General features: G+C 39.9%; 2 protein-coding genes across 2 annotated transcripts; one reads left to right on the top strand and one right to left on the bottom strand.

Annotated features, from left to right (window-relative positions):
* Positions 1–78,836: 78,836 nt before the first annotated feature.
* Positions 78,837–104,872, top strand: LHX8 (LIM homeobox 8). Its single transcript, XM_059689161.1, has 9 exons — positions 78,837–79,084; positions 80,961–81,047; positions 81,473–81,634; positions 85,319–85,440; positions 87,447–87,667; positions 88,179–88,282; positions 94,210–94,305; positions 100,172–100,355; positions 104,194–104,872. Exons 1-9 carry the CDS (start codon positions 79,004–79,006, stop codon positions 104,268–104,270), a joined length of 1,134 nt encoding a protein of 377 aa, XP_059545144.1. The 5' UTR covers positions 78,837–79,003; the 3' UTR covers positions 104,271–104,872.
* A 32,015-nt stretch (positions 104,873–136,887) lies between these two features.
* SLC44A5 (solute carrier family 44 member 5) lies at positions 136,888–261,313 on the bottom strand. The gene is made up of 22 exons (XM_059686222.1): positions 261,304–261,313; positions 260,920–260,968; positions 221,028–221,101; positions 207,526–207,610; positions 196,119–196,203; positions 190,444–190,572; positions 189,297–189,357; positions 182,199–182,322; positions 180,080–180,163; positions 176,952–177,064; positions 166,623–166,754; positions 162,416–162,515; positions 160,355–160,447; positions 159,819–159,906; positions 159,044–159,306; positions 158,176–158,270; positions 148,835–148,938; positions 147,156–147,229; positions 146,492–146,562; positions 146,298–146,386; positions 144,977–145,061; positions 136,888–138,499 (listed from the first exon to the last, which is right to left on the bottom strand). Exons 1-22 carry the CDS (start codon positions 261,311–261,313, stop codon positions 138,393–138,395), a joined length of 2,115 nt encoding a protein of 704 aa, XP_059542205.1. The 3' UTR covers positions 136,888–138,392.
* Between the last annotated feature and the right edge of the window lie 27,045 nt (positions 261,314–288,358).

Here is a 288,358-nt window from a genome sequence, read left to right as displayed (position 1 = left end):
TGTGTTCTAAGTTCCATGTTCTAAGTTCTGTGTTCTAAGTTCTGTGTCTCGCTTTCTTGTTACATCTGTATTTATACCAGTTGATTCAATCCTATCAATCTCTATTACAAAGGTTAGGGCGTTTCTTATCTCCATTCCAGGGAGTAAAGATTATGTAGCTTAAGCATGATTGTTCGTAGTTAAAGTGATTAATTACCCGCCTGGCACTTAGTTAAAGGGTTTTATTCCCTCCCTAACTTCAGGGGAAAATCCCTACCTGGGGAAACAACCTTTCTCGGAGAGGTGACCTTGGTTAAAACACAGCACCAAGAAGGTGAGCAAACATATTAAGAACAGTATGCCATATATGCCAGGTCCCTTGAAACAGCAAGCATGGACTGGCTCCCAGCATGAAGTGATATTTTTAAATGCAAAAATCAACAGGACTCAAAAGTTTTAAAAACTCAAAGACAGCATCCAAACCAATTTTGTTTCCCTAGGGAACACAAGTACATCAGCCATGCCAAAGGAAATAAAATATCTACCTTGTTCAACGATATTCGATTTAGCCAAACTTCCCCCGTGATTACTGAGCTATGAACCAAATTCTGACTTTATATAAATCTGACTGGCCTTTTGACTATTTTTTATGGAAGGCAACTTGATCAGATAGAAAGAAACCAAGTTTGGAATCAGAAAAATCCACAAGTAGAATATTTACTTTATCATTTATTAGCGGTGTGGCATGAGGAAGTTATGCTTCCACTCTGAGTTCATCTTCTTAGAGACATCATTATTGTGTGTTTTTTTCAGTGAGGTGGCATATGTAAACCAACAAATATTTATTCTAACAAATTTATTTATGTGCCTTTAATAAATAAGACACTAAAATACAGTTCATACAGTTCTAAACTTAAAGAACTAACAGTCTACTAGAGATAACAGGCATTTAAGGACATACATATAATTGTTATATAATAAATATAACAATAGAAATAAGCAGAAGATGCAGATGGAAAATAGAGATGGGAATGAATATCTATTTTTAAAGGTGTGCAGGAGGGTAGGGCTTTAGGGAAAACTTTCTGGAGAAAGAGACATCTCCCATTTCCAAATGCTCAATAGATGTTCCCACCTCCTTACATACACATTTGTAGATAAGACCCTGAAAACCTTAAGACTGCTACTTTCAAAAGATTATTTCAGGGGGGAAAAAAAGGAGTTGCATAAAACCATAATATCCATGTACTTTTCTCCTCTTTATTCTCTTCTAGAACCCTGGGATTTTAAAACTGGATAGGAACATAGAGATCCCAATCCAAATCCCTAATTTTACAGGCGAGAAAGTCAAAGCCCAGAAAGCCCAGAATGATAATTGTCCTTGGAGCAGTGATAGCGCTGCTCCTCACTCCTAAGGGTTAGCCAGGCCTTTCTTTCACTATAATCTTGCTAGCGTCTACATCTCATCTACTCCAAACACCTTCTTTCCTCTGTCACTTAACCTTCCATTTCCTGAGAAATTACATTAAATAATTCTGAGAGGAAATGATAAATTGTCTATCTTTGTTAATGCTGATGATAACCACTCTCTTCAGGTTACTTTCCACTTTTTTATAGATCCTCAACAGGTTCTAGGCAAATAGCACAAATAGTGCTTTGACCTGTAACCGATGTGACACAATGGGCAATGAAAGCATTTTCCATGCAATGTTCCTACATTTTTGAAGCCTGACACATGAGGAAAAGAGACTACTGTTTCTGTCAATGGTTTGGTCTCTGAGATACCCACCTCACTGAAATTCAGGCTTCGGTGATGCTCATCCTGACTGGTGAAAACATATCCATGACACTTTTGGAGAATTACAATGAGCCCGAAATGTTTTTTATTTTGTATTTAAACTTCCATTTCTCAACATGTAAAATACTTTTCTAAAAGTCTTGCATTTGTTATTTTCTTTAATGAAATGAAAATAGGAAAAGGCTTATTTGGATTCTGCAAAAAGGACTAAGAAAACAAGGTAAAATTCTATAATTTTAAGTTAGTTAAGGCTAAATCAAGTGTGTGCTCTTGGCTTATTTAAATGGCTGTTTTTGTTTTTTAACTTGGCCGACACTGACTTTGGGTGTCTGCAAAGCCCAAATTTGCTAGATATTTGTTAACTCTACCATTCACTCCATGTTATAAATATTTAGCTAAAAACATACACATAAGCCTTCTGAATTTGCATGATCCATTTATTTATAGACAGTGTAAATTCATGATTGAAAAAAAGAAGAAAACATGCTCTCAAATTGGTCAACAGCTCTCCTTCCAACTTTCTGTAAGAGAGGCCTGATAATTTAAACATCCACTCTTATCTCAAGAGTTATTTTACTATAACTATTTAAAATGGCTAAGTGCAAGAATATGCAAAGTCATATATTTCCGAAAGGGATGCAAAGGATGGGAAGATATTTTTGTTTTCCTCTTGCATGTTTGCAAATGTTCTTTCACAACTACATATGTCAAACAGTATTCAAGCATTATGATTAAGTGTTCCTTGTATATTTTATAGGAAATGATACTTTTTTACCATATCCCAATGGTCACTGAGCACCTACCAGTTTACCATGTAGCTATTCATAAAAAGGAATTGGGGGAGGGGGAATATCTGACATTAAAATACAAGCCACCTTATTAGGAATGATGAAAGATGACTTAGAGAAAGTAAGGAATGCAAAAACGTTCTCTATCAGTACAAAGAAAAAATAATGGGTATTTCCTCAAAACAAGGAGAATATCAGCTATACCCAGTACTTGTCTAATTCACAGCTGTCAGAACTTTTTGGTTCTTTTTTCTATTCCCATCCCACCTCTGGAAAATTATCTATTCATAGTGGAGGATAAAGGTTACTAAATAAGACTATTATAGAAAGTATACAATTTAGTCATTATGTCCTACATCTATATAATTTCTATAACTGTTTGATATAAATAATAGAAAACACTTCAGTATGTTGGCTCTGTGTGTTTCCCTATTATACCATTGTAAGTTACAATCATTCATTTCTAGCCTAAACTTGGTTTTTGTACATGGTATTAAAAGCTATAGTCAAGTTAGATCAAATTGGGTTATACTTTATGCAAGAGTCATCTAAAAGTTTAAATATACAACACAACCATCCCTCAGAAGCTAACTCATATAATTATACTTCTCTAACTTCCATAACTTGTTATTGGCATGCTATTTCTTATGTTAAAATTCTTGCTAAGCATCACTTATTTAGAGACAAGAAAATCTAACAGATGTTTTGTGTTTTGCCAGTGTACTGTTCAAATTCCTATTTCTCAAAGATCTATAGCCAAAGAAGTTCAAGTGAACTATAAAAAACCTAGCAATATGAAATGGGATTTGTCACCATTACATTCCACATGGCAGGCAAGCTGACTCCATTGTGAATTTTTTTTAAAAAAAAAAAAAATTGAACTACTTGAGAAATAGTTCAAGTTTGAAAAGTCTACTACAAATGCATGTGTTTATCAGTAATATTGTAAATGGAGTGTTACCCACAGAAAGTGACAAGGCAATTAGATTTTATTGGGCTGGGTTACATAATGAAAGGAGAGCTGAACCTGCAGCCAAAATAATTAAGTTTGAGTCTTCTATTGATGTGTTGTGTGACCTAACACAAGTCACTTAATTTCTCTGTATTTCAATTTCTCATCTGTGTTTTTTTTTCATTATCAAATGAATCTAATTTAAAAATAAGTAAGGTAGGTGGAGAATATTTGGAAACACCATATAAATACAGATAATTACTATTGTTATTTTCCAGGCATTTCAAGAAAAGGATTCTTGGCTTGTGTTGCAGATATTGCTGTGTGCATATTTACTAGTATAGACAATTCAATAATTTGTTCAACTTATAGTTTGAGTTTAGAATCATATGGAGAACTGTAGAGCTTGCCCCTTCCAACACAAATCTACGTAGCACAAAACATGGAGGAATACGTGGACATGGAAATCTCTACATGGCCAAACTCAAACCAGTTTAGGAAATCTCAGTGTTGATTAGCAAACTCTCTAAAAATCTGAAGTTTCTTTATTATTGCTTCAAATATCCCATTAGTTTAGAAAAGCTGGTCCATCATTGTTCTGGAAATCTCACCCCGATTCACTCACTACTGAAAACCTCGGCTATTTCTCAGTCTATTCGACCTGCTATAATAAAATACCACAGGCTGGCTGGCTTATAAACAACAGAAATTTATTTCTCAGTTCTGGAGGCTGGAAGTCCAAGATCAGAATGCCAGCATGGTCAAGTTCTGGTGAAAGCCTTCTCCCAGGTTGCAGACTTCTCTCTGTGTCCCCAAAGGGTGAATGGGCAAGGGGCTCTGTGGGATCTCTTTTATGAGAACACTATTCCAATTCATGAGGGCTTGACCCTCACAACCTACTAGTAATCACTCCCCCAGAGGCCCCATCCCCTAATGCCATCACAGTGCGCATTAGAATTTCAAAATATGAATGAGAGGCATCAACATTTAGACCATAGCACCTTCCAACTGTAGCCATAACAGAAAGAAAAAACGGAAAGTCAGAAATTGTAAAAATTTAGTAATTTCTCCAAACAAAAGACATATCTGAAGATATTGTCTGTTTCTAATATCAGGTGCTAGCCAATTTTTTAAGAAATTAGTGTCTGGTTATTTCATTATTCAACCTACCCAGCAAAGTAAACACTGCAGTGACTTTAGAAATACAATATGAAGGGAAATTAAGAAATTATAACTAGCCAGAATATCTTATTAGAAACAGAAAACATTTTGAATATCCCACAAGTAACTTTAGTGCTCTTCACTACAGAATAAGCCATAGTGATGGCCCATATTGTTAGGTATGTATGTAGGTAGGTAGGTATGTAACATTACTGGTAAACCTTCAGTGGAAGCTCTGTGCTATATGATTAAAACCCCCATGTAAAACAGGAAGCCCAGTGTAATGTCATAGTACTGTTATAATTCCAAGACAAAAAGAATGCTAGAGGTAAGCTAACTAGCTTTTATTGCAAAACTAAAATGAGATTATAATATCTTCTAGAATACCAACAGTCTTCTGCTTCTTTTGTATGTCTCCTAACACCTAATTGGAAATATATTACAAATGTACTAAATGGTTATTGCTATGATCTGAATGTTTGTGCCCTCACCAAATGCATATGTTGGAATCTTAATGCCCAATGTGATGGTGTTAAGAGATGGGGCCTTTGGGAGGTCATGTGGGTGGAACCCTCAAAAATGGCATTAGTGCTCTTATGAGAGACCTCACAGAACTCTCTAGCCCCTTCCACCAGGTGCTAATACAATGAGAAGTATGCAGCTCACAAGAGGGACCCTCATTCAACTAGGCTGTCACCCAGACATCAGACTTCCAGCCTCCAGAACAGTAAGAGATACATTTTTATTGTTCCTAAGCGCCTCAGTCTGTGATATTTGGTTATAGCAGCCCAAACAGACTAAGACAGTTCTTGATGAAATAAAGGCTATCATAAGCAAGATTTCAGGAACTTGGATTTACATATAATTAATGTAATCTGGGATGACATATTATAATTAATCAATGGTTTGAAATAAACAGTGATGTGTATCCCAAACAGTTAATGTCATTAGTTAAATCATTAGAACATACTAAAACTTTCCCAAATAAATTGGATTTTTATTTGCCAGACACTATTAAAACCTTTATATGTATTAACTAACTTAAACCTTTCACAACCTGTGAGGAAGCTAATATTACCCCCACTTTATAGATGAGAAAACTAGTCACAGGGCTTATAACTGTGGAAACCATGATTCAAATCCAGATTGGCCTAACTCCATACCTAATACTCCTAACTATTACACTATAACTTCCTCCCTTTATGGACTCATGTCTCTGAATACCAATTATTATGGCATGAAATGCATAGTAGAAAAACACCTGCAATTGACATAATGCTGAGGGAGTAAGCTTTATTGTTCCAAAATCCATGTCCCCAGGGTTCAAAGGCTGGTGGAACAACCAAGGGAAAAACCTCTGGCTAAATCTGGCTAAATGAGGCAAACCCTGAAGCACCTGGCAGGGGGGCAAGCCAGAAAACGTTGATCCAATAACCTGCCTGTCCATAGCAGCTAATCTTCCAGCAAGATGAGCTGACTGCAACTCTGATGGGAGGCAGCTGTGCAAGGTTGCTTCTGCGTAGCCAGATTTCTATTATTGTCCTTTTATGGTGGAACGTTGTAAACTCTCCTATGCTCTAAGGTCAACAGCAGTTTCCACAGGCCTTTCTAGTCACTGCCAGGCCAATTGACTGGGGACACATGGCTAAGAGAGCAAACTAAGCAACTTGAGCATAAGCTTAAGAGCTGGAGTGTGTTGCCTGCAAGAATGCACACCCACCAGACTTCCAAAACAGATGTGCTAGCACACAGCCAGACTACAAGGTTTGCTTTCCTCTGCTTCACATGTTGGCCAGGATGAAGAATATGGTTGCCAACAACAAACCAACCACCACAGCTGGAATGTCCAGCAACTTCAATCTGAAGAAATATTTCAGAACATTTCTTTCACTCCATGGTCCTTTTCCATTAGTTATTTAAGAGCTTTTTAAACTAAACCCCAATAAATTCCTTAAAGAATATTTTATTAATATCTTTCTCCATGGTAAACTGAAAGTGATCTTGAAATCCCTTTAAAATAAATGCTATTTTTTCATTCAAGTGAAAGGAAAAATAAGATAATTAATAGGAGAAAAAATCAATTTGGAATGCCACTCTTTAAAATATTAAATGCTACATGACATCAATGCACTCACTAATGAAGAAAATATGTTTGTTTGTATGTTTAAATAATAGCAATGAATGTATATTATATAATCAGAAATGCAATTTGCATAGGTATTTTTTTTTTACTCTCTTGAGCTTGGTAAATAGGTTTCAATTTATGGCTTTTCCAAGCTATATAAATTAACTTTATTTCATTTAAGTGGGTAAAAAGATATCACATGTACATGAATATTTTTATACAACTCATAGAGTGAAAAGTACCTTTTAATAACCATTACATCAGAAAATCAAGTAAAAATATACTTACCTTAATTTTTAAGCAATATTTTAAAATATTCCCTTTAAATTCCCAGAAAACATTTCTCATTCATTCATTTAGCATATCATCTATTATGTAAAAAGTATATACTGGCATTTTAATTCTCTTCATCTAAAGATCATTATAATTTTCTACCCAACAGAAATACTCTAAGACTACAAAACCTTCTTACTTCTATCTTTACATGTAAATCTCAAAAATAATTTAATTACATTAAATTGATTATATTAAAATAATTATTACATTTGAGGCTATGATTTCCCTCTGTGATAGTCAGATTAATTAACAAAGCAGCTCCAAAGATTTCTCATAGCAATACTAAAGGGAAGATCTGCAAAGGTGAAGAAGATACTTGTACATGCCAAACCATATCTTCACCAGGAGAGTCCTTTGAGAGTAAGTGAGTCTGCTTCCACATTCCAGACTTTCTTATCTCCTCATATCTCTGTGAGGTAGAGATGAGCAGAATGCAGTCACCGCACACATTTCTGCACTGACACTTCTTGGGTTTGAATACCAGCTTTGCTACTTACTGGCTGGGCGACCTTGGCCATGTTGCTTGACCTTTCCAACTTGAGTTTCCTCTTCTGTAAAATGGAGCTAAAAAAGTACCAACCACATAAAGTTATTGTGAACATCAAATGAGATGATGAAAGTAAAGTACTTAATAAAATTACTGAGAAGTAGTAAATAGTCGTTGCATTTACATTTTATTATGATCTCTATAAGATGACCCCAGAGAGTTGAGGAAGGCATGTTTACATTAGTGAGTAGAACAGATGGTAGGAATAGCATTTAGGTTTAATGTTGTTTCTAATGATATACAAAAGTTGCACTTGAATAATGTCATTCAAAAATGAATTAAAAATAAAATTGTCCTTTCATAAGAAGGCAATCATTAAAGACTCTAACAACATTGCTGAAAAAATGTATGTGAGGCAGGTAGGGCTAGGCATTCTCAGGAGAGTACATTTTTCCATTAGCTTTGTAAAAGGTGAATAGGGAATGATGCAAAAGAAAGCATTTCTGAAATGGTGAAGTAAAACTCAGAAAATCCACTCCTTTATAAAAGCAATGCAAACATTAGAAATACTTGCCAAAACCAACATTGCCAGAACTCAAAATTAACTAAAGGTTTGCAAAAATCCAAGGAGAGTTTATTTAAAAAACAATAACAATGATAAAAGACAATTTAACTAACCACTAAGCCAAATGAACAGAGATTTGCTTGAGTGGCCACATACAATAAATACAGATTTTACAGAATTAATCCCAGAAAGTCACAACAAACAAACAGAAACAACAATCAATAGCGACAACCCTTCTGGAGAAAGGAGGGTCTGACTTCAAAAGTTCATATAATATTTTAAATTCCGTGTTTTGTTTGGTAGTTACAAAATAGTCATGGAGATGTAAAGTACAGCATAGGGAATATAGTCAATAATATTGTAATAACTATGTATGGCACCAGGTGCGTACTAAAAATATTAGGGGAGACACTTTGTAAAAATATATGAGTATCTGACCCAGTGGTTCTCAACCTTCCTAATGCCGTGACCCTTTAATACAGTTCCTCATGTTGTGGTGGCCCCCAATTCCATTGTTACAAATTGAACATAATTAATGCATAGTGATTAATCACAAAAACAATATGTAATTATATATGTGTTTTCCGATGGTCTTAGGTGACCCCTATGAAAGGGTCGTTCGACCCCCAAAGGTTGAGAACCACTGATCTAACCACTATATATCTATAAGTAATCTATATACAGTGGGGCCTTGACCTACGAGTGTCCCGACTAACGAGTTTTTCGAGATATGAGCCATCTCTCGGCCAAATTTTTGCTTTGAGTTGCAAGCTAAAATTCGGGTTATGAGCCAGCTTCAGATACCCCACCACTAGTTGGTGCAGCGAACATCAGAGTGAATGCCACAGTGAATGCCACAACATCAGCCCAGCATCACGTGTCTCACTCGTTCACTTTTTGATTTGACATATGAGTAATTTGAGTTACGAGCTCCGTCACAGAACAAAGTAAACTCATAAGTCAAGGCCCCACTGTATATAAAAGGCTAATATGCAAAGTGTCCCCTTGGGAGTTCAACCAGGAGACCAGGCATTCGCTCACTCGCTATGACATGCACTGACCACGAGGGGGCAGCACAGAACATAGTGGGCAACCAGCGGCGGCAGTGGGGTGCTGAGGGAGCGAGGGAAGGAGGAGGCAGGGAGGCAGGGAGGCAGGGGGAACTGCGCAGTGGCTGTGCACAGTTGGCAAGGGAAGGAGGAGGAGGAGAACCTGATTGGCCCTGATTGCTAGCCAGGCCTAGGGGCCCTACCTGTGCACAAATTTCATGCACCGGGCCTCTAGTATACAATAATATTGAATATAAATTGTAATTGAAAAACAAAATTTTATAAATAATAAATAAATGTTTTTAAACAAAAAACTATGTATGAGACATGCAAAGAATAGGAAAGCATGAACCATGGCAAGTAGAGCCAACAATATAAATTATGTCTGAGGAAGTCCAGATAAAATGAGAATGGTAATCCTCAAGCCAACAACTAAGAAGCTCAATGAACTTGAATTATATAACTCAAAGAGATCCACACTTAACTAGCTCATAGTCAAAATACTGAATACCAAAGACAAAGACTATTCAAGTAGCAAGAGAAAAGCAACTCATGACATTCAAGGGATCTTCACTAAAATGAACAGCTGACTTCTCAACAGTAACCATGGAACTCAATACATAGTAAGAGGACATATTAAAAGTGTTAAAAGAGAAGAAATGCCAACCCCAAATTCTATAAATACCAAACTTATCATTCAAAGATGAAGAAGAAATTAAGACACTTCAGGTTTTAAAAAACAACAGATATTTTGTCATTAGCCATACAAGAACTAGTAAAGGAAGCCCTTTGGTCCAAAATAAATGGGTACCAGACAGTAACTCAGATCCACACAGAGAAATAAAGAGCACCAGTAAAGTTAAGTACATAGGTAAATAAAAAGACTATAAATAGGCATTTTTGTTTGTAATGCTTTTACTCTCTTATTTAAAAGACAACAGCATAAAGCAATATATATGTGCTGATATGTGTATGTATAAAGATATAATTTGTATGACAATAGCGCAGATGAGAAGGAAATATAGCATTATTACAGCAAAGTTTTATATATCTATAATAATAGAATTATTATTAGCATAATATACTAATTAGACTGGATGTCTTTCCTGACAACCTTCCAGACAAAGCCAGGGCTGTGAGGGAAGTCCAGGTCCCTGGTGCCAGAGGGAAGCCGGTGGCAGTAGCCAGGTAAAGGAAGGTCTACTCTTGCATGAATTTCGTGCATTGGGCCTCTAATTATTAAAATAAGTTGATATTAATTTGAACTAGTTTATTTCAAGATAAAATGAGAATTGTAATCCCCAAGGAAGCAATAAGAAAATTACTCAATATATATATATATATATATATATATATATATATATATATATGTATATATATATATATATATATATATAATAAAAGAAACAAGTAAATTAAATTGGCATGCTAAAAAATATCTATTTAACACAAAAAGGTTGAACAAATAGAAAAAAGAAGAGGAATAAAGAAGACAAGATATATAGAATACAAACAGAAAAATGTTAGGCATTTTTCTTTCCTACCTTATCATAAACTTACATTAAATATAATTGAATTAAATGTTCTAATCAAAAGGCAAAAGTTGGCATAATTGTTTTTAGAAAATGATGCCAATATATGCTGTTTAGAAGAGATATTCTTCAAATTCATAGACACAAGTTATATGTAAAAGAAATGAAAATTATTACCATGCAAATAGTAACCAAAAGAGGATTCAAGTGACTAAACTAACATCAGACAAAATATACTTTAAGATAGAAATGATTGATAGATGCAAAGAAGGACATTTGATAATAATAAAAGGACCAATCAACCAAGACAAAAATAATTATAAACTCATATATTCTTAACAACAAAACCTCAAAATACATGAAGCAAAACTCACAAACTGAAGAGAGAAATAGACACATCAACAATAATAGTTTAGGGACTTCAGTATCTCACTGTCAATAATGAAAGAATTAGAAGAATAGCAAAAAAGTAGAGACTTGCACAATACTATAAAACAACTAGACCTAATAGATATCTATAGAACATGCTACTCCTCTTTAAGTAATTAGAAAAAGAAGAGCAAATTGCACTCAAAACAGAAAGGAAGAAATAATAAAGATTAGAGCAAACAAATCAATATAGAGAATAGAAAAGTAATTTTTAAAATCAATAAAAACAAAAATTAGTTCTTTAAAAGGTCAATAAAATTGACAACTTTTAGTAGTCTAACCAAGAAAAAAAAGACTCAAATTACAGAAATAAAGAATGAAAAGGGGGAAGAACCAACCTAAAATAAAAAATGATTAAAAGGGAATACCAAGAAAAACTGTATACCAAAAAATTAGGTGACCTAGATAAAATGAAAAATTTCCTAGAAAAACACAAATTGCTGAAACTAAGTCAAGAATAAATAGAAAATCTGAGTAAACCTGTAGCAAGAGACTGAATTCATAACTTAAATATTTTTCCACAAAATAAATTCCAGGCCAGATGACTTTACTGGTAAATTCTACTAAACATTTTCAGAAAAAATAATATTAATCATTCAAAAAAATTTTCATAAAAAATAAAACCAGAGGGAACACTTTCCAAGTCATTTTATGAAGTCAATATTACTATGATATGAACACCAGAAAAAAGACATCACACACACAGAAAAAACTATAGGCCAATATCCTTCATGAATAAAGAGGTAAAACTCCTCAACAAAACACTAACAAACCAATTCTAGCCACATATGAGAGGATTATACACCAAGTGAGATTTATTATAGAAATGCATGTTCATTTAACACCTGAAAATCAATGAAGGTAATGTGCCATCCTATATAATAAAGAGGTAATATGCAAATTAACCCTCACACCATCACAAGATGGCTGCCTATGACCAGGCCTACACGGGGGTTAGTAAGGGACAACCAAACAACTGAACAAGCAGGCTGCATGGGGCAACCAGGCTGGCAGGGGGGCTGTGAGGGGTGACTAGGCTGGGGGGGAGAGTTGGGGGCAATTAGGCTGGCAAGGGGGGCTGTGAGGGGTGACTAGGCTGGCAGGGGGGAGCAGTTGGTGGCAACCAGGCCAGCAGAGGGGGCAGGCAGTTAGGGGCGACCAGGCTGGCAGCAGGGGGCAGTCAGGGGAGACCAGGCCAGCAGGGTGGCGGGGGGGCAGTTAGAGGTGATCAGGCTGGCACGCAGAGGCAGTAAGGGGTGATCAGGCTGGCAGGGGTGGGCAGTTAGGGGCGACCAGGCAGGCAGGCAGTTGAACAATTAGGAGCCAGCAGTCTAAGATTGTGAGAGGGATGTCCCAGATTGGAGAGGGTGCAGGCTGGGCTGAGGGTACCCTTGGCCCTAACCCCCATGCATGATTTTTGTGCACCAGGCCTCTAGTATTAATAGAATAAAGGACAAAATTTTCATGATCATCTCAATATATATGCAGGAAAAAATTTAACAAAATCCAATCCTTTTCAATGTAAAAATATTCAACAGACTAGGAATAGATGAAAACTTCCTCAATGTGATAAAGGGCATCCATGAAAAACTCACAGCTAACATCATACTTAATGGTGAAAAACAAAATACTTTTCATATAAGATCAGGAACAAAACAAGACTGTCTATTGTTGCCACCTCTATTTAACATTATGGTGAATGTTCTAGGCAGATCAATTAGGAAGAAAATAAAAGGCATGCATATTGAAAAGGAAGAATTTAAAGTATCTTTGTTTACAGATTTTTAATATAGAAAATCTCCATGAATGCACTAAAAAATAAACTATTTGATCTAATAAAATATGTCACTAAGGTACTAGATATAAGATCAATATATAAAAATCAATTGTATTTTAAGTAGTAGCAATGAAGACTCCAAGAATAAAATTAAGATAACAATTGTTTACAATAGCATCAAAAAGAATTAATATTTAAAAATAGATTTAACAACAACAAAAATGCAAGACATATTTTGATAACTATAGATCATTGTGTTTTTTGTGTTTTTTTATATATATACTAGAGGCCTAGTGCACAAAAATTTGTGCACTCGAGGGGGTCCCTCAGCCCGGCCTGTGTCCTCTCGCAGTCTGGGACCCCTCGGGGGATGACCACCTGCTGGCTTAGGCCCTCTCCCCAGGGGATTGGGCCTAAGCTGGCAGTCAGACATCCCTCTGGCAGCCCGAGAGCCCTAGGGAGATGTCCACTTGCCAGCAGGGAGCAGGCCTAAGCTGCAGTCAGATATCCTTAGCACTGCTGAGGAGGCGGGAGAGGCTCCCACCAACACCGCTGTACTGGCAGCTGGCAGCCTGGCTTGTGGCTGAGCAAAGTTCCCCCTGTGGGAGTGCACTGACCACCAGTGGGCAGCTCCTGCATTGAGTGTCTGTCCCCTGGTGGTCAGTGTGTGTCATAGTGACCAGTCATTCCCAGTCTTACTGCTGTTAGGGTCAATTTGCATATTATGCTTTTATTATATAGGATTTTTATTGATTTCAGAGAGGAAGGGAAAGGGAGAGAGATATAGAAATATCAATGATGACAGAGAATCATTGATTGGCTCTCCTGCACGCCCTACACTGGGGATTGAGCCCGCAACCTGGGCATGTGCCCTTGACTGGAATCGAACCTTCAGTCCACAGGCTGACACTCTCTCTACTAAGCCAAACCAGCTAGGGCTATAAATCATTGTTAAAATAAATTTTAAAATCTAAATAAATGTAAAGTCATCCATCTTCATGGATTTGATGGTATAATTTTGTTATAATGGCAATACTCACTAAATATATCTACTAATTCAGAGCAATTCCTATTGAAATTCCAGCGTCTTTTTGAAGAAATGGACAAACTGATTCTAAAATTCATAAGGAAATGTAAGGAATCCAAAATAACCAAAACTATATATATATATATAAAAGCCTAATATGCAAAGTGTTGCCTTGGGAGTTTGACCGACCAGGAGTTCAATCACTCGCTATGACATGCGCTGACCACCAGGGGGCAGCACGGAATAAAGGAAGGCCCCGGCCAGCAGCCGGTAGCTGCTAGGGACCCTACCCGTGCACAAATTTCATGCACTGGGCCTCTAGTCTTGAATAAGAATCAAGTTGAAGAATTTATAGTTCTTAATTTTAAAACTTACAGAAATCAAGACAGTGTGGTGGTACTGGCAAAAGACTAGCCAATAGATCAGTGGAATAGAATTTAGAATTCAGAAATAAACCCAAACTTTATGATCAATTGATTTTTGACAGGAGTGCCAAGACTACGCAATGGGGAAAGAATAATCTTTTCAACAGATAGTGCTGGAGAAATTGGTTATTCACATACAAAAGAATGAAGCTGAACCCCTACAACATACCATATATATAACTTAACTCAAGATGGATCATGGACCTAAATGTAAAAGCTAAAACTCTTAAAGGAAAATATAGAAGTATTTCCTCATGACTTTGAGTTAGGCAATGGCTTCTTAAAAGAACAAAAAAAAAATAGATAAGTTTGATTAATTAATTATCAAACACTTTTCTTCAAAGAAAACAACCACCCATGGGCTAAGAGGAAATATTTGCAAATCTATTGTATGAAGAATATGTAAAGAAACATCATAAATTAATAATATAAAAATAAACAACCCAAATGAAAAATGGACAAAGAATTTCAATAGATATTTCTCTAAAGAAGACATGCAAATGGCCAAAAGCACATGACAGGATGCTCAATATCATTAGTCATGAGGGAAATAAAAGTCAAAACCACAATGAGAAGGCACTGCACATCAACCAGGATAGCTACAATAAATAATTTAAAAGAGAAAAAAACAAATGCTAAAAATTACGTTCAAGAAATCGAAACCCTTGTCCATTGCTAGTGGAATTATAAAATGGTCCAGCCTCTTTGGAAAACAAAGAGTTTTCCTCAAAACTCTCTGTTAAACACAGAGTTACTGTGAGACCCAAGAGAAATAAAAGCCTATGTCTATACAAAAACTTGTATGTAAATGTTCATAGTAACAATACAGGGTGGGTAAAAGTAGGTTTATAGTTGTCCGAATGGAAAGTAATATAATAAGTAATAGACAATAATACAAGAAAAAATGCTGTTTCACATATGCACAACCGTAAACTCACTTTTGCTGCACCCTGTTTTCATAATAAACAAAAACAAAAACAGCCCAAATGGCCATCAACTGATAAACAAATAGACAACATTTGGTATATCAATACAATGGAATAAAAACAAATGAGTATGTGTTACAATACATGCTACAATATACATGTAACAACATGAAACGTCCATGCTACAACATGGATAAATTTTGAAAACATTATGCCAAGTGAAAGAAACCAGTCACCAGACTGCATATTGTATAATCAATTTATATGAAATGGTAAATCTATAAAAACAGAAGTAGATTATTGGTTGTCAGGGGCTGGAGGAGGGATATAAGAAGTGACTGCTACTGGATTTTTGGACTGATGAAAATATTTTAAAGTTAGATGGTGATAATAGTTACACAACTCTGTGAATATACTAAAAACCACTCAATTGTACACATTATGAGGGTGAATTTTATACTATGTGAATTATATCTTAATAAAACTATCCTATATAATAAAAGCCTATGCTAATTGTCTGGTTGTCCAGTCATCCGTTCAACTAATCAAAGCATAATATGCTAATGATATACTAAGTCCACTCAACCGCTCACTATGACATGCACTGACCACAAGGGGGCAGATAGTCAACCAGTCAACCAGTCACTATGATGTGCACTAACCACCAGGGCGCAGATGCTCTAACTGGTAGGTTAATTTCCTGCTGTGGTCCAGCCAATCAGAACTGAGCGAGATAGGCCAGACATGCCCTGGAACCCTCCCGCGGTCCCTCCCTGACTGGCCAACCTCCAGCATCCCTCCCTGGCCCTGATTGTGCACCAGTGGGGTCCCTCAGCCTGGCCTGCACCCTCTCACAATCCAGGACCCCTCGGGGGATGTTGGAGAGCCGGTTTCAGCCCGATCCTGCAGGCCAGGCCAAGGGACCCCACTGGTGCACGAATTAGTGCACCAAGCCTCTAGTCAATCCTATCTAATAAAAGAGAAACATGGTAATTAGTGTACGACCGCTACCCTTCCCATTGGCTAATCAGGGGTGATATGCAAATTAACTGCCAGCCAAGATGGCGGCCGGCAGCCAGGCAGCTTAAAGTGAACATGAGGCTTGCTTGCTTCAGTGATGGAGGACTCCAACGTTCCCCGCCTGCCACTGCAGGCCTCTGAGCTGCAATTCTAAGCAACTATGTTACAAATATAGAAGCTAAACAAAACCGCAGAAACCTGCTTTAGTCGTCGGGCTTCAGCCAGCAGGATCGCAACATTGTTTCAAATACAGAAGGTAAACAAAGGCCAGAAACCTGCTTTCAGCAGCTGAGGCCTAAGAGCTGGAGCCAGAGCTAAAGCTGGCCCAGAATAAAAAGAAAAAGAAAAAAAGGAGCGGTTGGGAGCTTCAGTCACCCACCAGCCTGAAAACAGCCCTCAGCCCCTCACCCAGACTGGCCAGGCACCCCAGTGGGGACCCCCACCCTGAAGGGTGTGTGACCAGCTGCAAACAGCCATCAGCCCCTCACCCAGGCTGGCCAGGCACCTCAGTGGGGACCCCCACCCTGATCCGGACACCCTTCAGGGCAAACCAGCCAGCCCCCACCCGTGCACCAGGCCTCTATCCTATATAGTAAAAGGGTAATATGCCTCCCAGCACCGGGATCAGCGGAGCCGAGAGGCCTCCCGGCACCAGGATCAGTGTGACAGGGGGCAGTGCCCAAACCCCCTGATCGCCCTGCGGCTCTGTGTGTGACAAGGGGTGGGGTCACAACCTCCCTATCCACCCTGCTCTGTTCGTGACATGGGAAGGAGCCCCAACCCCCTGATCAGCCCTGCTCTGTGCCTGATGGGGTGAGCTCCCCAACCCCCTGATCGCCCTGCAGCTCTGTGTGTGACAGGGTGCAGTGCCCCAAACCCCTGATCAGCCCTGCCCTGAGTGTGACAGGGTGCGGCGCCCCAACCCCCTGATCCGCCCTGCTCTGTGTGTGACAGGGGGCGGTGCCCCAACTCCCCTATTGGCTCTACTCTGTGAGTGAAAGGGCAGAGCTCCTCAACACCCTGATGGGCCCTGCTCTGTGCGTGACAGCGGGGAGCTCCCCAACCCCCTGATCGACCCTGCTCTGTGCGTGACAGGGGGGAGCTCCCCAACCCCCTGATAGGCCCTGCTCTGTGAGTGATGGGGGGAGCTCCCCAACCCCTTGATTGTCCCTGCTCTGTGCGTGACAGGGGGTGGCGCCGCAACCTGCCCATCGACCCTGTCTTGTGTGTGACAGGGGGCGGTGCCCCAACCCCCCAATCAGCCCTACCCTGAGCATGACTGAGGGTGGCATCGCAACCTCCCAATCCGCCCTGCTCTGTGCATGACAGGGGCAGTGCCCCAACTCCCCAATCGGCCCTGCTCTGAGCCCGACCAGGGGCTGCACCTAGGTATTGGGCCTGCCCTGTGCCACCCGGGAGCAGGCCTAAGCCAGCAGGTCATTATCTCCCAAGGGGTCTCAGACTGCGAGAGGGCACAGGCCGGGCTGAGGAACCCCCCCTTCCCCCCGAGTGCACAAATTTTTGTGCACCGGGCCTCTAGTATATAAATAAAAGGCTAAGCAACCATTCAACCATTTCAACTGGTAGCTAAGACATGCACTGACCACCAGGGGGCAGACGCTCAACGCACATAGAAACATGTGCATGGAAACATAGAACAGACTGATGAATCTCAGAGGGAAAGAGGGGAGGGAGGAGGGCGAGAAGAGATTAACCAAAAATTTTATATGCATACTAGAGGCCCTGTGTATGGATTCATGCACCGGTGGGGTCCCTTGGCCTGGCCTGCGGGGACTGGGCCGAAACTGGCAGTCCGACGTCCTCCGAGGGGTCCTAGATTGCTAGAGGGTGCAGGCCGGGCTGAGGGAACCCCCTCGTCGCCCCCCCCCACTCGGCCCCCCCTGTGCACAAATGTCATGCATCGAGCCTCAGTACCTTAATAAAACTATTATAAAAATAATACAACAAATAAATGCAACTGTCATAATGATTTCTTTAAAAAGTGAATAGGGTGTGGCTCCCCTCTGAAAGTGTGAATAGATGCCACTCTTTGTTTTCATTCTTGGCCCTCTTTAACAAATAGTCAGACCTATGTAAGTTAGGCCCTCTCTTGACAAAAACAAGCAGACAGAGGAAAAGTAAGAGAGTTGAAACTGAGTGACCTGCCAAAAGCATTTCCAGCCAAAATCTCAATCACTGAGAGCATTTGACAGATTCAGAAAACAACTTCTGGATCCATCCAAAAACCTGGAACTGTCATGTGAACAATTTACCCGCTTTACCTTTCCTAAGAGAAGTTCTGAACACAAGAATACCAGATTGCTCCATACCAGACGAGGTAAACAGACTGTCCTAGAAAACGTGATTTGAAAGTAGCTCTGAAAACAGATCCATGTTTTCCTGAAAGGTTTCAGTGCTGCTGTTAACTACAAAAATCACCTCAGCATCTATTTTCCAATTTGTAGGTATTGGACTCTTTTGTCTCAGTTTTGTTAGTGGAAAGGGACAGAAAAACTGATAGGCTTAGACCCTGAAACTGCCATGTACAGCCGTGTACCTATGAAAATTCTTTCAATCTCTCTGGACCTCAATTTCTTCATTCCTGAAATAAGGATAAACAAGATCTGGTCTACTTACCAAACAGGGTGGTTTGAAAATCAGAAGACATAATGTATGTGAAAGAACTCTGTAAATTTTATAATTCCACAAAAAAACAGAGTAATTAATATAAGCACTGCAATTAGGAGGAGGTTAAGGTATCCTGTGAACCCCTGCACTTTGCTTTAGTAAGTAAAGGGAAGAAAAGGAAGGGGTTTTTGCTAATCCTGGAAGGAACTGTCATAGAGGGGAGAGAAAAGGGCAGCAGGGATGCTTCTGTGGATTCTTTGTTACCACTGAGCGCTGGTGTGAAAAATTTCCCCCCAAAGATTCGAGTCGCGTTCTTCAGTTCAAAGAACCAGAATGTTTAGTTACTCATCTCTGAACTCCTTTACATTAGTATGGAGACTATAAATTCAAATTATTAGTAACTAGAGGCTCAGTGCACGAAATTCGTGCACATTTAAAAGGGAATTAATTAGATGAAATATTTTAATATTACTATTTGCCCTTTCTCTATAATAGATGTGTCAGAGATGAAAGAAAATTAGTAAAATGTATATTAAAATCTCCCTCCTGTCAGAGTCTAGGGCGTGCTGTGGGATCCAGAGTCAAGTCCCTGCCCAACCTCGCACGCCTCGAAATTACGCGAGACCCAGACCTGGCCAGCCCCATCCCGTCAAGTGCCACAGTGCAGGGGGCGTAGCCTCAGGTCCCCCGTCAAGCCCCATCAGGTGGCGGGGGGTGCTCAGCCTCAGGTTGCCTGGCCTGGTGCCAGGCAGGGGGTGAGGCCTCAGGTCCCCCAGCCCAGCACTGGGGAAGGGGGCATGGCCCCAGGTCCCCTGGCCCCAGCGCCAGGATGGGGGACATGGCCTCAGTTCCCCTGGCCCAGGTGCTGGGGCAGGGGGTGCGGCCTCAGGTCCCCCAGCCCCAGCACCGGGGGGGTGGGGGATGCGGCCTCAGGCTCCCCAGCCCCAGCACCAGGGGGTGGGGGGTGCGGCCTCAGGTTCCCCAGCCCCAGCACCGGGGGGGCAGGGGGTGTGGCCTCAGGTCCCCCTGCCCCTGTGCAGGGGTGCAAGGGCGTGATTGCGTGATGGCCATTTGCATATTAGCTCTTTGTTATATAGGATTGTTTCATTTAGAGTGTCTAAATATATGCTTTCATTTATCTGGCCAGCCAAAGTGGCCTGTAAATTCTAAGAAGCAGAATACTATGGTTGAAGGAGTTCGGTTGGACTAGACGACTAGAGGAGACCTGGAGCTCTGTGCACAATCTGCTGTCTAATCATGGGCAAATCACTTAATCCTTTGATTGAGTATCTCTTTCTATAAAAGAGTAGTAATTACTAGTATATTGCCTTATCTGCCACATAGAGTAAGACTGATACCCATGTTTCTAATTTGGACTAGTGAGTGATGATATGGACTGAGATGGAAAATATGAAAAGAGAAATAGGTGGAAGTTGAGGCAGAAGGGGAGTTGAGTTTTAATATGTTGATTTGAAGTATATTTAGGGCTTCTGAATGGAAACAGTTAGTGGATATTTATATGTATCTAAAATGCAGGAGAGAAATCTTATCTGGAGATACCAACTTAGCAATTATCAAAACATATGTTATATTTGAGCTATGAATGAAACAGATGGATAACACGGAACTCCACGAACACCAACATTTAAAAGATGTTTGTAGGTTTCATTCTTTTGCATGTGGCCTTCCAATTTTCCCAACACCATTTATTTTAGAGGCTTTCTTTCTACATTGTATGTTTTTGGCTTCTTTGTCAAAAATTATTTGCCAATATACATGTCTGTTTATTTCTGGTCTCTCAATTTTGTTCCATTGGCCTGTGTGTCTTTCTGTCAATACCATGCTGTTTTGATTATTGCCACTTTGAAGTGTAGTTTGAACTCAGAAAGTATGATACCTCCAGTTTCATTCTTTTTTTCTCTCTCAGAATTTCTTTGGTTATTCAGGGCCCTTTGTGATTCCATACAAATCTGATGATTGTTTTTTATCCTATTTCTTTTAAAATTGCCATTGGTATTGTGATGGGGATTACACTGGTTCTGTATATTGTTTTGGGTAAGATGAAAAGTTTAACTATATTCTTCCAATCCATGAACATGGAATATCTTTCCATTTTTTGTGTGTGTCTTTTTCAATCTCTTTTAATAATGCTTTGAAGTTTTCAGTGTATGGGTCCTTCATATCCTTTGTTAAGTTTATTCCTAGGTATTCTATTCTTTTTGTTGCAATTGCAAAAGGAATTGTTCTTTTCATATTTTTTTTCTGATATTTCATTGTTAGTATATAGCAATGCAATGGATTTTTGCCCATTGGTTTCGTATCCTGCAACTTTACTGTATTTGTTTATTGTTTCTAACAGCTTTTTGGTAGGGTCTTTGGGGTTTCCTATATAAAAGATCATGTCATCTGAAAAAAAAAATGTCATGCCATATAGACCCACCACACTCCTCCTCCACTAATTTTTGAACACATTAAAATATCAGTAGTTGCCTTGAGTCTTTGAAATCTTGTTAAATGACTGTACAGTTACCCATTCACTTAACCATTCATCCAACAAGAATTTTTTTGGAATACCAAGTGTGTGCCATTACCCCATTGACTGTTAGCCAGCTCTTCCAGATTTGAGTCATACATAAATTTAATTTATGTACCTGTGTGTCATTCCCAAAAATGATATGAAAATATTTACTGTAATCAGTATGAAGATGTAAAACAAGATACCCACGAAATTTCCTATTTAGGTTGCTTCCTTGATAAAGAATTAATAGAAATAGATATTAATGCTCGGTGTTCCAGTTAGCAATTGATTGCCTCTCAGCTCCAAATTCACACATCACTGACTCTGCTGCAGCCTGTAAATATTTCTCCTTTGCCAGCTGGCACAGTGTTAAGCGTTGCCAGCAGAGCACACTAGAGGAGGAAGGGGTTTCTATACCTGGTTCCAGTGTGTGCTCCTCCTAGGAGGCTCCTGCAGTGTGAACAGCTACTATAGTACCCAGAGGACAGTGAAGTGGCACAGCCCTGTGAATGACCTCCCTCAGCGCCCTGTAAGGCGACTTCTGCAGCGCTCAGCTCCTGACGGTCATGAAGCGCAGCAGCACCTGGAGCCAACAGCATCTGGCACCGTCTGTGGATGGCTACCCCCAGGCACCTCCTCAGAGGACTTGGCACTAATTTCTGAAGTACAGCACCTCCCTTTGGAAGCCTTCCTGTGACGGCCCTTCGGAAGCTTTAAAGTCAGTTCTGAGGTGGGCCACCTTCCCATGGACGCCTTTCTCCATACCCAGAAGAGCACCTCACCCTTCCACTGTTCAGTGAACTGCACACCCTCCAACAAAATCTGAATCTCAGCCCAGAGTGGGAGAGGCTCTCTTGCTTGGATGCTCTATCTCAGATCAAGGGATAGTAACTGCTTCCTATGCCTATTCCAGGATTCTTTTGAATTCTCTTAACCCACTTGCAATCATTACGCCAATTGCCTTGTAGAGTTAAAAATTCCTTATATTAAACTTCTCCAATTCAAATTACCATGTGGTTTTGGTCTCCTGATTGGACACTGCCTGATATGGAGCCAAAATAACAATTGGTCCAGGAGATAAGCCCACAAGGATGGGACAATTGTTTTAAGCTTATCCTGTTCACAGTGAAGAAGAGCCACAACGTTTGGTGGGTGTCCTTGGGCTTTGGAGATAGTATTGCCACATGTGGTTGTGATTTTCTAACCCAGCCACCAAATAATCTATACGGTTGTCAGTTTTGAGTTTGATTTCTTAACAAATCCAAGGTTGGTGCAAGCTTCCCTGTCCCTTGGACTTTGTAACTCAGCAGATCTATTGGTGTTCCAAGTATCAGTGGAAGATAGGTATACATTTACTTTACTATTCCTCAAGAATCTGAGTCAGGAATTTGAATAGGGCAAAACTGGAATGGCTCCTTTCTGCTCTACTTTAAGCCTGCTGGGGTTGGCATATCCAATATTGCTTCTTCATTCATATAACGGGTGCCTCTGCTAGATTGGTTCAAACAGCTGGGGAGTAGGTAGAATGGCTCAAGTGACCTCATTAGTCTGGGGCCATGTTCTCACAATCATCTAAGTTCCTCAGTTTTTCTCCATATAGATTCAGGGCCTCTTCCTCTCCATGTGACCTCTCCAGCGGGGTAGCTGGTGTTCTTATGTAGCAGCCCAGGGTTCCCAAAAGGTAAAAAATGGGAGTTACCAAATCTTTTTATTGCCTGACCTCATACAATGGAATACTATTGTTAAGTTAATTAAGCAAGGAGGCCATCAGACTGACATGGCTTTAATACCTTACCATCAGAAGCAGTCCAAAATCGAAGCCTGAAAAGCCTCAAGATTAAGAAATAAAAATCTAAAAACAATCACAAACAACCAAGTAGGCTTTCCCAAATATGGCAACCACTTAAGCTGTAACCAATCAAATTATTTCCTTGCTTTGATTCTGTCTGTTCTCTATAAAAGTCTGGCCCCTAGCTACTGCTGTTGGATTGCTCCTAAACCACTCTGGTTTACCACTGATGGATTCAAATCAGTTTTGGCTCAAATAAACTCTTAAAATTTTTAATAGTCATCAAGTTAAATTTTCACACTATATAGCAATTAAAATAAATTTAGTGTTTCTAGTGTACCACTATGGATAAGTTTCAAAAATTAATATTAATAAAGTTTCAAAAGGATACATAGAGCAGGATAATGTAAAATACTGAACACATATCAATATTCTGGAAATGTACACATGTAACAAAAAATACACAAAGAGATGAATCCCAATCTCAGAACACTAATGTAAATTTCATTGATGCAAGAGAGAAAAGAAAGTGCTAGGAGAGTGGAACTTCAAGTATTTCAATTATATTTAGTTATTGTTAAGTGGGATCTGCTAAAATTTCTCAATCTATAATCTGTGGGGGTACATGGATGTCTATTGTGTTATTTTCCTGGACCTCTATATGCTTACAATATTTTATAATTCAAATCAATACATTTAAAAAAAATAAAAGCACACAAGAAATATCTCTTTCACGGTCTCATACATAAGGACTCCACTGAATAGTTGAAGACTTTAAAAACAGTGATGGGATCATTTTTATTACTTACAGTTAAATCAGCATGGAAACATTAGTTAAGCAAACATAGAGAAAAATTAAAATTTATACCAAGACTGGAAATAATAAAGCAAATAATTTCTACTAACACACAATGGGCTTTGTGTTCAAGCTTTATATGTAATATCTATTAAAGGATACACCAAAAAGTGCTCACTAGCAGTTGCTTTTTTAAAAATATATTTTATTGATTTTTTACAGAAAGGAAGGGAGATAGAGAGTTAGAAACATCAATCAGCTGCCTCCTGAACACCCCCTACTGGGGATGCACCCACAACCAAGATACATGCCCTTGACCGGAATCGAACTCAGGACTCTTGAGTCCGCAGGCCGATGCTCTATCCACTGAGCCAAACCAGCCAGGGCAGCAGTTGCTTTTTTAAGAGAAACAGAGGCACCAGTAAGTAGGAGTGGGATACTTAACTTTTACTGTTAATTGTGTAATGCTTGAATCTTTTACCACTTGAACCTTTCCAAAGTATGCAATTTCATATATGTAAAGGAAAAGGGGGAATTAAATATTTTCTTCCATAGTGTCTTGCTTCCTTTTAAATGTAAATGCTCTGGGAGAAGTAACACAATGAGTGTATAATATTCTGGGGTAAATTAGTTTACAGATGACATTCTTCAATCACAGAGTGGCAAATACATGCCACAGGTGCCACTCCATTGCCCCTGGCAGACATTGCTCATCTATGGGGCACTCTTTCCCATTGAACCTAAAAACTCAACAGAATGCTCCAGGCAGCCATCGTCAATGGATCAAAGATAGCACTCAAGATGATACTTGGATACCTACTTGATACTTACTCTGCTCTATACTATTTAAAAAGTTGTAGCCCTGGCCCCTGGCTCAGTGGTTAGAGCATTGACCAGCACACTGAAGGGTCAATGGTTCTATTTCCGGTCAAGGGAACGTACCTGGGTTGCAGGTTTGATCCCTTGATCTCTCTCTCTCTCTCTCTCTCTCTCTCTCTCTCTCTCTCTCTCTCTCCCCTTTCCTCCCTCCCTTCCACTCTCTCTAAAACTCAATAGAAAAAATACCTTCTGGTGAGGATTAACAACAACAACAAATATTTGTAGACAAAAATGAAAAAAAAATGTAAAAGAAATTTTGATCTTCAACAGAAAACTATGCAAAGCATCACTTTGGGTTATCTAATTTTAGTCTTTCATTGTCTTTGAGCTATTTATTACTCTATAAAATGTAAGTAATTAATAAAGGTGCAAAATACGACTTGTAAGATAGAGATTTAATAGACTTTTCTCTTCAACTCTGGAAAAATCAGTTTGGCCTTCATTTTCATGTTTGTTTCAATACTCCTGATCTATAAATCCAGCTGTTTTACAGATTCTCTTTTCTACCAGTTATAACATGTGCCTGGTTGCCTCACTGAATGACTTAAATAAAATCTTTACCACATGTTCATTTTTATATCTGAATAAGAGTCATAAATTTACTTTTTTAAAGTGCTTTTAAAATATGTTTTATTTTATTTTATTTTGAGAGAGAGGAAGGGAGAGGGATAGATAGAAGCATTGATGAGAGAAACATCAATTGGCTGCCTCCTTCATGCCCTCCACTGGGTCCAAACCCATAACCCGGGCATGTGCCCCAACGAGGAATGAAACCAGCAACCTCTTGGTTCCTGGGTCAGCACTCATCCACTGAGCCACACTGGCCGCACATAATTTTACTTTTTTTATGTTATCTTTTATCACACTATGGGGTAAAAGAATGAAAGGGGATGTGTAAAAAGAGCAGGAAAGACCTCTCCTTTAGGACAAACTTCATTTACTGCAATATTTTCCTTTACACAAAGATTTCCTACACTACTATTCAAAGAAATATTCCAGCAGTGCAGAAAGTTCAGGTATCTTTAAAATATAGATAGATAGATAGATAGATAGATAGATAGATAGATAGATAGATATAGAGATATAGATAGATAGATAGATAGATAGATAGATAGATAGATAGATAGATAGATACACACACACATGGATGAAGGAGAGATATTTGAGCATCAGTCTGGAGAATAATCAAAATTCAAATGCAAAGTACTTTATCCACAGGGGCACTGCCCAGTTAATCCAAATACCAGTTATATAATATTCACAGGCACAACCTAAAAGCATTTGTTTTCTTTTAAGATTTTTGAAATGTTGGCTTATTTCTAGCAGGTTCCTTCCATATCAGCTTTGGCCATATAGCTTTAAGACCATTCACAGGATTCTGGGGTCAGGCTGAGCACACCAGACTCTCCAAGTGGGAAAGTGAATGTATGCCAACAAGGGCCTTCTCCCCACACGACCCACTCAAGCCACCCCCCACCCAATTCAAAAGCCGTGTTTCTATACCAAGGGAATAGCAAAGCCATGTGGTGTTTCTTTGGTTTTATATCGGTATGGCATAGGACAAAGAACCCCCATTTCCATAAATGACATGAACTAAGCCATGACTTTACTTAATACTTAACTATTTGAGCTAAAGTTACTCCAAATAATGTTTTCAGGAAATACATACACAGTGCTAGTCCTTAGTTTTCACAAAGTAGGTCTCTCATTAAAGCTTTTTGAAACTGTTCTACACTTCCACCCCGAGCCTGCTCCCTAGAATTCCTTTTAACTGCAGAGCTTCCACTGCAAATGGAAAAGAGAGAGAAAAAAAAGAGAGGATTTGTAAATACAGAACTACAATGTCTGTGCTCATCCTCCAGGACTCCTGGGCACACTCTTGGAGAGGGGCTGGGCCAATTAAGGTGACTGAAGAGGTCAAAATCAACATGAGCTTGCTAGGACGTTCATGGAAACATTTGAATATCAATGCATGTAATATATGCAGAATGAATTTTCAAAAGCCAGACTACATTGTTTCCATAGCATTGGAAATCTCCTCACCACCCAGCTTGCCTGTGTGCAGTTTTGTATCCAGAAACAAAAGGAACAGTTAAAACCCTGCTTAATGGCGGTCCTAAAAGCAAAATTTTCAAGATGGAGCAGCCATGATATGAAAGTAGCAGCTTAGCTTTTGGTAAAAATATTTTTCCTCTAGATTCTCTTATTTTCCCACTCAACTACCTATTCTCAAAAATCATTCGGTTATTGCTGACATTAATCATTGTTCTTTTTTAAAGTGAACAAATTTACTTGGTACCAGGAGTGCTGGGAGCTTTCACATTTCATTAATTTCATGTTTTAGATAGGAAAACTCACCCAGAGAAGGGCAAATGCGGGTTGGCCCAACGTCACAAAGCACAGGGTAAGCATATCCTGACTTGGTTTTGCGTGTCAGACAGATTCCTAAATACATTTTCTTACTTCAATATCTTTAATGTTTTCCCTTTAGCGGTATTTGTATTTAGGGAATCTTATCCAGAGCAGTTAGCACTTTTCCATGCCTACCACATAGGCAGTTGAGTATTACCCCAATATACATCACAAATTTATATACTAATCTCCATTTCCATGGTTATCACTCCAGTTCAAGACAAAATCGTCTCTTACCTAAACTACTATAACAGATTTCTAACCAGTCTCCCAATTTTTAATCTTCCCTTCCCTGCCATATATTTTTCTTAACATAAATCCGATCATGTAATGCTGCTGCTAAATTCTTTCAATGATTTCCCGTGGCACTGAGAATAAAACTCAGATTCCCGACCATGACCTACATGACCCGGTTCCTGGCCCAGTCCTCCACTGTCACATCCTACTTTGTATGATTCTCCCACCAACTACATATACTGCAGCCTCACTGGCCTTCTTTCTAGCCAGCAGCATCAAATCAATTCCGGCTCAGGGCCGTAGCACTAGCTGCTTCCGTTTCTTGCCAACTTAAATTTTAGCTCGTGTCACCTTCTCAGCAGACCTTCCTCTCTAACAGAGTCCTTTATTTTGGTTTCTTTATAGTGCTGTTTATTATGAATCTCATTTATATATGTTTTGCTCATTTATTTTCTGTTCTTCCCCTTTAGAAGTCTGTCTTCTCTTATTCACCACTGTACCTCTGAGTTATTAAAAAAAAAGTTTGAGTTAATATTTGCTGAGTGTATGAATGGGTGAATGAATGAATAAAGTTTCCAAGGCTTAATTGGTAACATTTCGCAAATAGTTATTGTATGTTGTGGGGAGATAGACATCAAGAAAGAGATTTGTTCTTCAAAGGGAGAATGGCTTGCTGGAACCCTTTGAGAATCTGGTCATGCACAAATTTTCACAAGCCCCAGCAGCTCATCTAGGATGCCCTACAAGGCATGAAACCAAAGTTTAGAGCCCCTGTTTTAGCACACGGTCCCAATATGTTATCTGGGCTTACATGATGTTGAATAATTTGGCTATTGTTTAGTTCTCCCTCACCCTCATCCATATCTTTGCAATCTAAATTCAAGCCACTCTAGGTTACCTACCAGGATTTCACATGTCTCTAAAAGTTTCTCTTCCCTGTACCTGGAATCCTCTCCAAACTCCCAACTCTCCCTTTTATCTAACTCCCACTCATTTTTTTAGATCACATCATTTCCTCTGGGAAGTCCATCCTGATCGTTAAGTATGAGTTCAGAACCTTAAAATAACTTTCATGGTTTATTCTGTATTTCTATCAAAACACTTCTATAAATTATTATGATTGTCAGTTCATATTATGCACACCCATCGGTTTAGGGAATATATATGTTTTATTCGTCATGCTATCAATAGCGCCTAGTATAATGCCTCACAATTAAGGGTCCAATTAATATTAAGGGAATTAAAATAAACTCCTTTTCTGAGTTTCATATTTCATCTCAGAAAATAGATATGATTATTGATGGTATTTTGCAGGACCTTCAAATTAGAGGTTCTAATTTTGGTCACACATTTTGTTCCTGACTTTAAGAAAAAGCTTTTCAGAGACTAATGCAGGTTGTGTCAAAGTCTAAACTGTGTCTTCCAAATGCTTTGAAATAATAAAATAAAAGATAGTGAAACAATATGTGTAGTTGTAATAAAAACAGAAGTTTCTGTTCTACCAGATTAATGTTGAATTTGCCAGTCTGTGGGATGTTTTTGCTATTTCACAAAAACCTGTGAGGCTATATAAGTCAATCAGTCTGCTTCTAAACTAAGCCAGCTTAAAATTTTTTGTGGGCAAGGTGAAATGCAGCAGAATATAGCATGAATGCATACTGGTGGAGACCGTTGAACCTGCTGAACTCACAATACGATCAGGAGGCAGAACTTGGAAGGAATTTAGGGTAGTAATAAATGTTGCTATGAATCTTCTCTATATGGCTTCCTCTGTTCTTAGCAGCAAAAACACTTTTAGAGACAATCTTTTTTCAGTTTATTTTTATGGTTGAGAGTATTACAAATGTCCCCACCCACCGACTCCTGCTTGTCCCAGGCCTTCACCGTATTAGTGTCTGTGTCCATGGGCTATGCATATATGCATATAAGTCCTTTGGTTCACTAGAGGCAAAGAAGTTTAATATTCTACTAAGAAAAGCTCCTAATAATACTATACTCTTCTAGCCCCATTCATCTCCAGAGGGCCTTAAATATACATACTCCCTTTTTCTCATTTCACATACACATGAGGACCCCAACCAGGGAGTGGCTCTGAACTCAGAATTCCCATTGTGACGATTCTGGTATTATGGAGGAGAACTGTTATTTTGAAATAACATGTGCTATTCCTAAAACAACTCATTTTTTGTAGTTTATACGAAAACCAGAGATGAAATATGACTATGAGCAAAATAAGCAGAATCACAATTCAGAGATATGGCTTAGAAAAACAAAATAAAAGAGTGTGTTTACATAAATTATAAGCACTCCAGGGCTGGGATATTATTCTCTCGCCAACACTGTCAACCATTTATATAACATTGTGTACACTTGCAGCAATATAAGATGAATAATAATTAATACAGTATGATTGTTCTGAATTCCACAGACTTCTCCTTACCGGATTCCTGCAGCCTCGTTTTTTGAAAGGTAGAATCCTAACGGACCATATGTATTTCCCAACCTTTGCTTGTTAGGCTTCTTTGTGTCTTATAAACCCACTAGTGATTATTTTGAACAAATTTCCGCTATATCACTACTAACAAGCCATGGACTTCAAAAAGTGAACTTGGATAGCATTGAAATCATTGGAATGTTGGCCAAGAGCTTTAACCTCAAAGGAGTGTGTGATTTCAGCGACTTCTGGTGTCAGATGGCTCAGAAATGGAGAAAAGAGAATGGGGTAGAGGAGTAGAAGAGGGGATAAAGAAATTAACCCTGAAGCCATCCCAGTATCATTTAAAATACCAAGACATCAAATTCAAAGGTATCTTTTTTTACCTTTTTAGGCATTTATTTGTTGAAGAAATCAACAAATGAACATGGGGAATCCCTACTGAAACAACTTTCTCACTGGCTTCCTGCCTCAAATCTTTTCTTCCTCTCCAAACTATCCCACATGCTTCTCACAGCACAATCTTCCAAAAGTATCATTCCAGCAATGATTTTCCATTAACTTTCCAAGAGAATCAAGCTAATCACTGCCTGTACAGTAATTCCTTAGCATGGCCCCCAAAATCCAGGGACTACATTTCTAGTCCCATCTCCTTCCACTCCCTTCCACACAGCCGATGAGCCCACAGTAGTAATCCTCCCTGCGCTCCCTCAAACATCCCTGGCGCTTCAATATCTCAGTGCCTTTATTCTTTTACTCTAACACACTCTTCACTTTGTGAACCTGAAAAACCTACTCAGCACTCAGGATGCTATCATGCCTGACTCTCCTCTTAGGTTAGTTGCTTCCTCCTTATCAATTCTTAGTCCGTTTATAAGACACCACAATTGCATGTTATTTACTTCAAGTGGTCGTCTTCTTCAAGAGACCAAGTTCATGGGCAGAGATGGTCTTCTTCAGTCCTGAGTACAGATGACCGTATTCAGCCCTGGGTCAAGCACAGTGTCTAACACATAGTAAGTACTCGGTTAGTATTGTTTAAGAAAAACACTAAAATTAAATACAAAAATTGTATATTCTTATCAGAAAACACAGTGACATTCCTGACAATGCAAATCTCCCACTGCCCTTAGCATTTGCCTCCGAGCAGAATAATAAGCAATAAATGCCCGGTACAAACAATTAGCCGATCAAGCAGGTGCTGGCTGGATCCCTGAACACGTTCTGTAGTTCCATGCTAGACCTCATTTACTTTGTGGAGCCCAGATACGGACTCCCACCCCCACTCCAGCAGTAAGCATAAACAATACCAAGAGCTAAATCCAGCAGCCTCTAAGTGCACTTAAGTCCCATTCAAAGTCAAGGGAAATTATGCATGCATGAGAAGTAGAAAGGGAGGGGAGATAAGAAAGACGGCTTGCTGCTTCTTGGAAAACAGGAAAAAAGACCGCAAAGGTTCAATTCCTCAGAAAATTGTCACCTATTTGCTGTCTCGTTTTTATCATTTTAGGAATTTATTGGATTAGGAAAGACCTTTGCTACCTGACTGTATCCTAAACTCCAGTTGCCTTTGCATTAGTTAATGTCTGAGCTTCCTGGTTAATTGTGGCGGGTGAGCAGTGGGCTGCACAGATGTCAGATGTCCTACTCTATCAGATGAAGAGGTTCCTGCCTCAGGCTGTTTATATATGACCTACCAGGATTTCCTGCTGCATGATGAAATAATTAGGGGGCCCTCCGTGAGTAGAATAATGTTGCAAGTAAGTTGTAGCAGCATTACATTAAATAACAAAAACGAAACATTTGGCCTTATCTGCATCAGAATCTTTAAATAACAAAAATGAAACATTTGGCCTTATCTGCATCAGAATCTTCCTAAGATTTACTGTGAACATTCTGTTCCTCATTTTTATAATAGTCACATGGGTGCTAGAGAACACAATAAGTTTAGCCAGGCTTTCTTTAATGCGTGTGCTACAATTTGAGTCAAGAGTAAACAGGGTGGGGAGATATCTTTTTTGTGTGTTTAATTTTCTAAATAAAGTTTGTCTTTTGCCTCTTATAACAAAGCAATTCTATAGACTCAACAAAACCTGATGGTCTTTTAAAAGAATTAGTAATATTTTCTAAATTGATAGAGTCTTAAGTCTTACTGAATTCTAACATCTGACTTTGACCCAGAACATAAGTATACATCCTCTTTATAATATTTTTTTTAATTTAGTCCATAACGGGTATTACCCACATACAATTTCCATGATTTAAGGGCATTGTCCCATATACAAACACGAATCAAGATTAAGAACAAAAATTCTAAGCAACTTTGATCATTAAAATGAAATGTCATGAATTCTAGAAACACATCTGGGCATATGGGGCAAATCAGACCAAGTAATATTAGCTTGTTTTCCACTATCATCCTGTGCATCCCTCTGTGTTAGTGCTTAACACCTTCCCTGATAAGACCGCAAGCTCCTTGAGGGCTGTTTGTCTCGTGCGTTTTTTGTATCTCCTGCTCCTAGTGCAGTAAGTCCTTGGCACAAGTAAGTACTCAATACATTTTCATTAAACTGAATTATAAGTGTGGAGTGAGGAATGGAGAACAAGAGATCAAGAAAAAGGTAATGGTCATTAATGAATTCCTCACTCCTTTACATTTTTTCCAATGTAAGTACAATGTAATCTTTCTATGGAGGTACAATATCACCTTCATCCCCTTTAACATCTCCCCTGCTATAATTGTTCTAAAAAGGGTAAGGATTCCCAGCCCTATCCTCTGAATAGTGGGCCTAATACTATCCCTTTATATATAAGGAGTAAAAGAATTATACTAAATTACTAAATAAATAGAATCATAAATTGCTAAATAAAATGAAAATCCATCTGAGTTTCATTGCTTGAAGATCATACACCCATGAAGATGGCCAGGTGAATTCCTAAAAAACCCAGAGAACACAGTTTTAGAGAAGAAGGGAGGTTTCCTGTTGCATCTAGGAAAGATTTAAGAAAAATAAGACCCTGTGAGAAGTAAAAGAAGAGCAAGTAGCTTTTGTCACAAGTGCCATTCTGATCCGTTAATAGCAGCTACAAGGTAGAGGTAGTGTCCAGGTTGTGTGACAAAGCGCAGCAATTAATTGATGGTGCCTGCCTTAGCCTTAGAACAAGTGGCAATATGAGTACTCACTCTCTGTACCCCAGCAACTCTACCCAATAACCAAGAAGGCTGCAGTTATTTTAGGGGAAAACTGGAGAACAAAGAGATGTTCAAACAACAGCCTTGAAAGGAAAGCAAAAGTTCATTTAAGTACAATTATATCCAGGTGTGGCACTCTTTGCCTTGTTTCATAAACACTTAATGAGCACTTACCTATCAGATAATACTCACTGGCCTCAAGGAATTAATGGCCACCTGTAGGGGGAAAGACAAATAAATAGGAAATTTTAATATAAGGTGATTAATAATATAAAAGTCTACAAATAATGTTAAAGGAGTTCAAGTTGAAGTGACTAATTTCGGCTAAGGCGAGGGATGTCAGAAAATATTTCTGAGAGAAAGAGATCATCCAAACAAGGCTTTCAGGATGAGTTAAACGTGGCCTTGCAAAAAAAAAAAAGGACGAAAGAAAGAAGAAAGAAGACAAGAGGAGAATGGGGAGAAGGAAGAGGAGGAGGAGGAAATGCATTTGGGCAGTATATACAATGATGCTCAAGGAAATGTCCTTAGTTCAGTTGCACTGCTGAGTTCAAGTGATGCAGAGGATGATTAAAGATAAGGCTAGAGAGGTGAAGAACAGTCAGAACTCAAAGGACTTTGTCAGTCCCAAGAGACTGGAGAACTGTAAGTAGGACAGTAACTTGCATCTCTTCCTTGACCTGCATCTCCTATCCCTTCTCTACTGTCTCTGTTCCCTCACTATATAAGCGTATTAATGTCTCCCCTCCTTGAAAAAGAAAATATATTTTGATCCTTCATTCCTGCACCTTTTCCAGTTTCTTTCCTGCTCTTCCCAACCAAGCAGACAAGCTGAAAACATCTATACTCTCAGTCTCCACAGTTCTTAATTTATGAATAACCGCATCTAAGAGGAAATAAAAACAATGACTTTGTGCAAATGCAGGTGCCTTATGTTTCTCAGGAGTGTGAATGCTGAGCAACACCCTACCCTGCTAAAGATGAGGCAAATGTCTAGAAAGAACAGTCCCCCTGAGCTGCAGAAGTGGAGGCGAAATGTGTTCAATCCAGTCAGGAGCTCCTCAGAAATGCAAATTGCCCACTTGAAATAAGAAGGCACCTATTGTTCAGCCTTGATTGCCTCTGCGGGCCGACAGGGAAGGGGGGGAAACCCTTGAAGGAGAAGGGAGTCTAAGTAAACTGCACACGTAGAGGAACAAATAAAAATGAAGCCAAACTCCAACAGGGCTTCCATTTTTCATCTGCGAAGCGAGCAGGGATTATAGAGTAAAAACCATTTATGATTCTGCATTCTTTATAACGTAATTCTCCGTGCTCCTTTTTGTTGTCCCTATTATCTCATAGATGTTGATAAAGCTGAAAATTTTAATGTGTCCTGTGCAGCCTGACATCACCATCAATAAATGCACAGGGTGATTACAATTAAATGTGTCTCTAGTCATATAAATACTTTATGCCAGGAGCATATATTTACAATAGGAAAAATAATAGCTTTCACTTTCCCCCATCATTTAGACATATCCTGCATATAGATGTTTTGTTCCTATCTTGCTTCTGCAAGTTCTGTTCTTTGGCCCTGGAGGAAAATATGGTGATTTTTTTTAATTTATTTCTAACTCAGTTTTATTCCGAACTCAATTTCTTTTCTCAAGAAAAAGAGTTAGTTACAAACAAGTATTAAAACTCTCAAAGTCTGAATTTAGAACAGAATGAATCCTTCACGAGAAAATAAACAAGGTGCCGCTTTTTCTAAAATAATTCTCATCTAACCTGTTTACCAGCTGAGAAATAAAAGATCTTGGTATTTAAACTTGAAACTCTTTTTCATTTCTTTATCCCCATCTCTTTTTCATCTTTATAAACAGAAGTCTATAATTACTATACTAACAAAGAATACAGCTGAACTATACACAGGTTAAACCATTCTAAATAAAGTACAGAATAATAAATAATAGAATAGTCAAAGGAGCTAGCATAATAAACACATGAAGAGCTACACCACATCCTACAATGTAAGATGTCTCCCATTTCTAAGTCTTTTCAACTTCCTGAGTGAAAGAGACCATAAGCTAACAATCATAGAAACTGGAGAGATCACACATTCCAGCCTCTTAACTACATTTAAAGCCCCCATTAATCATAATAACAATAGCAACAATAGCGGTGGAGACAGTAGTGGTTGTAGTGGTATCAACAGTTACCACTCCTCGAATATTTACAATGTGCCAGGCACTATGCTAACTGCCACAAGCACACTATCTCATTTAATTCACATAACAATATGGTTGGATGATTATTATTCCCACTACAATGAACGTACAGGTACAGTTCTGATTGGTGAAGGGCTAGCTTCTGCCCTGACCATTTTTCATATGGGAACCTGATAGGACAGCCCTGTCTATTTGAAAACAGTTGTGATTGAGAACGTTTTCCTCATAGGGAGCCCAAACTGGTTTCATGAAACTTCCAGTCATTCATCTTGGCACTTTCTTACAAAAGTAAACAAAGTCCAATCTTTCTTCCAAGCAACAGCTGTTTAATACTGCCACCACGATGTCACTTGGGCTACCTGATCTGGTTTGGTGTCCCTGCAGCCAGATCTAGCACCACAGGTAGGCTAACCCATTGAGTCTGCTCCTGAAAACTCAGTTTTGAGCCAAATTCTGAGACAAAACTAGCTCCTAACCAGGAGAACCATAGAGAATGTCGCAGCCTTTACCCTTTATTACAGCCAATCATCTCTAACAGGGGCCTTTCTCCGGTTCATGGTTCTGGTCCCTATGACAAAACCTGTCGTAATTTTATTTCACTCTGAATTCTTGAATGATCTCTAATAAGAAATGTAAGGCATTAGCGAACTCTCCAGAGCAAATAATTCCAGGTGTAACTCTTGTACCCTTTAAATAGTATCTTGCTGGCAATACTCCCGGTATTTTAAAAGAATTAGAACTGAAGTTACAAATAACTAACATTTATTAGTGACTACTGTAAGCCAGGCACTATTCTAAGTACTTTACTTATATTAACTCACTTAATCCTGGCAACCATCCTATGATATGGGTATGGTTATTATCACCATTTTAATAATGAGAAAACTGAGGCACAGAAGGAAGTTGGCTAACTTACCCCAAATCCTATGTAGTTCTGTAGGAGCTGGAAAACAAATCCTGGACATATGACTGTAGGACTTTTAATCACTACAGTATTCTGCCTCTCAGTAGTTGCTACCCTCTTCCCAGGCTAGGGTCTAGGCACTGTTTCTTATAGTTTGGCATGTTTCAGCAATTTGCCACAGAAAAGAGCTATCTGGTGCAGCATACCACTTCCTTTTTTGTAAATTACCACATCTTTCTACTTATATGGGTGGCCCTGAGTGGAGCTGAGAGCAAGGAGGCTTTGACTCAGCATTCAGAAATCAGGAATGCTGGCTGACCAACAAAAACTCAGTGTGAACCAGGCCTTCATGAAAAGTGAACAAAGAGACAGGCCACTGCTTCTAGTGGTATTGACCGTACAGTTCATCAGATATGCTGCTGTGACCACCACTGCCCCATGCAGCGACGCTCTGCAATGAAGACCCATTGGTCAACTACATGCGCCTTTGGTTCCATCTGTATCTTTTCAGATCTATTTGCTGTCCGTCACAGTCAGGAGATTGGGTCTGCTTTGCAAACTCATTGTCCTGGATCTGGAAATACAAAAAGCCAGTTTTGCTTGGAGTGGAGCCCACTCGAGTTTCTGCAGCCAAGTTCCAAGCCCACAACTGGAGCTAGTATAGTTGTATAAACTAGAGACATTTAACCTTGTGGCCTTTCTTATCTAAACTGTGAGGACAGAATATAAGAAGATAAACTCTGCCTTTCATATTCAGCACAGCTATGGAACTTGAAAAGAAAAATGACTCTTTGTGGAGATTTTTCTATTCACCATAGACTTTTTTTGAAAGTGAAAAATAAGGCTACTTTTAAGATATCTCACCTTCTGTTCAAGTGCAATTTTATATCTTAGTCATTTCTCACAAATTGTAATAACAATCTATCTGAATAGTCATAACTCAAAGAGAGAACTGTGTCTATTTTGACCAATATGATTATAACTGAATGAGTTGGTCAGTCATCTCAACAGAAAGTTTATAGTGAGCTATCCCACATACAGGCGATTTTAACATAAACCATTTTCTCAGCTTAACTAAGCAGTGGAGATCCTTATTTTAGAACGGAATAAATCTTCCCGAACTTGGCTCTGCCTCTCATTTTTGGCTCCCTCATAACTATTTGCAGCTTTTCCTTGGTTGCTTTTTCCCCCTTCACATCCTTTCCTCCACTCCCACTCAACCCCAATCCCGAAAATACAAATCTTTCTTATACATCAGAATCCACTTGGCAAGCTAGACTACTGATTCAGGCTTCTTTTCCTGACTTAAAAAAAATAAATAAATAAATAAAAATAACCCTTATCAGTTTTTCGGTCCCTAAATCCCTATGCTGCGATAGGGAAAAATGAGAAAACTTGATTCTCCCATTATCTTTTTTAAAGCAAAACATAACTAATCATCACACACACCCTAAATCCCACAATCTTTTCCAGTTTCCAACAGAATAATTTCTTTTTTGAAACAATACAAATATACCTTTACTTTGAAAAGAGATAGGAACAATTTATCCATATGTATCTTTGCTGCTGGTGAAAAGAAGCTAAAATATACTGAGAATTCACCGACATTCTCCATCTTTGTCATGTGGTAATTCGGAGTAGTCCGCAAAGAGAGGCATTTTCTCCACACACGTCTATGTTGTAGTTCTGGCTGCATGTGTTCTTGTAATGTTTTTTTTTTTCATTCAATATATTATCCTTCCAAATAGTTTCTTAGAGCCTATTAGCACCTCTCCACAAATTTTAGCAGCTTAGAGCCCATAAACTCCTCTTAGGCATCTCAGTAGTTGGTTTCTTACCCAGTATATAGAGGGCTGCTTTGTTAGCATTTCACTATCTGGAAAAAAACAAAACAAAACAAAACAGAATAGAACAAATTCTCTGACCTGTGGGACAGAATTAGGTGCATGAAAACCTGTTGAGAGAAATGCATAAGCTTCTATGGGAGAAGGCATGCAGTTGTGGAAAGTATCAATATTCACCTTCTTACTTCACCCTTCTCTGGTGAATGCAACGTTATTTGGGATTGGAGCCTGCTCTCTTCAGAAATCCAGAAACTCTTGGGTTTGTGTGTGTGTGTGTGTTGGGCGGGGGTGGGGGGGGTCCCTTTTTCACAGTAGAGAGAGTGCTGGAGGTACTAACCAGGAAGACATCTGCCCTGGCTACATAATAATCTTCTTGAGACAAAGCAGGTTTTCTGGCTGTAGCTGTGCAGATTGTGCATAAAATTAGCCAACCAAGGGATCAAGTGGGGCTAAAATCTACCTTGATTCAGCTGGACAAACCCTGTACAATCAGGCTGTGACTGCTGAAAGGAGGCGCCTTTTCCTGATTTGTGCAAAGGCACCAATGGGCTAGTGCTTATTCCAGAGAGGACCATCTCTGCCTCTTCGACTGCCACATCTTTGGCATTTTGAATACATGACAGCAACTTGATACTTATTTGGGGAATGAAGGGAGAGGAAGGAAAGAAAGAATTCTCTATGTAAAGTAGCAATAAGTGCAAAACTCAAGCAGAGATCTGAGATAAGGACGCCTTTGTTTGTTTTTACAATGTGCACTGTTGGATCTGGAAAGTCCAAGCGAAAGAAAAATGAGAACCCTATGTTGTCTTTGTGTTTTCATTCCTATATCCAAAAATAGTCATGACAAACACAAATTGTATTGAGGTAAATTCATCTAAAACCTAATTTTTATCATCATGACACTTACCAGTTAGCCAAATGTTTTTAACTCCAAAAGTATATAAGATTCTTTTTAAAAATTTATTTATTGATTAAGTTATTACATATGTGTCCTTATCCCCACATTACCCCCCCACCCCCCCTCTCATGCCCTCTCCCCCCTGTTGTCTGTGTCCATTGGTTAGGCCTATATGCTTGCATATAAGTCCTTTGGTTGATCTCTCTCCCTTACCCCCACCCTCCCTTACCTTCCCTCTGAAGTTTGATGGTAAAATTCTTAATAATTAAAAAAAAAGAACATTTCAGATAACCTTATGAGATAATACATCTCATCAAAGGTACAACTGTATAAGTTCTACCTGTAATCCAATACAGAAAGTAGTGTGATTTTTAAGTTGGGGAGCAAAACAAAACTTCTGTAAACCTTTACTGATTGTATTAGTTTCCTATGGCCGCTGTAACAAATTACCACAAACTTGGTAGCTTAAAATAACAGACATTTATTCTCTCAGAGATCCAGAGGCCAGAAGTCCAAAATTAAGGTGTCAGAGTGCCACACTGTCATTGGAGGCTCTGGGAAGAATCCATTTTTTACCTCTTTCAGCTTCAGCGGTGGTTGGCATTTTGGCTATGGCTACACATCTTCCTGGTCTGCCTTCATAAAGCCTTGTCTTCAGTATGTGTATCTTCTCTCCCGCCTGTTTATAATCTCCCTCTGCCTCTCTCTTTTGAGAGTATGTGATTGCATTTAGGCTCACTGGCTAATTCAAGATAAGCTCTTCCTCTCAATATCCTTAACTTAATCGTATATTTTTTCCATATAAAGTAATATTTTAGGATTTGAGGATTATGAAGTAAATCGATGTTTGGAGGTACCATTTTTCTGCCTACTATATTATCTAAATAAATACTTATATTCTTAGTTTTCATGGTTATATAGATTACTAGAGACCCAGTCCACGTGATTCATGTACTGGTAGGGGGCATGGCCTGCGGGGATTGGCCTGCTATGGAAGCGCTGCTCATCCCGGTCAGCCGAGCGGTGCTCCCACTGTGTTAGTGCACTGACTATCAGGGACAGCTCCTGCGTTGAGCATCTGCCCCCTGGTAGTCAGTGCGTGTCATAGTAACTGGTCAACCAGTCGTTCTGCTGTTCAGTCGCTGGGCTTTTATTATATAGGATAGTCATTTTAGGAACGCTCTTGAATCAGCAAAAATTCCTTATGTTAAGGAGATTTTCATTCAAAATCTGAATCCTAATTCAATTACAATGCTTAAAGAACATGTTTCACTTATGGATAGTTTGGTGAACCTCCTATACAAATTATGAACAAGATAAATTTTTACAATAGTGAGATATTTTCTTTATAGATATTATGCTAAACTTCTGTATCATAGTTATTTCTGAGCTGATGATGCCAAAATACTAGGCAAATACACATCTGACAAGCCACCCCTGTTGGCTGTCAAGTTCAGCTCACATCTCCGAAAACTTTAATGAGCTGAACCAATTGGTACTTTGCTACTGCCAAAATGGTGTGTTCAATTACAATTTTATCAGATAATGGTGGTGGTAAAATCTACTCATTGTATTGACAACTACAGTGGAATGCTTAAAAGGTCTAGAATAAAGTTAAGCAAGAGATTAGGGATAAAAGGAGAGATGTTAGCTGTCCACACCGATTTAAAAGGAGCTAATAATATAATATCTATATCTTTACACCCTGAGAGGTCATTGTTTGTTATTCTCAGTGCACACAGAGTAGAACAGGGTCCTGAATACTGACCTAGGCTAGCTAAACTCCTAGGGACTGACTCATGAATGGAGCATTACACTCATTAACAATGTGGAGTGTGTTTTCCAGTGACCATGGACATAGGTCTGTCTATTCTTCAGGGAAATAGATCTTCCAAATAAAAATATTTGGCAGATTGACTTATAAAGTAGTTTTGTAAAAAAGGAATCTGAGCAAATTATGTTTGGAATGTTATTTCATCTAAACCATGGACAACCTCAGGCACACATTAACAGTTTCTACAGATGGTTAATCTCATGTAAAACTTTATGAGTCTTACTTGCCTTACATCTACAAAGTGGTCTTATTTCCAAGTTTTAGGGGCTCCTCACTTTGCTCTAATGTACTGACTGTGCCTTGATTAGTTGGGTTGCAACTGAATAACTGAGTTGGGGTTCTCTAATGCAAGTGTTTTGGCTGCTTTAACAGTAATTTGAACAACATGAGCAAATAAGTAGATTCTATGTAAGGTTGATATTAAAGCTAAAATCAACCCAGTTAATCCCAATAAGTAGCTTTGTTGTAAAGTAAACCTATTATCTTGACATTGATACTGTCAGTTACTACAAGCTTAATAAAATGAGGCAAAATCTATACTTACAACAAACATCTTCATTAAATTGCAGAAAATGAATAGACAATGCAATAAGGAGTCCTCACTCTGAACCAGACCTAAATCTAATGACTCCCAAATGGAAGAAGTGTGTGTGTGTGTGTGTGTGTGTGTGTGTGTGTGTGTGTGTGTGTTTAAAAGGAATTATAAAATCCTATTGTTGACTTTTATAAGAATAAGAATAAAAAGGTTATTGTTGTCGTGTGGTCTTAATTCAGTTTACAGAACTGTTCTTGTTCTACTTTTCTTTCCCACTGGAAGTAATATAATTTTTCTTTTTATGGTTTTAGAAATGCCTTTAGGACATTAGACCAGCGCTAGTCCAGTAAAAGACAGAACTTATCCAACGGCATAGGGATGGTTCACTAATTTGTTCACAAAATATTTTGAAATGGGATAAACTTTAAAAAATACAAAATATTATTTTTCACTGGTACTGTAATCTTGAAATTTTAAGAAAAACAATTTCAGGTTCTAGCAAAAAGACATACACTGACTTGAACCATATTCATTTATTCATTTACTAGAGGCCCGGTGCATGAATTCATGCACAGGTGGGGTCCCTCAGGGTGGCCTGTGGGGATCGGGCCCCAGCTCACGCCCCTACCCTCACAGCCCCACAGCCCCATCTAGCACCCTGCCGTGGCTTGGTGCTGCCCCCTCACCTGCTCCACCATCCTGCTGCAGTCCTGCTCTTGTTGGGGCCCATCAGGGCTGGCAGCACCTTCACTACTGACCGCTGCCAGGCTGCATCGCTGACACCCACCAAGTTATGCACCCTGGTGGTCAGCGCACATCATAGCGACTCCCAGTCAAACTCCAGGTCGAACTACCACCTGAGGGAACAATTTGCATATTAGGCTTTATTATATAGGATTAAACAAATATTGTGTGCTAGGCAATTTTCTAGGTGATTAAAAATATATAGCCCCTGCCTTCATAGAGTTTATACTGTAGTAAAGTATTAAACTCAAATTCTAGCATATCAAAATATATCTATATTTCCTAGTAATATTTTGATGTTTTTTACAATAGCACAGTGTCAATGAACATTATCTGTGAAAAGCCTGGATCTTGGTATATACATACAGAAAGCAAGATGAAGGTAGATATTTGAGGACTGTCATGTAGAAGCAGAAGTGGATTATTTGCTACTCTAAAGGCAGAAATAGATGGATCACAATATGTTACATTTTGACTCAACCTAAAAGAAAATTTTAATTAGAATTGCCCAACAATGGAGATATCCAAGTAAAAATTTGACCATCTATATAAAAACTGCAGAAAGAATTATTATATTTGATGGAAGACTATCTCATTGATCACCATAGTATCTTCCAGTTTTAATATACTAGGATTGGTATATTTTAATATCCTAGGATTGGCCGAAACCGGTTTGGCTCAGTGGATGGGGCGTCGGCCTGCAGACTGAAAGGTCCCAGGTTCGATTCCGGTCAAGGGCATGTGCCTGGGTTGCGGGCACATCCCCAGTAGGAGATGTGCAGGAGGCAGCTGATCGATGTTTCTCTCTCATCAATGTTTCTGACTCTCTATCTCTCTCCCTTCCTCTCTGTAAAAAATCAATAAAAAAAAATATATTAATATCCTAGGATTGGTTTTGTGAATAAATCAACAAGAGAAAAATTACTTAAAAATACTTGTAATTTTTAGATTGACTATATTAAAAACCTATGTCATCTTATCAGAAAGTATCTTAACTCTACTTTAAAAAAATTAATTCTATGTGTGCTAATTCCATGTTAAAGTTTTTAAAAAATTGTTTCAATTTGTATTATGGCTTAGTTTCTACATGAATTAATCTTCAACAAGATTTTTTAAAACTCAAACATGAAGAATTTTTCTTTCTTTTTTTTTATTATTATTAGTTAAGGTATTACAAATGTGTCCTCATCCCTCCCATTAACCCCCAACCTCCCCCTCCTCCCCCCCTGCCCTGCACACTCATGCTCCCATCCCCCTGTTGTACGTGTCCATTGGTTTGGCTTATATACATGTATACAAGTCCTTCGGTTGATCTTGAAGAATTTTTCTTATCATTTTAGTAAAATATTGAAATCCAACTTAATTGGATCCCTTCATTTATCACCAACCTATTCTTCACCATTTATAATTTTTAGTAAAGCACTGAAACATTTCTTCCAAAAAGAACATATAAACCTTGTTTTCCATAGCCACACAACCCTTATGTCTCAAGTCCTAAGATTATATTTCAATAAAACTATTTTCACTCTATGGCCATTTGGGTTCAATATTCTGTCAGATTTCATAATTTCATAATAGGTCATTCCTATTGTTCTATATTTCAGCAAAGGTGATTTATATCACTGAATAGGGTTAACATGGGTAACTGATGTGATATTGTAGAAGTAATAGCATGGGACTTCTGAGGTTAGGTCATGGTAGGTATTGCAGCATCCACCTTAGGTTCTTGAATCATTCATGGGGGAAGCCAGCCACCATGTCCTCAGAACACTCAACAGAACACAGAACCTGTGGAGATGTTCAAGTGGGAAAGAACTGAGACCTCCTACTGACAACTAGAACTCTTGAGTAAGTCACCTGGGAAGTAAACAAAAGCTTCAAATGAACTGCAGGCTAGCTGACATATTGATCACAACCTCATGACAGAGCCAGAGCCAGAACCCTCAAGCTAGGCTACTATTGAATTCTGGTCTGGGAAAATGTTTGAGAGATAAATAAATGTTTGTTGTTATTTTAAGCCACAAAGTTTTGGGGAAGGATTGTCTTATAGCAATATTTAACTAATACACAGCATAGCCCATATCTCACATATATTCATGCTATCATTAATACAGAGAACATATATTGCTCACTTTTAAAAGTCTAGTTTATGGTAGTTTTGTTTTGGTTGTTTTTCTTTTACTTTTTTTCCTTACAAAATCTAAATATTTTGAAGCTTAATTGCATGAGAAAATGTTCATGATACAATGAACAAACTCTCCACACGATATGAATGACTCTGAAATGTTCGTTTATGTCAAAGTGGTGAAATAATACATAATTTCCTTATATACAACAGTAAACTACTGCTGCATAACAAACCACCCCCAAGTTTAGTGCTTAAAACAACACAACCATTTATTTGCTAACAATTCTGCAATATGGACTGGTACAGTTGGGATGCTAATATCTGCTCCGTATGGTATTAACTGGGCTCACACATCTGCAGCCAGCTTGCAGCTTGACAGGAGCTGAAGGATCCAAGATGATTGATCCAAAAGTCAAGGGCCTAGGCTGGTACAACTACAATGGCTGGGGTCTGGCTGAATCTCTCTTGGTTGTCTTTCTGCAGCAGGGCCTCTCTTTTCCTAAGACTTCTCATTCTCAAATAAACTAATTCAGGCTTCTTTACATGATGTCTCAGAGCTGCAAGAAAATGTTTCAACCCAAAACTTACACAACCCCAGTTTCATCACATTCTATTAGACCAAATGAATCATAAGGCCAGGCCAGGTTCAATGAGAGAAAACTACACAGGACTTTGAATTCATGTAGGCACAGTTCACTGGTGACATTTTTAATAAATTAACACACAGAATTCCCTTATTCTCCAATATTCTGAAATAAAAATACATTGTTTTTATTTTAATAAAACAATAATTTTAAAAATTAATAACTGTTTCTAAATTAATAAATAACATAAAATTACTATCTTGGAAGAGAGTCACTGCAAAACCTGGTTTCAAGGAGAATAAATCTAATCTCAACTACCTCATCTAAGAACATAGAGTTATTTTGGTTGGTGAACACATTGGGTTAATGGAAACATATTTAATTATTTTTCTTACAACAATTTCATGTTTAATAGATATATGTGATGCCTAATTTAAGAAGTTCTAGGAATAGAAGCCTTCAATTCAATCACTATTTTACATGCTTCATTTTGTCTGCAATATTTTTGATGGTTACAAGCATAGTGGTTAGGGGATGAATCCTAACTTTGAAGTAATACATATTGTTATATTACTCCAAAAGAAAAAAAATAGAAACCTCATGAAAAGGACAAGTCTTCAGAGGAAATAGGGATTTTTTAATCAATTAACCTTTACTTAAAAACTTATAATACAAGAACCTAATTAAGGCACCATGGGGAATGCAAAGCAATAAAAAGACAAATCTTTACTTTAATGAACATTAAAAACACAATAACCAGAGGGATCCGATGAGTCTTAAAAGATTGCCACATAATAGCTTTGTAAAACATTTTGTTGATATAAAGATTACAAATATAACAATCAAATTTAGCAAATTATTTTTTTCTTAAATAATAGGACTAATGAATCTATGAAGATGGCTTTAGAAACCAAAAATATGCTGGCCACACAGATAGTAGTGGATATAATAATAGTACCAAATCTTGGAATCGCAAAGGGGTTTGTGATCTGCCATGTTCTCTGTTCTTTCCTAGCAGTGGGCCATTAACACTTTTGCCTTTTCTGTGGCCCAGAAGCAGCAATCCTGAGTTATTAATTTGGTTTCAGTAGGATAAGTGTCTCAGAAAGCCTGCATGGTAAACTTGAGCTCAACAACCTCCAGCTTTAAGTCTCTACACTTACCCCAAACCATGTACCAACCCTTGTCAAGATCACTGAAGTCAACATAATATGATCAAGAAACAATCCTAGAAGAACTTTACATCAGAAATGAAGCATAAGGAGTTTATGCAATTTTTATTATGAAACGTTAGGAGTTAAAATGCTTAGGATAGAGTAATCATTAGAAATATTGTAACAATGGTTGTCACCATTTATGGAAGTTCTATATGTATTATTTATCATTATAACTATATTACCAGCAAGAATTCTATGAGAAACATATTATTATTATAACTCCTGCCACCTAATATGTGAGGCAACTGTTTAAATGACTTGCCCAAGGTCATCTAAGTTGTAAGTGGTAGAGTTGGGATTCCAGCCCAGGTCTGCCTGATGCCAAATCTCTTTCCACTTATGCTAAGAAATGCTTTCTTAATTTAAATAAACAAATAACTTTTTTAGTTTTAATTTTTAACTACAGTTTACATTCAATATTATTTTGTATTAATTTCAGGTGTATAGCATAGCGGCTAGACAATCATATACTTTACAAAGTGTTCCCCCCAATATTTCTAGTACCCACTTGGCAACACATAGTTATTAAAGTGTTATTGACTGTATTCCCTATGCTAGTAATGGCGAACCTTTTGAGCTAGGTGTGCCAGCATTTTGAAAAACCCTAACTTAACTCTGGTGCCGTGTCACATATAGAAATTTTTTGATCTTTGCAACCATAGTAAAACAAAGATTTATATTTTTGATATTTATTTTACATATTTAAATGTCATTTAACAAAGAAAAATCCACCAAAAAAATGAGTTCGCCTGTCACCTCTGACACACGTGTCATAGGTTCGCCATCCCTGCATGCTGTACTTTACATTCCATGACTGTTCTATAACTGTCTATTTGTACTTCTTAATCCCTTCACCTTTTTCACCCAGTCCCCCAAGCCCCGCCCCTCTGGCAACCATCAGTCTGTTCTCTGTATCTATGATTCTGTTTCAGTTTTGTTTGTTCGTTTATATTTTCTTTAGATTCCACATATAAGTGAAATCATATGGTATTCTCTCAAAAAGTAACCTATTTGATACAAATGACTATTTTAAACATATGGATCAATCTGACATTCTAAATTATTTTACTGGTTTCTGGGGCATATATAAATTATCTTTGTCACCTTGAAAGTTCTCTACATTTCAGATAGATTACAAAAAAACAAAACAAGTTATCTCAATGTTTTCTATCTATTTCTTGATCATCATCAGTATTGTCTGCTTTATAATAACTCCTATAAGATAAAAAGGTTCAATTAAAATTTATTGATTGAATTTATAAATTCTATCTTCAGATTTTTAGTAAAAAGTATCACCTTAAAGTATCCAGTGATTCTTACAATTACTTCAGTTAAAAAACACCAAAAGAACTAATGAGGTTTGGTGAGGTCCAAAAGATTTTTTTTTTCAAGTTTAAAGATTTTTAACTTTAATTTCAAGCCTGTTACAAATATTTTTCAGTTATTTATTCCAGGAATTTATCTATACATTATCCCTCTATCTTTATTTATCTCTTTACTAAAATTATAGGACTCATATATATTCTACCCCCAAGTACACTTGTAATCCTCAGTTCAGAATGTTTTATTAGATTTATAGCTTTTTCTTAAACTTCTTTACATTATAGATTTACATTATTTTAATGACTGAGTCAGAGGAAATAATGAGTTCAAGAGATAATAAATCTACTAGAAATTACATTTAAAACTCCTAAAACTTGGTGAAGGAGTAACTGCAAGGGCAAATTTCCAGGTCATAGAATCAATTTGACTAAAAATGTTAAAGGAAATCCACTCCTAGTTGTCCAATTAATTAAATAAATAAATGTAAAGACTAGTATTTGATATGTACTAGGGCACGGGTGGGGGTAAGGTGAGAAAACTAGCCTAGAGGGACTGAGTCCTCTTGCTTTTCTAGCTCCCTTTATTTCTGGGAGTCCGTTACATCTTAGATTTTGTTTGAGTTTGTCTCAGTTTGCTTCATTCAGTATATTTCCAAGACTTTTCTTGATAATAGTTCTACTTCCCTGTCTGCCTGCTCTTGGCAACAGCTGACCTGGCTGCAAGCCCAAAACATGGTAAGTGACAAATCACTACCAGATGAGTCTGCAGGTCTTACATAGAGTGTTTCCTCCAGGCTCAGAACACTTTGAGGGCCAATAAAATTACTGGAATGATTCAGAATCACAGTGAGATCCTTATTTTCGCGGAAATCCTCTGGTTCTCCTAGATGGTGAAGTCTAATGAAGAGTCCCATTAATTTTCAAAATAGGAAAATAGAAAATAAGTTGTGACAGGCCATTAAAATTATGTTAGCGACTAGAAAAAGTTATTAAACAAATTATAGCATGATAAATTTGTAGCTTTCAAATTATTTTCCTCGCAGTTTGTCTTTAATAAAAAATTATTTTAAAAATATTATTCATAATAATTTTTATTAAATCATTAGAAACTAAATTCCTCAAAGGAAAAAAATTACACAATCTCACCATTAAAATGTTTGACTATATCCTTTTAAAAATTTTTTTTAAATTTTAATATTTCTAACCATACAGTATTGGTATATGATATTCTAATCAACAAATAATAAAGTTTTACTTATTAAAACTTTATTATTGGGTTTATGGATAGGTTTTTGAGAATATTTGTACAATAATTTTTCTAGGATCTAATGAATTGAAATATAAACAAAAATTTAGCCTACAACTGAATTCATAATAAAAACAAATCTACCCATTTGAATCACAGAGAAAATAATCTCAATAATTCTCCTGGATATTTATAATGTGTAATTTTTCATCTCTTAGGAGACTTAAGAATCTACCTTTCTCAGTCCCCAACAATAATTATAATATTTAAAATCTTACTTTATCTCACATGCTACATAACTTGTTCTGCAAAGCTGTAGGAAAACCACTTCCTCATTATATGTGGTATGATTTGGGGGGAATGCTTATGGTATATTCAATGGTTATGTATATAAGGAAAAATGTACAAAACTGAAGATTGGTAAAATGATTCATAAAAGAATCTTTAAAAAGTTATAAATTAATTTGTGGATGTTTAAAACAATGCATACTTTGCCCTCCACTTTGCAGACCTGATTTATTCTGGGGCTTAATGATGCTTATACAGGTTCAGCCCTGGGCAAATCTCAAGAATCCAAGTCCTATATAATAAAAGGCTAATATGAAAATTGTCTGAACAGTAAAACAACCACTCACTATGGTGCACACTGACCACCAGGGGGCAGACACTCAATATAGGAGCTTCCCCCTGCTGGTTAGTGCCCCAGAAGCCAGGCTCATGGCTGGTGAGCACAGCGGCAGTGACAGGAGCCTCTCCCACTTCTGCAGCAACACTAAGGATGTCCGCTGATGGCTTAAACCTGCTCCCCATGGCAATCGGACATCCCCCGAGGTCTCCTGGACTGAGAGAGGGCACAGGCCCGGCTGAGGAACCCCCCCACTCCCAAGTGCAGGAATTTCATGCACCAGGCCTCTAGTTTCTCTATAATTCTCTTCCCGCCTAATCATCCACATTAAATTTTGGTGTAGTGAGTTCTTGCAATCAGAAGACATAGGCTTTAAATTCTTTGCCCTTTACTAACTAGGCAAATTTAAGAATGTCACTAAGCAGGAGCCTTAGTTTCCATACCTTGAAAAATGGAAATTTGGTAATGGCTATTTGATGATGGCCTATGTAAGAAGAATTATTTGGGGGATCAAATCAACTTGAGATTATACACAGGTAAAAACCACAGAGCACTCCATGAGATAAGTGTTGCTTCTAGACTGCTCTCTCTGGCCTGGCAATGCTGATGCTGCATCCTCTCTTCCAATTCTCTTCCCTTTGTTAGGAATCAGTCCAAAATATCATCCTCCTAAATCTTAGGATTCATTCAGTTATGTGATAAGAGACCTAGAGCACTACTTGAGAAGTGTATGTGCATTTCTTGGGGCTTTCTAAGAGCCCTGTTTGCCACTGTGTTGTCTAACTTGTTAGTAAGTTTCCCCATTGTAATTGAGGCTTTGGAAGAGAAACTATAAAGCCTTACTTATAAAAGGTTTTGGCAAACTGACCACTTCCACACTTCCCTTGAAACTGCAACCCAGACAAGGTAGATGTGATTTGGAGGTGAATATACCTATTTCCTACAGCAGGAATGCATGCAGGGGAATTACTGACATTGAAACAAACCAAAAAAGAAGGGGGTGTATAAAATGAAACTGTAAAGTTTATCCTTTTTATCAGTGAAAGAAAAAATATATAAATTATTATGCAATATTCACTCTAATCTCATTTCCCTCTTCTCTCCCCCAAAGTCCTGTTTGGCTGTGAGACTGACTTCTGGAAGTTATTTTTCTCTAGGAAAACGTCTAAAGGAGTTTCGGGGCTTATTAAGGTTACTATTTCCTTAATGCTGTACTCACGGTGAACAAGTTACAGACTATGTTAAAGACAGAAGTATTAATCCCTTACCCGCAATCTTCTGTATCCATCGGAAGGAGTGGGGTACATGGTGGGGGATGAGCATTTTTCCTGAAGTGGCAAACTATCACTCTTTTAAAACTTTGCCCAATGTACTAGTATCAAGAGAATTTAACTATCTTGTTTTAGGGGGGTAATATAAAAAAAGAACAAAAGCAAAACAATGCAAACTTTTTAAATTCATTAAGAAACTGGCTAGAACACCATTTTTTTTGTCATTATTTATTACAACATGTTTTAAACTATGCATTTGCAATGAATGCTCTGTTCCTCATAAAAACAAAACAAAACAAAAAAATTACAATTGCATGACTGAGATAAACTCCCTTGGACCTTTCCAATTTGCAGTTTTCTTCCCAGCTTCTTCCTGTCTTCCTCCCTGGCCCGAAGCCACTGCTTGGGTAAAGGCCACCCAAAGCTCACACTGAATGAATTCCAGGCAAAATTCTATAGCCAGCCTGACTTTTCCTCTAGTACAGAGTACTACAGTAAAGGGTTATAATAACTGAAGCAGCGTTGTCCACAGGCACTGAGAGTTTGAGGTTGATGGCCCTACGAAATAAAATTTCAGTGAGCTGGATATGGAAGTAAAAGTAACTTCAAAGGGTCACGTCTAAACGACACCTTCCTGTCCCAGGGAATTGCTTGATGCAGATGAGAGAGAAGGAAAGCCTGTCAAACCTCATTGACTATAGGGAATGGTACAGGGTAATTTCTTCTGATAATGTCACCCAAAAAGGAAATCCTACAGACTAAACCGATTAAGACCTCAAGGGAAAGAGCATATGAACAAAGTGGATTTTTGTTTTGTTTTGTTTTATGCTTTTGGAGGTCATGGGGAGGAGAAAGGGGTTGTGGATGGGATTTTTAAAATTGATTCAGGATATTTTTCTTTTTGTAGAAAAAAATGTAACTAAATTTTAGGGGGAAAATCGTGATACGTAACAACAGATGCCTTCTACATGATCCCCTATTAGATATTTATGAATTCTTAAGTACTTGGCTCCCCACAATCAGAAATCAAGTGCCTTTGCAAAAAAAAAAAAAATGGCTATTTCTTTAAAAAGAAATAAAGTTGATTTGGTAAGTTTGGTCTAGTTCAAATCTTATTGTGTGGTTCTGAGATGAGATAGGAAAACTCGTATATGGCTTGTGATTAGCTGAAATAATTTTATGTGAATACACCTTTATTATGAACACATGTTATAGCATTCATTTACTTATCTATAAACTAGAGGCCCAGTGCACGAAATTCATGCATGGGTAGGGTCCCTAGAAGCTGCTGGCTGTTGGATGGGGCCTCCCTTTGTTCCATACCACACCCTGGTGGTCAGCACATGTCATAGCGAGCAATCAAACTCCCATCGGTTGAACTCCCAAGGGGGACACTTTGCATATTAGGCTTTTATATATAGATAGATAGTGACTCAAAAGATAAGTAGGAACATTTAATTCTAGTACTTTCAAATTAAGTTGTCATTTGTGAGTAGGTGTCTTATGCTTTTCATGGTATATATTTTTGGTACTATATATTTTTATTTGAAATTGATTTTTTTAATGTTTTAAATTATTTCATTTTCTTCTTTTGTTCAATTTTCCCTTTTAAATTACCTGTTTTAAAAAGCATGAGTGCTTTAGCTCTAATGGAATGTGCTTTAAATTCCAAGATTATACTTTTGATGATTCTAGCCACAGGTAGGTGAACAGGCTGTGAAAGGTTGATCTTGCCAGCCATCCCCAGCATGTTATATGGGTGCTCTTTGTTTAAGAACAACTAAATTTTTCAGACACTGTAGCTAGTTACAACCCATAGGTAGCTAGTCATATGTGTCTTTCTTTCTATTTACTACACTAGCCTGCATTATTTAAAAATAAGCTTTGCTATACCTTTTTTCTCATTTTGACACTAGTAAGTACCAGCGTTACTATCTCCATGTGTTTTCCTAGCACAGTGAGACAGTCACCATCTACACAGTCCACCGTGAGGCTGCACTTTTCTGCAAAATCAGGTTCATATATGATAGCATGACTATTTTAAACGTTATCCATGATACTCTAAAACTTCGCTTTATTGAGAAGCCTGAAACCATACTGTCAAGAACATTTGCTAGCCTTCTTTATTTGGTTTTCTGCTTTTCTTTGAATATAATTTTGAACAGATTGACTCAGGTATCAACATTCTAATAAACCACCAGTGATTATTTGTTACTAAAGAAATTACATGCTTCTGTAAGAAAACCTCCCTAATTTAGGTTAAGAGAAAATAGTTCTCCCCACTGGCAAAAGGCTGATTTGAAATGTAAAAGCTGTTATTACTTTTAAATTATTACTTAAGTTATAAGTAATATATGTTATTATTTAAGTAATTATTTTAAGGCTAACAAATTTCACACAGGAGATACCTTTTCTTTTTTAATTTCAGAGAGTGGGAGGGAGAGAGAGAGAGAGAAACAGGGATGAGAGAAAAACATCAAGTAGCTGCCTTTTGCACTCCCCCTACTGGAGGTCAAGCCCAAAACCCAAACATGTGCTCTGACCTGGAATCCAACTGGTGACCTCCTGGTACATAGGACTATGCTATACCAACTGAGCCACACTGGTAGGGCAGAGATGTTTTTTTTTAAAATTTTCTTATTACAAATTCAACTGCTGTTTGTTTGCCTGGTTGTAAAAGTAATTGGGATACATGTTGAAAAATTTTGAAAAATGCAAAATTATTTAAAGAAGAAAAAAATAAACCACCATTTGACACATTTCATTTATTGTTTTCTCTCCATATATTATTTTGCATATAGTTGAGATCATACTTTTTTTACTTATGATATATCATAACTTTTTTTTCACTTGAATATCTCTTCTGGAAAATAACTATAAAATATTCAATTTTATAAATATACTTAATAATTTGCCTATTTGGGGTATCTCGCTTCAAATAGCTTGCTATTAAAAGCAACAAAAAAGGGCCTAGCAGGTGTGGCTAAGTGATTGAGCATTGACCTCTGAATCAGAAGCGCAGGGTTTGATTCCTGGTCAGGCCACATGCCTGGGTTATGCAGGCTTGATTCCCAGTGTGAAGTGTGCAGGAGGCAGCCAATCAATGATTCTCTCTCATCAATGATGTTTCTTTCTCTTCCTCTCTGAAATCAATAAAAATATATTTTTTTTAAAAAAACAACAAAAGAGGTTGTAGTCCTTTTTGCACAAAATTGAGGGAACATTGAGGATTATTTCCTCAAGATAGATTTCTAGACATAAGATAGCTGAGGCAAAGGGTATGGGCATTTTTTAAGGTCTCTTCTCTTTAATTTAAAAATAAGATAATGCTCTTTGGTTAGTAGAGGTAAATTAAAAAGCAATAGGAAGAAATGCCCATAACTTTCTTCCTTGTGCAACCACATTCTATCACACTTCCTTCCTGTCTTTTCCTTTCATTTTAACATATTTGAAGTTATTTTGTATATATCTTTTTAAAAAATATATTTTATTGATTTTTTACAGAGAGGAAGGAAGAGAGATAGAGAGTTAGAAACATCGATGAGAGAGAAACATCAATCAGCTGCCTCCTGCACACCCCCCACTGGGGATGTGCCCGCAACCAAGGTACATGCCCTTGATCGGAATCGAACCTGGGACTTTTCAGTCTGCAGGCTGACGCTCTATCCACTGAGCCAAACCAGCTAAGGCTGTATATATCTTTTGTATCCAGTTTTTTCTCATCTAACCTATCAGAAGCATTTTCAATTATACTTATTCATGACTCCATTAAGTTCCATCATTTGAGTGAAGCATAATTTACCTAACTATATTCCTAAGAATTTAAATTATTTTACAATTTTTCTTGGTTTACAAAAGGCTGTGCTAAACATTTCTGATTAAAAATCTTAGTGAGAATTTTATATTATTTCCTTTGCACGGATTGCAAAAATGGGAAATGCTGGATTATAAACATTTTATAAAGCTCTCTTGCTACATATTGGTAAAAGCTGAATAGATGAACTTTGCCCTCACAGCATTACATATCTTTTAGGGTTTGCTAACCTGATTTGAGTGTGTGTAATCTCATTAGCCTTTTATTTGTATTTTTTCAGATATTACTGAGGTTGAAATTTTTTTCATGTATCTTAACCTTTTGTAGTTCCTTTTTTTATACAATAGTCATGCTTTTTGCCCATTTACTTGTGGGATTTTGTATTTTCCTCATTGAGTAATATGACTCTTTATAGAAAAGCTTGTCATTTCCTTATCACATTACTGCAAATGCACTTCATTCTATTAGAAAACTTACTGTTTCAATAGTACAGAAGACATTTTATTTAACATACAGTTTACATATAAATGGTACATCAAAAAGTTCCTGAAATATTTAAATATTACTAAGATAGTATTGTGTAAATGATTCATGAGTACTCTCACTTAAGGAAGGCTAAGTTCCACTTACATGAACATCAACTCTAAATTAGCAGAGTTTAAATTCATAAGGCTTTTCTGAAAGTAGATGTAGTGTACTACCTATCTTATGTTGCTCTAAAGACTAGGAGTAGTTATAAAATGATAATAGTAATTTATATGTTTTTTTCCACATAGGAAAGCTTGTGAGTGTACAAAGATACTACCAGACCCAGAAACTCCTATTGGGGTTTCTTTTGAGCATAAAGTATTTCCAGAACACAAGAAACAATGTATAACATCTATGGCGTTCTTAACTATGCAAGAGTAAAATAAGCAAACAAGTGTCATATAATGGTTTTTCTAAAGTGGAGAGAAAACAAAACAAATTTTGCAAAATCCTTCCATTTATTACATTAGTGGTATGGAATAAATTTCACAAAAATATTCAATTCACTCAAGATTATAAAAGAGAGTTATTATTTTAATCATAAATATGGATATTAGACCAAGATAGGCACTTATCATAATTAAACAAATTCTCAATGGCAATTTGTCTTTCTAGTTTCATAGTCTTTTTAAATATTTTTACTTAATTATATCATATATATTTTGAAAATCATAAAAAGCTAATTAAATTAAATTATTATTCATGCTCTCTTATTCTTTTGCTTTTGGGATATAGCAAATTTTGAGTGAAAAAATACATTTAAAAATATACTTGGGAAAGGACTTTGAATCACTCATTTTAGAAGCCAATGAATATTAAGAATTTCTTTATAAGCAGCACCACTACCCACAAATGTTTTACTCTTGAAGTTTAACCAAGCATACACATCAGAATGCATTAGATAAAACTTTGCCAAAATAATCCAAATTATTTAAAAAACAAAAAAAAAGGAATTCAAAATAATTGAGATCTTTTTTCTGGTTGAAAAAAATATGATGCAAATTAAAGCTAATTCAATATTCTCTATCAGTAATAAATTGAGGTAAGGGTATGGTAAAAGGTCAGCACCCATAATCTAGTTCAAGATATGGCTCTTTCTAATTTCTTCATAGAAGGCTGATAAATTTCCATGTTGTTCTCTCACTAATGTGCTCATATACTAACATTCTACTGGCTAAAAGCAGAGCAATTTCTTCTCATTAACAATGATATCAACAATATGCATTTTAGGAACCTACACTTTTGCCATGGAATCTAATGAAGTGTAGAAACAGTCTTTGATCATTTAAAATGTAACCCAGTCCGCCACATTTATAGATATAAAAAAATAGAATAAATTGTAATTAGCTCCAAAACATTTTTCTGATTTACCCTCATGGGGGGAGGGGGTATTTGCTTAACACAGCACTACATATTTATATTTATTAGAAGGAAAAATGTTAGTAGTCCTAAAAATGAAGCCATGAGGTCATCGTATCTACTATTACAGTTAATCAAATAAAATAGTTCACAAATAATCAATATTCTGGATCAAAATTATACTTAAAAAACACACACAATTATTTCCAGCAGAGATCATGCACAGCTTTCTCTTCAAGCATTTCTACATCATCTAAGTACCTCACAATTATTCCTGTTCTTTTGTTCTTTCAGTCAAATTTTTAAAAATCTACTTCTATTCACATACATACAAGAGCTTTCTGTCTAATGATTTGGACATCATGAAACTGCTGGAACCATGCCTTTGACTAAACAGATGGAATGCAGCTAAGAAAATAAAAAGTAAAGTTTCCAACTCTGAATGCACTGTTACTTTGTCTAAATATACCTCATTATCTCAAATTATAAAATATAAAAATATATCTATTTCTGGCATACCTTATGAAATGCAAAAGAAAACAAAATAAGCTAAGCTCTTCATTGTAATGTCTTTGTAGTTTGAACACATCAATTATTTCAAAATGCCTTTGTCAAGTTTTTGGTAGGGTATTTTTTTTCTTGGTAGGGTTTTTTTTGCCTTGACATTGGCTTTGAACATTTTGGAGCAGATTCATTTCTTATTTGTGGTCACACAAAGGAATTCATATAAAATTAATGCCTAAATTGTAACCCTAAATTTTAATGCCAAGATATTTATAATAACCTATAATTATATTTAATGAATATGTATTATAATATTGTTAACCAGACACAAATATAAGTAAAAAAGGATCAATAATGTGAACTGTATTTATAATCCTCCCATATTTAAAACATCAGAATCAACTTAATTATAATTATTTAAGTATATTGGTTATGAGGAATAAAACTGCATATTCTAATAGTGTTTAAAATATAAACTAGTACTATTTTGATTTTGATTTTTACTTTAAGAAAAGCTTAAATTTAAGAGCACTATTTCCTTAAAACAAAAGCTTAACATGTAGTTTATCAGGAGGAAAATAACTCATAATTTCTACAAAATCTTCGTGGTTTTTAAAATTTCATTTTAATAATAATTTCAAGTCTATACAGAAAATACCCAAAAAAATATATCACAATTTTTAAAGTGGTTGTTTTAATATTATTTTTCCCAGAAGATGTTTTACTTTGCTAACTCATTAACAGAAGTTAATTTTTGCTGCCCTAATATTGTTTTTCCCTGAACAATATTAGCAGCTTAACACGGAGAATCAATATGTTAGCAAAAATATGTATATATATACTGAAACCCCTTGCTATTTTATCTTGAAAAAAGGTTTACTTTCCAAATTCTTTATCAAAAATACAGAATAAAATTGTACTTAGAACTAAGATTATATTAAAATCCTCCTTGTTTACATTCTAATTCTGATTACTTTTATACAATCATGGATAATAAATTCAAGATATTACTGACCAATCTTCTAAAACATATTTTCCACAATGAAGTTGTTTTTGAAACTTTTTTCCGAATGGAATAAATATCAACTCAATTTGTGTAATTTAAATGAAATTTTGGTTATTCTCACTATCAGTTTAGCCATTCATAAATCTCTACTTAGCATTTCTCTTTGATAATTGAAGACAATATGTTTCAGCAACAGTATTATTTTAAACATTTTCTTGTTTTCCAAGGAGAAGAGCAAGAAAGAAATGCTCTAAAATTAGAAATATTTTACTAGCAATTTAAATCTTGCTGAGACTTTTGGTTTAGTGTTCTCTTAAAACAAAAAATAAGCCACATCTAGCAATAGATACAATAAATAGTAAATAGCTAAAAATAAGTTATACTTGAATATTAAGCATATATTTATGTTATTTTCCCTTTCCCCGAGATGCCTACAAAGCCATTCCAATGACAAAATGCTAATTAAACTATAATATCCTGGATAGCTCTAACAGTAGCATTGGCTGAAAGACAAATGATGGCACTTTACCCATTGCGTTTTCATTGAACCTAAAAGATATGAACTAATTAGTTAATTGTGGACATTTTAAATGTGTCAAATATAGTATTTACTTGTAATTAGCTAGATTTGTAATGAAGCCTTTCCCTATACTTAAAGTTTTGCTAGAAGAAAAAAGATACTAGAGATCTAACCTAAAAGGATCAGCAATGAACATGTTTAAAATTGCATGTACTATATAACAACTTTCTTTAAAAACCACCAATATTCTGGGAAGTCTCTAGAATTACTAATACATATGCCTTTGGTCAGTTACCGATTGCCAAAGGTAACTGTTGACCATCAAAGAGCCTAAGAGGTTACCAATTGGTAAGTCTTATGGGAACAAGTTGTGAAAAGAAACTGAGTCACAAAGAAAAAGTGTCATCTAAGTCCAGGAAAGTTCCCCCACTCTAATTTGTGTGCTCCGGAACCCAGTCCCCATGCCAGAGGGCTACAGACTGTCGCACTTAACCTCACCGTTAAAAGCTTACTTCTAATTGAATTTATTGGGGGTGATATTGGTTAATAAATTTATATGGGTTTCAGGTTCATAATTCTATAATACATTCTCTGTACATTGTATTGTGTGTTTACCATCCCAGGCCAAGTCTCCTTTTCTCCCTACCCCCTTTTCCCTTTGGTCATCACCATACTGTCATCTGTCTGAGGTTAGAAATCTTTTAAAACCAGAGTCTAAGCCAAGAGAGGCAAACACCTGAAGACATTTATTGTAAAGTTTTAAAAAATGCACCCTCCCACAATTACCAAAATAGTGAGAAAGGTCTAAATAAGTGGAATATAAAATAGAAAGTTTCAACTAGCAGAGATCAAGCATGACTTATTCTAAATGCCTGGCTGACAGGATTCAGCAATATACACTTATTCCCTGGATTTCATCATTTACAAAAGCTCTCAAGTTGAAGTTTTTAATTTCCTCTTGATTCTAGTTAAGGCAGATGTACATTTCTAGGGACATTAACAAAAACGAGATTACTATGCTTTAAAATACAAATTTCTGTAACTTTTTTTCTTTACATCAAAATTTATTAACACATCAAAATTCATTTTAGCCAAAACCGGTTTGGCTCAGTGGATAGAGCGTCAGCCTGCGGACTGAAAGGTCCCAGGTTCGATTCCGGTCAAGGGCATGTACCTGGGTTGCGGGCATATCCCCAGTAGGAGATGTGCAGGAAGCAGCTGATCGATGTTTCTAACTCTCTATCTCTCTCCCTTCCTCTCTGTAAAAAATCAATAAAATATATTTTAAAAAAAACTCATTTTAATTTATTCTGTATTTCTCAAGAATCACGAAAAAAAGCAATCTATGAGGAGTATTTGCCCCATGTAAATCCACAAATTGGGAAATATAAGCAAAGCAAGTGAACAATAACTCAATAGAGAGAGAAAAGGCAATATCCCAAAGCAAATTCTCAAGAGCACTTAGGACACTGCATAAGGTTTAGCAAAAAAGAAAGTCTAAATCCTTTATCAGACTCTGAATTAATGACTGAGTTGCATACCCAACAGCTTAAAAATATTTTGTAAAGTGAAAAATGGTAACCTGACAATTTGATTGATTGTTACTTTAGAAGTACAAAATACTTTCTCCAATAAAGATGGAAACTTCAGGTGCATCATGATAAGCAAGCCAGTTTATTCTTTTTTTTCTCTGATCTAAACTACCAGATTAGCTGGTAACTAGAAATTATTGACAGATTATTTGGAAAACCTCTTTGCAAAACGTTTTTGTAAACAGCATGTTTGTGCTGAAAGTTAAATAGGTAGTAAATACTTAAGGTTAAGCATTCTGAGATTTACAAGTGTTTAAGTTCTTCCTGCCCTATGGACTATCAGGTTTTTAATATTGTTGTTTCTTAAATTGAAACTACAACCATCAGCTCAATTCGGTATATGTTGTAGGAGGGAAGTAAAAATCTCATTTTCCTCCAATTATTTCCACATCCTTTAGAATCTGACCATGAATTTATTCATTTGTGCAACAAATATTTATTGAACACTTCCTATGAATGAGATAAATAAGAATAAGAAATAAGAAAAAGTATGTGTTAATGGACTTCTTTCCTTTAAAAACTCACTGAGATTTATTTCAATTAAATAGTTCGCTAGAATGTTTATAGTTAAACTATCACTAACTTCGTTTTTTTCATAATTCATGTGCTTTTAATAATCTGCTTTATTTACTTTGAGATTTTTGGAGAATTCACTATGCCTGCTTTCAGCGTTGAATTAAATTTGATATCCCTAAACAATCAGGCTTAGTAATCTTGAAGAAAAAAAACAATGAAGTATTTTAAAATTTATTTTGAAGGATGTAAGAAAATTAGTTTGTAGAGAAAGGTGAAAGTTATATTATTCTATATTAACTAGTTCATAAATGTTTAATACTAATATCTATTCCCATTTATGGGAAAATTACATTTGTAGAGTAAGTTATTTAATGTCTATGTCAGCTGCCTGCCTGGAAGAATCAAGGAATCAGGAAGGGCTGTGTCCCCACAGCCTGTCACAGCTCTTGGCACATAGCAGGTGCTCAATAAATACCTATTAGTGACTATCCACAGGCCATCCTTTCCATTCTCTTGCTGTCAGAAGAAAGGGTCCACTGTGGCTCCGCTCATCGCTTAGGGTATCTATCTGCTACATGTTTTTAAAAACCAGTTCTAGCTAATGACTCTTCCTCTTGGGGGAAGAAGAGTCTTCGTGCCACAGCTTTTTCCCTCCGGAAGGCCTGGCTGCCAAGGGAAGACCAACAATCAGGACAATTAACGGGGAGAAATGTAATTAGCATCTGTGGGTATGTAACCTCGTTCAAGCACCATCTGTCCCATTTGCCATCCCAACGAGACTTCCCAATGTGTTTTCTCTTAGGGAGTCTTTTTAGGTCTCATATTATATGCTCTTTAGAAAGTCCCAAGCAGTTCTGAGTCCCTACGTTGCGCACTATGTACCAAAGTCAAGTCACTTGAATTAAGACATGAATTACGACAGAACCCACTATGAGACTTCCTCATTATGGTCCCTAAGTGCTAATAAGCCCTTATCACTGTGGCTGTTCGTTTGTTTTTATATTTGTTTGTTTAAATTTTTTGTTTATTTGCATTTAGAATGTTTCCTACACTTTATGCTTTAGAAATTCATCAGGTTACCTAAGATTTGTTTATTGCTTTATGTTTTAAAAACATCTCTGATACATTATCTCATTTGATCATCACAATGACACTCTGAATCAATCAGAGAAGGTATTATCTTTGTTTTCTGTATTTAAAAAAACACTGGCAAAGAACGGTCAGTAAGTAGCAGAGCTGAGTCTTTTAAGTTTAAGTTCAGAGTCTTTGTTTAAATATATTTTTAATGATTTCAGAGAGGAAGGGAGAGGGAGAGAGATAGAAACATCAATGAGAGAGAATTATAGATCAGGTGCCTCCTGCATGGCCCCTACTGGGGATCAAGCCCACAACCCAGGCATGTGCCCTAACCAAGAATCGAACTGTGACCTCCTGGTTCATAGGTCAATGCTCAATCACTGAGTTACACCATTCAGGCCAAGCTCAGATTTAAAGAGAGAGAGAGAGAGAGAGAGAGAGAGAGAGAGAGAGAGAGAGAGAGAGAATATGCAGGGATCTCAAGCTAACATTCTTCATAAGTGTCTTAACACTCAATTTTTAAAACCAAATTAATTTGAATGTGCATAACTAAGGTATGTCACAGGCTTACCACTCTCTATTATATTTTATTGTGCCACTTCCCACATTTATATTACCACCTGGAAAGTTATTTTCATTGAGATCCCATCAAAAAGAACAGCAATTTATTTCTTCATTATTCCATTCATTTGTTCATTAAACACAATACACCCATTATTTGAGGCACTGGGAAGCTCAAGCTCCATAAGGTTGGTCACTGCCCTCAGAGCATTTTGGAGCTAGTGAGGAAGTCAGATAAGCCTATCTGGACAACAGGGTAGCAGAGAGAAGAATGTACAAGTGTCAGCCAAATACTAAGGTCACGTATTTAAATCAGAATGAGGGATCAAATCCTGGAGGTATTTATTGTATGGCTATTATGTCTCCATTACCTTTCTCACTTTGGTTTTCAAATGACACCCCAGAGTGCAGCTTTCAAAGTTTACATTCTGACTTATTGACATTCTGTAATATGGAATAACAACTATAGACTTAGCTTCAGGTCAACTTCAAATCATTACAAATTTGTGTTTAAAAAAATTGGTAACTATGTTTTATAGAAGAGCCTAAGGCCACAATTCAACCATAGATTAAAAATATTTTCAAATAGATCTTCAATGCATAATGAAAAGATAGGTAAGAGAGATACCTTATTTCTGATCAATAAAGATAATTATATCCTATATTATAACTATATTAAAGCCACTTCAAACATTTTATTTAACACTATGTATACCATGAGTTATAAATAAACATGTTGTTTTTATATCAAATTCAAGAAAGGTCAAAAGCTACATAACCAAAATTTACCTAAAAGGAACATATCCAGTTTTCTATGTATTAACTAATACTCACTAAGCCTCTGGATCTAGAAAAATGGAATTATATATACATGTATTTTAATATTTTTTATTGATTTCTGAGAGGAAGGGAGAGGGAAAAGGTAGAAACATCAATGAGAAAGAATCATTAATCTGCTGCTTCCTGCACACCCCCCACTGGGGATTAAGCCTGCAACCCAACGCTCAACCCCTGAGCCACGCAGGCCGGGTGGAATCATATTTTTTTTTTTTTTTTTACTATTTGTTGATTTGTTAAAAGGGTTCTTGCTCAACCACAACATGAAAACTGTTTGAGTTTCACAAGTCTTGGAGTTTTTACCAAAAACCCGAATTCAGTCAAAGATTGTCATGTGGCATTTTTATATTCAAGTCTTTAAACTCTTACCTTCAATAATCAGTACGTATGGGGGGAAAGCTAATAAATGTGCTAATTGCTCCTTGTTATACACCTTGACCCATTCTCAGTACATCATTTAGGATGCTCTTGGTTGAACTGAAAAATCTACTTCAAGATAGTTAAGCCATTGAGGTAATGTAGAGCAACAGGTTAACACAGAGGCTGTTTCTCCCTCATTTTCTCAGCTTTGCTCTCCTCACTGCTCCATGTTCTGGGGTCTTCCTTGGGCATTTCCTTCATGGCCACAAGCTGGATACATTTGCTACATGCTTCCTAGGTTATAACTAGAGAAAATAGGGACTCTCCAACATTCTGAGAATAAATAATTTTTAAAAAAAAACCTCTCAGGAATCATTTTGATCAGACAATCTTGCCTCATTCATTCTTTCAGTTAATATTTATTGGTCACCTACATCAGATACTATTCTTGGTTCTGGAAACACAGCCATGAACAAAACAGATTCCCTATCTTCATGGAGCTTAAGGACCTGTCATCATCCCTTAATCAATCAGCGTGAGGGTGGATTTACCTCCTTTAGTTTGCCACTCCTGGAGTGACGGTTAGGATCAATCCTAATCAAAGCATATTGTAAGGAATAGAATAGATATTGACAAGTGCAATATTTATCACTCTTGCCTATTAAAATTTTGGCAATGGACATTGATAATCAATTAGATGAATTCATACATGATTCTATATGAGTTGAAATATATATATATATATATATATATATATATATATATATATATATATATATATAAATTATATGAAAATAATCTATACCTTGCAGAGAATGAAAGTAATTCCTTGCCATTGTCAAATGGGTTTCAGATCCCAGTTGTACATGATGACAAAATTTCTGTTCTGCCCAGCTGCTATTGAGATGTCAACCACCTTAAAAAAACATGCCATGCCAATGTTTTTACCACCATAATTAATATTAGAAAATATATTGGATAATTTTTTTAAAAGACATCTTTTGGGAAAGTAAAATATTATCACACTCCAGATGAAGCCTACAGTGTCCTTTCACCTCTTCCATGCCCACAGTCTTCATCCTTGACTTTAGTTCACTGCTCTGCAAATACCTAATAAGGAGAACTGAATAGAGAGAACGACCATTCCAGCCCAAATTCCTTATGATTACCAGGAGGAAAAAAAAGTCATACTCATGATGGTGATAAGTCTTCTTGTAATAAAGTAGAATGTGTTGAGCTTATTAACAAATGACCTACTAGATCATGTTACCAGTTTCTAGCACTGCCTCATCTGCATCATTAGTGTGGTTTATTTAACACCAAACTCTAAGACTGAATTACTAAAAATAAGATGCCAGAGCTATAGCATTAGGAGAATCACATTCAGCTGTGCCTATGATATGACCTAACCTCCAGCTTGAATGAAAATGCTCAAGGCCAAGGCAGCATTTGAGCTTGGCTTTGAAGGTTGAAGTGGAAGAATCAGGAAGCCTATTTGGGAATTTCTCATTCTGTAAGACTTGGATTCATACCGTGGGCTGGAGTCAGAGTTAACTTCTCTTAAGATAATTTTGTCTAGCTTTGGAGAAGGAACTGCTCTGCTGGATAGAAACCAGAGTTAAGCCTCAACTTGATTTCAGCCAATGAACTATGACATGGAGTTACTTTTAAACAGGGATACAACCTGAAGAATAATTTCCTTCTGAAGGACTGTCATAACTAAGATTTCAAAGCTGGTTTGAGAAAAACTCTTGGAACCCTGTAAACAGCGATTTACCATTAAAAGCTAGAAAGATTTATTTTATTTATTTTATTTTTAAAAATATACTTTTATTGATTTCAGAAAGGAAGGGAGAGATAGAAACATCAATGATGAGAGAGAGTCATTGATCAGCTGCCTCCTGCGCGCTCCTGACTGGGGATCGAGCCCGTAACCTGGGCATATGCCCTTGACTGGAATCAAACCTGGGATCCTTCAGTCCCCAGGCCAGTGCCCTAGCCACTGAGCCAAACCAGCTAGGCCGTAGCTGCTAGGGCATATCTTTTTTTAAATTATAACTTACTCTGAAGATTCTTATCTGCCCCTCCCCTGCAAAAAAATGGAGAAACTGGAGGCTCAGAAATGTATGTGATTTCCCCAAGATCATCACACAAGTGAAAATCAAAGGGGCTGAAACGGAAATGTAGGTCAGCAGGCTCTAACTGTAAGAGCTCTCACTTCAACATTCTGCCTTGCTACAAAGCAAGAGGTTAAGGAACAGGGGGAGTATCAAAAATGAAATGTGTGACAACAGCCAGTAGGAATCAATTGCATATAAACTGATCTGTGATTATGGTGAGGCAAAACGAGATGCAATATCCTCTAAAGGAACAAATAATACAGACTTACTCCCAAAACCATGATTAAACGAAGAAATTAAAATGCAATGTTTCCTCCAGGGTAAAAGGTATTCAATTAATCCAATCAAATGATTGCTCCTTTCTCTCCTGATAATTTTCATCAATGTATATAAAAGAAGAAAAGTATACTTTAACCTCTAAAAGTATTAGAAATAGTAATTAAATTTAACTTGGTTGTAATTCTGCATAGTGCTAAAGACATTGTACATCTACATTTTTTTCAACTCTAAATTCCCAACAAAACTTTCCATAAACAAAAACATTCAACTTTTTAAAAAGAGTCTGCTAAACAATCCTCAATTTGTTTGTATGAAAAATAAACTCAGCTGTGTCGTTTGGGGATGATTAATTCCCAAAGCTAGCAAATATATGTTGGGAAATAGCAGATACTGACTTCAGTCATCCATTGTCTTAAATGATAGCCTTTGTAGATCCTCCTCTCTTCCAATCACCTATAAAAGTTTTCAGTCATAAAAGTACTAGTATAAAATTAGGAGAGAGGCCAAAAGCCAGAGGAAAACATTAGTTTCAGATTTTAGAATTAAACAAACCTAAAAAAAATTTCCAGCTCTATTATAGTACCTCACCACTACTCTTTCAACAGATTCTACAACAGATCAAGGGAGTAATTCTGATTCAAGACTCAACATCATTGAGGAGATATTTCAAAAACAGCATATTAATGCTGTCCCCTTCCCACTACTGAAAAAGCACAGAAAGTGTAGGTTGTCTCAGAAGCCATATAGCCTTCTTGGGTAGTTCACTTTTGTTCCATACAAATGACAGCTTTTGACATTTTAAAAACATATAGAAAGTATTGTGGTGAATTCATCTGGTAGTTTATCAATTCAAAGCCGAAGGAGTAGAACAGAATCATTATAGAATTGCAGGGATGAGCTCCTTGTATTTTTGCCAGGAATTGGGAATTTTCTGAGAGCAAGGACCACCCATGTCTTTTTCTTTTTTGTATCCTCAGCACCTGGAACATTGTAGGTGCTTGATGAATTGAACTCACGACGATGCACATAGTCTTCTTTCAGTAATTATTGACACTCATGTTGAGACATTCTCCCTTTTTGACTGACATAACTGCAAAATGTTTTTTAAGAAAATGCATCTAGTTAAGTATTCTTCTAATCCCAGATTTTACATGAGTTTAACTAAGAACTAGACATGTGTAGGAAAAGGCATTAGACCTTAAAGAAGCACGTAGAAAATTGGTGCAGAACTCCAGATTGACTAAATCAGGTTTGTTATTTTATCCACCAAATAGTCTAAGCAGATTAATTGGAACCAGACCTGTGAAGATTCATCAAGTTTGGTTTCTTATAACATCAGTTATTAAAAGAGAAATTTATAGGTTACATTTCAGCACATCTAAGTTAACAGTGCGAGGAAAATGTAAATCTTGATAAATAACATTTTAGAGGTATATGTAGGCAGAAATGTTATGAGACTGGCTCCCTTTCTATAACCAGATTTATCTCACAGTAACAAGGTTCTGAATTCCAACTGTCTTGAATAAATAATCAGTTACCCACATTACCATGGGTATGTTTTATTTAGAAATTAACACCAAAACAAAGATTTGTTTTCCCAAAGAGAAAGAGACTATACACCCCTAAGTAGTTATCTAATGGGAAGCACAGCTTTCGTCACAGCATCTGCAATAAAAGCAGTCTGCCTGTCCATGGAACAACTGAATTAATGTGACAACCTGCTTTTGGCAGAACTCATTCAAAGGAAACTTCTTTGTCAATTGAAGAATATGATATCCAGGAATGAATGTCAGAAGGTTATTAACCCAAGTGTCAAGGTTTATATTTCTGGACTTATAACTAAAATATTATGCAAAATTATTATTTGAAGGCTTTACACTAGGGCACACACATTGGATATAAACAAAATAGCTCAATAAATCAACAGGAGTGCTGTGTTTTAGAAAAGATATTTGAAAACATAGAGCCAGTACTCACTTTTCAAACCAATTCCAATCTGTAGTCATGATATATATATGCTTAGACATCAAATATAGATACTTGAATTTTTTTTGAATTGTCATAAACAGCTCAATTTCTAAAGAACTCAGAAGTAGGAAACATTGCCTGTTAGCTTTTGATAATATAGTGGAAAACCTTTATGAATGGCCAAAAGATTAAAAAAAAAAACAAAAAAAACTTCAGTTAGGCTCAATGATTAAGTTCATCTGTATGTGTTACATTAAAAATATATTTGCTACAGTCACATTACAATGTTATTCTACTTTATTATTTTTATAACCAGTTTTTACACCCTTGGGAATAATGTCAAAAATATAAATTTCTAAATTTAATATATATAATGAAGAAATACATAAATCATCAGAACTATACATTAGCTCCCAATAGCCACATCCAACTTCTTGTGCTTGTGTGTGTATCTGGGGGGGTGGGGGCGGGGAAGGTCTGTTTGTAACAGTTGTTTATTTGAGTAGTTATTTGATTTTAATTTAATTGTTTTGTTTCCAAATATTTTTCTTTTTTAAACGTATTTACTATTTTAATAATGTCCCTTCTATCCAACATTTAGCTAATCTGCTTGACCTGGGCAAATGTGTTTCTGATGTCTGTCAGCAACTATAAAAGTGTAATTTCATTAAAGTATATTCTATATGCTCAGTACTGAGAGAACATTATAAAATGAAAAAGTTTGGCTAAAGTTCAACTGGGCATCAAATAGCACTGGTAAGGATGTTCTTAAACAGATGGTGTAAAATCTTGCTAACACAATAGTGTGTGCTTAACACGGGAACAATATCAGAAGCATATGTGCTGCAAATGACCGAAGTACCAAACAGAAACAATAAATTTGGGATATACATTAAAAATGATGCCCTTACCAATTGAAGCAAAGAAAAAAAAAGAAAAAAAATAAACAAATGCACTTCCTTGTCAAATAAGAAATGCCACTGATATTTTTCCAGATCAAGGTTGGCATCCAAATATTTTCCTTTTGGCTTTCTCGTACACATTGGTCTTAAAACTTTATAAGGCCAGAATTAAGAACATAATGTTATGCACATTAAAAAGAACTAATCATATAAAAGGAAAATAAGTCTTCGATTCAGACATCATTTGAAACTGAAAATATTCTCATTCAACAGCCCAGAAAAAATCTCTCTCTCTCTCTCTCTCTCTCTCTCTCTCTCTCTCTCTCACACACACACACACACACACACACACACACACACACACACACACACACACTTTTAGAAGAGCTTTTAGAAGAGCTGTATACAAGTACCTGGCCGGTTACAGGGATTTGCCCAAGCATTGCACAACAGTGTTCCAAGTACCGAGGCCCAAGGACTATGATTGGCACAGAAACGAAGGCCAAGCCAAGAAACAGGGGCTCCTGGGGTGGCCCTGGCCGAGACTGTAACCCAGCCTCCGATGGCGGTGGGGCCGGGTGCCCCCAGCTCCCAGCTCTGCAGGGCTGGCCTGCTGTGCGGACCCTGCGCCCAGGAAGGTGCCCTGGTCTGCAGTCTCCCGCGCCCGCAGCCTTCACCCCCTGCCCTGGCACCCCAGCCCGTCCACCCCACTAACAGCCCAGCCCGGCCAGGCCTTGCCCGTGGCCTGGTCTGTGGTCGCCCTGGGTGTGTGGGGGTGCGCGCTGGGACTTAGGAGAAGTTGAGCAAGAATCACCTACCTACAGCTGAGGGGGAGAAGGGCTGGGCCTTGGGTCTCCTTCGGGCGCGCACTTTCCCAGGACAGTAACATTTTAAACTAGGCTCTGGACGTAGATCTGATTCAAGAAGCCGAATATTTCGAATTTGAAACCCTAGCCTCCTCCCTCGCATCGCCCACGGAACAGGGCGGTGGTCAAACCCACCTGGGCCACAGCCTGACTCAGAGCCTGGCTGGGGGGCCGAGGGGTGGTGGGTATTGGGGCGCTGGGAGCGCCGGCCACCCTCCTCCCGCCTTCTCCAGAGTTTGGGTCAGGGATGTGGGGGTTCACACAGGGTCTCCCGCCTGTTTTGGGGCCACAGCACGTTTCCGGGGCGTTCGCCCTCGTCTCCCACTTGGTGCCCACACGTGGGCGCCTCCCACGAGCGCACTTCCGGGGCTGCCGCGGGCGGGACCTACACCCACGGGGCTGAGAACGGCCTGGAAGCCGCCTGGACCTCCGGGGGCCGGCGCCCTCCGAGCCCGCCCAGGCCGCCCAGCGGGAAGGGTCTCAGCCCCCACCTCCCGCCTCCGCCCAGGGTCTGGGGTTACCAAGGAAATGCAACAATATTTACAACCAGCGGGAGATGAGAAAGTGTTCCCCAGCACGCGATCTACCTCCCTCCCCAGGCAGCTTCCCATCCCTCCAGCCCAGCCTCCCCACGGCTCCGGGAGTGGGGCTGACCCCTCCTTAACCGACAGCGCGGGCAGGTCCCTCAAGTCTTCCCTCGCCTCCCCCCGCCCCCCCCCCCACCCCACTCCCACCCCGCCTCCTCCCTGAGCTCCAGAGAGTATTCTCACTTCTGGGACTTTGAGCGGGGAAGAGGAGGGCAGGGAGGAACATAGCCTGCAGCAGGGCTTACAAAATATCCTTTATATATAGCACAATCGCTAAGATCTTGGAATGGGTTTGCCTGCAGACTCAGTCGCTACTAGGATGTGAGAACCTGGGTCTTGCCTGTGAGCTTTATGTTGCCCATCTGTGAATTGGATAGAGTATTTAGCTCATAGGTGATTGTGAGGAATATCGGTGACAACACTGAAATCTGGGCGATGCCAAACAATAAATGGCATTTCTTATTAAAAGGTAGCTACATATATGTACACATTCTTTTGGCGGAATGGCAATGTAAAGAGTCAGGAATTATGACACCGTTTACCAACTTTTTTTCCCCCACACACCTACCTTTAAAAGACAACTTTACAGCCCAACTGGTGTGGCTCAGCTGGTTGAGTGTGGTTCCACGCATCAGGAGGTCTAGGATTGGATTCCTGGTCAGGGCAAATCCCTGGTCAGGGCAAGTGCCCAGGTTGTGGTTGCATGCTGGACCCCTACTGTGAGAGGCAGCCAATGGATGTTTCTCTCTCACTGATGTTTCTCCCCCTGCCTCTCTCTCTCACTCTAAAAGCAATAAAAACATATTTAAAAAAAGAAAGAAAAAGAAAACTTCACATGGACCGATTCAAATAGTTTTTAATGTGAGAGGTTTCCCCCACAATATCACTAAAATTAATGATTGAAGCAGGGTAGAAGTATTCTGAAAGGAGAGGGAGGAAGCCACCTTGAAAAGACACTGTATGTACTAAAAGCTTCACAAGAAACTGGTGTCTATGGTACCTGGTGACTTTGAAACTAAAAACAATAATAAATGCAAACTATAAAACGCTGAGCCCAGTCAAGGGGTTATTCCTGAAAGATGATGCAATACGAAGGCACATTTTTAAAAAACCTTGAGTCACTCCAGAGGAAAGAGTGGCTATTAAAAGGAAATGGGTGGTATTAAACACCTTTAAAACTATTTTGCCACCTTTGCATGCCTGCAGCAGCTGTGGCTGAGTTTGCAACCCTTCCCAGTGCATCTGCCAAGAGACCCAAGTCTTCAAGATAAAGCCTAGCACTTTCCACTTTGGTGTCATAGTAAATTCTACACCACAGGTGTGGTACAGCTATCCCAGGTTGGGAGGCCTCTTCCAGCCCCTTTCTTGGACCCTCGTCACAGTCACAGTCCCACCTCTACTGTTCTGGATTGAGATCTGTTTCTGCTTGGGATGGAATGGGTCTGGGTAGAGACTGGGTGGATCCACCTGGGCACCTAGGACACAAGATTATGACCTGGTAAAAAGTGAGGATCTGTCAGGCTCCAGACTTGATCTAACACCTGTGAGTCTCCTCCCTGTTCTTCTGCCCTTTTACAGACTAAACAGTCATGAAATCCCTTTTCAGGCCAGCGAGGCCTGAAAACAGCAACATGTAGCTCCCTGTGGCCTCGGCTCCCATCCTGACTGTCCCCCCTTCTTGCTCTGGGGCAGGCCAAAACTTGTCAACTTATGTCTAGACAATAAACAGTATTTCCACGTGTGTAGTCAGAGGGTTACCCAGACTACTGGGGTCCAACACCTCCCTACTACAATTCCCGAAAGCCTCCCCCTTTATAACTGAGATCTCTTGGACACCCAGAGTGGCTTTCCAATTTCACTGCAAACACTGAGGCTTGAAGACTCCTCCAGAGGGGAGTGAACCATTGCACCTGAGGATCCACTGGAGGTTACAAGTCCCTTGCCCTAGATGAAAAGTGGAGCCCGGGGGATTTCCACAATTTAACTTGTCACGATCTCTGTGCCCTTCCTTGGCATGCTCTTCTAGGGATTAAAAGATTGGGTTCCTGGCAAGAAGGTGCCAATGTAAAAAAGTAGGAGCTAGAACAAACACAGAAAGGCACAAAACTCTCTGTGTCCCCGGAAGCACATCCTTCCATGCACAAAGCTATCCTCTATTGCTGGATGCCAGGCACTGAACTGGGTTCCAGGGAGTCAGAACAGCAGGGTGTTCATAGGCTGCAGCTGCGGGAAGATCTGTTGGGGCTGACTTTATTCACTTGATTGTGTCGAATAAACTATTCTAAAGATTTTCTGTGGTATTAATAGAGCGGGCAGGGAGATAACCTGTGCACAACTCCAGCCGGGCACCATGGCTTCTTGGGACTCCAGGCAGTGACCCAAACTCAGTCGAAGCCAAAAGGGAAGCTCCAGGAATGAGTGCAGACCTTTGCACCCAAAGAGGTACGGAGAGCAGTGCTCACTTGTTCAATCCAGGCTTTGATTCGCTCACTGATGATTGGTCAATGGACTCTGTAATTTGCAAAGAAAAGGAGAGAGATTTTATCCCTGGTTTAAAGGCTTGCCTTCTTTTCCTTCTCCGTGGCTGCTTTATTTGACACGCCAAACCGTTCTACATGCTTTGAACTCCGAATAAAGAGGAAGCTCTTTCCCTCAGGATAGCAGATGCCAGCAGCTGGGACTGAAGCCGGTGCGGGCAAGAGGCTGGCAGCTGGACCACCTGCGCCTGACTGGAAACCCAGGCCAAAGGGGCTATGCAAAGAACCATCTTGAGTTGAGGTAAAGGAATCTATTCATCGAAAGTGTCCGTTTGTTTCTGAACTCACTGCGTGGTTAAAGGGCGGACCTTTAAAATAAAGAGTCATATTCTGACCCAGCCTGGTCACATGGCCTTAGGGAAGTTACTGAAGCAGGGTTATGCACGTCAGCGCCAGTAGGATGTTTGACAAGTAATAAGCAAACAGCTATGGTAACTGCCACTTTCACAATATTCAGATGCACAAACTGACAGAAGTCAGGGTACCAAACATTAAAATGTGCCAGATTTACTCCCAAATACACCGGTGATGAAAGGGGAGAGACAGTTGCTCATCCTGGGTGCTTGCGCCCAGATGCCAGGGTAGAGGTGGCTCCCCCCTCCACCCCCACCAGCCACAGCCCTGAGAGCCCAGTGTGCGTTAGAAACGGGCCAACTGGAACCTCCAGGGCAGTGCTGGGGAGCACCAGCCTGTCCTCTTCGGGGATCCTGACCTCTCTAGGGCAACAGTGGAGGCACAGGAGGAGCTGAAGGAGATGGCATTCATGGAGACCTACTGTATGGATGCATGTGAGTAGCTCCATTTTACGGAGGAGATCTGAGTGTTAAGTTGTTAACTAAGTTCCTTGAAAATCCACTACTGGTTTGACTAACTTCAAATCCTGTCCTCTTACTGTAATACCACCTTTGACCTTGAGCTCCCCTGAAGGAAAGAAGGCAAGCAGGGAAGGGGCGGGGCGGGGCAGCAGAGAGGGAGAGGAAAGGAAAGGAAATGTTGCCACCATGACCAGAACTGGGCTCCTGTAGCACGAATCCGCATAAGGAGTTATGTAACTGTTTCTGTTGATTGATTTTAGAGAGAGAGAGAGAGGAAGGCAGAGAGATGGAAAGAGAGAAACATGGGTGTGTTGTCCCATTTACTTATGCATTCGTTGGTGGATTCTTCTTGTATGTGTGTGCCCTGACCTGAGATCCAACCGCAATCTTGGCCTATCCGGACCAGCGCTCAGAGCCAAAGTTATTTAACTTTTACAAAGTTATGTCTCAAGATGATTCCGCAGACAAAAAGCATCATTTTACGAGATACATCAGATAATCAACAGTTGGACTTGGTTCTACTCCAGGGAAGGAACGTGGACCCTGAGGTTATGGGCGGGACAACTTGGGCTTCTGTGGGCGCACTCACACTGGCTGCCAACCTGAGCTGGCTGTTCCCTTCCCCAAACCTGGGTGAAGCCTGCAGACAGGAGGCCCACACAGCTAGCTCCGTGCCACACCACCCTCACCACTCCACCCGCGGAACATGGTCTGGCGCCCGTGTCTTTGCGCTCAGATCAACTTTGGCTTTCTTGCCTCCATGGCTGGGTTTTAGTGGACTCTTAGGGATCCCTGTGGAATACGGGGTTGAAGGAGGGGGAGCCTGCGGGGTTTGGGCTAACGCGCTCTTTCTAGATTAGTGAGCTCCAGGCGAAACCCACCCCTAACGCCTCGGACGCATAAGAAAACTCCCGGGCAGGGGAGAAGGAGGTGAAAGAGCTGTTGGGGTTTTGTTTTCAGCTTTTCGGGTGTGTTCCCCCTCTCCCCCCTCCACCTAGTAGTTTGGTTTTTACAGAGTTGTGTGGGTAGAGATCTGTAGGAAAAGGTTCCAATCAGGTCTCCCCTGGTGCCATCGTGTGCTCACTCTGAAAGATAAAATGCCTATAAAATCAGCAGCTTCAAACCGCACGCGTGCTTAAGGCGAGATTGTCCGCTTGGAAATGTCGCAACGAGTAAAGGGCGCAATGGACTCCCGCGCTTCGCTTCGCGCAGTAGCATTTAGCCCAAGAGCGTCCCCGACTGCCCCAGCCTAATTTCTGGCTGAGGAGCCCCCACAGGACTCCTAATTCTCTCCCATCACCCGTCCTGTCCTCGAGAAACCCTTTGCTCTCTCCTTCCTCAAAGGGCCAGCGACTTTACTGCGTCTCTGGGGCGGAAAGGGGCGGAGGAGGGAAGGACCGGCTGAAAAGAAACGAGGAGTCCGCTTGTACGCCTCCTCCAGTGCAGAACTGGGCTTTCGGTTGTTGGGTCCCTGGAACCGCTGGGGACCATTGGCCCCAGTGGCGCGTCTCACTGCAGTTACCAAAACAAACGTCCGAAGGGCCAGGTCGGAGCAGATATCCAAGTCCAGGTCTGCGGGTCTGCGAGCCAGTGCGCCCCAGCTGTCCCCGCCCCGCACGCTGGCCTCTGGCTGGCCGGGAAGCCCTTCCAGCCCAGGCCTCGGTGCGCAGTGGGGGCGAGACAGTGGGTCCCAGACGGAAGCCCTCGCCACCTGTGTCTGGGCAACCTCCCCTGGCGCTTCCCCTTCCCTGGAAACTGGCGGACTCGGGCTGAGAAAGAGCCTGGGACCGGTGAACCCCAAGGTGAGCGAGTGTCCGGCTCCTGGACCACCGAGGGGTGATGCGGCTGCTGAGCAGCGCAAGTTTGTGCAAAAAAACTTTGGAAGTTATCTCCTTCAGTCACTTCCCCGTCTGTTAATAATGTTAGACGGGGTGGGCGAAGATCCAAGAATACCCTTTCCCAACTCTGAAGCAAGTGTGACCACGGCAGTTTCAGAGCGGGTTTTGTTGTTTTTTTTTTACTTACATGGGTAATGAAGGCACCCCAAGAATCAGCCAGAAGCTGCGCCTTCTTACCGGCGCAGAGGTCTCCCCAGCTCCACCCGCCCGCAGTCCTCTGCCTGGCCCCTGGCTCATCCTGGGGCCGGGGAAGGGGGCGTTAGTGAGGGCGGACCACCCGGGAAAGCGAAGGACCCCAAAGGCTGGCGCTGGCCCTTCGCCTGCTGGCCAGGGGACCCTGGACACGTCTCTCCCGTGACCACGTTGGCGTACAGGCCCAGGTCTGCACACGGCCGGTCTCCAGGCGCGTCCTCCGATGCTGCTGGGAGGACTGGGAGCGGGTCAGGAAGGAAATTCCGGAGGCCGCTGGAGTACTTTGGAAACTCCAGGTTTAGTTCCCTCAAACCTGTGGTTACTCGCCGCAAGGAGCTCGGAGGCAAGGGGTTCAAGAGTCAAGTTGGTGGGGACTTTCCCTAGGTAAAGTAATAATTTGCTAATTCGGATCTATTGCTTTTAAATGTCGAGTTGCGGAGATCTCTGTCAATGCAGGCTTAATTTCATCCCACTGATGAAAGGTGTTTATAAACGGCTCCTGTGGTGCCAGCCGAGTGTGAAAACATCAGTTTTATGCCTTTTGATAAGAATTACCGAGGTGGAAGGCTTAGGAGGCGCTTACAAATTTCGCAGCTGCTCGCAGCCCAATTAGGTGGCTCTCGGAGGTGAGTGGAAGCTGTGGGGGTCAGGGCGGGGTTCCTGCTCTCCAGCCCCGACCTCCAATCAAGGCCTGGGATCTACGCAACTTAGACCCCTTTCCGACCCCCTCGGGCTTTCGGGAGACACACCCAGTGCCTCCCATCTGGCCTTGGAGCCTCGCAGTCCGGGACAGGAGGCACTCCCAATCCTCTCTGGCTTTCTTTGCAAAGAGCCCTGCCTTTCAAAGGTGAGGGTAGTCCCGCCGGGTGTGACTGGCGATTTCCGATTTTCACTTAAGGGAGAGGTGGACATCTAGAAATGTCCAGTTAGTATGTAAAAGTCGCCACAAAGAGGCAGATTCCTCTCACCCCTTTAGACGCTTAAGATGATGTTTTTTGGCCTGTCCTCGTTCGACCAACATTGTTCTCAGTTGGAGTTTGGGATGAAAACCCTCACTGCGAAGACAAAAAGAGTCCTGACTTTTAGCACAAGTACCCGACGTGGGAAGAGAGACTCTGCAAAGCAGCAGTGGAACCTTTCCTTGGTCCCAGCCAGGGGAGGAGGAGCCTGGGTAAGGGTAAGGACACTGGCTCCGAGAACCCGGCCACGGAGCAGGAGAAACCCCCGCTCTGTGCTTGCCCCTGGCAAGTGGCCTGGAGGTCGCTGGGCCCAGAACCCGCGCGGGACGCTCAGCCTTGACATTCAAAGCAAATACCTGCACACCCCTCCTCCCTGACTCCTCACCAGACCCCCACTAAAGGCTGACACAGCGCCTGGGAAGCATAAATAGACTCACCGGCCAGAGGCCTGCTGCATGGCAGGGCTGGATGCACGCAGTTACCCGGCGGAGAGGCCCGCGTCCCGCCCAGCGCCGGGAGTGAGACGGCCGCCAGACCAGGTCTTAGGTCTTCGGTCTATGTCTGACGACCCTTCTTCTTCCCCAAGCCCAGAGCCTCTAAAAAATGAATCATTTCCTCCACTTATGCACTGATAGGAGCTCTTGGATCAAGATTAGTATTTTGAAAACCTGATTGAGAGCCGCCTGATTAGGCGAGGGTGGGTGGAAAGACCGCATACACGCCCGCGCCCCCGCCCCACTTCCCAAAACAGCTCCCGCGCTCTCCGCATCTCCAACAGACCGCGATTCATTCTCCCCGAAAGTAGCCACACAGCACCCCAGATTCATGTGGCAGACCCCAACCAATAAAAAACGGCAACCAAGTCTCCTCCGAGCTGGGTCTTTATTTTTCATTCCACTTTCCATCCTGCTCCACTCGCGGCCCAACAAAGCCGACGTTCTGCACACCCTCCATTCCGAAGAGTCATCTCGTAGCCAATGCTATTTTATGGCAATGGCATGCATTATGTGGATTTTTTTCAAAAAATATTGAGTTTTGCACTTCATGAAAAACACAAGTCTGTTCTCCACGTGCAGGCTAGCTTTTTGAGAAGTCGGTCCACCTCAAGCTTTCAATTCTGTTAGAGGGCACAGATTAAGCATAGCGTCCTCCTCCTCCTCCTCCCCGGTAAATTTAAGCAAGATTTTCCAGAGAGGACCCGCGGTGGTGGGGGGGGGGGGGGAGCGCTAATATTAACGCGGGAGAGCTGAGCGAAAAAGAAAACAATAGTGATGGGAAAATGCTCTAGGGATCCTCGTTTTTATGGGAGAAAAATGTAATTGAGGACAAAGTAGATTTGCTGTCTTTGCTCGGTCCCAGACTGTTAGACCGGGAAAGGAGATAAGAATATATATATATATCGTCTAATTGAAGCGACATCACATACTTTTGTTAAAGGCCTTTAGAAAGCAGACTCCAAGTATTCTATTACTTATGGTTCAGAAGTTTGTTTTGTTTCTTAAAAAGGGGGGAAATGGGAATAAAAATTATTGTTTTAAAAGTTTCTTACCAAATTCCCCTTCATCCACGAAGTAACAAAGTAAAAATTTACACTCGAAAGAAGCTATTTAAACAGACACACCCGCCAATCCTCATCAAAATTAAGGTCTTCTGAAGACCATTCCCTCTCTCCCCAAACCCGCAGCCAAACATTGAGGCTGAATCTGGCCGCTTTGCGGGCTTCGATGTTGTCTAGGGCGAGATGAAAGCGCAAGACTATGAGCAACATAATTTGCCTTTCTCATCGCCTCGATTTCAAATCTAGCTGCAACTCGTAAGCTGTTGTGCTGCTCAACGGTTCCTTCTTTATCTCAACGAGAAAACTTTTCGCAAAGGGAGCGCCTCCCGCTAGAGCCGCCAGCCCCAGGCTGCGAGGGGGGCGGCTGCGGCCCTGGGCTGGCCCGGGAGGTGCGCATTTCAGGAGAATGATTAACCCGCCCCGTCTCCCAGACCCGCTTCCCCTTCGGCGCGCGGCGGCAAGAGATGTAACCTGAATCTTTGTTTAGGCTTTTGGTTGGGAAGCGAGAATTAAAAAGCCACGGCAAAAGCGAAGAGCAGTTTTTTTTTTGTTTTTTTTAAGTCAAAAGTTAACAGGGCCATTCCCAATGACTTTTTTTTTTCCTTTAGTGCTAACTCTGGACTAAGTTGGCTTGTCCTGATAAAGATCTTAACATTGAGAGAAGGCGGGTTTTCCTGCAGGAGGTGAGGCTCTTCCTCCAGGAAAAGACTTTCCCCCACACACACCCCCTTCCCTCCCTTTATGTAAGGTTCCACCCTCTGCAAAACAAACTTTCCCCCCCTTTTCTTTTCCTGGAGGGACAGACCTCAGCGAAGTTGGGGGGCGGGGGGAAATCTTAGGAGTCTGTCTACCCGAGCACGGGTAGGGCCAGGGCGGCCTCTGCGGCGGAAGACTGGCTGGTAGCTTCTCCCTCTTCGGGGTGTCAGCTTTTATTGGCGCCCGGGGGCGGGGGAGGGGGGATCGGCGGACGCGGACAGCCTCTGACCCTCGGAGCTGGTATGAGATAAGCAGCCCTGGCGGTGCCATGTACTGGAAAAGCGATCAGAGGTTTGTGTGTAAACTAGAAGAAAAGGACGTGCCGGAGCTGGCAGCTCCCCCCGAGAAGGTGAGCGAGGCGACGCTGGGCCCGACCCGCGGGATCGCCGTTTCCTTGAAACGCGAGCTGTTGGGGCTTCTAGACGAGGTTCAGAAATTACCTGTGACGGCCTCATCTTCAGACCTGACAATTTTTTTTTTTTTTTTGGTTACGTAGTAGCGTTAGTCAGTAATCATTGCCTCCCCTCCCCGCAAGCTCACTTAACCTGAAGCATGGACTTGGAGACTGTAATTTGGGAGAGGAAGCCTCGAGACTAGGGCGCTCTCGGGTACAGATGTGAGTCGTGTTTTTGTTCTGTTTGCCGAGGTGATCGTGGCGGTCGGGGAGAGAGAATCGGGGGGTCCGGAAGGCTATCGGGGGTGGGGGGATCCAACAACGGCGGACGCTCGCGGGCCCATCCGCGCTGGCGGGCCCACCGCGAAAACAGACAGAGACGCGGCTCCCGGAAGGCCTCCGGGGCCCCAGGGCGCCGGGAGTGCTGTTTTGCTTAAAATTCCTAAAGAAGCAAACCCCAGAGTACGCGAGTCGGTGGCACCGTTGGTCTAGGAAATGCGGGGAACCGACAAGCTCTCACCTCGCCCTGGAGGCGGGACCCATGGGTGTCTCCCACTTCAAATTTGAAAATCAACTGGAGCCGGTTGGAGCGCCGACTCCTCTTTGCTGCGCGACACGGGCGGGAACACCGGCGGGGGACCCCGGCGAACACAGGGCTTTTCGGCTTCAGCTCCCTTTGTGTCTGCGAGGACGCGGCCGCGGGTGGGCGCAGGGCCGGGGTGCCCAGGGCGGCAGCACCCCGCCGGGTGCAGGCAGAGGGAGGGCGGCCGGGAGGCGAAGAGTCCGACATGCGGAGCTGCGGGCCGCTGGACCTCGCACTCCACTGCGCCACCCCACCCGGCAGCACGCTCGAGTTTTCGCAAAAGCAGGCAGAAAACGCCCCTTAAGGCTGCGTTTTCGTTGAAGAACAAAACTCTAGCAAACGCTCGGAAACATTTGCGTCATGAGCGTTGTTACTTTAAAACGTGTTGACCGAGGTTGGGTGAGGTTTTTTTTTTTTTTAATGGCACAAATTAAATTCAGCTGGATATTTTCCATTATTCGATACGCTTTCTGCGCTGGTTAAAAATAATCCTTTAGTGGCTCAAATGTTGACTTACTGAGTAATAAGTGGCAATTTACACCTGAAAGAAACGAGTGTAAATCACTCGCAGCTCTAATTGCTGCAAGTTTACCAAAGGGCTGCTGGCTCGGTCGAATCTGAAGCATTTTCATTCAAATTGTCATCGGAACAAGCACCAGGCTTCTTAAATCCCGCTGTAATTAGCCTTCAAGTGTCCTATTAAACCTCTTCACCTTTCGGGCTATCCAATTCAAAAAGCCCCCTTAAAAAAAAACATGTCTTGCTCTTTTAATTGAGGTTATTAAAGAAATCAAGTTTCTTCCCCCATCCCCTCCCCAATCCCCCTTTCTTCTCTCCCACCCTGCCTCTCCCCTCCGTGCACCCCATTTAGCCCGGGGAGCCCAGCCCCGCCGTGATTGACGTCTGGAGAGAACGTGCTTTGTGCGGGGATGATGGTTATTAACTTGTTACCCCCGGCAGGGGGGCGGGGAGCCGGCGCGCCCCGGTGAGAGCTGGGGAGCCTGCGCCCCAAGAGCTCCGCCGCGCGCCCGGCGAGCCCTCGGCGCTCGGGTGGCCGCCTCGCCTCGCCACGCGCCGGGGCTGCGCCGCCGCGGTCCGCGGAGCCGGCCCGGGAGCCCTGACGGCTGCACGCACGGCCGGCGCGCGGCGCCTTCATTAGCCCGCCCGGGGCGCGAGGCAGCGGAGGCTCGGCGCCGGGCGTGCGGGCTCTGAACTTCTCCTCTGTTTCTCCCCACTCCCGCCCCGCAGCGCCGGGGGCTCATGTCGGAAGAGTGCGGGCGGACTGCAGCCCTGGCGGCCGGGAGGACTCGCAAAAGCGCCGGGGAAGAGGGCCTGGTGAGTGGGGAGGGAGGGGCGCAGGTGCTGGCAGACCTGGCCGAGGCGGGGAGGCGGCCCGGGGGAGAAGGGCCGCTGTCCCGCGCTCCTGCCCGGGCCCCACTGGCCCGCGGGGAGCGGGTGGAGGGAGGGTCCGGGGCGGGGCGGGGAGGAAAGCTGAGCCGGCGTGGCGAGCTGGGCAGGGTTGTGGGGCGCTCTGGGTCCTGGAGGTCAGGGGTCGCAACCCCCGTGGGTGGTGGCTGGGGCTTGGACTCTGGACGGGGGGTGAGGGCAGAGAAGTGAGACCTCACGAACTGGGCAGAAAGTGGGGGTGGGGGTTGCTGGAGAAAGGGGGAGGCGGTGGGGGAGCCCCAGGGATCCGTGGGATAAGGAGGGGGAGGAGGGGTCTAGAACCGCTTGCGACCGCGCCTCGCGGCTTCCTGCAGGTGAGCCCCGAGGGAGCGGGGGACGAGGACTCGTGCTCCTCCTCGGCCCCGCTGTCCCCGTCGTCCTCGCCCCGGTCCATGGCCTCGGGCTCCGTCTGTCCCCCTGGCAAGTGTGTGTGCAACAGCTGCGGCCTGGAGATCGTGGACAAGTACCTTCTCAAGGTAGGGCGGAGCCGCCAGGCCCCGGAGCGGGTACCTGGGAACCCTGGGAAAAGGGAGACGTTTATTTGTTCCCTCTGTTCCATTCGCATTCTCCCCTGAGGTTGTAGGCTTTCAAAGCAAAACAGACCAGTCCAGGGCAACTCCCGCGGTGGGAAAGAGTTGGGGAAGAAGTCTTAGAATCTCCCAAGTTGTAGCAAATGAGCTCCCGTGTGACCGTCTGCGTCTAGAAGTGCAGACACCTCGATACCTCCGGTGTGTGTACCGGAGTCAGCCGCCAACCTGGTGGAGGAACAGAAATGGAGAAACCCTTCTACCCTTTCTGAAACGGGGTCTGCCTGGCTGTGTATCATGAGCCCCGGGTTCCCTAGGTCCCTCGCCCGGGTAACATCCCCACACCGGCCTGCTTCTGAGAGTTCTAGGTCGGAACATGTCGGCTGATTCCACTTTGCAGTGTCTACTTTGGTGAGAACCATTGTAAATTGCCCTAAAAGGCTCTTTTCTGGACAGGTTTTTTTTTAATGTTTTTAACATATAGTCTTCTGTTTGTTTACTGTTACCTGAAACCATTTCAGTACCTCACTCCTGTCATTAAGATTTAATACTTAAAGGCCACCCAATGCTTTAAAAAAATGTTATCTCCAGTGTGTAGGGGAGGAAATGGAAATTGATGCCAAGTTAGGAAGAAAAAGAGAGAAGCCTGGGATGAAGTGCTTCAAACGGTTTGAGAGTAGACTGTCTGTCTGAATTTGTTTTACTTCTCTGAAAATACGGTGGGGGAGTTTTGGAGTATAGATTCTGGCAGGCACGGTTACTCATGGCATTGCCTGCGGGATCATGGTCCCACGTGTCCTAATCTTCATGCCATGGGTTTTCAACTTCAATCGCTCTTTAAAACCACTGTTTAAACTAATGGTCTCTCCTACACTGAATTAGTAGCAAACCAGTTCACTTTCTATTCTGTCTCCACCAAACCCGCACCCCCAGCTTTTCAAAAAAAATAATATTAATTACGAAGAGTCTGAGTTCAAAAAGCAAGTTAGTGGGGTTCTTTAAATTTCTACCTCAATCAGAACTGCTTCATCTGTAAAGTGGAAATGATACCCTATAGATACAACCCGCATCAAGCACCGAAAGAAGTTTTGTGCTTCTTTGAAAAGTGACTTGAGTTTGTTTTTATCAGTGGTTAATTCTTAAAGCTGAAAAATTAACATGGCTTTCTCTTTAAATCTGCATTCTTAAGATCCCCCTTTCAATGTTTCTAGACATGGAGCCTTTTTGGATATTTAAAAAGCATCTTTTGGATCAAAAAGGAGCTTATTTTCAATGAGCCCTCTCAATAATTAGTATAATATTTAAGAATGTTTCTAAAGGGATCTATAAAGGCTTTAACACTTCATAGTAGAGAGGATCAAGAAAAACCTATTACAAAGTGACTCTTAACACACCCTCTGAAATAGTTTCTAGTGTTCATCTTATATACGTTAAAATATGTGTCTATATTATTATATATTTGCATTACATGAAATATCTAAGTTACCTAAGCTTTCCTTTGTAATAGGACTGGAGTCCTCCCAATGAAGTCTTACATGTACAGTCTTATTCTACCTTCTTGTACATATTAGTATATTAGCTCTAACAAAAGTTTAATACTTTATGATTATATAAAAACCCTGAATTCTTTTTTCCCCCATTTTGAGTCCTTATCCAGACATATTTGAATTAAAATCACTGGTTAAAAAATAATTATTGTTGAATGTAGTAGAGTATTTGAGGATGTAAATTGTTTAATATAGAAAAACACTATATCATGAGGCAAATAAAATGGAGTTAGCACAAAAAAGTACAAGAGGAAGTAGATACATCTATTGCCCCATCGCATACTTCAGTGCCCTGTTGTTTGGGTGAGTTTCTGGCTTGGTCTTACATTCATATACTAGTACATGTACAGATTGGATCAATACCAGCCTTCAGGGAAGGCTCTCTTCTTACTTTCCTCTGGAGGTGGGGAAAGGGAAGATGAAAGAGGTTGTTTTTGTTGTTGTTTTTTAAAGTAAACTTTGAGGAAAGTGGAAAATCAGGCACTGGGTCTAGCTTTAGGGAATTGGAGGGTTGTCATAACTCTGCCCTAAAGCCTGAATCTACCTTTGTTTTCGTTTGTTTGTTTTTAAAGGTTGGATAAGATAAAAATGCAGAAGAAGGCCCTAAACAGTGGAATATGAAAGGAAGTCCATACTTCTAATCTTTAATTGGGCCCCTTTTAGGAAAAAAATAGAATGGAAATATATATTTATTTCCAGGGCAGTATTCACCATTGTTAATATTTTTTATTGCTTCTTTGCTGTTTTCCAGTATAGTGACTATATACATCTTTTATAACAAAACTTAAGACTTTAAAAATTTTACCCAAATGATACTCTCACTAATGCTTTGGAAAGAGACACATAACTAATTAAAAGCCAGTGAAACTTTTCTTTTTCAGCTTCAAAGTACCTTTTATATTTCATGAATAGTAGTGCTAATCTGATAGAATTTGGACAGATCATCTTTATTATGAAATAGTGTAGCAAAAGGTATTTCATATTTTTCCAAATTACCTAATTCCTATTTTAAGCATCAGATCCATTTGTAGAGTGTAACTTTTGTTTTTGCATCACTGCTGTTCTTTTACATTAAACTTAATTAAGCATAAACCTAGTCATTGTGTCCATTTCACAAGAGCAAACTTTAGGAGACTGCATTAAGGCAAGTTCAATCCAATGCTCATGTTTATTCTCCAAGGTTAAAGTTGTGCTTATAGAGTGATGGCAACAGTTTATGGTGAGGGGTAATTACGATTTGTTCCCTGAACTGGTAATATTCACCTTCTTACTTAGAAAATATAAAGGGCTGTGATTTATTAAGTCACCATTTTATGCCTCATTTCTGGAAGTATAAATGGCAAACAATGCTTGGGTGCCTTTCTAAAACCACTTATAATTAGCTTTATTTTTTTCTCCAGTAGTCAAATCATTAAGTAGGGTTTGCAATACTTTACTCCTTGACTCTCTTATTTAATGTTAAACGGGAGCCAGAGCTTCTGCCATATCAACATTTACATCTACCTTAGCATTTCTGTTTTGTAAGCAAAATGGATTCCCTGACTTCTTTTTAAGGGTAAGTATTTATCTTAAGAAAACTTCTTTATCACTGTCTTCCTCTCTCATTTTAACCAGTGTACACTGTATAATAATTTGGCCAAAAAAGTAGATTGAGAAGTTATGTGGTTTGGTTTCTTTGGCTAACAAGTTTCATGGTGGGAAGAATTTGGTAAAAGAAAAAATAAACCAGTATGTAGGACTTTAAAGTGTTCAGGAATTTTCCCTGTGTTCATAGAAGTTCCATTTAAAAAAAAACACAACAAAAACAAAAACCAAAAAACACATGAAATCTTTAAAGGAATTAAAAAAAAAAAGACACCTTTTTAACACAAAATGTAGAATATGTTACTGTGATTTTCTGGTTGGGTCTAAGGAGATATATCTACACACATATTTGTGTAAATCACACCTTTTCAATGGAAACATTCAGAGTGTGCATTAAAACATGAAGGGGCCAGCTTTTTAAATTTTGCCTAATACACAAAGCCAATGACTATCCTCTTAAATATTAGAGTGAGTTCTCATCCTGCCCCTTTTTCCTTCACAGGTGAATGACTTGTGCTGGCATGTTCGGTGTCTCTCCTGCAGTGTCTGCAGAACCTCCTTAGGAAGGCATACCAGTTGTTATATTAAAGACAAGGACATTTTCTGCAAACTTGATTATTTCAGGTACACTGTGATTTTTTTTTTTTAGTAAGTAAATATTCTAAAAAATTATTATGCAAAGAGAATTTTGTAAATAGACTTTCTTGTCCAGTGTTATTTATTGAAGCCCAGTTTTTCTTATGTAATAGATTTCAAAATGAGAATGCTTTATATCTTTGAGGTATCATTTGTATTACAACAAATAAATAAGCATGTTTAGATGTTTTAGGACTTCAGTATACAAAAATGATTTTTAGATAGTTATTCCCACTTTGGCAAATGAAATGTTTAGGTATTAAGAACTTCTTTGCTGTGCGTAGATACAAAATATGAAATATAAGATGACTTATCATGAGAAAGCCCCTGGTTTGGGAGAGTGGTAAGATGAAATAATTATGGGGGGCAAATCCAGGTTTTGTTTAAGCTTTTACCTGTTTACTGTAGGATGACCCCTCGTTATACACCTATAAAATGCCAGCAGTTTTGAGACTGTGATAAACCAAATTAATCAGAATTGACTGTTCCAGTATCAGAAATGTACCAAATCTAAATATTCCACCTAAAAATCCTGTTTCTTTTGTCTGTTCTTCGACCTTTATTTTGTGAGATTATATTTGCCTGAGTTATTAAATGTAACATTTTCTCTGTGTCATTTCTTTGTAATTATTTAAATAGACAGTTTCTTCCAGGATATAACTCAATTCTTAACCCATTTTTAAAGCATGACTTTAAAAAATTACCATATTTTTAAATTTGCATTTCCAAATGAAGAAGAATGTTCATTGTGAAATTGGGAAGTTAATACTATATAATAAAGTTTGTAATACAAATTATGTTGTTTATTCCCAATTTCAAAAACTGATTTCAGAGAGTTTAGTAATTGATTTGAATAAATTGGTAGGTAATTGAAAGCACTTCATAAAATCCAGAGTCCTTTATTTTATAAAGGCACAGAATTTTATAATTACCAAAAATTTATTTTTCTCATCAGGTATGCTTTCCATTTCCTCAAAAAAATAGTAGCAATTTGCCTGGTCTTTCATTTAGGATATGCTAATCTTAATGTTTTATGGTAATCTAAAGTCTTTTGAAAGATTTGGTTTCAGAGGCTTACTGAAGGTCTAGTTCCTTGGGATGTTTTTATGCTTCATATTTTATGTTCTGAAATATGTTTTTAGGATTCAGTTTTTCAGGTTAATTTTTTAAAAATGGCAATACCTCTAAAGATACATTAATGAATAGACAACAGACATATATACTTATCTCGGACATGGATATGCCAAGCCATGACTACGATTGTGAAAGGAGATGTGGCAAAGAGTCACTTGGACTAAGAGAAAAAAGAAATATTTACATCTGGCATTTTGTTAAGATTAATCTGCATTTAATGTTCAGATGTGTCTCTGGAAGTTTTAGGTTATATTTCCCATCTTCCTGTGATTAGCAATGCAATAGTTTATTCACCAAAGGAAATATTTTCTGAGTTTTCCTTCCTTTCATTCTTTCCAGGGTGAACGATTTCTGTTTTCCTCATTCTTTTATAATATCAATTTCAAATATTACAATGTTTTAACTTAAAAATGGTATTTAAAGTATTTTCTAATGATCTCAACTTGGTTTTAAGAGATCAATATTTATATCTTCAGTGGTGTGCTTTTGTATTTTTCGGTTTCAATCTGGAGTGTGTGTGTGTGTGTGTGGTATCTTGGGTCTCTTAAAATGCACTGATATTTGTTACAAGAGAGATATTGAAACATATATTTCATTTATATTAAAAGAAAAAAATCCAATCTTCCTTTAAGGTAATAATGAGAAGTTTTTGTTTTACATATAGGTTTGAATTATGACCATATTGCATCCTGATTGCTTACCATACTGACTTAGAAAAATAATCGAGTCCTGTTTTATTTTGAAAAGATTTAAATACTTAGCTTAATCCAATGAGTAATGTAACACACTGGTTTAATCTCAAACTGATGAATATGTCACCGAGCATTAAATCTTCACCTCCCGCCCTTCTGTTTATGTAGAAGGTATGGAACTCGCTGCTCTCGCTGTGGGAGGCACATCCATTCTACTGACTGGGTCCGGAGGGCCAAGGGCAATGTCTATCACTTGGCGTGCTTTGCCTGCTTTTCTTGCAAAAGGCAACTTTCCACGGGAGAGGAGTTTGCTTTGGTGGAAGAGAAAGTCCTGTGCAGAGTGCATTATGACTGCATGCTGGATAATTTAAAAAGAGAAGTGGAAAATGGTAAATATATACTTAAAATACTTTTGAGTCTTTTGGAACAGTGAATACAGGAATAAAAACAGTTTTTCCTCCAGATCCCTTAAATGCATTATTTTGTGCAGTGTAATTGTGGTAAAACTCATTAAGCACTTTACTGTTAGTGGCGGTCTCCATCTGTTTATTTACCGGGAAAGCCATGCCATGTGTATTAGCATTGTGCAGTATTCTCAGTCTAAGGACTTGAGTTTAGATTCTGATTTGCTTTTTGTAACTGGTCGTTTCCCTATCTTTGCCTTCCTAAGGATGAGCTTTAGATGGGTACCTCTAACGTTTTGCCCTTGTGACTAAGTGTTCAAGCCTACCTATGGATTACTGTTTTAACAGTCTATTTCTAGTGTGTTTAAAAACTTAAGGGGTTTGGCAATCTAGATGTTTAGTTTTACTCCAAGCCAATAGACGTAAGAAACCTCTGGTTGCATGACTGCTGAACCCACCTGAGTCTCCAACATGTGCGGTGTGTTTTTAAATGTAGGCAACGGGATTAGTGTGGAAGGTGCCCTCCTCACAGAGCAAGATGTTAATCATCCAAAACCAGCAAAAAGGGCTCGGACCAGCTTTACGGCAGATCAGCTCCAGGTAGACGTGACAATGAATTTATGATTTTTGAAGCCCCTCCCTACCCTCCAAAAAACAACTTTATGCTGTCTAAAATCATGTTTATGTTTTCAAAAAGGTTAGCTTATGCTTTGTGTGGGAAAAACTTGGTGAATGCATGAAATACACATTTGGCCCTAAAGTATTTATCAATGTTCATTCAAGCTTTGTTTTTCTGGGATCTGTTGGCATTGACATCAAAGTGGAAGCAAAATGTTAGTCTGTCCTGACTTCCTGATAAAATCAGTCTAACCCAGGCATTTACATCACTACATATAATTGCAATAGCAAACAAAATGTTTGGGGATTCAACAGAAAGAGTCATACAATATGTGTGTGAGTCTATGGGACACTGACGTGTTCATCTTTTTAACAAACCGCAATGAGTCTTTTAATGGACAAGATTATACATTTTCTGAGTAGGTTGATTATGTCCCCTGAAAAGGGAGGGATTATTTTCAGCTTAGTTGCCCTAAGTGTAATCGTCATAGATTTGGTTTATGAAAATTATCAAGAAAACTATTAAATAATTACTGCTTACTTTATATTTAAGTCTACACATGTAATGACTCTTTCTGGCATTTTTTAAGATAAAAAATTATGTTTTCTAAAAGATTAATGTGGCTGAGGTATTTCATGTTACAGTAAAGTAGCATTTATTGAGCACCTCCTATGTATTGCTTGATGTTTTATACATTGTATCCATCTTAGCTCAAACTTTAAAGGGTATTTATATAATGTTAACAAATAAGTGAAGGTAATTTTTGAAAAGTCACATATAATATTTTAAGACTTTCCAGTATTTAAGATGAATACAAGTGTCTCAAGAAGATAATTTTTATTTTGAGAATGATTAACAAAGAAGCCAGCCTTGCTGTGGCACAGATATTCCAAGGCAGCTTAATGATATTGGAAAGCAATCTGGCATTAAAATCTAAAGCCATTCTGAAAAACTTTCAGATTGTTTTGGACTTCTTAACTTAGGCATAGAATACATGGTCAATAAGTAATAAATGGAAGATAAAACAAATGAAAGATATATCTCTGCTTGAACCTTGCTTTACTGGACACCTCATTGGATTGCAATGTAGATCACAAAAAGCCCTAACTTAGGAGACATGAGTACCTGTGGGTGATATTTCCTGGCAGCAGAATACCCAGTAGCTAAAAGGTGTGTGAGAAAATGGGATCTCTAGTAAAAATATATTCTGTTTTTAAAGTCAGCCATTCCCATAAGGGCTGGCTATCGTTTTAATTATAAAACTGATAACTCTAATATCATATACAATTTATTATTAACGTTACAATTGTGAAAATTTGAAACCACTTTAGGTAATCTCATATAGGAAGATAAATACTGATTAAATAAAAAGGGAATGATATTTGTGGAGAACCTTGTGCTCCCAGTCCTATGACAGGCATTTCTCTGCATTTTCTCCCTTAATTCTTTTAAGTCCTTGATGTAGGTAGCCTCATCCAAGAGGTGCAGGAACTTTCCTCAGGGCAGATTGCCAAGGGAATGGCAGAGAAGAGATTTGGACCCTGCTCCCCAAACCTCTGGTCTTTTCATTTTGCTGGGCCTCCGAGGAGACTATGAATCTGTGCCTAACAAAACTTGATGTAATGGCAGCAGCAGCTAGATAGAACAGAAGAGTGTGATTCCAAATCTTGTAGATGGCCTTATGGTTTTAATTGCAAATGTACACAAACTATTTAATCAAGCATTATTATATGAAAATGTGTGGTGGCCCTGGTCAGGTGGCTCGGTTGGTTGGAGCGGCATCCCGTACACCAAAAAGTTTACAGGTTCGATTCCCGGTCAGGGCACATCAAAAAACAAACAATCAATGTTTCTCTCTCACATCAATGTTTTTCTCTCTCTCCTCCCACCCCACTTCTCTCCATATAAAAATCCATAAACGTCCTCAGGTGAAGATATTTTTAAAAATGTACTGTGAACCATGTTTTTAAAAATCTGTATCAGAATCATCAGTTTTGAAAAATGAAAGCAGAAATGATATGCTTTCAAAGCATGCTCTCATTTATTCAATCTCTACTGGTATTCACCTATTCCAGGAATGACTGAAAAAAATGAGGCTCCATCCTGTCCTCAAGTGGTTCTTTATAATTTAGGAATCTGGAATAGCTATAGATTTTTTTAAAAAAACTTAAATTATTATATTTTGTCTGAACCTCTAATAAATCAGGTGATGTAACCTCATTATCAAGTTGTCCTACCTTTCAGTAAAATAACAAAGCATGATCGGTAATCCGTAGGTCAAGATAATACATGAAGTAGTAGAGTTAAACAGGAGAATTAAAATGGGAGGAATAAACAAGAAAAATTTCCAAAATTCTTTAGAAACTTATGGGAAGAAAAAGTCATTTCACACTTACAAAATAAAATAAAAAATATTTCAAATATTGTTTTATTTGTAGGAATGATATTTAAGACGTTTCAGCCACTATTATGGTTTGCCTGTAGTAGTTAGATGCACTTGCTCAATGATCGTTAATGCTAAACGTGCCAAGGTCAGCACCTACTTTAATCTACTTTCAGATCCAGTTGGTCTGCTGCTACTTTGCAGAATCCTGACATTTTTGGTAGAATTTCTGGCCTTAAAACGATGTGTGTCTCTACAGGCTTATTCCTTGACCATGTTAAAAGTAGGGTGGGTTTGGGCATCATTAGTGACTGGAGAATAATAAAACTAATTCAAATTCAAAGGGTTGTGTGTGTTTTTTTCTGAGGCTAAACACTGATAAGTACATCTTACTTTTCCTTTAGCATAATCCAATCCTAAACCATCAGTGTTGATTTAAGTTTTGCTTTATTCCTTGATGAGAAATTGCTTTATTTAATGTAATTTGGTTCTATGATTAAACTTGTGAATTTGAAATGCATTTGTGAAAAGCATGCTGTTTTTGTTCTATCAATTATCAATAGTGGCTTTGAAAGCAAATGCTTTTCTCCTTCAAAATTAAAAAAAACAAAAATCACAAAGATAATTTGCTCATTTTTTTTCTCTTTGAAATTTACACACTCAGCCTCCTATAAACACCACTGTATTTGCATATGAAATAACACATTTGTGCCGAAACCGGTTTGGCTCAGTGGATGGAGCGTAGGCCTGCGGACTGAGGGGTCCCAGGTTCGATTCCGGTCAGGGGCATGTACCTGGGTTGCGGGCACATCCCCAGTGGGAGATGTGCAGGAGGCAGCTGATCGATGTTTCTCTCATCATCGATGTTTCTAACTCTCTCTCTCTCTCTCTCTCTTCCTCTCTGTAAAAAATCAATAAAATATATTTAAAAAAAATTAAAAAAAAAAGAAATAACACATTTGAAGTAGAAAAGGAAGAATGAAGTGAACTGAGTGAAATTATGAACTTTTAGTCTGATTCCACCCATTTTTAAACCAAAAACATAGGTACTGTTTATAGTGAATATGTGGACAAAGTTGGACGGGAAGCCAGGAATATCTTTTTCTGGAAGAGTCACTAATCAGAGAGAAATTAACTGAAAAAAAATTACATAATTTGTAAACCTCTTAAGATTTCCGAGAACATTGGTGAACCACACTATCTTCAGATTTTCCTCCCACAATCAAGGTTCATTCTATCACAAAAATAAGCACAAACATATTGACAGGAAGGGGAATTTGAATAATAAGACATTCCCTTTGCCCTCAGAAAACTCACTTTCAGCTAGGGAAAACTAAATTTGCCAATGACTTATTTAGCTATCCTTTGAGATGGGCACTGGCAAAAGATAATAAATATGAAATGAGGGTGATAGTGGAGAATGTAATTCATATGGCCTGCTGCAGTGGTGTCCAGGCCAGCAGAGCTTAACGTCTTTAGTTAGGTTGGTCACCCACCCTCATCCCATGCCCATGGACATGCACTATCATGTTGCATGCCAGACTCCCTCTCTTCTTTCTAATATAACATCAATGTTGAGAGAGAATCATTGATTGGCTGCCTCCTGCGCACCCCCTACTAGGGATCAAGCCCACCACCCAGGCATGCACCCTTACCAGGAATCCAACCATGACCTCCTGATTCGTAGGTTGACATTCAACCACTGAGCCACACCGGCCAGGTTATACTTCTATATATTTTACTAAAGGCCTGGTGCATGAAATTCACGCACTCGGCGGGGGGTGAGGGGTGTCCCCTCAGCCCGGCCTGTGCCCTCTTGCAGTCCGGGAGCCCTCAGAAGATGTCCAACTGCTGCAGAGGTAGGAGAGGCTCCCAACACCACAGCTGTGCTCGCCAGCCATGAACCAGGCTTCTGGCTGAGAGGCACTCCCCCTGTGGGAGTGCACTAACCACCAGGGGGCAGTTTCTGCCTTGAGCGACTGACCGCTGGTGGTCAGTACGCATCATAGCGACCAGTCATTCCACCGTTCGGTTCATTTGCATATAAGCCTTTTATTATATAGGATAATACTTCCCTGGATTGATTGACTTTTAACTAATAAAATAAAAATGTCCCATTTGATTCCCATGGTTAAACTTTTCTGAAAAAAAATCTGAAAGCTCTTAATTTATGCATTTATTCTGGTGCTTCCCCCCTCCACAAGCACTCTCTCTATATCTCTTTCTCTCTCTCTTAACTTTTTAAAAAATATATATTTTATTGATTTTTTTTTTACTGAGAGGAAGGGAGAGGGACAGAGAGTTAGAAACATCGATGAGAGAGATACATCGATCAGCTGCCTCCTGCACACCCCCCACTGGGTATGTGCCCTCAACCAAGGTACATGCCCTTGACTGGAATTGAACCTTGGACCCTTGAGTCCGCAGGCCAATGCTCTATCCACCGAGCCAAACTGGTTAGGGCTCTCTCTCTTAACTTTTATAAGATTTTATTTGAGTCAAACTGTGATAACATATGCCAGGAAGCAAGATTTCAAATGCTTTCCACACCTCTCTCAACCTTATGTTGTTGGTAGTTATGGGCATGTCTGAATCTCTGCCCTGGAAAGTTGAGATCAGGAGCAGTTTTTTCATGTACTGCTATCTCACAGCACTTAGCACAGTGGTTCCAAGCCAAAGATTTACATCAGAATCACCTGGGGACTCTTTCAATGTATAGATGTTTAGATCCTGAAGAATTCTTATTCAGTGCTGACGGGTGTCTCTTTTTAAGATTCCAGATACTTCTTTGCTTAGAGCAAGTGCTTAAGACAACGATGAAATGGTTGCAATTAAGTGGAATACATTTGTTGTGCTGTGTACTATTTTCAGACTAACAAAAATGGTAGTAGGGGCCTTGAACCTATTTAGCTCAGTAGAGGTTGGAGATAATTGTATATGATTTTTGTATTTTTAAAAGTTTTATAATGCTAACACTTTTTTAAAATCCTCACCTGAAGATATGTTTATTGATTGATTGAGAGAGAGAGAGAGAGAAACAACATTTGGTTACCTCCTGTACACACCCCAGCCAGGGATTGAACCCACGACCCAGCCATGTGCCCTGACAAAGAACCGAGCCTGCAACCTTTTTGGTGTATGGGAGGATGCTCCAACCAACTAAGCCATCTGGCCAGGGCTCTAGTGCTAACACTTTTTAACAGAACAGAAAAAAGGTAAATAGACTTAACACTGCTTATGCTTGTGGGTTAAAGTATGGAAAGAAAGAAAAGGTGAGCTTATTTTTAAAGCATAGTTGAGAAACAAGTTTTCATGTTGAAATTGATTATTTTTTAAAGATCTTAACATAGCAACTTATGTGTAAATTTACAAAATGTGCACTGTTCTCATTTATACATACATCCCCATATTGACTTTCAAGTAATAAAATATAAGTACCCCATTTTCTTGTGCATGTCTTCTCTCCTATCATCAAAATGCAGAAGATTGGTTCTTTTTAGCTACTTATGACTTATATATTTTTAGGTGATGCAGGCACAGTTTGCTCAGGACAACAACCCAGATGCCCAGACCCTCCAGAAACTGGCAGAAAGGACAGGCTTAAGCAGACGGGTGATACAGGTGATTGTTTTAAACATTAATCAAGAGATACTGAAATTTCTATTCTAGGTCTTTATGAGTGTGCATTGCTTTGTGAAGACTTGCCAAAGCATTAGTTTCTCATTTCAGGTCACTTCACACTCTAAATAATTTTTTTTTTAACTTGATAATTAGCCTGCTTGGGCTAGGCTGTCATTTGTTAAGTGACTCCTTGTACAAGTTGCTTCATTCATTGCTCACAGCAACCCTATGGTCCTCAGGCTAAAAAAGACAACCGAGGTTCCAAGCTAGATCTGGTTCTAAGGTCAGTGTTTTTTCTACTTTTCTAAGACTGTGTATGTGAGTGAGTGTGCATGTGTGTAGAGGGTGTTGATGGCCTCTGTTAAAGATCCAGGTAGAGGGAGTGATGTGAACAAAGTTAGGGAAGGATGAGCTAGACCAAATTTGTCAGAATGTAAGATTTACGTTTGCAAATTGTGGGAGAAGAAATTGGTGGAGCCGATCTTGGAGAGGTATGTAAATACAGAGTTCTTTTCTTCTCAGGAGAAAGCCATGATACGTGATTTTAGGAAGAAAAGGTTGTTGACAGCACGTGGGATGAATTAGGGTTGGGAGAGGCTAGATAGAAATAAGCAGATTAATTGGGATGTCCAGGAAAGGAGTAATTTTTTAAAAAAGAAGGTTAATGGGTGAGGTGGCCTAGAATTCATCAAGAAACGTTTTATAGACTGTCCACTGATGGCAAGTGCTGGATGCTGCAGACACAAGAAAAGGACCAGACACTGTAATGGGGAAGCAGAAGTCAAAGGTGACTCTTAGATTTGAAGTCAAAATATTCATGGGAATGGAGCTATTAACAGGAATATTCAGGTTAAAAGAAAGCTAGTTTGGTAATATGGAGGGAGATGAATTCCCTCTTCCCTCTGCTAATTCTGCAATGATGGTGCCATTGGGCATGTAAACAGGTATTTTTTGAGGATGAACAGAACTCAAGCAAAAAGATCTAATGCTCTGAGATTGGATGAAGACCTTTTAGAAAGAATTATAGCCAGTAAAAAGTGAAGAATGGATTTTAGGGAGAGAGCAGGACAAGAGGTGCTGTTTGAGTGGAACATCGTAACAGCCAGAATAAATGAGTAGAAACATTATGGAGGCCAAAGGAGTGAGGTGGGTTCAAGATGGAGGTGGTCAACCTTGCCAAGTTCTTAAAGAGAGATCAGGGAAATGGAAAATAATTTTAAATAACATTCAAAGTTCAAAATGTTGAGAAATTAATGCAAGCAGAAGCAGGTCTCTGCAAGGGAATGCAGGAAAAGTTAGATTTCACTCATGATGTAGAGCTTTCTCAGTAGGAGAGTCTAGCCAAATGGCATGGACTACCATTGGAGGAAGTGATTTCCTGTGGCTGGAAGGGAAGCTTCCTTCATCGAGGTCCTTCAGACACAATTGGCTGGGGCTTCTGTCTATTACAAGGCTATATATTCTGCAGCAGCTGCCAGATTCATGACTACTATGTATTTTATTATTTTGAAGTTGAAAGCAAAGTAAAATGGAGGGTTTTATGAGTCCTTTTTCTAATTATTTGAAGAAGTAAAGACCTCAGACAGATATCTCTCATATAATTTTTAGGTATTTCAGTCACCGGTAGTATGAGCAAGTATATATTGTTGGATAGTGGCGTTTAATATGTGAGGATTAGGATGAGAGTGGGGTGTAGGGAAGGGTATGAGGGGGAAAATGGTGATGGAACCATTTTTGACAGGATGGTGAACACACAATACAGTGTATAGATGATATGTTGGAGAACTAGTGTCACCCAATAAATTCAATAAAAAGGAAAAAGATATGTGAGGATTGAATTTAAATATTTTTGACAAGATAGCAAAGGAAGGTGTACTAGCATACAAATATATGCATATGGAGTCTACAAAAGTAAGTTAACAATTGTTCTTATGGAAACAATGCAATAATGAATAAGTAATAATACAAGAATAAACCGTTTACTATATTCGCAACTGTAAACCTACTTTTGCCCCACACTATAATATTTGTATACTAGAGGCCCAGTGCACAAAATTTGTGCACTGGTAGGGTCCCTAGCAGCTGGCAGCGGCTGGCTGGGTACTCCCTCCCTCCCCCTTGCCAGCCCCACCCCCTAGTTGAACTCCCAGTTGAGGGGACAATTTGCATACTACACTTTTATTATATAGGATATACCTGTGTGTGTATAATTTAAATATATAGTCCTTCACAGTATTTTTGAAAAGTTAATTACTGTGATCTTGAGTAGTAATCATGATCTGTTTGCCCAGCCTACTTCCTAGCACTGGACACACTTTAGAAAAGTTAATGAAAAGAGTTTTAATGACTAGGCCTTGATTCTAATATGCAGATTAGGTTGTATGCAAAGATTAGATAGAAACAGTGGTCTGATACATAGAGACAGTCTCACCTTCACTAGCTAAAGTCTACTTAGAGGGAAATTAGTAACAGACCAGATTGTCATTGTACTAAGATCATAGAATAAAGATGGATAATTTTATTTTGAACTCTGTATCTAAGGATAATCACTGTTGACATACCCTTTCAGATAGGTGAATTATGAGTTGTGTACCTTTAGAAAAATAATAAAACTGTTCTATTTCTTTCAGTATGTTTACTGGGAATATCTTTTCATACTAAGAGCTACATAAGTTTTATTGCTGCACATATTTTATTGCTGAGCATAGAATAATTTAGTTTACTTCCAATTTTTTATTATCATTTGAATGCTTCAATGAACAATATTGTATACATACTTTGCACACTTGTTCAATAGTTTTGATAGGATACATTTATAGAAGTGGAATTATTGAGTCAAAAGATAAAACATTTTTAGGGCCTTTAACTGATAGCACAAAAATCAATTCCACAAAATCCATACCAATTTATTCTGTCAGTAGTTACTTATGAAAGTTGCTCTTCCCCGACTATTTGAATCCTTATTGCTATCCTTCTTTAATGTCCTTTCCAATTTGATAGTCAGAAAATCTCATGTCTTTATTTGAGTTATTTTAGCCAACTTTTCTACTGGATTGTTTCCTTTCTCCCCATCTTATTTTTATTGATTTCTATTTATCATGTTAAACTTTCATAGTTCAATTTTCCTTATTTATTGGTTAATAAAATTATGTAGATTTCAGGTATACAATTCTACACTATATCATCTATGTATTGTATTATGTGCTTACCACCTAATCATCAATTTTCTTTTCATTTTTCCACCACATAGAATTTTTTATATTTTTATGTATTCAAACCTCTCAATATTTATTTTCTTATAGCTTTGGCCATTTTTATGTTTCTCTACTGAGAGAGATATCAATATTGGCTTTTTGTTTCCTTAAGCATTATGGTTTAAGGTATTCACACCTATACTTTAATTTATCTGGAATTGATTTGGTTACATGTGAGGAAGGGATTTTTCTATTTTTTTCTCCTAAATGATTACTCAGCTTTCTTAAATCAGTATCATGCCATGCTTTCAAATAATTTAAAATCCATATTTTTTATACATTATTTTTATATTTGACTCTTAGAGCTTCCAAAGAGATTAATTTTATGCATGTCTTCTGGGTGCATGTCTTTTCTTTTGCAGAGTGTCTACATGACCTACTTCTAGATTATGTGGTTTACAATGTAGAATTCAAAAACTATTGAAGCAATAGCTCAGAAGAAAATGTAACTCTTGTTAGAGGTTTTCAAAGCAGAAGGAATAACTTTTAAGTCAGTGAGGAGTGTCAGAAGGACTTGTATTTGAAATCCGAAGCTGGTAGCCCTCACATCAGAAGTTATTTTCTGAAGTCTGGTATCATCAGCTATATTTTGCTGTGCAAATTACATGACACTTCGTGTTTACAAATCTCTCTCTGCTGACTACCTGTTGATGATCTTTCTAAGGAGCTATTTGATTCAGCATTAAGGTAGCTATTTTGTTCTTTATGTCATGCCTTCTTTGTATCTATTTCCAAAGTCTTGTATTTTTTTTAAACAGTTGAGTAGGTTCCATCCAATATTTAATTTTTTGGAGATGTAAGATACTCTGAAGATACTCAGGGAACCACAGTGCCATGTATATTAGGTTAGATGTGCCCTCTGGGTGCATGTCTTCTGGGTGCTGTCCTGGAAAAGGCAGGTGGCAGCAGTTCCTGTTTACACGTTGGAGAATGTGTGAGTGTATTTTCATGGCTGGGTGATGACGGCAGTGGCACCCATTGTTCCAGAGCCTGTGGAGAGAACTGTGAGTGGAGACTTTGGATGTGGTCTCTGCATAGGTACCTAAGGGTCTAACACTCCAGAAGATGGGGGAGAAGGCTGTGACTTCCCACTCCTTTTCTTCGACACATGTCCAAGTCTCGCTCCTGAAACATTCCTCGGGCACTTCTTTCAGCCACCTGCTCAGGGCTGCACAACCCATTATGTCATTCATTTTTATTTCTTTAGCATTAAACCTTTGAGTTTATACTTTACCAGCCCTCTATTTTGAGTCCCAAGGGCAGGGTGTGACTTAGAAATAGCCAACTTCTTCTTTTTTTTAATAGACACTATTCTTTTTTAAAAAAATATTTTTATTTCAGAGAGGAAGGGACAGGGAGAGAGAGATAGAAACATCAGTGATGAGAAAGAATCATTGATCAGCTGCCTCCTGCATGTCCCCCATTGGGGATTGAGCCCACAACCTGGGCATATGCCCTGACCGGGAATCAAACCATGACCTCCTGGTTCATAGGTCAATGCTTAACCACTGAGCCACAGCAGCTGGGCAAGCCAACTTTTTCAGATAAATCTTTTCCCAGCTTCCTTCTTTTCCATGTTACTTAGCTCCGATTCCCTTTTGCCAGCCCTGAGCAAAGATGTATGTCCCTGACCTTTCCCCAGCCTTTGTCCCAAACCCTAAATTTTTTTCTTAGTTTCCTTAATTTTTTTCCCCTTACACTTTCTTTCTCCTCATTACAGAATCTTTGGTGTGATGGTACATAAATACTATGATATTTTAATAAAGTAACATTCTATAGTCCAAGTTTTATCTAATGGCAGGGAGTTCAGTCATAGGCAGTTTATTGCTGGAAGCATTCGGGGCAATCTAATCTTACTTACCTGACCTGCTTGCCCTGAATTTGCTTTCTTTATTTCTGGGAAAGAGTGACAAAAGGATGGTTAGCTCTTTACATTTTGTGAACTGTTTCTCCAGTGGATTTGTTTGTATTTTATTCTACTTAAGTATTACTAGTTTTTTGCTTATTGTAAGCCTGACCTTAACATGCTTCTTAGGGGATAGCCTATGTATTCAGTAGGAGAAATTGAAGCCAGCAGGTTAAAATGTGCCTAGAATCACTGAATCAAGGGGTTTGTAGAAAGCTTTAAGTTCTCAGTAGGGATTTTAGGCATTTGAAAAAAGATTTGAAATAAGTCCAGCAGGTGCCTAAGAATACATTTAGTAGTGTTGTTGGATTTTGTGTGGTGGGTTTTTTGTTTTGTTTCGTTTTTGTTTTGAAGTTCTATTTGAAAGGCTTTTTCTGTTTTCCTTTTTGTCCCAAATGCCAGGAGTAAAACCCAGGGAACTTCGTCTGGAATTCTTTGATCCCATGCCTCTTTTTATTTTGGAAAGCACCTAGTTTAGTATAGAATTGGCTTTTAAGTACATCTTCAAATAGTTATTGAGTAAAGAAAATGACCATTGATATTTGCACAAAAGGTGTTTCTCTTCTGTCTACAGAACTCTCTAAAACTTACTGAGATTTATGTTGTGCTTGTATGGGAGAGCCACTGAGATGTCATCCCTTTCTAAATGGAGTTGTGATGTTCTCAGAAGCTGATGTGACAGAGCTACATTGCTTTTCTCCCTCAGGTGTGGTTTCAGAATTGTAGAGCACGCCACAAGAAACATGTCAGTCCCAACCACTCCTCCTCTGCCCCAGTCACATCTGTCCCACCCTCCAGGCTGTCTCCGCCCATGTTAGAAGAAATGGCGTATTCTGCCTACGTGCCCCAAGATGGGACGATGTTAACTGCGCTGCATAGTTATATGGATGGTAGGTATCCAAACATTTAACAGCTGTCTCCCAAGGAGTCGATATCTGACAACTTCAAATATTAGATTATTGATGAGAGTCACAGTTTGAAATATTACCTCAATAATAGCTAAAAAATATTGTGTGTGTGTTGGTGGGGGGAGGGGCGTGTAGTAGAGAGCAAAACTACCCAAACATTCTTATTTCTGTGACTATATTTTAAGGGACAAATTTAACACTCACTTTTCAGCTAAAATACAAATATTGATAATGACTCTTAGTGCTTGATTTCTATTTAGGAAACATTTTTGTTTGGTTTTTCGCCTGACAAATATTTAAATAATTTATTTTCATATGGTCAGAGAAAGTATTCACAGTCAGAATTTTAGATTGGAGTTTACTTAGTTTATTAAAGAAACTTTTTTATTGTAATAAAACATACATAAGAAAAGTGCACACACAGTAAGTATAAAACTTGATAAATTAGTAAAATGAGCATATCCGTGTAAATACTACCCAGATGTGGTAGTGCACGATTAACACTCCGAAATCCTCTCTTATGTACCCTCCTGAAGTCACATTACCTTGACTTCTAAACTCATGTTTTAGTTTTGCCTCTTTGTGAGCTTTATATAAATTGAACCGCGCAGAATGTATTCTTGTGTGTCGTCCTTCTTTCAATTGCATTGGTTATGAGTCTCATCTGTATTGTTGCCAGAACCAGTGATTTGTTTGTTTTCATTGTTATATAGAATTCTACTGTAGGACTATATGACAGTTTATCCACTCTATGGCTGATAGACATTTGTGCTGTTTCCAATTTGGGCTTTTATAAATGTGCTGCTATGGACTTCATTATACATGCCTTTTGGTACATGTTAATTCACACTTCTGTTTGGTATGTACCTGGGAATGGAACATAGGGTCATAAGCTATACATATATTCAAATTTAGTTAATTCTGCCTAACAGTTCCCGTAGTGGTTGGAGCAGTTTACACTTGGGCCAGCAGCATATGAGAGTTCAAGGTACTCCATATCCTCACTAACACTTCATATGGTGTGACTTCTTAATCTTAGTCTATTTGGTGGTTGTGTAGTGCTATCTCATTATTTTAATTTGCTCTTCCTTAGTGACTGATGAGATTGAACATTTTTTTCCATTGAGCATCTATATATATTTTCCTGTGAAGAACCTATTTATATCATTTGCCTATTGATCTATTAGCTTGTCTTTTTACCTTGATTTGTTTTTATTCTTGCTATATTCTGCATACAAAGTTTTTTTTTAATGATTATATGTGTTGCAAATACCTCCTCCTGTTCAGTGGCTTGCCTTTTTCTACTCTATTGAGGTATGTTCGGTTGAGCACAGTTCCTAATATTAATGTAGTTCATTTCATCAGTTTTTTCCTCCATGGGCCGTGCTTTTTTTGGTGACTTATTCAAGAACTTGTGCTTACTCAAAGATAATGATGATATTCCACCAGCATTGTCTTCTAGAAACTTTATTTTATTTTGACATTTAGATTCTCAGTCCATCTGGAATTGAATTTTGTATGTGGTGTGAGATTGAGAGCAAAGCTTATTGTTATATTGATGAAAAATACTAATTTCCCAGCTGCTTTGTAGCAGCACATTTGATATAAATTAAGTGTCCAAATAATGTGTCAGTTTTATTGGTGTGCTTACTTTTATATTAGTACCTAATTGTTTCACTTATGCTAGGCTTATCATTCATGATATGCAATTGAACAAGTCTTCCTATTTCATTGTTATTCAAGTTTGTGTTGCATATTCTTGACCCTTTGCATTTCCATAAGTTTTTCCAGCTTATCAATTTCTACCTGCCCCCCCCCAAAAAAAAGGGAAAGAAGTTCATATTTTGAAACAATCCATCATAGGAAACTACCACCTTGGTAATATTGTCTTTCATATCATGAACTTAGTTTGTCAATTTATTTAGGTCATCTTCAAATGCTCTCTTATATTCTAGACTTTACTCTTTAGTAATCTTATACATCTTTTGTTAGGTTTATTCCTAAGTATTTGTTTTGATGCAGTTATAACGGGTATTTCCTCTGTATGTAGAAATCTAGGTTGGCAGATATCTTTTTTTCAGCACGATGATGATATGATAACATTGTTTTCTGGCTTCCATTGTCTCTCTTGTGTAGAATATGGATGGTTAATTAACTTGATACTGTTGAAGTCAACTGTTCGTCTTATTAATGTTCCTTTGAAAGTAAATGTCTTTTTTCTCATAATTTTTCTCTCTGGTTTTCACTTTTATTAATATGTGCCTAGATGTGCTACTTGTATATGTCATTCAAGTATTTCATTATGAAAAAGTCTCAGCTTTTGTCTCTTCAAATATTGTTTCAGCCCTTATGAAAAAAATTTATATTTTCCAGCCTTTTGATCTTCCATGCTTCAATCTGGTTATTTCCTTCTATTTTCCAGTTCACTAATTCACACTCTATCTAATATATAAAACTCATCCATTGAGTTCTTAATTTTAGTTATTGTAACTTCAGTTTTAAAGAATTTCCGTTTCATTGTTTTATACAGTTCCAACTTCTATGCTGAAATAATCTATTTTGTCATTTTGTTCCATAATAAACTTATTGTTATACTAACATTAGTTATATTAACGTCCATGTCTGATAACTCCAATATCAGGATTTTTGTGGGTCTGGTCGATTATTGTTTTTTTCTCTTTGTTTTCAGCCAAGCCATGTCTTCTTCTTTTTTTTTTTTTGTAAGCCGAAGTCATGTCCTCTTATTTGTCTTGTTATTTTGTTTTATTGCACTTCAGATGTTGGGTATGAAAAACTAGAAATAATTTGAAGCTCTGGGTAATATCTTCCACCAGAGAGTATTTAGTTTCGCCTTTGGCAGGGAGGTAGGCTAGGGGAAAAGCAACTTAATCCAATCAGGCATCAGTCCTCAGAAGGGATGGTGTGTTTCTGGGTTGCTACAAGTTGGATTTAGCTTGTTTTGTTTTATTTTGTTTCTGCTGTTTTTAACTAGGGCTTCTCTTCAGTGGACCCTGATCTTTCATATTTGTTTTCCACTATCCAGCTTGTCTAACTCCTGAATACTCTGCTAAACTTCTCAGACACGTATTTTCAAATTGTCACTAACTTGGGGGAAAATAGTCTCATTTTATTTCTCTCCTCCTCTGGGAGTTGACTGCCTTGGTCTCTTTAATACGCCTTAAGACACATTTTAAAGAATGTTGTCTAGCTTCCTAGCTGCTCTCAGAGGGAGGTTGTGTTTGAAGCAATGCAGCCATTGCTGAGAGTGGAATCTTCATTTTAAGTTTCAGTTAAATAAAAAATCAGAGCCTATATCATTGTAATCATTTACTTACACTAGCATTAAAATTGGGTGTGTTGACTTGTGTTGACTGAGTCAAATGTAGTTTGATGTATGTTTAGGGAAGAGGCAGTTAGACATTCATAAATGAGAATTTGGTTGGGGGTTGGGGGGAGTCATCCTATAAACACACTTTCAATATGACATCTGACAACATCTCTGCCGACAAAGCTCATGAGTCTTTCTAGCTGAAGGGTAAAGTGCAGTGAATGGGGTATGGATGGAGGACAGTAAAGTGGCAAAATCTTGTTGCCCAAAATAAAGATTTGGGGGTAAACCCATCCTAGATTCTCATTTAATAATATACTCATGATGCTGAATAAGGTACTGCTTTTGCTGAGGTCAGTGGAATGAGTGTAGGTTGGTGCCCTCAGCTATAATGAGTAATGAAAGCACATTGCCTTGGCTTGTTTTTGTTTGTTTTAAATCAGTTTTACTCACCCTACAAAACTGATCCACAAATTTCTTTCTATTTTGTAGCTCATTCACCAACAACTCTTGGACTCCAGCCCTTGTTACCCCATTCAATGACACAACTGCCAATAAGTCATACCTAATTTCTTTTTCAGGGATAGAAATGATTAAGGATATAAACTTGTCATTTATTATGTATAAAATACCATTGAAAAGATTAATGTTAATTTTTATTTAACACCTAAAGCATTTCCAACATCACTTTGCTACCCAGGTATGTATCTACAGTTGGCCTGCAAGACACTTTTATTGATTTTTTTTTCTTTTCTTTTTTTTTTTTTGGTAAAACTTATGTTTACAAGAAGAAAACAAGTCAAAACTTTTTTTGTATTGTCTGGAAATAGTTCACTCTAGTGTGTATCTGTTAATTTATTTGTCATCAAAAGAGCACTTTGCCTAAAAGAAAGGACTGACAAGTGTGCAAAATGTTTACAATCCTTTGTGAAATTGTAGTTTATCATTAGTTTGTATCTGTAAGTTATTGTTATAAATATTACCTGTATTTTTTTTTTTTTGGTACATACAACTTTATACTTTGAGTCTTGTATCTGTGAATTTGCAACTGAAATTTACTTTGCCACCATTTTCAGAATGAACTGAATAAAGCTTCTGTTGTAGCATGCCACGCAGACACGTTCTTGTGTTTGTGGTTGATGAATTACGGCTGTAAATAACACTATGGTTTAATAAGCCCACCATTCTAAGTTTATTAAACATTTTCCATTATTGTGAAAGTTCCAACCAATTTGTCCTTTTGTGTGTGTGTTTTCCACAGTAAGTTGACCCTAATGTCTTTCACATATAACAACTTTTATTTTAACAGTTCATTTTGTTTTGAGCTGCGTTGTGAGTACATTTTAATAGGCAGCTTATTTGTTGATGATTACACTTACTCAACAAAAGAACACATGAAAACATCTAATTTGGCAGATGGTCTCTTTTGGACTCGCTAGTAAAATTAATGTGGAAGCAAAGGCAGAGCGCTTTTCAAAAACGGTCTTCTGGGGTATCCCCGTCAGAAATGAGAAATGCGCCATAAGAATGTATGTCTTCGGGGCTGATAAAGGAGGCCTAGAAGGCTTTGGAGTTTCTGAGCAACGTTTCTCGGGCAGAAACTCTACTTTTTCTTCCTGTGAACACTCTCGGGGTTATGTTTCTGAGCTGAAACCTGAACCTCAGGACTTTATCCTAGGTAGCAGTGGACGCTTGTCTTGGAATTACAAAAGTAAGTAGTGCCGCTCTCACTCATTTTTGGATTTAAAGAGCTTAATCAGTACCCACTTCTTCTCTTTCATATACCAGTCAGGACAAATAAAAAGGTAACGAGAAAAAAATCTTAAGTATCATAAGTTTTTAAGTCTTTATTTAACTTAGCAGATTTACATCTGGTTGAGGACTGGAAGTAATAATGGAGTATTGGTAATTCTATTCTGGTAATCATAAATGCAACCAGAATGCGATCCTGTGGAGGTAACTTACTATCCGCCTCAACCCAGAAGCAACAAACCTACACTTCACTAAGGGAGAAAGCAGGAAAAGAAGTGTTTTGTTTTGTTTTGTTTTGTTTTAAACTGCTACAGCAGTTAGAATCCATTTGGCCAAAAACAAAGAGCATAGTCAATAGTCACTGTATCTAATCTTGTGAAATTGACGCTAATCTCCTTGGGTTTTAGTCTACCTGTCCCAGGCATGAAGTGGTGAGGTCAGCTTTACCTTTACCAGATGTCGAGGAAAGCGCTTGTAGTCCAGCCAAGCTCTGCGCTGTGAGCAGCTCATAGCATTTCCCAGCTGGATCTGATTGGCATCATTTGGCTCCGGAGGCGCTTGATTGCGAATGTTAGTTCCTCTCTCTTTTGTCTTTTTTTTCTGTGCTCACCACCCTCTGACTGTTCAGAGAGTTTTTACAAACCACATCACTACCCTTTTCACTCCCAAAGATGAATGCCCAGCGTTGAGGTAAATCTTCCATAACAAAGAGGTTCAAAGCTGTCAAAATGTATGAGATTTTTTTACCCTGCATCTAAAGTCATTAATATTAATAATGAGATATGTATGAAAGTACTAAAAAATTATATGTGATGCAAACATATGGTTGTATTTTCATTCTTATTGGTGGCAGTCACAGGTCCTCATTTTATAACTTTAAATTAGGAAAGAATTGAAGTATGTTCATATTAGTAATACTCAATGTACTAGCAAGCATGCAGGCAACGGTATTTATTTGCTTAAAATTGGGGGTGCTCAAGCACCTTTTGTGAGGATTGGAGGTAGACTTTTGCTGGACTAGCAAAGACCTGGGTAACAAGTAGTTATCTCTTAGGCCAGTGGTCGGCAAACTGCGGCCCCTTGAGTGTGACTCTTCCACAACATACCACATGCAAGCATGCACGCACAGTGTGATTGAAACTTTGTGGCCACACTCAAGGGGCCAAAGAGCTGCATGTGGCTCGCAAGCCGCAGTTTGCCGACCACTGTCTTAGGCATTCAGAGCTGAAAGATGATAAAAATAACGTTTTAACTATGCAAACCAATTGAATCACCAATTTAGAGATTGAAACTGAAGTTACACTAAGTCAATACCTATAAGTGATTCTTGTTAGTAGGTGGCATTAACATTTAGCAGTAATTTTACATTATGCAAATATCATTCTTCAAAGTCCACAGTACTTTTTCATAAGTACATCTGTTTTGAATATCTCGTAATAAACTTCATTAGAATCAGAGTTCATGCTTTTAAAAATTGTTACAGGCATTTGAAAGCTGATAGCAGTAGTATTTCTTGACTTGTAAATGAGGAATGTAATTACTATAGTGGCATTATGAGACTAGAGAGGATGTTGGGACTTTGTTAGGGCATGGGGGACTTCACCTGTTAGTTCAAGAGATACTTCTATTTTATTATTTAGAACAGGAGTCATTTGAATTGCAATTCCTTAAGTACCAAAAGTCTATTAATTAGCTCAGGAAAAATTCTCAATGACCCCCACCCCAGCAGATAAAGGAATTGAAATGAACACTATTTGATTTTTGCTCTTTTGAACTACAATTACATTTTTGGAAAGAGAAATAGATTTGAATTCAAAACAAGTTCATGTACACTACATCTGTTTGAATTCAATAACAGTAAATACTATTTTATAATCTGTGTTTCCCTTTTAATATAAGAAACATTTTTTCAAGTCAAATATTCAGCTACAACATTTTAATTGATATATGGCACTACATTGCTAGGATGAAACAATTTATTAGAATATACGTTATTTCTATTTTTTTATTATAATAAACATAATCTAACATTGTGAGTACTTTTAATATGCCCTCTTTAAGTGCCTTAGATGTATTTGTTAAATATTCACAGCCACCTCATGAAACAGGTTCTATTATGATCGTTATTTTACAAACGTGGAAATTAAAAAGTAATATGTACAGTATCTCAGTGAGAAGCAACAAAGCCAGAATTTGAATCTTAGCTCAGTGATCCAGATACCACATTCTTAACTTCTTAATTTCTGTACTTCAAGCACTTTCTATTTTAAGTAATACTATGGTGAGCATCTTCATAGCTACTTTTTTTATTCACATCCTATTTCCCACATAGAAATTCTTAGAAGTGGAATGGATGTGTGCAAATAGTTTTAAGAGTCCTGAAAGTCACGGATTGCCCCCAGAATGCTGCACTAATGTATAGCTCCACCTGCAGTGTTTGAGGTGTTTCCCAGAGCACTTGTCTATCCTGTCTACCAAAGGAATTAGTAATATCTTAGTTGTTTTTCCAGTTTGATGGCCAAAAAGGTAACATGTGTTTTTTTTAAATCTTTCCATCTTAAAAAATTTACCATGTTAACCTTTTTTAAAAAAATTATTATTTTTGTTAATCCTCAGCTGAGTATATTTTCCCATTGATTTTTAGGGAGAGTGGAAGAGAGAGGAAAAGACAGACAGAAATATCGATGTGAGAGAAACAAATCCATTGGTTGCCTCCTGCATGCACCCCGGGCCAGGGAGGAGCCTGCAACCAAGGGTATGTGCCATTGGCTGGAATTGAACCTGGGGCCCTTTGGGTCTGCAGGCCAACACTCTAGCTACTAAGCAAACTGACTAGGGCAAAAAGATAACTTTTAAAGCCTGATATTTCATTTATTACTTGACATGAGATTTTAATTTACATTTAAGAGAAGTAGTTTCTTGTAAGAGGAGTAAAGAAACACAAGCTGCCACTTTTGCCATCTTTCTTCCTGTAGTTATTCTGCATACATGGCTCAGTGAACATTCTTTAGGATTTGTTTAGCTGAGGCCTCATTCACTTGATATCAGATATTTTACTTCTGGGCCCAGCACTCTTGATACCATCATATTTTATTAGCTTTGTTGATGATTATACTGGAACCTTTATTTATATGGCCTTTCACCCATTTCAAACATTTTTCTAGACATCATTGTGTCCCCATTCAACATATAGGGAGACTGAAATTTAAGAAATTTTGATTAACAAAACTAGGCCTTTTGTTTTCATATAAAAGAGTTTTCCAGAGCACCAGATTATTTTTATAAATCTGTGTAAATCTCAGGAGAATAAATTTGTAAGTGTTTCCCAATTGCTTGGATTTTATAAGCAGCTCTAAGAAAGAGATTTCCACAGACTCAGGGGATGTAGGAAACACCCTTCTGCCTTTCTAAATTGTGTCAACATGTACAGTACTTACCAAGAATCTGTACTTGGTGGGGGCTGAGGGCAGAGCTTAGGTGTGGACTGTGTGTGTGTGTGTGTGTGTGTGTGTCGGGGGGGATATCACAGGGAGAAAAAAGGCTGTTAAGAAATAAAAGAAGATGCCCTAGCCGATCTGGCTCAGTCGATAGAGCCTTGCCCTGCAGACTGAAGGATCCCAGGTTCAATTTTGGTCAAAGGCACATGCCCAGGTTGCTGGCTTGATCCCCAGTAGGGGGCGTGTAGGAGGCAGATGATCAAAGATTCTCTCAGCATTGATGTTTCTATCTCTCCCTCTTTCTTCCTCTCTGAAATAAATAAAAAATATATTTAAAAGAAAAAAGAAATAAGAGATGAGGCCCTGGCTGGGTAGCTCAGTTGTTTAGAGCATCACCCCAATACACCAAGATTTCAGGCTCAATCTCTGATCAGGACACATAAAAGGAGCAACCAATCCTATATAATAAAGAGCTAATATGCAAATAGTCATCACACCCTCACGCCTTCATGCCATAACGGCTCAGACACTCAACACTGGGGAGAGATGAATGGGGACCAGCCAGGCACAAATGAGCTCATGAGAGAGGAATGGGGACCAGCCAGGCTACAGCCTGAGAGAGGGACAAGCCGCCTTCCCTGAGATCCCGGGTGCCAGTGGCTGCACTTGCACCTGCAGCCCAGGAGAGGGACAAGCCACCTGCCCTATGGTCCCAGGTGCCAGTGGCTGGGGCTGCGGCCTGGGAGAGGGACAAGCCACCCGCCCCAAGGTCCTGGACACCTGCAGCTGTGGCCCGGGTGAATCCGCCTGCCTATGATCCCCTGCAGCTGCAGCCGGCCTGGGTCCTGGGTGCCTGCGGCTGGCCAGAGGGAAGAAAGTCCAGGTCCTGGGTGCCTGAGACCAGCCAGAGGAGGGGATCCTGGGTCTCGGGTGCAGGGTGAGGCAGAAGCAGTTAGGGGTGATCAGGCTGGTAGGGGAGCAGTTAAGGGTGATCAGGCAGGCAGGCAGGCGAGTGGTTAAGAGCCAGCAGTCCCAAATTGCGAGAGGCAGTCAGACATCCCCCAAGGGGTCCTGGATTGGAGAGGGTGCAGGCCGGGCTGAGGGACCCTCCCGCTCCCGTGCATGAATTTCAAGCACCAGGCCTCTAGTGAATTCATAAATAAGTGGAACAACAAATCGATGTTTCTCTCCCTCTCAAATTAATAAATTCAAAATTTTAAAAAATGGAAATAATAGATTGTGAGTCCTTGCTTGCTTTCCATTCCATTCTACAGTATAATATGGTAATAACTCTATTGATTGAATGAGGTTGATAGGGAAATAATTAGAATAATGCTCATGCTTGAGCATAACTTCAAAATTCCAAAAGAGCTCTCCTTAAATTATCAAAATATTATTCCTTCCTTTCTTCTTTTAGCAAATATTTTTTATATACCTGTGGCATTTTATTTAGCATGAGATTCAGGACACTTGAATTTTAGCACATTTTCTGACACCAATAAATTATATAACAAGGACACTGTGTCTTTCTGAATGCCATCTTTCTTATCATTAAAAGGAATATTTTTTAATGAAGCTACAGTGAGATGATGGAAGGAAAATACAAGGTAAAACATAATCTACTAATTTAGGAGGACAGTGGCAGGAGATCAGGCAAACTAAGGCTGGGCTGTTGAGCACCAGAAGTCTGGCAAGCACTACCCTACCCCAAGCTACCCAGGGAGGACAGTTCTCTAGCCACTTCTTTAAAGTCAGAGGTTAAAGCATCTCTGCTGGTAAGGAGTTCCATGTTCTCAGATGAAGTTCTTTTCTTATCCCAACCTCAAAATAATAAATAAATAATTAAATAAATAAACAAATCTATCTATATAAAAGCCTAAGCAGCCGAAACCGGTTTGGCTCAGTGGATAGAGCGTCGGCCTGCGAACTGAAAGGCCCCAGGTTCGATTCCGGTCAAGGGCATGTACCTTGGTTGCTGGCACATCCCCAGTAGGGGGTGTGCAGGAGGTGGCTGATCGATGTTTCTAACTATCTCTCTCCCTTCCTCTCTGTAAAAAATCAATAAAATAAAAAATTTAAAAAATTTAAAAAAAGCCTAAGCAACCAGAGCTACCCGGAATGACTGGTTGCTATGATGCAGGAGCTGCCCCCTGGTGGTCAGTGTGCTCCCACAGCCAACTTGCCCTGTCTGGCCAACCTCCCACGTTACCTTCCCCCAGCTGGCAGGCCCTGATTGCCTGATTGGGGCCAGCCCCCAGGCTGGGACGGGTAACCGGGGGTGGGTGGCGGCAGACATGGCCCCTTTCCCAGGGGGGCTGAGGGCCGGCTCTCTCCTTGCGGCTGGCAACCAACCTCCCGTTCCTGTCCCTCCCCCCAGCTGGCAGGCCCTGATTAGCCCGCCGCCCGCCTGCCGCAATGGTGAGGGAAGGATGGGGGGAGGCGGGGAGCCCTGTGGTGGCAGGGCACCGACAATGGCGGCGTCGGTGTCCAGCATCTGTTCTTTCCGTGCTCTGCCCTGAGACCATTGCCTCCTCTCCGGCCCAGCCCTGATCAGCCTGGCCCTGATTGGCCCTGATTGCCGGCCAGGCCTAGGGACCCCACCCATGCACGAATTTTGTGCACTGGGCCTCTAGTAAATAAATAAAAGGAAAACATACTTGCTGTCTCCCTACTCCCTTCTTTTATCTTAAAGAGTTCTTGGAGATGTCACCTTCTGTAATTTGGGTGTAGACAATCTCTATATAATTTAGTTTGCAGATGTGATTTGAATGTTTGCAAAAGCATTTTTTCTTTTTTTTTGGAATCCAAAGGAATTATGCTACTATATTTGAAAAAGGAAACTGTTGTTATAAATTTGGTTTCAAAATATTTACTTCCCAGAACCAGGGTAAAGTCTCTGGAGAACCAATACAAGTTATTTGCTCATTTCTTTCCGATGCACTACAATAAGCCTGTTACTTTGCCAGTATGGTTCTGAACCACAGGATTTCGTCTTTGGTTGAAACTCCTCCAAGCAAGATCATGTGCAGTGCTCCTAGTTTATCGTTCATTTTCTGGAATATGGCCTGGTGTAGTTCACGACAGTGGTTAAAGCAAGTCTCAGGAGTCCTGGGGGGTAAAGCCAGGCCCTCAGCAGGGCCTGGAACCTGCAGAAGATCAGTACTAGAAGGTGAGAGAAGGATCAGGAAAATTCTAACAAAGACATAGATCCCACCCTCTGACAGGCTTGTACTCATGTTAGGATAGAAGAGAGATAGTGGTGAAGTGGATGCAGCCAGAGTCTGCAGGGAATTCATGGGCTCTGAGGAGTGTTCTGAGCTCACACAGGGCTCGAGACAAGGTGCCAGGCACCAAAAAGGGCAGAGTCAGGTGCTGGTGAGTTGGCTCTGGAGCAAACAGGCTAAAGGCAGAGCTGCTGTCTCTCTGTGTCATGTGCCTGCTGGAGGGCTCCTCTGGGAGCAGACTTCTGGCCTCTGTGAAGCATAACTTGGTTCTGATCTGTCATAGGCATGTGTGGACACTGTATGGCCGCACCCAGGGCTACAGAAGCCACGTCACAGACAAAACCAAGACAAGGAGAAGCATTGCAAAGGCTTTGAAGTCATACAGTCTGAAGTCCTGGTTTGCCACACCCCACCAGGGTGACTGTGCCTCAGTTTTGTCATACACAAAATGGAATAATAATAGCACTGTTCTCAAATGGTTATTGTGAAGATGCAATGCAATAATGCCTATTAAGTGCTTAGTAAGGTGCCTGGCACATAATAAATCCTGAATATTATCTGTTAATTATTATTCTATGGAAAACTAACTCTTACCACCAAAGTGAAAAATGCCACTGGCTTTCACGTAGCTTTCCTCCTCCCTTCTTTGTCTCTCTTTTCCTGGCTAATTACTACTTATCTTCTAGGACCCAGCTCAGGCACCATCTCCTCCAGGAAGCTTCCTGCCTGTCTCCCACTTCTCACCCTATCCCTATGTGGCTCAGTTGCAGCCTCTGTGTCCCCAGCATTTCCTCAGAGGATATCTCCCTGCTTCCCTCGTTTTATTATAATTATTATTTCTCAAGTTTGTCTCAAGACTAGACTTTGAGAAACATCAGAATAAGGGCCGTCCACCTGAGGGTGTCTAGAACACAGCAGAGGGCATTGACAGAGCAGGCTCTGACCAAGGGTTGCTATATCCTGCCAGCTTGAACTCAGACCCTGGAGGGCAGCCTTTCCCCATCTGGCTCCTCAGCCTGGGCTACACCATGGCCGCAAGGTCTCGGACTCTGATGGACCTGTTTCTTGTTCTCTTCAACTAAGCAAAACGGACAGTTGGGCCATTATCGAGTAATTCAGGCAAGAGAAGCAGCCAAGGCACATGTTGTTATCTGAGTTACCCAAATTGGCTGACTCCCCAGCCTGCAGTTACTGGGTAATTGCTCAATCTTTCACTTGGCTTTTGCTGTGAAAATGTGGCCGCAGAGTCTTTTCTGTTGAGTGGCTCCTCCCATCGTCTCCCTAATAAAGCTTAAAACATAAAATCTACCTTTCACCATGTCCATGGTAGCCGTTCCAGCCTGTCAGCTCACCTTGTTCCATTAGTATTCCAAGTAGGCCGAAATGTTTGGATGGGGGTAGTTGGCAATTGTTTTCTCTGTTTTTTATATATGTTCTGAATAATCTGCTGTCAACTCTTCTCTTTCTTAGTAAGAGAGGAGAAGAGGCCACGGACATACAGGATACACACATGCACAGACACGTACACGTACAAACAACTCAGTCATAAGTTTTACATGCTGCAGACTGTCTATACGCTGGGTCAGGTTCAAGATATCCCTTTCCCAGTAACCTGTTGCCATGGCTCATTGTACTTAAGGAAAGATCACAGGGTTTGGTGGCAGATAATTAGAGCCTTGTTCCAACCCCAGCCTAGTCCAGCCTTATTACCTTTGTGACCTAGGGCATATCACTTACCAATTCATTACACGCTGTTTGTTTTACCCTTGAAATGTCTCAGGAATCCACCTACTTCCCCACATCTTTACCACTAACATTGCGTGCAAGCCACCCTCTCTCATCTGGACTATTAAATAGCTCCCTGGTACACAACTGTTTTCCTGGCTTCCACCCCTTCTCTCCTAAAATACATTCACACAGATCTATTTAAAATGTAGGATAGCCTTGGCCCAGTAGCTCAATTAGTTAGAGCATTGTCCCAATACGCTTGATCCCTGATCAGGGCACAAGTGAGAATCAACCAATGAATGCATAAATAAGTGGAATAACAAATTGATGTTTCTCTTTCTCTCCCTTCCTCTCTCTGAAATCAATTAAAACAAAACAAACAAAAAAACAACCCAAAACCTAGAATAGCACTTCTCTGCTCAAAGATCTCCAGTGGCTTCCAATTTCACATTCAGAAGAAAATCCAACACCCTTCATGGCCTTGAAGGGCACTTATCATCAAGTGGCTACCCCCACCTCCTCTTCTGCCTTTACCCCCACTCATTCACTTACTTGCTCACTTGCTTCCAACCTCACTGGCCTCCTGGTCTACAGGAGAGTGAATGAGATAGAATAGCACTTAGAGATCTAGAACAAGACACATTGAGCCTGCCACTTTCTGTGTGACCGCAGGAAAGTTGTTGAATCTCATGGAGCCTGTTTTCTCTTCTGTAAGTGAGTACACCACTACCTACCTTCAAGGTTACCATGAGGGTTAAATGAGATGGGAAATATAAAGCAGTTAGTCCAGGATCTGGAATACTATTGGCCCTAAATCAAGAAGAGGTAGCGACTGGAGTGACGAGTGAGGTGAGGAGGAAGTGGAAGGGGGAGCTGGTGGTCTGAACTGAGAAAGCAGCGTTGGAGTATTCCCTAAAACCCTAACACACAGTCACACTCTGCCTCACAACCAGGGCTTCAACTTCCAGCCCAATTTCTGCCGAAGTTCAGTCCAAGCTGTTTCTTTTGATGTTCTTAGCAGAAGTATTTATACTCCTAGCTATCGCTTAGCCATCTCCACGCACCGTTAATCTCCCCTGCACCGCCACCCTCCCAGCCCACAGCTCTACTGCTCTGGTCTCAAGGAGGCCAATCCCCAAGAATTTATTCCTCCGAAGCCTGATTGATCTTGATTGCCTCTCATGGCCCCTGTCCAAGTTCTCAGCTGTGGGCTCCATTTAATAAAGGCTCCACTAATACTGAGGGGGAGCACTCAGTCTTTGCCAGTGAAATTGGCTCACTTATTTTTCAGGCTTCACGGTGCTTTCCTGGCTTCACTGCTAAATGAACACTGGTAGCTGGACAGCCCTGCCAACTCTATTGTTTGCTTTTTCAGCAGATAGCCCAGGGCTACACGTCTCTGTGGCCAAAGAAGTGGCCAGTGTTTGCGGTTCAGGCTCTCACCTCTGTACTAACATGAATCCATACTAGCCCAGGTATTTTGCCAGCAGAATAATTTTGCTTTGTTCAATGGTAAGTTTAAGACTTCCGTGCTCCTGGGTTAAGAGTTTATTTTGGACTACTGAGTCTCAGAAGAAGTAGGTTTTAGACCAGGAATCTTCTATAGTACTTGGAATTTTATTAAGCTAAATGAGCAGATAATGTAAAATGATGTTTAGTAGGCCAAGGAATTGGGTAAATGCTGTCCATTGGGCCTAAATAATAGTACAGAATTAGTTGGTCAACAAGTCAAGGGAAACTAAGAAGATAGCTTCCCTGTGAACTATATTTGTATTTCATTTAATTATTTTTTATTTGTTGTTGACAGATTACAGATGTCCCCCACTTCCCCTCACCCTTGGGCCCCCTCCACCTAGCCCCTGCCCCTCGCAGCCTGTGAACTGTCTTGACTGGCTTTTTAAACTTCCCCAAACTGACCAGACTGTCTAATCTCTCAGAGGCTGTGTGGACCTCGGGGCTCAGAAACTGCAGCGAGTGCTTTAAAATCAGTGAAATGTGTGACCCATCTATTTCTTTACAAACCAATGACTCAAAAAAGTAATATGTTTTAGCAAGTGCTCTAATTCAAAGGGTCCATAACTTTAAGATACTCAAGAGTCATCTGGAGACTGGAGAGAAGTTAGAAATTGTGATTCTCAGAGATCCTGATTTGCCACATCTGGGATGGGGACCAGAAATCTGTCTCTTATAAGTACCGTGAGGGATTCTGCAGCAAATGGTCAGAAGTGACACTTTTTAAAAAAATATATCTTATTGATTTTTTACAGAGAGGAAGGGAGAGTGATAGAGAGTTAGAAACATCGATGAGAAAGAAACATCGACCAGCTGCCCCTTGCACACCCCCCACTGGGTATGTGCCCACAACCAAGGTACATGCCCTTGACCAGAATCAAATCTGGGACCCTTCAGTCCGCAGGCCAACACTCTATCCACTGAGCCAAACTGGTCAGGGCGGAAGTGACACTTCTGAGAAACTCTGGGACAGTAGGAGGAAGCATAAGCAGTAGTTTCATGATGAATGATTTCCCCTCTGCAGGCGGTAATTCAGGAGTGTTTGCCCTCATTGAGCTCCTGTTCGTTTATCAGGATCTTCTGTTAGCTGGGGGCTTACAGTACATTATGTTTGCTGCTCACAATAATTCCACTGGGTAAGTTATGATCATTCCCACTTTATAGAACATACAATGGAGGTTCAGGGTGGCCCAAAAAGCTTCCTAGTCAGCTGGAATTTGAACCCATATTTTAGATTTTTTTAACTTTATGTGTTATACAGTGAAGGTTGAGAAAGGGTGAGACAGGTGGCCTGGGAGCAAACCAACCAAGGCACACTCAGAGCTAAACTAGCCCTGAGTGTTCAAAACATTATAACAAACATTTGGGTCTATTTTGTTTACACCAAAAATTCCTTTTGCTGTTTTTTATTTAATTCCATGAAAATATTTGACCAAGATGCTATTTGGCGATGCAGAGTTGCCAAAATGTGAGTCAGCCCTCTGGATGAGTGTGCTTGGTACCCCACACCCACATATTTTCAAATATTCAGACGTGTTGGCTAGTCACAGAGACACTGGCATGAGCCTAGGTTTCTAATTTTTAGGTAGGAAATCTGAGTCATCAAGAGAAGGGGCCAATTTATTTTATTTCTTTTGGAGGGAGATATAGTCCCTCCACCTGGTATTCTAGCCTGCCTGGATGTAACCACCGCTTCCAAAATGATAAGGACCCAATATACGTTGTGCTGTTGGAGGTCATTGCCGTATGAGAATCCCTTTCCCAAGGAGATAAAGGGTGTCAGTGTTAACAGATGTGACCTCTGCACCTCAAAAAAAAAATATTGCCCAGACCAGAGCCATAACATTAATGCTTTGCTTTTCTTTTTAAGTTGTGCTGTGCTTTTAAGATGGCGAAGCTTAGTGTGAGCTGGAAGACAGCTCTAGGGAAAGACTGCAGTCTTATCTCAGCTTTCAATTGACGTCTTACCAGATTTCCCTTCCCTTCTTCTTTCCTTCCAAGAAAGAATGATAGGCAGGGTGACAAAGGCCATCTTAGAGTCTGACTGGCTACGAGAGAAGGAGCATGGTGAGCCCGAGGCTTTGCTGAAGGACCAAATAGAGTGGCTTCAGCTCCTCCATTGAATGTTGAGCCAGCATCTTGGCAGAAGGATTGGTGTTTGTGTAGAGATCCTGCACCAGGCACTCCAGGGGTGCTTTGGTCAAACAATAGCAAAGAGATTTGTACAGCAGCTGCTTGTCTCATCCTCGGACTTTGCAAAACTTCCCCCATCTTTCACCTCTTGAAGCACAAGAACTCCTCTCTGGTAACAATACTTTAATTCCATCATTATATCCTTATCCACTGAGTAGAGTTTTACAGCCTAATTTTATGACCGTATATCACACAAAGACTGCATGGCACAGCGATTGCACTGCAGAGACATGTGGGGCCATTACGTTCTCCTGAGACCTTCAGTCACACTTGAGGATGTAATGCATAAATTATTTTACCCTTGGCAGTCTGGGCCTAATAACCATTGCTCAAGCAGGAGATGTCAAGGGACTAGGGATCATTTGATTGTAGCCACCACTGAACGTGTCCATCCAAATCTTTTTAAAGCTTCCTTTGAAAAAACATAACTTCTAGCCATGGTGAAATGAGGAGAAACTGGCTGGATAGAGAAGCTTATCTCTCTGCCAGTGTAAGATCCCTCCACCCCCACCCCCTCCATAACCTCATCGTATTTTCCATAACGTGAGGTATGAAATACACCATTTCCCTTGCCAGGGTATTCTGAGGCTCGGCAGGAATTTGGTTGACATATTTTCCTGGGCATCTGCTTGAGTCCCCCTGCCTTAAATATTTTAAAATCTCTCTTCTTTGAGTCATGCTCACAGACTACGTGCTGGGGAGAAAGCTGGAACAATCTTTAGAGATCATCTCATCCAATACCCTCATTTCACTCTCTGGATCCAAGTTTCCCTCCCTTCCATCTTCTCCTTAGAAATGAAAACAAAAATAATCCAGTTTGGGCCCCTCGCCCGAATCTCCGAGGAACACCCTGGGCTCTGCCGAATGACTTGCTTGCCAGCGGCGTCTCTATGGCACCGCCGAGTGCACCCAAGTCTTCATGGCACTACCTGCTTGTACCTTAAAAAACGTCAGCTGGGAACCTGAACCTCAAACTCTGACTTCCGGCCTCTGTGTCTGTTCAGCTCAGTCTCTTTTTTTTAAAGAAAGAACTCCATCGTTAAGACCTGATCGTGACAGTGCTCAGCCTTTCCTGGGAACCTTTTGGGAGCCCCTGCTTCTCTAGGAAAACAACCAAGGCAATGGCACTGCCTGACATGCAGTGAACACTTATTATGTAGCAGCCACTACGTCGAGCGCTTACATCTGTTAACTTTCTTTAATCCTCCTCACATCCCATGAGTTAGTTATTACCATTCCTATTTCATATTTGAGTGGACTGAGTGTAGATCACAAAGCTTGTAAGTGGCAGAGCCAGGATTTAAGTCCAGACAGTTTAGCTCCAGATATATGTATATTCTTTAAAAAAAAGAGAGATATATATATGTATGTATGTGTGTGTGTGTGTGTGTGTGTGTGTGTGTATTTTATTGCTTTTAGAGAAAGAGGAAGGGAGTGGGAGAGAGAGAGATAGAAACATTGATGAGAGAGAAACATTGACCAGCTGCCTCCTGCATTCCCCTTACTGGGGATTGAACCTGCAACCCAGGCATATGCCATGATAAGGAACCGAACTGGAGACCTCTTGGTGCATGGGGTGACGCTCAACCAACTGAGCCACACTGGACCAACCATATGTATACTCTTAATTGTTATGCTCTCCTGTCTCTAAAAAACTAAGGTGTAGCTGAAACCGGTTTGGCTCAGTGGATAGAGCGTCGGCCTGCGGACTGACAGGTCCCAGGTTCGATTCCGGTCAAGGGCATGTACCTGGGTTGCGGGCATATCCCCAGTAGGAGATGTGCAGGAGGCAGCTGATCGATGTTTCTCTCTCATCGATGTTTCTAACTCTCTATCTCTCTCACTTCCTCTCTGTAAAAAATCAATAAAATATATTTAAAAAAAACACACAAAAAAAAACCTAAGGTGTAAACAAGAAATCAGCTTATGTTACCAACTCACGTAATAAAAAAAATGACAAAGGACCTGATCTTTTAAATATTGTAGTGCTGCCGAAACCGGTTTGGCTCAGTGGATGGAGCGTCGGCCTGCGGACTGAGGGGTCCCAGGTTCGATTCCGGTCAGGGGCATGTACCTGGGTTGCGGGCACGTCCCCAGTGGGAGATGTGCGGGAGGCAGCTGATCGATGTTCCTCTCTCATCGATGTTTCTGACTCTCTGTCTCTCTCCCTTCCTCTCTGTAAAAAATCAATAAAATATATTTAAAAAAAATAAAAATAAAAAAAATAAATATTGTAGTGAAATAACTGTGAGACCTCATCCTAACCACAAGTTTGTCCTTCTTGCTTCCTATCATGCTAGCTTCTAGGAATCTCAATTACACTTCCTCAGTCCAGAGGTCTTTATTAGCATGGCCCTAAAAGAGGGAACGCTTTTTGTCTGTTGACGATTACCATTCTTTTGGCCGCTGTGCCTTGTGGTTTCACTGAAACATTGGCAGCCTCATGACTTGATCATGAACCCCATCAAGCAGCCTGGCAGTCCTGTCCTCAGAAGAAGGGTGATGGCATCAGGCCCCTGCTCCTGGCTGCTGGAGCTGGGGGTCCTCCAGGTATACAGGAGAAGGGAATGACTCTCTTCTGATCTCCACCCTGGTGTATTCAGCTCTCCGCTTCCATAAACTCAAGGTCAATTGTTTATAGGCTGGTTCTATAACTTCTCTGTTTTACACCCATGCACACGCATATACATGCACACCACAGCCATTTCCCCAAGACACATCTGCAGGGCCTGGGGCCTAGAACCAGCCCCTTCCCCTTGGTCTGCACTCTAGCCTTGAAATCTCAGCCTCGATATCCACCCTACTTCCTGTTTCAGGACAAATGACATCTCCTCATGAGAAATCGTCCCACCCACTCCCTAGCTCAAGATAGGGCATGATAAAGTGCTACACTGCATGAGTACCAACAATGATTGCTACGTGATGGTAGGCACTAGACTTACAGGATTCAAAGCAATACTACCAGGTAAGTATTTAACAGATGAGAAAATGGAGATATACAAAATTTCAGTAACTCACTCAAGTTCCTCAAGTGAGCAAATGGCTAACCCACAAGGAGCTAATTTTTCACTACAATTGGAATCGGAAGCTGCTGATTAGCTGTGATAGCAACTCTAAACGCCTAGGATCAGAGTGAACTTGCAGAGACTGGTCTCTTGCTTAGAGTAGGCAAATGAGTGGATGGTCATCAGACAAGTCGTTTTTATTGGTGCCCTACAACCCTTGTCCTAAGTAAGCCTTTTACTTAGCAGCATGACCCTATTTCAGTGAAATCTTATGTAACTCCGTTTGAGGCCAAGGTGTAGGAGCCAGAGCACCACTTGAGACATCCCTCCTGTTTCTACCAACAGCCCCTGAGGCACGGTCACAAAATTGCAAAACAAGGTCAAAGTAAAGTTTGGAAACAGCTAACTGACTCCAGTCCCCAACTGAGCATGATAAATAGTGTCCTATTTTTCTGAAATAGTGTCCTATTTATCTGAAAAAGTCCTCTCTTGGGTAATACGGTGTTCACATGAAACTCTTCCTATTTCAGTTTCTGTTCACAATAAATGCCAAATTCCAAAAGAAGTTGTGAGACAGACTGCTATGGCTAAGAAATTGTCAGAAGAATTGTCTGCAACAGATAAGGTATAAAGGGGTCAAGTTTTTGGAGATTGGAAAGGATCTTGTGGGGGCAAAGGGGGATTAGCAAGTTCCTTACCTACCATGATCTCAATTCAAGGGAAAGTGACTTCCACGGTTCACTTGGAGAGCTGGCCACCTGCTTCCTCTGGTTAGCAGACACAGGGAGCCCAGGGAGGAGGAAGAGAGAGAGGCTTGGCCCGCTGCTGTGTGAGTGGTGCAGAGGAGGGATGCTGCATTGGGAAGGACCTGCACTTCCAGATTGCGTGTGTGTAAAAAGCCAGCCACACTGGGTGTGTTTTTTAAAGATCTTGTTTTATGGGTGCCCACGAGGCACTGAAGCCTCAGCCAAAGAGAAGCTGGAGGAAGATTCCTAGGAGCAGAGAGAAAAGGAGAGAAACTGTCAGACTAGATTGCAATCACCCAGATGGAGAGAACTGTGGACATACGACCACGTGCCAAAGCAGCCCAGTACAGCCTTTCCTGTCCCCTGCCTCTCCTCCATTCCTTTGCTTCGACCTGGAAGGGTCAGAAATCTCTGTGATGGAGCTGGAGGAAGAGAAGCCCCAATCCGGGAAGGGCCATGCCCCTTTCACATTCCCTGACATTTTTATTTACTTCATTTGTTTATTACTCTAAGTAGCTGTAGAACTTGCTTTCACATAAAACAGCAGAAAAGTCATGGGCTTATCCAAATTTTATTCAGGGTAGGGTAAGACTTACCAAAGGACAGATTTTAAGACAACATGTGAAATGAAAGTCAACTTTCATTTATATCTATACCCACACACTCTGTTTATCTAACATACTGTTTTTCTAATATGATGAACTAGAGGCCTGGTGCACGGATTCGTGCACCGGTGGGGTCCCTCCGCCTGGCCTGCAGGGATCAGTGGCCTCTGCGCTACAGCCTGGCCTTACCCACCAGCTCATCGGGCTCCAGACTGCTGTCCACGTTGATCAAGTAGTGCTCAAAGAGGCAAGCAGCAGGGGAGGAGTCCGAGCCCGGGCTGGGCGCCACACCACTCCCGCTCATCCCTGCCCCGCTGTGCCTGCCACCCCGCTCAGGCATGCAGGGGGAGTGTCCACAGGAGAGGATTGTGCTGGTGCAGCTGCACTCGCCATCCTTCAGCCTGGCATCTGGCACCTGTCAGCTGAGCAAGCGCTCCTGCTGTGGGAGCGCACTGACCACCAGGGGGCAGCTCCTGCATTGAGTGTCTTCCCCCTGGTGGTCAGTGCGCATCACAGCTACTGGCCAGTCATCTGGTCATCCAGTTGTCCGGTCGTCCAGTCGCTTAGGCCTTTATATATATAGGTTATATACTGCATGACTTCTTCCTAAGGAGTCTAATCCAACCTTCAAGTATTCACAGATCAAGACTTTCTATATGACAGTTCTTGAACCATTGGCAGAAACTTGTCCTGTCTTCCCTGAACTTGTGGTCATGCTCATTTCTATGCACCATGGCTTCACAATTGCATCTCCCCTGGGTTCCCTCCCCTGCCACTGCTGCCCTTGGTCTTGCCTCTCATCCATATGGAGCCCAAGACTGTGTCCAACACTCCATCTGTGGAGACTCTATTCTCTTTGGTGACTGCAAGGAGCATTCTTAATGTTCTTCAATGGTAACATGACCTACCTCTGAGCACATGAGGACTTCTGAGCATGGCTTTCTCTTCCCTCAATCATCAAGGTTGGGTTCCTAACCTCCATTACAAAAACATCTGCTAAGATCTGCGTACCAGTGACTGTGGCCACAGCCTTCAACTTTCAGTCCCACTACCAGACAGTTTTACCAATCCCCTTCTCAACACACTCTGTGGACATTGTTTGCTTTTAACCTTTTTTTTTCCTCCTTCAAAGAGGATTTTATATTCCTCTATACTTATTTTGCATTGACTTTGGCATGTATCAGTGCTAACCATTCTTGACGTTTTGGCCTGTTCTTTAGAAAAACCCTTCTACAACATTTCAACAGGAACTACCCCCTAGAAATGGTATCAGATCACATCTACCATTGTAGACAGCACCATTGCTATTTCCCAAGATATCTTTATGGGAAACAGCTGGCTCCTGCCTGCACCATCTGACAGATAAATGGCGTTATCAAAACATAAGCAGCCTGCTTATTTCTTGGGATGAAGGAGAAACAAAACACCAGTGAGTAAACAGAAAATTACTATACTTTCCTTTCTCTTGGTTTCTTGTATTTAATCACACCATTTTCTAAAGAGAAAGTTTACCACGAAAATGGGGTTGATTTGAATATAAGTTACTAGATCAGCCAAACATCATCATAAATATAATTCAAATCTTAACGTGAAGAGAATGGGACTAGCAGCCCATCCTCGTGATTTCGGTACAAGTGGCACATGTGGCTCGTGTGCACAACGTAGTGTATGGATTGGGTGTCAAAAGGCAAGTTTTCAGTGTCAAGGCCATTGTCCCCCAACCTTCCAGAGATTTTCAAATTTCACTGGAAGTTGTAAATGGTATCAAGTTGGTACAGTAGTTTTAGTTTCTCAAATATATTCATGCAAGTTTCATTTAGTGCCAGATTCCAGAATGGAACAAAATGCAAGTTAAAGTCTTTTTAGTTACCAAAGCTTGTTTTTTCCTCCCTCTGTTACTAAGCACTGCCCTGAGCAGCCTACCTTCTCCACTGAAGGATCTGTCCAGAGGCCCCATTTACCCATTGTTGCTTACAACGTCAATGCTGAGACTATTTCTATATGAGGCACCCTCAAAATGAAAGTTTATTAAAGCCTTGAAGAATAAATTATAATTTCCTCTGAGTGTATCTGCAGTAGGGATTCCTAATTTTAATTAGGCAGTCCCTTCAGCTGTGGACACTGTGGATAATCTCAAGAGGTGTCTCAAAATTCTCCTTCAAAAACCCAAAGAAGAATTAAAATAAAAAACTGTCATTTGGACCTCCTCTCGCCCCACCTTCTTCTACCAAATAAATTGCAGTTAAACAAGTAATAGCAAATAGAAAAATCTAAAATCAAACTCATCATTCTCTCTCTACAAAGTAGCTCTTCTTCCCCAATTTTTTTGTTTTATTTCCTTTTGTTAATCCTCACCAGAGGATACTCTTTCCGTTGACTTTTAGGGAGAGAGGAAAGGAGGGAGGGAGGGGAGAGAGAGAGAGAGAGAGAGAGAGAGAGAGAGAGAGAGAGAGAGAGAGAGAAACATTGATGTGAGAGAGATAATTCAATTGGTTGCTTTCCCCATGTACCCCACTGAAGCTGGGATCAAACCTGTAACTCAGGTATGTGCCCTTGACTGAAAATCCAATCCGAGACCCTTCAGTACATGGGCCACTGCTCCAACCACTGAGAAACACTCGCTGGGCTCAATTTTTAATTTAGGTTAATTAGACCAGTGTGCCTAACACAAGAAGTACACAGTAAATGCTTCTTTGCTTGGATTGGATAACCTAATATTTGCAACATTATTGTATTTTAAAATTTATTAGTGTTTGCATTTATTATCTAGGCCTCACACATCCCTTTGGAGCTCTGTATGCTGAGAAGAGAGAGATGTTAACATTTAAGGACATGGAGTTGCTTACTGGAAAATCCGAAGTCAGGAATCATTACCTTGAATTCATTTGTTCTCTTTCCCAGATTCCACTAATCCTATATAATAAAGAGCTAATATGCAAATGGCTGTCATGCCCTTGGGCTCTCCTGCCCTAGTGCTGGGCCAGGGGACCTGAGGCTGCACCCCCGACCCAGCAGGGCTTGACAGGGAACCTGAGGCTGCGACCCCCGCCCTGTGGGGCTTGACGGGGGTGGGGCCATCCAGGTCTGGGTCTCGTGCAATTTCGAGGCACATGTGGGTAGATGGGGACTTGACTATGGGTACTGTGGCACACCCTAGACTCTGATAGGAGGGAGATTTTCATATACATTTTACTAATTTTCATTCATCTCTGACACTTCTATTATAGAGAAAGGGCAAATAGCAATATTAAAATATTTCCTCTAATTCCCTTTTAATGTGCACAAATTTCATGCACTGGGCCACTAGTATTATATATGTATATATACCTAAATATTTATATTTATATTGCAACATATTAACTGAAATAAGAAAACTCAAGAAATAAAAACATATTTCTAATTATGTTGATACCATATTTAGTAGTCCTTTGCTGGAACTAAAATCTTATCAGAGCAATATCAAATGTTAGTAGTGTCATAAAAATAATAGAAAAATACATTAACTGACTTGATTTAAAATGTGTTCTATTGATCAAGAAAAAATAATATACCTTCTCTAAAATTGATGATATATATCCTTGTGTTTCTCCCTCACCATATTATAAGCTCTATGAAGGCAAAGACCAAAGAAATTGTGTTCATCATTGTACTCCCAGTACCTTGCTATGCCCAGTAACTGAATGAGTATGAATACTGACTATTTAATCAACTGCTCAGTAATAGTTATTATTCATTTTTCATTTATAAAGAGGTGGGTTCTCTGCTAGGCCTCTATCAAAACAAGAATGAATAAGACATGGTCCTTCCTCAAGGAGTTCACAGCCCAACGAGGAAGATCAGCTAATAAATAGATGTTTGTGACACACAGCAGTCCATGATCTTGGAGACGTTTGAGCTGAACACACCTGAGAGAATGTCTGAATCCTCCCTGGGGAAACAGAAGCTTTTCAGGGAACAATTCCTTTTTGCTGGGTCTTGAAGCCCGACAGGCCAGAGAGAGAAACTGTGAAGTATACAAAGACTCCTCAATAAAGAAATCTGAGAAAAGAGTCTTTTCTCTCAGGAACTTTAAATGCCATCATTATCTAAATGGACTCTTTGGGCTTTTGTTTTGTTTTGACATTTAGAATCATACAAATTATTCTCCATTAATCACATTTGTTTCCTCCCTGTATTTTTGGCCTCAAATACAAAGCTGCAGACAGATTGTTCCCCTTAGCCACATTCTCACGTGATGATCACTTTTTCCCAAATCTGAAAATTGTGATTTGAAGTGATAGTCCGCCTTGACCGCATTTGGGTCCCTCTGCTTATTTTGTTTTCACGACGCTATTTTCTATGTTGTGAGAGGTAAATATCATTTATCAACCAGTATCATTTATTTATCTTGTCCTAAATAAATAACTGCTCAAATGAAGAAATAAAATCAAGATTCTTTAAAACAAACCATCATTTATCCTCGTCTGAAGGGAGAAAAGAAATGTAAAAATACACTTGGTAGAATCAATTGTAGTAGACCGTGAACATAGCGGTCTTACTCATTTAGATCTTTATATTCAAGAACTGGAAGTTCCTCTTAGAGATAAACAAAACGTTGCTATGTTGAAAATGTCTTAATGAATAACATAATCCTCTTTGGGGAAAAAGAAGCCACCATGTCTTGTGCTAATAATAGTCCTATTATGTTGCATGAGTATTAACATGTTTACTTAATATTTTGTTCAAAGAGTTAGAGTTAAAAAAGAAAAGAACTGATTATTATGATGATTCCATGACTGGATATAATTGTTAAAATTCATAGAATCATACATTTAAAAGGTTGATTTTATTGTATGTAAATTAAAAAATAAAATGATATACATTTTTTTTTCCCCAAAGAAAAGAGGTAAGAGTGAGGAAAGGGGGGAAAAAAGGACTCTCAGTTTTATCATTTGGAGAAAATCAACTCGGAGCCCTTCCCCCTGACACTGCCCTGGACTCCTTTCCAGAAGGCAAACACTAGGTACATTTCAAGCAGAAAAATTAAAACCAATTACCCACACAGCCAGGCCAAGAATGAAGAGCAGAAAACCTGGGATTTGACAAGAAGGAAAGAGATCCAAGACAGGAAATTGACTTGGTCAGGCGTGTGGAAAATCAAGGCAACCCAACAAGCCAGTAATGGAGGTCCCCATAGGACAGCCTCTGCCTGCACCCCGCCCTCCCGGCTCTCTCCAGCTGGGAGGATTTACTTCAGAGGAGCTGTGCCAGCGGCTTCCAAGGGAAGCACAGTCGGAGCACGTTTTGCCCAGCGAAGCTGCAGAGGAGGTGCAGGTGGCGCGCTGGAAGCATCATCCCCAGGAAGAGGGAGGGAGGCAGCCACAGCCAGTGGCCCTGTGCTCTATCGAGGGCAACTCCACTCCACGGAACAGATACTGCAGTCCCAACGCTGCACAAGGGGAAACCCAGATAAGATGGCTTCATTCTTTGGAAATAATAGAAGCAGTGTCCTTTCTTGTCTCCTTCTACGGAAACCCATTGAGAGGCAAACACATCAAGATGCTCATTAGAAATGACCTAAAGATAATGGAACTGAAAAGCGTTAAAAAGGATAGGGAAGTGGATTAACATCGTTGGATAGAAGCCAGAGTTAGATCAACAAACTGCACAAGGATTAGCCCAAGAGGTTACAGACTAATGCGTAACCCCCAGCCAAGCATTTCTGTTAGCCCACCAGTGTGTGCAGGGTTAGAACTGATTCTCAAAGAAAATGCTGTACTTCTACATGAAAAGGATAAATATATGTATAGCCAATCTTCCAAGACAAAAATAAAAAAAATTGCCGCCTATTTGAATCCTATCTACCACTTACTAATGATGGGGTGTGTGTGTGTGTGTGTGTGTGTGTGTGTTATATTTTTGTATTTGTGTCTCAGTTTCTCCATCTGCAAAATGAGGGAGAATGTTAGTGCCTATTTCATACAGTTGTTGTATCAAGTGATGATATCTATAAGGCATTTTAAACGCTGCCTGGCACATAGTGCCATATAAATGCTAATTAACATAGTTGTCATATAAGAAACACTCCAGATTAGAGTTGGTCTGTCTCCGTAAACCTGACCATGATCTGTGAACTTTGCAGAGGCTTATTTATAAAATTCCTGGAGTTCTCTTGCTGAGCCATTTATTAAGACCTCCATGATTCTTTTGAGATTTGTAGTCATATCTTTTTTGAACCCAATTCCAGGATTGCTGGTTCCCTAGACCAGTGGTCAGCAAACTGTGGCTCACAAGCCACATGCGGCTCTTTGGCCCCTTGAGTGTGGCTCTTCCACAAAATACCGACTTCTGCACATGGCCCACGAAGTTTCAATCGAACTGTACATGCGTGCCCACACGTGGTATTTTGTGGAAGAGCCCCACTCAAGGGGCCAAAGAACCGCATGTGGCTCGCGAGCCGCAGTTTGCGGACCACTGCCCTAGACCCTTATCATCAGAATAACAATGAAGTGGAATCAATCCTGGGCTGGCTGTCAGGTCACCTGGCATCCAGGGATTTCTCTGAGTCACCCGTCAGAGTCACTTTCCTTTCCTGAGCATAGGATTGTTCCCATCGCAGGAGCAGGACTGGACTAGGTTAACTTCTCTTCTTTCTTTGAATTATATTTTCTTTTTTGATTGCAACATTTTTGGTGATTTTTTACGTTTTTCCTTTGAATATCTTTGTTCCCGAGAAGAAGTGCCAGAGGACGTTGCTTGTGATCTGACAGCTTCTCCAGTGCCTCCTGGGCGTCTATGCCTGGGCACTCCCTGCAGGCTCCTCACCTCCACATGAGAACGCAGATGTTCATCTTTCCTGTCATCCACGCACCTCACCCCTTTCCCCCTGAGATGCCTGAGAATGACCCCACCCTTCTCCTGGTCCCCAGGCAAAGCTTCAGCTGCCCCTCATCTTCATTGCCTCTCCACATCCCTCCCCCCATCTCCTCTCTCTCATCCTTGGGCAGCCACCTGTGCTCAGGCTCTTGGAGGTTCTCCTTGGACCAGTGCCCCTTACATGCTGATGTGTGCGTGGGTCACCTGGGGATCCTCTTCAACTGCGGACTCTGATGCTGTGGGTCTGCACAGCCAGAGGTTCCATGTTTCTAACAAGCTCCCAGGCGGTGACAAAACTGCAGGTCCCCCACCGCACGCTCGGGAGCAAGGCACGTTGTCGGCCAGGGAGAGCCCCAGATCCAGATGTTTTTTGTTCTAATCCAATTTTCAGGTTAGTGTTGCTAAGCTTTGATCTTGTCCTTCCCTGCTAAAATATTATGGCTTACATAATTCAATAGTAAATAAAATCTCTTCACAACAAAACCTCAACCCGTGTTTCTGCCTCCACTCTGACAACCCCTAGCCTACATTTAATCTAATTTATCTAACCAGCCTGCGTGTAAACTAACTAGTTGTCTGGGGATGCGTTTTTCACTTTCTGCCTCCATGCCCCGCTAGGCCTGAGAGGCCATCTTCCTCTTGTTGTTTCTGCTACTCGCAATCGTATAACGCCTTCAAGACCTGAAACAAGCACCACTCCGTCCACACAACGTTTTTGTTCTCCTGAAATGTATCATCTCCTTTAAATGTCCACGGTGCTTTGTTTACTTTCTTCATGATGATTATCATTCTGCTTTGTAATTTTATATATTCGTGCATCTGCCACCTCTCCCCCCAGACACAGGGCCCCTTGAGGGGATGCTCCAGAGCAGGAAAAACCTGATCAGAGCAAATGAACAGACAAATGCTGTTGCTCGTTACCCACACTCATACAGGCTGAAAATAAGAAACAAACTCAGAGAAGGCTTGGTAGCTTCATGCAGCCACTATTGAGGGTGACTAGGATTTAGGGACCATATCTCCCACTTTTCATTCATTTGCTCTATATTTCTGAGTACTGCCCCAGTGTAAGACCCTATGCTGAGGGCTGTGTCAGGACCCAAAGAGTAAGGCCAGTTTCTTTAAAAATATATTTTTATTGATCTCAGAGAGGAAGGGAGAGGGAGAGAGAGAAACATTAATGATGAGAGAGAATCACCGATCAGCTGCCTCCTGTATGCCCCCCGCTGGGGATCAAACCTGCAACCTGCGCATGTGCCCTGCCTGGGAATCGAACCCTGACCTCCTGGTTCATAGGTTGATGCCCAACCACTGAGCAACACCGGCCAGGCCAGGCCAGTATCTTAAATGTCCTAGCCATCCGGTGGGAGGGACAGTGAGGACTACTGCTGGGGGCTTCCACCATGAGGCGCTGGGGCCGCTGCCTGAGGATCCTGGGCAGGAGGAGCAGTGAGTCTGGTCCGTGACATAATTATTATCTCCAGAAAGCCTATGGCTCAGGAGATAGCATATTACCAAGAAAACACCATGAGGATTTGTCTAGAAATATGCTTTCAACATAATTCCGCCTCTGCATTTGATAGCCTCCCTTTTCAGCATTTATGGCCACCACCTGTTCTTTCATCATTCACTCCAGTGTCTCCGTCTGAGGCTGACACACACACTTCGCAGTGACTCAGAGGAAACAGGGAGTTTCTCTCATGAACCTAATCCCCTTTATTCATCCCTGAGTGATTCTCTTGAGAGTGAAGTCTCCTGGACACAGCAGTTGCCTGTGAGGAGGAAGATTAGTGGTCCTCAAGCTTCTTAATGACGCCAAGGGAAGACTAGTTCATTCATGACTTCTGCCTCTCCTGAGAAATTACATTGTTAAAAAGGCCTAAATGCGTGATTCCCAAACATTGCTCCTTACAGCCTGACAACTGAGAGAGTTTTAGAGCTTGAGGGCAGTTTAGAGATAGACAAGTTCATTCCCTCACGTTTTCCTCCGTGAGGGAATTGAGGCCCATGGTCACACATTAGCTTCGTGGCAGAGTGAGGCCTTAAACGTAAGTCTTCTGAGACTAGGGCTGTGTGCCTAAGTAGGAGGAAAAAATGATATGGGTAGATACATAGGTAGATAGATGGTAGGGACAGAGTGGCTAAGTGGGAGGAAGAAAATGATATAACTAGATAAACTTTCTCTACTAAATACCTATCTATCTAATCCATCTCTCTACATGTGTATCTTCTCCCTGTCAGGTGCTGTGTGTTTAGATGCTTTATCACGTTAAGTCTTGACGACATTATCCCAATTCGAAGAGACGGAGACGTCTGAGTTGCAGAGAGGTGAAGTGCACCACATCCCCAAGTGCTTGCTCAAGGGAAGGCTTGACCTGGTGGCCAATAGCAGAGGGCCTTGCCAGCTGGTGTAAGAGAGGAGCAAAAGGAAACAGTCTTTATCCTTCGATGAAAAGGACATCCCTATCCCACCTTCTGGGTGACTGTCTCTCTCTTCTTCCCTCTGAATCTTAGTGCTCAGGCCTTGTGGCCTCCACGCCAAGAGGCTCCCCTAGCCTTCCAGCTTCCTGGGTCACTGCCTCTGAGATGTACCCACTCGGGGGCTCCCATTGTCTTCCTGTCTCAAACGCTTGTTATGCTGTATAGCAGGTCCTTGAAAAACGTCAGGTCCTCCAATGCAGTTTTCATTATAACACTGATGAGCTGCGGTAGGAACTTAACTCTTGTTTACATCAATTAACCTCCAGTAAAATTGGTTTCGTTATATGGCCCTTAAACTTGCAGAACCTATTGAAGACTGTGAGGACTTACTGTTTTCAAGCTGCAACTCGTCTCCCCAGCTATAGTCACTCATTGCCTACTAGCACAAACTAATGTTTAAAATATGGGACTCACTTTTCTCCCACTCCCCTTCCCTTTTAGAATTTCCAATTCTTTATATCTTTCTTCCATATCTTACATTTACCTTCAATATCCTTCCAAAGACAATGTAAACCCTACCTTCCCCCATCTGATTCACTGGTGAAAGAAGCATTTAATGAGCACTTACTATACGACAGGCCCAGATAGAGTAGAGAATAAGACAGAGTCTGTGCCCTCATGGGGCTCACACTTAGCGGGGACTATAAGTAACCGAGCTCTTGTAATGACCGCTTTGAAAGGAAAGCAAAGGCCAGGGACAATTTAATACACTTTCAACTCTCCCACATTACCTCCCATTAAGAAAGACCGTAGTCACTATCAGGTTGAATTTTTTTCGAATCTGAGAGGTCTGGTGGCAGGTTCTGTTCACGTGCATTTGCTTTTGGGCCCTGTTTCATTGCCAGTACTCTGGGGTTTTGTGGACTAGGACACCTCTTAGGCAGCTGATCATCAAGTGGTCAGTCCCAGGTGGGAAAATTTCTTGGAGCAGTTCTGCATGGATAGAAGCACAGCTTGGGTCAAGCAGCTGCTTTTTTGGGGGCTGACTGGGTGGTACTGGCAGGAATTGCAATTCTCTGGAGCTTGAGTGAAATACACATGGCACACTTCAGCGTGCATTCAGCTAAGAACTGGCTGGGGAACAAGTGACAGCCAAATAGCTTGCACGGCCTTAGTTGTAAATCTTCCTTTGAAGATGGCCTTCGTACAGCTCTTCCCTCCAAATCACCATGCTATACACCTAGTGAGGGTGTGCCAGTGGTTTGGGAATATACAACAGAACATTTGAGATCAGCTCTTACTTCTGTTTTTAATGTGAAGGGAATTTTGGTGTCTGGCTAAGCTTCTTATAAAGAGAGAAATGACTGTACTTAGTGTCTCTGGGATAGTAGCAATAGATGGGAGTTACTCATGTACTCTCCTGCATGCTGGACACACAACATCCACCATCCTCACACACACGCCTTTGCCCATCTCCACTCAGGCAGCCCACACACCGCAGGCGCAGGACTCCGAGGCAATGGAGGCCCGTCCAGGCTGCTCCCTGCCTGTGGTTTACTTTCTGCTTTCAAGTCCCGCTAAGTCCCATTTGAGAGTGACTATTTTATAATGGCCCGCACTTGGGAAAGCCAGTTCCAGAGCAATTAACATGCCCAAAATTAACGTAGGCAAAACAACAAGGACAGTTGTGCAAGGAGCATATAGTACAAGAATTTTTTTAGGTTCACCTGTCAGGAGGGGGTTAGCTGCCATTTTCAGCTAAGAGAGCCTTTGAGCAATTAAACACCTTCCCCACAGTCACGTAGTAACAGGGTGATTCGGAACCGAAGCTTATTGTTCTGGTTCTAAAGCCCACCTCAACAGCAGCTAGTCTTTACTGCTGGGCTCTGTCATTTACCTTTTCTGATGCCCTAGTGTTGCTCAGAACTCAGACCTGAAACTGCCACTTGCCAGCACAACCCAGGCTGCTAGTTGAAGTCATTTTCATTCTTCCTGTTTCATTACCGTTTCCATTTCCTTCCAAAGACCTTCATAGAGCAGGTGAGATTAATACTGTATATAGAGATCCCTAAAGATTCCACTAAAAAAATACTAGAATTAATACATGAGTTTAGGAAAGTAGCAGGATACAAAATAAATATCCAGAAATCAGAACCCTTATGTTCATTGCAGCGCTATTTACAGTAGCCAAGAGTTGGAGGCAGCCCAAGTGCCATTAGTAGATGAGTGTATAAAATGCAGTGGTATGTTTACACAATGGACTACTACTTGGTCGTAAAAAAAAAGAGAAGGAAATCTTACCCTTTGGGGTAGCATGGATGGACCTGGAGAGTATTATGTTAAGTGAAGAAAAAACAGTACCATATGATTTCACTTATATGTGGAATTTAATGAATAAAATAAACTAACAAACAAAATAAAAACAGACTCATAGATACAGGGAACAGGCTGATAGCTGTCAGAGGGGAAGAGGATTGAGGGGCTGGGTGAAAAGGTGAAGGGATTAAACAAAAATCCCCAAACTCATAGCTATAGACAACAGTATGGTGATTACCAGAGGGGAAGGGGAAGTAGGAGGAGGTAGAAGAGTGTAAAGGAGGAATAAATGGTGATGGAAGGGGACTTGGGGTAGTGAACACGCAATACAATATACAGATGATATATTAGAGCACTGTACACCTGAAATTTATATAATTTTATTAACCAATGTCAACCCAATAAATTCAATAAAAATAAAATAAAAACAAACAAAGATCTTAGTAGAGCATCAGTTTCTTATAGGCAAGGGAAAATGAGATAAAGGAAGAGACTGAATTGGAGTAAAGGAAGTGAGAGAGTCTGAAAGGGAGTCCAATCTGTCTTACAGTTGAGAGGAAAAAGAGAGAAATACACCAGCTCATCATGACAGCAAAGTTTGGGCTTTCATGCAAAAGGAATGAGAAAAAAAGGCAGATGTTTTTAAATTCCTTAATCATAAATCATGTTGGGGCACCATTCTTTTTCGTTTGTTTGGGCTAAATACATCTATGTGATTAATTTTATTGTAACATAGTCTGCTTCAATGCTGTTTCCCAAAAAGAGGAAAAAATATTTTTGTTTAATTACTGGCTTCTGAGCTGCTCTTGAGTTTCTTTTTCTATAGATTTATGAAGTGCTTTCAGAAGGCACCCTAATTTCTGTAATGTTGCCCTTTTGGATCCCACTAAAGATTTTAAAAAATATACTCTTAGCTTTTTTCTGTTCTGTTCTTGGATTCCACTGCTTTCCCAATATTTTACCTTCATTTTCTCCTTTCTGTGTCCTGCAGACACACATGTAGCAACATGCATCCATCTGGCTGGAAGAATGTGGAGATTTCAAGGTTAATCTCCCAATGAATCAAGTCCAGACTCACTTTAATTGATATGCAAATTGGAAACATATTTTTGTTTGATAAGTTTCTCCCACCCTTGTTAACACACTGCTTTTTAACAGCAAAAGCCCAGAATATGAAGATGCCCATGTCTTGGGGCCAGCAGTAGAAGGGCAGAAGATAGTTTTTTCCACTTACTTAAGCTATTCTCAATCCTACAGTATATGTAAAAGAACTGGAAAAAGGAGCCAAGGCATTTAAAAAAAAACACAAAAAACTAGTGACTTCAAATAGTAAACTTGAATTGGTTGCTTTGAAATGTGTCACATTGTCCCCATGCTTAGCAGCAGAGAAACCATTAGAGAAAATATTGCCAGATTCCATATTGTTTCATTCCAAGCAATTGGAAAGTTGTAAATGGAGGAGAGGGAGGTTCAATATGTCCTGATAAATTTTAAGGTCCATGACTGTGACATCATCCCTATGTCCAAGCCTTGCATAAGGTGGCACTGAGTTCTCATAAATGAGCCTGAGGCCCGGTGCACAAATTCATGCACCGATGGGGTCCCTCTGCCTGGCCGGTGATCAGGGCCGATTGGGTACGTCTCACCCAGTCCTGATCTGGGCCAATGGGGGCAGGCTGGCTGGGGAGAGACTGTGGGAGGTTGGCCTGCAGGCCCTGATTGGGGCCTATCAGGGCTGGCTGGCCAGGGTGGGACCTCAGTAGGGCTCCAGGGCACGTCTGGCCCTCTTGCCCAGTCCCTATCAGCCAGACCCCAGCAGCAAGCTAACCTACTGGTTAGAGCGTCTGCCCCCTGGTGGTGAGTGTGCGTCATAGCGACTGGTCGAGCAGTGGACTTAAGGTTGACTGGTCGGATACTCATCATGTTACGCTTTTATTATATAGGGTGGTTTCACATTGTTTTTCATGGGTGTTGGCTTTGTTTTCTGGGTGAGGACCAGAAGGAACTCAGCTAGGTCCTGAGAGAGATCTTCAAACCCACTTAAGCCCCAAGACTAAAAACATGGTACATGGAAAGTATCTTTGGAAAAGTAATTTATTCCTGCTATATTGGTCAGATATTTCTTTTTATTAAATTGTATTCTTATAATCGCAGAGCTGTATTTTTTAAAAATTTTGCAAACATCACAGAATAACTTGCAAGAAACTGGAAAATAATGTCAGGATACCATTCCATATACCATGATCTGCAATAATGATTTTAGTTCAATTTTGTCCCATATCTTATGCCAACAAAGACTGATTCATAAAGCATGTTCCCCAGTCCAGAACCAGATAATACTGAAGATAATTACTCTGCCTGGTTAGAGTTCAAGAGCAATTTCCTGAGGCACCACTTGTAAAAGTGAAAGAACATACATTGGAATGAGTGCTGGTCAGCTTTGTAGTAAAAGGAAAATAAGGAATTGTTGCGCAGGGCCTGTTTTCCAATATGAGTTTAAACAGATTATGCCTGATGGTCCTACAGAACCTTGCATAGTGTGATTCCACTGTGTGGATTCACAAACTCTTTTTAAGCTTTCTGGGCACACAGAAAAATCAAATCAGAGCCCAATTTCAAGCAATTTACTTACAAGTATAGTCAGTGGCTTTATGCTCTAAAACTAAGAGTTATTAAGATCTAAAGCAGAATTTGAATTTCTTCTGGATACCAAACTATTTTTTTATTTTAAGTAGAAAGGAATCATTAGCTATATTAGCTAGCATCTTATTAAAGTTAGGACATTAAAAAAGAACACTGGAAATAGCATGAACATTGTTTTATGGTTTTATTTAAAGAAACCTATTACATTTTAAAGAAAAATTACTTTGAAGATTTAATATATAATTCAATTTAAAAATAGATTCATACATTTATTAAGGTATATCTGGACCTAAGAAAAATGTTAAGATTAACCAGTGATTGGGACATTTAATCTTACCTTGGAAAACTATCATTAATTAATGTTAACATTTTTTAGGTTGTTGAAATTGACCCCTGTCTTTAAAATTATGAGACTTACTTCTTATGAATGTTGGAAAAACCAAATGAGGGCCTGAGTAAACCTGTGGCAAATTAAAACGAAGACCAACTAACTAATTTCGGCCTTTGGATTAAAACAATCCATCTCTTATCCATTTAGCTTTTATTTACTTATTTTGTATAAATAATCATTTTTCAGTTATTTGATTTGGCAATCAATGCACAGCTAGAGAAAAATGGACTTTTTAAAAACAATAAATCTAGATGTTAAAAACCCCCGACATTTCCTTTTCTAGCTTAAAGAAATAAGAAGGCAGCCAGTTTTTTTTTATCTAAATCTTTATTAGAAGAAAAAAACAAATAGATTTCAAACCATGAGTAACAACAAATTTCATTAAATATTAAATATTTTCATTATCAAAGGTATTTAGACAACATGGACCTAATATTTCTGCATAGCAGAAACCCATTGATTAAAGAGCTCAGACTGTCACGTGCTCATGTGAGTTTGTTTTTGGCATAAAAGATTATCTAAAGTCACATTTAAACACCTGTGATCATAGATAAACTGATAGTAACTTACTGTTGATTCTCAAAACTTTCACAAATTATCATGTGAGACTGACATTGCTTTACAGTGAATGCTTTATGGACTCTATAACAAACAGCATTCATTTTGTCTCAAGTTAAGAGTACTAGGAAAGTCATTTAAAATTGAATTAGAAAGTATGCTCCTATTTACATTAGCACAATAAAAATGAATATCTTACAAGTAAGCTGATTATTTCATATCAAAAGTTTAAAAATAAAATAACATACATAGAACACTCCTTGACGATAATAAACAATCATTTATAAAGGAACTATTCAATACATGACATCTAGTAGCACCCTTTCTTGGGGTAAAGTTTTCCTTTATAATTTCTCAAAGTTTCCCTTTTTAGTCTGTGTAAAACACTGAGAAATGTATTGTTATACCTACTGTATTTTCAAAGATCTACTATAGAAAAGATCACATTTTAAAACTTCTCACTTTTAGTAAAAAAAGAAACACAACAAGTGTCCTTTCAGATTTCAGATTTTTTTCTTGCGTGTACACATTCATGAATGTCCACTAGGCGCAAAGGGATCTGTTTATGCTGCAATGCACTCTGTAGGATATTAAACACACTGAAATGACAAATGGTTTCCAACCAGTGAGCTAAGAGGAAAACAAATGCAAGAAGACTTGTTTTAATCACTAAACATTGCAGGTGTTTTGTTTTTTTAAAAACAATGTTTGTAAACTTGCCCACAAAAGCTGGGTAATATTAAACAGCCAGTAAGGCACTTTGTCAGAGAGGACGAAGTAGTAAAGGCTGGATGGTTGGCAATTTGTTTAATAGGAAACATTCTACACTTCAAGCAAAATCTGGAGCTGGGCGGTCTTTTACCCATTTACTGCCAAGCAGGAGTGGGGAAAACTTTAAAATTTTCTATTTTGCTTTGTTTACCAATTTTCCCTGCAGAAGTCTTTTAGTTGTGATTTAAAAAATATACATTAGGAGCTCTCAATTTAAACCATGTATCATTTTTCAATCTAATATTTAAAAGAATCTTATAACATAGTCACTAGTATTTTCGAAAACATTGAAGCCACTCTATTTAAAAATGAATTACAAAACAAAAGGTCTCAGTATAAAAATGTTCCATGTTATTAACAATTCCCTTGCGACATCTGATGGCTTCACATATTACAGTATAAGCTTTGGTATAAAACATGCATATAAGAGCCAACAAGGTGGTGAATACAGTGTTCCAAACACAGAGGCTTGTGAATCAGACACAGCAGACGAGGAAAGGGGTACACACCGCTGCAGGTGATCGGTCTGCACCTCTACTGCTTCGTACTTTGTGTACTTTTCACCTTCATAATCTTCATCAGAGAGCGATTCATGTAATAGGGGTTTTCAGTGGAACCATCGTTTCTTTCTAAATCTTCCACTAGGAGGAAGAATGGCACAGAGTAAATATCAAAGCAAAACTGTAAGAGAAGTAACAGCGCCATCTGCTGCATTCTTGCTTAACCACAGTTCAAAAATGTATTTGTGGTGTGTGTGTGTTTTAACAGCATAGTTTGGCATCAACATTATTGTAAACATAACTATGAGAAAACCATCAGCCCTTGTTAGTACATCGGTAAGATATTATCTCGTTCTGTGTACCAGGTGAGGCTCTGCCAATAGTCTATGCCTCTCAGCTGCATGGCTGAGGGAATCAGGTTTACCTTCTTTTGGACAGCAAACTTAAAGACAAAACACCTAAAAGATTCACCAGGAGTACCTAAATTCACCTTCAAATTCCTAAAAAAAGTACTATGTTCTCAATTTTATTTCTAAATGACCACATTTGTTCAAAATTTATTTTGGCCATAAACAATTCAGATAGTATAGTTTTAAGAAATAAGATTGATAAATTTTAGAATATTTCAAATCCTTAAATTGCCAATTTTGAGAAATATTGCTGTTTTTCAATTAGTTTTTCTTTGTAAAAAAAAAAGTGACTTCCAAATTTTATTCCTCAAAAACAATGCTCATTTTTACCCTAATATGTTTCAATTACACAAAGAAGTTATTAATGGAGAATAATTTTCTAACTAGTAATAAGCCTATAATATAGCTAAAACTTAAGCTTTAAATAAATTATTTAGAAATATTGAATCAAATGGCATTCCTTTTTTTATGATTTTGTGCCAAGTTTACTCTAGACAATTTTCTGGCCTAATCAGTAGATATAATGTTAAACATATAATACAGGGGGCCCATATAGCACTGTGAATCTAAACTATAGAAAAATCTAGCATTGTTAGAAGTCTCCAAATTAATCCCCTTTGCCTCTCAATATTCTAACTCTTAGAACAGCCAGGAATATAAGGAGAAAATAGGCAACTAGCTTCTCACACATTGATTTATATTTTATTCAAGTGATTTTAAAACTTTTACGTGCATCAGAATCAACTAGAAAACTTTGTAATAATTCACAAGATGTCCTACACCCAAGCACAATATATCAGAATCTCTTAGGGTGAGGCACAAGCATCTATATTTATAACAAGTTATCAGTGATTCTGATACATACAATTAAAAGTTGTCTTGTTTCATTATTATGAACTTTTTGACTACTCCTGAATTGGACTTACTCCGTATAATTTTCAACACTTAAGACAGAGGGAACTATATTACTAGATGTTATAACCCCTGTATTGTTGGATAGTAAAATAATAATAATAACCACGGAGGAAGACAGCTTGTCACTCTTCTCTGAATTACACTTCAAGGAGAATGAGCGTGAAGAAAGCCCCTTATTGAGCTGAGAAGCCAAGTGACACTTTTGACTACAATAATCTCAAACTAAGCCATTGCAAGGGCCAATATTTTGAATATCTTCCCTATTCATTGGCTTCTTGCTATTACTGCCATGAAGTCAGTCTAAGTGTAGGTTTCCACTTAGACTTTAGGATCATTACATAAATTAGTATTTATAGTAGTCTGTAACATAATGATACTCTCTTGGATATATGGATCATAATCAGATAAAAATGTTAGATCAACGTGTTCTTTTCCATCAATTATTATCCTTCTGTACAAGCTTAGTGTACTAGTAAAAGCCAAAAGGATACAATTTGATTCAATGCTCTTTTTGGGGTACATTTTTACACTGTTAGTTGTATCCTATGCACTTGCACACAGGATGGGTAAGCAAAGTGCATGGATGTCTGACTCATGCTTTGCTCTGCCATGCAAAAGCCTTAGGCATGGCTGCCAAAAAACTGGCCTGTTGCGATGGCCAGCAGGGGTGGAATATGGCAGTAACTTTCCTCCTCAGGCCTCAAGGGACAGCTTTTCTAACCCATAGTATGTCCTCTTTCGAAGGTGTCTGATGAGGGCTCTCTGGAGGACTATTAGCATATTTCCTTAGGGGGAAATCCAAAGTGACTTATCTTTTCTCTTTCAGCACTGAAAGTTGGGCTAAAATCAAACCTTTTGTAGAACAAAGCCAATCTCTTCAATCTAGGAAAACAGGTAAACTCACAAAAAGGTATAATCACTCTTCTGAAACAAATCCATACCAATTTTTTATATGGTAGGAATAGGAAAATAGGTTGAGAAAAAAGACAATAAGTTATGTGGCCATTTCAGTTTTGTTTAGGATACTTTCATGGTGGCCAGAGGTTCATTAAAAATGAACATTCCAGAACTCAGATTCAACTTCATTATAAATGCAATATCACTAAAACGAAGCAGGCTGTGCAGGTTCCACAGTCATTTTTACCTAGTAACGCTCTCTATGGGACCTGTAGAACATTAACATCCACATGTTTATTATGAACGTGAATCACCCACTGAAATATACTTCCTAGGGAACCATTAATACAAGTGTAATCACAGTTTAGAGAGTTGTCCACTAGCTTGAACAGTACAAATATGACCATAGCACCATATTTACAAATTCAGTCCCATATGCTGGTTAACTATAAATCAATCTTTTTATGGCTAATCCATGATACATTTATAGCACTTTCAAGAATTGCCTGAATATCCTTTACAAATATACATGTATCACAAGAAAGGCTATTAAAGTGCTGCCATGAGAAACAGCACGCCGAGTTATAAAAGCTTTAGAACACATTCGGCGATAGACTTCAAAAGAACAAAGTATGCCATTCACTGCCCTTCAGCAGGGACCACAGTCAGTCCAGAACGTATCCCGGTCCACGGAGGCTACTGTGAGGGGAGGCCCGGCACCTCAGGTGGTACCAGGGTCTGGCTTTTTAGAAACCAGCACAGAAATTCTACATGACGCACCAGCATCATTTTCTCATTACAAATGACCGAATTCACAAAACTACTTTAAAAGCGAGCGGCCCTGTTTGGAGCTTTTCTACTCTTTCTGCTTCTGGGGAACGAGGGGCCTCTTGTTCAGAATGCCGTGCAGGGTGGGGGCTATGAAGTAGGGCTTTTCTGTAGATCCGTCATTTCTTTCCAGATCTTCACCTGGATGTGCAGCAGCCAACGCAGGCGAAAGCAGCCGGCAGCGGCGGAACAATTAGACGCATTTTTATAAATTGGAGAGTCGAACAGGGAGAAATCAGAGAAATCAGCGTTAGAAAGTCAAATGCAAGACAAACGAGGGCAGTCCAGTTGCGGTGCTGCACAAAGGAAGAAGCACCAGCCTCTGCCAGGAAGCCTGACACTTCCCAAGTCCCGCCCACCCCCGACAAGGTTATGTTGATGGTTTAAAGGTAAACAAAATGTGTCATGTCCTCTCAAGAGCAGCATCTTTAAATTCTGTGGCTGCTCCTTTCAGAAAGCTTAACTGCCACCTCCTCTGAGATAAAGCTGAATAAAAGGTGTATTATTCCTGTGATAAATGTAGAACAGTCATTGAATTTCAAAGTTCCAAGCCACTTTTAATGGTAGTCCAGACCCTAATGTTACACATGAAGAAACTAAGACCCAGGGATGTAAAATGAGCCTCCTAAAGTCGAAAGCTCCCAGCACAGTGGCCAGTGGTTGAGCGTTGTCCTATGAACCAGGAGGTCAGGGTTCCATTCCAGGTCAGGGCACATGCCTGGGTTGCGGGCTTGATCCCCAGTAGGGGGCCTGCAGGAGGCAGCCAATCAATGATTCTTTCTCATTGATGTTTCTATCTCTCTCCCTCTCCCTTCCTCTCTGAAATCAATAAAAATATATTTTAAAAAATAAAAAAGCTCTCGGGCAATCAGGATGAGGTGAGGACCCAACCTTCTGGCATTTACTTCTATAAGGCGTCCTGTCCTAAATCCTTGCAGCCTGTCTCAGATTACATTTAAAAGTAAATACTAGTGTTTTCTAACTTCCGTAATACATGAATTTACCTTGCTGCTTTGCCTAGGCTTATAATAAAGAGATGGGGAGTTCACTGTTGGGTGGTTGGGGGGAAGTACCAGAATGATGCTGAGAATTAAGTTTCATACATACAATTCACAGCAGATAATATCTATCAATAAATATATAAATGCAATTTGATTCTAGGTTTTGACTAATACATTGTAAAAGATTTGTTATTTATAGCCTTTATTTATTATAACATAAAGGATAAGTAATAATATACAAAACCATATGATCATAGTTTGTGGAATAAATCTAAATTATTTTTCCATCAGAGTCTTTTAGAAATGGTGGATTGCTTGTTTAGATTTCTGCATTAAACCTCACAGTGATTTTCCTCACACACAACATGAAAATCTAAGGAGGAACATGAGAGACACCGAACATTTTTGTTCTTCCTCAATCATATTTCTGTACCATATATCGCAAATCATATGCTGCTGTCATCACCCTTGAGGTCTTGGTAGGAAGCCTGGCATGGATCATTTTAATAATCATCTACAACTACTCTTTTTTCCCACCCTGGGATCAAAATTCTCAGTGCCCTGTAATGTTAAAAGGATGTCATATTTCTGTAAATGAAGTGTTTGCAAATGGTTCGCATGTTTTATAACACCAGTTTTACTGGTAGTCAAGATATTAGGTAAAAAAAAGATTTATAAAAAATAAAAGCTACAGCTCTACAGAGTCATAATTTGGCTTAGAGTATCATGTAAGAAGAATGTTTGCCAAAGTAAGATGTTGCCCATGGTAACAGCTGGGAAGGGAAGAGAAATACAATTTGCTTTCGTTGTTCTTTATTATCAAAAGTGAGAGTCCCTGAAAGGAAACAATTCATGTTCAACACACAACATATTGAATAGAGCTAAAAGTACACCTGGTTTTCAAGAAGCTAGCAATTATTAATATAAAAGGGTAGAAAACATTTCTCATTGCTTAGATTTAAAAATCCACTGTAAAAATTAAAATGCACAAGATTTGCCAAAGATTCCAAAGACTGCGAAAGAGTAGGTTCTAGACATTTCCTCAGATATATTTTGAGAAACATTTTTACTTATAAGAACGGGGACTATCCCAGTGACAGCCCCCAGAACTGTCCCCATGTTTAGTGTCTGAGATGAAAGAAGAGATCTTGGAACATTTGAGAGTTCTCTACTCTGTCTTAGGCACTACCTTACCCCACGCTTCTCATTCCAGCTCCGGTATGAGATTTGTTCAGGTGGTTTTTCCTCACAAACCACTGGGGTACTAGGAAAATGTTAAACATTCCAGTTCCATTTACAGCCAGAACAACAGCTACTGGTACACAAAGTCCCCCCGACTTCTTTGTTCGGTTACTAAAAATTGATTTTTAAATGTCCAGAAAGAAAAACTAAACAAAAACAATGTCAAGCCATTTTATAGGCAATTTGCCTTGACTATTTCTCCCTGATGTTATTATCTTCTCTCCTGACCTCAGTGTGAAGTTGATACTTATGGATTACATTAAAAACAAATTTATGCCGTAACCGGTTTGGCTCAGTGGATAGAGCGTCGGCCTGCTGACTGAAAGGTCCCAGGTTCGATTCCGGTCAAGGGCATATACCTTGGTTGCGGGCACATCCCCAGTAGGAGGTGTGCAGGAGGCAGCTGATCGATGTTTCTCTCTCATCGATGTTTCTAACTCTCTATCCCTCTCCCTTCCTCTCTGTAAAAAATCAATTAAAAAATATATATTTTTTAAAAAATTTAGTTTTAGACAAGGGGAGTGGATTACTCAGTAATGCCCTGTTATGGAATATTTTCTCTACTTTTCTTAAGAGCAATGTGCCAGAGAAATAATCTCTCAGAGGGTCCAGCTGTAGGGCTAATGAGTTCTGCTCTCACCTGCTGACCCTCCTTGCCCTAGATGGAAGGTGAGAGCCAGATCAAGCTCCTGATGGGCTCTAGGTTCTCCAGGACTTTTAAGATGAAATACTAATGGAAAACATATCCATTTCGTGTATGCATCTTACACATGTCACACAGGCACAGTCAGGAAGTCAGTGATGAAAGCTCTAAAGAAGCACGTATTTTAACTCTAAGCATCAGAATTGATCTAGCCATTTCCTGGACATGCTCCTCTATGAACCCTCCCCATTTGTCACTGTGTTACCTAATGTGAACTGGTCCCCATGTGGCTTTGAAACCAGTGCCAGCTTGGCTTTATCAGAATCTATAAAGGCTCTCCTCAAAGAGTTTCCAGAGCCCAGTCATGTCTTCAGTTCTGTTAATAAAGCGCCACAGAAGCCAATCATTATTATAAATTTTAAAACATTAGGAAATATGTTAACACCATGCCATGAAGCCTGTGGTTCATTTTAGTAGCTGACTCTTCTGTGCTTTGCAAAACTGCATTCTCTCGGCCATTAAGGTTTCAAGAGCATCCACTCAATAATGTCTCTTTCCAAATAAACAGATTTGCGATTACAGCCAGGTCATAGCAAACCTATAAGCCCGCTATGGGCATGGATCTTATCCTCGTCCCTTGGTTATCCACTGAAGGGGGGAAACACATATTCTGAAAACTTACAGAAGCAGATGAAAATTGTATCAATACACATTGCATAGACGCTGAAGAACCCGTGTGCCACTAGGTAAGATCCAGCAATGATTGTCTGTAAATGAGGAAAGGAGAGAATGATGATGTCATTAACTCGTCTAGAAGAACAATAATGCAGCTTTAATGAAAGTCACCATGAGAGAGCTTGGACGTGCTCCGTGTTGAGGAAATGATAATGTTTCTGAGCGCTATGTACTGGGATTTAAACAAAATGTACTCGATCACCTGCCAATTTTCTTACCGCTATCCTCAATGCCTACCAAATATATCCCATATTTAGGACTCTGTGCACAGAGGCAGGAAAGCACAGGCGTTAAGAGCACACACTGCTTAGGTCTGATCACAGCTCAGGTGTTTCTTCCACACGTTACCTAACCTGTCTGTGCCACCTTTATAGAAGTATTGGTGGGAGGGGTGAGAATGTGAGTAATAATAGTATTTATGACACGCGAACTGAGTGAGTTAATATATTGTAATAGATGCCAGAGGACTCCACCCAGGTCCCCTACAGCTGCACATCTGCCCCCCAGTTTGGGGGAATGTAGGCTGCTTCCTTCAGTACAAATTGCCTGCCTTGCAGAGAACTGCCTCAGCCCCACCCAGGGGCAACATATAGAAGCTCAGTCCCTTTGTCAGAAATTCCCGTAATTATGCCTCAGGCCTCAGCTGCCACTGCAACGTGGGTCAGCTCCTTCCTCTGCCAGGACTGCCCTCCTCACTTCCTTAAAAGTGTATCTCAGGAGAACACTTCCTGATAGACCTTTTGTGTGCAAGCCTCTGTCTCAGAGTTTGTTTCCAAGGAACCCAACCTTTAAAGCAGGCTTGGCACAAAGGAAGACCAATAATGTTAGCTATTATGATCTCTCATATTCCTTTTTGTACTTTTTTTTTTTTTTGCTATCTCTGATAAACCAGAGTCAATAATACTTAGTTACTATGGAATACATTGTGTTTCCTCAAAATTCATATGTTGAAACCTAATCCCCAATGTGATGGTATTTGGAGGTGGAGCATTTGAGAGGTAATTAGGTGCTAAGGGTGGAGCCCTCCTGAATAAGATTAGTGCCCTTATAAGAGGAGGCAGGAGAGATACTATCTCTCTCCACCACATTAGGATACAGCAAGGAGGCATCCCTTTGCAAACCAGGAAGAGAGCCACCATCAGGAACCTAACCTGTGGGCGCCTTGACCTTGGACTTCTCTGCCTTCAGTATGTGAGAAATAAATTCCTGTTGTTTACCCAGTCGATGGTATTTTGTTACAGCACCTGGATTAAGACACCAGCACTTACCAGTAAAGGTACCCAGTAGTAATTTAAAGATGTTGGTCCTTCTATAATTATTGAGATTCTCTGTGTGAAGAGTAAAAATGCCAGTACGCCTACAATGAAAAGGCAGAACATATATATTATGCATTTGCAAAGGAATATAGCTTTTATAGTAGTTTCTCTAAGCACCTTGTAAACTTTTTATTATTATTACTTACCTATACACCCAGAAACTAGTATTTTCCCCAGGACGAGTACAAAGTCTGTAACTTTATCCAAAACTGCAACTCTAAGAATCGGAAAAAAAAAAAAACAAAGCATAATTTTGTGTTTACATCGTTACTTGAAATTTTTGAGAATAAATAATTCATTAGTTCATTTTGATGCATATTTGCTTTAACTTTGGCATTTGTTAAATGCAAGAATTGAAGTTCTGGGATGAATTCCGGACTCATTTTTAATGACGTAAACAGAAGATGACATGGTAGGGCTGTTGGGCACTATTGGCGGCGTCAGCCTCCCTATCTAACTCATGGCCTAGACACCCTGAACCCAAAGGATGCTGCTTTGGTTCTCTGATTTTGTTCACTCAGACTATCAATTCTGGGAGAAGGGAATCTGATAATGTCCATGTGAGGGATTTCTTAAAAAGAGGGAATAAAACTAAATAAATGCCAGTGGGTGTACAGACATTGGTGAGTGATGGCAGCAACAATTCTTAGATATAAAAATAAATGATTGATGTGACAGAGAAGATTTAAATCTATCAAATTAAAAGACGATATTCATGTTTAAGATGACTGCCAACACTTTAGTAACATGTGAAGTATGTGATGCTCAAGGTTCAGCAAATCGATTGCAATGTTCAACCTGATTACTTACTTTAAAATATTTCTTATCAGCAGATCGAAAGCATCTTTTGCAGACCTGCAGAAGTTCTTGCCATATATTGCAATCTGAGGAAGACAGTTATTATTCTGGAGTCAGTAATCCTGATAAGACCAAGAGACAATCCAATAACAGGAAAATGAATCAATTCTCTGTCACCCATACAGCCATGTACTCTCATTTCTCTTTCCAACATTTGGGTTTGTGGGAGGCATGGGAACTATGTGTCCTCAACTCTGCACAACTCCAGGTTTGTTGACAATAAGGTCTGTCTGCTTCAGATGCTACATATTCCATTAAACTCTATGGGGATTAGACAACTTCAAACAGTTTTCTCAAATCTCAGGAAATGGTTTCTGTCTTTGAAGTGTTTGGCTGGGGTTTATTGCTGAATGGGTTAAATGTTGTAGAGATCATATTAAAAATTACTCTCAGAGCCCTCACCAGTTTGGCTCAGTGGATAGAGCATTGGCCCCTGGACTGAAGGGTCCCAGGTTCAATCCTTGTCAAAGGCACATACTTTGGTTGCAGGCTTGATCCTCAGCCCTGGTTGCAGAGTGCAGGAGGCAACCAATCAATGTGTCTCTCACATTGATGTTTCTCTCTCTCTCTCTGTCTCTCCCCCTTCCTTCCACTCTCTCTAAAAATCAATGGAAAAATATCCTTGGGTAAGGATGAACAACAACAAAAATTACTCTCAGAAGCCCAGTGCCTTTCAAATCAATCACACACTTGATTGACTGATGAAAAGCCTCAATACAACGTTCTCACTGGAAGTATATTGATGACTACTTGAATCTCCATGACTACTTGAAGCATTGCTGCAGACCCTTTGTCACTGTGAGAATAAGTAAGTGTCATTAGACTGTAGTTGCTAAATTTTAAAATAATTTTATTTTTGGATCCCCTATATTTAAAAATTTCTTTAGAAGCCTCCATATTCCCCCAGGAAATAAACAAATTTAGTTAGGCACTGCCACATATCTCAACATAAGATTCACACAAAAAAGAAACAGACCCTTCCTTTAAAATATAAAAAACGCAAAATTAGAAAGATCTTTTCTTCTCAGAGTGAAACATAGACTAAGCTTTCTTCTCAATAAACTATATCAAAAACACACAAAATCATTTTCAATCTAGCACATTTTAAAATTTCCAAGATAAATATTTTCCCTCTCCAAAGAGATGTTGAAGGTGATAATGAAGTGCAGCTAATTTCTGTCTCAACTAGGAAAACATTGCCCTGAATCACATAGGCTCACAAATAAGAATCACATATAAGAATCACAAATTCTTATATCCACACTAGAGGCCCGCTGCATGAATTCGTGCACGGGTGGGGTCCCTCAGCCTGGCTGGTGATCAGGGCCAATGGGGGCGCTGTCTCGCCCAGTCGGATTGGGGCTGATAGGGGTCAGCCAGGGGGAGGGACCATGGGAGGCTGGCCGGCAACAGGAGGTTGGCTGTGGGAGTGCACTGACCACCAAGGGGCAGCTCCTGCGTTGAGCATCTGCCCCCTGTTGGTTAATGCACATCTTTCGGTCGCTTAAGCTTTTATATATATAGATGTGATAAATTTAACTGCATGATCTAAAAGTGCTTTAGAGATGGAAATGTAGACATGGGGTTTGGGTTTGCAAAGAAGTTTAGTAAATAAAAAATAATCTACTTACCATAACATAGGCATTTCTGTTCAAAAATTTCACCACTTTTTCCAAGCACCAGAAACAGCACTTCAGGCAGTGTTGTAGAAATTTGGCAATGTTGTTCTGGTTATCTATAAGGACATATTTACATCTATTAATGATTTTCAACTAAACTCTCTGAGTCAAAAAATAAATTAAAAAAAATTTCAATGGCTTTACATTTTTTAAGTTGCAATATAATATATGCAAAATTTACCATTTTAGCTATTTTTAAATGTACAATCCAATAGCATTAAGTACATTCACAATGTTGTGCAACCATCACTATCTATTTCCTGAACTTGTCATCATATCAAATAGAAACTCTGTATCCATTAAAAATAACTCCTCACTCTCCCCTTCTCCCAGTCCCTGGTTACCTCTATTGTACTTTGTGTCTGTATGAATTTGCTTCTTCTAAAATGCTTTTTTAAAAAAATATATTTCTTTATTGATTTCAGAGAGGAAGGGAGAAGGAGAGAGAGGTAGAAACATCAATGATGAGAGAGAATCATTGATTGGCTGCCTCCTGCACACCCCTACTGGGGAACGAGCCCGCAACCCAGGCATGTGCCCTCGGCTGGAATCGAACCTGGGACCCTGCAGTCCGCAGTCTGACGCTCTATCCACTGAGCCAAGCCAGCCAGGGTGAATTTGCTTCTTCTAGATACCTCATATCACTTGACATAAAGTTTCTAAGATTCATCATTTCATTCTTTTTTTTGAGCTGGATAACATTCCATTGTATGTGTATATTACATTTTCTTTATCCTTTATCTGTTCATGAAATTGGGTTGTTTCTACTGTTGGCTATTGTGAATAATGCTGCTATGAGTATTGGTGCTCCAATATGTTTGAGCCACTGCTTTCAATTCTTTTGAGTATATATCTCTAGAAGTGCAATTGCTGATCAGCTGGAAATCCTATTTTTAATTTTTGAGAAATTGCCATACTGTTTTCCATGGTGGTTACACCATTTTACATTTCCATCAGCGATCACACTTCCAATTTATCCTCACCCTACAAACACTTGTTATATCCCATCTTTTAACAGTAGCCATTCTAATGGCTGTGAAGTGGTACCTCATTGTGGTTTTGACTTGCATTTTCAAAACAATTAATATTGAGTCTCTTTTCATGTGCTTATTAGCCACTTATATAACCTTGTTTAGAGCAATGTATGTGCCAATTCTTTGTGTGAGACCAAGATGATGATACAGGAGGCCCCTGAACTTCCCTCCTTCCACAGATGCACTGAATATACAGCTATACATGTAGTAATCTCCTCTGAGAGAAATCCAAAGGCTAGCTCAGTTACTCACACACATCAGACAACCAAGAAAACCCCACACTGAAATGGGTAGGAAAGGCTGAGGCACACCACCCAATACACCCACTCTCTGCACAATACCATACAACTGGGATGATATATCCAATTCTCAGCTTCTCCTGAGGAGTGAAGGGTTTGGACAGCATGTCTAGGATTCCAGCTTTTAAGGCTCCCACCCAAGGGACAGGACCTCAAAACACTTAGCTCTGAAAGCCAACAGGCTGGTGTGGACAAGTCCCATAGGAACAGAGAGGCAGTTTTTAACAGGCACATGTGCTGGCACTCACTGTGGCTATCCGCTCAGGGCATAGCACACAGAGCTCAGGCAAAGACACCTATATTTCTGTCTTTCTGGGGAAGAGGTCTGACTGCATACTCTATAACCTGCGACCCAAGGTTCTGGCTTTCTAATCTGCATGCATCTAGGAGCTAACTACGATCCTCCATGGAGCCTGTAGAAGCTGGTAGGCACTTCCACCACCTTCTGTCTCTATCTCACTGCATTTATAACACTCGGTCACCAACATCTCTTTAGAAGTTGCTTGTACACATGCCTGGTGCCACAGCATTTGAGGCTGCTGCCCGAGGGCCGGTTCCCAGTTCTTCTGGCCCTTTTAGCCAACAGGTCTTGCATTCATGACTCCTTAGGACTATAGCAAACAAAGAAGCAATTTTTAAATGGTGCAAGAGCACCCTCCCCACACCCACCACCATGGCTATACACCCTGTCTCTGTGCAGAGGGAGCAGGCAAAACACCCGCCTCCCAGTTTCTCCTTGAAAGGTGGTAGACTGCATACTTTCCCAGCTGCTATCTGAGTATCTGGCTTCTACTCAGCCCGCACCTAGGTTTTGCCTATGATCCTCCCCCTTTGAGACACCTACAGGTCTTGGGAGCCACCAAGAATCACTATGGTGGCTAGGACAATTACGGTTTTAAGAGAACCAGAAGCTTGACCTGGGCTAATTGATAGCGTTCATCTCCTATATGAGACAGTCTGACATAAGGGGGGAGGTGGCTTTTTCATCTAATGCACATTAACCAAAACAGTCAAGAAAAAATGAAATAAGGAAATACATTTCAAACAAACAATAACAAGATAAATCTCCAGAAACACACACACACACTCTCTCTCTCTCTCATACATATATATATATATATATATATATATATATATATATTCTCAGAGAGGAAGGGAGAGAGAGATAGAAACATCAATAATGAGAGGGAATAGTTGATTGGCTGCCTCCTGCACACCCCACATTGGGGATCAAGCCTGCAAGCCAGGCAGGTGCCCTGTCCAGGAATCAAACTATGACCTCTTGTTTCATAGGTTGACACTCAACCACTGAGCAACACTGTCTGGGCTCCAGAAACTGATCTTAATGAAGCAGAGATAGTGGTGATAAAAGTGCTCACTGAGGTCAGGGGAGCAATGCATGAGCAAAGTGAGAATTTCAACAGAGATAGAAAAATACAAAAAAAAGTGTATCAAACAGAATTCATAGGGCTGAAGAATATAATAATTAAGCTAAAAAATTCAATACAGGGGTTCAATATCAGACTAGATCAAACAAAAGAAAGGATCAACAAACTCAAAGTTAAGGCAGTGGAATCCATCCAGAGAAGCAAAAAGAGAAAAAAAAAAAAGAGTGAAAAGAATTAAGTTAGCTTAAAGACTTAATGGGATACCATCAAGCAGACCAATATATATGTACTAGGGATCCCAGAAGGAGGGGAAAATGCATAAAGCTTATTCAAAGAAATAATGGCTGAAAACTTGTCCAACCTAGGGCACAAACAAACATCCATATCCAGAAAGCCCCCCCAAAAAATACCAGAAAAGATGAATCTAAAGAGACTCACAGAGACACATAAAGTTAAATCTTCAAAAGTTAAAATTTAAAGACAAAGAAGAAAAGTAACTCATTACTTATAAGGGAAATCCCATAAGAATATCAGCAGATTATTCAGCAGAAACTTTGCAGGCCAGAATGAAGTAGAATTATATATTTAAAGTACTGAAAGATAAAAACTGTCAATCAAGATACTACCTGACGGTGTTTGTCCTTCAGAATTGAAAGAGAATTAGAGTATTTCAGACAAACCAAAGCTGAGATCATCACCTCTAGACCATCCTTACAAGAATTGTTAAAGAGAATTATTTAAGGTAAAACAAAAGGGTGCTAATTTAGTAACATAAAAATATGTGAAAGTATAAAACTCACTGTTAAAGGAAAATATATAGTTAAAATCAGAATACTCTAAAGTTGTAATGGTGGTGGGTAAGTTACTTACAACTTTAGTATGAAGGTTAAAGGACAAAGTAATAAAAATAAGTAAAACTTATAATAATTTGTTGATACATAATATAAAAATATGCAAATTGTGACATCAAAAATATTGTAGTATATAATGTGGAGGGGGGTAAAAATGTAGAACTTTTACATGTGTTTGAAGTATTTAAAGTTACCTTGTTATCAGCTTAAAATAGATTGTTATAACTATAAGATGTTTTGTGTAAACCTCATGATAACCACAAAGCTAAAAACCTATACTACATACAAAGAGATGAAGAGGAAGGAATCAGAGCATACCACGACAGAAAATCATCTAAGCACAAAGGAAGACAGGAAGAGAGAGCCCTAGCCGGTTTGGCTCACTGGATGGAGCGTCGGCCTGGAGACTGAAGGGTCCCAGGTTCGATTCCGGTCAAGGGCATGTACCTTGGTTGCAGGCACATCCCCAGTAGCGGGTGTGCGGGAGGCAGCTGATTGATGCTTCTCTCTCATCGATGTTTCTAACTCTCTATCCCTCTCCCATCCTCTCTGTAAAAAAGCAATAAAATACATTTTTTTAAAAAGAGAGGAAGAGAGAAACACAAGTCTATAAAGCAGCAAGAAACAACTAACAAAATGGTAATAGTAAGTTCATAGCTATCAAGAATTACACTTAAATATAAGTGGACTAAATTCTCCAATAAAAAATACAGAGTGGCTGAATGAATTTAAAAAAAAAGACTCAACTATCCGCTACCTACAATATTTCACTTCACCTTTAAAGACACATAGACTGAAAGTGAAGGATTCGAGAAAGGCTTTTCATGCAAATGGAAACCAAAATAAAGCAGGTGTATTTATACTTAGACACAATAGACTTTCAGCCAAAACCTGTAACAAGACACAGTGAAAGGGAGTCTATTCATCAAGAAGATATAAAATTGTAAATATTTATATAGCCAACACTGAAGCACCTAAATACATAAACTTATGAAGGGAGAAATAAACAGTAATATAATGATAGTAGGGGATTTCAATACTCCAATTTCAATAATGGTAGAGCAATCCAGACAGAAAATCAAAAATAAAACATTAGACTTAAATTACATGTTACACCAGAAGCATTTAATAGACATTTACATTACATTCAATCTTACCACAGCTGAATATACATTCTCCTCAAGCACACATGAAATATTCTCCAGAATAGATAATGTTAGGCCACAAAACAGGTCTTAATAAATATAAAAATACTAAAATCGTATAAACTATCTTTACTGACCACCATGGTATAAAACAAGAAAAAAACTGGAATATCCACCAATGTGTGGAGATTACACTACATGCTACTGAACAATCAATAGATAAAAAAAAATCAAAGAGTATCTTGAGACAAATGAAGATGGAAATATAACACATCAAGTAGATGGAATGAACCAAAGTAGTTTTAGAGGGAAATTCATAGCAATAAATACCTGTGTTAAGGTAAAGTCTGATCTCAAATAATCTAAGTTTACACTTCTAGAAACTAGAAAAAGAAGAACAAATTAAGCACAAAGTTAGTAGAAGAAAGGAAGTAGTAAAGACCAAAGTGTAAGTAAATGAAACAGCAAATAAAAAGACAATAGGAAAGATTAGTGAAGGGAACAGCTGGTTTTTTGAAAAAAAATAAACAAAATTGAAAAACCATTAACTAGACTAATTAAGAAGAGAAAAGACAAATATAGAAATGAAAGTGGAGACATTACAACTAAAACCACAGAAATATAAAAAATTATGAGACTACTATGAATAATTATACATCAACAAATTAGATAACCTAGAGAACACAACTTTCTAGAAACATGCAACCTACCAAGACTGAATCATAATGAAATAGAAAATTTCATTTGATTCAAAAATCTAAAACCTCCCAACAAATAAAAGAATTAGATGATTTTACTCATGAATCTTACCAAACTTGTAAAGAAGAATTAACAGCAACCCTTCTCAAACTCTTCCAAAAAGTAGAAGTACAGGGAACATTTCCAAACTCGTTTTGTGAGACCAGCATTATACCGATACCAAAGCCAGACAAGTAAACAAGAAAATAAAATTATAGGCCAATATCCCTGACAAATATAAATGCACAATTCCTTGACAAAATATTAACAAACTAACTGGTTATAGGAGCCCTCAACATAATCAAGGCCATATATAACAAGCTCACATCTAACATCACACTCAAAGGTGAAAAGCTGAAAGCTTTTCCTATAAGATCAGGAATAAGACAAAGATACCTACTCCCTCCCCTTATATTCAACAGAGTACTGGAAGACCTAGCCAGAACAATTAGGCAAGTTAAATAAATAAATAAACAAACAAACAGCATTGAAATCAGAAAGAAAGAAGTAAACTTGCCTTTATTTGCAGATCACACGACATTATATATTAAAAAATCCCTACTGTCTCCACCAAAAAGCTATTAGAACATAAACAAATTCAGTAAAGTTTCAGAAAACAAAATCAATATACAAAAGCAGCTACATTTCTATACATTAACAACTACTAGAAAGAGAAATTAAAAAAACAATTCTCTTGACAATTTCATCAAAAACAATAAATATGTAGAAGAAATTTAAACAAGGAGGCAAAAGACCTGTGCATCAAAAACTGTAAACTATTAATGAAAGAAATTGAAGGCACAAATAAATAACAAATATTCCATGTTCGTGAGTTAGAAGAATTAGCATTGTTAAAATGTTTATAGTGCCCATAGCAATCCACAAGTTCAATGCAATCCCTATCAAAATTCTAATAGTATTTTTCACAGAAAAATTTGTATGAAACTACAGAAGAGTTCGAATAGCCAAAGCAATTGAGAAAGAACAAAGCTGAAGGCATTATACTTATTAATTTCAAACAACAGTAATTAAAACAGTGTAGTAGTGATAGAAAAATTAACCCATAGATGAATGGAACAGAGAGAGCAGAAATAAATTCATGTATATATGGTCAATCAATTTTTGACAAAGGACTGAAGAACATACAATGCAGAAATGATGGCATCGTCAATAAATGGTGTTAGGAAAAGTAGATATCCACACACAAAAGAATAAAATTGGACCATTGTCTTCATACATAATAATCAACTCAAAATGGATTAAAAACTTGGAAGTAATTCTGAAAACATAAACTCCTAGAAAACATAGGCCTAAGTTCATTGACATCGGTATTGGCAATGATTTTTTGAATGTGACACCAAAAGCAAAGTCAACAAAAGCAAAAATAAACAAATGGGAGTACCTCCAATTAAAAAGTTATTCATAGCAAAGAAAACCATCAATAAAATGAAAAGGCAACCTATGGAATGGGGGAAAAATTGGAAACTACATATATGATAAAGGGTTAATGTCCAAAATATATAAAGAACTCAATAGCAAAAATCCCCCAAATAACCCAATTTTTAAAAAAATGGGCAAAAGATCTGAATAGACATTTTTCCAAAGAAGATATACAGAAGGCCAATAGGTAAATGGAAATGTAGTCAACATTACTCATTATGTGAGAAATGAAAATCAAAACCACACTGAGATATCCACCACACACCTGTTAGGATGTCTACTGGCAAAAAGACAAAAAAATAAGTGTTGGTGAGGACTTGGAGGAAAGGGTACCCTGTACACTGTTGGTGGAATGTAAATTGGTGTATCCACTATGGAAAACAGTATGGAGTTCCTCTAGAAATTAAAAATAGAATGACCACATGACCTAGCAATTCCACTTCTGTGTATATATCTGAAGGAAATAAAGTCACTATCTCAAAGAGGTATCTGCACTCCCATGTTCGCTGTAGCATTATTTACAATATCTTATATATGGAATCCTATCATTTGATGCATCAGTGGATAAAGGAAATATGGTATAGATAGACAGTGGAATATTATTCAGCCTTAAAAAAAATAAGGATCCCGCTTTTGCAACAATAGACATGGACGTGGAGGGCATTGTGCTAAGTAAAATAAACCAGATAGAAAAAGACAAATCTGCATGGTATCACTTATATGTGAAATTAAAAAAGAAAGTTGAGCTCATACAAACAGAAAAGAATGGTGCAGGCTGAGTGGTGGAGGAAATAGGGAGAGGGTGGTAAAAGGGTGCGAACTCTCAGTAATAAGATGAATAAAGGTCGTAGAGTCTAATGTATAACATGATAAACAATTAAAATTTGCTAAGAAAAAAGAACTTAAATGTTTTTACCAAAAAAGAAAAAAGAAGGTAAGTATAGTGAGGTGAGGTGATGGATGTGTTTATTACCTTGAATGCGGGAATCCTTCTACAATGTATATGTATACCAAATCATCATGTTGTACACTTTAAACATATTACAATTTTATTGGTCAATTATATCTTAGCAAAGCTCAAAAAGTTTTATATAATTAAAAAATCCTTTGCCCATGTTGAATTGGGTGTATTATTGAGTTGTAGAAGTTCTTTAGATATTCTAAATATCGGTGGCATATCTAATTATATGATTTGCAAATATTTTCTCCCATTCTGTGGATCGTCCACTCTCTTGAAAGTGCCCTAGATGCTTTCTTTATTATTTTGATGAAGTCTAATTTGTTTTTTCTTTTGTTGTCATATATCAGAAAATCACCAAGTCTAATGTCATGAAGATTTCTTCCTTTGCTCTTTTCGAAGAGTTTTTACTCACTTTTAAATCATTGACTCTATTACAGATGCCCCATTATACTTTGACTCCACCTTATACTTTTAGTTTTTATGTTTAAGTCTATGATCAATTTTGAAATATATATTTTAAAATATGTTTTTATTGATTTTAGAAAAAAAGGAAAGGAGAGGGACAGAGATAGGAACATCGACGAGACAGAAACATCAATCAGCCTCCTGCATGCTCCCACTGGGGATTGAGCCCACAACCTGGGCATGTGCCCCAACCAGGGTGACCTCTGGTTCATGGGTTGATGCTCACCCCCTGAGCCATACCGACCTGGATTGAAATATTTTTTATATGATATAAGGTAAGGTCCAAATTAATTCTTTTGCATATAGATATCCAGTTTTACTAGTAACAGTAGTTGAGAAAAACTGTCCTTTCCCCATTGAATGGGCTTATATGTGAGGATTTATTTTGGGGCTCTCTATTCTAGTCCACAACCATATGTCTGTCCTTATGCCAGTGCCACACTGTTTTGATGACTGTAGCTTTGTATGAACTTTTAAAATCAGAAAATGTAAATGTTCCAAATTTGTTGTTCCATTTCAGGATTGTTTTGGCATTTAATAATTTTTCAAAGTGCATTCTAAACAGAGTTTATATGTTTATAAGCTATATGTGTCATGTATGAAGATTTATGCCAATGACTCCCATATTTATATTTTAAGTCCAACCTGTCCTGAGCTCTAGACTTGAAACTACCTGACAACTCCAGAATGCTTCTCAATATTAGCATGTCACAAACACAATTTTTAATCTCTTCTTTGAAATTTGCTTTTCCTGATTTTGACCTCTTAGTAAATATCATTACATCCTTCCCATAACCATACCCAACCTTTCAGCAAGTCCTGTTGGCTTTTTCTTCCAAATAGAACCCAATCTGACCACCTCCATCCTTACTACCCTGGTGACAGTTATCATGTTTCCTGCAACTACCTGCCCAATATATACTCTTCATAAAAGTCAGAAGGTCTGAGAAAAGATGAATTCTGGAATCTTACCTTTAATACGTTTGTCCAAGTATTCTAGGGCTATCCTAAACATTTGAATTAATGCAAGAAGTAAGGATCCAAATGCTAGAGATCCTGTGTGATATCTGGGCAAAGATAAAATGAGAGTAAACGTTATGATGTCTTTACTATTAACTAAAAGGATGTTAATTAAACAGTTTTTTAGGTAAAAGGGATGTGGAGGGGAACTGATAGGAAAGAGCTTCTTACACCAGTGATGGCGAACCTTTTGAGCTCGGCGTGTCAGCGTTTTGAAAAACCCTAACTTAACTCTGGTGCCATGTCACATATAGAAATTTTTTGATATTTACAACTATAGTAAAACAAAGATTTATATTTTTGATATTTATTTTATATATTTAAATGCCATTTAACAAAGAAAAATCAACCAAAAAAATGAGTTCGCGTGTCACCTCTGACATGCGTGTCATAGGTTCGCCATCACTGTCTTACATTCTCCTATCCAGATTGGTGAAGGTTTAGAGTTTTAAAACATACATATATATTTTTCCCTTTATCTATAAAAATGATATTAATAGCCTGTCAGCAAAATATAAGATGTTTGATCTGAGCAATGGAGAGACAGAGCCAAGTTAATCCTTAATCTTTAATATGGTTTCCTCCCCTACCTCTTCTCTCTTGTAACCTATTATTTTTAGAAAAATAGGAATAGTGGCCTGGGCAGGGAGTATAAAGTTGTGGCTATAAAACCAGACAGAGCCAATGAACATCCATAAATCTTGAATCATACTTTTGAGCTCACTTGTATCTTACCTCTTGAATGATAAGCACAAGATTGAATTATAAGCACATTAAATATAACTTGGAAAATAGATGTGGGGCTCAATGTGGTACTTACCGTATGGCTCGTCCAAACGCAGTAAAAAGTGGATATGGTGGGATGTCCTCAGGTTTTCTCAAGGCCCAGTAATAAGAAGCAAAGGCACCAGCAAGGGCACACTGACCCAATGCAATGACAAAGTTTATCAGCCAGAGAAAGATAAATAGATTGAATATCTGGAAGGTAGAGATGTATTGGTAGTACAGGCTGTTTCCACCATAGAAAGCAAAGTTACACTGAGCACCAGGGCAAGCTCTGGACATTTCCGTTGTGTTAAAAATCTGCACTCAGAGAAAAAAACAACATAGAATATCAAATACTATTGTAAGATAACACCCGCCCTGCCTTTTGTTTTGTGTACCCCCACCCCCACCTCCAGTTGCATGTCCTGTTCTTTTTCCATGAGCTTCTGCTGTTGTTCCTATTTTCAATCACATCACTTTATAGAATCCTTTAATGAGCTCTGAAAAGTATCTTTCCTTTTCTATCTTATGTTCATCCCTCTTCACCCCCTTTAAGTTCACATTTATTAGTGAGGTTGTTGACAATACCTGCTTCTTGGGTATATGATAAAACAAATGAGATCAGGAAATAATAGAGCTTTCCTTCTATTTCCACCCCCCCCCACCTTTTGCAGTGTTCTCCTGCTAACTGCTGACCCACTCTCTCCTTCTCCAGAGTGACCCCTCTCACTATACAGGGTCTCTATTTCAGGATGACTCCTACAACTGCTAGGTGAAATGTAGTAGTGATCTGTATGGAAGTTAAAGAAGAAAGAGTTTCTTTTACTTACATCTGGGTCACAGGTTCTATTTTCATATTTACATTTCCCCTCTGGGGTTATGACTTTGTATATGGGTGTCCCTGATGTAGCCAAGTAACTGAATAAACTCTATTAAGGATAAATTATTTGCTGGTAAATTGAAAATAAATAGACATGAAAAAAATACAAGTAACTTAAATATCTTTTGAGAGATTAACTTCAAATAAGTTCTAACATTTTAATAATTAATCCATTCTTCAGACTTAGAGTAATATAACATGGATCAGCTGCACTGAGAGGCCTCTTAAAAACAGTGAAATATATAGAAGCTTTTTAAGGTTATCACCAATGATATGTGAAGACAAAATAAAACAAAATCGACCATCTGACCTATAAAAGGGGAAATGCAATCGGGACACTGACACCTTTTCAGAGTTTGGCAGAAAAAAATAATCAGTTATTTCTTTAGGATGTTCCTAATCTTCCCATGGTGAAAACCACTGAACTCCTGGTTCCTGAATAGTGGGGTGACCTGAGGTTCAACTTGATAAACTACCAAAGGATACACTGCTATCACCGCCCAGTAGCAAATACAGATTGAGAGCAAAAAGAAAGTAAAAACTGGATAAATTAATGTAGTAGGGACATATCCAATGGCTCTGAAATAAAACAAATAGTTGAAATTCAAAATGATCCAGTGTTATAATTTCTCTAATAAATTTTTATTTGTTAGAATTAGAAATAAGGCTTAGACTGGATTAATTCTAAGAACAGTGGTCATAACTAGTAACTCTCATTGGCTGATCATGCTGGTATATTCTTAGTTGGTTTTTAAATTTTATTGATTGATTGTAAGTTAGAGACATTATTTTAATGCTCATGTTTGAATCCTGATCAAATTTCCCCAAACTTTCTCTTCTTTGTTTATTTCTCATAAGGATTTGATATATTACAATCATAACATTTCTTCCTTTTGACTAGATTCTTAGATTTTTAAAATTGAAGAGGACTTTGACAATCATCTCATCAAATGTGTGAGTCACTCCCTAATTCAGGAATCTTTTTGTACTCTCTCAAAATATGGTCATAAGCCCCTGGTGACCACACTTAAAGCAAATTACTTGTATATGACACAACTTATTCTACTTCCTACCAACATATTAGAAAATGCTTCCTTATCTGCCTGCCTGTAATTCACATCCACTGCCTTCTGGAGAAGAAATGGCCACCTTTTAACACAGTACTCCTTCCAAGTAACTCATCCTTTTATTCTGCAGGATAATCATTCTTTTGATACTCTTCATAAGACATAGTTTCTGAAATGGTCACTAGTTGCTCTGTCCCTAACTACTTTCGAGCGATCTTTGCAGTATAGGACATTGGATTAAATCCAACAGTGTTTGCTATAGCCACTGAGAACTCTGGTGGAACTATTCCCACTCCGAATGAATTGAAACATCTTAGATTCTTTTTAATCTATTACCTTCTCCACATCACTGGTTGAGCTACAGTGTTGTTTCCTTTCTCCAGACACTACTGTTCAGTGAATTATTGAGCACCCCTTTGTTTACTGTATACTCACACATTTATTCCAACTCTTTTTTCCTTGAACTATCAACCTGTCACAGTGGTATTGGCCCCTTAACACACACACACACACACACACACACACACACACACTCATATACACATTAAGAGGCATAACAGGGGGGCAAGTAACAGTGAATTGCACAATATCATATTATCTTAAAAATCCAGACAATCAGTAGTTTTCAGTGACTAATGATAGGGCTTCTGTTATTGTGGGAAGGAGAAAAAGTTTAATTTATCAAACTGCAAGTTTGATAATTTGGTCCTGAGTCATTAACAACGTAGTTTCCATCATCTTAAATAGAGAGTATGATCTGTGGGCTTTCTTTGTTTCTTCCATGCATCATTCAAAAGTTTAAAGTACTATTCTCAAGTCACCTTTTGGAATAGTTTGGAAACTGTAGTTGTTATATCCCAGCATGAATTTATGAAAAATTTAGTGTTTATTTTATAGCATTTTAAAAATAAAAATGGCTCTGAGTATAAAGGTTTTCTAAATTAAGAGGTGTTGGTACAAAATATATAGTCTAGTACTGCTAGGACCAATTATTCTTTCTATTGGCAAATTTTGTCATTCATATGGCAATGGTAATAGTATGTAATTGATTTTCTAGAATAATGGTGGTTTAAAGTTCTGCAAATGATCTCAGCCATTAATATTAACAGGTGACTCAGTATGGGAACAATACAACATGCAATATAACTAACTGCTACATAGCACTTTATTGCCTAGTTTCACATATGTTATTCTCCTTCCATATATTTGGTGTTTTAAAAACATGCTAATATATAGACTAGACAGGTTTTAACCTTACTTTACCCCATGATAATTGAGGTTTTAGGGAATATTGAAGGACATATTAGCATGACCTTTTAATAACTGGCTGTCTGATCTCAAACAAGTCATCTTAAAGGGAAAGCAAATTTCTTTAACAAGTCTTCTTAAAGGGAATTTAGTCTGGGGCAGCTACCCAATAGGCAGTGCCTGGCTGGGCTGACAGATACACTCTAGGCGAGTTTTTCCGTCGGGGTCTTACTTGCTCCCTTCCTTCAGGAGGGCGATGGAGATGCGGATCCGGTCTCTCAGGAAGATCAGCAGGAGGATGACAAGCACTTCGAGGATGCTGAGGATTACCACTTTAAACAGAAAAAGAAGTCAGCGTGCAGCACAGATCAATCCCCAAAACACACTTCCTCTGCAGAAGTTAGGACTGAGCTTCATGGTTATTTCTGCCAACTCAGACACTTCATTGTTTCAGCCAATCTTAGAAATTCACTTTCAAAACCCACAAGAAATGCTAAGAAATCTAGATGGAAACCTTTAGCTGAAGTTTGAACAACTCAACCGGACAGACTTTATGTATGGAAACATTTCAGGCCATTTGTAGAAATGGGAAAACAGGCATGGAAGGAAGGAAGGGCTGCCTTAGGCAACTCTTAAATGTTTCACTTTTTCCCCCTTTATTGATTAAGCTATTACAAATGTGTCCTTATCCCCCCAATGTCCGCTCATCCCCCCAATCCTGCCCTCACCCTCACCCTCATCCTCACCCTCACCCCGTTTTAACTTCACTGAGTAAGAGATCATTACAGAAGAAACTTTTTGTCTGCCCTGTTCACAATGCCTCTTTTTCTTGTTGTTATTGCTAATCCTCACCCGAGGATATTTTTCCCCCATTCAGAGTGGAAGGGAGGGGAGAGACAGTGAGAGGGAAACATCGATGTGAGAGAGACACATAAATTGGTTGCCTCCTGCACGGGCCCCCGCTGGGCCCTGGAGCAAGCCTGTAACCGAAGTATGTGCCTTTGCCCAGAATCAAACCTGAGACCTTTCAGTTCTCTGGCCGAGGCTCTATCCACTGAGCCAAACTGGCTGGGGCACAATGCCTCTTAATTAATTGACCTTGCAGATTTATATAGCAGGCTTGTGGCTGCCCACATTTTTATTCTGTGACTCCACATGACCACCGTTGATGGTATCAAGTTTTAAACACAGTCCATCTAATAAAAGTCTCAGAATTAGGACTAAGATATTCTAGGTCAGTTTTGAGTTAGTTTATAAACTTCTTGAACTAAGAGTTATGCAAACTTAATAAACGATGTCAAAACTATCTTCATGTGAGGTAAATAAATCTGCAAAGAAAGAATAAAGTGTATGCGTAGAGGCAGAGAGAGAGAGGAGGGGGAAAGAAATCTTGGGTTCTTTTTTGGCTTTTGTTTCCTGGATCTAGGTACACTTGAAATCATCTTTCTGTTTTATTTTTTAGTTTGGCAAGATACTTATACATTCTTATAAAAATACCTCTGCCTTGGCCCTAGCTTGCTCCAATTTTATTTTATTTTCAGCTATCTTGAATTACTTTCTTTTTATTTGAAGCCAAATAGTCCTAATTACTATACTTCCTCAATTCTAAAACATACCTTTAATTTAGTAATATCTTTTTAGGAAAAGTAAAGAAATCCATCATTAAACATCTATTCATTAATTATAAGATGCATCCTGACTTCAGAGATGTTAAAAAGTGAAAAGGTATGATCTTAAAATTAAGAAAATATATCACTGCTAATAGCAATCTGAAACTTAATGGAAAGAAACTAAAAGAAACTTAATGGAAAGTTAATTAAAATTTCCACCTGTGAAAGAATCTATTCATTAACACACTTCCTAGAGAGTTATTCTGCTGATGCATGAACACCTCTCCACTGACAGGGCACTCATTATTTTATCCTACTCTTATACCACTAATATTCTGATGTTACATCACATATCATTTAGTATTTCCAAGTAAGTGGGAATATCTCAGTAATGTATCATTTTGCTACTATAACTTTTTTTAGTTAAACTGTGTATTGATGTTTTCATGCACATTTGATTCTCTTAAAATAGAAAAATGAGCCCAGAATTGTGGAGTATAGCCATAATAAGCTAAAATCATTATATTCTTTGGACAAACTTAAGAATATGAGATCTACCAGAATTGCTTTATATTTGAAATTGCATTGATAAGAACACTGCATATTAAACTCTACCTTTATGAAATTACATGTTAAAAATGGTTATATTAGAGAAATTAAACTGTCTTTTGGATTTATATAATGCATTCCTTCCTTGTGTTTGAATGAGAAAAAACAATATAAACACAATTTTTTGAGACCCTATAGAGAAGCTGGTATAATTATAACTTCACAGAGGAGGACACTAGAATAAGTAACAGTAGAAATGAAAATACAACTGTTTCCTAACACAATCTAAGATTCATAAGAATTATATTATTGTTTGTATAACTGTTTCTGTCAATTCATGTAATCAAATGTATGCACTTGTCTCAGGCACCTAGAACTTTGTCCAAACACAAGTCATCAATTAATATCTGATAATTGGATTATGAAAGCTGAGGCTCATTTGAGGAAAACTTAGTATTTCTAGACTTGAAAATAAAAGCAAGCTCTGTATTTTCCTCAAAGTCCATCTCCTAATTTTCCAATAGCAGATTCTGATAAAGTCAATGATATTTGTGCTGAGGTCCTTAAGGGACAGCAGTGGGAGGACCACAGAACCTGTAACTAAGACTCATGTGAGGGTTTCAATACATAATGGATGAGATTTGTCATCTTTAGAAATGATAGCTAACAGTAAGTGGGTTGCTGAGGAGATATATAATCACTTCAAATTCAGGGAAAGTGATCAGATGGGGATGTAAATTCCAAGATGTCTGATTTTTACAGTTAAAAATGACTATAAATGAAACAATTCTTCGGCAAAATAGTTGAAAAAAAATGGGTATGTTATGTGAAGAGAACTAGTCTGATTAGAGCCAGAAATGGGAAGCCAAAGAGCAAGGGTTTTGGTGTTCTGATCCAGCACTGACCAAGGAAAAGAGAACAGCCCAGCCAGTGTGGCTCAGTGATTGAGCATCGACCTATAAACCAGGAGGTCATAGTTTGATTCCTGGTCAGGGCACATGCCTGGACACTAGGATGATTAATAGTAGAAATGAAAATACAACTATTTCCTAACACAATCCAAGATTGGCTCAATCCCCAATGTCAGGTGTGCAGGAGGCTGCCAATCAGTGATTCTCTCTCATCATTGATGTTTCTCTTTCTCTCCCTTTCTTTCTGAAATCAATAAAAATAAATAATGAAATAAGACCAAGACCAAGGAAAAGAGAACAATTCCATTGGGGAGACAAAGGAATCTGGTGGGGGCTTCTGTGCAGCAGGGCTAGGTCCTCAAGCGTGTCATGGGCCTGAAGGAAACAGCTCTCAAAGCTATGTGAGGCCTTCTGCTAAAAAAGCTCCTCATTAGCAATCTTGGTCCCATATGCTTTGACCCCAGGAAAGAAGTGTCCAAGACAGTCAGGGAGAGTGTAAAAAAAATAGTGTAAACCTAAAAGTATAAATAAATAAAATGGCACTCTGGCGACTATGTGAGCCTATACAAAAGCCTAATGGCTTTTAGGTGGCATGGCAAAATCAAATTTATGGGATGGGATCCAGACCTGGAATCAGGATGCCCCACCAAGACACTGACCCCTCTGAGCCCCTGGGCTCCATTACCAAGCTTCCTTGACCATTTCTTACTTGGCTTTCAAACTTCAACAATATAAAGATGAATTTTCTTTTAAAGCAATATGCAATTAGAGAATTTAAAAAACTTTTGATGAAAGCACATGAATCTCGAAGTGCAAAGAATGTTATAATAAAACCATTCTAGGAATATAGGTTTAAAGCCATCTCTGAAATCACCTTGCTTTAAAATTTTGTTAATATGACCCTTAATGAATTTGATAATCTGAATAAATAGTTCAAAATACAAATTTTTTTACTTATTATTCCAATTCATATAATAAATAATTTAAAATTCCTGCTATAAAAATTTTATTTTTTATCCCCTTTTTCTTTTTTTAAAAACAAGTTTAAAAAATCAAGCATTTGTTTCCTTTTAAAATACCTTTCTTGAATATCAGGTTAATGACTATAAACATCCACATCCAAAGCATTTTAAGTTAAAGGCAAAAACTTGAAATCATTGACAAATAATGTTTCCTTAGACTATATGATAAATTCCACTCAATGACTTTTCCATTTACTGTAGCTAGTAGAATTATAAACACATTTACTTTAATGATATTAATGATAAGTGTGTTCAACAGGTTACACCAACCCAAGCTTTCCTTTAGACAAAAATATGCTTTCTCATTATTACAGTTTTAACAAAACCACTTTTTAAAATCCACTCACTAAATGCGAACCATGTTTGTTTCAGTTGTAAGTACATGCTTATATCAGTCTGAATTCCGAGGTCATATATAGTTAAGTGAGAATTGGGGCGTTCCTGAAGATTCCTGTATTGCTGGTAACAGTGCCATATTCCTTGAAAAAGATGGAAAAAAAGACTAATATAAAATGTTATTTTCTGAAACATAAGTTATACACTTACAACACATCTACATGTATTTGATCAGCATGGTTATTTCTACAAAGGCAAGATTCATATTTATATAGTAAATATTTTATGTTGGTCTAATAGTCTAAATATGCTACTATATTCAATATCAGAGTTTTCTGTGTTTGTTTGGATGACTATGGCAACATTTGGCTTTAAATGTCCTATTGACTAGAAACAACCTTAATGCCCATCAGTAAGGACTGGTTAAATAAGTTATGGTATACTTGTACAGTGGAATACCATATTCCCGTATAAAGAGGAGAAAGTCTAATGATATTAAATAATTTCTGTGATCTTTTGTTAGGTGAAAAGAGCAAGGTACAAAATGACAAAATGTCTGCTATAACTTGTATAATAAGAACAATTCATATATATTTTTTCTTGTACACACATAAAGTCTCTCTGGAAGGATACACAGAAATATGATATTTTTTGCTTGCAGGAAGAGAAATTTAGTGACCACAGAATAGAATGAGAAGGAAAATTTTCACTGTATAAACTTTATACTTTTTGAACTTTGAAGCATGTGAATATATAATCAACCTAAAAGGCAAATTTAAAAATTCATTCAAATTAAAAAAAAAAAGCCCTTTTCAAATTTTTTTTGACAGTGAAGTCATGTCTTCGTGGAACATCTAAAGCATATTCTTATCAAAGTTTGTGTCTAGGCAAGGCAAACAGGGACTAACCATATTTTCTCCCAAACTCTATATTTTAGACTCTATAATGACTTCTTTTTTAAAAATTTCTTTATTGATTAAGGTATTACATATGTGTCCTCATTCCTCGCCCCCCCCATTGCTCCCCTAACCCCCGCACTCATGCCCTCACCTCCCTGGTGTCTGTGGCCATTGGTTAGGTGTATATGCATGCATACAAGTCCTTTGGTTGATCTCTCCCCCTTACCCCTCCCCTCCCCTACCTTCCCTCTGAGGTTTAAATGGTCTAGATAAAGTGGCAGTAAAAAGAAAATAGAGTTAAGAGGTCCACTAATTTTAATGACCACTGGGTCTGGATTAGGTCCATTGGAAATGTCCCAGAAATAATGGGTGGGGGGGGGGGAACACCACACACAGCTTTTTGAACCCCTAACTATAAACAAATAGATCTTTTTTTTTTGTAGATATAAAATGAAGGGGAGAGAGATAAGACTAGACTAGAAGGTGAACTAAGTAGAATTTTTCAAAATAAAATAATTAATTGTTAGATTAAAATTAAATTGATAAATAAATAGCAAATTAGAGAATTAATGAACTGAAATTACCCAAAATAGAGCAGAATGTGGCACAGGGACAAAATATGATCATATGCTAAGAGGGATAGACAATAGCTTGAGTAGGCCCTAATATATATCAGTCATATTTGAAAGTTATTGGGTGAGAATTTTCTAGAACTGATGAAATATATAAATTCATAGATATAAGAAGCTCTAATTATACCAAGGAGAATAAGGAAAGAGACATCCATATCTAGTCATACATTCTTTTATTATTTTCTAAAATATATTTTTATTTATTTTTAGAGAGAGAGGAAGGGAGATGGATAGAGAGATAGAAGGATTGATGAGAAAGGAACATTGTCGATTGGCTGCCTCCTGCACCCCTCTACTGGGAATCAAGCCCACAAACTGGGCATTTGCCCTGACCAGGAATCGAACCAGTGACCTCTTGGTTCCTGGACTGACACTCAAGCTTTGAACCACACCAACCGGGCTGGGCCATACATTCTTTTATTTGTTCATTCAACAAATGTCAATTGAGCAGCTACAGTGCACTGGCACTATTCTAAGCTTTGGCGATAAACAGACAAAGTAAACAGACAAAGGTTCTTGCTAGCCTGAGGCTTACAGCGTAAGTGATTATCTATTAGAAAGTGATATTTGCTATGGGAAAAGAAAAAGTAAAACAGGTACAGGGGGGATTGAGAGTATCCTGATAGGACAGGAGTACAAATTGGAATATTAGTAAGGTAGACATTTTGAAAAGAGATATGAGAAAACACTTGAAGGAGGCAATGGAATTAGCCATTGGAGATAAGGGACAAGTTCCAAATAGTGAGTATAGCTAGAGCAAAGGCCCAAAGGTAGGAGTGTGTTAAAGAAATGGCTAGAAGGCTGGTGTGGATGGGTGTTCTGAGTAAAAGGGAGAATAGTAGGAGATGAAGTCATAGAATTTTTGGACGGCCAGAGACTTACAGATTTTATTTTCCTTAGGGGATTTCCTTTATTTCCTGTAAGCTCATCAAAACAATATCTACACTAATAAAAGAGAAAAATGGTAATTGGCGTACGATGATACCCTTTTCATTGACTAATCAGGGCTATATGCAAATTAACTGCCAACTATGATTGGCAGTTAACTGCCAACTAAGATGGGCAGTTAACTGCCAACTAAGATTGGCAGTTAACTGCCAACAAGATGGCGGTTAATTTGCATATGTAGGCACAATGCAGGGAGGCGAAAGGGAAAGCAGGAAGAAGCCCCCTGCCACTGACAATGATCGGAAACCCAGGGGGGAGCTAAGAGCTGGGGGGCAGGGCAAAGGCAGCCCTGGGGCCGCCTTTGCCCTGCCCCCCAGCCATGATCGGAGAATCAGGCGCCTTTGCCGCCCTGGCCAGTGATAGCAGGAAGTAAGGGTGGAGCCAGTGATGGGAGCTGGGCATGGTCGAAGCTGGCAGTCCCGGGAGCTAGGGGTCCCTTGCCTGGGCCTAAAGCGGAGCCCACGATCGCGGGGCCGCTGCAGCTGCGGGTCCCCGCTGCCTGAGCCGGACGCCTCAGCCAGAGGCGTTAGGCCTGGGCAGGGGCGGAGCCTGAAACTGCAGGGAGCTGGGGGTCCCCTGCCCAGGCCTGACACCTCTGCTGGAGGCCTCAGGCGTGGTCAAGGGGCCGATCCAGTGATTGGTGATCGGAGGGTGATGAGGGTCAACTCCTCTGGCCGAGGCATCAGGCCTGGGCTGGGGGCTGAGCCGGGGATTGGGGGGATATGATGGTCCCCTTGCCCAGGCCTGAAGCTGGGTCAGAGGTGTCAGGCTTGGGCGGGGGGTGGAGCAAGCGATCAGAGGGAGATGGGGGTCCCCTGCCCAGGCATGATTCCTGGGCCAGAGGCCTCAGGCCTGGGCGGGGGCCAGAGCCAGTGATCGGGGGGAGATGGGGGTACCCTGTCCAAGCCTGACACCTCTGGCGGAGGCGTCAGGCCTGGGCAAGGGGCCGATCCTGTGATTGGAGGGTGATGGGGGTCAACGCATGAGGGCTCCCAGTATGTGAGAGGGGGCAGGCTGGGCTGAGGGACACTCCCCCGCCCCCACACACACACCCAGTGCACGAATTTCGTGCACCGGGCCCCTAGTACTATATAAAACAATCTATACTAACTAGAGGCCCAGTGTATGAAATTCAAGCACTCAGGGGGTAAGGGAGTCCCTCAGCCCAGTCTGCACCCTCTTGCAGTTCGGGAGACTCAGGGGATGTCCAACTGCTGGCTTAGGCCCACTCCCCGCTAAGCCAGCAGTTGGACAACCTTAGCTGTGCTTGCCAGCTGTGAACCTGGCTTCTGGTGCACTGACCACCAGGGGGCAGCTCCTGCATTGAGCGTTTGCCCTCTGGTGGTCAGTATGCATCATAGCGTCCAGCCATTCTGCCGTTTAGTCAATTTGCATATTAGCTTTTATTACTATTATATAGGATGTCCCTATTTCCCCCCTTTTGCCCCCTCTACCCAGCTCTTGCCCCTCACTTCTCTCTGGCCATCACCATAATGTTGTTTGTGTCCATGGGTTGTGCATATATTTTCTTTGGCTAATCCCTTCTTTAAATTCGCTTCTTTAAATTTTTATTTTCAGATAAGTGCTTATAACTGCACTATTATATATTTTCTATTATATCATTTAGAATTAAGATATTTTTTAATTGAACCCTTGTAAATTTTAGCACAATTTAATAAATTATGCTAGAAGCAATTAGGAGACTTTTCATGTAATGCAGATACATTTCAATTAATATTTTATAATTTTTAATTTTTTAATATTTTAATTTGAAATAATCTCATACATGTAAAAAAAACTATAAAATACTACAGCATATTATATGTACCCTTCACCCAATTTCTTAGGTGTTAACAATTTAAACATAACCATTATACAACTAACAAACTTTGGAATATATTTTTCTTATAGTCTCTTTAATGTTACTTAATCCATTTACTTTGTTTTTGTTAATCTTCACCCAAGGATATTTTTCCATTGAATTTTAGAGAGAGTGAAGGGAAAGGGAGAGACACATTGATTGGTTGCCTCTTGCACATGCTCTGATAGGGACTGGGGGTCAAGCCAGCAACTGAGGTACATGTCCTTGACCGGAATCTAACCTGGGACCTTTCAGTCCAAGGGCTAATGCTGAGAAAAACAGGCTGCAGCTTAATTCATTTACTTTTAATCTATATGTGTCTTTATATTTGAAGTGGGTTTTGTTTTTGATTCACCCTCATAATCTGTCTTTTAATTGGTGCATTTATGCCACTGACTTTCAGAGTGCTTACTGATAGAGTTACTGCCATATCTGGCGGCTTCTGGGGCTTCCGGGGCCCGCCAGCAGCCTGGGACCGGATCAGGTCCCGGGCGGCAGGCAGGCGGCTCCTGGGGCTTGTGGGGCAGGTGTGCTTGGGGCCAGGGACCAGATCAGGTCCCCAGCCGCAGGCAGGTGGCTCCTGGGGCTTGCAGGGCGGGCGTGCCTGGGGCCAGGGACGGATCCGGTCCTGGGTGGCAGGCAAGCGGCTTATGGGGTCGCCCACAGGGGCCTGGATGGCAGCTCCGGCTGGCGGCTGGCGCTGTCCCGCTCTGCCTACAGTATGCAAATTAGCTGCCATCTTTGTTGGCAGTTAATTTGCATAAATCACTGATTAGCCCATGGGAGGTATAGCAAAGGTATGGTCAATTACCATGTTTGGCTATTATTAGATAGGATAACAGAGGAATATGCAAATTGTCCAGGACACCATCACAGTAACAATAATGATTAAACAGCAGGCTGTGTAGGGCAACAAGGCCGGCATGGGGATTAGTGAGGGACGACCAAACAACTGAACAGCAGGCTGCATGGGGTGACCAGGCCGGCAGGGGGGTTAGTGAGGGATGACCAAACTACTGACTAGCAGGCTGCATGGGGCATCCAGGTCAGCGGGGGTGGGGGGAGGAGTTGGGGGTGACCAGGGTGGCAGGGGGGCAGTTGGGGGCAACCAGGCTAGCAGGGGGAGGGCAGTTAGGGGTGACCAGGTTGGCAGAGGGGGGCAGTTTGGGGAGACCAGGCCAGCAGGGGGAGCAGTAAGGGGTGACCAGGCAGGCGAGAGGGGCAGTTAGGGGTGACAAGGCTGGCAGGAGGGCAGTAAGGAGTGACCAGGCCAGCGAGGGAGGCAGTTAGGGGTGACCAGGCTGGTGAGGGGGGCAGTTGGGGGCAACCAGGCCAGCAGTGGGGGAAGTTATGGGAGACCAGGCCAGCAGGGGGGGGGAAGTAAGGGGCGACCAGGCAGGCGAGAGGGGCAGTTAGGGGTGACCAGGCTGGCAGGGGGGCAGTAAGGAGTGACCAGGCCAGCAAGGGGGAAGTTACGGGAGATCAGGCCAGCAGGCAGAGGCGGTTAGGGGTGGTCAGGCTGGCAGGGGGTGGGCAGTTAGTGGTGATCTGGCAGGCAGTCAGGTGAGCAGTTAGGAGTCAGCAGTCCTGGATTTTGAGAGGGATGTCTGACTGCCGGTTTAGGCCCTATACCAGGGATCAAGCCTACACCGGCAGTCGGACATCCCCCAAGGGGTCCCAGATTGGAGAGGGTGCAGGCTGGGCTGAGGGTACCCCTCCCCTCATGCACAAATTTTGTGCACTGGGCCTCTAGTATAATATGATTTTTATGCCATTATTTCATAGCAAGAGAGACCTTTAAACTATTTAGTTCCTTCATAATGGTGGATGTGAGTCTCGGCAGTGTTTTCCTATTTCTTTTTCTATAGCTTTATTGCTTTACTTTCTCTCTCTCTCTCTCTCTCTCTCTCTCTCTCTCTCTCTCTCTCTCTCTTTCTATCTCTCTCTCTCTCTCTCTCTCTCTCTCTCTCAAGGTATGATCCCCTGGGCTTTAATCCTCCTTCCTCAATAATATTCATGCACAGTAACAACAACCAATATTATTTATTGAATAATTGCTATGTGCTAGGCAGTTTTCTAAGTACTTTATGTACACTATTTTATTTAATACAGATTCCTATTATGTAGATGCAAAAACTAAAAATTAGAGAGACTACGTACTTGCAGAGTTCACATAGTTAACATGTAATGAATCTGGAATTGTGCCTTTTTCAATCTCCAAATCAGTGCTTATAATAATGTTGTTATATGGCCTCTCCTGTGTAATTCTTAATTTGTTCTGGCCAATGAGAATTGTTCCTCTGCTATTCATGGGCACTTGCCCAGAAATAGCCTGGCTTTTTCTCTGGTCAGTATGACACATCCACATTGTTCTCCATCCCAGCAAAATGGGCTGCTGTCAGTAGGAAATGGTTGGTTTCCCATGATATATTGACAGTTGATTTACCGAGATAGTAACAGATGTCAGTTACATACTGTCTTACTTACACTTCCCAATCTAGTTGGACATTTCTCCACCCAATGAATAGCTTCAAGCTTCCTTGCAACACCATTAATTGCTGGGTTAGCACTACCTAGGGAGTCAATAGAGAGCTAAAATTGGTTGTTTTAGCTGCACTTTTTATATATTGACCATCTTTCTCCCTTTTGTCATTGCCAAACTTGGACTCTCGCCAATTTCAGATTTTTCTTGCTTGTTAAGACAAGTCAGTGAAATCAATAGCAAACTCTACTGGCCTTCACTTCCTGATGATAATAAAAGGGTGATTGAATCACATGCTCAGACTCTATGTTGGCAAAGAGCAGAGATTACTTTGAGCTCCAAGCAGAAACACAAAAAAGGGCTTTTAAAAAAAAGTCTTTCTGGGGAGTTTCTGATGAAGGGACAGCAGGTCTTCCATCAAACTGACCCACCTGTTCATGGGCATCTGCACGGCAGGAGCAGATAGGGAACACCCAAAGAGACTCAAATGATTAGAACCTCACTGAGGATAAAGAGGAGGATAGTAGCAGTAGAATGCTTACTGTGTTCCAGGCACTGTTCTGAGAGCTTTATACTCATTGTCTCATTTAGTCCTCACAATCTTGTGAAATGGAGATATCATTGCAACGATGGTATAGATAAGGAAACTGGGTCTTATAATCATTAAGAAACTTTTCCAGAGTTCCCCAGTTATACATATGGATCTGGGATTAGAACTCAGGCTACCTACTGGACCTGGGGGTTCTACAGCATTCTTCTTTTTCAATTACAGTTAACATTCAATATTATTTTATACTAGAGGCCCGGTACACAAAATTCATGCACTGGGGGGGGGTGTCCTTCAGCCTGGCCTGTGCCCTCTTGCAGTCCAGGAGCCCCGTGATTGATTGCCGCCAGCAGGGTAGCCTGGGCCTCCCTCTGCAGGGCGATCATGAGGTGATGGTGGGGGCCCCCCAACCAATCACATCGCACCCTCCTTGGTAGCGGAAGTCAGTGCTGGGTCACCGCAGCACCCTCAACCCAGGAGGGACCCAGAGGTCAGCAGTTCAGCCCGCTTGCCAGTCCCCGCCCACCTGAGCCTGCTGCACGTGCAGCCTGGTGTTCGGTTGTCTGTTCAGTCATTTTGAACGTTACAGACCCTGGCTCTTTATATATTAGGATTAGTTTCCAGTCTACAGCATAGTGGTTAAGATATTTATAAAATTTACAAAGTGATCCCCCTGATAAGTGTAGTACCCACTTGGTACCATACATAGTTATTGTAATATTATTTACTATATTCCCTGTGTTGTACTTTATATCCCCATGACTGTTCTGTAACTACCAATTTGTATATCTTAACTCTTCACCTTCTTCACAAAGCTCCCCAACCTCCCACCTCAACCATTGGTTTTCCATAACTATGAGTCTGTTTCTGTTTTGTTTGTTTGCTTATTTTGTTCTTTAGATTCCACATATAAGTGAAATTGTATGGCATTTGTCTTTCTCTGTCTGATTTATTTCACCTAGTGTAATACCCTCTATGTCCATCCATGTTGTCACAAATAGTAAAATTTCATTCTTTTTTATGGCCAAGTAATATCCCATTGTATACATGTATCACATCTTATTTATCCAAACATCTATTAATAGCCATTTAGGTTGCTTCCAAATCATTGTAAATAATGCTTTAATGAACATAGGGATGCATATATCTTTTCAAATTAGTGTTTTGGATTTCTTCAGATAAATATCCAGAAGTGGAATTGCTGGGTCCTAAGGTTCAACCGCTTCCTTCTACTGATATGTGTAAAACTCTTCTTCTTTGAATGACAGAAACAGGAAATTGTTATTTTGGTGTCTGCTACCATAAACTGCTTTTCAATCCAAATGGTGTTGTAGGGGAAATTTTTCTTTTGAATAGAAACCTCCCAAGCATTCATATATTGGCCCATGCATTTATTAGAGGACTGAAAGGAAGCTGTCATGAGTGTCATACTATTCCTTGGGAGAGACTTTGACACTTATTTTTTAATGTCACATAGTACTCCTTTTGGAGGGATTGAGTCAGTGGTTAGATTTCAACCTTGAAATAAAGTTAACTCTCTATTTAATAAGTGTAATTCAGAATACCTGCCTCTAGAGCAGTGGTTCTCAACCTGTGGGTCGCGACCCCTTTGGTGGTCGAACGACCCTTTCACAGGGATCGCCTAAGACCATCCTGCATATCAGATATTTACATTACGATTCATAATAGTAGCAACATTACAGTTATAAATTAGCAACAAAAATAATTTTATGGTTGGGTCACAACATGAGGAACTGCATTTAAAAGGCCAGAGGTTGAGAACCACTGCTCTAGAGAGGGATGCCTCATGATGGTGTGCTGGCCAATTATTAAAATGTGTGACAGTGCCTGGATTAAAGGTACTAAATTGAAAGGGAAAACTAGATCACACTTCTGTAACTATGCAGATGTGGCCTTTGATCAAACAGAAAAATTAAAGGAATAAAATAAGTTGTCTGAAATGTTTTTCATTAACCTAAGAAGGATCTTTTTATTTCCTTCTTAATACCCACAAGACATGACACCAAAGGCTGCTAGTGATCAAGAGTAGAACATGTTAAAAACACTTTTTTTTTTCAAGATAAAGAAGAATGCTGGCGAAGATGTGAAGAAAAGGAATCCTCGTGCACTGCTGGTGGGAATGCAGCCACGGAAAACAGTATGGAGTTTCCTCAAAAAATTATAAATGGAACTCCCGTTTGACTCAGTAATCCCACTATATCCCAAGAAATCAGAAAGGACATATGCACCCCTATGTTCATAGCAGCACAATTCACCATAGCTAAGATTTGGAAACAGCCTAAGTGCCCATCAGCAGATGAGTGGATTAGAAAACTGTGGTACATCTACACAATGGGATACTATGCTGTGGTAAAAAAGAAGGAACTCTTACCATTCACAACATAATGGATGGGCATGGAAAGCATTTTGCTAAGTGAAATAAGGCAGTTGGAGAAAGAAAATATCACATGATCTCACTCACATTTGTGGAATATAATGAACAACATAAACTGATGAAAAAAATAGATCCAGAGATAGAGAAGCATTAAACAGATCGTTAAACTTCAGAGGGAAGGCAGGGGGGGGGGGGTGCTGGAACGTAAGAAGATCAACCAAGGACTTGTATGCATGCATATAAGCATAACCAATGGACACACAGACACTAGGGCGGTGAGGGCATGTGCTGGGGGGTGCGGGTGGCCGAGGAGAGGTCAATGGGGGGGAAAAAGGAGACATGTGTAATACTATATGTAATACTTTAAACAATAAAGAATTTTTAAAAATAAAGAAGAAAAAAGTTATAGAGAAAATATATGCAAACTTAAGTAATATTTCTCAATTTAACACTTTTGAGGGAAGGAAAGGATAAAAAAATTCACTGCAAGAAAATACTTTTTGTCAATTGATAATGGCAACTGGAAAGAAAAAGGTAATTTTGATATTTGGTGACCTTATGAGGGGTGATACCTACCATAGCCTATAATTCCAAGCACACCCAATACGAAGATCCAGAAGAGGAATCCAGCTATGAACCTCAGGAGTAGTAGAAAAAGCCAACTGAGGAGCATGGCGATTGTCAGGCCACTAGTGGAAAAAACACAACACAGTCAAGTGTGCTAACCATGACATAATGAAAATAGCAAGAAAACACTTTTATTCTATTCAAAATAATTCTCAGATCATTTTATTTTACCTAGCTATAGAAACATTTGTAACATTTAAAAGCATAAACAATAGTTTCTGATAAGACTTTGTATGAAAGAGTGGGACCATCAGGAATTTATACATGACTCATCTTCCTGTGCCTAGGTAAACTCAAGCTTGGTATCAATCATTGTTGATGGAAAAACACAATTCCTCCAACCTACAATTTGGCCTATCTGCCACAGTTGCCATGTTCTATTTCTTTTTTCTTCACACCTACCCACTGTGCTGTTCTATCTACCTAGATACCTTATGGAAACCTTATGCAATATAACTGTCTAGTAGTCAGGAAAGAGTCTTAGGACAGAAAGCCAGTAAAACTAACTGCCCTGCACAGATCCTGAACTCATAATTTTGTAGTCATTTTCACTATGGTCTATTATGTCTAAGAGTATGTAATATCTGACATCACAGACACCTAGTTCAGGTCCCCAGTGATCTGGAGGCCACTAGTGGGAGCCATCTAAAGGCTTGTAGGTCACATAGGTCATGTGATGGTATCAAGCAACCAGTGGCATGACTAGTTTCCTTCTGTTTTAATTTCTCCCTGGAGTTTGAGTGAGCTAGTAGAGATACTTCTTGGCCCCCAATATACCCAGATTAATTTTATAAAAGGTAACTCATTAAGATTAGAAATTTGGCTGATGCTTCTATTAAGAACTGATATTTCTGGTGCTATCAGCAAGTTTCCAAACATAGCAACAGGCAGAGCCTGGTGCACTGATTGACTTTATTACCTACACGTGTTATCTTCACAAACAAAAATCTTAATAATAATTACGTTACTGCACAGACAACAGCATGGTCTCAGAGTAGCTTCCCAGGTCCTAGACTTGCAGAACGTTCCCTATGCTTTTAACTTCAGAAGTCATTTACTTTTAAAAATTATAGATACTTTAATGCTTCTATTCAATTGAAAAATTATTCTGTGGCATAGTCCAAGAGGAATATTCAAAAAGGCTGGGAGGAGAGGGGAAAGAAACACAGATGTTTATTCTGTGTATTTTAAATTCCTGTATAAAAATCCTAAGTGAATAAATTAAGTCACAGCGTATCACTCTTTGGCTTGATAGTCATTAAACAGATGAGAGCAGAAGAGCTGAAACTAAAGGGAGGTGTTTACACTCTACTGGTATGAGTGGGGCCAGGGTAGTGAAGAGGGTTCCAGTGTGTATGCCGGGAGTGAGGTGGGCAAGAGAGTCTATCAGAATGTATACCTACCAGACAAGAGTGAAAAAAGAAACATGGACATCATCTAGTGATATTTGGGCCTGATGACAGGTGAAGCAGTTTAACTACTATCAAGTATAGACTATAATCTCTGCTATGGAGATATATCCTGAAATCATAATACGCTCTGACAATAATTACTGCAAGTGTTTAACGCAAAGCACTGAAATGAGTAAAATCTCAGAAAATTAGTTTTACAGATCTAAAATTACTAGTATTTTATACACAATACAATTTGACTTTAGTAAGCACATTATAGTTAAATATATCTATGTTGTTCCCTTAGCATTTTTATAAATGTTGCTTGAACTGACATTTTCAATGCACCTTCTATGTTCCAAGAACCATAATAGGAGTTAGGAAAACAAAGATGAGTTAGACATAATTACCATGGTAAACAGTTCACAGTTTATCAGAGGGAAAGAGCCAAGTAAATAAAACACAAAATGGTAGGTACTATATATAAGATAGGTATACATGTGTATGTGTATTTAGGTATGTAGACACACACACACACACACACACACACACACAATGGTTATAAAGAACACAGAAAGTGAAGTAAATATATCTGCAGAAGTCAAGTAAGACTTCGTAAGTGACATAAAAGCTGATTTAAAATAATGAGATAAAGTTGCCTAGGCAGTGGTTGGCAAACTCATTAGTCAACAGAGCCAAATATCAACAGTACTTCTTCAAAACAGACTTGCCCAGACCGAAAACCGACTTCTGCGCATGGGCCACGAAGTTTCAATTGCACTGTGCTAGTGCCCGCACGTGGTATTTTGTGGAAGAGCCACACTCAAGAGGCCAAAGAGCCGCATGTGGCTTGCGAGTTGCAGTTTGCCGACCATGGGCTAGGGCATCAAGAAAGATAATGCTAGGAAAGAGAACAGAATGTGCAAAAACATGGGAGTTTGGCAGTCTAGGAATGCTATTTAATGTGTTTAGACTATAGGGTTAATCGAAAAACCTGGGTGGAGATGAACCTGGGAAATTAAGTTGGACTAGGTTGCAAATGGCCTTGTAAGTATCAAAAGAAGTTTCACTTTATTCTTTGATCAGTAGGCAACCATAGATGCTTTTAAGACACAAGGTGACAAAACAGCTAGAAGGTGACACAATGTCCTTAGCTATATCAAACACATGTACCACTCCAATAGTGGGACTGCATTTTCAGGACTGCAAATCTTATGTCTGAAAATTTTGAATTTCTTCATCTCTTCATATTTTTTTCAGCTCCTCATAAGTACAGTGACCTTTGTGGATGATGATAACAAACGTTATATGGGAGGGATGCGTTAAAAAATAAGAATGATCCCTTGGAAGTCAAGAAAGGTCAAGTGACAAAGTAGGCCAGAGAAAGAACACTGCAACCATAACGTGATGGGAAGCCAATGTATCAGATGCTGCCCCCATGTAACTTAAAGTATCTGTATCTTAATGAATATAATTAAACTTTATACCCTTATAATTTCCTCTTAACACTGGGCATATTTCCAAATATCTTTGTCCTAATTTTATTCTATAGGAAAATACAAAATGGCAGGAACTGAGGTCTGAGTCAACCCTGAATTCACGAATATATTGGGAATTTGAAAAAAGAGTTTTACCAAGATAGAATCAGAATCGGGCTGAAGAAAAAACATCTATGTTTTTACTTACATGAGAATCCAATACCAACTTGTTGCATAGTCTTCAAACACTTTCACTCCAATTGCCTTTGCATCGAGGACTTTATTGATATTTCTGAATTCAAAGAAGGGAAAAAATCAATATTCTTATTATGATAAAAGGAATTTTGCAAGCTGCTGTTCAGAGCATATTTTTAGAAACCATTTATCAGTAGTGACTCCTAGACACAACAGTTCATGAGATGTCTCTTTGGTAAACCTACAAAGGCGGCTGTATCTATACACAGAGAGTCATAGCTTTCAAATATGGTGAACAGTTCCTTTTAACATATGTGACATGCCTAATATTTCAGAAGCCTCACTATGTGAAATAAATTTAAATGTAAAGATCAGCTTTTAACTTACAAGATCCATAGAGTCAAGAATAACCATCATCTTTAACTCACCTAAAACTCCGAGAGCTCCGTAACAATCGGCACATGCAGAAAAGTGCACAAATCATTAGTGTAGAGGGCCCCTGGGAAGGCACATGGGCATTTTCTCTAATAACTGTCAGCTGAATTCAGGGTTACAGGCAGAGCCATGCCCTGGATACACATCTTACCAAAAAGGCAGAAGAGTTCTCAGCTTGACTTTCATCTTTGCCCAGGTGTTGGGGAGTGGGTTTTATCATGTAAATCCAGCCAAGCACCAGGAATGAGTAGGACTCGCCCAGTTGCTTCCTGTTATTGCGGTATAAAATAAACATGCGGTTCTGGTGCTGGGTCCCTGTCCTTGTCTCTGTCTCTCCGTCAGAAGAGAACAGCGGTCCCACCCAGTCCCAGCTTTTTCTTCCATCTTTCTGTCTTGTCTCTTTCTTTCATATTTCTCAAATCCTCAGCTGTCTCTACTCAAATCACCAGACCACTCTCTTTCTGCGCTGGATGCGGAAAAGAGAGACCCTGCCATACATTAGTGTCCAGTTTGATGAATGATCAAAGTGAACACATGTAAGTAACTACAATTATATCATCCCTTTTCCATTGTACCCCAATTACAATACCTTTCCCCTTTCCCTAAAGCAGGGGTGGGGAATGTGGGGCCCACGGTCCATTTAAGTCCCACAAATCATTTGATCTGGCCCTGCCAAGGCATTAGGGGCGAGTTAATTAAATGTTTGACCAAATATAGCAGGCTAAGTTTTAAGCTGATAATTTTGTATGGCCTGCGAATGATGTTATAAAAATCCAAATGGGCCTTGGCAGAAAAAAGGTTCCCCTCCCTGCCTAAAATAACCACAATCCTGATTTTTGTGATAATAATTTCCTCGTTTCCTTTTTAATTTTACCGCTTATATATGCATCACAGGGTAATTTAATTTACTGATACTTGTTTCTGAATTTTCTTTTATTAATGGAATTGTACTTGTATTACTCCACAAAGCGAAATTTGCGAAATTTGTCCATGTTGCTATTATATTCTCAACATGCAGATACTGTACTATTCTATTAGGAATGCTAAAAGTCCTTTAAGAAAGAAATTAAACTTTAGAATACCTTTATTTTTCATTCAACAACTGAGCAATGCAATGATACTCAGTGTGTGTACATTTGTGAACACATGTGTGTGTGCACCCTGGGAATTATATTTTCCAATGTGGAGTACTGTGATGTGTGCAGCCAATGGAAACAGTAAATTCAGCTCATTGTAGTTAGTATGCAGACATTTGAGACAGTACTGAAACAGCATTGGCAGGCTGTCTCACCTTTCTTAAGGCCCCATCCCTTAAAAACATTTGGTAGCTTTATTATTTCAGTCTTATTTCTTTAAATGATGTTTTTAAAAGCATGGATTTTCTAAAATTATGTTCATTTAAAAAGCAAATTATATGATGATCTTTTGGTACATTTTTGATGTCTCCTTTCTATACCTGTTGATAATGAAAGATTTACCCATTTTGAAAATCATGATTGTTCTTTCTAATTCTTCTGGTTTCTCCTTTAGATGCTTTTCTTAATGAACACAGACCAAGCTCTCCAATCCACAGTGACATGTATATTTCATAATACATAATTCTTCCTGTATTAGACTGTTAAACTAATGGAAGCTTTAGTTTTGGGTACAAATATGGGAAGCGTCAAAAATGAAAATGGGAATAGAAACAAGCATACTTTGCAGCTGCCCTGAGTTCTACAGCATTTCTTATATGCCCTTTCCCATCTTCGAACGTGGTCTTATTTCCTACTGTTAACGTGCCATTTTTAGTAGAGAAGTCAGGGAAACACCTCCGGAGAACTGTAAAAATAAATGAAAATTATGGTAATCACTTTTCTACCTCCTACATGATGTCCTCCCTTTGTTAAGTTTTCTGTTATTTATAACCAAGTTCTTGCTAGACAATGTAGAATTGCTACTGAGCAATTATAATTGCCCATTATTTTATGATCAGAAAATTGCCTGATTTTTATAAGACACATGGAAAGCAAATATGATGACAATCTGAAGCTACATTCTAAACTTGATTATTTTATACATGGTATATTCATCAAGTAAGATACACAGCACAGGTTTTAAAAGAGGAACTCTGATACTGTAGCTCTCATGTAAACAGTTTCTAAAAGGCTACATTTACTTCTATGACTCGATAAGTTTAGTTTTGTTATTTAAAAAAACAAAAATCACCAACTTAGACACTCCTTGAGTGAAACCTTGAAAATTAGAGATTAGTGAATAATTTCTTGGAAAATAAAAACCAGCTCAAACTTTCAGTATTACTAAGACAACTATATTTTAACTAGGGGCCCGGTGCACGAAATTCGTGCACTGGGTGTGTGTGGGGGCGGGGGAGTGTCCCTCAGTCCAGCCTGCCCCCTCTCACATACTGGGAGCCCTCAGGCATTGACCCCCATCACCCTCCAATCGCAGGATCGGCCCCTTGCCCAGGCCTGACGCCTCTGACAGAGGTGTCAGGCTTGGACGGGGGACCCCCATCTCCCCCTGATCACTGGCTCTGGCCCCCGCCCAGGCCTGAGGCCTCTGGCCCAGGAATCATGCCTGGGCAGGGGACCCCCATCTCCCTCTGATCGCTTGCTCCACCCCCGGCCCAAGCCTGACGCCTCTGACCCAGGCTTTAGGCCTGGGCAAGGGGACCATCATATCCCCCCAATCCCCGGCTCCGCCCCCCACCCAGGCCTGATGCCTCGGCCAGAGGAGTTGACCCTCATCACCCTCCGATCACCAATCACCGGATCGGCCCCTTGACCAGGCCTGAGGCCTCTGGCAGAGGTGTCAGGCCTGGGCAGGGGAACCCCAGCTCCCCGCGATTGCAGGCTCCACCCCTGCCCAGGCCTAACGCCTCTGGCTGAGGCGTCCGGCCCAGGCAGCGGGGACCTGCAGTGGCAGCGGCCCCGCGATCGTGGGCTCTGCTTTAGGCCCAGGCAAGGGACCCCTAGCTCCCGGGACTGCCAGCTTCGACCGTGCCCAGCTCCCGGGACTGCCAGCTTCGATCGCTGGCTCCACCCCTACTTCCTGCTATCACTGGCCAGGGCGGCAAAGGCGCCTGATTCTCCGATCATGGCTGGGGGGCAGGGCAAAGGCGGCCCTGGGGCTCTTAGCTCCCACCTGGGTTTCCGATCACTGTCAGTGGCAGGGGGCTTCTTCCTGCTTTCCCTTTCGCCTCCCTGCATTGTGCCTACATATGCAAATTAACCACCATCTTGTTGGCAGTTAACTGCCAATCTTAGTTGGCAGTTAACTGCCAATCTTAGTTGGCAGTTAATTTGCATATAGCCCTGATTAGCCAATGAAAAGGGTAGCTCGTACGCCAATTACCATTTTTCTCTTTTATTAGTGTAGATTTGTAAAGCTTCAATAATTTTCTACCTTTCTCATTTACATGGTTTTTCTTGAGGGGCTGGAAATGGAAACACTGAAGCTAACAAAAATGACTCCCTACAAAAGTGACCTCTGGTTTGACCATTATTAGCACAGTTTCTGGGAAGAGTTATTAACCCATTATTCAACCTCCTATATAATTATTTTGATTAAATAGAATCCTTGCCCCTTTACAAGTCTTTATTGCTAAAAATATGTTTAAATCCCAATTTTAAATGAAGTGGGAAAAGAAATTTAAAAATGGATACTTTTCATATTTTTTTCTTATAAGAAGCATGTTGGCTCATAAACCTGGCTGGGGGCTTCCCAGGTGTAAATCCAAAAGGAGCCCCCAGATGAGGAGGGCGAGGAGAGAATGAAGAAAAGTCAGAAGACTCCAGACTGTATGTGGCAGGTTTAGTTGGCAAGGGGATTCAAGAGGCTTGTTTTGGGAAGCTGTAAGAAGAGTAGATTTTTATACTCACCTGCCAAATATATAAAAAATATAACATACTAGAGGCCCAGTACATGAAATTGGTGCACGGCGGGAAGGTTGGGGGCCCTCAGCCTGGCCTTTACCATCTTGAAATCCAGGACCCCTCAGGGGATGTCTGACTATGGGATTGGGCCTAAACCGGCAGTGGGATATCCCACTCGCAATCCAGGACCACTGGCTCCTAACCGCTCACCTGCCTGCCTACCTAATTGCCCCTAACCACTCTGCCTAACGGCCTGCTTTCCCCCAACTGCCCTCCCCTGCCAGCCTCATTGCTCCCAACTGCCCTCCCCTACTGGCCTCATGGTCCCCAACTGCCCTCCCCTGCCAGCCTCATGGCCCCCAACTGCCCTCCCTGCCCAGTCTCCCAGGTCTCCTAGTCTAATTAGCATATTACCCTTTTATTAGTATAGATATAAATATAAAGATTAATATGCTAATTAGACCAGACATCTTCTGACGTTCTTCCAGACATCCTTCCAAACAAAGCCACAGTGGCTGCAAGGGCTGAGGGCCAGCAGCCGCCCGCAGTGGCTGTGAGGGCCGGTCCAGTGCCATGGTTCCTTTTGCAGACGCCATAGGAGAAGGTGCCGCAGAAGAAGGCAGGAGGGAGAAGGCAGTGCTATGGGTAAAGGGAGAAGGGAGAAGACCAGTGCCATGTGAGAAGGGAGAAGGGAGAAGGGAGAAGGGAGAAGGGAGAAGGGAGAAGGGAGAAGGGAGAAGGGAGAAGGGAGAAGTCCGGAGCCGTGCGAGAAGGCAGACAGGAGAAGGTGGCAGTTAGGCAGTTAGTGGAATCAGGCCAGGAGGGGAGAGCAGTTAGGCAGTTAGGGGGATCAGGCTGGCAGGGGAGAGCAGTTTAGGCAGTTAGGGGGATCAGGCCACCAGTGGAGAGCAGTTAGGGGAATCAGGCTGGCAGGGGAGAGCAGTTAGGGGGATCAGGCTGGTAGGAGAGAGCAGTTAGGCAGTTAGGGGATCAGGCTGGCAGGGGAGAGCAGTTTAGGCAGTTAGGGGGATCAGGCTGGCAGGGGAGAGCAGTTAGGGGGATCAGGCTGGTAGGAGAGAGCAGGTAGGCAGTTAGGGGGATCAGGCTGGCAGGGGAGAGCAGTTTAGGCAGTTAGGGGGATCAGGCCAGTAGGAGAGAGCAGTTAGGCAGTTAGGGGATCAGGCTGGCAGGGGAGAGCAGTTAGGGGGATCAGGCCAGCAAGGGAAAGCAGTTAGGCAGTTAGGGGGATCAGGCCACCAGTGGAGAGCAGTTAGGGGAATCAGGCTGGCAGGGGAGAGCAGTTAGGCAGTTAAGGGGATCAGGCCGGCAAGGGAGAGCAGTTAGGCAGTTAAGGGGATCAGGCTGCCAGTGGAGAGCAGTTAGGGGCAATCAGGCCAGCAGGGGAGCAGTTAGGGGCATCAGGCAGGCAGGCACAGACGGTTAGGAGCCAGTGGTTCCGGATTGCAAGAGGGATCCCTGACTGGAGAGAGTGCAGGCTGAGCTTAGGGGCGCCCACCCCCATGCACGAATTTCATGCACTGGGCCTCTAGTATTTTATATGTTGCATGTCCATACCTGATAATTGTGTTAAAATACCATCTTTATTAAATCACATGAGGACACAAGTAAATGTCCTGAGTGATCTGACCCCCAGCCTAGGGGATTTAGTAAATCCATTGTTCAGATCATGATCCTCTTGGATATAAATAAATAAATAAATAAATAAATAAATAAATAAATAAATAAATAAAATTGTCACTGATTTTGGATATCCTTGTTTTCACCTTGCATGTGCCTATATTGTTGCTGTGGTGTCTGCCTCCAATGCAGCCAGATAGCCACCAAATGAACCACCTCCATGCTAGTGAACCCCCCTGTTAACTCCTCAGGGCACACTGCAAAGGGAGAGACCACATGACTGTAAGAGCTGGTCATGGTCACGGTCATGAGGGAAGGTCATAAAAAAGATGTGGTCTCCAGTTTGACCACTAGCTGGACCTGAGCAACTGGAGGCTTCTACTTCCTCCCCTGTGCTTGGGATGTGCTCTCTGTTTACCTTTTCCAAGCTAGAAGCTTCCCAAGGACACACATGTAGCATTTCATCAGAACATCTATAATAATAAAAGGGTAATATGCTAAAAAAAAAAAAAAAGAAGGAAAGAAAAAGAAATAGAATATGGTGATAAGAGTATCTGGATTGGGTATGTGACTGACCCCCCCCCCCCCCTTTATGGCCTCTATATAAACTTCTAATATTTGGCAGGTGGGTACAGAAAACTACTCATCTGGAGGTCTCCCAAGACAAGCCTACTAAGTAAGATCCTTTGCATATGCATTGTTGATAGTATTACAGATATTTCCCATTTCCCTCACTTTTACCCTCCTCTTTCCAGGCCCTACCCACACACCCCGACCCAGGACTTCACTACCCTATTGCCCGTGCCCATGGGCTATGTATGCAAGTATATAAGTTCTTTGGTTTATCTCTTCTCATCCCTTCATCCCCACAGATCCCTTGCTCATTAAACCTGACTTTTCCTCAGTCTCCCTCTACCATCTGTGCATGGGAGCTGGTTTCAGATTTCACCTGGGAAGCTCCTCAACAAAGCATCACAGATTTGCATGGGTTCATATAGAGTTTAGACTTGAACATATTGAAGTAGTTGATACAGAAAAGGAAGAAATATGTCCTTATAAAGCCTTTCCTGACTTTCCTGGCTGAAATAATCTCTTGTCTACTCTCCTCCACCTTCTGGAGCACTTAGAATATTATATGGTTGATTCCTTCAAGTGCCACTGAATTCTCATTAGCCTCCCTGTCTTCCCCCTTCCCACTCTCTGGCATAGCTGACATAGTAGTCTACCAGCTGCTTCTATTCCCTCTTAACCCCATCACACTTGTGCCCACAACTCCATGGAAATTGTCTTCCCAGTGATCCCAAAGACTTCCTAATTCCCAAAACCTCCAAATAGTTTTTAGTCTTCATCCTACTTGAACCCATTACGTAGCACAGCGCTTGGTGCATGGTGTAACTCAGTAAATATCTACTGTTGAATGAGTTAGCTTTCCTGAGTCTTTGACATGGTAGGCCACCCCTGCCTTTCCAAAGTCACTTCTTTGCCTTACATGTCCGGATTCTCTCCTGCACTCTTTCCCTTTCCACTCTTTAAATATAGCTGTGTCTACCTACAGAATCCCCCAGGTTTGTTCTAAATATTATTTCTAGGCAACTACTCATTTAATCTGTTAGTTTCAATTCTAAATATGCTCAGTGCATATTTGGAAAATAGAGAAAATATGAAGGAAGATACCAAACTATACATAGTTTATTAATTCACCCACAGTGAATTATATCTTTTGGTAACTTTCCTTTCAGTCTTTCTCCTACAAGACTGTGGGCTTTTTTGTTGTTGTTATAATTATACATTACGTGTGTTTTTTCTTTTCATGTTACTCATTTCCTTTTATAAACTCTTTAATGAGTGAATTTTATTAGCTGTATACTGTTCTATTAAGTAACTATACTTAATCCCATACTAGGGGGAATACACATTGATTGCAATATTTACCTTAATGTCCCCTTCACTAGACTGGCAGGGACTATGTCTTATTCATTTATGTATCACTGTTGTACATTTTATATTGTGAGATTTAACCAAATTGCACCTGTAAGGGCAGGGACTATGTCTTATACTTTTATACCTATTATATCTTCATTGACTAATGACTCATTTTTACCTTTTTGCATAAAAATTTGTACTATTTTTTGCTACAGACACTTGCTGCCTAGGTAAAATAAAACTGGGAAAATGTGCACTTGCTTCCTGGTAAAATGCAGCTGCTTGGGAAATTTATATCTTTGCTGAGTCATTAATGACCAAGCAAAGAGTGATGGGAGCCTATGAGACATTGTGTTTGGTGGTAGCTACTTCAATTTTTACCTGACTTTCTACCCAACCCTGATGAATTGACTTTCTTTCATGTTAAAAGAAACATATACTCATTGTAAAAAAATGAAGAAAAAGAAAACAGAGAATGCCCAGTGTTTTGCCACTCCAAAACAACCACTTAATATATTGGCATATTCCTTGCCAATCTTTTGCTTTGAATAATTTTTTCTTACTTTTAATTTATACATGTTTTTCATTCTAATGCATATAGAATTTTGTATTTCATTTAACATTATAATTTTACATAATACTTATATTTAATAATTCTAAAATATTTCATTTAATAAACATTTCATCAATTATTTGAGCATTCTCTTACTCTTAGAGTATTTCCTTTTTATTATTTTTTTTGAGGGGGTCCTTTTGGATAACATTGTGATGAACACCTTTATGTAATGATTTTTCTCTATAATTAGAATTATATCGGTAAGAAAGGAAAATGAGTGATTATTTCATCTTCTTCTAAACATAGTTATATAAAGTTTATCAATTTTAAAGGTATGAAATGTTGATTTAATCAGGAGACATATAAATATTTCAAATTTCAAATTATAAAGAAAAGTATATGTCTGTCCATCACTCCCAAAGCAATTTCTGAACAAACATTTTGACTGAATTTAGGGGTCAGTATTCAGTAAGTGTCTGTTTCTGTATGTGCTTATGTGTGTTGATAGAGTACCAGATAATCAATATGATTGGGCTTTCAAAAATCAATTTTCAATCTTTTTTATATGTGGATGTTTATGCAGCAAAACCCTCAAACTCACACAACTCCAGTGGAAATAGCCCTGGCTAGTGTCAGGAGAATGAGTGTTACCTTTAGCTTCCTTCCTAATTAACTCTGGGGTCTTGAGCCAGTCTTAGTAATATTACTGACCTCATTTTCTCCCATTGTGAAATGAGGGAGTGGATTAAGTAACTTCTTCATTGATTCTGTATTTCTATGGTAAAATAATAACCACTTACAAGGTTTGCTTGGGAAAATCGCTGCTGGACATTCATCATCCATTACTATTTCTGAGAGAGACTAAAATGGAAGGAAGAGTATGTTAACATTTCAAAGGCTATGTGATGACAACTTTTACTCTCAATATAGAACTCTTGTCCATTAAAAGTTCAGTTGCATAATAATCTCATTATTCCAAATTACTCCCCTAATAAAAGTAATAGTGAGATTATCACACTCATATACTTGGTTGAGAAATGCTCTTAAATGCCCTAACTGAAATTCAATTGAATCAACAATAATAAAACCAGACCCTCTGAAAGCAAGGCACAACTTTGAAAGTATGTAACTCTTAAAAAAAAAATTAAAAAGAGCCCAGCCAGTGTGCTCAGTGGTTGAGCGTTGACCTATGAACCAGAAAGTCAAGGTGCAATTCCTGGTCAGGGCACATGCCTGGGTTGTGGGCTTGATCCTCAGGAGGGGATGTGCAGGAGGCAGGCCCGCGATCAATGATTCACTTTCTCATTATTGATGTTTCCATATCTCTCTCCCTCTTCCTTCCTCTCTGAAATAAAAAAAAATATTTTTTTTAAAAAAAGAAAGTATGTATGAGTCACATACTGAGCCTCTAATCTTTAAATTTTCTTCTGGAAAATCAATATCTTCTCTAATTTGGAAGCCATTAATACTAAATAAGCTTTCAAATTCCCTTATAAATCATAAACCTAGGTAGGGTTGGGGGATTTTAAAAAAATGAATAATTATGAAACTGGAGTTGGAAGTAAAATTCTACATGTTATTAATTAACCATGGGGCTTCATCAATGGATTGATAAAATGTTAACTGCCAATGACATTAACTCTTAGCTCTTGACAGCTAAAACTTCCATCCAAGAGAGAATTTATTGGTGTCAGGGAAAAGTTGAAGCTAACTTTCCAGACTTATATCTTGCATATAAAATATATGCAAGCCTACAAAATAAGCTATAAATGATATGTGTGTTTTTCTATGTATACGTGCATGTGTACACATGTTTTAATGGAATGGTACCTTTAGTAATCATTTCCTAGATTTGAGAGCTTGCCCAGTTACAAATGTTCATGCTACACTTGATACTGAAATAAAAGTTAAATTCTTTTCTAAATTTATAAACTTGAACATACATACCTTTGCAGAATGAAAAATAGGGGACTTGCAGAACTGGCTATAATATTCCCAAGAGTGTTTGTCTCTTTTGAATGGAAGTTGCATTTCTAAATAGGTTAAAAATTTTTCTGGGCACTTGGAGACACAGATCTACGAAGAAAAGGAACACAATGGTGGGAACTGAATTAAGCTAAACAAACCAAGGATGTATCTATAAGGTTAGACTTCTAAAGTACCCACCATGATTAAGAGCAAGCACCATTTTCCATATAAGAAACTAAATTAACTTTCTAATCATATTGTAAAAAATGAAATTTCATATACTGATTGTTAATCTCTACTCCTTGCCCATTGATGTTCTGTTAAAACAATAAGATGCTGTCAATGATGGACTTATTTTTAACTTTTGATTTTCTGATAATTGTAGATCTACATGCGGCCCTGAGAAACAACAGAGTCCACATACTTTTCACCCAGTTTTGCCCAGTGGTAATAATTTGCATAACTATAGTAGAATATCACCACCAGGAAATTGATTGTAACAATCCATTAAACTTATTCAGATTTTGGCAATTTTTCCTGTGTAGTGTATACATTTTCAGGGTTAGAAACTTGCTACCTTTCCTATATTTGAATAAAATGATGATTAAAAATGCTCCAAAAATTGATAACTTATGCTACTAATAACTATCAGTGCCACTGAATTCTCAAAACATAATTGAGGTTTTGTTACTATTAGAAACTAACAAAATTTGGGCTATTCGTGGCAATCAATTGTTATTATAGTCTTTTAGCAACACTAGTCACATGTGGGCAGAGAGGTCACCGATGCAATTATTTCATGTTAATAAACTTTGGGGACCTATTAATGCCAAACCAGAGCCCTGTGCTAGTCTGTAGAGCCATCGTGGAGTGACTGAAATCCAATTAGTAACTCCACAGAGAGAAACTGGAATTACAAAAGATGCACTCTATTGGTTTTGTTTTTCTTTGTAAAAAAGAACGGAAGGAAGGAAGGAAGGAAGGAAGGAATGAAGAAGGAAGGAAGGAAGGAAGGAAGGAAGGAAGGAAGGAAGGAAGGGAGGGAGGGAGGGAGGGAGGGAGGGAGGGAGGGAGGAAGGAAGGAAGGAAGGGAGGAAGGGAAAGGAAGGAAGGAAGGAAGGAAGGAAGGAAGGAAGGAAGGAAGGAAGGAAGGAAGGAAGGAAGAAAGAAAGAAAGAAAGAAAGAAAGAAAGAAAGAAAGAAAGAAAGAAAGAAAGAAAGAAAGAAAGAAAGAAAGAAAGGAGGGAGGGAGGGAGGGAAGGAAGGAAGGAAGGAAGGAAGGAAGGAAGGAAGGAAGGAAGGAAGGAAGGAAGGAAGGAAGAAAGAAAGAAAGAAAGAAAGAAAGAAAGAAAGAAAGAAAGAAAGAAAGAAAGAAAGAAAGAAAAAGGAAGAAAGAAATCATATTAAGTCATGAGAGTTGAAGTCAATTCTTGCACATTCTCTCCTTCACCTTCAGTTCCTCCTTGTGACTTGCTCCACCTCCGGACTGTACACTTTGCTAACTATTCTTACTGGCAGATGCTAGTTCACCTTCCAATGGCAGTTAGGTAGAAACACTGCTGCTGAGCTCACATCTTCTCAGCTTTGGGCCATGTTTCTGCCGTACACAGGCCATTTGGTGTTGGCCCCAAAGATAAGGTAGTAGGTGGATAACTAGATGAACACCTAAAATCTCATAGTTGATATTGTTTTGTAGTAGCAGCAGTCTAATTCATTCTAGAAGTTTTAACAACCCATCTCCATATTCACATCTCCATATGTATTTTCTCTTTCTCAGTCTCTCATACACACATGTGTACACACACATACAATCATATACACAAACTCATACAACTCTAGAGGGATTATCAGAAATTTCACAAGTATCTTTACAAAAGTTAAAGAACCATTTAGGGACATTCACAACATCCAGTATGCTCACTTTTTTTTCTTGGAAGAAGGCAAGGTTTATATTAATGCAAATGTCAAAAGCTCACTCTGATTACAGCTAAACTGAATAAATTATTAACATATTAGGAGCAACCTAACAGAAATTTTTACTTTGATAATTTACTAAATGACTTTGAAAGAATACTAAACTAGTTCCTTAGTGGATATATTTAAATGGATTTATAAAAGTGAATACTCAAAGTACTAATGCTTTCTCAGGCTTTAAATGATGGTAAGAATTACTGAATTGGGACCATGATGATTTGTATATTTATAAACAGATACACATATGATGTATACTTTTACATAGATAAAAGTCCTGTGTATGCAACACATAAAAGAGAGTAATTAAATGGTATAAAAGTGGTTTGTTAAAGAGAAGCACATCAAATTTCATCCCAGACACAAAATGAGCTGTTAAAAAACAATATAGCAACTGCTCTTTACTCTCTATTTCTATCAGACCAAGTCATTCACTTTAAAGAGGGTACTGTAGCAATCAACATGTAATTAGCCAAAAATGAAGATCACATTGAGGCTGAGCATCATAATTGATCACACTCTGTCCTTTAAATGCTTTTGAAACATGTCTGGACCATCCTGACAGTTAACAAACAACAAAATACATAAAAATATGGCTTGGATCAATAGATAAACTACTGCCTGGCAGACTAAAAGTAAGTCTGAATTATTGGCAGTTAAATTATATTCTGACTCAGTTCTGATTCTTTTGAGTAACCACAAAGGGGCACTATGAATGTAGTAGTTCTTCATCAGTAACTTACTACATCTTCAATTCATTTAGGTTTTAGCATTATAATACAAATTATAATTTGGTGAGTGAAAGAGAGAGTTACGTTGAAGGTTAAACCACTACATTAGCTATGAAGTAATAATAATCTAGTAAATAATTTACAAAACTATAAACAAGCATAATGTACAAGGATTTATTTTTTGTTTCATCATTGGAATGATAGATTTGTATATTATAACAGAAAAATGCCTAGACTGAGAGTAGAAAGATATTAATTCCTTCCTTCATTTATTCATTCAACAAAGATTTACTGATCATCTATTCTGAGCCTGTTCTAGGCACTGGGGATATAATAATGAACAAAGAAGATAAAAATTATTGCCCCCAAGGAGTTTACCTTTTAGTAGGGGGAGTCAGATAACAACAAATAATTAAAACTGTTTGTTAAAAGATAGTAATAAACGCTATGGGAAAAAATAAAACTAGAAAGGAGGCTGGAAGGTGAAAGTTTGCTGGGTGGGATTCCCATTTTAAATAGGTAGTCAAGGAAGGCCTCTCTAAAAAGGTAACATTTGAAGAAAGACTTGAAGAAGACTAGTAGTCAAGCCGTAGGCACCTGAAGACAGAGCACTGTAGGCAGGGAGAGCAGCAAAATCTAAGGCTCTGAGGCAGGCGTTTTCCTGGGTCCTTTGAAGACAGCAGATGGCCAGTATGATCCCAGAGCAGGGACCAGAGGGAGAGCACAGCCTGTGCAGCCGGAGAGCCAGGCAGCCAGTAAAGGGTCTTGGAGGCCATTGTTAGAATTTTGGCTTTTAATCTGAGTAACTTGGGAAGCTGTGGGGCTGGTGGTGAACAAAGGAGAGACATGTGATTTATAGTTATAACAGGATCACACTGGCTGCTGGGTGGAAAAAATACTGTAAGGGGTTGGGGTTTTGGGGGCAAGGATAGAGGTAGCAATGAGAGCCCACTTGAGGTTAGTCATCCTGAATTTAAAGGACTTTTGTGTGTGAGCTGCATTTAGCCTGGGATGAGGTTTTGTCAGGGAAGTACAATGAGGTGAGGGGGACAAAGAAATTGAGGGTTTCCATAAGGGAGTGATTTTAAAGAGGGACCATGGAATGTAAGTCAAGTAAAGAGGGAGATGAAAGCATGAGGGAACTGAAGGCACTTTGGAGGGGTCAGGATCAGTGGTTAGTAGGTCCTGGTGAGGTAGAAGAATCATTAAAATGTTAGAGAGACTGACATGATCAGACTGTGGGATGTTTGAAGTAGTTATGACAAAGGGTGGTAATTATCGGTACTGACAAGATCAAGGATTTGACCTTGGTAGTGGGTGGCTCTTAATGCAAAACAAGGTCTGTGGCAGAGGTGGTCACAGAACTAAGATGCCAATATACCAAGTTGGTTTCAGTTTCAGCAGGAAATAAGATATCAAAAGTCTTTGACAGAGATGAGGAAGAAAGAAAGAAAGCAAATCAACAAACAGATTCTAGGAAAGATCTCTCTCTGGGTGTGGTTCGTGGCACATGGAGCCAAAAAGACGGAAATCAGTAGCTACTAAGTTCTTGAGGCAGTTGTACTGCCAATGAATTCACAAGCCAACCTAAAAAGGCCTTTGACTGTTAAAATAATGTTTGAGGTACTAAAACTTGCACAATAGGAAAAGAGCTTTAAAGCTATATGGTCCTCAAGAGAGCATATTTCCAGTGCTGGGCAATAGTGTGGCCTGGAGGCTAATGAACAGGAAACAACCTTCCAGCGAGGGATAATTGGATGCAGTGGATTAGGGAGCTCCTTTCAAAGAACACAATTCACGTCGAATAAAGGACTCTTCCCTACCTCCATGCACCAGTGTATTTATCATTCCTTCCTTTCTGATGAGAGTTTGTACTCTAATTTTCTTAGTCCCGACCCCATTGTGCATTAAGTGTTGAGACCTGCATCACCCACAGATCCGGGACTTTGGGTTAAAGACAGTGCTATATGGGACTCCTGGAGGACAGAGGGTTTAACTATGAAGACACAACTAACTGCTCATTGAAATGTGAGCCTCTTGTTTCATGGCACAGAGAAGGCTGTTCGGCCCACAACTACCTTGCTTGAATCCTTTCTTCTTGAATCAGATGTGAACATATAAAACTAATGGGTTGCTGGCATATGAGTAGAAATGCATTGTGTGACACTTCTGATCCAAGGCATTTAAGAGCAGGGGTGCTTTATCCAGCCTCTCTGTTTCCTTCTGGCAGCTGGGTGCAGATGCTGAGGACTTAGGGAATGGTAGAGCCATCAGATGAAAGAAGCCTAGAGAAGAATCCCCATTGGCCACTAAGTCTTATTCTGTTCCATGGCTAAAAAGAAACTTGATTTCATTAAGTCAATGAAAAACTGAGGTTTATTACTTACAGTTCCTAGCTTTACTCTTTGTAATACTAATCTGGAGAAAAATACCTCCACTTCTCTGGGCTGTAGTTTGTTCATTTGTAAAAATAGGTGGCCTGGCTGAGGTAGCTCAGTGATTGAGCATCAGCCTGTGAAACAGGGGGTAATGGTTCAATTCCCAGTCAGGGCACATGCCTGGGTTGCGGGCTCCATCCCCAGTGTTGGGTGTGTAGCAGGCAGCTAATCAATCATTCAATTATTCTTTTTCATCATTTATGTTCCTCTCTCTCTCTTCTTCTCTCTCTCTCTCCCTTTATCCTTGAAATCAATAAAAATATATTTTAAAAAAATAGGTGGTTGGACAAGATAATCACCAAGGTTCTTTGGCAATACTAAAGTGATTAATCCTTGCTTCATTTTGATTGCATATGAACAAACATATGCTCATATTCATGTCTTCCCACTTTCCATACATTCATCATGACATACACAGAAAACTCAAATGAAATTTCTGAATTTTTTCATCCAAGAATGGTCAAAATTGCTTACAATACCAATGAGGCTTTTTCTTTTCTTTTTGTTTTCCTTACCTGTGTAGTAGGGCACTGTAGGTTTATCATCACGGAGGGACTGGTACAGCTTAACAGGTTAAAATAAAACAAAATGCTCTTGTTCCTGTTAAAAAAAATCATCTGTATTACTTTAAACATTAATGATAAATTAAAAAAACAACAACATAAAATAATCTTTCTAGTGACTATGGAAATGTTCCATATCACTTCAGACTCTGTACACTTTTAATTTAATATGACCTTTAAAATTGACTTCATTTTCTCTAGATAGCTGCAATACAATCTCCAATTTCCTTTTAAACTGCCTAACATTTAAAGCAACATTGGTAATGTAAAATGTTGAAATAATCAAATCACCTATCAATAGGGGATTGGTTAAATAAAAAATTCTACATCCATAAAATGGAAAACGCATTGTCACTGTATATAATGTTGAAGAAAATATTCCATGGATGGAGAAATTCCCAATATATTAATTTTAGAAATCATGTTACTAAAGAGTATTAAGATATGACTTTATTTTCATTTTGAAAAGATAGGTATAACATGATATGCAGAAACAAATTATATCTGAATTGTGAAATTATATTTGTTTTGTTAATTTTTATACTTTTATGGATCTAAAATAAACATGTATTACTTTGGTAATCTGAAAAAAAAAATATAAATAGAGTAACATTTCCTTTGTGTTAAAAATTATGGTCAGCGGCAGAGTGATAGGACAAGTTGATAGTCATTATCACTAGCACCGAGTGAAGCATTATTCTGCCATTTGGCAAGCCATGGTTCTCTCGTTCTTTCTCTTTCTCTCTCTCTCTCTCTAATATGTTTTTTATTTGATTTTAGAGAGAGGGGAAGGGGAGGGAGAGAGAGAAAGAGAAACATCAATTTACTGCCTCCTGCAAGCCCCCTACTGGGGATTGAGCCTGCAACTCAGTATGGGCCCTGACCAGGAATAGAACCAGCGACCCTCTCGGAGCATGGGACCATGCTCAACCAACTGAGCCACATTGGCCAGTTGAATCTCAACTTCCTCAGCAGTATAGTGGAATAACACCAGCCTTATCTAATTCACAGTGGTGTTGGCAGGACACAAAATAATGTGTAGGGAACTCAGGACAAAAGCTTGTCCAACTTGACTATGCATCAGTAAAACCTGGGGTGGTTGTTGAAAATCATGATTCCTGACTCCTTCTCAAACCTTGAGAGCCCAGATCTCTGGGTATGCATCCCAGGAATTTAGATCTGTTTCCCAGTGCTCCCCAGTAGATTCAGATCAAGGTGGTATGTAAACCACACCTTGAGAGAAACCCTAAAAATTTGAGAATTTTCCTAGCACCTTATCAAGTCCCCAGTTAATTAATGTGACTACATACATAACATAAAATATATAACAGGCTGTTGAATAATACTTTTATGACTTACTCAGAATTATCAACTAGGATCCAAATCTCAGGACAAAGAAAGCTCTCCACAAAAAAAAAAAAAAAAAAAAATGTGGGCCAGACCCTTGTATCACATCTACCCCCTTCCTGCTCCTATCTACATAAGCAAAACATGGGGAAAGGAGGTGGATCGCAGACAGTGGAGTTGGAAGGATACAATGATCACATTTAAGAGGATTTTCCATCCTCTCCTCATTGATAGGGTGAATGTTTCTTCCTAGTGCCAAATTACAGAGGGCTCTGAGAGACACTCTCATAGAGACGGAGGTACCTGTAGGGAGGACAGATGTGCATCTCATTTTCCAACTGAACACCACTTATGTTGCAGACTTACAAGAAAGCCCTCTGTGCCCATTTTAGCTGTGAGAAATGAGACCCTAAGGGACCATAGAGAGCTGAAAAAAGTCAGTGGGGCAGGAAAAGGGGAGTGTGAAGTAGCCTGTATGGGAGGATGCCCAGTCAAATATATGGGCTTGCATTATCCTGGTAGAGACTGGAGGTGAATCATGAACGATAAAATTAAAGGGGTTGGGAGGAGGGCAAGCTAAGCTGATCTCTTAAATCAAAGAACTATTCCGTGAGGACTTCTCCAGAGAATGTCCACTTGGACACCATGAGAGAGCCAGGCATTGGGCGCTTACCTCAAAGAGAATGTGTGATGGCTAGTTAGTTGTATCTTAGTAGCAGTAGCAACACCATATGGGACTAGGACAGTGACCAAAAAAGTGACAGACACTCGTTCTTCTTCCACCCCTCACAACACAAAGAAAGAGCTAGAACCAGAAGAGAGGGAAGAGAAGGGAAATAGTAGACCAGGCCCTCCTTTCCACTTTAAGTTCCCTTCCAGAGTTAAAACCTGAGCTGGAGGAGTGGAAGATCTGAGATTCACGTTGTACATGAGACTACATTGAACTTTTTAACAACAGAGTGTCGGGAAAGCACCTGAGATACTAGAGTGAAAAGTGAGATGTGAAAGGACATTGTTAAACGCAATGACGGGGGAAAATAAACACATTTCTTATTCGTAATCCCCTCGAGTTCAGATGGCTCAAGACCGGGTTATAAATTCATGCACAACACATACAAGGCTGCTCAGGACTCCACAGAGTCAGCTGGGCTCTTCCACCACCGAGCAGCTATATCATCCACACAGCCTCGTGGTGTATGTGTCTCCAATTTGTACCTCAGCAAATGAATAAATTAATGCATGTCATGGATCACTGGAGTCTCTCAGGAGTAGTTAAAACTGTGAATGGTAAATCAGTAAGTGTCGAGAGACCCCATAGGTAAAATTGATTTATAACCTGCAAAATGCTACATAAACTCAAGCTATTCACTGGATTGTGCTATCCTCCAGGGAAAGGTTTATACCTTATTCATCTTTATTCTTCTACTTTGCTAACACTTAGCCTAGCACTCAGCCCATTCTATGTAATTACCAAATGTAATAGAATACATGAGACAAATTCCACGATAAGTGTTTTTCAAAATCTTAAAATCCTTACTTTTTCAGAACAAATTTGTAGTTGTTCTATTGTAGCCTTATTGGTAGCCTTAAATGTCAGTGGATCTCTGATTGCTTAGGTACAAAGTATATGGTGATGGTTGCAGCTGAGCAATTCTGTGGGAGTGACTGAGGAAGCCACTCAGCATTTAACTTGAATTATATTTCCACCAAGAAACAGCAAAAATTAAAGGGGTTGAGCATCGACCTATGAACCTGGAGGTCATGGTTCAATTCCCAGTCAGACACATGCCCAGGTTGTGGGCTCTATACCCAGTGTGGGGTGTGTAGGAGGCAACCAATCAATAATTCTCTCTCATCATTGATCTTTCTCTCTCTCTCCCTCTCCCTTTCTCTCTGAAATCAATAAAAATATATTTTTAAAAAAGAAGAAACAGCAAAATAGAAGCAACTGCAAACTACTCACTTAAAATGATCGTCCATGCACTTAAGCCCATCTTCCTTCATTCCCAAGACTCATGAAAATAAAAGCATAAAAGTAAAAACAGGAAAAAAAAAACCCTCACCATTCCAGGTAAGGGTGCGGAGGATGGAGTCTGTTCATAATTATACAGGAGAGTTCAACAATTTGGGGAAGATGAAAAGCATATGAGAGTGTGTGGAGTGATGGATGCACCAGAGAGGCTACAAAAAGGGTGGGACATTATTTTGCCTGTTAGAAATAATGAGATATGTTGGACTCAGAATTAAGAGAAATGTGGCCAAAAACAGAAGATTAACGGAAAGTTTATATACAGATCTATAGTGCAAATCAGCACCTCTATGCTTCTCCCATACATGTGCACTGAGAATTCCAGCATCCAGACAATAAGTAAGTAAGTAAGTAAGTAAGTAAGTAAGTAAGTAAGTAAATAACTAAATAAATAAACAGGCCAAAATAGAGGCCTCTTTTGTTGAATTAACCATTAACCTTCTGGGAATAACACGGGCTTCTGTGGGATGTGGCACCCCAGCCTACAACCTTTCATATTGTGGCATTTTGAGAGCCGATGTCTGACAGGCAGCAACCCTCTAGTTCCTGAAATCTGGCAGCCAGAACAGCTGTCACTCCCTCCCCCCTCACCCCATAGAACAGAGGCCTCTCTGGAAAACTGACACAGCAGTAGAGCAAATTTACACGAGAGACCTGTTTCTTCTTTCTTTAGTAAGAGTGGACATGTTGTTTCACTTAGATGCCAAAATGATACAAAACTTATATGGAAGACCTGTGCCCTCTTCATCTTTCCTGTTTCCCTATATGAAGACCGCAGATTGGGTAATTGGACTGCTTCAGAACATGTTCAAAGTTGTTTTAACACAATCGTTTTTTTCTTATTATTATTCCAGGGAGGAAGGGAGAAGGAGAGAGAGATAGAAACACCAATCTCTCTCAATGAGAACCATTGATCAACTGCCATCTGCAAGCCCCCTACTGGGGATCGAGCCCACAACCTGGGCATGTGCCCTTGACCAGAATCAAAACCCGGGACCCTTCAGTCTGCAGGCCTAAGCTCTATCCACTGAGGCAAACCAGCAAGGGCTCTTTTTAAGCTGAAGTTTTCGTAGTAGCCAGAAGGTGGCATCAAAATCACTTGAGTTCTCACTTTTTAGTGGAAATTCGAAGAAAAGGACCACCCCCAAGTATCATGAATAACTTCTCTGAAATCTAAAAGGCAGAAAAAGTTACACATCAACAAAGCACTCCATTTTCTCTTGAGGGTTCTCTTTTATCTGTTTGACAGTTTAGAAAACACCCAGTGTTTCTCCTTTTGGTTAGGCATGGATAAATAAAACAAAAAAAAATGCCAACCTCCACATCGCATATACTATCACACTATCTCTAAACATGGAATTTCAGCTCAGTTACAAGAAATGTCTTTGAGAGTTGAGAATCAAGGGGCTAAAGTACTTCATGACACTAACAAGTACAAATACTCTAATTGTTACAAGACTAACAAGAATTTTCTGGACTAAATTGTTTGGGGTGCCTAAATTGCTTACACATCCTGATAAATGCATTTCATTTTGAAATGGAATCTCTCTCTCTCTCTCTCTCTCTCTCTCTCTCTCTCTCTCTCATTAATTTGTGTGTTTTTTAAATTTAATGACATTTTTTGCCAGTTTATGTTTACGATCTTTAGGACTAGATTAAACATGTAACATAGAAAACCAAAGTCACTGCAATCTATCAATGTGCAGCCTGAAGAGTACAGGATTTGGGGTTAGAACATGCTATTTTTGCCATTTAGTAGTCAGTTGAACCTGAATAAGTACTTTAACCTTTCTGAATTTCAGTTTCCTAATTTTCTAAATGAGAAAAATAATGATGATGTCCACTTGGCAGTGTTGTTATATGAATTTGATAAGATTTTTACACGGACCTTGGGAACAAATTACTCTCTTATCTGTACTACCCCTTTATTCTCATTCATTTAACAATGCCAATGTTGCAGAGGCTGGGGATACAAACAGTAAAAAAGACAGAGGAAGCCCCTGACCTAAAAAATGTTGGTTCTAGTAAGGGGAGATAAAGAAGTCAACAAATTTATAATCAGGGTAATTCAGGTAGTGATTAAGTACCCAAGACAATACATCAAGGTTTTGTGCCAGAACCTAACTAGAGAAAAGATAGAGGGGGTGAGTGTAATGGTTCAGGTGGGTTTGCTAGCATTAGACATTATTCTTAAAGTAGCACACTGCTCCAAACATGCTAGATTGAAATCTATGATTTCTTTTTTTTATTGTCTAGTTACTACTTAATTTTTCCAGTTTTATTGAGATGTAATTGATGCATAACATTGTACTAGTTTAAGATGTATAACATAATGATTATATATATACTAGAGGCCCAGTGCACAAAAATTTGTGCACTCGGGGGGAGGGGGGGAAACCTCAGCCTGGCCTGTGCCCTCTCACAGTCTGGGACCACTCGGGAGATAACGCCCTGCTGGCTTAGGCCTGCTCCCGGGTGGCAGAGGGCAGGCCCAATCCCTAGGTGCAGCCCCTGGTCGGGCTCAGAGCAGGGCTGACTTGGGTGTTGGGGCGCCGCCCCCTGTCATGTACAGAGCAGGGCGGATTGGGAGGTTGCGATGCCACCCCCAGTCATGCTCAGGGTAGGGCCGATTGGGGGGTTGGGGCACCGCCCCCTGTCACACTCAAGGCAGGGTCGATGGGGAGGTTGGGGCGCTGCCCCCTGTCACACACAGAGCAGGGCCCATCAGGGGGGTTGGGGCTCCTTACCCTGTCATGCACGGAGCAGGGTCGATCAGGGGGTTGGGGAGCTCCCCCCTGTCACGCACAGAGCAGGGCCCATCAGGGGGTTGGGGAGCTCCCCCCTGTCACGCACAGAGCAGGGCCCATCAGGGGGTTGAGGAGCTCCCCCGTCACTCAGAGAGTAGGGCCGATACGGGAGTTGGGGCGCCCCCCCCTGCCACACACAGAGCAGGGCGGATCAGGGGGTTGGGACGCCGCCACTGTCACACTCAGGGCAGGGCCGATGGGGAGGTTATGGCTCTACCCCATCACACACAGAGCAGGGCCCCTGCGGGGGGTGGGGGGGGTGGCGCCACCCTCTATCACCCACAGAGCAGGGCCCATCAGGGGGTTGGGGCGCCGCACCCTGTCACACTCAGAGCCACAGGGCGATCAGAGGTTGGGGAGCTCCCCCGTATCAGGCACAGAGCAGGGCTGATCAGGAAGTTGGGGCGCCTTCCCCTGTCACAAACAGACCTGCAGGGCGATCAGGGGGTTTTGGTGCTGCCCTCTGTCACGCTGATCCCGGTGCCGGGAGGCCTCTAGGCTCCTCTGATCCCTGTGCTGGGAGGCATATTACCCTTTTACTATATAGGGTAGAGGCCTGGTGCATGGGTGGGGCTGGCTGGTTTGCCCTGAAGGGTGTCCTGGATCAGGGTGGGGGTCCCCACTGGGGTGCCTGGCCAGCCTGGGTGAGGGGATGATGGCTGTTTGCAGCTGGTCACACGCCATTCAGGGTGGGGGTCCCCACTGGGGTACCTGGACAGCCTGGGTGAGGGGCTGAGGGCTGTTTGCAGCTGGTCACACACCCTTCAGGATGGGGGTCCCCACTGGGGTGCCTGGCCAGTCTGGGTGAGGGGCTGAGGGCTGTTTTCAGGCTGGCGGGTGACGGAAGCTCTCAACCGCTCCTTTTTTCTTTTTTCTTTTTTAAATTCTGGGCCAGCTTTAGCTCTGAGGCTCCAGCTCTTAGGCCTCCGCTGCTGAAAGTAGGTATCTGGTTTGTTTCGGTTCAAAACAATGTATAACTCCAGCTCTGACTCCAGCTCTGAGATCCCAGCTCGCTGAAAGCTGGTTTCTGGGTTTTTTTTTAGCTTCTATATTTGTTAAATTGTTTCAAACTGCAGGCTCAGAGGCCTGCAAGGCAGGCAGGGAACGTTGGTTTCCTCCGTCACTGAAGTAAGCAAGCCTCATGTTAGTTTCAAGCTGCCTGGCTGCCGGCCGCCATCTTGGCTGACAGTTAATTTGCATATCGCCCTGATTAGCCAATGGGAAGGGTAGGGGTCGTACGCCAATTACCATGTTTCTCTTTTATTAGATAGGATATGTACAAATCTATACTAATAAAAGAGTAATATGCTAATTAGACCAGGAGATCTTCCAAAAACCTTCTGGACATTCTTCCAGACAAAGTCTGGGGCTTGGCCGGCCTGCAAACTGCCCCCAAACGGCCCTCAGCCCCTTGCCCAGGCTGGCCACACCCCCCCGTGGGGACCCCCACCCCGATGGGGGCATGGCCAGTCTGCAAACAGCCATTAGCCCCCTCGCCCAGGCTGGCTATGCCCCCCAGTGAGGACCCTCTCCCCGATGGGGGTGTGGCCGGCCTGCAAACGACCCCAGGCCCCTCACCCAGGCCGGCACCACCCCCCAAGAGGACCCTAACCCAGATCCCAAACCCCCTTCAGGGCAGATAACCAGCCCCCACCAGTGCACCAGGCCTCTATCCTGTCTAATAAAAGAGTGATATGCAAATTAACTGTCACTCCCTTACTCTGTCACTCTGCCAAAAAGATGGCGGTGGCCACGGAGCTGGAGCAAGCAGGAGCCTTGGGTTGCCCCCAGCGATGGAGGAAGCCAAGCTTCCTGCCCTCCCTGGCTGGCCCTGAGCTCCGCTCAAGGCTACAAAGTTTCGATTATAGAAGATAAATAAATCCCAGATATCTGCTTCCAGCCCGCAGGCGTGGTCAGCCTGAAAATGGTCATCAGCCCTTCACCCAGACTTGACAGGCACCCCAGCAGGGACCCCCACACTGAAGGGGCTGTGGCCAGCCTGAAAACAGCCCTCAGCCCCTCACCCAGGCTGGCCACACTCCCATGGGGTGAGGGTCCCCACTGGGGGGCTTGACCAGCCTGAAAACAGCCATCAGCCCCTCACCCAGGCTGGCCAGGCACCCTAGTGGGGACCACCACCCTGAAGGGGGTGTGGCAAGCCTGAAAACGGCCCTCAGCCCCTCACCAGGGTGGCCAGGCACCCCAGAAGGACCCCCCGACCCTGAAGGGGCTGTGGCCAGCCTGAAAACAGCCCTCAGCCTCTCACCCAGGCTGACCACACCCCCATGGGGTGAGGGTCCCCACTGGGGGGCTTGACCAGCCTGAAAACAGCCCTCAGCCCCTCACCAGGCTGGCCAAGCACCCCAGCGGGACCCCCACCCTGATCCAGGACACCCTTCAGGGAAAACCAGCCAGCCCCAACCTGTGCACCAGGCCTCTATCCTATATAATAAAAAGGTAATATGCAAATTGACCCTAACAGCAGAATGACTGGGAATGACTGGTCACTATGACACACACTGACCACCAGGGGGCAGACACTCAATGCAGGAGCTGCCCCCTGGTGGTCAGTGCGCTCCCACAAGAGGAGCTCTGCTCAGCCACAAGCCACACTGATGGCTGCAAGCACAGCGGTGGTGGCAGGAGCCTCTCCTGCCTGGTCAGCAGTGCTAAGAATGTCCGACTGCAGCTTAGGCCTGCTCCCCGCTGGCAAGTGGACATCCCCCGAGGGCTCCTGGGCTGCCAGAGGGACATCCCCCGAAGGGTCCCAGACTGCAAGAGGGCACAGGCCGGGCTGAGGGAGCCCCCCGAGTGCACAAATTTTTGTGCACCGGGCATCTAGTCTATACTAATAAAAGAGAAATATGCTAATTAGACTGTGAGACCTTCCGGACAAAGTCATGGGGGCGGGGCCAAGGCAGAGGCAGTTAGGGGCAATCAGGCCGGCGGGGCGGGGGCAGTTGGGGGTGAGCAGGCTGGCGGAGGGGCAGTTAGGAGAAAGCATGCCAGTGGAGAGGGGCAGTTGGGAGCAAGCAGGCTGGCGGGGGGGGGGCAGGTGGGGGCGAGCAGGTCGGCAGGGAGTCAGGTGGGGGCAAACAGGCTGGCGGGGGGCAGTTGGGGGTGAGCAGGCTGGCAGGGGGGGACAGTTGGGGGCGAGCAGGCCAGCGTGGGGGGCAGTTGGTAGAGAGCAAGCCGGCGGGGCGGGGGGGCAGTTGGAGGCAATCAGGTCAACGGGGGAGAGGGGCAGTTGGGGTTGATCAGTCCGGCAGGGGTGGGCAGTTGGGGTTGATCAATCCGGCAAGCAGAGTGGTAGGGGTGATCAGGCAGGCAGGCAGGTGAGTGGTTAGGAGCCAGCAGTCCTAGAATTGCGACCCCCGAGGGGTCCCAGATTGGAGAGGATGCAGGCCAGGCTGAGGGACACCCTCCCCCATGCTCGAATTTCATGCACCAGGGACCTAGTAATTACTAGAAGTTTAGTTAACATTTATCACTTCACATAGTTAGAATTTTTTATTGTGATGAGAATGTTTTTTATATATAGGGTGTCCCAAAAAATGTAGATACATTTGGAATTATAAAGGCAGTGTATATTAAAACACATTTCATTTTCAAAATTGAGCTTTAGCTGTTAAGGTGTGTATACATTTTTTGAAACACCCTGTATATTTTTTTAATTGTTAACAGTATTACAGATGGCCTCCTTTCCCCCACCCTTACCCTCTCGATCCAGCCCCCACCCCAGGTCTTAACCAATGCCATTTTTTAAAGAAATAGAACACAAAAATCACCAGATTTGTATGGAACCACAAAAGACCCTGAATGGCCATAGAAATACTGAAAAAAACTGGAGGTATCACACCATCTGACTTCAAATTATACTATAGAGCTACAATAATCAAAACAGTATAGTACTGGTGGACAAAGAGACACACAGACCAACTGAACAGAATTGAGAGCCCAGAAATAAAATCACATGTATATCGGCAAATAATTTTATCGCTATAGGAGACCTTTAAAAATTGCCTATTTTACAGAACTAGAGACTTAGAGATTTTTATTACTTTTACCTTCTGGTGCTCTATTTGTCCTTCATAGGGTGAAGTGTCTGTTGTCATTGCCTAGGATGTTTTTAGTTGCTGAGGTTAAAATAAGAATTACCACCCTAGATCAGAGTTCAGTCTAGTCGTCTCTAATAGGCAACGAAGACCTTTTGTTGGAGTCAATTTGTCAACTTGACATGATTGAGGGTCTCCTTCCCACCCAAATTTTAGGTTCTCTTGGTTGTCTATAAAAATTCTACTCTATGAATTTTGTTAACACCTTCCTGAATCTATTTTTAAAATCTGTGTATCTCAAATAATAAGCTCCACAGTTGTGGGTGGGAAACTCACCAAAGCGTTCTGAGCCTTATTTGCTGTTGGTGGTGGCAGGGGGACAGGGACTGTTGTTGCTTGGGCTTTTATCCATTCAGTACCAGCTTTTATAGAAACTGAATTGGTTATAAAGAACCAGATCTAGTAACAACTCCAATTACTAGTGGGAAAGAAGGCAAAATTTTCTTAAAGTGTGAGATTTATGTTTTTGTTTTGCTTTCTTAAAGTAAAGAAATAAAAGAAAACACTTTTTCTGTTTCAATTAACACTGGAAAGGAATTTGATGGAACCTTGGTCCTTGCTTGTTTCTGCTACTTAAGGTCATTGCCTTGAAAAGTCTACCACACATAGAGGACTTTCTGGGTGGGCTCCTCACTTTGAGAGGGGGAGTGATTTATCAGAGTGATTTAATTACAGCAAACACAAATCTAACAACAGCTTTTTAATCTCTAGCTTTTTAACAGCTACTCAGAACTCAGCCTTCCAAAAGCCATTTCATAAGGCACTTTAAAATATGGCTTCTGATGAAATCACTGGTCCAACTCATCCATTACCATTATATTTTCATTAAGCAACATCTTCATGCAATCTAACAAAATGCTGTATAATAGTGACATCTTGCCTTACGTCATATAGTATGAAACTCTCCAACTGCTTATAAACTGTTTGAGGAAAACGTGGAGGGAAGGCCTTCCTTTTGAATTTCAATCTTGTTAAGAAGTCCAGTAAGATAAATGCAAACGTGGTTTCCAGGTTGTAGCTTAAACAGTAAAATCAGACAAAGCAAAGGTGGTCATACTCACTCATTGGGGGTGCCCTTCTGGCCACAAAAGTGGCCCTTGCTGTCTGTAGGGTAAGCCACTCTTCTGGGGTCGCCATGTACCCAGGCTGCAGGAACGAGAAAGGACAAGCACTCTATCAGCAACAGCTGGCTGAAAGCAGTGTACGTGAGAAATTAGAATGCACCACTGCAACATTCTAACCTCTCCCCTCAGTCAGAGACGATTATTGATTTCCTTCAAAGAGTAATTTCTTAATGAAAAGTAAAATAAAATATGGATGAACCAGTCAGAAAGCACATTTCTCTTATTCTCTCGGTATTCCTCTGGATTGAAGCCAAAGCATGAGGTAATGCACTTAGAAAATGACATTTATTAAAATGTGAATTAGAGGCACACTACAAAAGCTTGAAGTCATTTTTTTTTTGAGAGCTCAAAACTAAATGACTTCATAGCAGAGCTAATAAATTTACAGTAAATAATGTGATGTCATTCTTTTGGGTTATGCATAAGTGAAAACACTTAAAAATTTAAAGGAAGGAAACTATAATGCCCAATTCAAAATGATTAGGTTTTTTTATGATTTCATGTGACATTAAAAAAGGCAAACAGTAGCAACTTCACAGGCAATCTATAATAATAAAAGCATAATATGCTAATTAGACTGGACAGCCAAACAACCTTCCGAATGTCATTCTGAACGTCCTTCCAGACGAAGCTGTGGTGGTGGGGGCTGAGGCAGAGATGGCTAGGGGCGATCAGGCAGGCAGGTGAGTGGTTATGGGTGATCAGGCAAGCAGGTGAGCAGTTAGGGGTGATCAGGCAGGCAGGTGAGTGGTTAGAGTCCATCAGACAGGCAGGCAGAGGCAGTTAGAGGCATCAGGCAGGCAGACAGAGGCAGTTAGGGGCATCAGGCAGGCAGGCAGAGTGGTTAGGGGTGATCAGGCAGGCAGGCAGAGTGGCTAGGGGTGATCAGGCAGGCATGCAGAGTGGTTAGGGGCATCAGGCAGGCAGGCAAGCAGTTAGGAGCTAGCGGTCTCGGATTGCCAGAAGGACATCCAACTGCCGGTTTAGACAGACATCCCCTAAGGAGTCCCGGATTGCGAGAAGGTGCAGGCCAGGCTGAAAGACCCCTCTCCCCTCTCTACCACCCTCCTGTGCACGAATTTGTGCACTGGGCCTCTAGTACATAATAAAGATTTACTGTACCCTGTCTGATAATCTCAAGGCTTACTATAAATATCAAGTGTTCTAAAACTTCATGAAAACTGAAGACTCAGTTCTATTTTCTCTGAAGACCCTGGCTCTAGCTCATACAAACTCATCAATCTGATTTTCCAAAAAGTACAAACTTTACTTGACAGCTAGACTACAGAACCACAGAAAATAACATGCATTAACTAAATTGGGTAATAGTCCCTAATTCTAACTGATTATTTCTAACTTCTCCAATTTGACTAAGATAGATTTTAAAACTCTAGGAAATGCATTGGTCAGCTAATACTTGTCTCTATATGGACAACATATCTCTTTGTCCTTTGCTTCCCTTAACATTTTCCCAGCTACCTCCTTACCCACATTCACTGGGTTTGACAGTTGATGTTATAATTCAATAAGCTTTATATACATGGACAATGTGACTTAGAAAGATTAAAGAAGTCAATTCTGAATGAGAATTTTAATATGGTAGAGAAATGTTTCTCAATTTTTCTCATCCATCTAAGCCTTTCCTTTTAGTCTCTAAATACCCAGGAAAGTCCCCTTTGTCTAATTCTTTCTCAAATGTTCTAGAGGTCAAATCAATTTCATCTTCTAATAGCTTCTTATAAAATCTGACTCATTTGGGCATCACTCCACTGCCATATCTTTCCACTTTTATTTCCCAGAATAAAGAAAGTGGACTATAAATAAGGCGTTTAAATGACATCTAAGCGTTCAACATCTATGTCTCCAGACATGATTTCATTAAATTTAGTTTTAAATCTTAGTTTGTCACACTTTGGCTAAACTGAGGAATAAGATCTAATTTTTACCTGACTTTATTTTCTATAATATGTTTAACTTTATCCTGAAATGTTTTATTTCTTTTCCATACCATTATTAATTTGGAGATGAGCACCTAAAGAAGCATTTGGATATGCTAATTAATATATTTATGACCCTGAACAAGTCACTAAATTGCTTTGAGTCTTGGTTTTCTAATTTGTAACCATAAAATGGGTATAAGAATACCCAGCTTCATAAGAATGTGGAGAATATGAAAGATGGTGAAAGCAGAATGCCTGACATAGAGTGTGAAGTCGGTCATGTTAGTTCCTGTCTTATCTGGGTTTCACCAAAACCAAACATTGAGACGAGAACTTTGATGCAAATAGTTAATTTGAGAAGTGATTCCAGGAAGCTTACATGGCTGTGAGAAAAGTGATCCAGGGAAGGAGGCAAAGCAGTAAAGGGCACGCTAACAAGTGGGATGCTGCTGTGGGCAGCACTGACTCCCGCCTGCTGGGGACCTTCCGAGGAACCAGTGGGCTGCAAGCCAACTCAGAAGGGCCAAGGGGATGAGGAGTGGGGTGTCGGCAGCTTCTACTACATATATACTGTGTGTGTGTGTGTGTGTGTGCGCGCACGCGCGTGTGTGTGTTCTTTTTGTCCTCAATCAAAGAATTAGACATGACAGGTATGTATCCTGTACTAGAGGTTAATCCCAGCATTGTTTATGTCAGAGTTCTCAAGAAACACATTAAAAGGAAAGAATCAAGTTTGTAGAAGGCTTAGAGAAGAAGTGGAACCTGAGAAATACAGAAAAATTACCAGGATTTAGACAGGTGGCCAGGAGTAGGGAAGAATGTTAGATTGAGGAAATAGTCTAAAAATGCGAGTTTCCGATTAATTAATTGCTCACCATGTGCCAGATAGTATGCTAAATGCATTGTACCCATTGTCTCAGTTGAGTCTCACAGTAACTCTATATCAGTCTCACAATAATCCTATGAAGTAGATAACTAACTTTATAGGCAACTGTAGTTCAGAGTTTTATTTACTTCTCAAGATCACACAGCTTTCAAGAGGCATAAACAGGGCTTGAAGTTAGGTGTGTTGCTCTCCCAGGCCCACGATTTAACCACTACTAGACTCTAGTAGCTGTAATGCTGCTGCTAAAGGATAGACTAGCAAAAAGCTTGTTCACAGTGGGACAACAAGGAGAGCAGCTATGTGAGGGTCAGCAGTATGTTGGGCACAGATGGTAGGAAAGGAGATGACACAGGTACTTTTGGAGCCTCTCATTTGAAAAGAGCTTTGTACTTGGCTGAGGAGGGAGAGTGATTGGGAAGGGTATGATGCCTCGGGCAAAGATAGAAGTGTCAGGGGAGGAATGCTCTTTGTTGATTTTGTGGTTTGGAAGTGTGGCAGGTGGCTGTGTGTAATAGCTGCTGCTACACCTCTCTCCATGCAGCCTCTGGCACAGAAGTCGTGCTGCAGATGGTCTGCTTTTGAGCTGCAAGGGCCAGTACAACCAAGTCACCTCAGTCAAGGGTATTTTGTTTCCTTTATCTGCTCTGCCAAGCATATATCTCACCCACCTCTACTGGAAGAATATGACAGAAAAAAAAGGAAAAAAGAGATGTGCAGCAACAGTTATTGTGTCCATTAATAAACTAAGGGGCTTTTTACATTAAACTAAGAGACCTCTCACATTTTACTCCTTTTCTTGGAATTTCTCTATTCATGGAACTTCTAGAATTGTGCTGTCCATTAAGATAGCTACTAGCCACCTGTGTCTACTGAGCACTGATGTGTGGCTCATCTGAACTGAGATCTGCTATAACTGCAAAGTGCACATCAGATTTTAAAGTGTGTGAACAAAAAATAAACGTAAATATCAATAATTTGTACCGATTACATTTAAAATAATAATATTTGTAGTTAATAAAATATATTATTAAAATTAATTTTATATTTAAAACATTTATTTACATAGAGCTACTAGAAATTCAACTTACACATGATGCACATTATGTTTCTCATGGACAGATCTGCTCTAGAATATTTCTCCACAAATAAGGTGATTAACAGTATCATAACATTTAAACTACTCCTTAGGGCCCAACCAATTATACAGTATCTGATATCTATTTACTTTAATTCTGAAAAGAAAGTTAACATGACAGTGTTATCTTAAAGTGCCAGTCTAGAATATGGTCAAGCTCCTCATCACTCATACTGAATTATCATCATCTTCCTAGTCATTGAGTCACTCATTTATTAGGCCTTACCTGTGATAGACACACAAAGACTGAGGATATAGAGAAAAACATTCATATTTATTATAATAATTGTTTCATAATTAACACATTCTCCCTAAGGGAACTATTATCACGCTGATTGGTCAGTGCAGAGGGAAGATGGTTTCTGAAGAATGATATCGCATTCTCTTAAACTCAACCAAGCCATGACCTTAATTTTAGATGCTTTTTAAGTTATAGTCTCTCTACTAAAACAAATAAAAGCAGACTCTGCCACCTTGGATGCAACAGTTTTTCTAACAAAAGCTTTGCCATTCCTGATAAATAGAAAATACCAGGGGCACCTGCTTTCACCTGGCAGGGAGAGTACTGCATCGTCACTATCTGCCCTCAACATTGTATGACTTCCTAGCTCGTTGCCATAATTTAGTCTGTAAAGGTTGATAATATACTTACTCCACAGGATACCACAGAGATTCTTCACATTGATGCAGATAAGATCTGGAGAGTATTAAATAGCATGTAATCTTGATACCTTAGGAAACCATGTATGCCATGGATGAAAAATATATCTCATGAAAATACAGTGGTCTTCCAATGAAGACCTGAGGAGCCCAGTCGTGATATCTCCTCCAAAGTAAATGATAAGCTCTGCACCTTGCATCTGCTGCTATAAAGAGAGAAGAACAACACTTATTGCCTCCCAGATGTGAGTATGACCCAGAGAAATAAAATGCTTTTCAGATAAAACTGTACAAGCAGTTCTGCCACTAGCTCTATATGGCAGAATGGACTCAATGGAGCTTAAAATCTCTATCAGAGAGCAGAATGCTGTATGGGGCCTGTGGTAAATGCCTATTAGGGAATCACAGTTGGAGGTCCCTAGGGTTTTGGAGAAAATTCATGTTCTTTCAGCAAATAAATTATTTTGCGAAGTAGCTCCTGGACCCTGAATGACCACTCAATGACATAAGAAGCCCCGGATGAACCGGATGTTATCTGATCCATCAATCCTAAAGTTGGCCATGCCCAGCGGCACGACAGTATTGGGGAGCTGAAGTGGTATATTCATTCAATGCTTGTGAAGGTCATAAAGGCAGAAGACAATTTCATTCACAGATTGCTCACAATAATAGTGTATTGACTCCTGGGGCACTGCTTCAGCACATACCTATGGTGCATGGAAAGGTCGCTATGAGCAGTTGACTGGGAAGGAATAAAATTAAACCAGATTTATAGGTGTCTAGGGAAGATCTGTTGGCACAGCTCTTGGAACATTTTTCTAGTTACCTACTTTTACTGGGAGAAGAAATGACCTGCCTATGATCTATTCATAGACAGAGGCCAATTGTTTGACCAAAATATCATAGACTGGAAAATAAAAATATTAGACAATGAATGGCAAGGGAGTTTGATAAATAACTAGAAGGGCCAACCTCAAAATGAATTCAGAATATTAAAATATTCATGTCTACATGCCTGCTTAGTAAAGATCCTTCTATAGAGGTATCCTTTACTAATCAGTTGGAAAAGTACTTGTTCAATGATTTTGTGGAAAAGTAATCATGACAACAGGGTTGAAGGCTATGACTGAGTTTTGTTAGCATGGACATTTATTCACAAAAGCTGACCTGGCCCCTACCATTGCTTATGTGACACACTGTTAGCAGTAGAGGGTCACACTGAATCTGATCACCCCGAAGCAGCTAGCCTATGGAACTGTAGGATTCCATATGAAGATCTGATTAATGCACTCCTTAGGAAGCAATGCCTTTCAAGGTGGGGTTGCTATTTTCCAGAATACAACAGGGTCAGAGCAGGACACACATGTTGTACTCACACAGATTAATTAAAGAGAGTTTCATAAATAAATATTTACAGCAAGATGGGTAGAGTTTTGAGAAACAAAGAAGAGTTGGCACAGAGGCTAGCAACAGTAGGGTGCCGTTTTCAGGCTCAGGGTGGAAGGAGTTATCTGTGTCCAGAGAGAAGACAAGTAGAAAGAGCTGACTGACTGAGGGGTTGGAGCCTTAGGTAGAAAGATATCCCAGCAAGTAAGCCAGAGGAACAAATTCCACAAACTCATTCTCCTACCCGCCAACCTATTGTCAGCACTTCTCACCAACCAAACCAAACAGAAGCCACAGGACAAGAGGACCTGTTGGTGTAATTCTTATAAAGTCTATGCCAGTTTGTCAAGGGACAAAGCAGAGTAAAGAGTGGGGTAGAGTGAGATGGGGGGAAGGTAATGAAAAATACCAGCCTATATTCTGAACAAGTGACCAGCCTCTTCAAGGGTAGCATGTTAGATATATTCAGCGAGACATACAGGACTTTATGAAAAGCACACAAACAAACAAACAAAAAATAACAAGAGATAATAAGGTTTTCAGATTCTCTTTTGTCAGAATTTACTACCAGAGGAGACAGAAAAAAAAAGCAGAAAGATGTGCATTCTAATTTTGGAGTCTGTGAAATAGGAGGGGTTAGAGTAGGAGGCAAAAGATGGGACAAAGCATTTTTTAAACAAATTTTAAAAACCACACATAGAATTTAAAAGGAATGGACAATCAGATAAACCAAGAAACTTAATTAGGTTTTTTACATCTTTGTTCTTTTATTAGCAAGCTGACTCCATGCTGATTACTTTGATATACTTCTTTTTCCAGCTATTCTAATTAGATATTAGTCTATTACTATTAACAACCTGTTCAAGGTTTTTATTCACATTACAAGATAGGGTTTTTTTTTTTCTTTTAGAAGTTAAGACATAATTGGAAATAATAAGGACAGAAATGTATTCATCCTTTTCTTCATTCATTCTACAAATATTGTTTGAGTGTTTACTATATGTCAGGATCTTGCTAGATGCTGGGTATATAAAGGTCTTTGCTCTCCCGGAGCCTAGAGTCTTTTAGGGGAAATTAATATTAATGAATTAATTGCACAAACAAATGTGAAATTACAATTCTGACAAACACTATAAGGAGCAATACATGGTACAAAAATTCTTAGAGGCAAATGACCAAGTGAAGGAGGTCAGGGATGATGTCCCTGAAGAACTAATGCAGGAAAATGAATGGAGGCTCAAGGAAGCCTCCATGAGAAGGACACATGGACAAAGGCTTTGTGAGGGGTGGGGGTGATGGGTGCTGGGGACAGATAGGAAACCAGTATGGTGCATACACAGGCTGGTGCACAGAGAGGCAGTATCTTAAGTTATTTTCTATAATGACCAACAGGAAGATTGTTTTAGCATAATGTTGTTGTCAGTGCCAACCCTGCAATCCACCAAAAGGGTTTTGTTAGGTAGGTCCTTCTCCTATTCAAATTATCCTTGAAAACCTCAAGGTCATCACACACCCAGTGTCACTCATCTCAGTGTTTATTTGCTTAATTGTATAGTAGCTACAGAAGTGGCAACACCCCCTTGCTTGAAGGAAGAGCTCTCATCATTCCAAAAAAATGGATTTAATTTCTTATATCTGAAAATGTTACACTTAATATTCATTAGTATTATCTACTATAGTAAACATATCTTTTTCAAAAGATCCATGAAATCCTTTGGGACCTTCCTGGCCAGAAAAAGCCCAGAGGAGATACTATCTGACATAATTTCATTTACTCTCTATATAAGCAGTAACTGAGAAAAAAACCAAACCTGTATCAGTAGTTGTGGATTATCATAAAGAATGTGTTTCTCTCTTTAGTGGGTACATAATAGAAGCTAATTTTGCAAGCAATTACTGAATGTAAACAATGACACATACAAACTGCAGCTATCAGATTGTGATATTTGCCTGCAAAAGAACACCTGCTTTTGCCCTGGCTGGTGTGGCTCAGTTGGTTGGGCATCCTCCCATGCACCAAAAGGTTGGCGGTTCTATTTCCAGTCAGGTCACATACCGGGGTTACGGGCTCAATCCCAGTAGGGGGCATGCGGAAGGCAGCTGATTCATGTTATGCTCTCACTTTGATGTTTCTCTCTCCCTTCCTCTTGAAAAACAAAAAGGAAGAAAGAAAACCTGCTTTTCACTTATTCCACTAGTGCTGTTTTAAGCCAACTCTGTGTAATCGGGGACGGGGGAGTGGAAGGAGGAAGAAAAAAACATTAGCACACGATATGCTGTGGCTGACCAGAACCCCAGCATATCATGGGGTTCTGGTCAGCCCCTTCCCTCTCAGTGACCTTCATTATTTAAAGAATCCCCATGTATCTTCTTTAGTAAATACAAGGCAGGGTTGCATGGTAGTAATGAGCACAGCCTCTAGAATGAAACTGCCTGGTTATTGGTGAGTAAACCAAGTGACAATGTTACACAGCAGTCAGTACCAATCAGGACTGATCATCTTATCCCCTTAACTTCCTAAGTTTTAAGAATAACTTTAAAAGACCACTTTAAGTGAAGAGGATATGTGTGTGTGGGAGAAAGAGAGAGAGAGAGAGAGAGAGAGAGAGAGAGAGAGAGAGAGAGAGAGAGAGAAGAGAGAAGATAAATTATTTGTAAAACACTCCTATTTGGGTAATTCATCGCAGATAAGAAAAGATTGGTGAGAGATGGGTAAAAACTTCATTCAGGCAAATTGTCCTTTCACTCATACTAAGGAAATGTATGTTACTCAAGTGCAAGGGGCAAGTATAATTATCTGGAATCATCTTTCATTTTCAAACATTTGCAAAGCATGTTCCTGTTGTGCTCTGAGGTTGAGTCAGAAATGGTAGCAGTTAAAGAGCCCTCTGTCGAGGAGAAAATGGGAGTAGGCCAACTGCTTGCACTGACACTTAAAAATTAACTGCAAATCTGTTTGGAGCAGCTAAAGCATTCCCAAACCACGTGTTCGTCCGGAAATGTTGGCTTTCAAATCATTATTTTGTATCCCTTAAAGGTACATTTTAACTGTTTTAAAATGTGAGGAACAGGCCCGCCAAATTGTGCTTATGGCTTTTTAACACAAGCAATTTACAAATGCAATGAAGCAGATAATAGGACACATGATACCGAATTTGGAAATCTGTGCTGATGACACTGATGCTGTGGGAGCATTTTTGGAAGCAACCCTGTATCCGGTTGCCTGGATAAGAAATGTTGTTTATCATTTCACAGGTGGCCTCTTCCGCCCAATGGTGAGTTTGGGGTCGTGTCCTTGAGCACAAATCAGTCACTCTCAAGCTAGCAATATTCCACTTGAAATCATCTGGAATTCATGTATTCAGCAAAATACAACAGTAAAAATCTCACTCAACACAAAGAAATATGTTCAAAAAACAGTCAAAACTAAGTGCTTGCTTTTTAAAATGAAGACTTCTAAGCCAAAAAGAAGCGTAAATATGTATTTTAATTTGAAAACAATTATATACTTGTAAAGAAAGCAAAAGGACTTTAACACTAGTTCTCATTACCTATAAATATAATGATTTTTTCATGATTTTTCATTATATTTATTGTTCCAATAAAAGTAATTATGCCTGGGAGCTCAGTGGAGCCAGGCTCAAGGTCTGGATCTCATCACCTCACCTAAGTCAGGTCTAGGTGTAGATGAGGCTCCTACGGGTTGGTTCCTCTCCTAAGGATGATTGATCTATTTAGATAGATCACTGAACCCATTGGGCACACTTCCTATTCCCATATTGCCATTGGCAACAGTGTGCCAAATATTTCACCAGTATATAATAAGGTTCCGTTCCCTTCTGTTTCCAGTTGTTTTCCTCACTTTCCTTTAAACTCTCACGACAGTCTCCTCACAATCCATTTGGCTTCTGAACCTGATTTCAAAACCATATCCATGTTTTAGATCTTATTACGCAGGTACTAAATGTTGTTCTGCTTATCTATTCTTGCTGCACCCATCACACCCAATCAACAATTTTATTTTGCTCATGATTTGGGGAGTCGTACATTTGGGGAAGCGTCCGCTGGGCCCCTGGGGTCTCTCATGCAGTCAGATGTTGACTGGGGCTTCAATCATCCGAAAGCCATACGGGGCTGATGGCAATTATCCCTTGGAGCTCAGTGAGCCTGCTGACCAAGACCCCTACAGGTGGCTTCTACATGTGGCTTGGGCTGCTCTCGGCATGATGACAGAGTTCTAATTTAGTTTGCATTAATTTACTTCTTTTGTTAACTTCCTATTGTCTCAACTAAGAGCAATAATTATTCCTAGGAAAAATTAAAAACAAAACAAACTTTAGACCCTCCAAGTGCTTTCTCATTAAATGCAACAAGGAAATAACTCATTCAATTGGAAATCCATTTGAAAAGTAAAAAAAATTATTGACTGTTAAAATTGTGCTATTATTGCATATATAATGTTAGCACAAGGACAGCAAGGAACAATTTGCATAAGAAATATTCCTATTCTTTTTTTCTAGTTAGCAAATAATTGAATAGCAACCATCAGTGAAGTAGGACAAAAGAGGGCTATTATCATAAATGTTAGTTTGATCTTTCAAGGAGATTTGATTACCTTCTACTCACACTCCACTTCCCCACTTGAATAGAGGTTCTGCTTTTCATCAGTCAAATGTCAAGTGCCTTTGTTGCATGCTAGCTGGCCATATTCCACATAAGGGCAAAAATCAGTTTTTCCACAGAATTTGTGAGAAACACAGCTCTCCAATTGCAAAACATGGATGAAAGACAGGCCTAAAAAAGGTCCTGATCCAACAAAATGGCTAAAGATGCCAAACTATATACTATCAGTGACACGGTCTTAGCATCATCTTTCCTCAGGAAAAGGTACATGTTCCTTTATGTGAAAAAATTCTTCATATTCCTGGGAACTTGACCAATTGTTTTCCTTCATTCTTCTTTCAGCCCAATTTTAGATATAACCAAAAAGTTAAATTTATCTTAGAAACAAACTAGTAAAGCTATTATAGTTCAGGTAAAGATAGCATGTATATTTAGTAAATTTGGTGAGCCATTCATTTTGATCAGTGGCCTCAGGATTAATTTGGGAGAATCACTAAATTAATCCAGTTTTGCATGAGGAACGTTTATCCTCTAATTTCATGTGGATTAAGGCATTTACAAACTGATAAGGAGTTCTTAAAGAAAAAGGCGAATTTCTTATCACGCTCCAGGGGGAATAATGGTAGCACTCCCAGTGCTTCCCTCTCCTGTCTCCACAGGACAGGGAGTGGCAGTGGCTTTCCCAGCCCCAGGTAAGGAAGAAAGGAATTTCTCTGTGGATGATAACAGAGTGTCTCTGAGACATGGAGGAGAGCCATAAGGCCTCCTAATAAAAAGATTCTGGGCACAGTATAAGATCCTTATGAAGTTCTCGTATGCATTCAAACTATAATAACCAAAATTATGGGTTGCTATATAGAAATAATAGAGTAAATTATATTTTAAGGCAGTTTATTAAAATTCAGAACCACACAGTAGGAAACGAACTACTGTCTAGTACTGTTATGTAGCATTATTGGTGTAGCTGAATATTATTTCATTTAGTTCTCACAATAGCCCTGCAAAGTAGATAGTGTTTCTATATTTTACAGATAAGAAAACTGAGGTTAAGACACTAGCCCAGTTCTACCAAATAAATGGAGGAAACCCTACATCTGCTTGACTTCAAATCTACTCTTATGCAATGAATTTCAATTCTATGACAAAAAGTAAAAACAAAATAAATTACACAAACAAGATGTGTCCCAAAGTTAGAGAAGCTAACATTCCTTTAGTTGTAGAATAAGAAAATTAATTTTATTATAACATTAAATTTATGGATGATGTATTGTGCTATAGCTACATTGATGTTTAGACTTTAAAATGGTTAAAGAAATACTAAAGAAATCTTCTAAAGGCTTAGAGTATATTAGTTTTGTGATTTATGCTCCTTTAGTCTTCTTTTTCTCCTTATATTCCTGCCTTACTTTTGAATTCTCCAAATCTAAGTAGTTTTTGCATGGTATTACTGAGATGATCTTCTGGAAATTACTTTCAATTGCTTTTCTCAAAAATGTCTCTTATTGGAAGATAAAACTGAAAAGCAGGAAAGAGTATTTTCCATTGTTCCCTAGGCAGGCCCAGTTTTCTTTCTGCTAACACATTCCACATTAAGTCCAGGCACTAGTTATTCACACTAGAATATGATTATACTATTATATGTATACTGTTATCTGACTTTTATAGCTCCCATCCTATTAATAATATGTTAAAGTTTCCTAGATCAACATATAAAGGACTTAGAGTCTCTGGGAGAAAATGTGATAAATTCACAGGCAATTGCAAAACCTTTTTACAGAAAATATTCATACCAGTCCCACTGGTAGTGTTTTAAAAATCCAAATAAAGAAACTCTGTATTTTTCCTCTTTATTTTTACTTTCATAGAAAAATTTTTAACCTAATAAGAAACAACAGGATATCTCTTTCTGGTAGGCAAGAATAATAAGACTTCTTACATGTTATGCATTATCAGATAAAATATTTTTTTCTTTTTTATTCCCCTACATGGCATTTAGATTTCACCATATCACAAAATAACCCTCTTTGAAAGAAGACTGAAATTATATTAAATATCTTTATCAATTTCTTTTTACATTTCAAACTCCCCTTTTTATTACTATTATCATAATACACAGTCTTCTCTCCATATCCACAGGGATTGCTTGCTGGACCCCTATGCTTACCAAAATTCATTGATGCTCAAGTGCCATATATAAAATGGGGTAATATTTGCATATAACCTATGCATATTCTCTTATATTTTGGAAATCCTTAAAAAAATGTCCCTTCTTTTTAATTTTCTTATAAAAAAAGTTTATATATTACCTAAACTATCTAGGCCCTAGTTCTTCTTAGTAAATAGCAACATGAACATAATAAGCTGCTTAATAGAATTTCAAAAATAAAAATGATTAAAAAGAAACCATAAGCTTTTCCTTCCTTCTTTGTAATTGTACTGGAGGCCCAGTGCACAAAATTTGTGCACTGGTAGGGCCCCTAGCAGCTGCCACCACTGGCTGGAGCCTCCCTCCCTTCCCCCAGCCGGCCCCGCCCCCTGGTCAATCTCCCGGACAATTCCCGGTTGAGGGGACAATTTGCATACTAGGCTTTTATTATATAGGATTTATTTAACTAATTTGAGATTTCCTTGAAATAAACTACTTTGTGTTTATTTTTCATTACATCTGCTACCCAGTGAGTCCTGGTAAAAAGTCAACAATCAATAATAAGATGCTTCGGGAAGAAATTGATTAATGTTAAAAGTGTGACACTGACTTAGTTATTCCATTAACAAATGTTTAATATCTTTTATACCTGTATTTACTCACCTATAAGTCCTAAAATAATGTAGCCAGTAATGAACAGTATGAAGACCATGCAGCACAGAACATCTGTACAACCCCTAAAGAGAAAAAAAAAATTAGAATTAAAAGGGATCCAAGATGACTTCTTATTTACTGTACAAAATATAATGATATGCCATTTGATATCCAATAATTCTAAAAGATGGATCCCATGTGTTTCTGCAATTAAAGACTAAAGCAGCAAGAAAGGGGTCATAATTCCATGATGAAAGAAACTCCCCCAGAATTTTTAGTATTTATTCTTTCTTGGTTTTTATTTGTAAAATGTTTTTAGGGATGAGAGTACACCAACACTGAGTAATAATGTTTTTATTTGAAATTGCAATTTACACTATTTAATTTTATGATTTTCATCTTCATGCCTCCCCAACACATGGTATATATATATATATATATATATATATATATATATATATATATATATATATATTTTTTTTTTCAATTATTTCCATTCCTCCCTTTATTTTCTTCCTATAGACATATTTTAAAGGTAATATTAATTAAATAAAGGACTAGCTACATAAACTTTCTAAGGGAAGTAGAGTTGTAACTTTCTAATGATCAAAACTATAATTTTCACAGCTATCCTATAGGCTAGATATCATCAAATTAGGTTTAGAGAAAATGTGGCTCAGAGATGCAGTGATTTGCTAGGGATCACAAGTCAAGACAACTTCCAGCAGGCATAGTCAAGGTTTTCAACTAAAGTATTTCCTATTCCCAATATTATAGCTTGTTCAGCTTCTGAGTGGTCTGGAAGGTAAAAACTCTATCTTGAAAGAGAAATAATACAACCATTCTCTATTTGAAACAATGAAAAATCTATTAGCAAAGAAAAAAAATCAACCCATTTGACAGGATTAAAAGTTGCCCATGAGAATTTTCATAACGAAAACTTAATCTTCAGGGCAAATGGATATGCTCTAATCATTTAGCACAGGCAGGTGGAAGTTATACACTGTTTGTACAGGTGATAGCAGTAATAATAATGAATAATAATTGTGCAGTAACATATACAGTAATACCTTACATTGATAAAACCCTGTATACATTTACTGCTTTCATTGTAAATTTTCTAAGAATACCATCAGGTTGTTTGTGGTAGTAACGTGAGTTGACTTACCTAAGGTCCAAGAGAGAGAGGTAGCTACAGAGGCAGGCAAATATCTGGGTCTCTAATGCCAAAACTTTTCCATTCAGTCTTTATGTTAATATGATTATAGTTTTCTTTAAAGATTCAAATTAGACATATCTAAAACTCCACACACATCCCTCCTACCTCGCAATAGAGAAAGTTACCCATGACACAAACTATCATTTGTTTAAATCCAACCCAAGAAGAAAACAGAGTTCTGATTTTCTTTAGTTAACAACTGGTGAACGTACAAATCTGTTCTTTTCATAGGCCAAGATTTGGAAGCAGCCCAAGTAGAAGAATAAAAACTGTGGAATGCTACTACACAATAGAATACACTATTATACAATAGAATACTACTCTGCCATTAAAAAAAAGAAATCTTACCCTTTGGTACAGCATGGATGGATCTGGAGAGCATTGGGCAAAGTGGAATAAGCCAATCAGAGAAAGACAAGTACCATATTATTTCACTCATATGTGGAATCTAATGAACAAAATGAACTAACAAGCAAAATAGAGACAGACCCATAGATAGCAGGCTGACAGCTGTTGGGAGGATCTAGAATGAGGGGTTGGTGGAGGGACAAAGGAAAAGAGAAAAAAATCAGGGACACAGATAACACAGGTATGGTAAGGGGAAGGGAGATGGTGGGAGGTGGAAGAGGATATGGAGGGATAAATGGTGATAGACGGAGACTTGACTTGAGGTGGTGAACACACAATACAGAGTACCAATGATGTGTTGTAGACTTGTGCACCTGAAACTTGTATAATTTTGTTAAGCAGTGTCACCCCAATAAATTCAATAAAAAGGGAAAGGAAGCAAATGTCTGCATGGGGATGAGAAGAGTATCTCTCACTGTTCAAATGTGTTCTGACACATCCTACTCAAGATCAGGTTCTCATTCTGTCAGAGCAGTTGTTAAATAGCACGATACTTAATGAGAAATGCCTGCAGGTGAGGGACTAAAGGAGAGGAAACTGGAACACTTCAGTGCTTTAATTAGAAGTCTTCAAGTTGTCAAAGCCCTTGTGTGTAATCATAGCTACCAGGAAGAGGGAGAAAGGGAGGAGATCAGAAGCACCAGTCAGGATATATAGCTATATGTTGATATCTGTATATTTAAATAATATGTAATATTATCTGCGATGCATACTTATAATGACCTAGTGTTACATAGTAGTATAATGTTATATATGTGTAATGTTATGAATTAAGCACAGGGAGAAATAAACATATACTAGGGAGGTAAATAAAAGAAACTGCCAACTTCAAAAGATAGAACACAAGGAAAGCAGCAGAGCTCTGAAGGAAATTTTTGAAAAGTAAAACCCATACTCCCCAGCTACTGGCACTGAGGAATGGGCATCAGTTGAGGTAATGGCTCCATATGCGGTTTTATACTACATTTCTATTTCGTTTTGGTACCAAGGATGCACTACAGCACCAGGGACTGGGTGCCCATACACTCGTTCCTCCCAGCAGTCTCTCACAACGGTGGAACAGCATCTCTCAATAATTCACACCTTGAGGTGTTTGAGATTCTATTCTGGGACCCAGGGGGATAATATATTCAAGTCTGCTTTTCTCTTCTGGTACAACACTTTAGAAAAATAGCAGACCATACCCTAAGGCCAGACTGGTTTATTTTATTTTATTTTATTTTATTTTATTTTATTTTATTTCATTTTATTTTATTTTATTTTATTTAAGCAAAGAAAAATATTGAACAGAGTGAAATTATAAATTAAGAAATTCAAGAGTCTCAAAAAGCAGGCAAGTTTTTCTAGATAGACTAATGTATTTTTTAATTTGTTCTTCTTATGATTTGATTCCCTTTGTTATTTTTAAAATTTCCTTTTAAAAATAGGTGTGTGTTTTCAGATAACAACAATTACCTGCCATTTTCTCTATTAATTCATCTCTTTCTCCCCCTTTCTACAGATATTCCTTCCAGAAAAAAATACTACTTAGAAAACTGTATTTGAACGAAATATAAAATATAGCTTAGGCGCATTTGTGAGTCAGGAACATAGCAAAAGCTTAATTCAAGTTTTTAGAATTTGTAGCATCTTATCACTGTTCCTTTCTTTTGATTTCAGGGCATCTGTAACAACCCTATATGTTCTGCAAGTACTGAGTTATTTTTAAAAAGCAAGGATTTAATTTGGCTAAATTTTTAAGTCTCTCAAGACAGCTATTGAGGCAATTTGAGTGATACCAGCACCTGGTTGAAATCTTACTGAATCATATTCTGGCTAGAGGCTTGTCATTGCTGTGCCATTTCCTTGGGTAGATTCATTTATACTTTCATAGCAAGCACTAAGAACCATTGTTCCAAACTAAAAATGGGTTGCATCCCACTGGGTCCCAGAAAGGATAACTTGTAGAGAAATATGCCCCTAAGCCTCTTCCCCTCCCTCCCTCCGAATCAAAGTCCAATTTTTTTTAAAGCTACTCACACTCAAATTTATCAGGAAACTATTAAAACTTTATTCAGGTTGAGCTACCCTGACATAAAAGTATTTTCAAAGTTAAACTACAGAAGTACCATTACTACCTTATATTTATTTTTCCAAACTACAATAAGAATAGGACCCCAATTATATATGCACTAGAGGCACGGTGCATGAATTCGTGCACTGGTGGGGTCCAGCTGGCCTGCCCCCAATCAGGGTGGGGCCGGCCGGGGGGAGTTATTAGTGTCAAAAATCTTTGCAGGGTGTATACACATTTGCTGTTGGCTTTTGGATGAGTTGAAGCTTCAAAGGCGCATTAAAGTCAGGGACACTTACAGCTTCCGTTTCTAAGCCTCTCCCTAGACAGGTAATGCGGTTTAGCTCCCTGCTGACAAACCCTCTAAAGAGAGGCCGTGGTGTGATGTGGCTGCCCTCTTTGGTAGGAAGCAGTGGAGAGAGAATGCAGGAGATGGTGGTTGTGCTGGGCACCTCTCCTGGACACCTGACTGATGTTCCAGACCATGAGCGGTTTTCCTCCTGATCACTCATCATCCAGGTTCCTGGTCTATGAAGGCTGGGGAGCATTTACTTACTTAGAGTCACTGAAGGTCACACTTCAGTGATTGGGGTGGGGGAGAGGGCGGTCAGGAATGTGGCTGGCATGGGGAGGGGCCATGGGCAGTTGACTGGCCAGCCCCGCCCCCAATTGGGCCTGTTGGCTGCCTTAGTGTACATTATAGCCACCAGTCTTTCTGATCGTTCTGGTTGTTCCACTGTTCAGTTGCTTCGCTTTTATATATATAGATTTGTACACCTCCCTTCCCCACTTCACTCTAACCCACAAATATAGAATGCCTATAGTCACCTCAACATAAAATCTTGGGAGCTTCCTTTGACTTTCCCTTTTTATTAGATTCTCTTTCATATTCAATTGACAAGTACTCTTGGCTCCTTCTCTCTGATGTGTCTTCCTTTCTATTCCTACAGCATGGGCTCAGTCCAGATCCTCTTATCTTCTCTTCACACTACTGCCATGGTCTCTGAATTGGGCTCTAGCATGGAGTCTCTACCTAAAACATAGCATTCTGCACATCACAGATAGCTCTGATTTATGATATCACTTCATTGTTTAAAAACTGCTGTGCCTCTCTACCAGCTATTGAAAAATTTCCAAATGTCTTAGCTTTATGTTTAAGAACCTACAAATTCAATCCTATGGCAAGTGCCAGACTATCTTCCTAGCTTCATCTCCCTCTATTCTTCTCAATGTACTTCAACCTACTTGGACTTTTTATTCATTGAGTGCACCATGAATTCTCCCTTGACCACACTCAGGGTTCTCTACTCATGGCCCCTTTAGACTCTTCCTCTGGAATAACCATATGTCTCAGTTTCTATGGAACAGCCAGGGTTTACAGTTTGTCCTGATGTAACCATTAACAATGAGCCCTTTGACTCTCAAAAGTGCCCCAGTGTGGATCTTCACCCTATCTCAGTGATGGCGAACCTATGACACGCGTGTCAGAGGTGACACGCGAACTCATTTTTTTGGTTGATTTTTCTTTGTTCAATGGCATTTAAATATATAAATTAAATATCAAAAATATAAGTCTTTGTTTTACTATGGTTGCAGATATCAAAAAATGTCTATATGTGACACGGCACCAGAGTTGTTAGGGTTTTTCAAAATGCTGACACGCCGAGCTCAAAAGGTTCGCCATCACTGCACTATCTACTAAAATCCCATTCTCCATATGGTAAGATTCCCTCAATTTTTAGGGCCAATTGATGTTCCATGTTATGTATATGCCACATTTTTTAACACATTCATCAATGGACATTTAGGCTGTTTCCACATTTTGGCTACTACGAATAATGCTTCAAGGAAGGTGGGAGTGCAGACATCTGTTTGAGATCTTGATTTCAATTATTTTGCATGTGACAACAAGGTTAAACCTGGAGGACACTGTGCTAAGGGAAATAAGCCAATCATAGCAGGACAAATACTGCATGATTCTGCTTCAGTGAGATATCTAAAATAGTCAAGCTCATAGAAATAGAAAGTGGAACGGGAGAGGAGCAAATGGGAGCTACTAGTCAAAGTGTATAAGTTTCAATTATACAAGCCAGACCAGTAAGTTCTAGATATCTGCAATACAACATTGTGTCTATACTTAACAATACTGTATTGAGTGCTTAAAATTTTGTTACGAGGGTAGGTCTCATGTTAAGTATTTCTTACCACAATAAAAAAAATACACACAGCATGCAAAATATAATAATCTGTTCAATGTTATATGCCACATGGATTTAAAATTTTGCTATGAACAAGCTTAATGTGGATATCAAATAAGTGAATGTAAATGAAAGACAAATTTTAAAATAAAAAATTTATGATTCCATCCTTCAAACCAATTCAAATGATACCTCCCTCATGAGGTTTCCAACTAAAAGAGATCTCTCTCATCTATGCAGACTTACAGGAATTGTATTTGTACATATTAAGGCAATTATCTTCGATCTATTATAACCTGGACCAGTGGATGGGACACTATAGCCCATGGGCCAAATCTGGCCTGCTGCCTTATTTTGAACAGCTTGAGAGCTGAAAATGAATTTTACATTTTAAGAAAACAAAAGAAGAATATTTTTTGAATTATACAAAATTGAAATTTCAGTGTCCATAAATAAGAATTTTTGGAAAATAGCCACACTCATTCATGTATGTATTGTGTGTGGACACTTTTGTGCTACAACAGCTATTTTGAGCAGTTGCAATACAAACCATATGGCCACAAAGCCTAAAATGTTTACTACCTGGGCCTTTATAGAAAAAATTTGCTGACCTCTAACCTAGACCACATAGTCCTCTATGGCAGCATTCAGCACAGATCCTTAGATGCTGCAGACAAAAGCAATCTATGTCCCATGAATGATTAGGAAGACACATTTCCAACTGATAGGCTAGTGCATCATAAACAGACTCTGCTAAAATTCAGTGCTGTGTTTCAAATTTCAGATTTTGCGGGGAGAGGGGCCCTATATGATGAAATTTTTGTCTAGGAATTCAATTTTTTGATGAAGCTTAAGCATGCCATCTGGACATTACTGTCTCTAGTGAAATCACAAAAGAGAAAGAGGAAGGGAAGAAGGGAGGAAGGGAGGGAGGGAGGGAGGGAGGGAGGGAGGGAGGGAGGAAGGAAGGAAGGAAGGAAGGAAGGAAGGAAGGAAGGAAGGAAGGAAGGAAGGAAGGAAGGAAGGAAGGAAGGAAGCAGGGAGGGAGAGAGGGAGGGAGGGATGGAGGGAGGGAGGGAAGGAGGGAGGGAAGGAGGGCATTAGACTCCATTCAGAGATAATGAGAGAGTTTTATTTGTGAAGTGCATGTTTCAGTTCCACATTAGTTCTTATTCTCTAATAACTGTCATTCTGTGTCCTTCTCAGGGACACCTTTTTGCCTTAATTCAGAAACTGATCCCTTTACTACCAGCTTTCTTTCTTTTTGGCAGATGAAATTCCAATGATAACAACCATCCTGAAAGATCATTAATATCGAGCATGAGAGCGAGAATGGAAGTCATTATTCTCTGACAGATCATCCATTCTTGCCTAATAGTCAGATTAGATACTGTCCACTGCTAGTGATTCCAGTCGAATGATGCCCTCTCATTCGAAGGTTCTTGGTGTCACCTGGGTCCATCTGTCCACAATACAGCTGCATGTATAATCCACAGTTTAGAAACTTTTCTCCTTTGTGGTTCTGCTGGCACCTGCATGATTCCATTTAGTCACTATTTACCTCTCAGATTCTTATGGCAAAAGTCTGTTCCAGCACCCAGGCCGGCATGGTTCAGTGGTTGAGCATCGATCTATGAACCAAGAGGTCACAGTTGGATTCCTGGTCAGGGCACATGCCCAGGTTTTGGGCTCAATCCCCAGTGTGGGGCGTGTAGGAGGCAGCCAATCAATGATTCTCTCTCATCATTGATGTCTCTATCCCTCGCTCCCTCTCCCTTCCTCAGGAGGCAGCCAATCAATGATTCTCTCTCATCATTGATGTCTCTATCCCTCGCTCCCTCTCCCTTCCTCAGGAGGCAGCCAATCAATGATTCTCTCATCATTGATATTTCTCTCTCTCTCCCCCTCACTCTTCCTCTCCAAAATCAATTTAAAAATATTTTTAAAAAACTCAGTTCCAGCCAATAGAATGGCCGCTTCACTTCCCAGAGGCTTTGTTAGAGGACAATGCACTATAGGGCCATCTTCCAATCTTCACCAAAACACACTTGGCAAACTACAGAGTGTGCCTTGAGTTGGACAAATCATCTGAGTCGATGCTAATTAGTCAGCAGACTCCAAACATTCTGGGCTATTTGAGGGTAAATTTCTATATAAGTTAAAAATGCTCTAGTACTATTCTTCCACGCTTCACTGTGAGTGAGAATCTGGCGATTTTGTGAGAGGAGCATTCTCTGAGAGCTTGCATTAGAAGGGTTAACTGTTTCCTTTGCTGTTGATTCCAGCTTCTCTTCCTCTTCTCAGACACATTGTCTAAAAGTTCTCTATTGTTATGTTCCCACAGGTTTAGATTATGCTATGTACCACTTTTGTGTCTGTGAGAGCTGAGGTTTTAGAAGTAAGCAAGTTGCACTGGCCATTTCTACAAGTTTAATAAGAGGCTAAAGATTATCTTGAAGTATTTCAGTTACCAGAATCAGAAATTTAATAGGAAAGAGCAAATGAGGGTTTTATTACATGACCTTGTATTTCCCAGTGCTCAATCTTAATGCAAGTTTTTCAAGTCTCTTAAAAAAATTTTAAGGATGACTTCAAGGTTATATCTACCTTAGAAGATAATTCTGGTATCCAATCATTGAGAAAGAAGTTTAGTTTTGTTCAATTATTAATTCTTAGCATATTTTAAACTGTTGCTGAAAAATAAAATATACCAAATAACTCCATACCCTAGAAAATTATGGTATATTGATAATGTTATTCAAATTGATTAGATCATATGCAATGATATTTGAATATTGTATCTGCTTTATTAAGTGTTTCTAAATAATGGGATTTTATAAGCTTCTCTATCCTCTTTGGCTTATCCTTTCTTCTATCCTGTTTCCATTTGGGTTTCCATTGCTGTGAGAAAGTAGTGGTTATGATTTATATTTCATATTTGTAAAGGGGAAAGAAAGCTATTTTTTTTAGACAGAGACGTTTATGTGATGCCCATATAAATGTCTCTTTTGTTTAAAATGGGAACAGGTCAAACAAAGCTGGTCTTACTATGTTATTCAACATCTTTGTAAAACTTCTATAAAATTCAAGAATCTGTCAGTGGGTGGAAACTACTCTGCATATTGCTAGTGAAGTGAGAGCTGAATCATAGTTATTATCCAAATTACATCTGGCATCATGGACCACAGGAGAGGTGCTAGGACAGCCAGCTTAGAACAGCATTGGGACATCAGTCCAAAGTTATTAACTATATCAACTTAGAATGCTCTATGATCTTCTTGGAATAAATTAGAATTCCTTCTACATAAAAACACAGAGTTGCCCTAGCTAGTTTGGCTCAGTGGATAGAGCGTCGGCCTGTGGACTGAAGGGTCCCAGGTTTGATTCCGGTTAAGGGCATGTACCTTGGTTGCGGGCACGTCCCCAGTGGTGGGTATGCACGAGGCAGCTGATCGATGTTTCTCTCTCATCGATGTTTCTAATTCTCTCTATCCTTCTCCCTTCTTCTCTATAAAAAATAAATAAAATATATTTTTTAAAAAACCAAAAACACAGAGTAGAGCCCAATGGGTGAGGCTCAGTGGTTGAGCATACCAGGAGGTCATGGTTCCATTCCTGGTCAGGGCACATGCCTGGGTTGTGGGCTCGAAACCTGGTGGGGTGTGCTGGAGGCAGCCAATCAATGATTCTCTCTCATCATTGGTCTCTCTCTCTCTCTCTCTCTCTCCCTCTCCCTTCCTCTCTGAAATCAATAAAAATATATATTTAAAAAAAGAGTAGGCAACAGTGTGGTAATTGTGGTGAGTGGAGAGGGGTGGGTGGAGGTGGAAGAGAATAGAGGGGGATATATGGTGATGGAAAAAATAAAATTCATTCATTCATTCATTAAAAAGGAAAAAATATTTGATGAAATTCTAAAAAATGTTATGCCTGGGATAGCTATTAAGATTTAGCTATTAAAAATACTCATGTCTCCTAATAATCATATAATAAAGAGTTAATGTCTTTAGTAATCAAAGGCATGCATAATAAAATGAGAAAATGACAATTTGTCATCCAAAGTTGTAATAATACAAAACATTGCCTACTTATGATAGGAGACTTAGAAAGCCACATCTCCTGTGATGTAGTAAAATTTTCTAATAATTTATACCATGGAAATATATATAGATGTAGCAAGAATTTAATTGTAAGAATTTAAAACATTGTACTGTTTATAATAACAAGAGTTGTAAACAACTTTTATGATAATTATATAAAAACACCTTCATGATATAGTAAGTAAAAATAGGTTATTGAACATATTGAATATGATCATGTGTTCATATATGTATGTAAATGGTTAACAAGCTAAAAAATATACAAAAAATATTACTGATCATTATTTCTGGGTGGTATGATTTTACATGATTGTTTTCCTTCTTTTGCTTTTTCGGTTTTTTTCTAAACTTCCATAATGGTCACTGATTGCATTTATAATAAAAACAAAAATCTAAGACAGACCACATTTGACAATTACAAATAGAATGTTGTCTTATCTCATTATAATAATTTCTTTCTGATACCCTAAAATTATGTTAAAAAGAATTTATATTCAATAAATACTTACATCAGGCAAGACATACTTTAAAACAGTCTATAAATAAGAAACAAAGAAATACCCAACATTCACTTCTGTGTATATATCCTAAGAAACCCAAAACACTAATTTGAAAAAAGACATACATATCCCTATGTTCATTGTGGCATTATTTACAGCAGCCAAGATATGAAAGCAACCTAAGTGTCCATCATAGATGAATAGAAAAAAATGTGACAGATGATATGGATATGGATATGGATATGGATATGGGTAGAGATAGAGATATTATTCACCCATAAAAATAATGAAATCTTGCCATCTGCACCAACATGGATGGACCCTAGGGGGTACTGTACTAAGTGAAATAAGTCAAACAGAGAAAGACAAATACCATATGATTTCACTTATATGTGGAATCTAAAATACAAAATAAATGAACAAACAAAACAGAAACAAATTCATAGATACAGAGTACATTTTGGTAGTTGCCAGATGGGAGGTGGCTGAGGGGATTGATGAAAAAGGGAAAAGGGATTAAGATGTGCAAATTAACAGTTATAAAAACAGTCATGGGGGTGTAAAGTACAGCAGAGGGAATACAGTCAATGGTCTATATATATAAAAGGCTAATATGCAAAGTTTCCCCTCAGGAGTTCAACCGGGAGACCGAGAGGTCGATCGCTCCCTATGACATGTGCTGACCACCAGGAGGCGGCGTGGAATGAAGGAAGGCCCCAGCTGGCAGCCAGGAAAGGAAGGCCCCAGCCGGCAGCTGGAAGGCCCCGATTGGCCCTGATCGTCAGCCAGGCCTAGGGACTCTATTCATGCATGAATTTTGTGCACTGGGCCTCTAGCCCTATATAATAAAAGCCTAATATGCAAATTGTCCCCTAGACCAGGAGTTCGATCCCTCACTATGACATGCACTGACCATCAGGGGCAGCGCAGAACATGGCGGGCGTCGGCAACACGCTGTAACCTCTCCCCAGTTACCTGGGGGTGGAAGGAGGTGTGGTGAGAATGCAGAGCTCGCTGTCACTCCCCCTGCTACCCTCCCCCAGGACACCAGGGCTCGCATGCTGGGGAAGCCCCCCCCCCCAATACCACGGTCAGGTGCTGAGCACCTGCAAGGAGCCTGCCCCACACCTGCACGTTGTCTTCTGGGTGAGCTGGGCCGCAGCCACTGGGATTGCAGGGGCCAGTCGGGCTCCCCATGGGTTTGCACAGGAGCTGGTCTGCGAGGCCAGCCAGGAGAGAACGCATTGCCCACCCAGCTTCCGTGAGGCACCACTGGTCAGCCCAGAGGCCCATGCTGCGCCCCAGTCAGTGGCGTCCAGCCAAGCTCACTGCATCTCTGTGTGGGGAATCGGGTGCCGTGACTAAGGCAGAGGGAGGCGTGCGGGGGTCCCGGGGGCCCAGGTGCTGCCCAGGGCCAGGAGGTCAGCTGGGACCTGCCCTTCCACACCAGACACTTGCACTTCGATCACCAGGACCCTGCACAAATTTCGTGCACTGAGCCTCTAGTATTATAATAAGTATGTATGGTGTCAGGTGAGTACTAGACTTACCAAGATGATCACTTTGTAACCTATGTAAATGTCTAATCACTATGTTGTACAGCTGAAACCAACATAATGCATTCAACTGTAATTTAAAAAGAAAAAATATTTTAAAAAAGTTTATGCTCTGCTTTTTGATTTTTAAAAAATCATTATTAACTAAAATTAAAAACATATTGTTTGGTAATCTTTAAACAATAAGTTACTAAAAGCATGTAAGGGGGCAAGAGATTGTTTTCTGATTACTCTTTCTTACTGCTCAAGGATTCTTTAGTGGAAGTGGGATCAAAAACGTGTATTAATAAATGCCATATAAAAACATCTTACAAAGCACATCTTCATCTACCAATAATAAATATTATAATCTCATCAACTTTGTAAGACAAAGATCCTTAGTTCTTGTTTGAGCATTGCATAAAATGAAAACAGATATGGCCTTTAAGCTTTTATTAATCTAGTCTTTATGATTTGATGTTAGGTCTCTCTCTTTTATTTCCTTTGTGTACATTTATCAAATATGAATAGTAAAAACACCTCTGTTATTTTCCTTAGAATAATATTTATTCAGTTTTGATCTTAGAAGTTGGTCTTTGCTTAGAATGTGCATTGTCTCCATACTAATATTTAACAGGATGCCTGATAATCATCCTCGTGCTTTCAGAACATGAGAGAAAAATTTAGTTTTGGAAGTTAGTTTAGCACCCCAATTGTAAAATATGTTTATACTTATCATTATTTAAGTGTCCAATAGATGAAACAGTACATTTAAAATAATTTGGGGTAAGAACTGGGAGTAGTAGGAACTGGATATAGTAGTTCCCTCAAGAGGGGGAACTGTGTGTCTGGAGAAGAGAAGAGAGACACCTACTTTTCACTCTATATTTTTTTGTAACTTCTCAATTGTATACCAAACACATGTATTACCTAGAAAACAATAATTAATTTACAGAAAGTCATTTGAGTATTGATTTGACATCTCTTTGAAATAACTTGAGAAATAATGTCAACTATTAACCATTAAAATATATGCAGTAGGGAAAGAAATAAACTTAATTTAATAGAAATTAAACTACAGACTAGGATGGATATAAAGTCATTAAGGATATACCCCAAGCAAAATCCCTTACTGAGATTATATATCAATGTCCTGATTAAAAGATTGAATGTTGTCCATTAATGATTAAAATCACATGTGTAGAAATAAGGTTTTGCCATCAAAAACATTTTTCACTTATTTGTTTTGGCAATTATTTCAGTTTTCAGAGGAAAAATAAATGCAACATGATATATTTGACTTATGCAGTATCAAATCTATTGGTATGCTATTGGTAAATCTATACTATGAAGTGGGAGGTGTTTGTCAACTTTAGAAAGAAAATTAATAAGGATTGCATAGTAAGATGGTGAGTTTTCATGACTTGCCCATAGCAAACATTCAACACATCTATTGGAAGAATGAGTGAAAGTGTTACCTGAACATTAGACAATAATAAATTGTAGACATTTTCAAAAATGTATGAAAATGTTGTCCCGCTATTCTTAAATTGTTCAGTGAAATGGGAAATTACAACCATTTGTCTAGAGCCTGATGTATTACATAAAGTGCTCATTATTTTCTCTATTTGCCAATATACTTATTCTACAAGCTCTTTACACTATAAGAAAGCATTACTTGTGAGAAGAGGGTCATTGTTTTAAAAAGGACTTAAGCTTTTTAGGTTTTAGTGTTTTCAATATGTTTATTGACTTGAACTTATTAATATGTTTATTGACTTGAACTTGTATAATCCAGTTTAAATTTGAACTTAATTGTATCAGTAAAGAATGTGTTAAGCTGAAAATACCATAAAATTTATACCAGATACAGTGGCTTAAATTTCAAGGGATTTATTTGTTTCATACAGCAAGAAGCCTAGCAGTTGGTGGTCCTGAGCTGGTGTGGTGTGTCAGTCAGTGGTGCCTTTACGAATCTGATTCATTTTATCTTTCGGTCTCCCTCTCTCATCCTTAGCTTGTAGATATTCATCTTCATGCTTGTACCTCATATCACCAGTTGACTGCTGTAGTCAAGGCCTAAATATCTTTAATAAAGCTTTATCTTTTTATTTAGGAAAGTACTAGGTCCTTCCTGTCTCCTGGCCACCCTGCCTGGAGGGGATTAGGAAAATTGAGTGTGTAGCTTTTGAGCTTGTATAATAGAGCTGACAAGAGAGAAGATGGCTTGCAAGGGATATTCAGGGAGACAAATTATGGAATACACTGCCACTATTAGTAAGATTCATTTAAACAATCATGAGAAATAATAAGATTTTCCTATTCTAATCATTTCTAGTCAACCCAAATGGATTACAACAAAGAATAAGTGTTTTTTCTACAACTATTATTATTAAATATTAAACATTTTATAAGATTGAACTAGGAAAACAGAATATTGTATCTTCTCAGAGAATTCAAAGCGAACTGAGATTAATTTCCCAGAGAAACATATCCCAGAGCTAATATCAACAACAGTAAAGAAGTAAGTTGTTAAACCTTATATCAGAATAATTTTATATTTCATAGTCAATCAACTAAATAATTCTTGACATTCTTGTTCAGTAAAATGGAGTTTGAAATTTAAATCTAGTCTTTGTAAATATATACAATTGCAGTTGTCCTAAGCTGAATATTGCAATATTTCTTAAGTTAATATAAATCTTTCTTAAGTTAATATAAATTTTTTTAAAAATCATTAGATATAAACAGTATCACAAACTGTGCCAGTAAGTCTCTTTCATTTCAACATAAGATACTCAAAATAGCATCTTAATCGTAAGTCTGGGAGTCATTAGGCAATCTTATACTTAATTTCATCTAGGAATGGCCTCAGTTTTTTATTTTTATAACCAAGCACTACAGTGCAATATACATAATGAGTTTCAGTTCCCACCACTATGCCCTTTGCTGCCATTCTGAGATGTAAGTTCATGAAGAACCCATATTTTCCAAGGCTTATCCAGATATAAGTTTCTCCTCCTAATGATTTCACAAAATCTCTTTAACAATTTCTGTTGGGGGAAGGAGACATAAAGCAGAAAAAGAATGTAATTCTAACCCTCAAATACTCTAATTTTATAATTAAAAAAGAAAAATGCACCTAAAAGGTTAACATTGAAATAACATTTTAAATAACAATTTAAAATGTAGAGGTACAAATAGGTGTTTAGATAGAGTGGGAAAAGCTCAGTGTGAGTTAGAATAGTGAGACTTTAATTATAAGAGATGGTTAAAGTTTTGAATTATGGGGAAGATTGGCAGAGAAGAGAGTTCCATTCTAAGCAAAAGGAATTAAAAAAGCAAAGGTGAAAAATCAAATATAGTTTATGGGGAAGAGAAGCAGAGAGGTTGGCTAAAATTCTTTACTGGGTAAAAATTATAAAGCAGTCAAATTAGCATTGTGGAACCAAAAAAATCAACTAATTCTTTTTTTTTAAACAGTGTGGTGATTTCTGGGCATGGGGGGCAGACTGAGAGAAGGTAGAGAAGGGTATGGGGGGGATAAATAGTGATAGAAGGAGACTTGACTTGGGGTGGTGAACACACACTATAGTATATAAATGATGTGTTATAGAATTGTGCACCTGGAACCTATACAATTTTGTTAAGCAGTGTCATCCCAATAAACTCAACAAAAGAGAAAAAAATTATTTTATTTACATAACTAGAGGCCCAGCACATAAAATTCGCGCATGGGTACAGTTCCTAGGCCTAGCCTGTGATCAGGGACAACTTCCCCAGCTGCTGGCAGCCAGCCCCGCCCCCTGCCACCACCCACCCCCAGTTCCCTCTTCATCATCAAGGGATCGGAGCCTGCCAGCCAGGGTGAGGGACTGGGAAGGTGGTCAGTGCACCTCATAGTGACTGGTCGAGTGGTCATTCTGGTCATTCCGCCATTCGGTCAATTTGCATACAGTGGAGCCTTGACTTATGAGTGTCCCGACTAATGAGTTTTTTGAGATACCAGCTGTCTCTCGGCTGATTTTTTGCTTTGAGTTGACAGAGTAATTTGAGTTAACGAGCTCCTTAACGAGCTTGGTCTCGGAACGAATTAAACTCGTAAGTCAAGGCCCCACTGTATTAATATATATGTGTGTGTGTGTGTGTGTGTGTGTGTGTGTGTGTGTGTGTATGTGTATAATTCAGCCATCAGAAAGAAAGAAATCCTGCCATTTGCAATAACATGATTAGGCCTTGAGGACATTATGCTAAGAGATAGTGAAAGACAAATACTATATGATGTCATTTACATGTGGAATCTAAAAAGTCAAATTGGTGGAAATGGAATAGGAGGATGGTTACCAAGGGCTGGGTGGTGGGGGAAATGGAGAGATATTGGCCAAATAGTACAAATTTTCAGTTAGAAGGTGAATAGATGTTAGAGATCTAATACACAGCATAGTGATTATAGTCAACAATACTGTATTATATACTTCAAAGTTGCTAAGAGACTAGACTAGATCTTAAATGTCCCCACCACCAATAAGAAATGGCAGCTATGTGATTAACTAATCACAGTGTTACTCATTTCACAATATATGTGTATTGAATTAACATGTTCACCTTAAACATTTATAATGTTATATGTCAACTGTGTATTGACTAGAGGCCTGGTGCACAAAATTCGTGCATGGGAGGGGGGTGTCCCTCAACCCAGCCTGCGCCCTCTCTAATCAGGGACCCCTCAAGGGATGTCCTCCTGTTGGTTTAGGCCTGTTCCCTAAACCGGCAGTCGGACATCCCTCTCACAATCAAGGACCACTAGCTCCTAACCGCTCGCCTGCCTGCCAGCCCGATCACCCCCAACTGCCCTCCCCTGACAGCCCAATGGCCCCCAACTGCCCTCCCCTGCCACAACCCACCTCCTCTACCGGGACCCACCTCCTGCGCGATAGGCGGCAGAGATGCCAGGATCGGCCTCCTCTGCGCCGTGTGGAGCCGTGGGACCCCTAGCCCTCACCACGCGGAGCAGCCACCACGCCCCACCTCTGCTGTGTGCGTGGCCATCTTGTGGCGGCCATCTTGTGACAACGTCACGTGTGAGGGCGTGAGGACCCTTAGGCTTTGATTAGTATAGATAAAGCAGGAGAAAGAAAAAAATAGAGAGGTGGAGAAAGTTCAGTTGCAGGCAAAACAACAACACAAAACCCAACAAATGCAAAGGTTCAGGGGCAGACAAGACCAGGATTGACCTGGGAACTGACAGATAGTCAGTGTGACCAAAAGATAGAGGTGAAAGGGGGACAGCAGTACAAGTGGAGCTGGTACAATGGAATGACTGAGCAGACCTCAGTTTGGACTTGCGTAGGAGGCGATCCACAGTTACAGGATTTTATACTTTAAGGGCTGGACAGCTTATGACACACGTTGACATATATTATCATCTTATTTGGATCATTACAACAACTCTGTAAAGTTGACACAAAAGCTATTACAACACATCATTTTACAAATTAGGTAACTCCTGACTACAATGTTAGCTCATTTTCTCTGGAAAAGTTCTTGAATAGAGGGGTCATATATCAAAAGCAGCATTTTAGTTAGATTTATTTGGCACAAGGATGGAGAACAAATTGGAATGAAGTGTGTGGTGAGTGCAGAGGGATGAGAATGAGGAAAATGAGGGCTGAACCAGGATGGTGGCAAAACAGAAGAGAATGAAACCAGGGCCAGTTCCGCTCCGCTCCAGCAGCATCACCAGCGCCCCCTGCCGGGCGTTTCCCTGGATGGCCAGGATATTGGGAAGGCAAATGCCACAGCATGGAGAGTGTACAACCTACTAAGATACCTCGTGGGCTTGAATGGGTGTGAATGAATTTCTCTTTAAAGGTTTTAGAGAGACAGAAAAGGGGACACTCATATCATCTGAGCACCAAATCTTATATTTCTCTCTCCTAATCTTATATTTCTCTCTCCTATAGTCTTCAAAGCAATCCGTTCCACTTTCTTTTTATTACATCAACTTGAAAAAAATATATATTTTTTTCTGGGAGCTTTTGGAGATCAAAGATCTTATTTTCCAGTTTTCTGTTATGTGTGTGGTTAGCTAACATCTGTCTTTTTTGTAATAGACATGAAGGTTTGCTCTACAGTTAGTATTAATCCTCAAGAGGCATATCAAAAGAGAGCTTGCCTTGAATCCTTCTAGAAGCAGACTGTCCATTATTAACAATATGTATGACAAGTTATTGAGTTGTGTTGTTTCTAGCTCTTGTCAGCTGCATACAAGTGGGCAAAGACAGGGTAAAGGACACGGAGGGGAAGAGAAAAGTGACAAAGGAAGGCAAGCCAAAACCAAGAGAGAAATAAGTTGAGAAGAGATTTAAAGGAGGAAAACCTGAGAGGGAGAAATAGGGCTCCTGCTGAAGATCAGAAGTATTTTGGTGAGGTTGAGAAGGAAAACGGCCAAAGAGAAGAAATCAGAGAAACAAGATTGAGGAAAATCCAGAGAAAGAAACTATTTATGGTTATAAGGAAAGGAAAATAAATAGAGGCCTTGCATAAGAATGCTTGCTGAAATCAGTTGGGGTTTGAAGAAAATCTAAAAGCAAATATACACATTCAATGATGAAAGTAGTATTTCATAAGTTTGTGAAAGGAGATAATAAGGTGGATAATGCTTATTAAATTAACTTAATTTCTCTACTTCTAGTTTATAGTTTAAGTGATTCTAACAGTCAAATAATACAGGCTGTACACTAGAGCAAAGTCCAAGGACATCTGATCTTTGTCTTTACTGTTTCCTTCCTTAACCATTTAATTTCTTTCTAATACATTCTTTGTCAGCTACCAAAAAGCCACTCAACAGACCCATGTGTCTCTTTCTCTCTGTCTCTCCCATGAATAATACACTTGAAGAATCTACCTAAACTTCACGTCCATTCGTCTGTTGCCAAAGGGTCACAATTAGGACTACCTTCAGTCTTACGCTAACTGATGCTGAGTAACAGGAAGCATGCCAGTATCATCTTTCATACCCTGATGCAAAAACTGTGAGAGTTCAGAATTAATTTATTACTTAAAAGCTGTAAGGTTTGCATACTTTTACCTTTACTTCATCTTTAATTATTGGGTAAATGTGCCAAAATGTGGGGAGGAGCAGCCTGTCTTTAGACTTATTTGACTCTGGGGTTGCAACAGCAGCAATAACAATAGCTGAGATACTGCCTAAAGACTTAGAAGGGTCAAAGTGAAAAAAGGCTTGAGTTTACTTTACTTTAATTTAATTTACTTTAATTTAATTAATGCAAGTATTTGGAAAGGCAACTGGGACTTCTAGGGCTCTCTTCCCAACCTTCAAATAACTAAGAAGCATCCCTGACTCTTGATTATCATTTCTGTTGAGCTCAATGGTAGCTTTTCAGAATTTTGATCCATTAAATTTGATCTTCACTTTAGACAGAAAATTAATATGATTGCTTCATCTCAGTTTGTGTTCACTAAGAGTTTTCCCAGAAGAATCATTTTAATTTTAAGTCATTAAATTTCAGCTTTTATTCATTCTTCTCTGCCTCATCATGCTGCAAACAGAGCTGAAAATACTCAAAATATAGTCTTTTCTCAATCTGAGACTTCTCCTTGAGATTAAAGATTGCCTTGAGAATCACAGTCTGGGAATTTTGGTTCTACCCACAGTTAATACCTGGTAAGTTTCTTAACACCTCTTCACCTTTAGTTTATAACACAAATTTATTGTTTCTATCCCAAACTCAGAGTTGAGGGATGCAAGATGAATTAGGCAACATCTGTGAAGCACAGGCAACTCCCTATCGTAAAGGGTGAGTTAGAAGTATGTGTCTCTGAATGTGTGTTTAGAAAAGCACAAGGAGAAGCAGAAAACTGGAGCTTTGGTATAGCCTGAACTATATATTATGACCACTATTGAATATATTTCCACATACAAAAGCTCAACTAAGAAAGCATTAGGGCTGGAAAGAGTTTGTAGTTTAAAAAATCATGTTTCTAACATCTGAGGTCTGAAACCACACAGTGATATTTAATATCGGTTTTCATTTTACTAGGCAGGACACTCCAAAAAAATGATATTTTCAATACACCCCCAAACATGAATTTCCCAAGAAACCATAATTATTGACTACTACATCCTTGAAATTTTTATTTAGTCTTCCAGAAAAATTCAGTCATATGCACACTCCTTTCATTTCTTCTGCTCCTTCTCTGTCTTCTTTATGGACTGTTACCTGTCTGCATCTTAATGTTGGCATAATCTCAGGGTTCTCTCCTGACTCACCTTATTTCCAACTCTACCTGCTAATCTAAGGTGATGTTGTCTCTATCATGGTTTTCACAACTGCAGCCATGAACAGCCCTAACATTTCTCCTGAATGCCATCCCCTTATTTTTAAATTCAAATGTCCAAAACTGAATTCACTATCTATTGCTCCCAGAAATCTAAAAATCTACCCTCTTTTCCTTGTCTATTTATATACACCACCCACTCTCTCACCCAACCTAAAAATGCTGTCATTCCTGACTCCTCACTCATCCTTGTGTCCAGTTGATTGACAGTCTTACTAATTCTTCATCCTACAATATTCTCTTCCTTTCTCACCAACCTCACTGCCATTGACTGGCTTGAAGCCTCATCAATCTCTTATCTGGACTGATACCACAGCCTCCAAGCAGCCTCTTGCTCTCTCTGACACATTGTCCACACTTTATAAAATACATAACTTGACATATAAATCTATTGGTCAAAACTCTTACGATTCTCAATTACTTACAAAATAGAACCCAAACCTCTTAGTCTGGCCCTTACTAAGCTGTTCGAAATTACTTTCTATCTTCCATCCACTCTTACAAATAACCTATGCTCTCTCAAATCTTCATGGCTTTGCATTTGGTTGAACCATAAGAAATTGCTCATATTTAACCTTTTTTGACATTAAAAAATGGCACTATCATATGGCTCAACTAATAATGCTTTTCTGTCCACCTTGAATGCCTTTTCACCCTTGCCATCAGTCAAAATATCAATACCCAGCTTAAATGTGACCTTCGCCATGAGGCAGGCATTGGCCACACAAGACTAAAAAGCAGGTCCCTCCTCTGTACCCCTTACTGCTTTGTCATACCCCTGCCACAGCACTGTGCTTTCATCATTTGTCCTTACTTGTCTCTGCCACAGAATATGAGAAACTTGAGGGAAGGACCTGGGACTTCATTATCTTTAAATCTTTACTTCTAATATAATGTCTACTTAAGAATTAATAAATGTTTGTTGAATGAATGAATGAGAGGACCTCCTTCTGAACTTTAAAAACAAAGGAGCTGGTCTTATTTTTGGTTAAAAATGGGAGGAGAAATATTGTGATTTACTATATTGTAGAATGCCTCTTTCCTCTTTTTATATCAGCTTCATATTTCTGCTTCTTACTGGATAATGTATTTGTTCTTACCAGATAGCTTTAATGTGGCTATGAAAGAAATGATTATACACTACCAGAGTACATCACCACAATGAGCCCTGTTATGTGTATATAACCCTGTTAGGTGTATATAACATCTATCAAAGTAGTTGTATAAGGTTCAACCAGCAAAACTCCAGGAGGCGACAAGCAGACATCGGCGGCAGCCATAAGGTAAACCTTAAGATTGTTTCTGCTAACATTAAAACCAAAATTGTTTTCTACCCACCAATAAAACCCTTCCCTAAAAATGCATGGAGGACATTCACAGGCATTGCAGAATGTACAAGAGACAATTTATAGCAGACATTTTTGCAGAGCTTACTTCTGTTGAAAGAACTGGCACCTCCAGCAGTTTACAAAGTTGAAGAATTAGTGATTCAGCAAAGAAAACTGCAAGAGCAATAGGAATAGAAGAGATTAAGTCTGGACTTTACATATGTCTAGAATATTAGATCTTCTCAGAACTTAGAATGTTACATTTCAAAATATGATTTCAGACTGAGAGACTGTGAATGCTCCAATTTTTTCAATTATCTCTGATAAGGAGGCTACTCAGCTTGAACCAATGCCAGGGCAGACAGAATGCACAGGACAAAAGCAGATCCATGGCAGACCCAGGAAAGACCAGGACCACAGCAAGATTTAGGCTTAGAAAGCACTTAATCCAGAAGGAGAACTGAGACCCTTCCCCAGCCAGCTTTCCCACATATTAGTAAAAAACAATTGGGAATTAATACCAGAATTTTAGTGCTCTGGTGCCTACATATAATTGGTTGCTAAAATTGATTAGATTAGAGGAAAATTTGTACATAGCAAATTCCTTAGTTGGGTTTAGTTGCTTATTCCCAATAAATGTTTCTCTGGTTGTCATAAAATCCCTTTCACACACAATTCAAAACAGGTTCTTAAACAAGGGGGATGTACACATCATTGAAGAACACTATTCTGGTGGGTAGAGTGAGCACTCCGGTGTCTTAATCAACTCGGGCTGCTACAACAAAATGCCACAGATGGGGTGGCTGACACAATCAATCTTTATTTCTCAAGGTTCTGGGGGTTGGGAAGTCTGAGATCCTGGTGCCAGCATTGTCTGGTTCCGGGGAAAGCTCTCTTCTGACAAGCAGACAGCTGCCTTCTTGCTGTATCCCAAAGGACAGAGAGGAGAGAGAGCCAGCTCACTGGTCTCTTTTCATAAGGGCACTCATCCCATCATGAGGACCTTGCCCTCATGACCTCCTCAGAACCTAATTGCCTGCAAAGGGCCCACCTCCAAATACCACTGCTGGGGAGGGGAGGGCCTCAACATACTCATTTTGAGGGACACAAACATTCAGTTCATAACATCAGGTAAATAGCATTTCTCATAATGTGGTATCAGAATAGAGCCCATTCCAGTTTGGGTGTGCTCTCTCTTCTTCATATATTAAAACCTCTTTCTAAAAATACAATTGAAAGAGGCCATTTAGATCTGCCATATAGACTAAAATACATGTTTAAGCATTTAAATTTTGTGAGTATACATTTCATGGTAAGCAAGGTAATGTGGCTGATTTTATCTAAAAGCATAAATAAATATGTCATATTAAAATGGAGTTCTATGACATGCATATATGGGTTTTATATAGTGACAGGAGGCTTCATATCCTTGAATATCAGGATTAATGAAACCCTGGAAGAGACAAAACAATGCCAGGTTAACTCACACTGTCCTCTGGCTTTCCTTTGGCTAGGTCTTGAATATTCTACTCTACGCTTCATTTTTTGTCCAAAGCCTTTGGACAGCATCAGTTTGTGGCTCCCCTGTTGCATGGTCTCCTTGGTATTCCTGGCAGCTGTCTTATATGGAGAGGCAAGCACTACAATGAAGTGAAGGGCAAAAGCCTGCTTTCTATTCTTCAGCGCCAGTATTCAAACTTAATCTAGCATTCTTCATTCCAAATATCCAGTCCAAATTTCACTCCCGGACTCACATGTCCCCATATCACATTTTTAAGGCCTTTCTGGATATGCAAATCTGCAATTCTTTAGAGAATGTGTGCTTAGTTGACAAAAACAACACTAAGACTATCGAATAAGAAGGCTGCCACAAAAAATCTAGCCAAATTGACATTTAGGTGTTAGGCTGGTAAACAGTACATTATGTTGATTTGTATTTAGCCACATTATGATTCTGTAGAGACTTCTGTCTGCTTTGGGATACGTTAATATTTGTACAAAAGAGAAATGTAATCTTTCCTTCCCCTTCCTACCCCCAACACTTGGGCAAATAGATGCTCTCTGAATATGAATTACAGACAGGAAATAGCATTTTTCCTATATGATGCCATATCAACTCAGATGATAGAAAAAATTATATACATAATCCCAGACTGATAGATATCTGGAAACTGTTATGAAGCTTTCTCAGTTTGATTTTATTTGTAGTGTGGGTCTCAATAATACCTCTCAATTGACTCCTTCTCAGAGGTAATACTATAATGTGAAGACAATTCTCAGCTTTATTAAAATATTTTTATTAGAGATGTATTTTAATCATTATCAATTCTTCTAAAACAGTTAAGAAAAGGATCTTGGGTCCAAGACCCAGGGATCTACACTTCCTTCCCTGAATTTTATTCTGTAGATAAACCTGCAAGTGCATTCCCGCCTCCCTTCTCTCCCTCTCCTGGCAAGGAGAGACAAAGGAAGGTGTGTGTTTAACTCTAACAATGGGTTCAGTTCAGACTGCCTTGGATTATGCATGTCCTAGCCTTCTCACATTAGCATGGATTACAGGGACTAGAAAGTAAAATGATTACATATTATAGAAGGCTTCTAAAATATAACAGGTAAAATAATGTCTCCTAGAAAAAGAAAAAATGACTTTTAAAAAATGAGACATGTGATAAAATTAATTACTTAAATGCAGAAAACACTTTAAAGCTTTCTCATGTCATCTTCCTAGTAAGTTTGTTAAAGGTGTGGCTTTTGCATCTGAGCTGGAAAACCTATTATCATCTGCTTTCCCAAGCCCCTCTTCTGCACCATTTTTTCTCTGATCCTTTTCAAAGGGTTTAGATTCTTCTACCCTAAAGAAGAGATATTACTTATAAACAGAAAAAGGAAGTTAAATTATTTGTAATTCAAATATGCTGGAAACTAAAAAATGTGTGGCATCTAAGTCTCAAGCAGAATAGAATGTACATAAAAGTTTATACTTACATTCAGTAAAACCTCCCTACTACCAGCAGCAAAGAGAAATAGATCTTTAAAAATATAATAGAGAATGCTACCAAGCTATATGTGACTAGGTAAAAAATTCATAAGGGCAATCAAAGGAATTCATAGAAAGAAAAATAACAATAAAGACAAGGGAATTCTCCATGCAAAACCTAGAAATTATATTTTAAAAGTATGATTTTGTAATTCATTTGCCCTGTAGCAAATATCAATATTACGTGATAAATCTTTAGAGACTGAATACAACATAACATTAATTTGTATGGAAAGAATACCTACATTTTGTGCTCCAGAAGACTAAATGGAAGAAAAAGTCAAATATATCCTATCTAATAAAAGAGAAACATGGTAATTAGCGTACAACCACTACCCTTCCCATTGGCTAATCAGGGCAATATGCAAATTAACTGCCAGCCAAGATGGTGGCCGGCAGCCAGGCAGCTGGAAGCGAACATGAGGCTTGCTTGCTTCTGTGACGGAGGAAACCAACGTTCCCCGCCTGCCTTGCCAGCCTCTGAGCCTGCAGTTTGAAACATTGTAACAAATATAGAAGCTAAACAAAACCCCAGAAACCAGCTTTCAGCTGGCCAGGATCTCAGAGCTGGAGATGATACAGTGTTTCAACTATAGAACTGAAACAAACCAGATACCTGCTTTTAGCAGCAGAGGCCTCAGAGCTGGAGCCAGAGCTAAAGCTGGCCCAGAATTTTAAAAAAAGAAAAAAAGGAGCGGTTGGGAGCTTCAGTCACCCTCCAGCCTGAAAACAGCCCTCAGCCCCTCACCCAGGCTGGCCAGGCACCCCAGTGGGGACCCCCACCCTGAAGGGTGTATGACCAGCTGCAAACAGCCATCATCCCCTCACCCAGGCTGGCCAGGCACCCCAGTGAGGACCCCCACCCTGAACGGTGTGTGACCAGCTGCAAACAGCCATCATCCCCTCACCCAGGCTCGCCAGGCACCCCAGTGGGGACCCCCACCCTGATCCAGGACACCCTTCAGGGCAAACCAGCTGGCACCCACCCATGCACCAGGCCTCTATCCTATATAGTAAAAGGGTAATATGCCTCCCAGCACTGGGATCAGCGGAGCCGCAAGGCCTCCCGTCACCAGGATCAGCCTGACAGGGGGGCAGCGCCCAAACCCCCTGATCGCCCTGCAGCTCTGTGTGTGACAGGGGGCGGGGCCACAACCTCCCTATCCGCCCTGCTCTGTTCATGACAGGGGAAGGCGCCCCAACCCCCTGATCAGCCCTGCTCTGTGCCTGATAGGGGGGAGCTCCCCAACCCCCTGATAGGCCCTGCTCTGTGTGTGACAGGGTAGAGCCATAACCTCCCCATCAGCCCTGCCCTGAGTGTGAGAGTGGCGGTGCCCCAACCCCCTGATCAGCCCTGGTCTGTGGGTGATAGAGGGCGGCGCCCCAACCCCCTGATCCTCCCTGCTCTATGTGTGACAGGGGGCGGTGCCCCAACTCCCCTATCGGCCCTACTCTGTGAGTGAAAGGGCAGAGCTCCTGAACCCCCTGATGGGCCCTGCTCTGTGCATGACAGGTGGGAGCTCCCCAAGCCCCTGATGGGCCCTGCTCTGTGCGTGACAGTGGGTGGCGCCGCAACCTCCCAATCAGCCCTACCCTGAGCATGACTGAGGGTGGTGTCACAACCTCCCAATCCGCCCTGTTCTGTGCATGACAGGGGGCGGTGCCCCAACTCCCCAATCAGACCTGCTCTGAGCTCGACCAGGGGCTGCACCTAGGGATTGGGCCTGCCCTCTGACACCCGGGAGCAGGCCTAAGTCAGCAGGTCGTTATCTCCCGAGGGGTCCCAGACTGCGAGAGAGCACAGGCCGGGCTGAGGGACCCCCCCTCCCCCCCGAGTGCACAAATTTTTGTGCACCGGGCCTCTGGTGTGTATATATATATGTATATATATACACATTTTTTCCCCCTGGTAAATTGAGGGAGGTCAAATCCATTCTATATCCTAAGGATTTAAGTTTACCTTTAAGTTGTATCCCAAAGGGTTGAATAGTAATAGTTGCCACCATTCCCTAATGGGAGCAGTATTTTGAATGAGGCATTGATATTCATCAAATACTATGGATAATTATTTGTATATCCTCCTAACTGCTTTAATATTAGAGAAGTGTATGACCTAAATAATGGTTTTGTTTAGGTGACCTTGTGCTTAAGGGTCTCTTTCTGTCCAATTAATAGGCAAGCTTTTCAAAGGCACACAAAGATTCAATTCCCAAATCCCTTAAGGGCCTTCTGGTATAAGGTTGGGGCAGCACAAATAAGCTGGTGATGAATGACCTTGTTTTAGAAAATCAAGCCGGGATTCGAAGCAAGTATGCTTATTTATCATTTTTCAATTGCTAGAGTAAGGCAACATATATGTATATTTATCATAAACATGTAGTATAAAATGCAAATTAGAATTTAGTATTACATTATAATAATAAGATGCTTATTTTTACCTTTATGGCATCAGAGAAGGCATTTATTTCTCAGAACTATATAAAATTACAGGTATTTCAATTTTAATGCGGAAAGATCATTTGTTTTTATTTATTGGTATTTTATCTCTACTCAATACATGCTCTATTCTTATCAAGCTTACTTTTTTCATTTCATCATTTTGAGAACTAACAAATCCTATCTTCCTACAAATACTAATTTGATAATCGGATTATCTGAAGTGAAAAAGCTATAAACAATACTCTATACCTAATAGCTCCAAATGTAAAACAATTTTATATCTTCCCAATAAGAAGATAAAAAAGGGAGGTGGGGATCAATCGAAAAATAATAAAGTGGATAAAATAATCAAAGACCCACTTTTACTATCTGACTTACAGGTTTATTAACACATACATTTGTAAAACCATACATTATATACATATAAATGATATATTAACTTGGTATTAGTGACATTTTTCTTTTAAATGTTACCAAAAAATTTCATCTTTGAACACCCATGTCTTTGTTATCACTGTGTTTCTTAGTTACTTAGCCTGGTTGTCTAGACATCACTTTTACTTCTACGTTGTCCTAGATAGACTTTTTGAGTCCATTGATGATGCTTCCACAGGAAATTTATTTCAGGTTTCCCATTTGTTATCTCCACAGTATACCTACTTGCTGTAATACTTTAAAAAATGAACTTAAAAGTTGTTTATAATAATATCCACTATCTCATACAGCCAAGAATAACAAATCTGTATTACTTGACCCTTCTCTTGTTTGATCACATTTTATCTAGTCTCTAGAACAATCCCAATTAGCACTATGATTGTTACTTGCTGGTGAGTCTTCCTGAAATAGTATTTAATTTTTCTAAGTAAAGTAATCGAGAAAGCATTCAGTAACTAGGAGAAATTCGTGGTACTCCAGAAATATTAACGAACATAATATGTTGAGGCCATGAGAGACCCTCTGAAGTGAATTGTAGCTGTGGCTGAGGAAAGATTCCCCCAACAGGATAATGTAGAAACTCTGTTAGATTAAGTTTCAGTTTTTTACAGTCTCTTGGAAGAACAACAGTATTTTTTAACTCCTAATGAAGTCTTGATCTGCATATCCTGTTTCAATCAGGGCCCTATCTATGAGACTTTGAAGACCAAGGATATTCAGAGGGGCTATGATTTTGAATCAGAGCCCTGCCACCCTTTCACAATACCAGCTTTGCCATTAATGAGTGGTGTGACCTTCGATAGTGACTTTCTGTCACCAAACCTAAGCTCCGAATCTGTAAATGGTAGTTAGAAATAAACACTTCGTAGAGTTGTTCTGAGATTAAACTGTCCTAAGGATCAAGTGTCTGTACATACCCTTTGCAAAGAGGTAGTCACCTTACATTTGAATCCTAACAGATTTCAACAAACTTAATGTGCCAAACAATGTACTTGGCATTAAAGATACAATGGTGAACAAAACGGACCCATGACTCACTCTGGTAAAGCCCATAGTTTAGAGAGAAGACTTTAGTCAAATAATATTATAAATAAATATGTGTGACAGTCCTTTAAGTGACAGTCAGGGCTCTTGACCCCATCCACCCAGAGATTCTCCTAGCATTTTAGTCACATCCATCAAAATGGATCTGAATCAAAAACAGTGTGGGGAGGCAGAGAAGTGGACACATACTATACAAGTTATGCAAGAAACACAAGAAGATTTTCCCCAATGAACATTTTGGTTCTTCTCCAAAAGTTCCTCCACATTGCCAGCCAGCCTCAACTCCTTTTCCTCTTCCTCCATCCATTGTTTAGACATGGCTTTCCTCTCACCCTCAGCTTGCTTCCCCACTCACCAAAAAGAAAAACAACCAAAATGCTGCTATGAAATTAAAAGTGACAGATTTACTGAAAATGGTTTCAGAGAAATACAGAAGAAAGAACTCTAGACTCATAACTGGAGGCCTGGATTCAAACCCCATCTTTGTCACAAAATCGTCAGGTAATCTTGCTGAAGCCTTTCCACCTCTCCAGGCCTCTGTTTCCTGCCCCCCAAAAAGAATGCTGAACCAAATAAACTCTAATGTTCTTTTCAAAGAAAATGGATAATTATGATGATTCTGTTTCAATAAAAGCTATACATGATACTAGGCATTTTAAATACTATGGTTAAATTCAAGAGATAATTAGATATATTTAGATAATTCTTCCTACTCCTATTCCTGCTCCCTAAGATTTGGCTCATAGTTTGGTTGACAGATTGATTGATTGATTGATTGATTGATTTTGGTTAATCCTCATCTGAGGATACTTTTTCCATTGCTTTTTTAGAGAAGGTGGAAAGGAGGGAGGGAGAGAGAGAGAGAGAGAGAGAGAGAGAGAGAGAGAGAGAGAGAGAGATACATCCATATGAGAGAGACACATTGATTGGTTGCCTCCTACATGTACCCTGACCTGGGGCAGGGAATAAACCTGCAACCCATGTATGTGCCCTTGACCGGAAATCAAACCCACGACCCTTCAGTGCACAGGCCTACACTCTAACCCCTGAGCCATGCCAGTCAGAGCTCAGTTGCTTCATATCTTAATATCTATGTTTATATGTAAGGTTTAGTCTTTCTACAAAATATGCTAAGCTTATTTTGGGTTAATAAAAAAGGCTATTGAATTCATTCAGCATGCTAATATTTCAAAAGAAATAACAGCTGAAAACTGCTATTTCCATTGTCTATTTTTCATGTGAAGCTAAGACGAGTGAAATTTACTGATGTTTTCCTAAGCCAAGCTTTACTACTGTGCAAAATAAATAGTTAAGTAGAACATTAGCAGAACAGTTTCGTTTCTAACTGAAGCAGTGAAGACTTCCCACCACTGTGACACAAAAGGACGCATACTTAAAGACAATACGTTTATTCAGTGGATACGTACATCTTGTGACTGGAAAAAGAAATAACAATCTGCAGTACTTTAAATAGCAAACATCTGTTTTCCCTAACATACTTCAAATACTTTGAATTTCCTGATTAGTTGTTATATGAGAACTGTATTTCTGAAAGACATAATGAGGCAGTTTAAAGATGAGTCTTAAATGATCTTCAAAGCAAAGTGAAGAAAAATGCTCATGCTCTGGGAAAGAATGGTTGAAGCATACATGCAAGCTCCATAATATGAACAAATAAAAATAATTCTTTCAACTATTTGCATTTACACTAAAAGTTCTATTAAATATTGCATGAGAAGGAGGATGATATAAAGGAGCAGAACACAGATAAATGAAAATATAGCATTGTAGTTTTATAGCATGGCAACAAACTCCAAGATGCTATTAAAGCAGGCTTTGCTTGACTAAGACAAACATGAAGATTTTCTCAGTAATGAGATGAAGAATCTTTGTGAACATTGCACAACTGCACACATACATCATGGAGTAGGTTCGAGAAGTGTACATGCAAACGCATCTTGGGTAATTGTTCCAGGCTTGAGGTACGGATTTATCTCACCATACCAGCCTTTTCTCAGCAATTCATAACAGAATGGAAAGAATCATTTCTTTTTATCATAAAAGTTTATAAAAATTGCACTGTATGAATATTTCCAGGTGGCTTGTTTTATCTTTCATCCATAATTATTTTCTTCTTGCATGATTTAAAAAAAAGTTATGACTGGGGAGATAAGTATTTCAAGTCAAATACCAAAGAATAACAACAACAAGGAAAAATGTGGATTCTATAAACAGTGAAGGTTAAAGAACTCACACTTTTTTTTAAAAGCAGGCAAATGTGTAGTAAGCACCTATTATATACCAAATTCTGTTTTAGGGAATAAGAATCAGAGAAAGAAAGCTTTAAGGAGCTCAAAATCTATACATGGATGAAAAGAAATAAACAAGAAAACATAAAATCCTCAATATGATAAGCATCATAAATGGGATATGTATAAGGTAGAAAACGCAGACGAGAGAGCAATTGATCCTGCCAAAGGGTAGCTAGGGCTAAGAGAAAATGGACATGTGTATTTGACCTTTATACGTGAGTAGAAGACAGAGAAGGGTCCTGAGGACATTATTTCTCTAAACTGTATAAATAATAATAAAATTCTACAAGTCTAATATAATTTCTTCAAGGCTACTTTTCAAACTCTTATGGTTGCTCTCTATAAAATGATGAATTGATTTCCCAGGTACATTGTTAGATTTTTTTAAAGTATAGAATACTATGATTGCATGGTTTTACTTATATAAAGAAATGGATATACAGATATCTATCCTATCTAATAAAAGAGTAATATGCAAATTAACCATCACTCCATGACTCTGTCACAAAGATGGCAGCGCCATGGAGCTGGAGCGAGCAGGAGGCTTGGGTTGCCCTGGCAATGGAGGAAGCCAAGCTTCCCACCTGCCCTGGCCAGCACTGGGCTCCACTCAAGGCTACAAGTTTCAATTATAGAAGAGAAATAAATCCCAGATACCTGCTGGAAAAAGAAAAAGAAAAAAATGAGAGGCTGGGAGCTTGGGTCACCGGGTGGCATGGCCAGCCTGAAAATGGCCATAAGTCCCTCACCCAGGCTGGCCAGGCACCCCAGTAGGGACCCCCACTCTGAAGGGGGTGCGGCCAGCCTGAAAACAACCGTCAGCCTTTCACCCAGGCTGGCCACACCCCCATGGGGTAAGGGTCCCCACTGGGGGGCTTGACCAGCCTGAAAACAGCCCTCAGCCCCTCATCCAGGTTGGCCACACCACCATGGGGTGAGGGTCCCCACTGGGGGGCTTGGCCAGCCTGATAACGGCCCTCAGCCCCTCACCCAGGCTCGCCAGGCACCCTAGCAGGACCCCCACCCTGATCTGGGACACCCTTCAGAGCAAACCAGCCGGCCCCCACCCGTGTACCAGGCCTCTATCCTATATAATATAAGGGTAATAGGCAAATTGACCCTAACAGCAGAATGACTGGAAATGACTGGTCACTATGACACACACTAAGCAACAGGGGGCAGACGCTCAATGCAGGGGGAGCTCTGATCAGCCACAAGCCAGGCTGACAGCTGCCAGCACAGAGGTGGTGGCGGGAGCCTCTCCCGCCTCCTCAGCAGCGCTAAGGATGTCTGACTGCAGCTTAGGCCTGCTCCCCACTGGCAAGTGGACATCCCCTGAGGGCTCCCAGGCTGCCAGAGGGAGGTCTGACTGCCAGCTTGTGCACCAGACCTAGTATATATATAATAGCCCAGCAACCAGAACAGCAGAATGACCAGAACAACTGGAATAATCAGTGGTTATGATATGCACTGTGGCAGCCAACTAGTGTAATCTGGGCCCTGATTGGCCCCTCTCCCTGGCCAGCCCCACCCCCAATCAGCCCCCAACACCCCAATCGGGGGCAGGGCCAGCAGGCCAACTGCCCACAGCCTCTCCCCCCACCGGCCTGGCCTGATGGACCCCCATTGGGGTAGGCTGGCCGGACCCTACCTGTGCACAAATTCGTGCACTGGGCCTCTAGTATAAATATATGCATATATATTCAGAAGTATATATACTTTTTAAATTACATAGGTCTCAAGTTTAAAATTCCATAATACAAATATATTTTACATGCATATATTTACTTAAAAAGATACATAAGGCATTGATAATATGTGATATCACTGAGGCAGAATTCTGTAGTATTAGGGACTCTGCCTTTTCCATACTGTTTGTACCATTTACCTAATGTATTACTGAATTAAATAAATGAATAGATTCCTTCAAACAAAACCCTTACTATATTGTTCCAACTAGGAAATAACATAATTTTATTTCACTCTGAACATTGCCAGAGGTGCAAAAACCATTCAGCATGTGTCATATTGGCTTCTGATTTTCAGAAAAATTAAAATTTAAGTCTCACACCATAAGACTGTGGCCAAAGGACTTCTCACAGTTTGACACATTGGGCAACAAAAGTTAATTAGAGATATTGAGAGAAAACACCAGGTTCCTCATTAAGGATGCTGAGACTATTTCTACTCAATAGCAAGGCAGTTATTCAATATGATCAATGGAATGAAAGAACTGGGCGAATTCAAAGGAGGTTCAACTCAGTCAAGCAAGTCGTTTCATCAATAATTGGGCCCAGCTCCTAACACAAACTTCTCCTCCTCTCTCTCTCTCTCTCTCTCTCTCTCTCTCTCTCTCTCTCTCACACACACACACACACACACACACACACACACACACACACACATTTAGGAAGCCTACAAGAGATGAAGCCCTGTGCTCAGGACTGTATTCCATGTGCCAAAAGGAGATTCATTGTCTTTATTCATAATGCATTTTAAACTCAGAATACTTGGTCCTTTTCTAAACCCTCTTACTCATCTTACACATCTTTCAGGCTCAGTTCAAAAGCTGTATCCTATGTTAAATCTGATCTTTAGCACTTAATTCAGCTCCCTCTTCTGTCAATGGAAACCCTATTGCTCTTACAGTCCCCTACATAATTTAGCACATAAGTTTCTAAAATTGATGTATGTTAGTTTAACTCCCCAATTGAATTGTCAATGATACAGATGGCCTATCTATAAATTTAGGGAAGTGGACATGGTCTACTAACCCAAAGTAGATCACAGAGTCAAATAAATAGCACACCAACATGATCATAAGCTAGTTTACGGAAATCAAGTACATTGAATAAATTCATAAACCCAACATGAATATTATGCACAAACACCAAAGCCAGGATTTAGGGAGGAAGGTAATGACAGTGTGATAAGATGGAAGAGATAGAGAGTTATTCCTTCTTTCATTGAACAGGAGAAAGTTAAATTATGGATAATGAATAGTATAGAGAAGATGGATTATGTGGTTGTAATTTTGGTTCCCCAAATCTGAAGAAACATATAATATCAAATGCACAACTGTAAAATAACAGAACTTTCTCCACTTATTGCAGGAGAAAGACTTTCCCTTCTATGCAAGGGAGACCTATGAAATATTAATGTCCATTACAAAGAAGTATTTTAAAGAAGGAAATATTAAAAAAAAAAAAAAAAAGCACATGGAGACTATCAATTTGGGTGCGAAATTTTTTTTTACTTTAAATTTTGAGCAAATATTACTTAATTTCTTTTAATGTTCAGTAAGGATTTTAAGCTTTATCTTTTTTGACTATGACAGAAAGTATCCTGTGAAGAGTAAACAACAAATTACCAAAACATAAGGTAAGTAATAATTCACAGGGCCACAACTTTGCCAGCATGAAGAAACTGTTCTTAGAGGCTTTCACCAAATAAATACAAGACTTCCGGTCTGAGATAACTTCATAATAATCTGAATTCATAATTTCAGAGCATGCAAAATAATGTCTATGCTTATAAATCATGAAATCCAATGGCCTCTCAGATAAATTTTCAACAAGTAACTGAAATCAAAATGACAATATAAGTGTTGGAAAGCTTATATTTTAAGACTAATTTTATCATGTCCAGACTTTTAAAAGTACAGCTGTAAAGTCTGCTGTCACTTTATCCATTTGGGTTCCTTTTCTGGGAGACACTATAAATGGAATTTGGGCAAACGCATACCCAGTAAGGGGGCCTGAGTGACAGCTTCCTGTCAGAATAGCAAGGCACCTCAAGTCATGCTTAAGTAACTGTCACACACACTATTTAGATAATAATCCCTTATTGAACTAACCAAGCACTTAAAAAACCAATACACAATGTGGAAAAGATTTAAATTAAGTACCAATACTCAGATAAAATATATTTCTTCACTATGTTTTTCTCACAGGTCTAGCTGGAGAATAACCTTGGCATGGAAGCCCTGCGCAATCATTACATTAGGGACAGCAATTACAGTGGCAGGCTAGCGAGTGCAGCCAACCGTTCCAGGCCTTGCCTCTGCTTCCTGTCATACCCTCTGCACTCTCAAGTCCTCTGCGGTTCTTGCTAGACTTGGTAACCTGGCTCCGCACTGCTGGTTTCCGAATGACTTGGAAATCCAAGAACGAGCTGCTGCTGCTAGCATGGCTCACAGAGTCCTCGTCTCACATTGTACAGCCCAGTCACAACCTGAGCACCGCACCCCAGGGCCCAGCAGCTCCCACCCCTGCTGGCCACCCAGCTGTGCCCGCTCACTGGTCTTCTATTCCATCTGGACACAAACTACTTCTGGGGGAATGTCTCTCTTCCCATTCCCCCACCAAAAAAATTTACATTTAAACTATATCTAAGTATTGACTGAGAGCTATTAAAAACCAAATCCTTTAAGTAGCAAAACTGCCAGAGCACAACAGTATAAAGAACATATGGCAATATGCATATTCTTCTGACACAGTTGTCTTTCTGATACAGGCATATGGTAATGAAGATAAGGATTAGCTCCTCGAAAAAGAGAAGATATGGGTCCCTCAGAAACACTGTAGTTGCAATCACAGTAAAGGTGAAGGGTCAGGTGTCTATGCTGAATGAACCGTCAAGGACACCTTTAGCCAAGAATAAGAGATCCAAACAAAACTGGACACGATGTAATGTATAGTCCAGTTTCTCATCTCCCCACACCCCACCATTAGGCAACTAGTACTGCCAAGAGGCTCTGTGCCCCAGGTTCACCGCCTGGAGTTCTCTCCTGAAGGCAGAGCAGCAGATGATCATTAGCCTCACTTAATTCCCTTGACAAATCACCACAGGGAAAAAGGAAGTTCCACATGCTTATCACGCCTGTCAAACCGGAATCTCAAATGATCTGTTCAGCTTCACTCCCAAAGGTCTCTGCCCCAGCCTTCCGAGGCATGAGAGCACGCCATGCACTCACATGCTGTGATTCACACAGAGATGCACAATCAGGTTCCCCTCTGAGGAAGGGCTCCTGCCCACTGTGGAGTGTGGTCACAGACAGCCTCCAGCCATATGCATCTTCAGGACCCACCGCAGGCTCTTCACCCCAGGTCATGCCCTCCAGGACCGAAGGCAAACCAGGGACTGAGCCGGGGCTCCTAAAGGTGAGGCCACTGCAGTTACTCCAGACCCCTGGGTGGGGCAGTACGCACCCCAGGGCTCCCTGCAGCATGGGCTGCGGCTTTGTGTGGTCTGGTGGCAGACTGACATCGCCCTCTGTAGAATCCCACTTCCTTGCCCTTCTTCTCACAGATGCTGATCTCTCACAAAGAGCTTGAACCCCAAACTCCTTCTCAGCCTCTGGAGCATCTGATCTGGAACACATGCCTGAGAGAGTGTGATTCCCTTCCTCATTCTCTGTCAAAATCACTCTTCTCCTCCAAGGTCCAGCTCAAATAACACCTTCAAGAAGTATTTCTTAATCCTTCCAATGAGGAATAACAATTCATTTTACTGTTCTGAATTATGGTTGCAGCTCTACTTAGAAAGTCATTCATTTTTTTAGTCAAGTCAGTGGTTTAAATTTTAAATTTATTGAGGGCACAGTCGGTGTCTTACTCATTTCTGTATGTCCAAGTCCCTAACAGATAAGAGTTATGAATGAATGAATAAACTAATGCATGATATGGAATCTGCCTACTCCTCTACTTTTTTCCTTCTCTATTATAACTGAAACGAAATCCTGCCAATATCTCATCTCCAATATTTCATACACATGCCCAGACCCCTCTACTTTCAGACAGATGTTTTATCTAACCTCTGCTTTCAAATCTAGCTAAGCAAATTTGCTTTGCTTGGTATATGCTTGTCCTATCTTTAAACCATCAGATAAAAGATGCAACCTTTGACAACATCATCCTACTTCCAAAAATTGTTCAAGACCCTCCTATTATGTGAATTACCCAGGGTATTGCCACCCAACTCCAGCTACCTCAAAATACTCTGGTTCCATTAGTTTAACATGTGTCTAAAAATCATGCTCCATCAGAACAATGGTCAATTTTTAGGTTTCCTTAAGTCTCTCTCCAGGACTAGAATAATGTTCTGTCTATGGGAAATGCAAAATGTATATATTCTGCATTAATAGTACATGTATGTTCACAGAGTGATAGAAATTCAAGATGGAAAAGGACTCAGAGGTCATTTAGTCCAACTCCTCTGTAGGAATGCATCTCCTCTACAACATCCCTAATAAATGCCTCTTCACTCTCTCCTTGAACCTCTTCATGGTAGTGAACTTACCACCTCCCCGCAAAGCTCCAGGTAAAAATGAATGCATCTTATTACATTTTAGACAGATTTCCCACCTGATATAATAATAGATATTTTCAGCTTTATGAAACCTACCAATTTGATTAGTATGATCATATGACCTCAATCTATGTTGTGTATAAGGAAACGGGGGAAAGGCAATTATGGAACATGAAAGGCTTTCAGTTCTATTTACCTGTCTACCTACATGCTGCCTCTTTCCAGGGAGGATCTTAAATGAAATGACTTGAAACACCTGGATACAATAGAGTTATTAAAAAAAGAAATAGAAATCTAAAGTCCCGAAAAGAAATTCTTGACTCAAAGTCGAATGCAGTTGCTGGCATTGAAATTAAATGTATCCATTTGTGTTCTACAAGCCTATATAAATGCAGAAATAAAGTGGATTATACCGTTCTTCTTATCTGACAGAAGGGATACTAATTCTCCATTAAATGGAATTTTTCTGAGTTTCAAGTAACAACAGGAACTTCTCATGTAGCATCTTATAAAAGAGATTTACTTCTTAGTTTCCAGGTGCATTCAATTTGCCCTCTAATGTACTGCCAGGAATAGTGCTGCTGAATACTCCCTTAGACAATCACAAATCTAACTACCTCAATCCAACATCAATCAACCTATTGAGAACAGGAGACAAAGCATGGGCCCTGGATAACGGCTTTCCAAAATGGGCAGGGAAGACACCGAACTATCAAAATCACTTTTTTGGGTCAATGTTATGGGGCAATAGCTTCCATATTCCCAATTTTTAGTCTATGAGGAAAAATGAGAAACTGAATTCATCTCTCTGGTGGCACAACCATCGTTCCTTCACCTCTTTGGAAACAACTGCAGATGGGTGATCACAACGCACAAAACAATGTCCTTGTGAACTGAGAGAGGCATACAGACCATGGTGGATGGCAGGCAGGGAGCGCTGTCAGGGTCTGCCAGAATATCTGATAACACTTCGGCTCTCTTAGAAGGAAAGTGACATTATGGAAGCAGAAGGTGTTATTAAAGCTGGCCTTGAGCTAATATGAAGAAACTGGAGTTTCTCGCATGCTTCTTAAACACCCTAATTATTTTCCCAGAAAAGGCACTATAGAACCCTGCAGCCTCAAAGGTCACTGTGACTTCCTGTAGTTAAGCAATACTTTCCTGTTCTTGGATTGAAGAGTAGGGGAGGTATAGCCACATACTGACCATTTCAGCTAGCAGCACTAAAAGCCGTAGGTAAAAATAAATTATTTTCCTCACCGTGATTATCACAGTGGTTTTTACTTTGCCTGGATTACCTGGTTCCCTCATTAAATTCTACACAACGAAATACAGAGAGCTCTCATCTCCTTGCCCACACATGAAGCCAGCCAGGCCTACCTCTGCTTCCTTCTCCACAGCTCAAAAAGGCACCTGTAATCTGTATGCCATCTGCCCAAATGCAGCAGCTCATTTCTTCTTCTTTCTCCTCATCCTCCTATTATTATTGTTGTTGTCATTATTACTGTTGAAGAATCTGGATTATCCTTGAAAGCCCCTTGAGACCAATACACTAGATACAATTCTCAAAAATTAGTTATTGTAAAATGAATGCAAATACACTAAGAGTAGCTTCCTTATTGAATGAGACTATTTGTACACCAGACAACAAAATGTACTCATGGTGTTACCATGAAGAGAATGTGAGAGGCAATGTGAACATACTTATTCTAAAAAAGGCAGAGGAGCACCTTTAAATGAATGACCCAAAACAAATGAGCTGGGTTTTTAGAGCATTAGAATACACTGAGTAACCATTTGTTTAAAGCTGGGATAGTACAGTGACATAACAGTAAATGCTAATGTACTAGTACATGGTGATGGTTGGCAAGCGCAAATAAGCAGCTGATCATTATTCCTCATCACGGTTTATTATGGCATACAACTGCCAGAAATCAATGTCAAAGCCAAGCACAAACCAGCTACCAACAGCATAATTTTCTCTTCATTTTTAGCTATTCTACCCGGCAAATCCCCTATTTGATTAGCAAGAAGCCTGGGAATAGAGGATAGATAACAAATAAAAATAAAAGGCCTATGAGTTATTAGATAATTTTTAAATGCCACACAACTTTGGGGGAGAATCACCAGTTGAGACAAGTATATATTTCCCCAGAGGATTTTAAAATATTGTAAAGCGTGCATGCTGCATTGGTGAATGGTTGTCTCTAAGAAAGCTCTCTGCTTTTGGAAACTGAGAAGCACACATACCTGGCGTGCAAGAAGTTGGCATAGCAACTCTGCACTGTAGTTGTGAATCACAGAGTAAACAGGTACATAAAACAACAACCCGAGTGTGTTTTCTTCTCCACAAAGTGGTTAAATCTTGTAAAGCATTTTTTTACTTCTCTTTTTGAGAATTACAAACTCTTCACTCTAATAACTTAAAGCAGCTCATCTGCCAAACAGGAGAGAATATTCATGGCTCATGGAAAGGTTTATCCTAGTTAAATAAGATGACCTGTAGCCTAAAAATTTCCCCTGACAGTAGACATAATTCTCCACTGACTGAAAAATAGCACTAAAAAACAAGCTTTTCTGTATTTGTTAAAAAAAATGTACTTCTAGGAAAAGAATTGCTTACCTCTTGGCAATAGGTCCCTTGAAATCTGGATCAAATGCTCTCGAATCACCTGCATTTAAAACAAATACCTTTTTAAGCATATAAGCCAATGAAGTGGAAAATAAATACACGTAAAATATGGATTTAAAAATCTATATCTTGGCTAGTCTACTGCTCAGTGCAGTATTGAATTCATTCTTCTGTCCAGTGAGACTTCAGTTATGCCTTGGTTACAACTGTCAATCTTTTTTCCTCTTTCCAGCTAGAAGCAAGACTAAAAAAGAGTTGCTAAGGACTATATTCTATACACGCGGTACAGACACCCTCTCACTTTTCTGAGTTGCAACATTATAGAGTGCATTCCGAGTAGTTCTGAAGCCCTTCCTGCCTGCAGAACTGTCTTACCACCTGCCATGGCCAAGTATTGCTGAGTATTTGTGAGTGCACAGTAAAATAGACATGTCTGCCTATTCCAGTCCTTTCAGTAGATTAGGCTTTGCTTCAAGAAACTGGAATATTTGCCCTAACTCGTTTGGCTCAGTGGATAGAGCATCGGCCTAGGGACTGAAGGGTCCCGGGTTCAATTCCAGTCAAGGGCATGTACCTTGGTTGCAGGCACATCCCCAATAGGGGGTGTACAGGAGGCAGCTGATCGATGTTTCTAACTCTCCATCCCTCTCCCTTCCTCTCTGTAAAAGATCAATAAAATATATTATTTTTTTTAAAAAAGAAACTGGAATATTAGTCACTGTTGTCCCTGCCATGTTAGCTGTATGGCAAATACAAATCATTATTATCCTATCTAATAAAAGAGAAACATGGTAATTAGCCGTACTTCCGCTACCCTTCCCATTGGCTAATCAGGGTAATATGCAAATTAACTGCCAGCCAAGATGGTGGCCAGCAGCCAGGCAGCTTGAAGCTAACATGAGGCTTGCTTGCTTCAGTGACGGAGGACTCCAACCTTCCCCGCCTGCCACTGCCGGCCTCTGAGCTTGCAGTCTGAAACATTGTTACAAATATAGAAGCTAAACAAAACCCCAGAAACCTGCTTTCAGCCAGCCGGGATCTCAGAGCTGGAGTTGATACAGTGTTTCGATTACAGAACCCAAACAAACCAGATACCTGCTTTCAGCAGCCTCAGAGCTAAAGCTGGCCCAGAATAAAAAAAAGAAAAAAAGGAGCGACTGGGAGCCTCAGTCAGCCGCCAGCCTGAAAACAGCCCTCAGCCCCTCAACCAGACTGGCCAGGAGCCCCAGTGGGGACCCCCACCCTGAAGGGTGTGTGACCAGCTGCAAACAGCCATCATCCCCTCACCCAGGCTCGCCAGGCACCCCAGTGGGGACCCCCACCCTGATCCAGGACACCCTTCAGAGCAAACCAGCTGGCACCCACCCATGCACCAGGCCTCTATCCTATATAGTAAAAGGGTAATATGCCTCCCAGCACCAGGATCAGCAGAGCCGCGAGGCCTCCCGGCACCGGGATAAGCGTGACAGGGGGCAGCACCCAAACCCCTGATCACCCTGCGGCTCTGTGCATGACAGAGGGGGGGGGCACAACCTCCCTATACGCCCTGCTGTGTTCGTGACAGGGGAAGGCGCCCCAACCCCCTGATGGGCCCTGCTCTGTGCGTGACAGGGGGTGGCACCGCAACCTCCCCATCAACCCTGCCTTGAGTGTGACAGGGTGCGGTGACCCAACCCCCCAATCGGCCCTACCCTGAGCATGACTGAGTGTGGCATCACAACCTCCCGCTCCACCCTGCTCTGTGCATGACAGGGGGCGGCGCCCCAACTCCCCAATCGGCCCTGCTCTGAGCCGGACCAGGGGCTGCACCTAGGGATTGGGCCTGCCCTCTGCCACCCGGGAGCAGGCCTAAGCCAGCAGGGCGTTATCTCCCGAGGGGTCCCAGACTGGGAGAGGGCACAGGCCAGGCTGAGGGACCCCCCATTTCCCCCCAAGTGCACAAATTTTGTGCACCGGGCCTCTAGTCATTTATAATAAAAGGCTAATATGCAAATCAACCAAATGGTGGAATAACTGATCACTATGATGCACACTGACCACCAGGGGTCAGATGCTCAACACAGGAGCTGCCCCCTGGTGGTCAGTGCACTCCCACAGGGAGAGTGCTGCTCAGCCAGAAGTCGGGCTCACGGCTGGTGAGTGCAGTGGCGGTGGCAGGAGCCTCTCCCACCTCCGCAGCAATCGGACATCCCCTGAGGGCTCCCGGAGTGTGAAAGGACACAGGCCAGGCTGAGGAACCCCCACCCCTGAGTGCACGAATTTCGTGCACCAGGCCTCTAGTAATACATAAATAGCCATTTTTATTGATTTTTTTATATCTACCACTAGATTTCATGCCATCTGGGGCTATGCCCTAGTCCAGTGATGATGAACCTATGACACATGTGTCAGAGGTGACATGCGAACTCATTCTTTTGGTTGATTTTTCTTTGTTAAATGGCATTTAAACATATAAAATAAATATCAAAAATATAAATCTTTCTTTTACTGTGGTTGCAAATATCAAAAAATTTCTATATGTGACACGGCACCAGAGTTAAGTTAGGGTTTTTCAAAATGCTGACATGCCGAGCTCAAAAGGTTCGCCATCACTGCCCTAGTCATTCATTGTTGCATCATGATGCATCTTTAAACACTACAAGGTACACAGGGAACAGCTTTTTTCCGCCCTACACATGGACTATTTGGGCAAATCCAGTAATAACTTCTATAATTTTTGGCCAAAGGTACACATTTGCAACCCATAACCCACCCTAAACACTACCGCCCCCTCCTCTAGGACTTTGTCCCTGTGTGAAGACCTGGTACCGAATTAAGGATAGAATTTCAAAACGGGACTGAAGAAGGACCTCCTCAACCCTCCATCCTAACTTTGCCTATACTCTATGGGGAAATTAGGCTGAGGACTCAGAGGCCTCTTCAATGTAATCACAGGCTGATGGCTAACCAACAGGAGGGAAAGGACAGACTTGCAAGAGAAATCCAGTCCAATTGCAGTCAGCAAATATTCATAAAGCACCTACTGTACTCTGAGAGCTATGAGAGCACACAGAGGTCTAGGCATGGCCCCTATCTTGGAGACCTTACAATTGGTGGGGCAAGATCCAAATACTGATTCAGTCAACAAATATTTTTTGAGAACCTTTATATACCAGGCCCTATGTTGTAATACATGAACATGACTATCTACACTAATAAAAGAGAAAAATGGTAATTGGCGTACGGCGATACCCTTTTCATTGGCTAATCAGGGCTATATGCAAATTAACTGCCAACTAAGATTGGCAGTTAACTGCCAACAAGATGGCGGTTAATTTGCATATGTAGGCACAATGCAGGGAGGCGAAAGGGAAAGCAGGAAGAAGCCCCCTGCCACTGACAGTGATCGGAAACCCAGGGGGGAGCTAAGACCTGGGGGGGCAGGGCAAAGGCGGCCCTGGGGCCGCCTTTGCCCTGCCCCCCAGCCATGATCGGAGAATCAGGTGCCTTTTCCGCCCTGGCCAGTGATAGCAGGAAGTAGGGGTGGAGCCAGCGATGGGAGCTGGACACGGTCGAAGCTGGCAGTCCCGGGAGCTAGGGGTCCCTTGCCTGGGCCTAAAGCGAAGCCCACGATCACGGGGCCGCTGCAGCTGTGGGTCCCCGCTGCCCGGGCCGGACGCCTAGGCCAGAGGCGTTAGGCCTGGGCAGGGGTGGAGCCTGCAACCGCGGGGAGCTGGGGGTCCCCTGCCCAGGTCTGACACCTCTGCCGGAGGCCTCAGGCCTGGTCAAGGGGCCGATCTGGTGATTGGTGATCGGAGGGTGATGAGGGTCAACTCCTCTGGCCGAGGCATCAGGCCTGGGCGGGGGCCAGAGCCAGTGATCGGGGGGAGATGGGGGTCCCCTGTCCAAGCCTGACACCTCTGGCGGAGGCGTCAGGCCTGGGCAAGGGGCAGAGCCAGCAATCGGAGGGGTCTGGGGGTCCCCTGCCCAGGCCTGACGCCTCTGGCAGAGGCATCAGGCCTGGGCAAGGGGCCGATCCTGCGATTGGAGGGTGATGGGGGTCAACGCCTGAGGGCTCCCAGTATGTGAGAGGGGGAAGGCTGGGCTGAGGGACACTCCCCCCCACACACCCAGTGCACGAATTTCGTGCACCGGGCCCCTAGTGCCATATAAAATAATAAAGTACTAAATTATGTGGTATTGGCCTTAAGTGTTACAAGAATTCTAAGAAAGTAGGTTTCATTAAGGACTTGAGGAGTCAAGAGGGTTTCATTCTGGAAATGAGGGAGAGAGAGAGAGAGAGAGAGAGAGAGAGAGAGAGAGTCTGTGACTGGAATGAAACAAAAGGGAAAGGAGAAACATTCTGGGAGGGTGAAACCAGACCTCTGTTAAATTCAATAAGTATTTATTGATCACCTGTTATGTGCTCTGCATTAAAGGAGGCACTGCAGGAGATACAAGGTTTAGTGAAACATAGTTTCTGTCTTCAGCAAGCTAACAAACTGGTGAGCAGGGATAGAAATAAGAAAAGTCCACAACTCACTATAATACAAGGAAGATATGATAAGAGGGATACATAAAATGTGTTAAGAGAGTTTTATGGAAGGAAGGTCACATTCAGTTGAGATTAGTCAGGAAGGGTTGCTAGAGCCACAATATTTTGAGACAGGTAAAGTTTAGCCCTGGAGAGATGAAGGAAGTCACAGAGTTAGGAATGAATATCACATTCATGGGGATGGTGAAATGATCAGCCTGAATGGAGTACTGAATAATGGGGTGGCGGGGAGGGGGGCAGGTAACGATGAATAGATAATGTGGGATCAGACTACAGCACGCCTAAAACCAGGGATGGAAATTGCTTTAAACATCTTAAGCCAGAGGGAGCCATAGGAGGATTTGAACAAAGGGATGACATGGTAGAAGCCATGCTTAAGGAAGAGCAATCAAGCAGCAGTATGCAAGTTGTATTACAAAGTGCAAAGTCAAGGAGACCAACAAGGAGTCTACTGCAATAACAGAGGTCAAGTAAGGGGAGCGTGGAAGTAATAGAATGAGAGATTCACAGTTCATCACAGCGTGGTCAGGTGGCTTAGGGATCAGGAGTAGTGGCGCAGGAGTCAGACTGTTCTCTGTCACTTACTGTCAGACTTCTCTGAGTTTCAGTTTCCATGTTTGTAAATAGTGTTTACAATAGTACTTATGTCATAAAGTTGTTAGGAAAATTAAATGAATTAATAGCTGCAAAAGTGCTTAAAACAATGACTGGTGCTTAAGCCCCCAATGTTCATTATTAGTCATATAATTACATGAAAAGATAAAAAGAACATGATGACTGTTAAGATGTGCGGTTTAAACCACATCTGAAAACTATATGACCATCTTAATCAGTGTCATCCCAATTTAACTTAAAACAATAAAAGACAGAGTCAAAAATGACTCCGAATGAAAGGACTAAAGACCTAGAAATTGTGATTCTCAACCACTTCTGGTCCATTTCCTTGGTTTAAGGAAAGATTGATGCTATTAAAACAGTTGGGAACAATAAAGGGTGGAAGAAATTATAAAGTTGTTATAAGAAAAAGAGGCCCTGACCGGTTTGGCTCAGTGGATAGAGCATCGGCCTACAGACTGAAGGGTCCCAGGTTTGATTCCGGTCAAGGACATGTACCTTGGTTGTGGGCACATCCCCAGTAGGGGGTGTGCAGGAGGCAGCTGATCAATGTTTCTCTCCCACTGATGTTTCTAACTCTCCCTCTCCCTTCCTCTCTGTAAAAAATCAATAAAATATATTTTTTAAAAGAAAAGAAAAAGAGCATATCTTGATTTTTCTCTTTTTAAATTTTTAAAATTTTTAATGTATCTTTCTCATTGAAAGTATTATAGATGTTCTCCCTTTTTTCCCCATTGACCCCTACCCCAGCGCCTGCCTCCCCCCGCCAGTCCTCCACCATTCTAGTGTCTGTGTCCATGAGTTATGCATATATGCATATAAGTTCTTCAGTTAATATCTTCCCATCCCCTACTCCCACTTCACCCTCCGCCTTCCCTCTGAGATTTGTCAGTATGTTCCATGCTTCTATGTCTCTGGATCTGTTTTGTTCATCAGTTTATTTTGTTCATTTGATTCCACATATGAGTGCAATCATGTGATGCTTCTCTTTCTCTGACTTATTTCACTTAGCATGATACTCTCCAGGTCCCTCCATGCTGTCTCAAAGGGTAAGAGATTCTTCTTTTTCTACAGCTGCATAGTATTCCATGGTATAAATGTACCACAGCTTTTTTTATCCACTCATCTACTGATGGGCACTTGAGCTATTTCCAGATCATAGCTATTGTAAATAGTGCTGCTATGAACTTATGGGTACATATATTCTTTCTGATTGGTGTTTCCAGATTCCTAGAAGTAGGAACAAGATTTTTTCTCTTTTTAAGTTTGAAATGACATCCAATTGAAAAGTCCAGCATTCAACTGCAGTTAAGAAACTGAACCCTTGGGTCAAGTCTTGAGATAAATATTTGAAAGTCAATGAATTTATATCATGAAAAAGTGATGAGCTCCATAAAGAAGAACACCAGATCTGTCAGGTATGTAGAGTAATATTATAATAACAATAACATTTAACATGTTTTTAGCATTAACTGCTAAGCATTGTACTAAATGCTTTTATGCATTATTTTGTTCACTTGACACAATAATCTTAGATTGGAAACTATTATTAGCCTCATGTTACATATGTAAAAACATTCATGGAGAGGCTAAGGAACATGTCTACAGCCACATGGTTGATAAATGATCCACCTGGGACCCACACCAGCCAGTCTCACTGCAGCACAACAGGTCCTGCTGTTGCACCCTATGAAGCCAACATTGGTTCCTACTCCAGGGGAAGTGTGTCAAATGTTTCCTGTTTGAGACAGTCCATATATACTCCAGTGTCAAGTTCTCTGACACATTGTCAGCTTCTCTTTTTCTGACTGCTTGTCGGACTCCGCCTCCCAGCAACAAATACATTTCAGGGTGTCTAATCCCCCTTCCTCTGGGAGCTGACCTCCTCTCTAATCCACAGGAGTGAGTCACCAGCAGCCAAGTTTCTCCCATGTGCCTGTGCCCTGGCAATCTCTGACTGCGTCTGGTTTGGACAGGAGACTCAAGCTGGGCCACTCACTCCTGGCCACTCTATCCCTCTATCCCAGGAATTTAGAATTAGAATGGGCAGTGGGAGATTAGAACTGCCAAATATAAAGCTTGAAGGTCAGAAAAGCAGAGAAAGCTGGTTTTCAGAAATCACTGAAGCAAACAGATGCAGAGATGGAAGTCCTGGGGGACCTTAGCTTCCTGTTGCAGTGCCTACCTGAGGCCCAGGGATCAGCTTCATGAGACACCTACATCCTTTCATGGAAGTCTTATTTATTTATTTATTTATTTATTTATTTATTTATTTATTTATTTATTTTGCTAGTTCACATCGGTCACGGGCAGCTGAAGAGTCCTACAAATATACTCACCCTATATAGCTCAACTTAAGTTTCAACAATTCATTTTAACAACATTTATCATATTCTTGCAATAAACAGGTGGTGGGGATTCAAGGAGAATTCTTGAGCCTACATCTGCTTTCACGAAGCTCCTAATTGAATAACAAATATATATATACACAAGACTATACTTTCAGCGCTATGTGGCTGCCATGATGGAGACAGGCAGAGGGTGCCATGGGGCACCGAGGGGCTCATAAATGGATGGGTGTCGCGTCTCAGCTTCTGGCTGACACTGAGCTTGGGCTTCACCTTCTACCAGCCTTCTGGCCGGTGCCCTTCACTCTGACGTGGAACATAGTGCTGGAATTCTTGCCGGTCCAGGTTTCAGTTCCTCAAACTAGCTGAACACTAAAATATCTCAGAACTTCTTTGAGGGGGGTACAAGTTTCCACCACCTCCACACCAAATACGACATTTCTGTAGGTCTGGGGTGCATCTGGAAATGTGTATTTTTTCAAAATCCCATCAGATACTAGTAATTCTGATGCACAATCAGACTTACAGAGCAATAGGCTACTTGATTTATTCTGAATTTCAATTTTAACCTCTATCTTAGTTCATACATAGACCTTAATTCTAGCTGTACATAACAGAGCAAACCTGGTGGAATGAGAGGAAAGCAGGTTGTCATGATGTGTATGAGCTTTGGGAAACACCACAATTGAGGACAAGAGGTAAAATGAAACAGTTATAGAAAAAGAAAGAGAAAAGTGACATTCAAAAAGCCAAAAAATTTCAAGAAACAAGGAAGATTAAACGTCCCCCCCCAAAAAAAAATGATTATTACATGAATGCTTACTTGTAGCAGGGACTGTGCTAAGTGCTTTCTACTCGGATATGCCCTTTTGCACAATTCCACATGGAAAAAGGTGAATTTTATGCCCCGTGGACTGTGCAAACAATAGCAGTGATATATAGAGATAGATAGATAGATAGATAGATAGATAGATAGATAGATAGATAGATATAGAGATAGACATATAGAGATAGAGATATGGACATGTAATGCCCCCAATAGTTCTGTGATGTATAACATTATTACCATTCCAATTTACAGATGAGGAAGTTGAGGCACAGAAGGGTCAGCAAATTTGTCCTAGCCCACTCAGTTAACGAGAGGTAGACATGGAATTGGAAGGCAGGTGATCTGACCCCAAAGCCTGTGTTGAGCCACTGGACAGTAAATTCCTTTTTAGTGGTTTTAGAGAAATTCCACAGATGAGTGGGGAGAGGAAGCAGGTTGAAAGGGATTAGAAACTTTTACTGGTCCCATAATTATTCACTTTTCACATTAAAGATAGACTAAACTGGTTTAAAAGTATCTAGGGTGGCTTTCAATTTTGGTGTGATTTGCAGCTCACCAAGTGAAAAAGCAGACTGCATTGTAAGTGAAACGCTATTGTCAAATCTGTCTGAAAGCTGACACATTCTGACTGTAAATCCTGGTTGCCTTATAGTTCAGTTGAAAATACACTAAAACCACAAGCAATGGTAAGATTTAGCTGATTCCATATAGTAATGACAGCTGGAAAGTGATGACTTCAGCCTGCCCCATGTGCTAGCAGAATTTGTATTGTTATGCAAATTTTTATTTCCTGAAATCAATACAGGGCATCGCTTTTTCAGAGGCCCTCACGGGCTCTAATTGCTTCTCTGGAATAAACAGACTGAGGGGCCAGCTAAATGAAAAAGCCACAATGCTTCACTGTCATATAGCACAGCTAGCTGACTATAATTCATATCTCTTATTTAAAGAAAAAGGAAGATAATTAAAATTAGGTAATCATGTAAAAGCTTCTTAAGTTCACATGACTGTTGTTTTTTCTCTTCTTAGCTCCATTTTTCTTTTACTTTTTAAAAAATATTTATTGTTGAAAGTATTGTATATGTCCCCCTTTTTCCCCCATTGACCCCTTCTAACAACCCTCGCCCCCCACCTCAGGCCTTCACCAACTTATTGTCTGTGTCCATGGATTATGCCTAAATGCATACAAGTTCTTTGGTTGATCTCTTCCCACCCACCTCACATGATTCTTGATCACCAAAATTATGACAATAGAATCACTAAAATCATTCATGATAGACAGTAACACATTTGTTATTGTAAGTAACCATTTGTATTGAACTCATACAATGTAATTATTCTTACTAGAAATAATTTATAAAGGCTAAGGAAAATAGTCCAGGTAATTAATTCAATTCATGGGTACAGATTTCACATGACTGCTGAATGCAAATGTCAAGATAAAGCAGCCAGTCAAGCCTGAGAGACTCTTTTCTTTGAAAGCAATCTGTTTCTCAAAGAAAATGACAATATAACTACCATTGATTTTTTATCATGAAAAGCAGAAATCTGAAACATTTAATTTCATTCTTTTAATATATTCTCCTTCAGAGAATCTAATGTGACTGGGAGAGCAAAAGGAGAAATAAAATGGGGCAGACAAGTATTTTAGGACTTACTAGTAGAGCTAGCAAGTCAGATAACTTTCCAACAAGCATGGAAATTTGGTGAGACATAAAATTAAGCTTTGCTTTAATATTCAACAACACCCAATGGAGAATTGTGGTGAATAATTAAATATGTGTTTTACTTTATTTTTCAAATGTGTTTATGATTTTGTGTCTAGAAATGAGGACCTGCCACTTCATCCAAGGAAAGGGTTTAAGTGACTACTTACTTGTAGCAGGAACTGTAGTCTCAACAAAAGGATAAGAAGCCATGTTTTTCACTATGGAGGAAATTGAAGCAGTCATCAAAAAACTTCCAGCAAACAAAAGCCCGAGGCCGGACGGCTTCACAGGGGAGTTTTACCAAACATTCACGGAAGAACTAAAACCTATCATCCTGAGACTAGTCCAAAAAACTCAAGAGGAAGGAACACTTCCAAGCTCATTCTATGAAGCCAGCTTTACCCTAATACCAAAACCAGGTAAAGACAACACAATGAAAGAGAATTACAGGCCAAAATCCCCATGAAGATAGATGCTAAAATCCTCAACAAAATTCTAGCAAATCAGATCCAGCATTATATCAGAAAGATCATACACCATGACCAAGTAGGATTTATCTTGGGGATGCAAGGATGATGCAATATCTGCAAATTAATAAATGTGATATATCAAATAAACAAATTGAGAGATAAAAATCACATATTCATATCAATTAATGCAGAAAAAGCATTTCACAAAATTCAATACCCTTTCTTTATAAAAACCCTCAGCAAAATGGGAATAGAGGGATCATACCTCAACATAATAAAATCCATATATGACAAACCTACAGCCAACATCATACTCAATGGGCAAAAACTAAAACCATTTCACCTAAGAACATGAATGAGACAGGGATGCCCACTTTCACCACTCCTATTCAACATAGTTCTGGAAGTGCTAGCCATAGCAATTAGACAAAATGAAGAAATAAAAGGTATCCAAACCGGAAAAGAAAACATAAAACTGTCATTATTCGCAGATGACATGATATTGTACATAGAAAATTCTAAAGAATCCATCAAAAATTATTAGATTTAATAAATTAATTTGGCAATGTAGCAGGATACAAAATTAATGCCAAGAAATCTATGGCATTTTTATACACCAATAGTGAACTTACAGAAAGAGAAATTTTAAAAACAATCCCATTTACCATTGCACCAGAAAAGTTAAGATACCTAGGAATAAACTTAACTAAGGAGGTAAAAGACCTGTACTCGGAAAACTTCAGGACACTAAAAAAAAGAGATAGAGGAAGACATAAACAGATGGAAGAACATACTGTGTTCATGGATCGGTAGAATCAACATCATTAAAATGTCCATACTACCCAAAGCAATCTATAGATTCAATGCACTCCCCATTAAAATACCAACGGCATATTTCACAGACCTAGAACAAACTCTCCAAAAATTCATCTGGAATAAAAAGACCCCGAATAGCTGCAGCGACCCTGAGGAAGAAGAGCAAAGTAGGAGGGATCTCAATATACCAGATATCAAGCTGTATTACAAAGCCACTGTTCTCAAAACTGCCTGGTACTGGCAGAAGAATAGACATATAGATCAATGGAATAGATAGAGAACCCAGAAATTGACCCAAACCATTATGCTCAATTAATACTCAACAAAGGAGGCATGAACATACAATGGAGTCAAGACAGCCTCTTCAATAAATGGTGTTGGGAAAATTGGACAGATACATGCAAAAAAAATGAAACTAGACAATCAACTTACACCATACACAAAATTAAACTCAAAATGGATAAAGGGCTTAAACATAAGAGGGGAAACTACAGGCAGCAAAATCTCAGACATATGCCAAAGCAATATCTTCACTGATACAGCTCCTAGGGCAGTGATGGCGAACCTATGACACGCGTGTCAGAGGTGACACACGAACTCATTTTTTTGGTTGATTTTTCTTTGTTAAATGGCATTTAAATATATAAAATAAATATCAAAAATATAAATCTTGCCGAAGCCGGTTTGGCTCAGTGGATACAGCGTCGGCCTGCGGACTGAAAGGTCCCAGGTTCGATTCCGGTCAAGGGCATGTACCTGGGTTGCGGGCACATCCCCAGTGGGGAGTGTGCAGGAGGCAGCTGATCGATGTTTCTCTCTCATCGATGTTTCTAACTCTCTATCTCTCTCCCTTCCTCTCTGTAAAAAATCAATAAAATATATTTTTTAAAAAAAGTTGTAAATATATATATATATATATATATATATATATATATATATATATATATAAATCTTTGTTTTACTATGGTTTCAAATATCAAAAAATTTCTATATGTGACACAGCACCAGAGTTAAGTTAGGGTTTTCAAAATGCTGAAACGCCAAGCTCAAAAGGTTCACCATCACTGTCCTAGGGCAATGGAAACTAAAGAGAAAATAAACAAATGGGACTACATCAAAATAAAAAGCTTCTGTACAGCAAAAGACACCATCAACAAAACAACAAGAAAGCCCACTGCATGGGAGAACATATTTGCCAATGTTATCACCGATAAAAGTTTAATCTCCAACATTTACAAGGAACTCATACAACTTAACAAAAGGAAGATAAACAACCGAATCAAAAAATGAGCAACGGATCTAAATAGATACTTCTTGAAAGAGGACATAAGGAAGGCCAGGAAACATATGAAAACATGCTCAAAGTCACTAATCATTTGAGAGATGCAAATCAAAACAACAATGAGGTACCCATCTCACATCTGTCAGAATGGCTATCATCAACAATTCAACAAAGGACAAGTGCTGGCGAGGATGCGGAGAAAAAGGAACCCTCATGCACTGCTGGTGGGAATGCAGACTGGTGCAGCCACTGAAGAGAACAGTATGGCGTTTCCTCAAAAAACTAAAAATGGAACTCCCATTTGACCCAGTGATCCCGCTTCTAGGAATATATCCCAAGAAACTAGAAACACCAATCAGAAAGGATATATGCACCCATATGTTCGTAGCCGCACAATTTACCATAGATAAGATTTGGAAACAGCCTAAGTGCCCATCAGCAGATGAGTGGATTAAAAAACTGTGGTACATCAACACAATGGACTACTACACTGAAGTAAAAAAGGAGGAATTCTTACCATTTGCAACAGCATAGCCATAGATGAAACTGGAGAGCATTATGCTAAGTAAAATAAGCCAGTCAGAGTAAGATAAATATTACATGATCTCACTCATTTGTGGAATATAATGAATATAACATAACATTGGGGGGGGGGGGTGAGGGATGTATTTTCATTGTTCGTGACCCACAGGTTGAGGGCCTACAGGCTGGAAAATTAAGAAAATGAATTCTCCTCCCCTAGAGCTTCAACAAGGGAATGCAGCACCACCAATTCCTGGATTTTAGCCTATTGAGAGATATTTTGAACTTCTGAACTCCAGAATCATCCTATGTAATAAAAGCATAATATGCAAATAGACCAAATGGTGGAATGACCAGTCGCTATGATGTGCACTGACCACCAGGGGGAAGATGCTCAACTCAGGAGCTGCCCCTTGGTGGTCAGTGTGCTCCCACAGGAGACATGCTGCTCAGCCAGAAGCCAGGCTCACAGTTGGCGAGCGCAGTGGACTGCCGGTTAAGCCCGATCCCTACGGGGATCGGGCCTAAGCCAGCAGGTAGACACTCCCTGAGGGGTCCCAGACTGTTGGAGGGCACTGGCTGGGCTGAGGCCCACCCCCCGCCTTCTGTGCACAAATCTTGTGCACCAGGCCTCTAGTAAGATAATAAATGTGTGTGATTTTCAGTCACTGTATTTGTGGTAATTCATTATAGCAGTAACAGGAAGCTAATACACATGACTATTTCTTCTACTGAATTAATAGCTCCTTTAGGGCAGAAACTAGTTCTTGGTTATTCTATTATCATTACCTACTTTGGTGCCTGGTATATACATAACAGGTACTCAATAAATGTTTATAGAGTAAATATAAAAATAATGTCAATATAATTTTGAACTCCTGTTTCTTTAATTTAGGCTATAAAAAATACAAATAGAAGATCTATTTGACAATTAACAGTTAATAATTTTAGATAAATTTTAACTTGGACTAAAGGCAAATTAATAGACTACTAGAATTGCAATGATGTTAAAAATTACTCTTCCTATCACCAACATTCAGCATCTATTTGTAATGTCCAGATCAGTAAGAATGAACAAAGTAAGGAAGACAGAATCCCATCCTGGTAAATTAAAACTGGGTATTAAATTACCCTGTATCAAATGTCATCCCTGCCACCTACAAGCTCTATGGGAAATTACTGTTTATCTCTCTGAAATTCCATTTTATCACCTACAAAATGATAGATACTAGTGTACGGGTTCAGAATAAGTCACCCCAAAATGGGCCTCTGTTCTGTGTGGATTATTTTGAGCTCAAGCCAACAGAGACCCTTTGGTCTCAAGAGAAACATCTGCCCAGCCCTCCCCAAATAACCAGAAGAATCTAAATCTAAATCAGAGGTCTTGCCCATAATAGATTATCAGAGATAACCGTTTGAGCTATCTGTTTGGCAGGGCAAACTACTAATTACTGAAAATCTGCTCTTATTGTTCCCCAAAGATTTTCCTCCCCGCTGAAGCCTCAAGGTGCCTTACCTCATCCTTAGCTCAGAATGCGATATATACCCCATTTTAACTTTCTGCCCCTCAACTTCTCATGTATGTGAGGTCTTGGTCTCTCTCCTATGTGCATATGTACATATGTGATTAAATTTGGTCATTTTTTCCCCTGTTAATCTGTCTCATGTAGATTTAATTATTGGACCAGTTAAAACAACTTGAAGGGTAGAGGAACATTTCTTCCTCCCCCACAGTAGCAAAAAATAAAAATGAAAAAAGGAAGAACTTAATTTCTGCCTTCAGAATGACCATGGAACATAACAAAGTATATGTAAATTATACTCATGAATAAAGCAGATCCGTGTAGAATCAGTGCAACCCAACTTTAGTTTAAATACCACATAGGTTACAAGTGACAGCAATAATTCTAGAAAGATTTCAATGACTAAGCTGGGTGTGACATTTATGGAATAACTTTTGATGGAGAAAAATTTTGAAGATGCTCAAAGGACAGAATGTGTCACATAGGAAAGCTGGACACAAGCACATGCTCAACCACAGCAAAGACTAAGCTGGGGGAGGACAGTTAAGGGAATGAAGAACATCACTGGGGGGGAGAAGAGGATTCCCAAAGCCCCTCAAGTCTTCCTGTTACTGGAAAGGGGACCCTGGCCCCGAGCGGGCCTGCCTAGGGCCAGCTGGTAGCCTGTGTTCTTGACTTTGTGCAGGAACGATTTCACAGGTCCAGGTGATGTTTTGGAGGATGTTTACTAAAGCTGGGGACAATGAGGCAAGGAAGGGCCTAGGATAGAAGAAGAAACAGGAGAGGCACTAGGTGGGGAAATGAGCCGAGGCTGGGCTGCTTTGGCTCACTAAAAAGTAAGAGAAAAGGGGGCTTTCACAGGCAGTGGTCGGCAAACTGCGACTCGCGAGCCACATGCAGCTCTTTGGCCCCTTGAGTGTGGCTCTTCCTAAGCCTTAGGAGTACCTTAATTAAGTTAATAACAATGTACCTACCTATGTAGTTTAAGTTTAAAAAATTTGGCTCTCAAAAGAAATTTCAATCGTTGTACTGTTGATATTTGGCTCTGTTGATTAATGAGTTTGCTGACCATTGGCCTAGGGCAGTGATGGCGAACCTTTTGAGCTCGGCGTGTCAGCATTTTGAAAAACCCTAATTTAACTCTGGTGCCATGTCACATATAGAAATTTTTTGATATTTGCAACCATAGTAAAACAAATATTTATATTTTTGATATTTATTTTATATATTTAAATGCCATTTAACAAAGAAAAATCAACCAAAAAATGAGTTCACGTGTCACCTCTGATACGTGTGTCATAGGTTCACCATCACTGGCCTAGGGTGTTAGCCCAGGAGAAGCAGCTGCTGCCTATTTCTCCCGGGTTGCAAGTCTCATGGGGTCCCTCAGAGTTTAGGAGATGCCTGTGGGGAAAGCAGGGAGAAGGGAGAGGTGCAGGTGCACTCCCTGGAGGGAGAGCTGGCCCTGAGAACTTCCTTTTGAGGAGTTTTAAAGGCTGGGAGTTTAGGGGAGGTCTTAGGGAGAACCTCAATAAAATATCCATCAGCTTTATGCTGATGTGCCAAAATACGCTTTATTCCCTTAACTTCATCTGTCGTTGGGTGTAATTGGCAAATGGCATTAATTGGATTTCTGCTATCTGTCTCTGAGTAAGGTGATTTAAGCTATTCACCCTCTGGTAGAGGAGAAGTGTAAACCATTTACTCTTACTAGTAAGTCTCCCTGGCTACAGATGATAGGATTTTGCAATTTACTAGATGGCTGTGAACTGCTTGGCTATTTAACTATCTGTCTCATTTTCCCTATTCTGCTCGTCCTGGCTTACTAGCCTCTCACTGTGAGGAAGAGCCACAATTGTCATGAGTCTATGTTTCTGCTTGATGCAGAGGAAATAGAAGAGTTAAAGTCAAGGAACCAACAAGAAGATTGCTGTATTATCTCAGACATAGATGGAAGGAGCCTGGCTGAGGCTGTAGAGGATGAGGCAATTCCAGAAGCATTGCAGAGGAATCCATTCTGTGCGGGTGAAGGAAAGGGCATGGACCCAGCTTCATCACTAATGACAGCAATCCCTCATGCAGAAAATGATGTGCATTCCAGAAAGTCATCTTCGGCAGAAACATGACCCCACATTGGACGTGGCAAGATTAATGAAAATGCAAATGAGACTCCCTCAGCACTGATTCAACCAAACAATACAGGCGCATCATGACCTTATGATGGTTGTTTTTCTCCCACTTTCAGCAACTTCTTAATCATATGGGACGACAAATCACTCTGCACTACATCAAGAATGTCAAATCTCCTGCTTTAAGAATGATTTTTCTAATCACGGGGTTGGTTTCTAAATAGTTTACATCATTTGAAATGATTCACCCTATATGAACATAAATCATTAACATTTAGTTAGAATGTCAACCTTAGAAGTAATAACCCAGAAGAAGCAACCTTCACTTCCACTGAGCAGGCAAAAGAAAACATACATAACGCACTCAGGGTGCTTAATAGACTGATGTTATAGGCAGTGTTGAAAGATGCACGCTTAGGGGGCATTGGAAATGCACTTCTTTAAAAATGATTTTTCTTGACGACTGCGACAAAGCAGTGGGTTTGTGCTATAAACAGCCATGAATTATTAGATAATCACACATCTATTCAGAATAAATAAAAATCTGAATTAATATTGGTTTAAAAAGCGAGTCTGGAAGCAAACAGGAACACGAATTGAGTTTGAAGGTTATCAGTGTGGATTTTCTAATACTTCTTTCTAAAGGCCCATGACATATTCTAATTACATTGAAGAGACTCTTTATTTTCTTCCAGTCTCATAGGTTGTGCATTTCATTATCATGCCAGCCCCTATTCCCTCACCTCCTAAAAAATGTAAGTACAATTTCACAGCCAGAGAAAGGAAATGAAGAACATTTCACTCCCCCTAGATATAAAAATAAGTAGCTTCATCTAGCTTTTCCATCTGCAGATTTCAGGCAATAGTACAGTAAATGAATAAAGGTTTTGGGGAAAATAGTTTAGAAAATAATCATTATATAAATACAAAAATTAACTTTTGTAAATAAGGAGAAAATTATCTTTAAAGTTATAGATGAATAAAAGGCTTTTCATTGAACTTACGAAAAATACCAAGAATTTGTCAATTTATCACAAGTCCATAAAGCAGTTTGGTATCTAGTGATAACATCTCTTCTACTTCCTTGTATTGCCCACAGGTTATTGATGATAAAAAAATTAAATTGCTATCAACTCTGACTTTTACCACAACACAAGAAGATGAATGATAATAACTGCAGGGAAAATAATCTCTATTCCTGGGCCTGAAGGGTAGGAAAGAAAACATATTTTAATGCATAATTTCTATCAAGGCATCATGATCTAACAAATAAAAATTACAAGAGGAGTACACTATTAGAATCTGTATTACATGTAGTGCCTTTCACCAACGGTTCATCAACGGTTCACCAACTGTCTTATTTCAGACATAGATGGAAGGAGAAACGGGAATAACAGACAGCAGTGACGCACACAACCTACACCACCTGTGATCTCAATTCACAGAGCGAGAAAACAAGAGAGAAATTGAGCCTTTCTTCTTTCTTAGGGCCAGGGGTGGGAGGTGGGGAATGAGTGGGCTCTTGTTATAGAACAAGATAATCACTTGGAAAGGATGCCTGGAGTCTTATCTCAGTCCCTCTGGAAGTCTTGTCTCCTTGGATCAAGTCAAGGACAAAATAGCTTGTAAATTTTATGAAGCTAGCATATGTGAGAGAGAAGTGCTCGTAAAATTTTTCTCCTCTCAAAATGGATCTTTCACAAAGTTAAGTTCACTGTCAAAAGGAAACTTTGGACTTGTTTCTTATATGTTCTCCATAGGTATAAAGGAGTGAATGAAAGACTAGGCAAGGGAAATCTAGCACTCAAGGAAAGGATTTGGCTCATAATCTCCCATAATTGTAATAATATAAAACTATGAAGATAAATCTGTAAGTAAAAGTCTACTGGTTAGCTCCAATTATAAAAGTATGAGAGATTCATCTCTCTCTCTCTCTCCCTCCCTCTCTCTCTCTCCCCCAAAACAACTAAAAATTCTGAATACAAAGCTTAAAGAACATCTTCTTAAAAGCACTGAAAATCTTACAAACCAGTGAAGAAATACCAGATCAAAATCTAAATGAAAGTAAGACCCAGAAAAGAGGATACTATTAAAATTACTATAGACTGAAATTTACCAACTTAGCATATTTATATATACTTAAGACTCAGTTTAAATATTATATGAAAAGCCGAGTTTTGGCACTGCATTTCTACATCATGTTCCCTATGCTTAAGGAATACATTGGTTTGTATTTTTGCAAGAGAGCATTTAGCTAGGTTCAGAAAAGTTTAACAAATAACTAACAATTTTTGGGGTCAATATTTATTGAGGCTGGTATCACATCTCTAAGGCAGGCATTGGAATAAAATGTCAATATTATCAAGAAATCTTGCTTTGACCAGAATTATTTGACAGAGTAATCAATCAAGAAACAAATAACCCCACTAAGTATCACAGTTAATAAGACTGCCTGACCAATTAGGACAAGGTCCTTTCACAATCACTGACTTGGGTAATGATTTGTTCTAGCGATCCTAATGGGTTCTGACTTAGGGGGCATCAACTCAGGTTTTCTGGAAGATGTGTTTGTAAAGACTACTTTAAGTGGGTACCTTGATATGAAAATCGATTTTGGCTCTCCCTCTGCACATGCACATGCATACACACACACACACACACACACACACACACACACACACACACATGCACACACATCCCACAACCACAAATTCAGAAGAAATTGGCATTTTGAATGCTTAAAATCAAACACTGGTCTCCTGAAAATGTATTCCACAAGTGTCTCTAATTGTCAAAGGAAATTCTGCTTCCTGAGACATATGCAACTATGAGAATATTCTGCATGTTCACACACTCTGCCCCAACCTCTTCTAAAACATATAAAACATAAACACACTAACCAGTTAAATACACATTAAAATTTGTCAATAATGCTAAACTACAGACCAATAAAAATTTTCCTTGCAGGCATATATCTCTCTTATTCTTATGGTTTTATGGTAGATATCCAAAGAAAGCAAAAATGATTCATTCTTTCCTTCTTATTACTTTGATATAAAACAAATAATTTGCTAAAGTATTACATCAGAAATATTTTGAAATAATATTTGTATTTTTGGTTTTAAAGACAATTTCAACTTTTAGGAGTTCCTGAGATAGAAGGAAAAAAAGAGTGTGGAATAGTTCTTTTGAATGCAGTGGTTAAAACTGTGATGTTTGGGGGCAGCCAGGGAGAGGTCAATGGGGGAAAAAGGAGACTTATGTAATACTTTAAACAATAAAGAATTTAAATTAAAAAAAAAAACAACTGTGATGATCACAGTGATTCATAGAGGGAATCTTCCATAACAGAACTTTCCATTCTGAAGGTATATTATCTCATTTTTTAAAACAATTTATATCAGTCTCAAAGTAGTGTTTTATTTTTAACTTCATAAAAATAATTTTGGCACATAATTAAATTATTATTTAAAATAAAATCAGAATTTATTCATTATTTTTTTCACATTTGCAATTAAATGTAGTTCTGTTGTTTCATCAATATAAAAAAAATAGCTTTCCTTTTTGATAACTGAAGAACTTAGCTTGGTTTGTTAAAAAAAAAGTAAACTAAAACTTCACCAGGAGAATAAATAATAAAGGTGAACCAGGTTAACTAATTACCAGGTTTTTTGTTTAAGCTTTTCTATTGCTTGGCCAAGTTACTGCTTCCAGCTCATATTCTCAAACTCCCATCACTATCCCATGTAAACAGTCCACTATCCTCAGTGGGCTCTGAGGTGCTAAGATAGTATTTATCTATGTTTAAAAATAAAATTGAATAGTTTAGCTTTTTTCTACTAAGGATGGTTCTGACTACATGAAGAGTTTTCTTCAAAGAATAGAAAAATTATATCTCTCAATGATCCACACTCTGGCTTAAAGCCAGGCCTGGTAACCTAGCAAAGAATTCAAACTCCAAAAATTAACATTATAGGCTTTCCTTTAGTTCTAGGAGGAAAGAAAGAATTTCTGGGCTCTTGGTATTCATAGGCCAAAACATAACCTATCCACATCTGAAATAACTATTTTAGAAAGAATATCACTTTAAAGATTTGCTTATTGGAATTTATTTCACTTAAGACAATTCCACTCATTTCTAATTCATTTTATCTCTCCGGCTACTGGAACTGACTCAGGCCCAGGTAGCATATTGATCAGAATATTCCTAAGCATGGTTTCCTATTGTGAAGATGGCCAAGTGTGTGCCTGCAGATGGCCTCTTTCATGGAATTTGTATAGACTAAGTATTCCTGCTCCCACTTACCCTATCAGGCAAACCAAACTGTGAAAAAATGTAAATATGTAGCCACAGAAGTAGAAAGAAACAAGTGAATGGGGACTGGTTATTATGCAAACATGTACCTTGAATCTCTGATTGGAAACATACTAGTAAGGTAAGAAACTGGGTCCATTTTGCACAAGGCATCCTTATTCTCTGGTTACAAAAGCTAGGGGTTAACATTTGAAAGCTCTTAAGGGAAACTTAAGAATATTATGAATGCCTAGGTACAACCAAAAGCCTCATATTAAAAGTGCAAAAAAAGCATGACGTTGATGGAAAACAGATTCTAAGATCTAGGTCTAATCCTGGCCTAGCACTAACAGAGTGACCCGGGAAAATCTTTAACCTTTTGGAGCTTGAAGTCTAAAATGAAGTGATTGAAGATGACCTCCATGGTCCCTCAGACTCTAAACAGCTGGCATATGATAGGTCCTGCATACATGCTGGTTGAATAAAAATACCTACAACTACCAAATATTGAGAGACAATGACTACAGGATGCAGCCTACCCACACGGCTCTGATCCAAAGTGGAGAGAGTGGAGAACCACCAGGGACCTTCAGAGTCAGTCTCATATAGACATGGCACGAAGTAACAGAATCTCTGAAGCAGAAACCAAACCAAAGCAATCCTAGCAAGATTATATACAGGTTGTACTCAAAACATTCAACCAAAATTCAAAGGTGTCTCTGTGTTCCCCGCAGCGATTAAACAGGAAGCTGAGTACCACCCAAGAGAGAAGCTTGGATGTGGGATCAGAGTGGGAATGAAGTAAGCCAGTGAGAGGGACCAGTGCGTCCGAGACAGAGAAAAGCGAGAATGGGAGAGAAAATTTAATTTCCCTGTTTAAGTAATAGAAAACCTAGCATTTAATAATTCTCGACTGAATGCAAATTGTCCCAACAAACGATAATATGACCAGTTTTGTTGGTTATATGAAGGAGCTTGCATGAGCCAAGGGGAAGACCTAAACTAAGAAGCCTATTAGGAAAGAGAAGTGAGTAGGACTGGGGGTGTGGTCTCACTCTGACATGGAGAAATCACTTCAGTTTTCTTGTTGGATTTGGTAGCCACCAAGCAAGTGGAGGGGCTGAACCCAGTTTTATCAAATACTTCAAACTTTATTCTCTATCGAAGGGTAGCAAAGCTATGTAATGATAAATTATAGGTTCACCCCATTTCCTAAGGCAGGGAATCAAGCGTTTGCTTTCAATTAAAAACAAAATGTAAAGTCTTTTTAAAAATAGAAAACATGCCCTAGCCAGTGTAGCTCAGTAGATAAGAGCGTCAGCCTGCAGACGGAAGGGTCCCAGGTTCTATCCCGGTCAAGGGCATATGCCTGGGTTGCGGGGTTGATCTCCAATAAGGGGCATGCAGGAGGCGGCCGATCAATGATTCTCTCTCCTCATTGATGATTCTCTCTCTCTCTCTCTCTCTCTCTCTCTCTCTCTCTCTCTCTCTCTCCCTCTGTCTCTCAAATCAATAAAAATATATGTAAAAAAAAGGAAACATTATGCAATTTGTGTCAGATCTTTACTATACCTGTACAAGTTAGTAAACTGCTTTATGCCTCAGCTTCCTCACTTATAAAATGGGAAAATGAAACAGACCTCAAAGAGTTGTTGGGTAGATTAAGTGAATTAGCATATATAAAGCAATTAGCAACATATAGTAAGTGTTATATAAATAACTATTTTGTTATTGTTATTGTTGTTGTAGTTGTCACAGCAACACATCTAAGACCTAGGTAGCTTTTTATAGTACATAACATTTAGCCTTATATTGTTTCTCAAAAATAAAAACATTAAATGAGAAATAAAATGAACTCCATTTCAGAAGAGCCAACTTTATCTGTTTTTGAATAATTTTAAAGAGTAGGCAGACAAAGTCCAAACCAATTCAAGAATCAATACTGAAAGATACACTAATTTTGGTCACTTAAACCAAGCTATTAAAAAACAAAAATGAAGGGTGTCCTAGTTAACACTGTGGAATAGTTGATTGTAGTCAATGCTTGAAAGAGAGATGAAGCCAACTTGGGTTGCCAGGGAAGTAAAAACTCCAAAGTAAAGGAAGAGGTCTTTCCCAATGAATCAGAACGCAACTTTATATAACACTAGAGGCCCGGTGCATGAAATTCATGCACTCGGGGGTTGTCCCTCAGCCCAGACTGCGCCCTCTTTCAGTCCAAGAGCCCTTGGGAGATGTGTGACTGATGGCTTAGGCCCACTCCCAGCAGTAGGACATCCTTAGTGCTGCTACAGAGGCAGGAGAGGCTGCCACCACCACTGCTGCATTCGCCAGTTGTGAGCCCAGCTCAGGGCTTCTGGCTGAGCAGCGCTCCCCCTGTGGGAGAGCACTGACCACCAGGGGGTGGCTCCTGCATTGAGCATCAGCCCCCTGGTGGTCATAGCGATGGTTGTTCTGCTGTTTGGTCAATTTGCATATTAACCTTATTATATAGGATGTTTTGCCTGAAAAAGAAAAAATTGTTTTTTCCCCTTTAAATTTACATTTTCTGCCTAAAGATGTTTCTAGAGTTTCAGGAATTTCTGTTTGGAGTCAAACTTGTTTTAGCAATAATTTCCCACTGTTACAATTCTAGCTAACAATGACATCATGGCAAAGAGAAAATATAAGGAGCAATTATAATTAGAGCAGAATATTTTAACTCTGGCAGTTTGACACTGAGGACATTTCTAATTTTATTTTGAGACAAAATACAATTTGACCCAAAGTAAAATTAGATTGGTTAGAAATTATTATGACAAAATAAAACTAACAATGATAAAGATATATATGAAGTGTTTTGTTTTTCAATTTAAAAAAAAAACAGGCTGAAGAATCACATGTTGTTAGTAACCCTGAAAACTGCAAAATTAACCTTGGAAGAAATTAAGCTTTTAAAGAAATCATTAACAGAAACCAGAATTGACACTAGCTAAAAATTCTCATGGTAAAAATTTATTGACCAAAACTTGGTAAAAGAATTATATTGTCTAGCAAAAATTGATATGGAAACACTGGGTGGGATAGAAATAATGACCACAAAATATACAATGAAGTTGATGACCCTTGTTGTAGACAAAACATAATCAATAGATAAAATCTTTATTTTAAAATTGACACAGAAAATGTTGTAGTCTGAGTAAAATAGGTTTAGTAGAATAAAAAAGATAAAACTATAAATAGTTTAACACTGTTTAACGTTTGTATAAATCCAATTTAAATACTGGTATTTAGAAACTGTCATAATATCCTCAGGCTTAAATTGGGTGAAAATGAAAGAATCAAAATGTGGGGGTCAAAAAAGTAAGGTCAACATAGTCAACATCCAAAAAATAACACTCTAACCATTAGGCTAATATAATATTTGCTTTTGTGATGGGTCGTACATTTATGTAGTAAATTAACTAAATCTGATTAAATTAATACATTAAGTAAAGTGTGATTATAGAAAAAACATATTATTAAATTGTCAGTATTTGTGCTTTGAACATTTAAATAGCGGTTTGTGTTTTGTTCACTTCACTACTTGATTTTGGGAATAGAAATAGTTATAAACAGACTTCTGTAGAGAATGGACTTACATTAAAGAAAGCTTATAGTGTTTAGGGCAATAGCTAAAGCATAAAAGCCAATGAGGTGGCTACTGTAGGTTATCTAAATGAGAAAGACCAGTAGCTTGAATAGTGATGAACTAGAGATGGTGAGACTAGAGCCTTTATCAGAGATGAGAAGGACGATAGGAAGACAAGAGCAGATTTGGTGGGAAGTGAATTAAATAATGAAGTCTGAAGCAAGATAGAGCAATCAGGGCCAGAGATGTAAACTTAGCAGTTAACAGCATGCTTATGGTGTTTAAAACTATGGAACCAGATGAAATTACCTAGAAGAGTACAGAAAGACAAAATACATCCTGGGGGAGACCCAACATTCAGACTCTACCTGTTGAAGACAGGGCAGAAGAGGAGGAGACATGTGTCAAGGTCACAAGCTGAGAGGGAAGGATGGGAAGAAAACAAGACGTTTGGGGTGAACTGGGGTAATAAGGCATCAGTAGCTATGTGATATTTCTCCTAGAGGACTCTTAAGAGAGGGAAAAATAAGCCACTTGAAAGCAGGTGGAAAATTTCAGACACTTAAAAGAAGGACCCAAAAAATCTTCAACAGCAATTAATCTTTACTAACTAAATTTTGAGGTGTTCCTATACTTTTTAAATTGAATTTAATGGAGTGACATTGGATAATAAAATTATATAGGTTTCAGATGTGCAATTTTATAATACATCATCTGTATATTGTGTTATCATGTAATTTTAATTGACTGTCATGAAGTTTTTTAGACTAGGTTAGCACTTAACATTCAGACTATGACTTACCAACTTTCTTGTTCGTTAAGTGAGAGTCTGATGGTTCTTCTAGGAAAAAGCACAAAGCAAATATCTTTATTTGCAGGAGTTGGTGACTCTCCCCACCCTAGAAATCCTAGTTGTTAGACTTTACCACAGAACAACATAAGGTCGGTTGGACTGGCTGAACTGATTCTTAACACCCAAAGTCACTGATACTCAGCATTTACTTTAAAGAAATGAAGAGAACTGCATGAAGGTGCTGGAATAAGAGGTTTGGGCATGGGGGAATAAAGCTGTAACTCTTCCATTTTTACCCATGTCCTGTACAACACAGACAATATGCAAAGTCATGAGATGTTCAGCACCAAGAGATGAAGCACTTTGTTTACTTTTACTTTATGTTAATTTACAAACTTCATAAGGCATATTAGTCATCAAAAACTTTATATGTATTAAATACCTTTAATTACATGTAGAATAGCAAGTGTAGATTAGAGAAAAGAGATGTAATTCAAATTCAGCAGCCACACTTTAACCACATTACGTGTGGCCTTCTGCCTTAACAGAAGCCCCCGTATGATAGTTACCAAAATAGCCTACTAAGTTTGTAATATATTATTTTTATGTTCATTTTGGGAAGAAAGGGTAGCAAGATCCATAATGCTAGCACACTAAGGATTTAAGGTTCAAATAACCCCATACATATGTGAAACAAAGATAGTAATACTTTCTATGAGCATGCTTTATCAGACTTGTCCACCTGTTAATAAAAGCTGTTGAAAATAAAAATTCCAACTATCAACCTGATGGGCAGAAATTACCACACTGGTATCAGCATCAATGCTTCTCGTCCATACAACAATAATAGATCACTGAGTAAGAGTTAGGATAGAGATTCTAGGGAAAGTGAACATTCGTAAACCGTTCACTAGGGGAAAATAATAATGATCATTAAAATAGCAAACAATTTCTGGACACTTATTATGTAGTAAGTGCCATGCTTCAAATATATTATCTTATTTAATACTCACAACAGCCTTTGCCACAGTAACAATAATCAATTCTCTTCTTTTAAAAAAAATTTTGTTGATTGCAAAGAGGAAGGAGAGATAGAAAGATCAATGATGAGAGAGAATCACCAATTATCGATCAGCTGCCTCCTGCACCCCCCTAATGAGGATCGAACCCATAACCCCCAGGCATGTGCCCCAACCAGGAATTGAACCATGACCTCCTGGTTCATGGGTTGACGCTCAACCACTGAACCACACTGGCCGGGCTCAGTTCTCATCTAAAAATGAAAAACTGAGGTTTCTAGAGGCAATGTGAACCTTAGGATCTAATCTCTGCTTACAGCTGCCTCGTTAGTAAGTGGGGGATCTGGATTCAAACTGAGGTCTGAGTGGCTTCAGAGTCCACTCTGAACCAGTAACTAGCCTCTAGTACTATCAAATTTATGATAAAAATAAAGATTATTCATAACATTTTCAGGACATCTCCTGAAAATGCTGGATCCCCTTCATTAGGAGGCTAAGCAACATCTGACTTCCTGGGTTTTTTATTGGGGACATACAGGTTTCAGACTTACCATTTGGTAAGCCCACTACAGCCCTCAAAATGTCTTAAGATTGACTATCTCTCACTGGTTTTTATTACACTACTGGCCTGTATGTGCAAGGCTTAGTGTCTGAAAGATAGAATAAAATGTCAAGATCCAATGCTAACTGCTTCGTTCCTGTTCCTGGGCCTAAGTGACCAGACTTGCCATTAATATCCCAAATACACTAAAAAACAAAATTTGAGGTTTGTGGCCACATTAAAAAATCACATGTCAAAGTGGTTTTTATAAAAGGCTCATCAGTGCGTCACTCTAATCAAATGCTAGCTCATACAATAAGAGTGGGTCAGTCCATCTAGAGCCCCCTAGTCTGACCTTCCCCAGCCCCCCACCCCAGTTATATATAATAACAAACT

The sequence above is a fragment of the Myotis daubentonii genome, chromosome 3 (assembly GCF_963259705.1).
Source record: "Myotis daubentonii chromosome 3, mMyoDau2.1, whole genome shotgun sequence".
Taxonomy (NCBI): domain Eukaryota; kingdom Metazoa; phylum Chordata; class Mammalia; order Chiroptera; family Vespertilionidae; genus Myotis; species Myotis daubentonii.
The sequence above is the reverse complement of the archived record's forward strand: the minus strand, read 5'-3'. Positions and strand labels throughout refer to the sequence as shown.

What these genes read in the sequence shown, in the direction of transcription:
- LHX8 (XM_059689161.1), top strand. Translation starts at nt 79,004, where the DNA reads ATGTACTGGAAAAGCGATCAGAGGTTTGTGTGTAAACTAGAAGAAAAG. An exon ending in TGGACAAGTACCTTCTCAAG is followed by an intron (nt 81,635 to 85,318) that starts GTAGGGCGGAGC and finishes TTTCCTTCACAG; the next exon opens with GTGAATGACTTGTGCTGGCA. An exon ending in TAAGCAGACGGGTGATACAG is followed by an intron (nt 94,306 to 100,171) that starts GTGATTGTTTTA and finishes TTTCTCCCTCAG; the next exon opens with GTGTGGTTTCAGAATTGTAG.
- SLC44A5 (XM_059686222.1), bottom strand. An exon ending in ATAGAACCTGTGACCCAGAT is followed by an intron (nt 159,307 to 159,818) that starts GTAAGTAAAAGA and finishes CTCTGAGTGCAG; the next exon opens with ATTTTTAACACAACGGAAAT. An exon ending in CTGATAAGAAATATTTTAAA is followed by an intron (nt 146,563 to 147,155) that starts GTAAGTAATCAG and finishes TCCGATTCTTAG; the next exon opens with AGTTGCAGTTTTGGATAAAG.